The 263,409-nt window shown below is 35.9% G+C and overlaps 37 protein-coding genes, 5 long non-coding RNA genes, 3 other non-coding genes and 11 pseudogenes across 75 annotated transcripts; 31 read left to right on the top strand and 25 right to left on the bottom strand.

The window, feature by feature from the left end:
• Positions 1-1,532: 1,532 nt before the first annotated feature.
• On the bottom strand, positions 1,533-2,131 carry LOC109131402 (defensin-like protein 275). The gene is made up of 2 exons (XM_019242368.2): positions 2,005-2,131; positions 1,533-1,772 (listed from the first exon to the last, which is right to left on the bottom strand). The coding sequence occupies exons 1-2, from the start codon at positions 2,075-2,077 to the stop codon at positions 1,597-1,599; spliced, it is 249 nt and encodes an 82-aa protein (XP_019097913.2). The 5' UTR covers positions 2,078-2,131; the 3' UTR covers positions 1,533-1,596.
• A 28,774-nt stretch (positions 2,132-30,905) lies between these two features.
• On the top strand, positions 30,906-37,187 carry LOC147947888 (uncharacterized). Its single transcript, XM_087507484.1, has 5 exons — positions 30,906-31,011; positions 31,061-31,218; positions 32,010-32,141; positions 36,696-36,812; positions 36,906-37,187. Exons 1-5 carry the CDS (start codon positions 30,906-30,908, stop codon positions 37,185-37,187), a joined length of 795 nt encoding a protein of 264 aa, XP_087363610.1.
• LOC147947889 (small nucleolar RNA R71) lies at positions 34,581-34,687 on the top strand. Its single transcript, XR_015595673.1, has one exon. It is a non-coding gene; the product is annotated as a small nucleolar RNA R71 (small nucleolar RNA).
• Positions 37,188-39,684: 2,497 nt separating the features above from the next.
• On the top strand, positions 39,685-41,036 carry LOC104778319 (putative F-box protein At1g53370 pseudogene; annotated as a pseudogene). Its single transcript, XR_015587448.1, has one exon. The product of XR_015587448.1 is annotated as a putative F-box protein At1g53370 pseudogene (transcript).
• A 193-nt stretch (positions 41,037-41,229) lies between these two features.
• On the bottom strand, positions 41,230-42,576 carry LOC104778318 (RING-H2 finger protein ATL60 pseudogene; annotated as a pseudogene).
• A 1,424-nt stretch (positions 42,577-44,000) lies between these two features.
• On the top strand, positions 44,001-44,969 carry LOC147947887 (putative F-box protein At1g53550 pseudogene; annotated as a pseudogene).
• Positions 44,970-45,398: 429 nt separating this feature from the next.
• Positions 45,399-46,307, top strand: LOC104779355 (putative F-box protein At1g61060 pseudogene; annotated as a pseudogene).
• A 470-nt stretch (positions 46,308-46,777) lies between these two features.
• On the bottom strand, positions 46,778-50,389 carry LOC104778317 (uncharacterized). Of its 4 annotated transcripts, none has more exons than XM_010502740.3 (7): positions 49,686-50,389; positions 48,974-49,348; positions 48,827-48,879; positions 48,516-48,553; positions 48,091-48,409; positions 47,707-48,005; positions 46,778-47,636 (listed from the first exon to the last, which is right to left on the bottom strand). In XM_010502740.3, the coding sequence occupies exons 1-7, from the start codon at positions 49,696-49,698 to the stop codon at positions 47,018-47,020; spliced, it is 1,716 nt and encodes a 571-aa protein (XP_010501042.1). In that variant the 5' UTR covers positions 49,699-50,389; the 3' UTR covers positions 46,778-47,017. The 4 variants fall into 4 exon arrangements, with proteins under 4 accessions (XP_010501042.1, XP_010501041.1, XP_087363221.1 ...); XM_010502739.3 differs by having other exon boundaries at positions 49,674-50,385; XM_087507095.1 differs by having other exon boundaries at positions 48,817-48,879; positions 49,674-49,924.
• Positions 50,390-52,037: 1,648 nt separating this feature from the next.
• LOC104778316 (F-box protein At1g53790) lies at positions 52,038-53,584 on the top strand. Its single transcript, XM_010502737.3, is given in 4 exon segments — positions 52,038-52,204; positions 52,319-52,534; positions 52,537-52,978; positions 52,981-53,584. Coding segments are annotated over 4 exon segments (1,257 nt in total). The 5' UTR covers positions 52,038-52,138; the 3' UTR covers positions 53,514-53,584.
• A 5,641-nt stretch (positions 53,585-59,225) lies between these two features.
• On the top strand, positions 59,226-61,979 carry LOC104778315 (O-fucosyltransferase 14). The gene is made up of 3 exons (XM_010502736.3): positions 59,226-60,820; positions 61,299-61,548; positions 61,637-61,979. Exons 1-3 carry the CDS (start codon positions 59,574-59,576, stop codon positions 61,811-61,813), a joined length of 1,674 nt encoding a protein of 557 aa, XP_010501038.2. The 5' UTR covers positions 59,226-59,573; the 3' UTR covers positions 61,814-61,979.
• Positions 61,980-62,041: 62 nt separating this feature from the next.
• On the top strand, positions 62,042-64,259 carry LOC104778314 (K+-H+ exchange-like protein). 4 transcript variants are annotated; one of them, XM_010502735.2, is made up of 8 exons: positions 62,042-62,558; positions 62,827-62,891; positions 62,989-63,087; positions 63,239-63,286; positions 63,417-63,486; positions 63,571-63,642; positions 63,737-63,865; positions 63,965-64,259. In XM_010502735.2, the coding sequence occupies exons 1-8, from the start codon at positions 62,364-62,366 to the stop codon at positions 64,103-64,105; spliced, it is 819 nt and encodes a 272-aa protein (XP_010501037.3). In that variant the 5' UTR covers positions 62,042-62,363; the 3' UTR covers positions 64,106-64,259. The 4 variants fall into 4 exon arrangements, with proteins under 4 accessions (XP_010501037.3, XP_019099522.1, XP_019099521.2 ...); XM_019243977.2 differs by having other exon boundaries at positions 63,810-63,865; positions 63,965-64,171; XM_087507098.1 differs by having other exon boundaries at positions 62,214-62,558; positions 63,244-63,286.
• A 240-nt stretch (positions 64,260-64,499) lies between these two features.
• LOC104778313 (26S proteasome regulatory subunit 7 homolog A) lies at positions 64,500-67,396 on the top strand. Its single transcript, XM_010502734.2, has 10 exons — positions 64,500-64,770; positions 65,145-65,226; positions 65,325-65,416; positions 65,508-65,585; positions 65,703-65,764; positions 65,933-66,077; positions 66,195-66,413; positions 66,506-66,687; positions 66,783-66,958; positions 67,055-67,396. Exons 1-10 carry the CDS (start codon positions 64,684-64,686, stop codon positions 67,210-67,212), a joined length of 1,281 nt encoding a protein of 426 aa, XP_010501036.1. The 5' UTR covers positions 64,500-64,683; the 3' UTR covers positions 67,213-67,396.
• Positions 67,397-67,443: 47 nt separating this feature from the next.
• Positions 67,444-71,712, bottom strand: SRF6 (STRUBBELIG-receptor family 6). Its single transcript, XM_010502733.3, has 16 exons — positions 71,231-71,712; positions 70,760-70,892; positions 70,594-70,665; positions 70,439-70,504; positions 70,284-70,355; positions 70,124-70,195; positions 69,970-70,041; positions 69,830-69,895; positions 69,674-69,736; positions 69,278-69,597; positions 68,903-69,189; positions 68,547-68,818; positions 68,338-68,470; positions 68,123-68,256; positions 67,873-68,029; positions 67,444-67,782 (listed from the first exon to the last, which is right to left on the bottom strand). Exons 1-16 carry the CDS (start codon positions 71,328-71,330, stop codon positions 67,636-67,638), a joined length of 2,166 nt encoding a protein of 721 aa, XP_010501035.2. The 5' UTR covers positions 71,331-71,712; the 3' UTR covers positions 67,444-67,635.
• A 4,538-nt stretch (positions 71,713-76,250) lies between these two features.
• Positions 76,251-79,582, bottom strand: LOC104778311 (peptidyl-prolyl cis-trans isomerase CYP59). The gene is made up of 12 exons (XM_010502732.3): positions 79,421-79,582; positions 78,926-79,045; positions 78,741-78,845; positions 78,441-78,558; positions 78,252-78,302; positions 77,847-78,161; positions 77,679-77,756; positions 77,552-77,598; positions 77,414-77,469; positions 77,287-77,327; positions 77,102-77,201; positions 76,251-77,007 (listed from the first exon to the last, which is right to left on the bottom strand). Exons 2-12 carry the CDS (start codon positions 79,021-79,023, stop codon positions 76,472-76,474), a joined length of 1,545 nt encoding a protein of 514 aa, XP_010501034.2. The 5' UTR covers positions 79,024-79,045; positions 79,421-79,582; the 3' UTR covers positions 76,251-76,471.
• A 904-nt stretch (positions 79,583-80,486) lies between these two features.
• Positions 80,487-83,231, bottom strand: LOC147947886 (uncharacterized). Of its 4 annotated transcripts, none has more exons than XR_015594614.1 (5): positions 82,945-83,231; positions 82,291-82,410; positions 81,811-81,870; positions 81,232-81,281; positions 80,487-80,790 (listed from the first exon to the last, which is right to left on the bottom strand). It is a non-coding gene; the product is annotated as an uncharacterized LOC147947886 (long non-coding RNA). The 4 variants fall into 4 exon arrangements; XR_015594615.1 differs by having other exon boundaries at positions 81,811-82,026; positions 82,296-82,410; XR_015594612.1 differs by having other exon boundaries at positions 82,296-82,410.
• Positions 83,232-84,664: 1,433 nt separating this feature from the next.
• On the top strand, positions 84,665-88,039 carry LOC104778309 (uncharacterized protein C630.12). 5 transcript variants are annotated; one of them, XM_087507092.1, is made up of 13 exons: positions 84,665-85,010; positions 85,386-85,430; positions 85,535-85,713; positions 85,788-85,923; positions 86,008-86,104; positions 86,219-86,278; positions 86,357-86,457; positions 86,540-86,574; positions 86,691-86,748; positions 86,863-86,937; positions 87,009-87,166; positions 87,255-87,512; positions 87,591-88,039. In XM_087507092.1, the coding sequence occupies exons 1-13, from the start codon at positions 84,885-84,887 to the stop codon at positions 87,838-87,840; spliced, it is 1,578 nt and encodes a 525-aa protein (XP_087363218.1). In that variant the 5' UTR covers positions 84,665-84,884; the 3' UTR covers positions 87,841-88,039. The 5 variants fall into 5 exon arrangements, 2 of the variants coding, with proteins under 2 accessions (XP_087363218.1, XP_087363219.1); XR_015594610.1 differs by having other exon boundaries at positions 84,669-85,010; positions 86,540-86,569; XR_015594611.1 differs by lacking the exon at positions 87,009-87,166 and having other exon boundaries at positions 84,673-85,010; positions 86,540-86,569.
• A 31-nt stretch (positions 88,040-88,070) lies between these two features.
• RTFL9 (ROTUNDIFOLIA like 9) lies at positions 88,071-88,824 on the bottom strand. Its single transcript, XM_087507094.1, has 3 exons — positions 88,551-88,824; positions 88,313-88,401; positions 88,071-88,230 (listed from the first exon to the last, which is right to left on the bottom strand). The coding sequence occupies exons 1-3, from the start codon at positions 88,691-88,693 to the stop codon at positions 88,142-88,144; spliced, it is 321 nt and encodes a 106-aa protein (XP_087363220.1). The 5' UTR covers positions 88,694-88,824; the 3' UTR covers positions 88,071-88,141.
• Positions 88,825-90,306: 1,482 nt separating this feature from the next.
• On the bottom strand, positions 90,307-92,053 carry LOC104778308 (serine/threonine-protein kinase WAG1 pseudogene; annotated as a pseudogene). The gene has a single exon (XR_015594607.1). The product of XR_015594607.1 is annotated as a serine/threonine-protein kinase WAG1 pseudogene (transcript).
• A 10,105-nt stretch (positions 92,054-102,158) lies between these two features.
• On the top strand, positions 102,159-102,830 carry LOC109132305 (uncharacterized). The gene is made up of 2 exons (XR_015594606.1): positions 102,159-102,292; positions 102,574-102,830. It is a non-coding gene; the product is annotated as an uncharacterized LOC109132305 (long non-coding RNA).
• Positions 102,412-102,541, top strand: LOC147947885 (small nucleolar RNA U19). Its single transcript, XR_015596080.1, has one exon. It is a non-coding gene; the product is annotated as a small nucleolar RNA U19 (small nucleolar RNA).
• Positions 102,831-109,275: 6,445 nt separating the features above from the next.
• On the top strand, positions 109,276-109,955 carry LOC147947883 (uncharacterized). Its single transcript, XR_015587444.1, has 2 exons — positions 109,276-109,410; positions 109,673-109,955. It is a non-coding gene; the product is annotated as an uncharacterized LOC147947883 (long non-coding RNA).
• Positions 109,527-109,640, top strand: LOC147947884 (small nucleolar RNA U19). Its single transcript, XR_015596079.1, has one exon. It is a non-coding gene; the product is annotated as a small nucleolar RNA U19 (small nucleolar RNA).
• Positions 109,956-120,373: 10,418 nt separating the features above from the next.
• On the bottom strand, positions 120,374-121,248 carry LOC104778307 (glutathione S-transferase U28). The gene is made up of 2 exons (XM_010502726.3): positions 120,877-121,248; positions 120,374-120,777 (listed from the first exon to the last, which is right to left on the bottom strand). Exons 1-2 carry the CDS (start codon positions 121,246-121,248, stop codon positions 120,412-120,414), a joined length of 738 nt encoding a protein of 245 aa, XP_010501028.3. The 3' UTR covers positions 120,374-120,411.
• Positions 121,249-121,367: 119 nt separating this feature from the next.
• LOC104778306 (peptide methionine sulfoxide reductase B1, chloroplastic) lies at positions 121,368-128,195 on the bottom strand. The gene is made up of 8 exons (XM_010502725.3): positions 128,135-128,195; positions 127,916-128,013; positions 127,519-127,576; positions 122,886-123,295; positions 122,412-122,523; positions 122,200-122,265; positions 121,868-122,065; positions 121,368-121,537 (listed from the first exon to the last, which is right to left on the bottom strand). Exons 4-8 carry the CDS (start codon positions 123,070-123,072, stop codon positions 121,495-121,497), a joined length of 606 nt encoding a protein of 201 aa, XP_010501027.2. The 5' UTR covers positions 123,073-123,295; positions 127,519-127,576; positions 127,916-128,013; positions 128,135-128,195; the 3' UTR covers positions 121,368-121,494.
• A 1,019-nt stretch (positions 128,196-129,214) lies between these two features.
• LOC104778304 (putative sugar phosphate/phosphate translocator At1g53660) lies at positions 129,215-131,413 on the bottom strand. 3 transcript variants are annotated; one of them, XR_015594608.1, is made up of 7 exons: positions 131,189-131,413; positions 130,708-130,815; positions 130,604-130,638; positions 130,391-130,503; positions 130,038-130,299; positions 129,661-129,781; positions 129,215-129,569 (listed from the first exon to the last, which is right to left on the bottom strand). XR_015594608.1 is itself a non-coding variant. In XM_010502722.2 (7 exons), exons 1-7 carry the CDS (start codon positions 131,294-131,296, stop codon positions 129,457-129,459), a joined length of 999 nt encoding a protein of 332 aa, XP_010501024.2. In that variant the 5' UTR covers positions 131,297-131,412; the 3' UTR covers positions 129,215-129,456. The 3 variants fall into 3 exon arrangements, 2 of the variants coding, with proteins under 2 accessions (XP_010501024.2, XP_087363217.1); XM_010502722.2 differs by having other exon boundaries at positions 129,661-129,920; positions 131,189-131,412; XM_087507091.1 differs by having other exon boundaries at positions 129,661-129,920; positions 131,247-131,400.
• Positions 131,414-134,812: 3,399 nt separating this feature from the next.
• Positions 134,813-137,484, top strand: LOC104778303 (polyadenylate-binding protein-interacting protein 8). 2 transcript variants are annotated; one of them, XM_010502721.3, is made up of 10 exons: positions 134,813-135,591; positions 135,872-135,985; positions 136,080-136,124; positions 136,202-136,274; positions 136,376-136,488; positions 136,585-136,644; positions 136,725-136,772; positions 136,884-136,952; positions 137,041-137,098; positions 137,178-137,484. In XM_010502721.3, the coding sequence occupies exons 1-9, from the start codon at positions 135,295-135,297 to the stop codon at positions 137,059-137,061; spliced, it is 840 nt and encodes a 279-aa protein (XP_010501023.2). In that variant the 5' UTR covers positions 134,813-135,294; the 3' UTR covers positions 137,062-137,098; positions 137,178-137,484. The 2 variants fall into 2 exon arrangements, with proteins under 2 accessions (XP_010501023.2, XP_010501022.2); XM_010502720.3 differs by having other exon boundaries at positions 137,037-137,098.
• Positions 137,485-137,922: 438 nt separating this feature from the next.
• LOC104779353 (putative disease resistance protein At3g14460 pseudogene) lies at positions 137,923-141,949 on the bottom strand (annotated as a pseudogene). The gene has a single exon (XR_015594604.1). The product of XR_015594604.1 is annotated as a putative disease resistance protein At3g14460 pseudogene (transcript).
• Positions 141,950-142,215: 266 nt separating this feature from the next.
• LOC104779352 (putative disease resistance RPP13-like protein 1 pseudogene) lies at positions 142,216-145,310 on the top strand (annotated as a pseudogene). The gene has a single exon (XR_015594605.1). The product of XR_015594605.1 is annotated as a putative disease resistance RPP13-like protein 1 pseudogene (transcript).
• Positions 145,311-146,285: 975 nt separating this feature from the next.
• On the top strand, positions 146,286-148,980 carry LOC104778302 (uncharacterized). The gene is made up of 4 exons (XM_087507086.1): positions 146,286-147,728; positions 148,148-148,297; positions 148,392-148,577; positions 148,673-148,980. The coding sequence occupies exons 1-4, from the start codon at positions 146,580-146,582 to the stop codon at positions 148,751-148,753; spliced, it is 1,566 nt and encodes a 521-aa protein (XP_087363212.1). The 5' UTR covers positions 146,286-146,579; the 3' UTR covers positions 148,754-148,980.
• Positions 148,981-150,203: 1,223 nt separating this feature from the next.
• LOC104778301 (uncharacterized) lies at positions 150,204-151,205 on the top strand. Its single transcript, XM_010502718.3, has 2 exons — positions 150,204-150,458; positions 150,550-151,205. Exons 1-2 carry the CDS (start codon positions 150,257-150,259, stop codon positions 150,849-150,851), a joined length of 504 nt encoding a protein of 167 aa, XP_010501020.1. The 5' UTR covers positions 150,204-150,256; the 3' UTR covers positions 150,852-151,205.
• An 11,809-nt stretch (positions 151,206-163,014) lies between these two features.
• LOC147947882 (uncharacterized) lies at positions 163,015-163,507 on the top strand. The gene has a single exon (XM_087507090.1). It carries the CDS (start codon positions 163,118-163,120, stop codon positions 163,376-163,378), a length of 261 nt encoding a protein of 86 aa, XP_087363216.1. The 5' UTR covers positions 163,015-163,117; the 3' UTR covers positions 163,379-163,507.
• A 3,077-nt stretch (positions 163,508-166,584) lies between these two features.
• Positions 166,585-167,126, top strand: LOC104778298 (uncharacterized). Its single transcript, XM_010502714.3, has one exon. The coding sequence runs from the start codon at positions 166,644-166,646 to the stop codon at positions 166,968-166,970; it is 327 nt and encodes a 108-aa protein (XP_010501016.1). The 5' UTR covers positions 166,585-166,643; the 3' UTR covers positions 166,971-167,126.
• A 578-nt stretch (positions 167,127-167,704) lies between these two features.
• Positions 167,705-171,311, bottom strand: LOC147947881 (uncharacterized; annotated as a pseudogene).
• Positions 171,312-172,128: 817 nt separating this feature from the next.
• On the bottom strand, positions 172,129-173,568 carry LOC147947880 (uncharacterized). Its single transcript, XM_087507483.1, has one exon. It carries the CDS (start codon positions 173,566-173,568, stop codon positions 172,129-172,131), a length of 1,440 nt encoding a protein of 479 aa, XP_087363609.1.
• Positions 173,569-174,799: 1,231 nt separating this feature from the next.
• Positions 174,800-175,911, top strand: LOC104778297 (uncharacterized). 2 transcript variants are annotated; one of them, XR_766426.3, is made up of 4 exons: positions 174,800-174,849; positions 175,097-175,216; positions 175,561-175,660; positions 175,762-175,911. It is a non-coding gene; the product is annotated as an uncharacterized LOC104778297 (long non-coding RNA). The 2 variants fall into 2 exon arrangements; XR_015587436.1 differs by lacking the exon at positions 174,800-174,849 and adding an exon at positions 174,859-174,995.
• Positions 175,912-175,949: 38 nt separating this feature from the next.
• On the top strand, positions 175,950-176,651 carry LOC147947879 (uncharacterized). The gene is made up of 3 exons (XR_015587435.1): positions 175,950-176,018; positions 176,131-176,217; positions 176,470-176,651. It is a non-coding gene; the product is annotated as an uncharacterized LOC147947879 (long non-coding RNA).
• Positions 176,652-190,259: 13,608 nt separating this feature from the next.
• On the bottom strand, positions 190,260-193,550 carry LOC104778296 (pentatricopeptide repeat-containing protein At1g53600, mitochondrial). Its single transcript, XM_010502713.3, has 3 exons — positions 191,156-193,550; positions 190,998-191,050; positions 190,260-190,759 (listed from the first exon to the last, which is right to left on the bottom strand). The coding sequence occupies exon 1, from the start codon at positions 193,449-193,451 to the stop codon at positions 191,295-191,297; it is 2,157 nt and encodes a 718-aa protein (XP_010501015.2). The 5' UTR covers positions 193,452-193,550; the 3' UTR covers positions 190,260-190,759; positions 190,998-191,050; positions 191,156-191,294.
• Positions 193,551-195,074: 1,524 nt separating this feature from the next.
• On the bottom strand, positions 195,075-199,378 carry LOC104778295 (C2 domain-containing protein At1g53590). The gene is made up of 12 exons (XM_010502712.3): positions 198,785-199,378; positions 198,619-198,693; positions 198,110-198,253; positions 197,838-197,933; positions 197,614-197,745; positions 197,384-197,536; positions 197,211-197,252; positions 197,048-197,096; positions 196,801-196,893; positions 196,537-196,720; positions 196,328-196,451; positions 195,075-196,252 (listed from the first exon to the last, which is right to left on the bottom strand). The coding sequence occupies exons 1-12, from the start codon at positions 198,899-198,901 to the stop codon at positions 195,191-195,193; spliced, it is 2,271 nt and encodes a 756-aa protein (XP_010501014.2). The 5' UTR covers positions 198,902-199,378; the 3' UTR covers positions 195,075-195,190.
• Positions 199,379-201,101: 1,723 nt separating this feature from the next.
• On the top strand, positions 201,102-203,143 carry LOC104778293 (persulfide dioxygenase ETHE1 homolog, mitochondrial). The gene is made up of 8 exons (XM_010502711.3): positions 201,102-201,462; positions 201,718-201,846; positions 201,947-202,054; positions 202,131-202,265; positions 202,380-202,421; positions 202,522-202,581; positions 202,676-202,754; positions 202,830-203,143. Exons 1-8 carry the CDS (start codon positions 201,232-201,234, stop codon positions 202,919-202,921), a joined length of 876 nt encoding a protein of 291 aa, XP_010501013.2. The 5' UTR covers positions 201,102-201,231; the 3' UTR covers positions 202,922-203,143.
• A 401-nt stretch (positions 203,144-203,544) lies between these two features.
• Positions 203,545-207,761, bottom strand: LOC104778292 (mitogen-activated protein kinase kinase kinase 3). Of its 7 annotated transcripts, none has more exons than XM_087507089.1 (12): positions 207,017-207,618; positions 206,489-206,845; positions 206,224-206,278; positions 205,824-205,911; positions 205,638-205,700; positions 205,348-205,508; positions 205,186-205,261; positions 205,038-205,097; positions 204,820-204,927; positions 204,500-204,733; positions 204,336-204,418; positions 203,545-204,266 (listed from the first exon to the last, which is right to left on the bottom strand). In XM_087507089.1, exons 2-12 carry the CDS (start codon positions 206,718-206,720, stop codon positions 204,011-204,013), a joined length of 1,416 nt encoding a protein of 471 aa, XP_087363215.1. In that variant the 5' UTR covers positions 206,721-206,845; positions 207,017-207,618; the 3' UTR covers positions 203,545-204,010. The 7 variants fall into 7 exon arrangements, with proteins under 7 accessions (XP_087363215.1, XP_087363213.1, XP_087363214.1 ...); XM_087507087.1 differs by having other exon boundaries at positions 206,489-206,842; positions 207,017-207,588; XM_087507088.1 differs by having other exon boundaries at positions 203,545-204,263; positions 206,489-206,842; positions 207,017-207,588.
• A 1,044-nt stretch (positions 207,762-208,805) lies between these two features.
• Positions 208,806-209,981, top strand: LOC104778291 (large ribosomal subunit protein eL20z). The gene is made up of 4 exons (XM_010502706.3): positions 208,806-209,139; positions 209,359-209,434; positions 209,541-209,655; positions 209,738-209,981. The coding sequence occupies exons 1-4, from the start codon at positions 208,932-208,934 to the stop codon at positions 209,798-209,800; spliced, it is 462 nt and encodes a 153-aa protein (XP_010501008.1). The 5' UTR covers positions 208,806-208,931; the 3' UTR covers positions 209,801-209,981.
• Positions 209,982-210,109: 128 nt separating this feature from the next.
• LOC104778290 (putative F-box protein At1g61060) lies at positions 210,110-211,559 on the bottom strand. The gene has a single exon (XM_019241081.2). The coding sequence runs from the start codon at positions 211,539-211,541 to the stop codon at positions 210,345-210,347; it is 1,197 nt and encodes a 398-aa protein (XP_019096626.1). The 5' UTR covers positions 211,542-211,559; the 3' UTR covers positions 210,110-210,344.
• A 2,570-nt stretch (positions 211,560-214,129) lies between these two features.
• On the bottom strand, positions 214,130-214,645 carry LOC147947878 (uncharacterized; annotated as a pseudogene).
• A 504-nt stretch (positions 214,646-215,149) lies between these two features.
• Positions 215,150-215,426, bottom strand: LOC109130940 (uncharacterized). Its single transcript, XM_019241078.2, is given in 3 exon segments — positions 215,150-215,247; positions 215,250-215,315; positions 215,318-215,426. Coding segments are annotated over 3 exon segments (273 nt in total).
• Positions 215,427-217,304: 1,878 nt separating this feature from the next.
• LOC109130939 (putative F-box protein At1g53550) lies at positions 217,305-218,646 on the bottom strand (annotated as a pseudogene).
• Positions 218,647-219,262: 616 nt separating this feature from the next.
• On the top strand, positions 219,263-220,118 carry LOC109130937 (uncharacterized). The gene is given in 4 exon segments (XM_019241074.1): positions 219,263-219,280; positions 219,995-220,048; positions 220,051-220,077; positions 220,080-220,118. Coding segments are annotated over 4 exon segments (138 nt in total).
• A 319-nt stretch (positions 220,119-220,437) lies between these two features.
• LOC104778289 (mitochondrial ATP-independent inner membrane protease subunit 1a) lies at positions 220,438-222,286 on the bottom strand. The gene is made up of 4 exons (XM_010502704.3): positions 222,152-222,286; positions 221,834-222,058; positions 220,921-221,031; positions 220,438-220,801 (listed from the first exon to the last, which is right to left on the bottom strand). The coding sequence occupies exons 1-4, from the start codon at positions 222,284-222,286 to the stop codon at positions 220,766-220,768; spliced, it is 507 nt and encodes a 168-aa protein (XP_010501006.1). The 3' UTR covers positions 220,438-220,765.
• Positions 222,287-222,614: 328 nt separating this feature from the next.
• Positions 222,615-224,136, top strand: LOC104778288 (fatty-acid-binding protein 3, chloroplastic). The gene is made up of 5 exons (XM_010502702.3): positions 222,615-222,849; positions 223,038-223,142; positions 223,296-223,451; positions 223,547-223,761; positions 223,858-224,136. Exons 1-5 carry the CDS (start codon positions 222,615-222,617, stop codon positions 224,014-224,016), a joined length of 870 nt encoding a protein of 289 aa, XP_010501004.1. The 3' UTR covers positions 224,017-224,136.
• A 1,489-nt stretch (positions 224,137-225,625) lies between these two features.
• On the top strand, positions 225,626-229,541 carry LOC104778287 (mitogen-activated protein kinase 18). Of its 2 annotated transcripts, XM_010502701.3 has the most exons (10): positions 225,626-226,050; positions 226,296-226,704; positions 226,797-226,924; positions 227,047-227,106; positions 227,460-227,609; positions 227,698-227,853; positions 227,973-228,184; positions 228,332-228,433; positions 228,627-228,802; positions 228,887-229,541. In XM_010502701.3, exons 1-10 carry the CDS (start codon positions 226,027-226,029, stop codon positions 229,321-229,323), a joined length of 1,854 nt encoding a protein of 617 aa, XP_010501003.2. In that variant the 5' UTR covers positions 225,626-226,026; the 3' UTR covers positions 229,324-229,541. The 2 variants fall into 2 exon arrangements, with proteins under 2 accessions (XP_010501003.2, XP_087363211.1); XM_087507085.1 differs by lacking the exons at positions 225,626-226,050; positions 226,296-226,704; positions 226,797-226,924; positions 227,047-227,106 and adding an exon at positions 227,303-227,346.
• An 872-nt stretch (positions 229,542-230,413) lies between these two features.
• On the top strand, positions 230,414-233,331 carry LOC104778286 (trifunctional UDP-glucose 4,6-dehydratase/UDP-4-keto-6-deoxy-D-glucose 3,5-epimerase/UDP-4-keto-L-rhamnose-reductase RHM2). Its single transcript, XM_010502700.3, has 3 exons — positions 230,414-230,760; positions 231,028-232,600; positions 232,677-233,331. The coding sequence occupies exons 2-3, from the start codon at positions 231,038-231,040 to the stop codon at positions 233,118-233,120; spliced, it is 2,007 nt and encodes a 668-aa protein (XP_010501002.1). The 5' UTR covers positions 230,414-230,760; positions 231,028-231,037; the 3' UTR covers positions 233,121-233,331.
• On the bottom strand, positions 233,270-236,133 carry LOC104778284 (E3 ubiquitin-protein ligase CCNB1IP1 homolog). Of its 3 annotated transcripts, none has more exons than XM_010502698.3 (10): positions 235,995-236,133; positions 235,803-235,896; positions 235,092-235,199; positions 234,927-234,999; positions 234,790-234,835; positions 234,662-234,692; positions 234,192-234,447; positions 233,924-234,093; positions 233,561-233,795; positions 233,270-233,469 (listed from the first exon to the last, which is right to left on the bottom strand). In XM_010502698.3, the coding sequence occupies exons 3-10, from the start codon at positions 235,159-235,161 to the stop codon at positions 233,463-233,465; spliced, it is 888 nt and encodes a 295-aa protein (XP_010501000.1). In that variant the 5' UTR covers positions 235,162-235,199; positions 235,803-235,896; positions 235,995-236,133; the 3' UTR covers positions 233,270-233,462. The 3 variants fall into 3 exon arrangements, with proteins under 3 accessions (XP_010501000.1, XP_010500997.1, XP_010500999.1); XM_010502695.3 differs by having other exon boundaries at positions 233,561-233,825; positions 235,995-236,091; XM_010502697.2 differs by lacking the exon at positions 233,270-233,469 and having other exon boundaries at positions 233,557-233,825; positions 235,995-236,091.
• A 201-nt stretch (positions 236,134-236,334) lies between these two features.
• Positions 236,335-240,113, bottom strand: LOC104778283 (mechanosensitive ion channel protein 4). The gene is made up of 5 exons (XM_010502694.3): positions 237,801-240,113; positions 237,578-237,701; positions 237,201-237,494; positions 236,905-237,107; positions 236,335-236,815 (listed from the first exon to the last, which is right to left on the bottom strand). The coding sequence occupies exons 1-5, from the start codon at positions 239,522-239,524 to the stop codon at positions 236,512-236,514; spliced, it is 2,649 nt and encodes an 882-aa protein (XP_010500996.2). The 5' UTR covers positions 239,525-240,113; the 3' UTR covers positions 236,335-236,511.
• A 9,292-nt stretch (positions 240,114-249,405) lies between these two features.
• Positions 249,406-249,496, top strand: LOC147947877 (U6 spliceosomal RNA; annotated as a pseudogene).
• Positions 249,412-251,829, top strand: LOC147947876 (uncharacterized). The gene is made up of 3 exons (XM_087507084.1): positions 249,412-250,395; positions 251,229-251,346; positions 251,441-251,829. The coding sequence occupies exons 1-3, from the start codon at positions 249,785-249,787 to the stop codon at positions 251,669-251,671; spliced, it is 960 nt and encodes a 319-aa protein (XP_087363210.1). The 5' UTR covers positions 249,412-249,784; the 3' UTR covers positions 251,672-251,829.
• Positions 251,830-251,982: 153 nt separating this feature from the next.
• LOC104778279 (uncharacterized) lies at positions 251,983-255,430 on the top strand. The gene is made up of 8 exons (XM_010502686.3): positions 251,983-252,875; positions 253,174-253,413; positions 253,552-253,641; positions 253,762-253,911; positions 253,996-254,120; positions 254,200-254,329; positions 254,423-254,554; positions 254,812-255,430. The coding sequence occupies exons 1-7, from the start codon at positions 252,384-252,386 to the stop codon at positions 254,546-254,548; spliced, it is 1,353 nt and encodes a 450-aa protein (XP_010500988.2). The 5' UTR covers positions 251,983-252,383; the 3' UTR covers positions 254,549-254,554; positions 254,812-255,430.
• Positions 254,569-262,964, bottom strand: LOC104778280 (putative LRR receptor-like serine/threonine-protein kinase At1g53440). The gene is made up of 23 exons (XM_010502688.3): positions 262,615-262,964; positions 259,370-259,544; positions 259,197-259,268; positions 259,023-259,091; positions 258,857-258,928; positions 258,706-258,777; positions 258,543-258,614; positions 258,388-258,459; positions 258,246-258,317; positions 258,092-258,163; positions 257,927-258,001; positions 257,770-257,841; positions 257,623-257,688; positions 257,484-257,543; positions 257,355-257,393; positions 257,229-257,278; positions 256,786-257,156; positions 256,496-256,694; positions 256,251-256,397; positions 256,031-256,152; positions 255,739-255,949; positions 255,418-255,655; positions 254,569-255,343 (listed from the first exon to the last, which is right to left on the bottom strand). The coding sequence occupies exons 1-23, from the start codon at positions 262,721-262,723 to the stop codon at positions 254,731-254,733; spliced, it is 3,120 nt and encodes a 1,039-aa protein (XP_010500990.2). The 5' UTR covers positions 262,724-262,964; the 3' UTR covers positions 254,569-254,730.
• Positions 262,965-263,409: the final 445 nt, after the last annotated feature.

The following is a 263,409-nucleotide window of genomic DNA, read 5'->3' as shown; positions in this document are numbered from 1 at the left end:
GAGGTTTTTTTTGAAGGAGCACATGTATGGTTACCCACAAACTTGTTGATTTTGAAATATGTAGACGGTTGTAAATACTCAGCCCGGAGACTCCATTTACAAGCACTATAAATGCAGCGTATAAACCACCATTTCTTATCAGATTTTGTAATCATGTAGTCGCACTTATACTTCATCGCGTACATTTCCATTGTAGCATGTAAAGCTTCCTTACTGCTGAAATATTCCCCCTTTTTTAGAATTGAATCTTCCAACTGCGAACCAGCAACATCACCAAGATTAGCATCATCAAGCTTTTCTAATAAACATCATTCAACTTGTGTGAATTCCTTGAAATAGCTGCTGGTTTTTCATGGTTAACTACCACATCGTAACCATCACTTATATCATGTGGGTCCTTATTCAAATCGAACTAGACTTTACTCCTATGATCATCAACTATCCTTTGAACGTAACAAATAATCAAATCATATTGTTCCTTTTCAGATAAGGAAGAAAATTTATCATTCCTCTATCATTTATCAAAACAACGGGAGGAGAATCAACTTTAACCTCTGTGGGTAAATAACTGAATTCCACATCAAACATACTTCTTTATTTCATAGTCTTCTAAAACAATAACCTTCAACTCTTCAAGAGATGTAGTGGATTGCAAAGTCAGCAATCTCGCACGTTTTTCTTCATTATCAATAAATCTCCACTTCTTGTTGGCATCCAATCTCCATACACCACAAGTAATGTAGATTTTCATCATAATCAGGTAAATGAAAATCTCATGGAAGGGGAAGATAAAGAAAAGCTGGTGGAAGGTGGAAGAGAGGAAAAACAATCGATCACGTTAAGTTAAGTTATGAGATAAAATTCGATTTTTGTGTTTTGTTTTTCTTCTAAATAAATCAGAATATACATTCTAAAATATATTAGAACATATCTAAACAATAAATACTTAATCTTAACCATTTATTAAGATTATTTAAAATATATTTACTTTCCTTAATTCTTTTATTTTTCTTTATAGTTCTATGGTATTCTAAGTTTTACAGATTATAAATTATAAATTATTTATAATATATCTTCTACTTCTTTTAGAATACAGGGTAAAACATGGAACATATATTCTGAATTATGTAGAATAGAGTAAAATGTAGAATACATATACTTAATTTTGTAGAACATACAAAATTCAGTATTCTGAAGTTTTTAGAACAAATTTTAGTTTTTAGAAAACAATTTCCTTCTAAAATTTGTAGAACATGTACAAACTATAGAATGAACAATTTAAATGTTTCAGAACTGTGAAAAATCGTAGAAAATGTTTTCTGAACATTTTAGATCAGAAATCATCAATATAAAAAACTGATTTTTGACATCAAAACAATTAAAAAAAAAATTATTCGAGGTTGTTTACTAACATGGTTTTTTCTGGTTTATTTTTGTTTAAACTCTTTAAAACTTCACAATATCTATTTGTAGGGGTATTTTCGTTATAATTGACAATCTTCAAAAAAAAAAAAGTGTAAATGGACAAACTGTTAAAAAAACTGCTTTTATTTTCAATTTTTCCATATTAATATTTAACCAAACTTATAATCGGTTTTAGTTATTTGAAGTACAACAACAACGATATTTGTTGTCATGATAATCGAGCATGCATAAACCAATAGTTTCATGTGAGAATTCAGGCGGTCCACATCGACTCTTACATTCTCTGCTGAATTGGCATAGACCTCTGTAAACACACTCTTCTTGTCCGATTTGTTTTGTATTCAATACTGTTAATCGTCAAAAAAATCAGTAATATTAGTTTACTATATTTTCCGTGAGAAAATATGTATTGTTTTACAAAACACTGTCTATCTCTATGTGGGTGTTATAATGCAAATTTCTTGGAAATGGGTACAAAGAAAGATTAAAGTCAAAGAAGAAAAGTATAAATAACTAAAACTGAGAAAAGAATTTTACAACAGAACCAAAAAACAAACCAAGAGAAGAAAATCTATTTACTCTTTGACTGGCAAATAATGAGGAGAGAATATGTGATGAGAAATATTCCAAGTTGAAACTTTGAGAAAGCCATCTTATTTTAACAATCAGGTTATGTTTTGTATTTTGTTTGTTGGGGGGGGGGGGGATATCATTAAAAAGGATATGCCTATCTTATAGTATCTTCTAAAAGTTTCTTTTACATTTTGACATATGGCTATTGCAGAGTTGATAACTTTCCAAATAACTTATTCAACAAAAAATCCAATAAAACACATTTAATCATATAAATGTATTTTAATTGCAGCATTTTTTGCTCAAAAATATGTTTTTGGAAAGATTTACCATTAAATGTCATTAAATGCTTATGTTAATATCCAAACAAGTTTAGTTAATTCTCTCTACTATCCTTATAACCAAACACAATTAAATATTTTAAATATTTGTATATATAATATTCTAAAATTAATATAGATATTTAGAAGATTTATTCCAGATTTTTTAAAAAAAATTCTCCTATCATTTCTTTTTGATTTTAAATTTTAAATGTAGTCAATCATCATAATCATCTATATATACATTTTTGGAGACAATTATAAAATAAATCCTAAAGTGGGCACTTATTTACATGTATGCCATTGACATTAAATAATTAATCTAATAAACACAATTAATTCTAATTATATTTGATTTTTTATAGAAACTAAGTGTTTTAAAAGGTAACAAACATAATTGTAAATGTATACAGATTTTATTTATTATTTTATAAGGAGGTGAGTGAAGAGGTATTGTTCTTTAAAATTTGAAAAACTGATTTGATAAAAGTGACTTTTAGCCTCATATACTATATTTTATTTTCACGGGTTTCGTATGATGAGTTTTTGCGGATTAAAAATCTTTGAACATGTTGCGTGATCCGCCTAGGATGACGGGTTTGGACTATAGAACCAACACTAAAACTATTAGTTTATTTCATATACTATAGATATGTACTCATAGTTTGGAAAATTAACTTATAAATTATATAGTATTTGAACTACAAAATATTACACATACTACAACATATTCTTAATATTCCAAAAAAAAAATAATAATATACACATAAAAATATACACTAACATACCATATAGGCATATACCTCTATGTAATTATAGAAAACAAAACTAAGTGTTTTAAAATTTTATATTCTATCTAATAAAAAATTTAATGTAATTAGGTTATAAACTGTATAAAACGTAAGAAGAAGAAAAATTATTCTAAATAAAATGATAAATTAATTAGATAAAATTTAATTAATTTGGAATTTGAAAACTAAATAAATTAAAAATTATTATTTAAAATATTTAATTTATGGTTTAGTCCCGCGGTGTACCGCGGGTGAAAACCTAGTATAATACATAAAGTTAATAAAAATAAATCTTTTTCTGCATACATTATGATTTGAATTTTTTTAAACGATTACTCAAATAATATAAAAATGTGTGTTTAACGTATATATATATATATATAGTATTGTAACACCCGCAAACCATTTTTGGTATTTTGGTGAGGGTGTCAGTCGACACCGGTTGCAGACGGATTGATCGGTTCCATTTTAATCGTCCGGTTTGCGTGGTTGGTTTAGGAAAAGCCCTGAACCCGAGTTTAAAAGGGAACTCGACCTTTCTCTTCCCTTTTAGCCATTTTTGACAAAGAGACAGAGAGAAGAAGGAGATATTGTTTGTGAGAGAGGTGTGTGAGATTTCAAGGAGTTTTCGGTGAGATCTTGTTGTGGGAGTGAAGATCCAGGGCTAGGAACGTGTTAGAATGTTGCTGGGAGTGTGGGATTCGTCATTGTTGGTCAGAAATTTTCTGCAAAGAGGTGAGTGCATGACCATGGCTTATCTAAGCTAAGATCTCTAGTTTTTCTGTGATATGATGCTTATGTGATTGTTTCCTTTGAGTTTTCTTTGGTTTTCGTGGCTGTTATGGCTGGGTTTTGTTGCTGTGGAAGCATGGAGCGGATTGGAGAAGCTTGGAGGCAAGATTTGGAGTTTCTTATCGAAGGGAATTGATGCTCGACATCGGTGTCGATCGACACTGGTTGGGGTGTCGGTCGACACCAACGCGAGGACGGCTCAACAACTTTGGCGAGTGTCGATCGACACCATGTGCAGGTGTTGGTCGACACAAACTAGGGTTTCAGGAATGTGTCGAGCATGGGGTCGGTCGACACTAGGCTGTCAGTATCGATCGACACCATCTGGTGTCGGTCGACATCCTTCCTCAGTTGCTACGGATGATGCAATGCTTTGTTTAATGACTGGTTTGTTTTATTGATTGTTGTTTGTGGCATGTAGAGATCTTATTGCTTGTGTGTATAGCTCAGTAGATGGGAGGATTGCCTCACTGAGTGTTTATCAAATACTCATGCATCTCAATTTGTGTTTGTGGTGCAGATAAATGCAAAGTGTGATCGTGGAATCAAGGCAATGAAGAGGAGGATGTTCTAAGGACTCGATTGGTTGTTGTCTGGCTTTGCTAGGTTGCAAGAGTTGGGTCATTAGAACGTTGTAGGGTTGCTGGTTCTATGATTCATGTTGTTTGGTTATTGGTATTGTTATACTTGATTATTGGTCATTTATTTATTGGATAATGATTGGTTTATTGTTTTGGTTTATGTTATCCGCGGTTGTTTGTTGTGGTTAGGTGGCTAGTGGGAATGAGACTACTAGTTATAGAGTATTTATTATTATTATTATTATTTCTTATTTCAAAACGGGTCGGGTCGTTTCAAGTAAATTTACCGTAAATAGTAAATTATAAAATTTTATGAAGTTTATAATTTATAACTGATATATCTAAACTTAATAAAAAGTAAAATTATATATATTTAAACATATTAAATTTTCAAAATAACACAAACAAATTATATTACCTAACGGGTAGATGACATGTCAAGATTGAATTGATAATACTAAAAAATAAAATATCATTAATATGATACTTCAATACGGGTTAAATCCTCATTTTACTATTTTAACAATATTAATATAAAATATGTCATCAAATTGATTTAATTAAGGTTGTATTAAACAAAAATTGTTGTGCGTATACTGCAGATTATGTACTAGATCATTAAAATTAACAAAATTTGAATTAAAATAATACATTAACAAAAAAATATAAAAAATTGTCTCGCGGTATACCGCAAGTCATAATCTAGTATATATATATAAAGTTATATTTCCAATTAAACCATAAATAAGAAATTTGTTCAAAAAAACACCATAAATAAGACGTTTAATCATATACATTAAAATCAAACTTTAATATAAAACAAAGATATATTTCCAATTAAACCATAAATAATACACATTTTGTCATATACATTTAACTCAAAATTTATATATAACTGAAGAAATTATTTCCAATTCAATCACAAATAAAAGACATTCGATCATATAAATTTAACTCACACTTAAATATAAAACTGAAAAATTATTTCCAACTAAACCATAAAGAAAAAACTTTTAATCATATAATCTTATATAATAAAGTAGAGTGTCTTCTAAAACTTTTTTCCACAGCTTGACATTAGAGCTGACACCGGTCCAAAAAACTTATTCAACAAAAAATCCAATAAAACACATTTAATCATATACATGTAACTCACACTTTATATTATATAATAAAGTAGAGTGCTTTCTAAAACTTTCTTTCACAGTTTGACATGTGGCTATTGTAGAGCTCATATCTGTCCAAAAAATTTATTCAACAAAAAATCTAATAAAACACATTTAATCATATACATGTAACTCACACTTTAAATATAAAAGAAAAAAGTAATATTTCCAATTAAACCATAAATAAAATAAATATATCTTATTTATGGTTTAGTTGTGAATATAACTTTTTGCTTTATATTTAATGGACACTTGCAAAATTAGACTACAAACTTGAGTCAATTACAATGTTAGACCCTTCTTTTTCTCTCTCTAACATTTGCCACTTTTTTCCTATTAAATCCCTATCCATTCATTGTATTCACAAAAATGCCATTATTTCTGATTTATTTGAATTTCTCGCAAAAATGTTTATTACATCCATATCCTCATCTTCTTCTTTTATATACGGTTGTGCCACTTCCATCAATTTTCCAACAACCATGAACAACTAAATTTGAAGCTCCTAAAGCTTCAACAACCTGAATTTGTAAGCTTAAATAACACCCAATGCTATGAGAACTTCATTTTCTTCCATCTGCTCTCCATTTTAATCCAAGAAAATTTGCAAGTGCATTCATCTTGTTATATGTCATGATTCTTGGATAGTGATTAAACTGGTGCTGGGTTTTTTCCGTGGTGACTAAAGACGACGTCCTCCGTGCTTGACATTGCGAAACAACCACCGAAAAGGTTATTCTCCGGTAGATTTCGTGATTTTCCTTTATTTTTTTGCGAAATTAGACTTCATTTGTTAGTCTAACCGTCATAATATCATGTAAAGTCTACTATATGGTCAATTTTCCAATTAAAAATTTATCGTGTTTCGAGCCCGTAGACTGAAATTTCAGTCTCCTTAATTTCATTTGAAAACAAAAAAATATGGTTCAGACTGCATTATAATCTTTCTGTCGGATACTTCGTTTCCAGTCTACTAAGGTATATTTTTGCAATTGACCAAATTCTTGACTTTTTAGTTATGACTGCCGGACGAAGTCTTCTTCCGATAATAAAAGAGTAGACTTCTATAGTGGCTATTTTTGGATTTGACCAAAATATAAAAATATTGATCGTAATATTATTGATATTAAATTAATTAGTTAACTGTAAAAGAAGTCTACTAGTTAAAATATTAAAATGTTGGTCAACCCCAAAAATGACCACGGGAGACTGCAAACGAAGTCAACATTCTTGGAGACTTCGTACGTAGTCTACTTGGCAAAAGTCAAACTTGGTCAATTGCAAAACTAACTACAACGAAGTTTACTTTATCTAGTTGACGGATAGATGAAGTCTACTTGTTAGCTAGAAGTCTACTACAAAGCCAATGGTTTGATCAATTGCAAAAATAACCAGAGTAGACTGTAATCGAACTTAACTTGTTGAAACTTTCTAAGAAGTCTACTTTGTTATATGTTTTTAATTGCAAAACTGACCAAAAAATTAACAAAGGAAGACAACAAAAGAATTCAACTATCCTAATAGACTTCATACGGTGTCTGCTTTATTAAATTGTAATTACAAAAATAGACCACACAAAATAGACTTCAAGGGAAGTATCTTTATAGAGGCTAGTTTATGTCTACAATGTTGACATCAACATGAAGTCGTCATAATTTGAAAACCAATTTATTGCAAATTGGTGAATAATTTTTAAGATTTTTTTGTTGTGTTCTTTGATATATGTTATGTACTTGCTTCTATATGTTTTTGACATGATTATATATTACACATGTGGAGAAATCAAGTTTTTGGTTTTCTTAGGCAGTAAGGTCATTAACTTAGACTTATTTTGGAAGTCAACGTGTTGGAGTTCTGTGTGAAGTCTGTATAATTGAAAAAGTCTTTAATCGTCTTTTTTTCTTTTCTTTCTGCGTTCTTATCTATTTTTCAACTCTACAAGAACCGATTATTGGTTGGTTTGTTTGGTTTTGTTTGTATTTGGAAAAATGAAAAAGAAAGAAACTTTTACCAGGATTAGAATATTGTTCTAACATGATTAACTCATTTACCTTGAGTATGTAAGCTGAAGAAACAAAATAGACCACTAACAACTAGACATGTGTGGAAGATGGTGATACTCCTCTGGCTTATTCGGTGGAAGAAGAGAACATGTCGAGGCAATAAAGAGAAGTGGGAGTGATTCGATGTCGATTACTTGGGATCCTAGAAATGGCCCATCACCTCTCGCTACCTCAAACTCAAAACCCCGGTACCACAACCCAATGTGTAAACGTACCTTTCTTCTCCACTTTTAGTATTTTGTTTCATATGGTATGCTTTAATTTCTATATGGTTGTTTTTTTTTTGTATTTGATTTCATAAAAGATTAACAATGTTTTTGTATTAACTCAACATACTCTAACTAACTAATCATTAAATCAAGATATTTTCTAAACAATAACTTGTTTATATTGTTAAACAAAAAAAAACAAATGACATGATTTTTTAGAAAAGTAACACTTCTAGTAGCTCCTTCCCATGGCAGCAGGACTCTCAACAATCCCCATAACACTCAAACCACTTACCCGTTATTCTTTCTCTTCAAACCAACCTATCTCCACCGCAGTTTTCCCACCATCTCCACGACTCAACAGCTTTAAACGGAGAAAGATTCTCACCGTTTGTTTCGTCGTTGAAGAATGGAAACAGAGCTTTCCCATGGACGAGGACAAATCAGAACATAATATTAATAAATTACAATGTTTCCGGTAGACTACTATACTACTCACAAGTTACTGAGATCATGTCGCCACATTTACTTGGATATGCTTTTGATAGCATATGAGGCTCAGTTGCAGGTGTGATTGTAGCTACCTTCCAAGATTCATCTCCCTCGAAGCTTAGACTAGAAGCAGAACAAAAAAAAATATATGGATGAGTAACAAGAGTAGAGACAAACTTAAAAACATGATGAAAACCAAGTTGGGAAACCGTCTTAAATCCCTAACCACAAATAATTCATAAATTTGTCCTATACTTAACTTGAAATGCAGAGTGCTTGCTAAAATTAAGCTAGTCGGCCATAAACAACAATCTTACCATACCAATGTCAGCCTTCCATTAAGCTCAACAACAATCTCACCAGACATGTGGTCATCAACATATTCAAGCTCGCCGATGTAACCTAAAAAATCAAAACACAAAGTATCATCATTACACTTGAAACAGTATATATGAAAGCAAGTAACCGAGTCATAGCTACTAGCTCTGCAAAAATCACCATAGCTACTATATCAAAGTATGAAACTTTCATTGGAATAGTGAACATGTTTCATTAGTTGTAGATGATGATTAGAGACAAAAAAAAGGTTTCACCTTTAGGAGGACAAGTAACATCACCAAGTTGTTTTAGGATGATCCACATGGCCTGAAACTAACATATGTAACGAGACGTCAAAAAATCAAACGAGTAAGTAAGGAAAGAAGAAACAAATTCAAGTATCGGGACTTATACTTACACATGGCAAAATAAGTGTGTTGTACACGGTTCTGCGATAACTTTGCCACACAAGCTACATCATCATTCAATAACATCCACATCTGAATAAAGGATTTAACTTCAAACAAGTTAAGAAAAAGAAGAAAAAAAACAGGAATTTGAGATCAGTTACTTACATGGAGATTAAGAAAAAAGAATATTAATTTTCGATTCCATCGTTCACCTCTCATATTGTAAAGAAAGCAAAAAAAATATATATATATATATAAGTCACTCATTCCGATCTAAATCGTAACAATGGAAAAAAAAAACAAACTTTCGGATTTGTTAACTCACTCTGTTGTCAGTGGAGCGTAACTTGAAGATCTGGTAAGACCGTGTTGAACGAGTTGGGGCTCTGTCAGACAGACCATCAAGCATCCATCAGGTTGCCTATATAAGAAATAAACAAATCAATTAAAAAATACAAACTTGAAGATCTGGGAAGACCGTGTTAAATGAGTCGTTGTTCCAGGTATGTGTGGTGCCTGGAAGAAGGCGTGGATGCCCCGTAAGAAGGCATCGGTCACAGTCTCAATCTCAGATCCAGAATCTGAATCGGAGAGAAGCGGAAGGTTGATATCTAAAAGGTCGATATCTACACCATGTTTGACAAAGAGAAGAGCTGTAGATGACGAAGATGAAGAAGAAAGGTGATTATGATGAGAGACAGAGAAATTTTTGGTTTTAGAATCGCTTATCGCCAGAGATAGAGAGGCGGAAGGTGGAAGAGGAAGAAATGAAAGTGACTAGGATTTGGGTTAGTGAAAATTAGGTATATATAACTCGGTTATGCTTCGCCGAACCGAACCGAATCGGTAACTGAATTACCAAATTAATTTCGCCGATCGGTTTGTTGATCCTCTCACAGTTGCTGCCGAAAACCGAACATCTTGGTTTAATCGGTTCGGTTCTCTTGGTTCTGACCGAACGCCCAGGAATTAATAGTTGATGGCATAACAAAGTCAACCTCCAATAGTCTATAGAGAAGTCTACTTAATCAAACCCTAAATCAAATAATTTTAACATCATCCTTTTCTCCATTAATTTGACTCGTTTATATGTAAATTTATTTTATTTCAATGCAGAAAGTCTATGTGGTTATTATTTAGTCCATAGGTTTATTAAATTATTTTTTATAATTTTTTTAATTAAAATTTAAACTATAATTAAGGAGTAGACATATTGTTATGTCTTCTAGTTGACGTTAATTTGCAGACTTCCTCCGGGTTACATCTGTCATTTTGGCTTCTTATTTTTTGTTTGGTCATAAGGGAGTCAACTGTAATCCTATGTTATTCAACTTAAAATTTATGTAAAATCTTTTAAAATAATTTAGAATCTCTTGTCATTCAATCAATAATTTTTAAAACTTACTTGAAATATCTTGTTATTCAATATATCACAATTTTTTTAAACTTACTACTTTGTATGATTTTAGGAGACTTTATTTTGTTTGTTAGTTGACAAGTATGACAATCAAAATCATATCTATAGAGATAGAATTTTAAAAGATTTCAAAGAGAAAAAAAAAAGATTGAAGATCTTGAAGCCAAAAACTCCATCAATCACCAGCCACCTTCTCCACCAGTCTCAGCCTGAGCCGTTGAGTTTTCTAAGTTTATTGCAGCATCACCAAGGCAGAGTACAGAGATAATGAATTCTATTGGTTTGACTGAGAGGCAAAGTAATCATCACCACACTAAACCAATTGAATCCAATCTTCTCCAGCAAAGCAGCTCGTCCCCGCCAGAATGTTCACAAACCTCTTCGAGGAACAAAGCTAACTGCAAGGAAGATTAATCATTGGGTTGCGGTTGTGAATGTGTCCACTGTTGTGGTTATGAAGATGGTTGGTGTGATTGTGACTATTGTTGCTACGGTGGAGGCGGCCATTGTCGAAGAGGTTCATTAGTAGCGAAAGGTGAAACAGAGTAATATGAAGCATAACCTCTAGTAGTAAAATCTACCACCATTCGGGGCTTATATGTTTATAGCCAATTTTAAAGAAACAATCTATATATTTTTTAAAAAGTTTGATTTTGATATGTTAAAATTGAACATAAATTTGCATAGCAGTATAAATTGAACGCAAATATTTGCGTGTTAAACAACCAAACCCTAAATTCTCATAGCCAATTTCATTTAGGAGGAAATTATAACATTTTCTTTCGTGAGTTCGTACCATACTGGGTAGACGCAGATATATTGACTAATATTGGGTGAGTGAGTGGGTATTAAGCCCAACTGAGCCCATTTTAGGATCGATTTTGTAGTTTTTAAAGCTCTGAAAGTGATTCTAGGTCTGAAGAAAACTTTAAAATCCGGCCGCCATGAAAAATCTGGACCAGCAGCTCTTAATCTCAAGAAGACAATACTCGGATTCAATACCAATTGATCTTCTTATTGATATCTTTTCGAGAGTCCCGGCAGATTCTATAGCTAGGTTTCGTTGCGTATCCAAATCCTGGGAATCCATACTTCGTCGATGGGATTTCACCGAGCTGTTCCTGACTAGGTCTTCCACTCGTCCACGACTCTTGTTCACCTTCCATGCTCATGGAAAGTTATTCTTCTACTCATCACTGTTTGTACTGAGGGATTACACAGTTTAAACAAATAAGATTTAGTGGGAAAGAGCAAACAAATTCTTTATTAATCGGGGAAAACGTGAGATCGTCACTTAAACAAGTCGAATTTGAGCTTGTTAGTCCACAGACGAACTAGTAAGCTTAAAATGACGAACTGAAAACAAGAACGAATTATACGAAAGATAATAGCAGTTTTCGATGCAAAGTATTGCTCCGTGGGTATTGTCCGCGGGTCAGGATGATGATCCCAATAAATGCTTTCTCCTTTTATAGGAGACTGTTGACCTAGGGATGTCTAGGGTTTCCGTCGTGAATTCCCGAGATTGCCCCTTTGCGGAAATTAGTGGACTTGCTCCTTTCTTGTCGGGGTGAGATCGCAGTTAATAAATCTCGTTGGGCCGAGTGGCATATTGGGTGTAGCCCATATCCAACAATAGTCCCCCCCCTTTAGTCCGGAGAGTGGCAGTCCTTCTGCGATCGGCGGGCATACTTAAATCGTCCGTAATATGCCAACTTGGCACAGATTGTCTCGGTTTGCCTTTGGGGATGAAATTGCTATAGTGGCTCCTTTGTAAATGCCAGACTCGTCTTTCGAGAGACACCGTGAATATCCAACGGTCCTTACTTTGAGCGCGGTATTCGATGAATTTCCGGAAACGGGGCATGTCGCAGATCGAGGTGACGGATTATGGTAGTAAAATTTCCGTTTTATTTACTTATTTATGTATCCACTCTCTTCTCCTTTTTCTTCACTTCCTCCACTTCCATAAGAAGGTAACTTTCTCTCTCTTTCTTTACTTTAGTATTTGTGCTTTCTCTCTCTTCTTCTTTCCTCTCCTTCTTTTTTTTTGTTTGGGCGCCCATCAATAACCCTAGCCGCCGCTCGAGTTCGTATGAGATCGGCCGAGGTTGTCGATCGGCAAGATCCGCCGGTTGGAGGTCGGCGTGAGATCGTTGGCGTGACTGTTCCTATCGGTCGATTCGGTCGGGCGATCTCGAGAGATACAGAGCGAGAAGGCATCGCTAGTGTGGTTGGCGGAAGTGGCGAATCGGGAGATCGGGAGCTCGGCAGTGGAGATAGGCGCATCAATCTTGAGGTTGGCAATATGGTCGGAGCTTGCCCGATCGAGGTCGGCTGCGATTTCGAGCTCGGCAATGGAGCTCGGCACATCGGTCTTGAGGTTGGCGATGTGGTCGGAGCTTGCCCGATCGAGGTCGGCTGCGATTTCGAGCTCGGCAATGGAGCTCGGCACACCGGTCTTGAGGTTGGCAATGTGGTCGGAGCTCACCCGATCGAGGTCGGTTGTGATTGCGAGCTCGGCAATGAAGCTCGGCACATCGGTCTTGAGGTCGGCGATGTGGTTGGAGCTCGCTCCAATGGGGTCGGCCGGTCTCGGTTGGCATCGAGAAGTTTGTGTAGAGATGCCGATGGTGAGACCGGCAATATTGGTTCTAGTCGTATCGAGGTCGGCTCCGGTTCAAGTGAGGGAGATCGGCGAGAAGACGAGATCGAGAGGGGAGATCGGCGGAGAAATGTGAGTGAGATCGGTACGAACATAGATTTGGTGGGTGGAGATCGATCTGGCGATCCGAGACTCGGCGGTCGGCAACAAAGGTTTCGTTTAGGTGGTGCCGAGGTCGGCATAGGGGCCCCCGGAGGTCGGCTAGATGGTTTTGGTAATGGTTGTCGAGAGAACGATGCCGACTCTGATGATGGCGATCCGGATCTTATGGTAGGAGGTCGTGAGGTTGGCATGTCTTGCAGAAAAGATGGTCGTCCTTCGACGAGCTTCTGGGTTCCAACGCACGCGCGTGGTAAGACCCTTGCGGGAATCCAACGCGCTTTTTCCAAAGAATACGGGGTTTATAAAGACGTTTTTGATGACGTTGGTGTCGACATTGGAGCAGAGTGTGGAGATCTTGATAGTTTGGCCAACGAATACAATTTCGCTGATATTCTCGAGTTCAGCGAAGATAGCGATAGTGGTTCTGGTGGGAGTCCTATGGATGTTGTCCTTGCCGAGGATACTGGTCCACGTGCGGCTGTTTTGGGTCTTAGTGCTTCGTCGATTGGCGCCAATCTTTCAGCCGGTCCGGCCGATCATGGTCCTTCGTTGTGCACATCGGATAGTATTGCTGAGATGGCGCGGTGGTGTAAGATGCCCGAGGGATTGGTTTTCTGGGTTCCTGAGTCTCACGAACGTCCTTGGACACCTCGGACAGGTTTCATTGCGCTTTTTGAGCATTACTTCACTGAATGCGGTCTGTGGTTCCCTTTGCCGGAGTTTTTGATACGCTATTGTGCGAGGCGTAGGATTGCCATTTCTCAGCTTTCTGTGGGAGGTATCCGTAATGCGTTCGGTTTGGCGATACTTGGTACCAACTGTGGTATAGAGGTTGATGTGCATTTTCTGGAAGAAGCCACCAAGTTCACAAAAGTTAGAGGTAGTCCGGGATACTTCTACACCAGTTCTAGATCGGGTCATCAGATAATCGTTGGGGCTGAGAAAAAGAGTCGTCGTTGGCAACGTTATTTTTTCTTTGTCAAGCGGGACGAGATTTCGTTTGACGATCTCGATGTGTTTTGTGCTACTGAGTGGAATATGTTTCCCGGTAGCTTCATAGTTTCTCACTCATACTTGTTTGATTGCCATTTGACTGGTTTCTGATCCTTTCCTTGTTTTTGTTGGTGTTTGCAGAGCCTGTCGTCCGTTTGCGCGCTCATCCTCCAGGGTTTTTCGATAATCTCAGACAGATCCGAACACTAGGGGCGCTCTATTGGCCTTCGATTACTCAGAGATCTCGTGAGTTTCCCGCTTATTCTGTTGTATCGATTGTTGCCCTCCTTGGTGGTTATAGGGTCGTCACACTTTTGTTTTCCTTTCTAGGTCTACCGCGCTTAGGGATGGGAAAAGTTAACACTCGTCTTCCTCGATACGCCGATCAGTTCAAGAAGGCCGTTGATGCTGGGTCTTCCTCGCGCGCTGTCGATACTGAGGTCGTTGACCCATCAGCCGGCGGAGGTGTCGATCTACGAGTTTCAGGAGATTCGAGATCGGCGGAGATGGCCGCTACCCATGCCGACAAAAGAGCTGCCAAGGTTCCTGTTGTCGTTCCGCATGCGCAGAAGTCACGTGGCGAGGCTTCTGATGCCCTAGCGATCATCGTCGCTGATTATGGACGTCCTATTCCATCAAGGAAGAGAGCTTCGCATGGTGAGGTGGTCGCTCCCGAGCCCGAGTCATCCAAGAGATCTAGGAGGGATGGTATACCGCGCGACACCACTGAGATTGACGATTCGTTCTCCTTTTCTTACAAGACGAAGGATGAGTTGTTCATCAACAACGCTGCTGCTTGTGGTGAGCTCGCTAGCAAGGTTCACGGGTCGTTTGATCCACTCCCTTCTGTGGGTTCTCTCTATGATCCCGAGCTGTATCGGTCGTGGGCTCGGAAACACTTCCAGGTTGGCATTTCTCTTTATGTTCTTGATTGAATTTTCTCAATTATTATTTTGATTCTTTATTTCTTGCATTTCAGGATGGTGGTGGCGTGAATCGCATGGTCGTCTCGTACGAGCGTCGCATTGTCGAGCTGGATAAGCAACTTGCTGATTCTCGTACTTCTGAACCGTCGAGGAGGATGGCTAAGGAGCTTCGTCAGGATCTTGATAAAGAGCGAGGGGTTTCTGCTGTTCTCACGAAGCAAACTCCCGGTTTCAGGAAGCAAGTGGCTGATCTCAAGGCTTCTCTTGATGCTTCCCGCTCTCGTCTCGAGCAGTTCGAAGTTGATCACGCATTTCAGAAGGCGCAGTTGCAGCAGCTGCAAGCGGAGCGGCATGGCATCGATGTCGAGGTTGCTGGCTACAGGTCTCGTATTGAGAGGATGAGGAAGCATATTATTGACAACAGAGCGGTGCAGGAGTCTCTTCTGACTTTGAGCCAGGTGAGCGGCACCTTTGACTGTCTTCAGGAGTTGGTGAAGAGTGGTACGGTCATTCCGTCGAAGACTTTGCTCGGCTTGGAGGCCGATGCGAAGATGTGGGAGGACAAGGTTCTCGGTTTCGATATCGCCGACGTTTTGGACAGCGACCTCGAGGCTCTTCCAGAGACTGCGATCGTTCCTACGAACCTTCAGGCGGCGGAGGTTCCCGTGATCGTAGGAGAGGAGGTCGTCATGGTAGGGGCACCTGCGGGATCCGACGCTCAGGTTGCTGCCGAGCAGTGACTTGCTTTTGTCTTGTTGTTCTATTAGAACCTATTCCTGTTTTGTAACGGATGTTGGGCCGTTTAGGCGATGTATTTTCTTTTTGAACCTTTGCATTATGATTGGACTTGCTTTATGTGTTGTCTTCTGGTTTTATGACATGTGTTCATCATTCTATGGATGTGTTTTTCGGGAATTGCGGTATTGATTGCTTCGCCTAGAAAATTGCACTATTTGTTCTACAAATTGGCCTTCAAGTTGCTCATTTCTCATCATCCTCCTTTCTTGTTTTAAAGATAAATCTCTCCTTTTGATTTAGGGTAATTGAGATCGGTAATATGCCTGTGACAACGAGGTCGGCATGGCTGAGGAGGGCGCGAGAGCGGCTCTCTGTGAGGTTCGACGACGTAGTTCGTTCCGAGATGGAGTTTTATCGCGCTCGGATCCAGAGGTTGAGAGCCTACATTCTCGCTACGCGTCGGAAGTTTGAGCGTCATTTCTGGTTTCATCGTGTTGACGGAATTACCGGATATCTTGAAACTATGATCGACGAGGGATTTTTGGTCCCGAAATGGAGGTGGGATCGTTTGTTAGAGGAGCGCTCTCGCCGTGAGGCGTCAATGGCTGAGGTGGAGATTCCCGTCCTTGAACCGGACGATCTCGATCCTATTGGGAGCAGGCCCTTTGAAGGTCGGCCCGAGCTTGATGCATGCCGTACTCGGGTCGACGTGTTGTGTCGTTACATCATCCAGCTAGAGTGCACGGACCATTTCTTCGTTGAAAACAACCGTGCTGAGGGGATTTGCTCGTCTCTCGAGGAGATGGTTGCTAGGGGTGCGAATGTTCCAATTGACACGCTGGAAAGTCTGCGGAGGGAGTGCCTGGTCTGGCATGTGAAGATCGGCGAGCTTGAATTTGATAAACCCTCCGATGCCGATCTGGGATTTGAAGACTAAGTTTGCACTTTGAGACTTGTTTGTTTTGTTAGTTTTTGGTGTGCCGAATGTGGCCTTTCGTATTTGGCTTTCGTTGCCTTGTCTTTGTGTTCTTCTGGAATAAGAATGTTTATGGAATAAGAATGTTTTTGTGTTTTTCCTATCTTTGGTATCGAGTTGTACTTTACGGTACAAGACGTCTCCTGGCTTATCCTATTACGTGTTTCGAATACCAAATGTTTAGGGTGGTAGTTGAGATGAGCTCGTCGTACCTTTTAGGTGCGGCTCTGGTGTCCGGCTTACCCTGTGTGTGCCACGAGGTCGGCAAGAGAGTGCAAGTAAGAACTTGGCTTATACAAACTTAACCGCCTGCTAGCTGAATGCGATCTGGGTCGGCTTATTTATGCAGATTATTTCACCGCTGCATCCATGAGGAACGCATTTTAAATCGTTCCCTTGGCCAGAGGGTCGATGTAAGAGCTGGACATCTCGCAGAGACGGACTCGTTCGAGAGAGCTCGTGTGTTTTGATAGGTTGAAACTTTTGTTTTTAATTTTTTGGTATAGCTGTGCTATGTGACGGGCTGCCTACGTACCCTTAGAAAAGGGATCAAGCCATTTATAGTTCATATTACAAAGGGAGAGCTCGGTAGTACGAGCGTTTTTTTTTTTTTTTTTTTTTTTTTGGTAGGCAAATTCTAATGGTAATAACGTTTAAGGTTGCCGGAATTCCATGAGCGAGGAATTAGTGTGCCGTCCATGGCGAGCAGCTGGTAGACGCCGGGAGTGACGACCTTGGAAATCAGGTAAGGGCCTTCCCAATGAGCGCCCATTTTTCCTGCGTTGACCTCGGGAGTGTTCTCGAAGACTTTTCGGAGGACGAGGTCGCCTTCATCGAAGTGGCGTGGCTTCACCTTCTTGTTGTAATATTTAGCGGCTTGCTGTTGATAGTTCTCAATTCGAAGGAGTGCCTTGTCGCATTCTTCTTCGAGGGTGTCGAGGGTATCGAGCATCATCTTAGCATTGAGAGTAGGATCGTGAACGAGCATTGAGCGTCGTAAGGTAGGTACGCCGATTTCCTCTGGTGCAAGGGCTTCCATTCCATGCGCAAGGGAGAACGGTGTCCTTCCTGTTGATCGGCGCGGGGAAGTTTGGTGTGACCATAGATCGAGCTCGTCGGCCCAGAGACCTTTCTTATCTTCGAGTCGTTTCTTTAGCCCGTCAATGATGGTCTTATTGGTCGCCTCGGCTTGTCCGTTGCCCTGTGGATAGCGGGGGGTCGACTTGCTTAAACGGATTCTCCACTTCGCGCAAAAACCTTCGAATTGGAGCGAAGTGATTTGCGTGCCGTTGTCGGTGACGATCTCATATGGAATTCCGTGCCTTCAAATGATGTTTTTCCACACAAATTTTTGGACTTCGTTTGTTCCGATTTTTGCGTAGGCTTCGGCTTCAACCCATTTGGTGAAATAATCCGTCATAATGAGAATGTATTTCTTTTGACGGGACGCAGGGAGAGGTCCAACGATATCCATTGCCCATCGCATAAAGGGATATGGAGGAGAGGTCGTTCTCAACAGTTCGGTTGGCGCGTGGATGATCGGAGCGTGGCGCTGGCACTTCTCGCATCTAGCGACGAACTTATCGCAGTCGTCGTTCATGGTTGGCCAATAATGACCGTTATTGCATATGCGTTGTGCGAGCGCGCGACCTCCAGAGTGATTACCGCCGAAACCTTCATGAACCTCTCTCATTACAACGTTGATTTCTTCAGGACCGACGCAAGTCAAAAGTGTACCAGATGCTGTCCAACGGAAGACATTGCCATCGAGAAGTGTGTAATGCGCGCAGCGAGTTCGAAGTCGCCGGGCCTCCCACTTGTCTGAAGGGACAATACCGTCTGCGATAAAACAACAGATTTCTTCTTGCCAATCGTGTGGACGCTCGTGAAGTTCGGGATTGGGTTGGGCGTGCGATGATGACGCTTGTTCTTGAGATGGTGATGATGAAACTCGTTCGTGAGATGGTAAAGATTGTTCCTGAGACGCGTCCTTCTTTGCTGGTCGCGGATCCTTGCTCGGCCGAGCACTCCACAGGTGGCACATTTGCCGGTGGTTCAATGACGAATAGCGTGAGTATGGGGTCGCTGTCCTCTGTTCTTTGCTTTTTCGAGACTTGATCGCTGAAAGTCTCGTGTTCGATAATCTGTTTTTTCTTTTTCTTATCTTGGATATTGGGCTCGGCGTGTGCGAGGAGATTGATGCTTGGTCGATCGATGCTCTCGATAGGGATTACTCGGCGTAAGTCGGGATCGGAGGTGGATGCGAGGACGGCCAGAGCGTCGGCCGGTGCGTTGTCACTTCGGGGAATTTTGTTCAGCTCGAATGTCTCAAAATTGTTGGACATATCTTGGACAACTCTGAGGTAGGCATCCATGCGGTCGTTCTTCGCCTCATAATCGCCGCTAAACTGGTGAGTTACCAGCTGCGAGTCACAGAAGACTTGTATCTTTTTCACCCCTATATCTTGGACAACCCCATTGGTGAAACGAGGTGAATGCCGATCCCGGAGCCGTGTCGAGAGGATGCGCCGTCAACGTGCAGTGTCCACTTCTCCTCTCACGGACAGCCGAACTTTAGCTCGGGGGGGAGTTCGATCAAGAAATCAGCGAGCACCTGAGACTTTGCACAAGTGCGGTTTTTATATTTGATGTCGTACTCGCTGAGTTCCAATGCCCATTTCGCCAGGCGGCCCGATTGACTGGGGCTGTGGAGGATGGTTCGCAGGGTTTGGTTGGTTAAGACTTCAACAGTGTGGGATTGAAAATACGGCCGAAGCTTCCTGGCCGAAATAACTACAGCGTAAGCGAGTTTTTCCAAAGTGGGATATCGGAGCTCGGCTCCGTCTAAGCTTTTACTCACATAGAAGATTGGGTGTTGTTCTCCTCTGTCGTCCTTGATTAGTACGCCACTGACCGATGTACAGATACAGAGTCTTGCCCTGATCGGGCTTTGCTAGGACAGGGGGAGTAGCTAGGTAGTGCTTGAGTTCTTCGAAAGCAGACTCGCACTTATCATCCCATTTGAACTTCTTGTTGCTACGAAGCAACTGGTAGAAAGGTAGACACTTATCGGTAGAGCGTGAAATAAATCTGTTCAGAGCAGCGATCCGCCCGGTGAGGCGCTGAACTTCTCAGGTGTTGCGTGGAGATGGGAGGTTGGTGAGCGCCGAAATTTGTTTCGGGTTAGCTTCGATACCTCTCTTCGTGACGAGGTATCCTAAGAATTCTCCAGAAGTCACGCCGAACGAGCACTTGGCTGGGTTCAGCTTCATATTGTATCGGTTTAGTACTTCAAAACACTGAGCGAGATGCAAGACGTGATCAACGGCCTGGGTTGACTTGACCAGCATATCATCAATGTAAACTTCCATGGTTCGTCCGAGCTGCTCGGCAAACATGCGGTTAACGAGGCGCTGATAGGTTGCACCAGCGTTCTTGAGGCCGAATGGCATAACCTTGTAACAGTAAGTTCCCTGATCGGTGATGAAGGCCATTTTCTCCTGATCGTTCTTGTGCATCATAATTTGGTTGTATCCTGAGTACGCGTCCATGAACGACAAAAGCTAGGTCCCCGCGGTCGCCTCGACTAGTTGGTCGATGCGCGGCAGGGGGAAGCTATCCTTTGGACATGCCTTGTTGAGATCGGTAAAATCGACACACACCCGCCACTTGCCGTTCTTTTTCTTCACCACTACTGGATTGCTCAGCCAGTCGGGATACTTAAACTCACAGATGGATCCAGCCTCGAGTAATTTCTTAACCTCCTCGTTAACGGCGGAGGTACGCTCTAGCCCGAGCTTTGGACGCCTTTGTTTGATCGGTTTGAACGTCGAGTCCACATTGAGCTCATGGCAGGTTATGTTTGGGTCGATGTCGGTCATACTGTTCATGCTCCATGCAAAGGTCGTTGCGTTCTGGCACAGGAACTTTACGAGCTCGTCCTTGATTGGTTGTGGTAGGTCGGCCCCGATTCCCACGCATCGAGTTGCGTCGGAAGAGTCAATGTTTACTTGGACGATTGATTCAGAGTTAGGGCGAACACGACTGTTTGGGCGCTCGGCTGAGTCCGAAACGGTGAATGTCCGGGCGTGGCGTTGTTGACGCTCAATGATGAAGCAGGTTCGTGCTACCAGCGGGTCCCCTTGTAGTGTAAATATTCCTCTAGGAGTTGGGAACTTTATGCACTGGTGGTAAGTTGACGCCACGGCCTTCATCTTACGCAGCCAAGGAGTGCCGAGGATGACGTTGTATACGATCGACTTGTCGACGATATTAAAGTTGATGCAATGCATCGTCCCGCCCACATAGACAGGCAGCATGATCGTACCTTCCGTCATCACCGTGTCACCGTCGAATCCGGTGAGAGGTTGAACATTGTGCTCGGTGGTCCGCAAGTCGATTTCCATTTGAATGAGCACGTCTTTGAAAATGACGTTTACCGAACTAGCTGTGTCGATCAAGATTTTGGTAACCATGCTTTCGCCGATCTCCATCTCGACCACCAGTGGGTCGTTATGAGGTCCAGTTAGACCTGATGCGTCGGCTTCTATGAACACGATTGGATCGGAGTTCGTAGTAGGTGGCGTGCTTTGAGCTAACCATCCTCGCTTGGCCTCGAGTCCCCGTCGATAAGCTTTGATAGAACGGACCGAGTCGCGGCAAGTCGCCAGACCACCCATGATCATGTTTATTCTTCGGCGTGGAGCCGGAGCGTTTGCATCCTCAGTTCGCTCGGGGTTCCTTTTATGGGTTGGCGGGGGCGGAGGTAGAGTTTCGGGTCTCGGTTGTGGCGTGGGGGCGGTGTTATATTCCTTGCTTGGGTTTTCGTTCTCAGGATTGAAGAAATGGTTATCCCTGTGAACGGCTATTTGTCGTCGCTCGAGATCGACGTCAATTTGGCCCTCTTTAAATTTATCGAGCAATATTTGTTGGAGGGTGCGCCACTCTTCTGTTGAGTGTCCTGCTCGCTTGTGGTATTCGCAATATTTGTTGCCACCTTTCCTGATGGGTCTCAGACCCACTTGTTATTCCAGGGCCTTGATGAAGATGCCTTGGGATCTTGATTACTAACTGCAAACGTTTGGACTTTCTTTCCTTTGTCCAACTTATCGGCGTATTCTTTGTCAAAGTGTTGACGAAGCTCGTGATGCTCGTCTTGTGCCTTCTCTTTTCCTTTGGACGATTTGGGGGTCGGGGGTTCTGGACGGTTTGTCCTTGATGCCTTCTCTTCGTCTAACTCTATGTATTTGTTAGCACGGTGTAGTGCGTCATCCAGAGTCAGGGGCTCGTGTATTATTATGTCTTCCCTAAATCGGGAGCCGTGAGCGAGAGCATTTCGGAGAGCTGATATTGCTGTGTCGTCGGCAATCGAGAGCTTCAAGACGATTCTTTTAAACCTCTCCATGAAGTCTCGGAGAGATTTGTCGTTTCGCTGGAACATGTTCCAGAGATCGGCGTTCGACGCGCCTCGAATCATGAATGTAGAGTGATGTTGGAGAAAGGCGGTGGTAAGCTCGTGATAGCTCCCTATCGAGTTTGGCGGAGCCGGGAGAACCACCATAGAGCCTTATGGGCTAAATTCTCAACGAATAGCTGGCAGCAGCCAGCTTCGTACTCTTCGTCACTGAAATGAGCTCGGCTGATTGCAAAACTCATTGACGTCAAAAATGGTTTCGGATCGTCTAATCCGTTGTACGGGGTGAACTTAAACTTGTTTACGTAACGGACTTGAATGCGGGAGATTCGTGCCGTAAACGGTGAGCGCTGGACTTCTTCGAGCACTCGATCGAGGTTGGGAGCAGAGCTCGTGGCTCGATGGACTCTGGAAGAGAGTTCGTGGACCATTGCCTCTAGGCGTCGTATGGTTTCATCCTTGAGATCGGCCTCCGGCTGTTGGATCGGCAGTGTCGGAGTCGGCGGGCTACCACTCCTTTGGTCTTGGCCGTCTCGCAGCTCCTCATTTGGCTCCTCTCTACTGCGTCGATCAACGGATCCTACGATAATGGACGTCGGGCGGCATCTGTGGCCGTCGTATCGGTCCTCCACAGAAGGTTGCGCTGGGGGAGGATTCTCGTTCTCGCCGGCAGGACTGCTGTCGTTTCGGCGCTCGCCCCTCCTTCGTTGGAGCCTGCTGATTTGGTTCTGCGAGGCCTCTTGTGCGGCTGCGATGGCCTCGAGCCGTTCGTTCGTTCGTGTTTCCTGGCCATCAAGACGACCGAGAATGACCTGCATCATATCGTCGAGTCTGTTTCTTTGTACAGGTAAGGGGAGAGTGGCGCTGGAGAGAGCGGTAGGGTTGGTGAGAGCGTCGGTTAGGACAGCAGCAGCGTTGGTAACCAGCTGGTCTGCGACAGGTCCGGCTTTGGCGCGTGCAGCTGCGGGAGGTTCGGAGGATGCGTCAGGTGCCGACGGAGAGACTGTGCTCGGCAGTGGGCCCTCGTCTGGGCTCGGCAGGGAGCCTTCAGTTGGGCTTGGCAAAGAATTCGGCAGGGAGCTCGGCGGGGGGACAGTTTGCGATCTTGTTCGCCCCCATCGCTGCCCCGTTGGCTGCTCCATTGCTTCGTCGAAGTTTTCGCTGGGGTTCGTCATGACTTTTGAGATTTCGAAGAAGTGAGGATCGTCGGTTTTGATTCGTCTAAAGAAACGCTTTACTCTTGCCCCACGGTGGGCGCCAATTGTTTGTACCGAGGGATTACACAGTTTAAGCAAATAAGATTTAGTGGGAAAAAGCGAGCAAATTCTTTATTAATCGGGGAAAACGTGAGATCGTCACTTAAACAAGTCGAATTTGAGCTTGTTAGTCCACAGACGAACTAGTAAGCTTAAAATGATGAACTGAAAACAAGAACGAATTATACGAAAGATAATAGCAGTTTTCGATGCAAAGTATTGCTCCGTGGGTATTGTCCGCGGGTCAGGATGATGATCCCAATAAATGCTTTCTCCTTTTATAGGAGACTGTTGACCTAGGGATGTCTAGGGTTTCCGTCGTGAATTCCCGAGATTGCCCCTTTGCGGGAATTAGTGGACTTGCTCCTTTCTTGTCGGGCCGAGATCGCAGTTAATAAATCTCGTTGGGCCGAGTGGCATATTGAGCGTAGCCCATATCCAACAATCACCCCAACCTCAAAGTCCAGACGAGAACTCGTGTCTTGTAGCCACCCGTTATCATAATTATCCTCTTAAGAGATGTTTCATCTGATATTTGTCCCGCTCTCTGCGGGTTGGTCTGTCTTCAAGATGTAGGAAAAAACTCGGCGACGGTTATTTGGAATCCCGTCACAGGAGAGTCCGTAAACATACCCAACGTGGATATTGAGACGAGAAGCCATTTGGGATATGATCCCGCCGACAAACAGTACAAAATTTTGTTCTGGTCACGTCAAGACAGACACAACATCTGCAAACCCCATTATCCTAGTTTTGATCGGAATAGGATATGCATCAATGGTTTTTTGTATTACCTAGATAGTTTCGAAAGATCTTCTAGGATAGTTTGCTTTGATTTTAGGTATGAGAAGTTCCACTTTATCAACATAGATGAAGGCATGGAACTGCATTCTTCTTGGACCCTAATCGACTACAAGGGTAAATTAGGTGCACTTCAGTTTACAGATTGGAAGGGAACACATCTTGTATTGAGGGTTCTAAACGATATTGGGGAACATGAATGGTCTCGGCATATCTACGTATTGCCCCCTTTGTATTCTAAGATAATTACGAAGACCATGTTGTTTATCGTTGGAATGACTAGTAGAGGTGAAGTTGTTTTGGCACCACACTACTACCTAGGAGGCTTATTCTGTGTTTTTTACTTCAATCTTGAGAGGAACACATTAATAAAAGTCGATATCCAAGGATTTGAAGAGTTTAAGCATCGTAATGTTTACACCAATTTAAATTATTTAGAGAATGTGACCAATTTAAATTATTTAGAGAATGTGAAGCTTATGTAATTGTTACTGCGTATTACTTAAAAATTGTATACTTTGGATTCCAAAGTCTTATGGTTGTGTTACTTTTAGTTTTTGTTTCAAATTCTCAACACATGATCTTCTTGTTCCCTCGTTTCTAGAACTGTCAGGGCTGTCCACTGTCCAATAGGTGTGTTCATATGGGCGTTTCTATATATGGGCTATATTTGGACGGGCTATAATGGACAGTGGTCCATTTGGTCAATGGTCCACAATATGCTCATGTCCATTTGGACATGCCCATTGGACAAAAGACTCGATGATGAACTCTTAAAAAACAGAGAGTCTAATGTTTAATGTTTCCCGTCGTAACGATGGTACCAAAGTAAAGTCTAATGTTTCCCGTCGTAACGATGCTCAGCTTCAAATCCCAGCCTCAAACACCTAAATTGCATGTTTATGATGTTAAGCAATGCAAATTTCAAAAAAAAAATGCTATATGAGAAAGATGAATAAATCAATCAGAAATTTGTATACAACTCAAATCTTTACAAGCTTATATAAACTGAAAGTAGCTAAACCGGTTTAAGAACAACAAAGAATCAAAAGGATCCAAAAATCAGAGAAAATACAAAAACGAATCAACGAATCAATCACTCAATCAATGCTATTGTCTTTCTATGCATAAACTCAGAAGCTCAAATCAAGTTCGTAACTATGAAGAGGTACTTGGAGATTTCACGGCGATTCTTCTCTCATATGATCTGCAAATACGAGAAACAAGGGTCAGTTTGACTTTATACTCAGCGTCTGGAATCAGTATTGGATTAACGTAACGAATGATTTTGAGAGCAGAGATGCCTACCATGGTTGCGATGAGATTGACAGAGGAAGAGGCGACAGAGAACGTGACTACGTTTGTATGTGTTTTGCTTTCACTTCTTCTGCGTTTGTAAGACGAACACGAGAGAGAAGAAGAAGAGAGTATCTATGATGAACAAGATGAATCCTAGATATCGATTGTTAGAACACCGATTGAAGAAGAAGAGAAAGAACCGAAGAAGAAGACATCGATTGTCAAAAATCAAATTTTCCCCAAAATTAGATAACCCTAGAATTTTAGAGAGTTGGGCATACCCATTGTTCACACGGTTTTGCCCATTTGGTCATGGGTAAAATTTGGTCGTTGGACCAGTTGGATCATTTTAGTATTGGGCGTGTCCATACCCCACACATAATAGTTTGGACTGGTCTCGACCATGGGCCGACGGACCATTTGACAGTTATACTCGTTTCACAGGGAATTCTGATTTCTGTTGGCTTTTATATATGATCAGCAAACAGTTCAAAAAGTGTTGTGTTTGACTTGGTCACGTTATGGAACACCCAATACTCATCGGATTTTTACATTGGAGACTGGAAAACGATCCAAGACCCAATACTTTCCCATTATTCTATGTATGATATATGGAATCTGCATCAATGGTGTTTTGTATTACAATTTACAAAGCTTATTTTCTAGCTGGATTCTAGCTGGATGTTGTAAGATAGTTTGCTTCGACTTTAAGCTTAAGAAATTCGGCTTTATTAAATTAGATGTTACCTATAAAAGCTAATTTCGGTCAGTCTTTATTGAGGATAAGGGTTATAAGCCTAAGTTTATGTTGTTTGTGTTTATCTTAAAACTCATTGTATTTTGTATAAATACCCAAGTTTGGACATTCAATGAAATCTAGTTCGTTCGACTACCAATTCTACATGGTATCAGAGCCTAAATCATTCTAAAATCATTCGAAAATTTTGTTTTCAATTGTTTTGATCCTTTGTTCTTTTCTAGTTTCAATTTTTCTTTTTTTTTTTGTACTTTTTGGCGTGACATTCTATCATGGGTGACGATGGATCTTCCTTTACGCTTGGTTCCACCGGTGCCATTGTTGCTCAGACTGACTCAAAGACAGTTGTCTCCCCATACAAGTTGTCAAGCTCAGACAATCATGGTGCTATGATTACTTCGGTTCTATTAACCAAAGATAATTACATCCAATGGTCTGAAGAGATGTTGAATGCTCTTCAAGCCAAGCGCATGACCGGGTTTATCAGCGGTACTATTCTCAGGCCTTCCAGTGATCTGATCTTGAAAACTGGAAAACAGTGAATTCCTATGATCATTGGTTGGATTCGATCGTCAATTGAGCCAAAATTGAAATCAACTGTGACCTTTGTTTCTAGTGTACAAGAATTGTGGGAAGAACTACAGTAACGTTTCTCTGTTGGTAACAAGGTGCGTGATCACCAAATCAAGGTGATGCGAACATTAGAACTAAACCAAGCCAGGAGCATGGAGAACCTAACGGTCCACACACTAAACCGGTCCACGAAGAGCACCTTGGAGAATCTTTTCCCAAATGGAGTTCTGACCAAGCACAAATAGAAGAGTTAATTATTCATCATTAAATTATCTCATTGTTGGGATATGACTGTTGCACTCTTTTTTCTTTGTCTAGGGTTTTTCCCACCGAGTTTACCTAGAAAGGTTTTTAATGAGGCAACACCAATTCATCAAGGAATCACTTACCATTCATCTGATTCAATGATGACACAAGAAGTCATAACTAAAGTACTTGTTGGACTACTCGCTGGACCTGCTGAACTACTCGCTGACAGACATGCTGAACTACTCGCTGATGGACTTAAACTACTCGCAGATGAATCAGACATCATTGCAAGCTATGAAGAGTTTCGGCCTTTTGACACTTGGACTAGCCCTAGAGGAAGCCCACACACCTATTTGATTCCTCACAAGTCCCCAGTCCATGGAGAACAACCCAAGAGAAGACCCAAGTCCAAACCACCCTTTGAATCATGTCCGTTGATTTACTTGGAGCCAGATATGGAAACTTCCACTTGTCTTCACTTGGACGTGCCCCAAATCTACGTAGGGAAACCAGAAGAGCCTCTACAACCACCAGAGAATATTCATGCACAATAATAGCCATTGGATTAGACAGATTCAATCCTATTATTACTTGCCCTTATTGGACCCGACTGCCATCAATGCACAACGACTACTTCCTATTCTGTTCTTGTGCATATTTAAGTTACCACAAGTGACCAAGAAGCTTCCAAGACGTCACCACTTCCTCCCCAAGTTAACGAGATACAAGGTACATCTTCTTGCCTTATTTGGGCTGATTCTACACTTAATGGCCAACGATCATATTTTCATTAATTGTTTTGATTTCTTTCTTGTTTTAGAACACCAGAACGTGTAGCTGAGCCTATAGATGTTAATTAGTTCGTTCATTGTAAATTACCCTTGATCATTTTAAAGTAATAGAAATGTTTTCTTCTTTACAAAGTTTGAGTCTTTGTATGGCTTTGTTCTTTAGTTCTTTGTGAGTGATTCACTTAGTGCTTCAGAATCCTGCAGATTAAGTTTGTTGAGTGATTTAACATCCTTCATTCTTTCGTTGATCGAGCGAGTCGTTTACCCCACCAATTGAGTGAGTCAATCACCCATTTATCCATCGTACCACCCCTTGATTCACGAGAGAGTGCTTCAGAGCCAGCTCGTGAATTCCACCTTCCGCAGGATAAGCCTGGAGTCTCTTGATCCTTGTGTGATCTTAAGTTGGAGTGATTCCAATCTTATATCACAAGTCCAAACTTGCTTCGTGTAGGCAAGAAGGTCAAACTGTTATGGAGTACTATAGAAGATTGCAATCTTTGGGACGAGCTGAAGAATTATCTTGTGAGTCCTGTTTGCTCCAGTGGTGTTACTTTTTCAGCGATTGTGACAGAGAGAGATGAAAAGAAGCTTCATCAGTTTGTGATGGGTCTAGATGATTCAAGGTTTGGTGGACTCTGCACTACTCTCATTAGTATGGATCCTCTTCCTAGTTTTTCCGTAGCATACTCCAAAGTGATTTGTGAAGAGCAAAGAATGTCCTTTGCTCGTCTTCAATAACAAAATAACAAGGCCTTCAGGTTCTTAGCTCGCAGTGACAACCATGAGCAGTCTTCTCGTGGTGATTCTCGTGGTGATTTTTTCCTCACTACATTCTGACCATACTAGTTCTATCCTTGGTAATGGACGTTCCTGCACTCATTGTGGTCGTACCGGACATGAACAGAAGGATTGTTGGCAATTTGTTGGTTTTCCAGATTGGTGGATGGACCGTACTGAGCGAGGTGATAGTGGTGGTTGTGGTTCTTCTGGTCTGGGTAGAAGAGATCGTGGTTCCATGGTTACTGGTGGAGGAAGAGGACGTGGACAACGTGTGACTGCTCATGCGGCTAGTTCCAGTTCCTCTATTTTCCTGTTTTTACATCTGATCATTTGAAGGTTTTAGTTCAGATGATTCAAGAAAAATTAGGCAACGATAGTTCCGACAAACTGTCTGGTAAGCTTGAACTTGGTGATATTATTTTGGACACAGAAGCGTCTCACCATATGAATGGGAGACTCTCTTTGCTGACCAATGTTGTGTCTATTCTGCCGTGTTCAGTTGGTTTTGCTGATGGTAGCAAGACTTTTGCTATGAGTGTGAGCGTTTTGTTTCTTACGGAAAAATTCTCGTTGACAAATGTCCCCTTTGTGCCTTCCTTAAACTGCACTTTGATATATGTTTCTCAGATTTTGAAACAAACCAAGTATCTTGCTACATTCACTGATACAATTTGTTTTCTTCATAATTGTTTTCTAAGGACTCTGATTGGAAGCGGTGAAGAGCGGGACGGTGTGTACTATCTTACGGATGTGGTCTCAACGAAGATACATGCAGCAATGGTTTCTCTAAATAAAGCTTTGTGGCATCGTCGCTTGGGACATCCTTGTTTTTCAGTGCTTTCTTCTCTACATTTGTTTTCTCAGTCTTCTTCCGCTGTTGGTTCTGACTCTTGTGATGTTTGTTTTCGTGCAAAATAACACGAGAAGCATTTCCAGAAAGTATTCATAAAACTCAATAGTGTTTTTCTTTAATTCATTGTGATGTTTGTGGTCTATATCGTGTTCCTTCTTCATGTGGTGCAGTTTACTTTCTCACAATTGTTGATGACCACTCGAGAACATTTTGGACTTACTTGTTACTTGAGAAATCTGAAGTGCGTAGTGTTCTTGTCAATATCATAAAGTATGTTGAGAAATAATTCAACAAAGCGGTCAAGACTCTCCGCAGTGATAAGGGAACGGAGTTCATGTGTTTGTCCTCTTACTTTCGTGAGAATGGAATTGTACACCAAACCTCTTGCGTTGGCACTGCACAAGAAAATGGGAGGGTTGAACGTAAACACAGGCATATACTTAATGTATCTTGGGCTTTGGTCTTTCAAGCTAACTTGTCAATAAAGTTCTGGGGTGAGTCGGTTTTGACAGCTGCATATTTGATCAATTGCACCCCATCTTCAATTCATCAAGGGCGCACTCCGTATGAACTTCTTTATGGTTCTAAGTCGGACTACTCTCAGCTTCATGTTTTTGATTCTGCTTGTTACACTCACCGTGTTACCCGTCACAAAGATAAGTTTGGAGAAAGAAGTCGTGTGTGTGTTTTTGTTGGTTATCCCTTCGTTAAAAAGGGATGGAAAAATTATGATAAGGACCGCAACGAGTTTGTTGTCTATCGTGATGTTGTCTTCTGTGAGGACTCTTTTCCTTACTCCGCTGCACAAGCTACAACTCCGGTCACTTCTTCGGTTTTTCCTATTGATGATGACTGGTTGGTTACACCGTTACCTTCTACTGTCCCACCTGTTGTAGATAGGGAGAGTGATTATGTACCATCGAATTTTATAGACAGGGGGAGTCTTGGTTCTTCGGGTGAGAACTCCTTTATTTCTGCTGCGCTGATTCTTCTATTTATGTTGTTGCTGATTCCTCTGTTTCTGCTTGTGTGACTAATCCGACTCGTAGTGTTGACTCTGGTCCTCTTGTTGTTCCCACTCCTGTTCCAGCTCCGGAATCTGCTTCTTCCTTGTTGTTACCTTCTCCGCTACAGCCTACACCGCTGCATCATAAAAGTGCACGATAATCCACTATGTCAGTTTGTTTGCATGATTACGTCCTCTACAATATTGTTAGTACACTCGTTCTCGATCATGCTCTTCCCGATGTTTCTTCTAAGTCCTCATCTCCGGTTCAAGGTATGTCTTTGTCTCCTTTACAGATTCTCCGATGATAATTTCTCCGCAGGTCATCAGGCTTATTTGGCTTCAATTGTCTCCAATGTCGAACCAAAGCACTTTAAAGAGGCTGTTCGACTCAAAGTTTGGAATAATGCTATGACGAAGGAGGTGTATGCTCTTGAATTTCACAGAATTTGGGATGTTGTTGATTTGCCTCCTAATAAGGTTGTTATTGGTTGTCAATGGTAGGCCTGGGCAAAATACCTGAACCTGAAAATCCGACCCGAACCCGATCCAAAAAACCTGTATCCAAAAACCCTGTACCCGAACTAATCCGACCATATATAAATATTACTATTAAACCAGTGAAAAATAGCATTTAGTGGGAATTGAACCCATCACCTTAAGCTTCTAATGGGTGCAGTGTAACCATATTCCCACTTTAATCTTTATGACTAATACTAAAACCTCAAGTATTTATATATTACTAGGCGCAACTTTTTCCTTTTGGAATTTTAGATGAGAGACTTTACTTATTATATTTTTAATTGATTTTTTTTTCATACTCATGAATTCTGGATATTAAAATATTATTTTTACATATGAAAAATATAAAAAATACAAAATACAAAACAAATACAACATTTTCAACAAGTAATATGTTTGCCATAATTTTTATTCGCCTTTAGTATCAGAGTTGGAAATATTTGAATTTAGATTTGTTTAGAGTTCGAATCGAATTCTAGTATTTTGTTAAGTTTAAGATGTAAATATTCAAAACCAAACTCAAATGTAAAATATATTTTGCGTAATCGGGTACCCGAGCCCGATCCGAACCCGATGGGTGTTTATTCCGAACCCGACCCGAATAATAGAAATAACCGAATGGGTCTAGGACCCCATTACCAAAATACCCCAAAATCTGAAATACCCGACCCGAATCCGAACGGGTACCCGAACGCCCAGGCCTAGTCAATGGGTCTAAAAATCTAAGTACAATGCGGATGGTTCGATAGTTTAAGGTTCGTTTGATGGCTCTTGGTAATAATAAAGTTGAAGGTGAAGATTACCATGATACGTTTGCCCCGGTTGTTCGTATGACCACAATTCAGACTCTTTTGCGTTTGGTGGCTGCTAATCAATGGGAGGTGTATCAAATGGATGCTAATCCAGGAACTATCAGAAATAGCATAAATTACACCCGCATCTAGAAGTTTCATTATCTCTTTCTTAACAACATCCTTTAGATTCGGGTTCAACCTCCTCTGATGTTCTACCGAAGTCATTGATTCATCTTCTAGATGTATCCTATGCATGCAAAGATCTGGCGAGATTCCTGGGATGTCATCTAGTGAATACCCTAGAGCATTTCTATACTTCCTAAGTTCACAAAGGAGCAACGCGGTCTCTACATTGTTTAGTTCAGAGTTCACTATCACGGGGTATGTAGAGTTAGGACCTAGGAACGCGTACCTTAGTCCAGCTGGAAGTGGTTTTAGCTCTACCTTTGGAGCTCTTAACTCGCTCCAAGGACCGTCCGCTGACTTTACCGGAGCATGTGCTCCGGAATCCGGAGCAGGTGCTCCCTCGGCGGATTCCTCCCCTGATTGGTTCTCATCGTCTAGGCTGGCGTAAGCTACCAGTTGCTGGAACCGTGTACCTGCATCCAAAATGCGTGTAAAACCATCAGCTTCCTCATTCAAGAATCCATACTTACCCTCTGCCTTTGTCAAGGCAACCTCCAACGGGTCGAGAGTGAGAACTTCATCGGTAACCTCATGTGCAACCTCTGAACAATCATCAACCACAAAAGTCTGACCATCTATCATAGGTTTCTTGAGCAGCTTGTTCATCTCAAACCTTGCAATCATATCCCCCAGCTGGAGATCGATCGCTCCCCCTTGCACATCTATAATCGCACCAGCTGTGCATAAGAATGATCTACCTAAGATCAGGGGGTCACGTGGTTCTTCTTCAAGTTCCAGAACCACAAAGTCTGCTGGTATAAGCGTGTCCCCTATCTGGACATGTAAATCCTCCAACACTCCTATGGGGCGCTAGGTGAATCTATTCGCGAATACTAACGAAATCCGTCTAGACTTGAACTTCGTGTATCCCAGCCTTTTAGCCACTGAATATGGCATAAGGTTCACACTGGAACCTAGATCACAGAGGGAGTTCGCAAAAATCGTTTTACCGATTCTCATGGATAAGACAAATCGCCCTGGATCATCTCTCTTCTTTAGCACTTTATTTTGCAGCAAAGCACTGCACTCTCTTGAAACCATCATCACGTTCTCTTCCTCTGACACTCGCCCAGAAACTAACCCTTTCACATATCTCTTCAAAGCAGGTATCATCTGAACAGCATCAGCTAGGGATAGTTTTACCGTCAATTCTCTCAACATCTCCTTGCACTTTGCATCCTCCAAATCCTTGCGAGTTTCTTAGGAGGAACAGGGTAAGGAACCCTAGGGGTGTACACGCGTGCAGGAGGTACCTCAGTAGGAACTGTCTGATCGGGAGTCGGGAGCACGTGCTCGCTGGATGGGAGCACATGCTCGCTGGATGCTTCGGCTTCTTTTTGACTCAACGGTGGAGTCTCAGCAGCATGTTGAGGAAGGTATTCTTCAGCAATACCCTTGCCCTTGTCAATCCTAGCGGATGGTGCTTCTCTAGGGGGTAACTTCTTTCCTCCCCTTAGCTCAATCGCATTGACATACTCGTTCCGCGGGTTTGCTTCCCCTTTTCCGGGCAGAGTCCCAGGAGTTCTTTTCATGGCTTCAGCAGTCTGTGCAACCTGAACATCAAGCTTCTTCACATGTGACATTACTGCCTCATACTTCCCATTAAGGTCATTGTACATGGTATCGACCTTAGCGTTGATTTCCACTGAAGCTTTTTGTTGATTCACCAAGAGTTGTTGCATCATGTTTTTCAGCTCATCCTGAGAACTGCTAGCAGATGAAGGTCCCAACTGCTGGTTGGTGAAAGGCAATGCTTGTTGAGCGCTTGTATATGCCTGCTGGTTGCCCCCTTGGAAGCGGTTTTGAGTGGGTACAAACTGTTTGCCTTGTAAGTTGTTTGAGAAGGTTTTCTGATAACCCATCTGATTCTGAGCTCCTTGCTGCGGATACACCTGATCCTGAGGGTTCTCCACGTTGGTGCTTCTATAGGACAAATTCGGATGGCTTCTGTAGTTCGGGTTGAAACCCCTGTTCTGCACAAAACCTTGCCCACTCACATAATTAACCTCCATCGTTTCATCCTCTCCATCACAAATCTCCTGAGCTAGCGGCATGTCTCCGGTCTCATCGACAAAATGGACAGTTTTCTGGCTCCCCTTCAGAAGAAGGTTCACCTTGGCTGTCAACTCGTCAATCTTTTGCGTATCGACACTGTTGACCTTCACGGACCTGTCATACTCAGGAGCCTTGTTGCCGGAGCTTGCAGCTAGGTTCTCAATCAACTGATATGCTCCTTCCGTAGACTTTGTCATAAAATCCCCATTGCTGGCCGAGTTGAGAACGTTTCTGTAGTCCCAGTTAACTCCATCATAAAAAATGCCCAGAATCTGTTCATCACTGAATCCATGGTGCGGACACTCTCTACGGTACTCTTTGTACCTCTCCCAAGCCTCGCAGAAGGCTTCTCCAGTGTGCTGTTGGAATGATGAAATCTTGTTCCTCAGGACAGCGGTCTTAGCCTTGGTGTAGAAATGGTCCAGAAACGCAGACCTACACTGTTCCCATGATGTCAGAGACCCAGGTGGCAATGACTTCAGCCAACGTGAAGCTCTATCCGCAAGAGAGAAGGGAAAGAGCTTACACTTCAGAAAGTCTGGCGGTATCCCATTTGAACTAGTGGTGCTACATATCTCCTCAAAATTCTCGATAAGGTCCATCGGAATCTCAGCTGGGAGACCGTGAAATAGGTGCTGCTTCACTAGAGAGATCATCTGTGGCTTGATCTCAAAATCTTGGCTCGGGATGGTGGGAGGAACAATCGCTGCTCGGTTGGTGTAGGACACATGCGGGTTGTCCTTGTCCCCAATGGACGGTTGCGGCGACGCGGCTCTTTCGTGTTGAGCACGGAGCAACTGCCCCAACTGTTGTCGAAGTTGCTGCAACTCGGCAGCCATATCCTCATTGTTTCTGTTGTCACCCATGTTGACGGATTGAAACTTTCTGTTCTTGCGGTTTGTTCTTTCTGCCAAAGAGAGCTCTGCGGCTGACAAAGCGACTAGTTCTTCGGTGTTGTTTCTTCTTGTAGATCTTCTTGACATGCACCTGAAACACACACAAAGAAGAAGCAGAAAGACAAATCAGTAAGGTCTTAGTCTAGTAATTTTGCCGAAAACCAAAGGTAAAAATTTGGTCCTCGGCAACGGCGCCAAAAACTTGATACACAGAGTTTTAAACCCTATTTTCCTACTGCAAGTGCACAGCAAAGAAGTAGTACTTAGGGGTCGAATCCCACGAAGACCAAGTTTTATTCTATGGTTCTATTGGTTCAATTTCAAGCTAAGACAATTCAAAGTTGGGTTTGTTTGGTAACAGTAACGCGATTAAAACGGTATAAAAAGGCAATAAGCAAAACACTAGATCAGGGGTAATTCTCGGGAATTTCAGAGACAGCAACTAAACAACTATTCAGGGCATAGATTAAGTACCAGTCTAGAACTCAAACATAAATATAAACTGATCCACTGTCGTGGCATCAATAACTCTATCTGATCGATTCTGTGCGGAAACGCGGAGCACGTGCTCAGACATCCGGAGCACATGTTCGGCGGTCCATAAACCCTAAACTGTCGTTTGAGCCCAGAATCGCAGACAAGCATTAAAGAACAGGAATGATAAGTTCACAAATCACCTACACATCAACTTTCGCAGGTCTAGGATAATTTGCCCACTAATATCTTTTCTAGCAACCTATTACACTTTTGATGAATAGATAAACCTAGAATCATAGATTGGGTGATCAAATCAACCTAAGCATTAAGTCTAACAATAGTGAAGACAATCGATTATATAAAGCCCTATTTGTGTTCTGTTGCTAACCCATGAAACCCCTTTTGAAACCCCTAATCTAGCAAAGAAAACTACTCAGACATAGAGAAATGAATCATAGCAAAAGATGAGAAATTCAATGACATAAAAATAAAAAGGGTTCAGAGAATGCTTCACAAGGTAGCCGCTCTTCTTCCTCTCACAAAAAACGTCGCTCCAAAACAAAAGAAAAAGGTATCTTTTCTCTCCTAAAAACCCTAGGTTAAATAGCATACAAGTAGAGAAAAATAAGGAAAGAATCTAAATTCAAATCTCCCTATTAAAAAAAATGATCTCCTCCCTCTTTCTCTCACAAAGGATCGCCTAAAATAAGGGGAATTAGGCAGGGAATCGGCGCCTAGATGCTTGCCACGTGTCGTCATGAAACCGTAGAGTTGGGAGCATGTGCTCGGAAATCGGGAGCATGTGCTCCTGGGTCTAAAATCAGCTTTTCTGCTCCAATTCAACTCCTTTCTGCTCCGATTGCTCCTGCTGTTCCAATCCTTGCTTTTAGCTTCCTAGCCTCTTATTATAACCTGAAAATGACTCAAACAACTACAAAACTATCAAATAAACGGGGTCAAAGTGAGTCAAAACCGTAACATATCATACGCGTCCTGAGTTCTGTTACTGGTTCACGTCTTGGCTCAGTTCATGAAAACTCCACGTGAGGCTCACTGGGACGTTGCTTTGCGTGTTATTCGATTCCTCAAAGGTGTTCCTGCCCAGGGTATTCTTCTCAAGGCTGATAAAGATTTGACGCTAACTGTTTATTGTGATTATGTTTGGTCTTCTTGTCCGTTAACTCGCCGTTCTCTCAGTGCTTATGTGGTTTTCTTGGGTACTTCTCCTATTTCTTAGAAGACTAAGAATCAAGACAATGTATCTCATTTGTCTGTCGAGGCAGAGTACAGGTCTATGGCTGTTGCTTTAAAGGAAATTAAGTGGTTGTGCAAGTTGTTAAAAGGATTGGGTGTCAGACTGTCTTCACCTACTCGTCTCTTTTGCGACAGCAAATCTGCGCTTCACATTGCTACTAATCCAGTTTTTGATGAGCGTAATAAGCACATTGAGAATGATTGTCATGTTGTGCGGGACTCTTATCGTGATGGCGTTATTACTTTTCAAACATGTGCGGACTGATAATCAACTTGCGGATATTTTTACTAAGGCTTTGGGGTGGGATAAGTTTCACTTTCTTTTGTCTAAGTTGGGTGTCACTCCAACGTGAGGGAGAGTATTGAGGATATCTCTCACGATATTATGATAATGCTTAGAGGTTATGTGATAAGAGTTATAAACCTAAATTTATGTTGTTTGTGTTTATCTTAAAACTCATTGTATTTTGTATAAATGCCCAAAGACATTCAATGAAATCAAGTTAGTTCGACTACCAATTCTACATTCTTCAAAGCCAAGAGAATATAAGAACAACAAAAGACCACAAATTTTTAACAATATTTTTCTTCATATCCTCTTAGTTCTTTAGAGCATCATTAGTCATCATTATTCTTAAAGGTACTCATAATTAAAAATAAAAAAATAATAATAAAGCAAATTAAAAAGTGATAAACGTTTCTTTAGGAAACATCTTAAGAATCTTTCCTCTTACATAAGCCAATGTATGATTGGTCAATTTTCTTTTTACACATTTATTATTTAAATATATAATAATATTTTTAAAAAATAATTAAAATATATTATTTTGAGCAACGCTGATCGTTGCTGTCAGTGGTGATAGTCTTAGCGATATCTTTATAGAACAATTCTTGGGTTCACTTCTAAGGTGAACCTCTTTGTTCACTTCTCCTAATTTTAGCCAATGAGAATCTGATATGTCATAATACATTTAAAAACTTATTCATTCACCTCCTTATAAAATGAGAAAACAAAATATGTATACACTATTATAAAATTAAAAACTTAAACCGCTTATTTATAAACCCAAACCGATATATAATTTCATTCTAATTGTAAAATCTAAATCTCTAATCATCTCCGACATATAATTTCATTCTAACTATAAAATCTAAAACCCTAACCATCTCATTTGTAAATCCAAACCGACATATAATTTTGTTCTAATTGTAAAATCTAAACCCTAACCATCTCATTTGTAAACTCAAACCGACATATAATTTTGTTTTAATTGTAAAATCTAAATCCTAACCACTTCATTTGTAAACTCAAACCGACATATAATTTCTTTTTAATTGTAAAATCTAAACCCTAACCACTTCATTTACAAACCCAAACCGACATATAATTTTGTTTGAATTGTAAAATCTAAACCATAATCACCTTATTCGTAAATCCAAACCGATACATCATTTCATTATCATTGTAAAATCTAAACCAAGCCAATATTTAACTTTTTAAAAAAATATATATATGTAATTATTTCTTAATCTATTTTGCTTTTTAATTTAATTTTGATTTATTTTTTAAATAAAATAATGTATAAAAGATTCTGATTGGTTGAAAAGGAAGAAGTGAACAACAAAATTCACTCTAGAAATAAACCTAAGTATTTTTCGTCTTTATATAACACCATAAATCAAATAAAGTAACTACTAAATCTACCACTAAGAAACGTACGTGGGGAGGTGGATGGTACAATCCCATTAATATAGGAGAAATAACAAACCAATAACGAAACCACATCTATTTTGTATATTTAACCTAGTTGACACGGGTTCACTTCGGTTATGTGCTTAACAAAGTCGGAACTTAATTATGAGTAGCTTGTAACTTAGATAAAGGCATGGACAAAAGGCAAAAATTCTTCACGATCTCTCCATTGTCAATAATGTTCAGCTTGTAACTTTATTATGAGTAATCCTCTGGCTGTCATATTTCGCTCTCCATCATCTATTTAGGACTCTATAGGGTTTACATTCGCCATGAACAATCTGCAAGTCTCGAAGGATGATCACCAAACAATCTCTCGATGCAACCACACAGATCTTCCAACGATCTCAACTCATCATCTCTATATATATACTCTCCTGACTGTCGTTGTCGTATACTCTCATCATCTTCTACAGCTAAGTGTTTGTGATTAGCACAAAAGCTCACTTGTTCTTAGATTACGTAGAAGATGTGAAGTTTACATGAGGGTTCACATTGCTTTGACACGGGACTTTTTCTCAAGAATAGTTTCAATTTATGATCTCGTAACCGAATCGTAGGCATAGTCAGACCACACGGAACCGTGAGTTGAAGGCATACGCATATCTTGGTTTAACATCCGGTCTTGGTTTTTTCACTTTTTGAATACAAACAAGGCTTTTGTATTAAACTTAAACATTTTACCAAGTATTTCTAGTAGTGTAGATCAAGACGGTAATCAAGTCTACCTATAAATTAGAAGTGAGAAAAGTACATGTACAGTCTTGCACTAATCAACCTTTGACGAGTTATTTCTTTGTTTTTTTTTTTTTTTTCTGTTTTCAATTAGAAATTAGGAAAAGAAAAACTAAAAAAAATTAGGGCTAAATAAAAATGCTCACCAAACAAAACACGCAAATGGATAAAAATCGGCGATTAAGCATTGGCCCTAATTATAGCAGGGCCTAGAGAGGGCCCATCATGATTGTTGCACTATAAAGTCGATCATGTCGATATCGTTCGCGTAAACTCTGAAAAAGTGATTCTAGGGTTTGAAACATCCGCCATGGAGAATAATCTGGAGCAGCAGTTCTCCGAGGATCTATTGATCGCAAAATCTTCAAATTTGGTAAGAGAAGACTCAGACCCAATCCCAGTTGACCTTCTTATTGATATCTTGTCGAGAATCCCGGCATATTCAATAGCTAGGTTTCGTTGCGTATCCAAATCATGGGAATCCATACTTCGTCGTCCTGATTTCACAGAGCTGTTCCTCACTAAATCTGTGTCTCGTCCACGGCTCCTTTTCGTCGTCCCAGTTAATGAAGACTCAGATGATGAAGACCCATTTAATGAAGCGTCATTTGTCTCCTCTTCGCCTCAACCTCAAAATCCAGATGATAAGTCTTCTCTCGTAGCCACCCCTTTTAAAAAGTGTTTTTTTCGCAAATATATTCCATGGGATTTGAGTCCCCAAGTAGTCGGTGGATTGGTCTTCCTTCAACACAGCTGGCGAACAAAACCGCAGGTGATCTTTAACCCCGTCACTGGAGAGTCCATATTTTTACCCAGTATGAAAGCTAGCGGTATTAAGAGAAGCTATTTTGGCTTTGATCCGATCAGCAAACAGTTCAAAGTGTTGTGTATCACATGGTCACGTTATGAAACACCCGATACTCATCGGATTTTGACATTGGAGACTGGAATAAAACGTCGATGGAGGACGATCCAAGGCCCAGTACTTCCCCATGATTATATTAATGATGGAATATGCATAAATGGTGTTCTGTATTACGAAGCTACATTTCCTGATGGATATTCTAAGATGGTTTGCTTCGACTTTAGGTTTGAGAAATTCAGCTTTGTTAAACTACATAAAGACATTGTCCCTACTCAGAGGTTAAAATTGTTCAACTGCAAAGGTAAATTAGGTGCACATCAGCGCTGTGGGTTTTCTGAAGAAAGATTTGCGTTGTGGGTTTTAGAAGATGCTGGACAACATAAATGGTCGAAACGTATATGCATATTGCCATCCAAACTCAACAAAGCATGTTTCTTTCTTGGAATGACTGGTACTGGTGAGATTGTATTTTCTCCGCTCACACGCTATCACCCTTTCTGCATTTCCTACTACAATATAGAGAGGAACACGGTTACAAGAATCAATATTCAGGGTTTTGAAAAGTTTCAGAATCAATCTTCTTTTGTTTCCACCTTTCTGGACTATGAAGAAAATTTAAAGGCTTCATTACGACTTTAAATTTTGGATTTCAGCTCTTATGATATTGTGTTACTCGTAAGGTTAACTAATGTTCGGATTTTATCTTAAAAACAGATCTAATTAAAACCCCTATATTATATGATGTTGCACTTGCATTCTTATTTCTATGTGGCCTTTGTCTTTTAAGTTTTAAGATTTCAAATCTAGCTTGTTTCAAAACTTTGTCTTACTTCAACTGATCAGTGTATATACTGCTTAGTTACTTTGTTTTGTTATGTTTTCAGTCCATTCCATTGCAAGAATTGGATTCTAAACTATATCAACCACGGCTTGATCCATCATATCTAATAAAAAACAAAAAAAACAAATGAGAATTGAATCAAAACAAACTGTGTACACATGTAATGTTTATGTGACACTAGTATCATATACAAAGATAACCAATTCATATTTTGATATCGAGATCTCTCTTGAATGGGTTCAACATATTACTTATTTATTCAAACATTGTTGTTGTTGTTGGTCCCGCTTGAACCAATAATGCAAACTACACCTTTCTTCTCTCTACTCAAAAACTTCTTAAGCGAACTTAGCCTTGTGAACATCGGTGACTTAGGTTCTTCTTCGCCGACTCTCTCGGAGAAATTCTCATTTGTATCCGCATGAATTTCCACTACAACCGTAGTCACTTCTTGTGCTCTGTCACATGTATCAGTAGATTCTTGTTGATGATCGTTAGAAGAATCTGCGAAATTTCCAGTAGGATAATCTTCAGTAACAATGAGGCATGCGCTTCTATCAGAGCAAGATCCAAAAACAGGGCTCTGATCTTGAGATGGATTATGCTGATTACTCGAGTGCCCTGATTCAAAGTTTTGATTTTGAGATAAAGCCTCACGGTCTTCAGAACTTTCTTCATGTGCCGTCTCCTCCACGGAACCAACTGTGTTTCTACAGAGAGGACAAGTGGAATGAGACTGAAACCACATGTCGATGCAATCAACATGGAACCCATGATTACACCTTGGCAAAACCCTAGCTTTGTCGCCGTCAACGAGATCAGAGAGACAAACGGCGCATTCTAGCCCGTCTTTAAAGTCCGTAGACTTGAAAACAACCACATGGATCGATTGGAGGATTTTAGAATCAAGACCAGTATTACGAGGAGGATCTTCTTGAGCTTGAGCAAAGACGAAACGACGTCGTCGATGGTTACGGCCGATGACTGTGGAGCCAGGATCGTCGGATTGGATTAGGTTTAGGTTGAAATGTTGTTCCACACGCCACCAAAAGAGTCTAGCGTAGAGATGAAGCAAGAGGAGGAACATAACCCCTGTGAAAATTGATACGGTTGCAAATAGAAGTACTTTTCCCATAGTCTCTTCTCCTTCGAATTTTCTGAAAACAGAACTACTAGATTCTTCGTCCATATCGCTGACAAAAAACTGAATTTGGTTCAAAATTCAAGGGAAAAAAACTCAAGACTTTTTTGCGTGGAAAGAAAGTAAAAGTAAAACGAAAGATTCTCACATCAAGACAAAGATTGTGAAGACTTAGAAGAACAGAACATATATAAAACCCGAAAAAAATCGATGCTTTATTGAAAGGGGTGAATCTATTTGAACGGAATGAGATGAAATAAAGAGATGTTTTTGAAGTTGAAGTCTAACTGGAGGTCCATTAATTTTGAAGAATTTGTCTTATCGCTCCTGGATCCACGGCAAAATGTAGATGAGCATCAAGACTGGTTCAAGGATTTTTATAAGTTAGGGACACAAGTCAGTGGAACACGCTATTGGGGTTTTGACTTGGTTTAGTCAATTTCTCCAGATCATGTAGGTCAACATCAGCTTTGAGATAAGAACGTTTTATAGCCTGAAACTAAACATACAGTACAGTGAAATATTTGTATATATAACATACAATGAGTTTATAGATTCAATTGGCACATACTAGAACAGCTTCTCTCAAGTCTCAAGCATAAAAAGACCAATAAAAAAGCATATATGTTCAATCAGTAAAGGTGAGGTTCCCTAATTGATTATTCCTTGTATAACCAAATCATATGTATTAGGGCCTAGTTAAATAATGGTGCCTACAATTTAGTGAGTAGATTGGGCCTTAACAAAGTCCATCGTAAGGAGTATGGTTGAAGCATAAATAGGTAAACCTTCTATATTAACATTTTTGAAGTACATTTTGTGTTATGCCCTTTTACTTTTGTTTATTTAAAAAATTATTACAACATTAACCCCTAAAAAATTTCCAAAACTGACACTATTCCAGATTTTGTTTCCTAAATATTTTACATTTTATTTCAATTAAAAAAATAACAGCAATCAATATGAAAATAGAAACTATTATATATTTAACCATACATTATGTTGTGTTTTGAAGATATTTTATATCAGAATTCTTCGTAAACAAAGAAAAAAACAATTTGATTCCCATTTTGTTTTCAAAAATCTGTGAGCTTTGATTCTTAACGTAAGAAAAACTTCGATTGACAATTATTTAAATATTATAATTAACATCTATAAACTTAATAAAATTTTTAATTATTATGAATATGTAAAATTAAAAAATTCTAAAATACTATATAATGTGGTTATATAGTAGATGAATTATAAAGAGAATATGTTAAAATTAATAAAATATTATTAAATTTGTGTTAACACGGGTTAAATCCTCATTTAATTATTTATCAACACTACTAATATTAGAATATTTGACATAAAATCAAGTTGATTTAACTAAGATTGTATAAAATAATTAAATCATTAGGAAAAATGTGACTTAATCACAGCGTATAATTACTGATTATTTATTTAGATCCCTTATTTTTTGTTATAATAATTAAAAATCAAAATAGAATCTCAAACACTAAACAAAACAAACTAAATATAACAAACAAATGGTTGCGAGTTAAATAATAATATAAATATTTAGCCCCACAACAACTAAAAAAATTTAGATATTCCTCTATTTACAAAATATTCAATATTTAACAAATAAATACAATATAAAATATAAATTATATGCCCGCCGAAAATCTAATATATATATACTTTGGTCACAACTAGGGTTTAGTCCACCGCCAGGAGGAGCAGTACGTTAACCTAACCATGTCCATGTGTGGATCCAATAAACCGTGTGGAGAATGTCCGATGCTCCCTGTTGATCTTGTCATCAATATCATGTCGAAATTGCGGATGAAGTTTATGGCTCAGTGTCGTTGCGTATCCAAGCTCTGGTCATCGGTTATTCGCCGTACAAACAACAACGTGTTGTTCCCGACCACGCTACCAGATCCACCACCGCGGATCCTTTTCACCATAGAATATAAAGGAGATTTGTTCCTCTACACTTTACCTCAGCCTATCAATCCGGATGTGAAGACGTCTCTTGTAGCCACCTTCCATCATATGACTTCCGGAAAAGATCTCTATGAAGTATGTCAACCTATCCAAGGACTGGTCTGTCTTTAACATACTGATGAAGAGAATTATACATTTGCGGTGATTTCTAATCCCATCACGGGAGAGTCTTTAACCTTGCCAATGGAGAAGGTCAGTTCAAAGGCAAGAAAAGAAAAATATTATTTTGGGTATGATCCAATCGACAAACAGTTCAAGGTATTGCGTATCACCTGGTGGAGTTTTCCTTTCAAAAAGTGTTCCAATGAGTATCACGTTCTCACAATAGGGACTGAGAATGAAAATCTCTTATGGAGAGAGGTCCAATGTTGCACAACTCTGTATCCTCTAAACGAGAGTGGGATATGCATTGATGGTGTTATATATTATCCGTCGGAAATGGAGAAGGGAAAACTTACAATCGTCTGCTTTGATGTTCGGTCTGAGAAATTCAATCTTGTTAGCGTTGGTCAAGACTTGGCAACAAAGATAGACTCTTCCGGTTTCACTTTAGTCGAATACAAGGGTAAACTAGGTGCTTATAAGAGTGATATCTACCGTGATTGTTTTGAGTTGTGGGTTTTAGAGGATGTCGAGCAACATATATGGTCAAAGTGTGTCTACCAAATTCCTCCTCTATGGTTCAAAAAAATGAGCCATGTATGCTGGAATGATTGATAGTTGCGAAATGGTGTTTGTGTTTGACCAAAGTAAAACGAGCTATGCATGTCCTTTCTTCATTTTATACTACAATCTTGAGAGCAACACTTTCACCACACTAAAATTGGAAGGTTTATTATTTGATGAGTTTTCTCAGTACAGTAGGGTTCACGCATTTACAAACTATGTTGAAGATGTGAAGCTTATGTAAGTTATCTATCTTTGTGTTTCTTATATTTCTCCATATTTTGAGGTGACTATTTCTCTGCTTAGTTATGTTTTCGGCTTCTAAGCCAATGATAAAAAAAAAACATATATACCATTGTTTGCTTTAATATTGGGTCTGAGAATTTCAGTTTTTATACGTTGAACAAGAAAGATTGATAATGATCATGAACTAAAAGGAGGTGTTAGTGATTGTAATATTGAGCTGTGGAGATATTGAATATGTTCATCTCTTCTTCACCTCAACCTCAAAATCCAGATAAGTATCAATCTCTTGTAGCCACTCTTCACACGAGGTCCGCCACAGATTACTGTAGTAAAATATGCCCCCCGGTCAATGGTTTGGTCTGTCGTCAGTATACTGGAGAGGATCATATATATGCCGTGATTTCTAATCCTATCACAGGAGAGTACGTAAGAACACCTGAAGTGACAAGAGAGGCGATTCATACGTCAAGGGAAAAAACTTGCTTTGGTTATGATCCGATTGAAAAGCAGTTCAAGGTCATGTGTATGACCTGGTTGTCTTGTGACCGCTCACACGAGTATCAAGTTCTGACATTAGGGACTGGAAAACTTTCTTGGAGAAAGATCCAATGTTGCACACCTCATGATCTTCATGAAGATGATGGAATATGCATCAACGGTGTTTTGTATTACCAAGCAATCATTGACCAAAAAAGTTCCATCGTTTGCTTTGACGTTAAGTCTGAGAAGTTCAGTTTTGTCAACATTGATCATTACTTGGCAGCAAAGATCTTCAGACCTTTGATTCTGATAAACTACAAGGGTAGTAAATTAGGTATTATTCATTGTGATATTTACTCTAATTATTTTGATTTGTGGGTTTTAGAGAATGCCGAGGAACATAACTGGTCAGACCATTTCTACAAAATGCCCGAAGTGATGCATCCAACCCGAATAAAATCAGTGTTCTCTGCTGGAATGATTGGTAGTGGCGAGGTTGTATTGTATCCAATATATTCACATAATTCTTTATACATTCTCTATTACAACCTCGAGAAAAACATTATCACAAGCGTAAGTGTTGAAGTTCCAGGACTTGATTATGCTGTGTATCATGAAGTTCAAACATTTCCAAACTTTGTAGAGGATGTGAAGCTGATGTAAGTGTTTACTTCTTCCACACTGAACTACCCACATGATCTCTGTCTTGTGTCTTTTGATAAGGTTTCTTTGTAGTTACTATTTCCCTTATTTGTTTTTGTTATGAGTTATGATTCTAATGTTGATTTCCGATGTTATAATTCTTCAAATAATCGAAAAGTTATGAAGAATTAGTTACTAAGCTGAAACTGGGACATACAATTGAGTTATCGATACAAATGGTAGCACATCACAAACTGGCAACTGCCTCTCTCAAGCATGATGAGGCCAATGCGTACAAGCCAAGATTTTGAATCACTAGTAATTGAAACACATGTCTTTTTCTCTGCTGAATCGCTATAACATTACATTTCCTCATGTCCAGTTGATAGAAGAAGTTAGGCTGCTTCTGTAACTTCCATGAGCCTTCCATGAACCCACTTCTAAAGAGTTTAATACTACAAGTACAAATTTGAGAGGAACATCCTAAAGAGTTTTTGCAGTCGAAAGAGATTTTGTTTTGTAAACTTAAGCTTATGGAAGCAGTACATCTTTGTAGAGTTTTGTTTACTAAGCTGAAACTCTGAGATACAATTGAGTTATAGATACAACTGGCACATCACAAATCTGGAAACTGCTTCTCTCTCTCAAGCATGAGACCAATATTATAAGCCAAAATTTTTGAATCACTAATTGAAAAATATGACCTTTTTCTCTGCTAAATCGCTACAACATCAGGCTGCTTCTGTGACTTCCACGAGCCTTCCACGAACCCACTTCTTCGTTACATGTCCTGTTTCCAAAGATGCAACCTTTTCGTCCATCCCGTGGTAACCATTTGGAAGAGGATGATCCTCAGCATCAGCAGCATGTCTTCTGACAGCTCCATTAGACTCTGCCGGTGGATGGACTCTGGTTCCGTTTGGTTGTGGAACTATCCCGTGTTTGATATCTTCTCTATCTCCCTGGGACGTGTTGGATCCTTTTTCAGAAACAAACTGATCTGTAGTACCTTCTATGTTGAATGTTGGCAAATCGCTAGATCTCATGTTCAAGTGAAGAAGACTTTCTCCGTTGATAGGGAATGTGTGTGTTCCGTTGATCTCTCCTGGTTGTTCTTCTTGATCGTGTGCATCTTTGGTCTCGGATTCACTGTCTACCTCTTGAACACTATTATTAGGGTCAGTCCCATCTTCATCTGAAGCTATCTGCCTCATCTCCATAGATTCAATCAGCTGTGTTGCTTCTGCGATGAGCTTTTTACTCTCTAACAAAGATGCTTGAGCAACCGGGCTTTTCAAAGCAGCAATCTCAAGGACTTTCACAGCTTTCTCAGCTTCTGAGATCAAAAGCCTACGCAAAAAAAAAGGTTAAATTCTTTTGTTAACTATTGACAATTCTGTTTTTTTAAGTGGGGACTGACCTTGCTCGTTCCACAGCATCCATCTTCTTTGATTCTTCCGCCACTCGTTTTGCTCTGATGCTTTTTATCATTTCTAGCTTTGAACTTGCCATAGGATCTTTATACACAGGCGTTTTTCGCTTCCGTACTTTCACTACTTGAACTTGGCTTTGCCGTTCGGTTTCTGAATCCCTTGTACTCTTCTTTGCAGGATTCTTCTTTCTCGGCTCTGTATTGCTTGGTCTTCTACGACGCCTCTCAACACCATCAGTTATACCGTGATACTTTGCCAAGCCGGAGCAAACCCTTTCACGGTAAGACTGATAAAGAGAAAGCAAACTGAGTTAAACATGGCCAAGAACAAAAAACATCAAGCAAGTAGATTAAATTTACTGGACAACTCACTGGATCAGCCCATTTAGCAGCTATTGCTTCTGCAATTCTCCTTCTTTGTTCAGGAGATTTTGGCGCTCTTCTGTTACTTTTAGCTCCTCTAGCGGCTTTCCTCTGCTCAACACTTTCCAGCCATTCCAGTTGATTCTGTTGATCCAAGATGTTGTAAGAATCCCACTGAAGCGTTTCCTCATCTATATATCCTTCTTTAGCAGCTTCCGCTATCAAGTTTTGCCACTCGAAATGACATGTCTCTTGCACTTTTCTCCTCTCCTTCCGCCTTGCCCATCGCATCCGCACTCCTTCCCCAATTTTTATCCGTGTCTCCTTGCTGGCAAATGCATGCAAATTTGGGAAGATAGTATTATGATAACAAAAGCAGAACAAAAACCAAAAGGTCCAACAAGTTTAAAGGCAAAAGAAAAACCGGTACTGACTTTTGTGCGTGCCCAAGATTTGCTAATTTCAGCTTGATCTGCACATGACGAAGACACAAAGGTTCTATGAGGGGTTGAAAAATTAGGGCAAACACAAAACGCCCTAACATAACATAAGTTTTACCTGCAACGCTTTCCTAAAGGTATATACCTCAAGACAAGAATAACAAAAGGGTAGTATCTGTTTGACAAAAGAACATTTTTTTGTGTGCACTAAGCCACTAACAATTGATATCGGTACAAGACCCACTAGAGTTACTACCGGCGACTCCTCTAAGAACACACATAGTACCATTCTTACATGACATCACCTTTGGGTCTTGCATAGCAATCTTTGTCCGTTCTCTAATCTTCTGTAGGGTCTCTGCATAAAATCAAAAGTGAAAAAGTATTACAATGTGTCCAACTAGAACCAACTGATATACTGTTGTAGATACGGCTGAGCAAAGACTACTCACCCGGACTATGCTTCCTGCCTTTGTTCCAAGGAGTGTTCCCTCTATTTGCCTTAGAAATCCTCATCCTTCTCAACTTTTCTCTATCATCCACTTGTTGCAACTCTTCGCCATCATCAGCACTTCCATTTCGAGCATCAGAGGACACCGAAGTGATCTGTTGGTTTTCTTTCTGAGCAGGATACTTGGTTTCAAGAGTGGCCACTGCAGTGATAAGGACTTTGCCTCTTCGGACATGAGTATGACCCGTGTAAAATTTCAAATTCTTGGAGAAACGGGATTGTCTCCATGGATTAGGTAGAGTTTTAGCATGGATAATACTCTGAGCCCCCAATGGAACAAGATGAGCTTGCAAGGAAGGTTGGATAGTAGCAATATCTGCAAGATTACACATAAGGTTCAATATCAAAAATCAAAGGGCCAACTGGACAAAACACTAGTGAACACTCTCTCTCTATAAACTATGCAAAGCAATAGTCTTTTCTCAACCCAGTAACTATGAATTTGTTGAATAAAAAAGCTTAGACCTAAGATTGGAAAATGTAATTAATTGTTACTCAAGAATGATACCTAGTAGAGAAGAAACAAAATTGAAAAGAAGGAGAGACTCAAAATACTGAAGTAACCAAACAAAACCCAAGAAAGCCAAAAGAGTAAAAGCCATCAGACGGAGGATAAATGTTGGAAAATTTTGAAACTTTACCAGGAAAGGTACCTAAAGAAGGCATTGGGAGCTCATTCAGCCCAAGAAAACGAAAAAAGAAGAAAAAACTCGAAACAGTCTGCTCTGCAACACCAACCAGAATGTATTGTAAGATTACACGGAAATTGATGTTCCTCTCTTACTGTCTTAGAGAGGCGAGGGGTTTTGTGCAGGAATTTAAGACAAACAAGGATAAGCCACACAATAGCAAAATTTCAACGAACAAGATTGATACTTCTGGCCTGTCTGGCTTTCACGCAGCAACAAAGAGAGGCGATGGATAACGAGACCCGACTCGTTCAAATGACCCGACCCGTTTTACCCTTTACTGGGCTAATGGGCCTTAACCTTTTATATAATAAGGATATTAATACGCCGACGTATCATCCGGGTCGTTTTGTTTTTTACGACCAAACTAAGTTCAAATTGGTTCTGTCTGTAATTCAAACTAAGTACCAACCCCCAGTTCACCACGATGGGATAAATTGATTAAAATAAAATTATTACTGAATATTTAAGATTTATTTGTGTAAAATATGAAAGTAAAGTTTTTTTGTTTATTCAAGTTTGCGTTTATTTTCTAAAATACGTTTCATTTGTGAAATATTTTAACTTGGAAAAGAATTTTAACGTGGTGTAGAAAGTTTTGATGTCTTTTTGTGTTTTTTAAAATCAATTCATATATTTTATGTTTCATACTATGTCATTGAATAGATAAAAAATTATTTTTTAGACTAATCAATTTAATTTAAACTAATCCTAAGTTTAAAAAATGCAATGAGAAAAATGTATAAAATGGTAAATAAATGAAAAAAAAAGTTATTGCTTGTGAAATGTAATTTACTTCTAATAATTAAATATATTATGAAATTGATAATTCTGGATTTTAATTGTTGATTAAATCTTCCACTTTTAAAAACTAACCGAAAAGAACATTGTCTTATATATGCCAATGACATATCTATGTAAATAATAATGAGATGTAAGAATATTTATTTAGAAAGACACATGAGCTATGTGAATGCGACACCTCAGCCTTTAGTGAGATTGTTTTCTCTATTAATATATAGGAGATATATTATGAAATTGATAATTAAATACATTTCTGGATTTTAATTATTGATTAAATCTTTCACTTTTAAAAACTAAAAGAAAAGAACATTGCCTTATATATGTCAATGACATATTTATGTAAATAATAATGAGATGTAAGGATATTTATTTAGAAAGACACATGAGCTATGTGAACACAACACCTCAGCTTTTTGTGAGATTGCTTTCTCTATTAATATATAGGGGATATATTCTGAAGTTGATAATTCTGGATTATAATTGTTGATTAAATCTTTCATTTTTAAAAACTAACAGAAAAAAACATTGTCTTATATATGTCACTGACATATATATGTAAATAATAATGAGATGTAAAGATATTTATTTAGAAAGGCACAGGAGCTATCTGAACGCGACACGTCAGCTTTTTGTGAGATTGCTTTCTCTATTATGAAATTGATAATTAAATACATTTCTGAAATTTAATTGTTGATTAAATCTTTCACTTTTAAAAACTAATGGTAAAGAACATTGCCTTATATATGCCAGTGACATATTTATGTAAATAACAATGAGATGTAAGGATATTCATTTAGAAAGGTGTATGAGCTATGTGAACCTGACACCTTAGCTTTGGTGAGATTGGAACAATACTTAGGTTCACCCCTAGGGGTGAACCTCTCCTTTCACCTCCTTATAAAATAAGGAAATAAAATCTGTATACATTATTGTAAAATTAAAACTTTAAATCACTTTTTTATAAATTCAAACCGACATATAATTTCATTCTGATTGTAAAATCTAAACCCTAACCATCTCATTTGTAAACCCAAACCGACATATAATTTCGTTATAATTGTAAATTTAAACCCTAACCATCTCATTTGTAAACCCAAACCGACATATAATTTCGTTCTAATTATAAAATATAAACTCTAACCACCTCATTTGTAAACTCAAACCGATATATAATTTCGTTTTAATTATATAATCTAAACCCTAAAAAAATTATTTGTAAACCCAAACCGACATAATTTCATTTTGATTGTAAAATCTAAACCCTAAACAATTTATTTGTATACCCAAACCGACACATAATTTTGTTCTAGTTGTAAAATCTAAACTAAACCAATATTTAAATTTCCTAAATTAAAAGTATATATAATTTGTTTCTTTAATTGGTTTTGCTTTTTAATTTAATTTTAATTTATTTTTAAAATGAGATAATGTATAAAAGATTTTGATTGGTTGAAAAGAATAAGGTGAATGGAGAGGTTCACCTCTAGAGGTGAATCCAAGTATTTTTGGTGAGATTGCTTTCTCTATTAATATATAGTGAATATCAATCTCTTCTCACTTTAAAAACCTTAATAAGAATGTCAAATCTCCGATAAAAAAAAAAGTTAATAATAATGGTGGGAGATATTGAAGACGAGATCAGAGACGAGAAGCATCCTCATCCTCTCTTCAAGACTTATGTAAGTGTTCGCCTTTAGAACCCTCGTGATTCATTCGAATTTAGATTGATGCATACTGATTTACTTAAAGGTTATTATATTGATTGATTTTGAGTTTTGCTTGGTAATTTCCAGTTTGATGTTGGGGTTGGTGATAAAGTATCCTCCCTCAGGGATCTTGAAGAAGGCAAGCCGCCTGTGGGATGTTCAAGAGAAATCCCAATGGATCTCCTCATGGATATTCTTTCGAGAGTTCCAGCAAAGTCTATAGCTAGGTTTCGTTGCGTATCGAAACTCTTGGAATCCATTCTTCGCAGTCCTTATTTCACGGACTTGTTCTTGACGACGACGACTCTTTCAGTTCACCCCTGCTCCTTTTCACCGTGGAAGATAATGGCAAGTTATTCTTCTTCTCTTCACCTCACCCTCAAAATCTAGATGAGAATAATACCTTTCTTGTGCCCACCCATTACCAAGTTCAACATAAGAACTGTCCCGCAGATTTTTTGTTTGTGATCGATTCACCTCTTTGTGGATTTATCTGCAATCGAGATAAGGGGAGTGAAGAGACTTTAGTTCTTTCTAACCCAGTCACAGGGCAGTCTGTAACTCTACCCAAAGTGGAATTGAAGAGTGTTGATCATACTAAGACGACAAGAGCTTACTTAGGGTATGATCCGATTCACAAACAGTTAAAAGTGTTGTGCATCAAGTCGGGCGTTATCCCTAATACGTGTGATGAGCATCAAGTTTTGACATTGGACTCTAGAAAACATTTATGGAGGAAAGTCCAATGCAACCCCATTTTCCTAATTCAAATGGAATATGCATAGATGGTATTTTGTATTATACAGCTGGGTTGTTTATAGGAAACAAAATTACCACGATAGCGTGCTTTGATGTTGTGTCCGAGAAGTTTAGCTTTATCAACATAGATGAATGCATGTGGATCACTATTTATTCTACTTTGATCAACTACAAGGGTAAATTAGGTGCGCTTCACTTTAGTTTTTTCTCTCGAAGACTAATTGAGTTGTGGGTTCTTGAAGATGCTGAGAAATATATTTGGACCAAATATATTTACGCATTGCCTCCTTTGTGGAACGACATAGTTGAGCGTACAAAATTAGTCATTTTCATTGTTGGAATGACTGGTGGAGGTGAAGTTGTCTTGTCACCTTGCTACTGTCCACTAGACGCATTTTACATATATTACTTCAACCTTGAGAGTAAGACTCTCACAACAGTTCAAATACAAGGTCTTGAAATGTTTAAGGGTAAGAGACTTTACACCTCTCTAGACTATGCTGAGAATTTGAAACTTATCTAAGTTTTCAACTTTATGTTTTAAAACTTTGTCTAGTTTTTTTTTTCCAGTTGATTAGTAGTGTCTACATTTCATTCTTTTGTTCCAAGTACTGAGTATGACTAAAACGACCCGACCCGTTTTCTTTTAATAATAATAATAATATAATTAAATACTCCATAATATTTAATTACAACCCAATCAATAAATAACATACACAGCGGAATACATATAACAAAATTCACCAATACAATATATTTCATAACCATTCTATCCACCAACCTAACATGCTTGTGCATAAGGTTCCAACATAAATAACATAACCAGGAACACACAACCGAGATCCTAGATCATCCTCCTCCTCATCGCCATGATTCCACGCTACACATTACCTGCGCCACAAACACAATGAGATAAGTGAGTATTACCAGAAACACCCAGTGAGACGATCCTCCCGTCTACGAGTTATACACACAAGCAAAATCAATAGTACAACCACAAATAAAACATAACAAACCAGCCATTAAACAGAACATCCGATAACATATTCACCACACCTACACATCATCACACAAAATAAGTCATACAACTCAATCACTCATATAAGCTTATGGTCACGCAATCACCTTAACAAGCTGATTCTAACAACAAATACAACCAGGAAAAACTCTCCTCACGTCTGAAATAGCCCAGAAACGTCCGTTAACTATCAAATCCCTCCGGTGAAAATCTAGCCCTAGATGTCACGAAGCTTCCCACAAAATCTCGTGCCGATCAGAAACCAGACAAAACAACAATCTCAGTTACAATACCCAATGGTCCCAATTCGCATCTGAGATAACATGTCTCACAAAAGTTTGAGTACGATCTGATACGTCGAAACCGTTTACTCCCAAACCCTAACGATTTTGCTCCTTCTCCTTCTCTCTAATACAAAGCTTTGTTGATCTCTTTCTCCTTCTCACTAAATAACCAAGAGTTCTCTCTGTTTCTCTCTTTCTCTGTCAACCACAAAAGAGAAGGAGGCGTCATCCTCATAAAGAAACAAATAGGGCTTTTTGGTTTAATCTAATTAAACTAGGTTTACCTAAACAAGAATTAATTAAACCATCATTTGATTTAATTAATAAATCGACCAGCTTAGTACACCAACCGGAAATTAAACCGACTCCACTCCAATTCTAGATATAAACTTCAATATTTCATATTTTTCATGAAACAGGCGTTACAATTCTCCCCCTCTAACAAAAGATTCGTCCTCGAATCTGAACACACTGCCACTCATCTGCAAAACTCCTCCAACCACCACCACAACGGTTCGCACCACCTACCCATCCGGTCTACCGCAACCAGAACACCACCGACCCAAACCAACCTGAACCCATCGGTCAACCCAAACATGACTCTCCCAATCACCACAACTCTGGCCCCGACCAACAGAAACATGACCCTCCCGGTCAACACACAGAAACCCCCGAGATTGAACCCCCATCAACCCCGAGATCCGCATCCGGTCACAATAGGAAATATGAGATTGAACCCCAATTAATCTCCTAAATCCTCATCCGATGACACTAAAAAAAATCTGAGATTGAACCCCCATCAATCCCCAAATCTGCATCTGGTCACACTGCTTATCCCCATGTCCTTGACACTTTTGACCCCAACTCACCTGTTCTTAGGTCGAAACCTTCAAGCCATACCGTTCTCACTCTCAAACCCCCCCATCTTCGAGCCATACCGTGTCACCGTCAGGTCGTCACCCTCGAGATCTCGGTACCAAGATAATCCCCATCTCCTATGCCACCCTCAAGACCGCAGTCCCTCGAGCTATCGGTATCTAGGGAACCCCCGTCCCCTAAGGAGAAACCCAATCTCCTCATGAGTTGTTCAGGACTTCGTCCCTATAGCAACCATGTCATAATGTCTATAAGCATTTCCTCAACCAGGACCCACCCCCGTGATCCTCTTAAAACATCGCAATTTTCTACCAATCACCAGATTCCCTCCCGGAACATCACCTCCACCTTGGCCACACTGTAAAACATCCCAACCACTTTGCGTGTTCACACACACTCTTTCCAGAAATAGACAAGCTCAAACTTTTCATAAAACTTTCTATTTTTAGAAACTATCTATTTATGAAAATTTTCCATTTATAGAAATCTCGAGCTATTTTCTTTTCCACATGACACACAAGTCCCAAAAGAAAAAATCCATAATAAATCTCCACGCTAACTTCTCGGAAATCTATTTGCAACACATCCACTTTCACAAATCACCGCTAACGGTATTTCTCGATCCACCTCTTCCAACACTTTTAATTGCACATTGCACTTCCCGTAGAGAAGCTAAAACCACATCACAGAAAACAACTTACTGTGGAATCTCATTGAATGATCATAGAGAATGATTCAAAGACTCCAAACTCACTCAAATTGACTAACTACTCATAATCAATTTCCATCACACAACAACCATTCACAAACATCATGCACCAAGCAACAGGAAAATAATTCCACCAATTAAGTTCCCTTAAACCACTATAAACCATCCATTAACCTGCTCTAGAACCGTAAGGACTCTGATACCAAACTGAAACAGTCTGACCTGTTTTTTTATTAATAATAATAATATAATAAATACCCGATAATAATTAATTATAACTCAATTAATAAATAACATGCACAGCGGAATACATATAACAATAATCACCAATACAATATCTTTTCTAACCATTCTATCCACAAATCTAACATGTTTTTGCATAAGGTTCCAACATAAATAACATAACCAAGAATACACAATCAAGACTCTAGATCATCCTCCTCCTCATCGCATGGATTGCACGCTATACATTACCTGCACCACAAACACAATGAGATGCGTGAGTATTACCATAAACACCCAGTGAGACGATCCTCCCGTCTACGAGCTATACACACAAGCAAATCAAGAGTACAACCACAAATAAAACATAACAAACCAGCCATTAAACAGAACATCCAATAACATATTCACCACACCTACACATCATCACAAAAAACAAGTCATACATCTCAATCGCTCAGATAAGCTCATGGTCACGTAGTCACCTTAACAAGCTGATTCTAACAACAAATACAACCAGGAAAAACTCTCCTCACGTCTGAAACAGTTCAGAAACGTCTGTTAACTATCAAATCCCTTCGGTGAAAAGGTATCCCTAGATGTCACGAAGCTTCCCACAAAATCCCGTGCCGATCAGAAACCAGACAAAACCACGATCTCAGTTACAATACCCGATGGTCCCATTTCGCGTCTGAGAAAACGTGTCTCATGAAACTTTGAGTACGATCTGATACGTCGAAACTGTTTCCTCCCAAACCCTAAAGATTTTGCTCCTTCTCCTTCTCTCTAATACAAAGTTTTTTTTAATCTTTTTCTCCTTCTCACCAAATAACCAAGAGTTCTCTATGTTTCTCTCCTTCTCTGTCGACCACAAAAGAGAAGGAGGCGTCATCCTCAAATAGGGCTTTTTGGTTTAATTAGATTAAACCAGGTTTACCTTAACAAGAATTAATTAAACCATCCTTTGATTTAATTAATAAATCGACCATCTTAGGGCCTGACTGGTTCAAACGCTGCGTTTGCGGTTGCGGTTGCGGGAGATTGCGGAAGCGGGTGGTTGCAGTTTCAAGCGTTACTGAGCGTTTTGAATGACTGGTTTAGCGTTTTAAAATGGGTGTGTTTGTGTGAGTTTTAGGACTGGTTGACCAGCGGGTGCAATAGCGGTTAAAACATAATAAATGTAAAATATAATTATATAAATGTTTAAAAACATCAAAAAAATATTAAACTTTATTTATAATTAAAATTCATTAAAAGTACTAAAATAATTATTCAAAAAACAAATATTTTTCATATTAAAAATACTTATTACTTTATGCATTTGGCTTTTTACCAATTTATCAAGTAATTTTATAAATGATAAAAACATATGTTTTAGATAGTAGATCTTCTTTCTTAAATCTCACACACTCAATAAGTTCCGTGGAGCAGTAGTTGCATCGGTAGAAATGATCAAACGAGAGTTGAAAAGAGTCGCTGGTGATTTGTTTTTATATTTTTCACAAATAATCTTATTTTCTTAAATTTCTAATAAAATGTTATATTTATTTAGATTTTTTTGAACTTACATGCGATATGCCATTAAATTTACGTCAACTTTTCTGGGTTATTGTTAAGTGAAATCTTATTTTCTTCGAATTTTTTATTTTTTAATATTCTCAATTGTATCCGTACATTATTTTCTCCCATCCTTAATGAATAAAAAATATATTAAAAAATTATTTTATTATCATTGATTTGTTTCATGTTTAAAAAAAAAAATTCCAACCGCAATCGCCCGCAACCGCAAACGCTTGCGGGAAGCAGCTTTTGGAATTCAGTGGTTTGAAGCGGTTGGAAACGATTTGGAGCAGTTTGTGTGATTGGTACCAATCGCTAGCAACCGCTACCAGCCGCAAACGCAGCGTTTGCGAGAGGTAGCGGGAGAACCAGTTAGCACCTTAGTAAACCAACCGGAAATTAAAACGACTTCACTCCAGTTCTCGATATAAACTTCAATATTTCATATCTTTTCGGGAAACGGGCGTTACAATGACAGAGGGGTCAACACATTATTAGAAAAGAAAGAAAATTGGAAAAAAAATTGAGAGTCTCAATCAATACTGAAGTAGAATTCTAAACAGTAATTGTTGATATGAGAAACAACAATTTAAAGTATTGATCGACAAGTTAAGATTTGGGCAAGCTTTTGGTAGAAACCAGTATGAACTCAGAAGAAATGACAAACTGGACTGAAATTTATGCTCTTTTCTTATATGTTCTTGCGAAGTTACAAGTGAATCCTTTTCTTATCTCAGCTCGAGTATTTAAATGATAACTACTTCGAAACTATCACCTAGGCATGACCAAAATCAAACCGTAACCGTATTTCGGACCGTAATCGGACCGTATCCGAACCGTAACCAGATCGTAACCGTATAAAATGGTTAAAAACCGTAACCGTTAACCGTAAATATGTGGTTAAGTTATATTAACCATAACCGTTAATTAACTGTAACCATATCAAAACCATTGGTTAACCGCATAGTTAAACCGTAATTTGTTAATCGTAACTGTTTTAAAAATGTAATAAAATATACTAATATTTATTTATTTAATATGAATTATATGATATATAGAAATATGAATACACTAAAAAAAGATATTAATTATAAATAAATAATATTAATTATATTATATCATCAAATAATGTTAACCGTATCATATTATCAAATAACCGTAACTGTATATAACTGTAACCACTTCAACTGGAACCGTATTTAACCGTAACCGTTTAACCGTTTAATAAACGGTTAAAGTTAAACAAAATTTTTAACCGTAACCGGTGGTTGATAAATCATAACCGTGATAATTGTAACTGTGGTCATGCCTACTATCACCTCTGTATACTCCTAAAATCTCGCTTCTCGATCCCCCGATCTCCTCCCAGATTTGACCCAGCGTTCTTCTCAGGCGGATCCCTTTCCTAAGCCCGCAGTAGGCCCATTATCACATGCAGCCATCGCTTCCTAATGGGCTTCTCCTACGGGCCCACCAATCGTCAAAACCCATCACCAACAGTAAGTCACTAACTAAACAAAAAACCCAGAAAACCAAAAGACTAAAAAGCCACACAAGCAAAATTTCAACGAACAAGATTGATACTTCTGTGTTCTGTCTGGCTTTGACGCAGCAACAAAGGAGGCGATGGATAACGAGACCGGACTCGTTCTAATGACTCGACCCGTTTTACCCTTTACTGGGCTAATGGGCCTTACTTTGTGCTGGTGACCGTAACGTGAACAAAGAAAGGCCACGTGGTTTACGTCCAGTCTAAACGGTGTCCTATTAAAATTTTCATCTTTAAATGTGAATGAACTCATGAAGACATGCCACGTGGTGTATACCGGGTCGGATCTTGGATAAAAGTCTAGCTAGCTATATGGGTTCGACGGTTCCGGGTTGATCTCCGGCAACGACTGTGACGTATCATCAATGGTGAAAGAGTCTTCTTCGTCGTCGTCTCCAGATGAAGAAGCCGATATCCAGAATCTGCTCGAGGAATCAGATTCTCAAATAAACCAATTTCGTGGCAGCGACGCGGCGGCAGAGCAACGACCTACCTTCGACGTGGAGAGTCTCCGATCACGTTTAAGACGGAGTTTGAAGCTCAACCTCACTAAGAAACAGTCCATTGTTATCTTCCTCCCTATCGTCATCATCCTCATTTACTTATCTACCGATTTCAGCAATTACTTCTCCGTCAAAGTTCCTGACTCTGTATTCCGGTCAAATACATTGTCGGGTCGGGCTCATGAATCGGATCTTCAAGCGCTGTATCTTCTCAGGAAGCAAGAGATCGATCTCTTCTCTCTCTGGAACCACACTTTATCGAATTTATCAACGATCGAAGACGTGAAATCTGCAGTTTTCCGGCAGGTTTCGTTGAACAGACAGATCCAAAATGCACTACTGTCTCCGCATAAAACTGGAAATGTTGAACTCGGCGGTTCATTAGGTGGTTACCTAGCCGGCGGAAGTTGCCGGAAAATAGATCGGAAGTTGAATGGGAGGAGGACGATTCAATGGAAGCCGAGGCCAGATAAGTTCCTTTTCGCCATTTGCTTGTCTGGTCAAATGAGTAATCACTTGATTTGTTTGGAGAAGCATATGTTCTTTGCTGCATTGCTGAATCGTGTTCTTGTGATCCCTAGCCATAGATTTGATTACCATTACAGTAGAATCATTGATATTGATCGAATCAATACTTGTTTGGGGAGAACTGTTGTGGTTTCTTTTGAGGAGTTTTGGAAGAAGGATAAGAATAGGAAGAAGCATCATCATGTTCATATTGATAGATTCATATGCTACTTCTCCATACCGGAGCCTTGTTATGTAGATAAAGAGCATGTTACAAAGTTGAAAGCTTTGGGGATCACCATTGGAGGGAAGCTAGACACGCCATGGGAAGAAGATATTGCGAGGCCAAGCAACAAGACTGCTGAGGAAGTGGAGACTAATTTCAGATCAGATGATGATGTGATTGCGATTGGGGATGTTTTCTATGCTAATGTTGAGAGAGAGTGGGTGATGCAGCCTGGTGGTCCTGTTGCTCACAAGTGCAAGACTTTGATTGAACCAAACCGGCTTATTTTGCTCACTGCACAGAGATTTATTCAGACTTTCCTTGGCAAGAACTTCATCTCTCTTCATTTCCGCAGGCATGGATTCTTGAAGTTTTGGTATGATCTATTTTTCTACTTCTTTGAGTTCTCTAGTAGTATAGTAACTGAATGTGAGAATTCTTCTCTGCTAGACTTTCTCTCTTCTAATTCTCTTGTAGAATGAATGGTATAAAGAACTGTGCTTATCTAAATACTAGATTTGGTGACAATGTAGGTAACTTAGTCTTGACCAAGTTATAGCATTAATTGTATGGTAACATTTAGAAGTGTGGCTGAACTTATGTCAATGAATAATTGGAGTTGCACATCTACTTAGTTTAGGCGAATTCCATTGACCAGGTTATCATATTTATGAATAAGTATGGGCATTATCACTTGTATCAAGAATAGAATTTTCTTAATAGCTTCTTTTCTCTATGGTGTTAAAGATGGATTGTTTTTAATTATCATAGTAGCTTTTGGTGAAGCTCTGTTCATTTCATTATGAAGATTAAATCAAGAACCGTAGCTAAGAAATTTTTCTGTCTTGTGCCAGTAATGCCAAGAATCCAAGTTGCTTTTACCCCATTCCTCAAGCTGCTAACTGCATCACTCGTCTGATTGAGAAGGTCGAGGCTCCGGTTATATACCTTTCAACTGATGCAGCCGAAAGCGAAACTGGTCTGCTACAATCGCTGTTGATCCTGAATGGAAAGACTATCCCCCTTGTGAAGCGACCAGCTCGTGATTCAGCTGAGAAATGGGATGCATTGTTGTACAGACATGGTCTCGAAGGTGACTCACAGGTGTGTTTTCTTTCCTCCACCATATTGGATGAATGATGATGATACACAAGTTAACAAAATCATACTTGGGAAATTCTTATTTTTAAAGGTGGAAGCAATGTTGGATAAGACGATATGCGCAATGTCAAGCGTATTCATTGGTGCCTCGGGTTCCACCTTTACAGAGGATATCCTCAGACTCAGAAAAGACTGGGGAACAGCGTCAGAATGCGATGAGTATCTCTGTGCAAACGAGCAGCCTAATTTTGTAGCAGATCATGAATAAACCCATTAACACGCAAACTAGTCTCTGTCTTGTGAGTTCTCATCATCATAAACGGCCTAATTCTCTTCTTCTTTTTGGTGTATAGTTTTACTACTAGTGTATCATACATACAATAAAGCCAGGCTACAGTTTCTTCTAATATAATCTGAGATCATTATATATATCAGTTTATCATTGCTTCAGTTAAGTTAGATACTAATTATTTGTTATTTGCTTCTGATCCACAATAAGACGACCTTTTTGTTAAACCAAATCTCAAAGACTGTTTCAGTATAGCACACATATACACACGCTTATATATAAATTTTGTCCATATATATACCCAAAGACGCGCCGCCGCTTCTTCGTCTTTCCTCGTGAAATATATTTATTAGGCTTTGTCGGTTCATCGCTATAAATTACCTTAAAAGCTTCGATTGATTTTTTCCTTTGAATATACAAAACAACCCACGTTGTCTAAAAAGCAATACCCAGATAACAAATTGACAAATCCTAAACTTAAAGATCGAAACTTTTTTCAGACTTTTCGCCTTTCTGTTTGAGAGTGATCATGAGAGCGAGGTTGGTGGTTTTCCCGATCAAAGGGAAGAAGTGGTGTTTCAGCAGATCTGTTGATCCTTTCGCTGCTCAATCGCCGTCAGGTGTTACTCCGACCACTTTACGAGGTTTATGGAAGAAATTATCATCTGAATCGAAACCCATCAATGCCAACGCAGAGCTTCTCGTTGATTTCATCTCTGACAAGGTATAGTTACATTGAAACTTTATCTCTTTATATAAAGCTTACAAATACAATACCCGTGTGTTCAATGTGGCGTCTAGTTAGATTTATTGGGTGTATAAAATTTCGACCAATTAACAAGCTTTGGTTTTGTTTCTGATTAGACAACGAACCTCATCTAGGACCACTAGGAATGAGATAAAAGAAGGGTTTTTCTAAATCAGTCTTCTTCCTTTATTTCTCCAATACTAAGTCTGAAGAATTATTGTTCTTGTTGTTGTTGTAATGGTAGATGAATAAAGCTTGGGTGGGTCTTGAGAAAGCGCCAGATGGATCAATGAAGAACAAGATTCATGGGTTTGTATTTTGAGACATTTTTGAGGTTTTGTCTTTTGGTCTATGTTTATTGATAACCTTAATGCCAAGTTGTGGTTTTTTTGGTTGGGATGTATAGGTTTGGATTGAAGCTTTTAGCTCGTGTTAAACCGTCTGAGATTTTCTTGAAGTCTATATCCAAGGAGGTCACTTCTGTACAAGTCACTTATCCTCCGAGGTTCTCTTCACTCTCCTTTTCTCGAATTCTTTAACCTTGAGGACCAATATACCTCAAATGGATGATTTGATCATGTCTTTATAACTTATAAGTATATTCTGGTGAGTTCGGATTGGTTACCGTTTTAGCTAATCCGTGTCAAATGTTTCAGTTTAGATCCTAGACTTGTACGCAGGAGACTACGGCACATTGCCATGAGGTAACTCACTTTGCTACCCGCCGTCTCAAACGATGAAACTTTATATCCGGTTTTCAGGTGTAGTCATAGATTCAGAATCCACTTTCCTTGTATCACCGATGTTTTTTTTTTTTAATTGGATTTGTTGCAGTGGAACAATCCTGCACAAGAAGTACCTAGTTGGTTCAGTAACTTTGCTTCCAGTGACCAGTGCATTTATGGTATGTAGCTATAGCCCTCAACTAACTCGGGTTTATTTTTTTCGAGTATGATAACCACCAAAGCCTTTTCTTCTTTCCATTTAGGTACTGCCATTACCAAACATACCGTTTTTCTGGGTCTTATTCCGTACATATTCTCACTGGCGGGCTCTTCAGGTCTGTCATCTTTGCTTCTCGAATCTCGATGCATGATTCCATATTATCGTAGAGGTTTTATATAAACCCAAAATTATCTTTATTGACATGTTAGGGAAGTGAGAAGCTGCTTAAGCTCATCGCAGACCAGTCGGATCCTCAGAAACCAGACTCAAGTGATGATGCAGACGAAAGCAACAAAAACAACAGCAACCCGGAAAAAAAATCTCAATCTCCCACATGTGTAAGCTGATCTTATCTCTTTCTCCATCTCTCTGTCATCAAAGAAACTTGATGGAAAGTATCTTGTTTCTTACTTGTCTTTGTTTTCCTCATGAAACAGATTTTGCTTCCATCAGAAGAGTTACATCAGCTAATTCGTAAAGCTGGCGAGGAAGGACTTGACGAGGCGACCATATTAGAGATTTGCAAATCCTTTCATCTCAATAAGAACGATGTTCTTAAATATCGCAATCTAGTTTAACCCGTTTGGCACTTCTTTCTTAGAACATAATGATTTCAGCTCTTTGAAGCTAACATTACGCTCCAATTCTTTTTTTCTTCTTTCTTTTGATTCCTTGTTGCTTTAGAAACTTCTTGTTACGATTTTGAACTACAAGGATACTCTAAATCCTAAATTGGATCATAGTATGAAACAAGAATTACAAAAGTAAAAGAACAAAAGAATTAAAGGATACAAACAAAATAACTACCAAATGGCCTGCGATTCACGGTCCAATTTATGCGTCTATGGGTAGACCTTCGGTTTTGGTTTGGTTTAACCGAATAATTGAAAAATAAATCTCGGTTCATTCTCAGTTTGATGATCTGACCTCTCCAACAAGACACAAAATATGGGCCTCGCTTAAAAAGCCCAGTTTACACGTGGGAGCGGGCACGTGTGGGTTCTACATATACGCTTTCAGATACAGTAACGAGACCAATAGAGCTTCCTTTTCTCTTTTCCTCTCGTGCAAGACAAACACATAAATCGTTAATTCATTCTCTTCTCTCAGAGCTTTCTGAGAATCTTAAATCTCCGATTCCAAATTCCGGCGAAAAATGGTGAGAGACATTGAAGACGAGATCAGAGACGAGAAGAATCCTCGCCCTCTTGACGAAGACGATATCGCTCTCCTCAAGACTTATGTAAGCTTCCCCCTTCTTTGAACCCTAAATAAATTTGATTTGGAGTTTCGGGTTTGTTTCGCTTTTTTACTCTTCCTGGTTCATCGGAGGTTTCGGATCCAGCGTAGATTTTAGTTACGAGTCCATGTGTTGTTAGTCAAATTTGCTAGGTCTGGTGTTCTCGAATGTGAGGGTTTCGTCTCTCTGTAAACCAATTTGATGTTTTCTCATGAGTAGTTTTGAGCTAGATTCGTTCTTAATTGCTCTTTGATGAGCTTTGATTTGTTCTACTTAGGTCAATTTTGTGCTACCTGCTACTTAGATGAGTGAATCCTGCCTCACTGTATCTGTTCTTATTACATATGCTGACCTTGGTATATGTTATTCCTAAACAGGGGTTAGGGCCTTACTCTGCACCTATCAAGAAAGCTGAGAAAGAAATTAAAGATCTCGCCAAGAAGATCAACGATCTATGTGGTATGTGTGTGCACACTCAAGTGTTGGGCTTACTTTGATTAGCTAGTGACTTCTCTGTTTATGGTCATTGGTTTGCTTATATATATGGTCACTTTCAGGTATCAAGGAGTCTGATACTGGTTTAGCTCCTCCCAGTCAATGGGATCTTGTATCTGATAAGCAAATGATGCAAGAGGAGCAACCTCTTCAGGTAGGTTTTCGTTTTTAGGTAGTTGTCTGATATAGGTCGTCTTGTCTCATGGTGGCTATAAGGGATTAAGGTAAACGTTTTTTCTGTCCAGGTTGCGAGATGCACAAAGATTATAAGTCCAAACACTGAAGACGCCAAATACGTTATCAATGTCAAACAAATTGCTAAGGTACATTATATTATATCACTTGGTTGCTGTTACTGGTTTGCTGCATAATCAATTGTGTGTTTCAGAGACTTTTATGTTTTTGGTTATACTGATTTAGTTTTTGGTTCTTAACTCCAGTTTGTTGTTGGACTTGGCGATAAAGTTTCTCCCACTGATATTGAAGAAGGCATGCGTGTGGGGTATGTTCTGTTTATGAACTGAGTTTTGTATCTACCTAATTATCAGTTCTCCGTTGTATCTTCTTTCTAGATGTTTTATTTGCTTCAGAGGAACCCTTTTAGTCGTTATGCAATTCTCATATCGATGAAAACTTATGAGAACGTTCTGTCTTTGATTTGTACTTGCAGAGTTGATCGGAATAAATATCAGATACAGATCCCTCTACCTCCGAAAATCGATCCTAGCGTGACCATGATGACAGTCGAAGAGAAACCTGATGTAACTTACAATGATGTTGGTGGCTGCAAGGAGCAGATTGAAAAGATGCGAGAGGTATTTTGAACTTTTGTTGATATTCTGTGTGCTTATCTTACAATGTTTTGCTAAAGTTTGACAAGTGGTGTGATGTAATATCTTCATCAAAGATTAACAGTTTCTCTGTTGTTGTAGGTTGTTGAACTGCCGATGCTTCATCCAGAGAAATTTGTGAAGCTTGGAATAGATCCTCCTAAGGGTGTTCTCTGCTACGGTCCTCCTGGTACCGGTAAAACTCTTCTGGCTAGAGCTGTGGCCAATAGAACCGATGCTTGCTTTATCAGGGTTATTGGCAGTGAGCTTGTTCAGAAGTATGTTGGGGAAGGAGCTAGAATGGTTCGTGAACTGTTTCAGGTAATTGATTGTAAGCACCCCTTGCGCTTTCTGAGTTTGTCAAGCCAATGCTGCTATATTTTGTTCTGAACTGTATAATACTCTCTATTCAGATGGCACGGTCCAAGAAAGCTTGCATTGTGTTCTTTGACGAAGTTGATGCAATTGGTGGTGCAAGATTTGATGACGGTGTAGGTGGTGACAATGAAGTCCAACGTACTATGCTTGAGATTGTCAATCAGCTTGATGGGTTCGACGCACGTGGTAACATCAAGGTTCTTATGGCAACAAACAGGTCAGTCACAATCCCTGTACCATCTATAAGTAAACTACACAACTCTATAATACGGATCGACTCATTGGTGTTTCTGTATTAACTCTCTTATCCAGGCCTGACACACTTGACCCTGCTCTTTTACGTCCTGGACGTCTTGACCGTAAGGTTGAGTTTGGTCTTCCTGATCTGGAGAGCAGAACACAGATCTTTAAGATTCACACACGAACAATGAACTGCGAAAGAGACATCCGTTTCGAACTCCTTGCTCGCCTTTGCCCAAACTCGACTGGTAATGATCCCTCAACCATGAAACAGCTCTCATGCATTTTTGTGCTTTAAAGATTTGTTCTGACTTGGGATTTTGTTAATCTTTTGTCTTTGGCAGGAGCTGACATCAGAAGTGTATGCACTGAAGCTGGAATGTACGCAATCAGAGCTAGGAGAAAGACTGTGACTGAGAAAGACTTTCTGGATGCAGTGAACAAAGTTATCAAAGGTTACCAAAAGTTCAGTGCCACTCCAAAGTATATGGTCTACAATTAGAGAGAAAAAGATTGAAGTCGGTTTGCTTCATCACAACGCTCCTAAAGCAAAACTCAGAAACACTCTTTGTTCTTTGTGTCTTTCTCCTTCATTCTCTTTTGCAGTACTTGTTTTACTACTTATTCCAGTAACTCGGTTGTTTTCAGGTTTCATCAATGTCAGATACTTTTGGATTCTTTGCTAAGTTGGTCTTTTCTGATGTCACGTCCTTCGAAATTGATAACACGTAAATGATCAAGAACGAATTAAACCAAGCCAATATAGAACTGATGTTGAAAGAAATCAAAAAAGAATTTGGTTTTGAGAAGCTACAAACTTTGGAACAACATACAAATACAATAAAACAATGGGATTATACAATGCTATTTATCTTCCAATTTTGCTTTTTGTTGTTTCTGTGGCTTCATCTGACAGAGAGGACTTTTACATGTAATCATTGGTCGTGTCGGGGTTACCAGAACGTTGCGGTGGATCAACTCCGACAGTTCTTTTGCTCATGTTAGCTCTCTGCACTAACACAACCAGAGCCTGCACAACTTCGGACATCGGTGGTCTAAACTCCGGCTCCGGCTGTTAATAAACAAAACCCAAAATCAGTTAAAGACTTTCTTGATTTTGCAAGTTGCTTACAAGATTTTGATTTGTAACCATTATATTTACCTGGACGCAGAGAGCGATAACATCTGCAAATCGAGAGAGAGATTTAACAGGATAAAGCCCTTTAAGAGCTGGATCAACCATTTTGCCTAAAGCATCAATGTCGTGAAGTTGTGGTGTCGCCCATCTAACCATTGACTGCTCAGATCTTGACCTCGTGCTGCTCAAGTTTATATTACCAGTTGTAAGATTCAAATTCAGAAACACATTCCACATCTAAATCAAGCCTAGTTATAATCATAATAGAGTTTACCTGTCAAATGGTTTTCTCCCAGTTAAGAGTTCAAGCATCACTACTCCAAAACTGTAAACGTCGCTCTTCAAAGAATACTGGCCTGACATTGATACTTCAGGTGCGCTATACCCTTCATCGGTTTGGTTTATTAACTGCACGTATCAAAATGATCTAAGCAACCAAATAAGTTGAGAAATAGTACAGAGTTTGGATAAGAGACTGTGTATCCAAACCTCATCAGCTGTGGGAAGGAAGCTTGCCAGACCGGAATCTGATAAGTGAGGATTCAGCTCTGAGTCGAGTAAAATATTAGCTGATTTGATGTTCTTGTCAACTATAGATGGTGAACAAACTTCATGCAGGTACCTGCAAGAACAATACTTTCTGTTAACCAAAATACTCAGTTTCTTTGGCTAAGCAATGAATTGTTTTTGGAATTTACTCTAGTGCGCGTGCAGTCCCAAGAGCAATCTTGACTCGTGAATTCCACACCAAGCCTTTACTTTCCTCTTCTGATAAGTGTAAGAAGTCATGTAATGATCCATTTTTGTGGAATTCATAGACCACGAGATGTTGTCCGTGCTCAGCACAGTAACCAACAAGCTTGGTCACATTTGGATGATTCAAACTGGCGATTTTCGATACCATTTTAATGAAATCATCGGTCATGCCATGTGAAAGAGCAGACGAATCTATTTTCTTCACAGCAAGAACCTGAAAGGTAAGAGTGTTCTAAAAACATTATGACATATTTCAAGAGAAAGTAATTAGAATTACATTATAAGATAACAATACTACCTTTCCATCATCAAACTCAGCTCTGTATACTCGTCCAAAAGTCCCTTCTCCAAGAAGATTATCTACGCTGAAACTCCCAGTAGCAATCTGGAGATCTGCAACTGAATAGACTTTCACATGTGAAGGAACCACCACCATGGATTTCTTGACAGCACTAGGCTTTCTTGTCGAATCATCATCGTCAAATGATTTGCTTCTATCAACTGGTGGAGGCCGAAGATTAATAGACAACGAAGTATCCAGTTTCTTAGTCTCAACTGATATAGAACTCTGAATGGAATTGTTTTCTGCAACCATATATGGAGTCTTAGATTAAATCTTAAACTACGTTCAAAATTTTATTAAGGTGAAATGTTGGTGTATATGTGTGCATACCGTGAAAGTCGTTTGAAGCAAGAGTGAAAGGCTCGTTATCAGTTTTCTCAATGTCCATGGATGATGATCTCTTTGATTTTTTCCTTTTGAACAAGAAGAAAGCCACAAGAAGAGCTGTAACTACTAACAATGAAATGATTATGCCTGCAATTGCACCAGCTCCGATTCCTGATTTCTTGGAATCTCCATTGCTGGTGGACTGATCACCACTAGACCGGTTTTCATGTCCTCCAGATTTACGGCTCGGGGAGCCATGGATTGGAGGTGTTCCAGGTGGTGGTGGAGGCGCAGGTCCAGTATTGAATGAGTTGCCATCTTTTCTGTTTGCAAGAAACAAGAAAAGTGAGATCAAAAGTTTCAAAGAAACAAGCAAATGTGTGTGAAATGAGAACTTACATCAATGTAATGCCCTTTAAAGAACTGGGGATCCAACCCGTGAAGTCGTTGTTTGCAATGTTCCTGAATTACATTCATGAAGAACCAAACGTTAATGAATGTAAAAAAAAAAAAACCAGCTTCGCGTGTAATAAGGTTTGGTTAGTGGTTACTCACAGAGTCTCCAGAGGAAGACCGGCTAAGACATCGACTGTGCCTGAGAACTGATTGTTCTGAAGGTATCTGTAAAGTTAAAAGCCACATGTTTTAGTAACTGGTACAGTTTCAGATTTAATCAGAGGTTCCTGAAAACTTACAATGATTTTAAACTTGTTAGAGAGGTGAAAGTTCCTGGTAAAGAATTCGTGAAAGAATTGAAAGAGAAGTCCCTGCAACACATGTAAGTTTGTCAAATATTTGACTACGATCAAAACTGAATGAGCACAATACCAATCTTTACTAGGATCTTACAAGGTTGTGAGAGAGTTGAGCTTTGAGAAGTCGATAGCTATCTGCCCCTTAAACTGATTGTGACCAAGATTGCTGAATTTTTGCACAAGACAAAACATTAATATTCACATCTTTATAAGAGATGATGTCTAGAGAAATGTGAAGTGAAGGAATTACTTACAGATACTTAAGTGGTGTCATATGAGAAATGGAGTATTGAGCAGCTCCAGTGAATTGGTTATTTGCAAGATTCCTGAAACACCATGGATTATAAACTCGGAACACACGGTTGTTAAGTTAGAAACCAATATAAAAAGGAGGGTTGATGGAACATACAATCGTTGCAGATTTGGAGGAAGCTGATATGGTAAATCACCTCCAAGATTATTGCTGCTTAGATCACTGCAAGTTCCATGAAAGATTACAAAATTAAAAAACTCGTTATCTCAACTTCAATTAACAGTTTAAAGCATTTGACAGATTGATCTTACAGCTCGGTAAGAGAAGTCAATTTATCAAGCATGTATCCAAGTGTTCCAGAGAGCTCAAGACCAGGTAACTTTCTGCCAGCCAAGTCGATATAACTCAGTTTATGTTAGATGTAAACCAAATGACTAAAACTAGCAAACAAGAAATTAGATACAAAGAATCACTAACATTTGAGTAACTCGTGACCCGGAGCAAGTTACACCTCTCCAATTCTGGCCACAAGGATCACCAGCTGCTGCAGTCCATTGTGTTAGCTGAGCTGGTGAATGCATACTGCTGAACAATGTGTTTAATGCCGAAGCTGCATTAAATAGAAATCAGAGACCATTCATTAAAGCACACAAACCATAAATCATAAATCTGTTCTGCTTTCACCAAGTCTATACTATAAATTAAAAGCTTTCCAGAAGAACCAAGTTTGAAGATACACAGATAAGATAAAGGTTCAAGATTTAACCCCAAAAAAAAACTAAACAGATGTGAGATTTGAGGAGAAGTAAAAGATTGAAACTTTGGGTAAATGGATGAAAGAATGAAAACAGAATAAAAAAATTGAAGGATATACGAAAAAGATTGAGACTTTAGACAACCCAATAAGCGGAAAAAGTGAACAAGAATCAAGAAGAAGAAGAAACTCACTGTCTGATGCATCTGTGGCTCCATGGATGAATCTAAGCTCAAACCCAACAATGCATACTGTAAACAGAGCCACCACCGCCCAATTCACCCTCCTCCTCATCTTCTTCCTCTGTCTCTGTCTCTTTCTCTTTCTCTCTCTCTCTCTCTCTCTCTCAAGAACGAGATTCCAAAATCTAGTCTTGTGAAAAGTTATAAAGAAAAGGAAAGAGAGAAATTTAGAAACTTTTTTGTGTTTGTTTGTTTTCTTTTTGAAATCTAATAGTAATTTTTTTTTTTCTTGACCAAGTGAGATTCATCATTATATACTGTTTCATTTAGCTCGTGAAGAAAAAAATCGAATTTTTACAGAGTAAAGCTGTCAAGCACGATTTTAGCAGTAAGAAGCCAAAGGCACAAAAATAAAGATTAGGCTCATTTTGGTGCCTTCTGAACATTATATACATTAATTAGAGTATTATTTTGTTCCTTCCAAATGTATCCACAATGATTTGTTCTTTTCTTGGTGTATCATAATTATGAGTTTTTGATCCCATGCATCTACATCTATAAAATTAGCTTTTCTATCTTCTTATTCTGCCACCTAACCATCCACCTAAACAACATTATATTTTTACTTTAAAATAAATTTTAAATATTCATTTAATGCATATTTATGTTATATACAATTAATAAAAAAATTTATTAAAATGTCTTAATGATTTTTACAAATGGAAGTAATTTTAAATTCATGGTAGAATAAAACAAAATTTTATATAATTAAATGTATAAAATTTTAAAGAGGAAAAATATTAGTTTATAACATGATAAAAAGGAAAACAAATTTGATATTTCATCAAATGAATCAAATGCTTTTAATCCAAATTTGAGTATCTAAAGATAATAATTAAAGAGACATAATTTTAGCATGTTTTGAAAATCAATTTGCAGTCTAATATGTGTTATATGTGAGCCAATAGAAGTGAAACGAAAGTAGATGTGGAAAGGCAACGAGTGCACCATAGATAATGACGAAAGAATTGTAGTTAAAAGTGTTTGAAAATAAATTACTAAAATTTGAAAAGATAAACACGTGACTAAATTAAAATCTTTGATATCTCATTCATTGTGTGAAACGAATGAGTTTGTAGAAAAATACATGATATATATTATTAAATAGATTAATAGATTCCAAGTCAGCCTCAACCGTTTGGCCATATAATCATAGAAAGTAAAATAAAATAGATACATTCATGAATTAGTCGCAAGTTCATTTATATATGGTATGTTGCACTTGTTTTGATGGGTAAATCAAGCTTGTAAAAGATGTTATAACAATATTATATATGTACTTTTACACTACGTAATATTCATGAAATTCAGTATATTCAGCTTTTATACAGAATAATGTTATATTAGTATCAACATCTAATCATAAATGATATATACAATTAGATAAACAATCGATAATCAACATCAAAACTTTTAAAGAGTATTTTTTTGAAATATGAATAACAAAGAAATTCTCTCAAAAATAAAAGATCATGAGGTAGTTATCAATGACAGACAGTTTATTTTTCCTGCGAAAATCTAAGGTGATCTTAGTTATTATGTGACACATATCAAATTATTTCTTTGTCACAGAAATATTATTATCAATATTGTTGTATATTATTTAGTTAAGTAAGTTTAGTGTTTATATATATTTGTACCTAAAAATTTGAATGATTATATTTGATCTAAAAATATATATTGTTGATAGAAAATATTTTTAAATCTAAAATTTCGCCCGCCGATACAAATTCTAGTGATTAATAAAATAGTACAGTAGTAATTACGATGACGCTCCCCGTAGATTTCATAACATACGCGCTTTTGGAGGTTGATGTATATTGTTGATTCTATTTTGAATGTCATCTCTTTAATAATTTATATATAATATAGATAGCTTTCTTTCTTTTTCTCTTTTTTATAACACCATAAAGGTAGCTTTCATACGATGGAGATCACTATGAAGGTTGGGCTAAATGGATATGATTGGCTCTTTACTCTCTTCTTTACATATTGTCCCATCATCGCTTTTTGCTGAATTGATCGTTTTCTTTTCTTTTTTTACTTTTTTATTTTACGTTTTTTAAGTTTAAATATAAGAGGACGACGCAAATGTGTTTCCTTTACTAAACACCTAAAGTCAATCTTGAATACGAAAATAAAGCAAATTTGTTAAAAGGTATATTTTCACGTAAGAAGAATAAGTTAATCTAAAAAAATAAGTTATTTGCTTACTTGGTAATTTAGAGTTTGTAATTCATTTTATCATGATATTTTAATAATATAAATAATTGTTTATCAGTATTATTGTACTATATGGTTTGTAAGTTGCAACTTGCAACTAAAATATATGAGATAACTTCTTCGTTGAACATCTCGTGATCATATTTGTTTCGCTGTCTTTGATTTCTTTTAACTATAAATATCATTTTTCTCATGATCCACGAAGCACACAAATTTTGTGATAACTTACCTTATCCCAACACAAAGGGTTCTAAGACAAGTTTTAGTGGAGAAGAAAAAGAAAAAAAAATCAGATTAAACAAAAAAATTTAAGAGAGGTTTTTATATTGCATACTCTTTTATGGTTTTAGGTCCGTAAGTGTCGAGTGTTTGTTGGCTGGACAAAAAAATAAAAGAATCAAAAAATATTTGTTTCAACGATTAAATTTTTTTTCTCTCTCGATTTCTCTCGTTGTTTCTCTCTCGATCGAAGTCCAGTCTTGATAAAAGGAAGGAAAAGGATATGTTACAGCTATGGAATCAGAGGCGATTGTGGTCGGAGGAGAGACGAAGCGGAAGGGATTTAATCTCAGAGGTGAATCGGAGGATATTGATTTGAGTTTGGAGTCGAGTCATTCAGATGAAGTTGAAGCAATTAGAATCGAAGGGTAAGTTTCTCTGTTTAGTAGATTGAATTCGCGAATAGTTAGGAGGGATTAGGGTTGTTTGGATTTTGTTCGTAAATTTTGGATTAGGGTTGGTTGTTCGAAATTTTAGGGTTCTTGCCTATAAATGTCTATAGTTCGAAATCGGTTACAAGTAGGATTTAGGGTCTGGATCTGGCATGCTTTTTTCGGACCTCCAGGTACATTAAACGATATAAATATTCTTGATCGTTCTTTCGTTTTTGATGATATTTCAAACGGTCGAGCTCCGAAAGTTAAATACAGTGTCAACGAACACTAGTACAAGTTGGCTTACTATCTCAGGGCTGGTATTTATCCAAAATGGTCTACTTTTATCCAATCTATTCCACTACCGCAAACTCCAAAAGATTGTTTCTTTGCTACGCATCAAGAAGCTGCACGTAAAGATGTCGAGCGTGCTTTTGGAGTTTTGCATGCTCGATTTGCCATAGTGAAAAATCCGGCTCTTCTTTGGGATAAGAATAAAATTGGAAATATAATGATAGCGTGTATCATACTGCACAATATGATCGTAGAGACGAACGAGATGGATATACTCTGTTTGATCCATCCGAATTCACACACATTGAGTCCAACCAAACTTGAGAAGTGGACGTCACTATACCAACAACCATGCCTTCAAGTGTCTCCACTATGATGAACATTCGTTTGAGTGTTCGGGATCGAGATAAACATAAATAGTTACAAGATGATTTGGTTGTGAATATTTGGGAAAAATTTGGAGAATACAATTAAGCATTTCCTCTTTTTATGAATTTTACTTGTTATTTATTATGTTTTAATGTTTCCTATGTTTTAAATTTTATGAAATGCAATAATTTTATAAACACATATCTCAAATGCAATAATTTCATATTCTAATTAAAAAAATTTATTTAAAAAAAAAATAATTAAGAGACTCAAAATAAGAACCTACCATTAGGAGAAAACTTTTAATTAACAAACTCAAAGTTCTTTAATCATCTCAAACTACAAAATATATGAATAAACAATTTAAGAGCCCCTAAAATATATCCCCCATGGGGGTTGCCCTTCTACTTTATGAAGATATGATGCTTAGATAAATCTTAGTACTTCACATTTGAAATCTCTCATAGAGTTCTCTGTTATCTCAGTTTCGTGTAAGTAGGTGCAAATGTTTGGAGGTGATTATGTGAGAAATTAACTTCTCAATGATTATACATTTCGGGCAGCTGAATCTTAACTTGAACTGTCAAGCAAAGTGCCAGCAAGAACCGAGTATGGATGACAAAGACATATAATTTATTTAATTAACATATATTTATATATAAGTTTTTGGTACGTATATGTATATATTATTGCGTATAACTTATTAAAAATTCGTATTTCTTTTCTGTTATTTATATAATAACTAATGATACAGAGAATCTTAACTCGCTCGTGTTCGTGTTCATGTTCATGTTCAATTCAACCAATATATCGGTTTCACAAATTTAACAGCACAAATACAAAAACTTAACAAACTACGACCATTTTAACAATGTAAATATGTAATATATGACACGAAGAAACGAATGTAACAATGTTTCAAAAAATTAACAGCACAAATATTATACGCAGAAAAGAATGTAAAAAATGATTATAAATACGAAGTGTTGTGTAGAAAATTAACGACCAGGTACAGGTTGCTTAAAAATTCCCACGACAACTTCTCAAGTTTTGTCGGTGGGAAACCATTTTTTAATTATCTTTATTTGTCTATCATTAAGTTAAATTATTCATATTTTTTCTTCTGTTAATGATTAAACTAATTACGACAGATGTGCTGTCGTTTTTGCTCCAGCCAAGACATACGGCGTGCCGTTTTTTCCCCTTTCATTATTCAAAAAGAATAGGTAACCTAACTTTGCGTTAATTTGATAGGTCGATTTGGAAGAATGATCACAAATTTGTTACATTATAAAAACGGCTGATGTGTGTTACCTTGTGTGTTATTCAAGTTTGTTTAAAACTTATTCAATGTGATAACGTGAAAATCATAACATAACGGAGAAAAAAACAAAGACCATAGAAATCAATTAAAAAATGGTTAGGAATATGGATGGTTGTCAAAAAAGCATTATATGAAGAAAGAGACCAAAACAAAACTAGTTTAGTAGTCACGTTTTAAAACCATTCATCTCCAATGATGGCTCACAACTTCATAGGTAAAACAATTTAGACCTTGACTACTACTCACAAACAATTTTAAAAACTTCAGTCACTTCACTAATACAAAACCCACCTTTAAACCCTATAAACCCTAAACGCCAAGCCCATGTTTTTACCTATCCCTTCTTTCATGTTTTGCTTCTCTTCCATGTCCATTGTCTCTCTCACTTCTCCTCTCTTTATAATCTCTATGGCCCCGATGATCCTCGTCTCTATATCTTCGACTCTCCTCACGCCTATCCCCATCTCTCATCTCTTCACGGCGTCTTCTTCTTCTTCTGTCTTCATCTTCCCTGCTATCTCTTTCTTCTCTCTCTCTGCGTTTCCTCTCCTTTTCTCTTACCTCTTCCCGGCCACGCTGTTTTCTACCATCGTCAACTTCATCATCTCTGTGACGTCTTTTACCTTCCCCATTACCGTGAGGACTTCTCCTATTAATCTTCTCCCTACTCTCCCTCTCATCCCTCTCATGACTATTATGCTCTCTCTTGGGCATTTCAGGTGCATCGCCCTCAAAAACCATATCATAGCCTTCACCTCCTCCGTGCTGTCTGTTTTGATCTTTCACAATGTACTTTGAAGACTGATTACCACCCACACAGTCCTTAGCAACATGATCCGTCGAGCCGCATTTGAAACATCCATTCCCTAATTCATGTTTGCCAAGTATTAGTTCTTTATTACTTGTTCGTCTATGGCAAGTCAATACTCTACAGGAAAGAAGAAAGGATTAAACCGTTACCCTTTTTGGAGTCTTTCTGCCGGAACTGTGACCAAAGTTTTGACACACTCTGACTGAAATCCACATGTATTCGTCTATCATCGATCAGAGCATTGTCCATCTGAAAATCAACAAGTTGGTTAAATCCCCCAAATAAATCGTTTCACAACTTCTATATACATATTTTTCAGCCAGTTGGCCTTTACCTTATAATAAGCTTGTTCGCATGCCTCCTTGATTTCAAACTCTAGAACAAAGACATAAACTCTCGGTTAAAACAAATATTATACAGAAGAATTTAGATTTTCATAGCATGACAGAGATTTAACTCACCTATAAAAGCATAGCACAAACTGTCACCTGTCTTGAAATCACGGATTATATCAGCCCTGCCATTTTAAGACATGAATGTCAATACAATTGCAGCAATTAAGTTTCAAACGCATAAAGAATCAAGGAACTATCACTTACGATACAACGGTTCCAAAGCGTGAAAAAATGGTATGGAGGTCCTCATCCTGCATGAGACAAAAAATTAGAACAAAATGTCACAAACAGAAGAAGGATTTGCTTTCTATTTTAAAAATCAAGCACCTACCTCAGTCACAGGATTCAGTTTGCAGACGAACAGCACATTGTCAGGTGGTTTTACCTCAGCCTCAGGAATATCTCCTATCTGCAACAGCAACGCAAGGCAACAATTACATAATTCATTTGATATGTAACATCAAAAGAGCAACAAGCCAATTGAAACGGTTATACTTACACTTTCAAGTACAACAGCACTAGAATGGGCTGCCTTTTCGCGGATAACCTCCTCCAGTTCCTGAGCACCAAGTTCTTCATCCATTGGAACCCAATCATCTTCAAGTCGCACGTCATCTTTGACCTCTTCCTTCGGTTTTCCTTCGGGAGAAGCATCTGGTATCATTTCAGCCAGCTGTGGGGGATCATCAAATGGATCATCAAGTATATATGTGTGTTTGATTCTAATGTTTTTGAAGGGTCTGTTCTTTGCATCAACATAAGCTTCGTTTATCCTAGTCAAAGTTTCCAACCCCTCAGCAATCTCCCCAAACACCTGAAAAATGGTATACAGAATGGCATATCAAAAGATAATCGATACATACTAAAGAAAGAATTCGCAGATCATTTATAATTTTGCACTTACAGTGTGTTTCCCATCAAGATAGTCCAAATCATCGCGAAGAGTGAAGTAGAACTGAAAATAAGAGTAGAAAAGTTCACATGAGGATATATATAGATCCCGAGCACACTGATAATTATACTGAACCCAGAGATTTCATAATGAAATATAAGACGATAAACTTAGTAATTCATTCAAAATGATATAGCTTACCTGGGAAGCATTGAGATTTTCTCCACCACTGGCCATTGCAACAGTACCGGTCTTTAAATGTTTTAAATCAAGATGGATCTCATCGCCGAAAAAACGGGCCTGCTCACCATACAGAAATCTGAAAATCCATCCAACATAGCAAACACAAGATGGTGAAGAAAAAAGTTCAAACATTGACTGGAGAAAACACGAACAAGGAGGTGGGAAAGCAACACAGAAGGCAAAACTGATTCAAAAGGCAAAGAATGATCAAAATATACAAAGTACACATATCAAAAGGTAAAAACAACAGCAACTTACTTGTAGATTGAATCTCCACCAGCTCCCGTACCAGTTGGATCACCCGTCTGTGCTGTGAAATCCTTTTGCACAGTGTGAAATAGACACCCATTGTAGTATTTGATCCTATAAAATCAAATAAGAAAGTTAAAACCCCATGGAGATATAGTGAGTGCCATAGGTAGATAGGCAAAAGAGACACTAACTTGCAAAGCTTGAGGAAGTTCTTGCAGGTCAAAGGGCATTTATTCGAGTAAAGGTCAATCACTATATCCCCAAGGCTCGTCACAATAAGAACTGACATGTTTTACTTCTTCTTGCAGAACCTGAAAACAAAAAAAATCACCGGAGGAAGGCATTGTAAGGTTACCGTATAAACTGATTGAGAATTCATACTACAAAATAGACTCTAACTTAGGTAAAGAAGGTATAAAGCAAAGCCATTCAAACTAAGAAGAACCAAACAGTAGCATTCGAAGAACATGAAATCCCTAAATTTATCTCAAAACAAACCGATGAATCGCGCTACTAAAACCCCAAATCATTTCCTTAAAAATGTGGCTACCACTGTTTTCCTTTGTAAAAATCGATATCATCTCGCTCATCTAAACATCAGAAGGAACAAACAAAAAAAAACCCTAAACCTATGCGAAAAATAGAATCAACAACAATCGAGATTCGCGAGCAATGTAGTTTCGTACATCGTAAACTGAATCGAGGAAAATACGAAGAGACGACCGCTGCGAACTAACCTCAGAAACGATACGAGCAAGGAGGCGCCTATCTTGGAGTGAGCTGGAAACTGTCGCGATTCGCGAGCAATGATGATTGATTCTCGATTCCCGTCGTGTGTGCTCTGTGCTGCTTATTCTGAATTTCGACTCTTTTTAATTTTTATGGGCCTAACTTAGAGACCGTCAATGCTCGAATGAGGATAAGCCCAATAATAGAAATAGGCATATGACCAAAATCACATGCTAACCGTACTTCTAACCATAACTGGACCATACACTGATACACATAAACCATAACTGATATACGGTATAAATTAAATAAAAAAAAATTATTACTAAATATTGTTTCTATTGGTGAAATATTAATATAATTAATTATTAGTTAACTTCCCATTAAATATTTAATGTAGAAATTCATTAAGAAAAAAATTAAAATACATCGAATAATATAGTAAATAATATTTAATTTATTGTGTAAATAGTTAAATCGTATATTTTTAATTGAAATAGATATAATTAAATTATGCAAACCATTATAAATAATATAGTACAATTTATATTCTCAAACTCATTGTCATTTTAGCAAATTACCATTGTTTTGTTTACTAATTTTCACCTTGGCTAAATCTATACTATTAGGGGATCGTATTGGTTTAGGATTTAGAAAGAATTTTAATGACTTTAAAAGTTAAGTAAAATATGTTGTTATTCAATCAAGACTTTTAAAAACTCTTTAAAAATTTGGTGTTATTGATTGTGGATTTGTAAAAGGTTATATAAAATCTTGATAAATCTAGTGTTATTGGATTAAGAGTTTTATAAAGTCATTAAAAGTTTTATGTTATTCAAGTAAAAAGAATCTTGGATTGTTAATGAATTCAAATTTTATGTTATTGGTTTAGGATTTTATATTATTTCCTTCATAACAAAAGTCATGAAAACTCTTTCATCAAATAGAAAGATTTTACAAGATTAGAAAAAACAAATCATCAAGATTTTAAAAACTTCCTAAACAATCTCTTAGAATCTTTCATTTTTAGCTTTCAATTTTCTATGATTCTAACAATCAGCAAGAACATAAAGTCATTAAAATTTTTTCTAAATCCTAAACCAATACCTCCCCTTAATTGGGGAGTACAAAAGCAGAAAAAAAAAAACTTTGCCAAAAAATTCCATAATTTGACTCTACGAGCAAACAAAGGAAAAAGAAGAGGAAAAAAAAATTTAAGGGCAACAAAGTAAATTTAATTGTATATGGGAAGCGGATCTGGGAGAATCTCATTTGGATCCTAGATATATTATAAGTGTATCCAAACACTCCCTTCTTCTTCTTTTACCTGTAGGATAAAAAAAATAAAAAAATACATGATAATCATCATAATTGCGGAGGAAATATAAAAATGTCAACTAACAGAATCCCTCATGATCCTCTAGCGTATCATAACAAGAGGCGAAATAAAATCAAATCATTAACTGCATATATTTCAGTATAATCACACCAACCCTTACCTCTTAATTACCATTTGTTCGTACCTCAATAAATAGGTAAATCAATAGTCAAAACAGAAAAGGGAAACAGTTTGATCCAATCCCTATTCTTACTATCCTATATCATATCAAAATACAAAAGCAAATCAAAAACAGAAAATCTTCTATTCAATGCAGCGAATATTCTACCTTTCACCCAAAGCCAACATCAACTACTATATAAACCATAGTATAGAACGTCAATATTAAACTCATCAAACAAACAAACTGAATAGAAAATAGAAAATCACCTTCGTATGGCTGCCACCGATGGTTTCACACATCTTTTCAATCTCAAGGCCTTCAAAACAACATGGAGGATAAGAGTCAAGATAGTTCATACTTGGAAGCAATAAGTGAGTCTATGCATCTACCCCATCATCTAAGCGAGTCTATGCATCTGAACAATCATTAACACCCAAGAAGTTGTCTATACAACCAATACATTTGGAGAAATATGAAGAAGAAAATGGTGAGCATACGAATGATGTGGATTTGACTGACAAAAAGATGGAGACACTAAAGGTGAAGGTTGAGAATAAGTGATTTGTTGTCGTTTTCTAGCAGTTTAGAATTTTAGATTATTTATAAATCTGTTTATCCAGCTATAAACATTTCTATGAAGAAAATAGAGAAATGCAATGAATTTCTATGACGAACAGAAATTTTTTTTTGATCAAGTAACCTTTAGAATCTTTATTAGTTTTATTCACCATACTTAGCTCCTTTATATTGAAATTTTTTTCATCATATAATAATATAAAATATGGTGAACTGCACCTTACCATTGACTTAATGTATATAAGGTTTGAAAGTATATAAAAACGTACCAGGATCTGTAGGAGGAATGGAGGATAGTAGATGAAAATATGAAAGCAAGTCTAGCAAAACTGTGCAATCAAGAAAATATAAATCTCTTAGACCACAAGAATTCATACACTCAGATATAACTTTGCTATAGCCTGAGCATATCTTTATTTCGGTTATATGAGGAGGCCTGGAATCCCACTTTTGCCTTTGCATCAAATCAAATATACATTATGATCCTATTTGCATCAAATCAAATATACATTATGATCCTATTTGTATTCTCAATAGCAAAAAATAAATAAAAAAACATGTACTATTATTATTCTGTTATTGTCTCAGTCTGATTTGTTTTCACTTTGTCAGATACCAAAAGCAAAGTATGAGATGATGATAAGCAAATCGTTGAGTTAAGATGAGGGATTAAAAAGGAGTCAATAAATATATATATATATATATATATATATGACTATGATAAGAACTAAAATCTGAAACATGATTACTCTACTTGATAAGCCATTATAAAGAGGCTTTGTGCTGTTGCAATTGAACTGCGTGCATGCGTTAATCTCACATCCCATAACAATGCTTTCCATTCTTTTTTGTTTCTCTCCTCTGCAAAACTGAACAAACAATTAATGAGAAAAACAAAGGAGCGGCAGCAAAGAAATAATATAAAGATTGAAGAGACAGCTCAAGTCGACGGATTCAAATTGAATACAGGAGAAGGATGATGGAATTTGGTAAATAACGTCAAAACCCAATCGGGGCTGCTGCTAATTAAAAAAAAAACAACTTATTGTAACTAATTAATTAATTAAGCTTTGTGCTTACTTAGAGTGTGTGTGTGCGAGAGAGAGGGGATCGTAACTCCAAAACTAATACCAGTGACATGGAAGCTAAAGCAAATCCAGCAAATGGAGTCAATCTAATAAAATAGCTTCAAGTCTTAAACTTACATTGTACTAGCAACAGCAAATCTGAGCATTTTATAATTAATCTGGATCGGAAACTTGATTTAGAAAGAAAAAAAGAAGCAAAAAAAAACCCTCGCTCACAAATTTAAAAGTTCATGAAACACACAAAAATCCCAATATGAGTAACTCAAGACTCAAATCTAAAACATAGCAAATGAGAAGAGAGGTGATTAGATTTACCTATGATGGTCATAGCCTCATAGGATTAAGCTCAGAAGATTTAGAGATTCATAAGAAATAGGAATCGAAGGTAGAAATGAGAAGAATGAAGGAAAAGGAAAAGGTATCAAGGAAGAGATCCACTGGCTGACAGGTAAAATAAGAAATTGTTTTCTCAGGCGAAACTGAAGGCGGAGACGGCAAGAATGATGTTTTTGTCGTTTCATTTTTTTCTTTTCTTTTTTTTTTTTTTTTTTTTTTTGTTTTTCCCTTTTAATAAACTTCAACCAATACAAAGAATGAGATCCAATTAATTTTCAAACATATGATCTATCTTAAAATATTAATGGACTTCTAAAATTATGCCCCTTGGGTCAAATTATTATTATTTTTTTAATCAAAATTTAACTATTATAACTCTTCTCATTATTATATAGTAAAATCAAATTTATAAAAAACCCGGCACGAAAGAATATATGTGAAATAGTTTAATAGTTTATAATATATATGAAATAGTTTAATTTCTATGGGCATTCGTGCAACCCTTTTGGGTTCGGATATTATCTTATGAGGTTCAGAACGGATTTAGGTAAATAGAACTCATTGGTTATTTTTTGATATCTGGGTTCGGTTTGGTTCAACTATTATCGGGTTTAGGTACCGTAAAAAATATTTAATTAATTAAATTTAAATAAATTTAGCTAAATTTTGACTTATCTAAGAAATAATTTTAGATATTTTGATTATTTTTGATGTTTAGGTTTAAAACTAATTGAAAATTGAAATATTCAACATTATAACTAAAATTTTGGGTAATTGAATTATATTAATGCTAAATATTATAAATAGTTTTTTAATATATTTATATATTCGGGTTACAATGGATACCCGAATGGATATTGGGTATTATCCAATCCTGACCCTAACCCGAACCCACGGGTATTAGAAAATAGAAACCAATAGAGTTTTGTAGGTAAACCCGTACCCAAACCAAACCCAGTTTTTGGGTCGGATTTTGGGTTGGGTATTCGGATACGGTTTTTATGCCTATGCCTATTCTATATTATACAATCTTAAAGTAATTTGTATATTATAATTTTTTTTATTGAAACGTTTGTTATCCATAGGTTTTGCAAAATCAAACAAGATGAATGTAACACATTTCTCTTATAGGTTTCGCGGGACGGGTTTTCTATAGTTAAAAAATAGCAAAATCATTACAAGGCAGGCCTAACGAGATAGATTTGTCCATCTACAAAATTTAGGTCATTTGATTTGACAAATTTTAATTAATATTACTGGTAAATTTTATCGGTTTGATAGTTCACGGGAGGATACGAGACGAGTTTTTTTTGTTAGTTCCGGTGTGGGATAGGTTTTCTGTTAGTTCCGGTCTGGGATGGATCTTCGGTTAGTTCCAGTTTGGGATGAAACGGTTTGATAGTCTACAGAAAGGGAAGAGACGTGTTTAAACTTTAAACATATCACCTTTTTTTTATTATTTTTTAATGTGCCACTAATAATAATAAAAACAATCAGATCATTTTTTTCTCTATATCGAAGTAGAAACAAATCAACGAGTTTGGACTATGAATATTAATAATATTTATATAAAATATGCTTACAACACAATTTAACACGTACATAACATATTGTAAACTTGATCGTAAATTTAGTTTTTCAAATCAACCCCGCACGTACGTGCGGGTCCGAAGCTAGTATATATATATTTACCATTTCCAAATATACAAGGATAGGGCCCTAAAACTATGCTTGCTGTTTTTTAATTTAGTGCTAAAAACTACGCGACGTTTTTGTGGATTTCTCCACATTCCGCAGCCTCGGCGTTCTCAGCGTCGCGTCGCGTCACGTCTTGACCGCTCTTTTTGGTCAACAACAATCACCAGATATCTAAGCAAAGCCGAGAAGGGGGGGGGGGGGAGATTCAGGTGCTCGGAAAAATGAAACACCATCACAAGCTCACGGTGGGGTTATGTCTCATTTGGGCAGCCACGATCCTCTACGGCGAAATGTTCACCTTCTGGGTTCCTTCTCTATTCACTTGTTCTTGGCCTCACCATAATAAGGTCTCTCTCCCTACTCTCCGATCAAAAATTTTCATCTTTTTCAATATCTGAATGCTCAATTTTGGGGATTCAGTGAATCTAATTCGACTTCGATTGTGTATTTGCTTATTTCTCTCTGAAAGTTGCGAGATTTACTGCAAAATGTCTATAAAAATCGAAGCTTTGAAATTGAAATCCGACATTTTCGGTATTACTATTATTGGGAATATAATCTTTCACTGATCTATAAATAGCTTTGATGCAACATTATTAAAAGGTCAATGTGTAAAGAATCTCAATAGATCTGCAGAAGCTTGGTTGCATCAAAGCTATTTGAGTCACTGTTGAGTTGTGATTGTTCATATCTGTAAGCTTTTTTTTCTTTTTTCTTTACAGAGTGATGGGAATTTTACTAAAGTGGCCATTGTTACTGATCCCCAGGTGACTAGCTTTTCAAATGCTTTTCGATTTTGGTTTTGTGTTGTTTTTGGAGTTTGATCATCTGATTATGTGTTGTTGTTGTTATTGTTGGTGTCTTTATGCAGCTCATGGATAAGACATCGTTTCGTTTGTCGTCAAAGACACTTGCTTTAGAGCTTGCTCAGTTTTATACTGATATAAACATGCGGAGATCGTTCTTTCAGTCTGTCTTGCCCTTCAAACCAGATGTTGTTTTGTTTTTAGGTGATTATTTCGATGGTGGGCCATTTCTGCCTGAGGACGAGTAAGCTCTCCTTGTTCTTGTCCTTTCACTTGTTCTTCTTTCTGCTCAAATGGTTAACTTGTTATTTTTATCAGATGGCAGGAATCTTTAAGCCGGTTTAAACATGTATTTGGTGTGAATTCACAAGGCAAAGTTGGGGACATCCCTACATTTTACATCCCTGGGAACCATGATGTTGGCTATTCTAGGGTTGCGTCCCATAAGCAAGACGTACTACGTTAATCACCTTTTTCTCAAATATATCACATTTGTCAGCGACCTATATCATGTGTATATAACTTCACATTTCAACAGGTGATTGATCGATATCAAAAAGTTTTTGGGATCAGAAACCGCAGATTTATGATTGGAAGTGTTGAGTTCATCAGTATTGATGCACAAGCTATTGATGGTAATTACAAACTTTGCTCTGATCGATCATTAAGATATTGTTTTACATGCTTAGAATTTATCCTCAAAGTTAAACAAAGGATCTGTAACTGAAAAGCTGATGTATATTTTGCAGGGAATCCTCAAAAGGTTCTGGCATCAGAAGTTTGGAAGTTTGTACACAATGTCTCCACGGGTGTGTTATTCAACTGCATCCTCTTTTGCACTTACTATCTTTCTGAAGCTTACACATAAAATTTTCTTATCTTGTTAGATGCACAGTCACATCCTAGAGTTTTATTGACCCACATCCCATTATATCGGCCTGATCAAACCCCATGCGGCCCTCACCGTGGTGTTTCTGTCATTGATCAGGTGATTTATCAGGTCGGCTTGTAGTGTAATTCAGATACGAACACTTTGTTTTTGGTATAAATTTCTACTCTTTCATGTACAGCGGTTTTGGCGCCATTTTCAAGATCAAGAAGTAATGTAAACTTCTACCTTTCCATTTTCTTATACAGACTTTGATTTAGATTTTAATAAACCAGAATCAGGGCACAACTAGTCCAATGTGTTCATTTTTTTTTTATTAACTTCCTTTGCAGATACCAGAATTATGTTACTTCAGAAGCATCAAAGAAGTTATTGGAGTTGATCAAACCCGTAAGATAAATTCTTCTATTTTATGTTCATGGGAGAGTTCTGTCTGTGTTTCTTGTCAATGTCATTAACTCTAAACCAAACAATATAGCAACGTTTTTGCCTTTTCTTCTGCAGATACTCGTTCTGTCTGGCCATGATCATGACCAGTGCACTGTAACCCACAAGTCGGAAGCAGGATCTGTAATTGAGGTAACATTAATAAGTAATGGCCACAATATAACACTATGGACAATCTTTGATAAGTGAATATCATATTACAGCATACTTTAGGTACTATAAGCTGGCAACAAGGAAATATATATCCGTCATTCATGCTATTATCTGTTCCCAACGCCATCCATCAAAACTCATCTGATCTAGATAAAATGTTACACACCCAATTATGCTTCCTTCCGTGCCAATTATACATTTACATGTGGTATGTTCCTGATCAGAGGGTTCTTGGCTTTATGATTATTGTCTTGATGCATGTTTATGAATTTTTGAGTCTAATTTTAAACTACCAGGTACCTTTCTCTGTTCGCTATGTCCCTTCTTGCTCTCCTTCTCTGGCCAAATCATGGGATAAGTTTCTTAAACAACGCTGCAGACTGTATCTCAAATGTGATGAAGTCAAGCTTTTTAAGCAACGTCACGAAGGAGAAGAACGATGATGAGAACTGTGAGTATGAAATGGTATGGGACGCAGAAGGATCTATGCATCTTGTGAAGAAAGTTCTTCAAACTCCCGTGAAACGTCAAAGCGATAAACCTCTTGTAGAAAAGTAAGACATCAACCATCCTTTGGATTCTCAGTACAAGACACACGTTTTGATTTTTTCGCCTTCTTATTTTCTCTCTAGGGGTAATGCGGTGTTGAGATCAGCGGCTAGAAAGAACACTAACGAACAGATTGAGCTTGTGATGAACTCAGATGTAAATGCAACTGCTGGTGGGTCTGATCCTCTGATGAGATCAGCATCAAAATCAAGAACAAAACTTGTGATCCAGAGAGTGATACGTACAATCATGATGATCATCGTCATTGCGGCATTAAACGTTCCCATTTACATGATGTTGCTGTTCAAGGATTGGATTGAGCAGGAGGGATAAATCTGATTGACGTGAAATTTTGGATTAAGCAAACTATCATCTGTAGGATTTGTGGTGAAAAGTGAAAGCTGTTGTTGTATTATTAGAATATATGGGAATCAAAAGAAACATGTTGAGTCTATATGGTTCAACATAACCATAGACTTGTTTATTTGGTCTTATTAGAATATGATGCAATATTATAAACGAAGAAACAAAACTGAAATTATACAGAGGAATTGTCGCTGATGAAACAAAACAGTTTTCTCCGGTCCAAAGTGAAACCAATCATAACCGTAACCCTTCAAAGATCTTCCATTTCTTAAAGAACTAGCATCTCCAGTGTCTCTGCCTCAGACACAATAAAAACTCCGGCTTGATTAGCGGATAAATCTCTTGCTCTCTTTCTGTCTTCTCTGATACAAAGTAACCCATGAAGCAAACCAAAAAAAAAAAAAACCTAAAAGATTGATCCTTCAGGTTAAAAAACGACAGGCTTGTAAAAGGGTTTTGCACCAGAGTATATCAGAAGAGAGAGTCAAGTTTCTTGTGAAAGGATTTTGCCAAACAGCCAAAGGAGAGCTTCAATTTCCATGGAGTTTCAAGAACTAGATTATTAGGGACAGGGTGATATATATAATAATATATAGATTTATGTGTGTGTGTATATATATATATCTATAGCATTTGGGATGTTATATATAATTTAAGGAGAAGAGTAATCTCTTTACTCATCGCCTTGGATGTACCAGCAACAAAGCATGGTAGCGCAACGACGGAGAATGTAGAGACGAGCTCGTTGCTCCTTCACCAAGGAAGCACATTTGCTTGTAAAGGCGTGACCTTTGTTTAACTTACTCTTGAACTCAGCCATTGCCACAATCAAGGTTTGTTTTGCTTTTTATATTATATGAAAAGAAAGAGAACAAATAAAAAGATTGAAACTTTTGGGTGTAGAATGTGATGAAGAAAAGAAAAAAACCCTTTTGTGGGTAAAGAAAAGAGAGTTGTGGGGAAGTAGAAAAGGGTTTGAAGAATATATATAGAGTGAAGAGGAAGAAGAGAAATCTTGGGGGAAAAGGTGAATTAGATACGAAGGAAAGAAGAAACAGATGAACATGGTCTGAGTTTTGGTTCATTAATTGACATTGGGATTTGCATGGATCTCTTTTTTGATTCTCCAAGGAAGTATAGTTTCATCTTTCATCGAATCATCAAAACATCAATAATTTCTTATATCTTCTATTATAAACTTTTTGTATGCTCATATATATAGCTTCAATAATATATAGTTCATTGATACAAGTTACTTTTGGATATGTATATTTTACCTTCCCCAACAACAAATAATATACAGCCGGCCAAAACTTTTTAAAAGATCCCTCACTTAGTCACTTATATACTGTGTACCTTTTGAATTAAGCAAATATACTGAAGTGATGATAGTTTGGTATTCCTAAAAATATAACTCCACAAAAAAGAAAATCACACGAACAACTTGCATATTAATCAAATAAATAAGAGTGAAATATAAGAAAGAGTATAATAGGAAGAAAGGTAGAGCATGAAAAGAGGTACACATTTGTGGTAAAGAAGACAAAGCATTGAATGTGTATTTTTTTTTTTTTTTTTTTTTTTTTTGTAAAAGAGAGGGAGATGAATCTCCCTATTGTATTATTAAAAGACGGGAAAAAATAATTACACGCATATGTTTCTTATCCGAGGCTGTCCAGCAACATCCTCCTCCAAGATCAAAGCCAAATCCAAAGCATGAAATCCTAAGTATAAGTATAAAGAAAAACGGCATAATTCGTTAATCCATCGACAAGACGATTAACTTTTCTATACGCATGAAAAATTCGGACAATCCAGTCTCTTGTAATAAAGACATGGCACAAACGCACCAAGAAGGACAGCGGATGTGTTGCACATATCCTTGTCGTTAAGTAACCCACTATCAGCTCTGAATCAACCTCCACCTCCAACCGTGTGATTCTCTTCTCCTAAGCGACATATAAGTCATAGAACACTCCCCAAAGTTTCGCAAGCGGAGCCGTACATCGCCCAATATTACAAGCATAACCGCCACACCATTCCCCCTGCTCATTCCGTATTACACCACTCGCCGTTGCTAAATCCGGATTCCCATGAGACGCCCCATTCGTATTTAGCTTATACCACCCCGAGTCTGGCCGTTCCCATTTGACCAATCTGTCCACTCTCACTCGCTGTCCATTTGACCAATGAGAAGCATTGAATGTGTATTTGCTTTGCTTCTGATTTTCTTAATCTCAATTTCCCAAAACTCTAATATTTACACTCAAAATAAAACAAAAGGAAGGTTGTTTATACAAATGGACCCAATGCTAAGGCCCATTTTAGATATAAATCTCTCTGTTCCCACTTGTGAGCTAGAAAAGTATGCATGCCTGTCGCCAGAACTCGTTTGGTAGTTTATAATTTGGAACACCTTTTGGTTAGATGATGTTAGGAAAAGAAAAGGTAAATTTACTTATATAGTTTCTTGTATGAATTTCAGAACCAACAAAAGAATATGTCAAAATCAAAACTGATCAGACTGCTAATTTTGCTACCTCTCTACCTCTAGAGAGAGTCGTATGAGATATTTTCAAGGTTAAAACGCCTTAAACGCGTTTGCCACTAGCGTTACAGCTTTTACCCACATAATGATAGTAATTATTATTGCTCTGAATTTTACTGCTGCTCTTGTTCAAGCTTTTACTGCGTAGTAAATGCGACAGCCCCCACCACAACCACTTCTTCTTCCGTGGCGTGACGACAGCAGTCACGTGACCAGCATGTGCCTGCGTCTTTTTTACCAGACCTCGGATCTCCGGCGGCTTACAGTTTCTGATCAACGGCCACTTGATCCCTTCGAAAAACTCATGCCTTTTGATATCTTGTGCACCCCTGGCGCTTCCTAGCCTCTTCCTCGGATCTTTCTCCAACAGCTTCTCTATCAGATCCTTTGCTTCAACCGTGCCTTCCTCTTCCTCCTCTAACGTGAACGCCACGTCGTCGTTGGATACAATGTTGCGCAGTGTTTGCTCTTTGGTACCACCTTTAAACGGCGTCGTTCCGTGTAACATCTCGTATAAGAATATCCCAAACGCCCACCAGTCTACACCGCTTCCGTGTCCGTTTCCGGCGACTAGCTCCGGCGCTAGATACTCGTGAGTTCCTACACACGATTTCGAAAACGCCGTCACTGGCTCCGCCGCGAATTCCGCTACTATCTCTTCTCTCTCGTACTCTACCTCCGTGGAAAAGAAGCAACCTCCTCGACGGCGACTCCTCCGTGGAGAAGACGGAGGAGATGAAGGTCTCCGGAAACGTCGAGATCGGAAAGTTGGAACTACGTCGGCTTTGAAACAGAGATCGAAATCTGAGAGCATGATGTGTCCATCTTCACAAATCAAGATATTCTCCAGTTTGAGATCTCGGTAAACAATTCCGAGAGCGTGGAGGTACTCCAAGGCGACGAGTACTTCGGCGGCGAAGAATCTAACCGGAGAAATCTGTAACCGGTTATTAGGTTGCTTACGGAGCAAGGAATGTAAGTCACCGTTAGGGCAGTAATCTATAAGGAGGCAAGTATAGTGAGAAGCGTCAATACGTGCGTAGAGTGTAGGTAAGAACGGGTGGTCTAGCATGGAGAGGATCTCAGCTTCTGTTTCCACGTGTGAAATCTTCTTTGCCGTGAGAACATCACGGTCGATTACTTTAAGCGCGAAGCCGGTAGGGTTAGGGCAGTCACGGAGGTGGCAGAGGAAAACACGGCCGAGGTTACCAGTTCCGAGGTGGCGGACGAGTTTTAAGTGACGGAGATGGAGTCTTCGGTCGGAGGAGAGAGTTGTTGCGGCTCTGATTGCTGTCCAGTGAGGATCGTAGCGACGGTGGTGGAGTGTTGTTGCGGCGGAAGAAGTGGTGGTTGAAGGAGTTGTCGCGGTTGAGAGCCTGTCGTTGAAGCTTAGGGTTAGGCTTGAGCGTGCGAGACTCGATCTAGCGCTTGATGAGGTGAATGTACGGTCTGTGGTGGTGGAGGTGAAGCTGAGATCGAGATCTGTGTCGAGGTAATAAACGTCGTCTTCCATTTTTTTTTTCCGGTGAAGTTTTTATTTCTTTGGTTTTTTTTCGTGGGTTGTTTATAGTATTATTAAGGTTGAAGGTGATGATGAGGAGTTATATATAAAGGGGGGAGATGAGTAACGAAATGGTTTGATTAGTGATTATTTAATTTCGTTTTGTTTGTGTTTGGAGTAAATTAGGGTTGACTTGTGTGAAAGGACAAAGATGAGATGTAGTTTGACCTCCCAATGTGTCATTTCCTTAATTAATAATAATGACTCGGATTGTAATTGTTTTTGGTGTGTAAGCAAGCACATGGTTTTTTTTTTTCTTCCCATCTATATAGAATTACGTTTTAAGAGAAATTAATTCTTATAGCAGAAATTTTATGTGTTATACTATTCAATGCTATACGTTCAACATTTATATAATTCTTATCATTTTAATATTTTGACGGGTAGATTGGTTGGAGAGTAAAAAAGAAAAGGTTGGTTTGCAATTTTGAGTTGAAAATGGAGTAGTGTTTTTTATAAAAAGAGAACGTTGGCTGGCAACCAAATACTGTAATTAACAAACGTTGTTTTGTAATATTGCATTGGGTTTCTGTGGAAAGTAAGCATTTTTTTTATTTTTTAAGAAGAAAAAAAAAAGAGAAGATAATATTTTTTTGTTTTTTTTTAAGATTAACGAAGGAGTAACGGCTTGTCGGCTAACGTCCTGAAGAATTAGCATCTTATGTCATTTTTATATATGGTATAATCATATAAAAGAAAATTGGATTGTTTTATACGAAAGTTTATGGGTTGTTAATTTGTTATATAACAGGCTCAATAGCATATGAAACGTTATGGATTGTTCTATTTTTCTATCGTTGTCACGTCGAACAACGTAATGCCTTTTTCGTAGGTGCTTCACTACTGACTGCCCAACGTAATTAAGCCGTTCAATTCAATGTTCCAAACGTCATAAATCGTCTTCAAATCCTATGGAACTAATTCATTAATTACACAAAACCTTCAATAAAAAAACATAGCTCGAAAACTAAATTTTTTTATTTGTTTGACATCAAATTATCAAAACTCTTTACAGAGATGTGTAATTTACAAAAGTACTGTACAATCTAACATGGAAAAAGCTTCTCCACACAAAAAAAAAAAACAGCTATAACGAGAAATGTTATATCTAGTTCACTCACCCTAGTATCAGTATTATGAATGCAGACATAACTCCAAAGGAAAAAAATGTTAGATTTTTTTTAACCTTTTGGCAGTGACAATAAATTCAAGTGCATTAATGCTTCATAACCTTGTTTGACCGGATCCATATATACAAAATTAAATGGGAAGTACATAACAGCTAGCAAATGGCATAATGATAATAATACTAATAATTATTATTAATAATACTATTGTTATTACAATTTTGATAACGGACTACTAATGGCATATGCAAAATTGATTTTTATAAAAAAGAACGAAGAAGCTAAAGCGACCGCGCAAAACCAAAGTTTAGCCGACCTTTACATCAAGATTACTATACTATACCTTGCCCTAGGTAATATATATACAATTCTTTAAATTAATGTGAATTAGTTTATACTATTTTGCAAGTTTATGATAAAAATTACAGAGAAATACAAATAGTGCGAAAAGAAACAAAAGCTAAAAAAACAACACAACACAACACAAACACCATTGTAATACAAACAGAAATGGTACAAGTAGACCCCTAAGAAAAAAAAACGTTGTAACTGCGGCAGTTGGGACATTTACATGATATTCTCGGCTCCAATAATATAATTTATTGGATTAAATTAACTAATTATTTATTTTTATTCAATATATTTAAATCTAATGTCAATGTAATAGACAAATTTTTTTTTTCATATTGTGTGCACATGATTTTCATTAGAATATATACACACATAAGTGTAAGAAAGAAAACGGAAATGTAATTCGCATATGTTAAAAGAAGAATACGGGAATTGAATCCATGTTCGATAGAAATCTTATTTTTGTCTGCCACGTGGTGGAACAGGACCCACCTTTGTCGCGTTACATATGCTCTCTCTGGACCCTGGCTTAATTAAATGTAATATGAGTATACTGTATTATTTTAGTTAATTACTAGTACTACTAATTATTCTTCAATAATGACACGACACCCATTAACTTCCTAACTATATAATGATTAACATTATGTAAGTATAAAAAAGAGATTCCATCATTTTTAATTACTTAGTGACACAAAAATAAAATTGAACTTGTGGGCTGCTCGTGTCGTGATGATCAGGTTGTTAACATGCAAGTATCAAACTAATTCGAAAACATTATTCTTCTTCGATTACATTTTTTCGCTACGAAAATTAACGTTACATTAAACTTTCAAAATGAGGTTTTTTGTTCTCAATGTCGTTTATGTTATGGGTTCATTTGTTCTAGCTACTTTTGTAATTTGGTCTTAAATAACTAATTAACTACTGTATTGTCTTAAAATAATAATAATAATAAACTATGGGACCTGCAGGTAAAAAAGCGTAGCTTCTTAACAAATATATGTTTTTTTTTTGTAAAAAATTTTGCATTTAATAAATACTAGGTTAGTATCCGCGCTACGCTGCCGATTTGTTTTTATAAGTTTTTTTAATAATCTTTTTTTTTGTTTTGTATTTTTTAAAATCATAATTCGGAGGAAAATTATGGTAAAACATGTTTTTATAGTTTTGTTTTCCAAGAAAAAGCTGCACTATGCCGCCGAATCTAGCTTTCAAATCTCAAGAGTCTTCTCCATTAATTTTCTAGCTTCATTTAAATCTAAATCTTTAAAAATTTTGAACTCCTTTAGCCTAATAATCAAAAAAATTTATATTTATCTTAAACACAGTATTCTCCACAACTAACTCACTCGAGCTACTACCACTATATCCCTGATTCGATTCCGCCATGATCCCACCAGCTCTAGGTTTCATAACAACAACGGTTCAGAGTTTTCTGATGGCGACAAGGATCAGATCTCGTCTAATGAGTCTGAACGCACACTTCATTGGTGGATTATGGGGCTAAGTTGGATCGTCGTTGACTCGTTGGATTGTTGGGAACTTCCTCTAATCTAAATATTCCTTTGAGTTTTAGAATTAAGGAAAGACCGTAAATTTCTACACAAAAAAGAGTGGAATATTAAGGTTCAATTTGGCAGCCAAATCAGAAACATAGCATCAAATATGAGAGACTCACAGCCTTCACTTGTTTCAAGAATGGTTTGAGACTATTGTTCTTTTTTCTGGATGACCTCCGATTAGGGTTTCGATGTCTTCTTTCTTTCTTCTGGTGTTGAGTGTGTGTTGCTGGTCACCTTCCTCAGTTGTTATACATAAGTTAATTTGAGTTTTTTTACAGTTTTTCTTGGACACTATTGTAATTGGGTTGACCCCATAACAGAAAATAGAAAGAATGATGTGGAATGCAGAAGGATTATTATTGGACAAAAATATTGAGCTGTATTAATCATTATAATTTGATTGGCTAACTATTTTAATTGATGTGTCAACTCCTTCTTTAACCAAAAAGCTGATGTGTCAACACTGGAGAGAAACACATCCAACTTTTATTGTATTGATCATAATATCATATTAAAATATAAAATAACATAATATATATAAAAGGGAGATTCTTAAAATAGCACCAAAATAAGTTCTGCAATATGTGAATTATTCTTTTTATTTATTTTTACATCTCTACTTGTTATTGTGATATGTATGTATATACACATATGCAATATTGCTTTTTAATAGTGGTAAGAGCCTCCTTTCTTTCTTTCTTTTTTCTTACAGAAGTTGATTCCATTTAATACTATGGCTCCAATTGGTGACCACAATTTAGGAAAAGAACGAGGAGGAATATCACATTCTTCTTTATTCCACAATTTTTTTACCATTTGAAAGTAATATATTTTCCTTTACATACCTCTACATTCTTCGAAAAATAAGGAACAATAGAACAAAAATGTTCCTCTCCAAAACTGATGAGGAACAAATGGAACAAAAAAAGAACAAATATTAAAATTCGTTTTTTATTTTAAAATAAATAAAAAATGTGTTTATATATAATATTTCAATTTTGTAATAAAATAATTTTCATATTTCACAATGTATTGACAGAAAAAATATTTTTGATATGAATTTCATGTTAAACTAATCTTAAGGCTCTATTTGAAAACTGTATGAATAGTAAAACAAATATAAGAGATTCATGTTTATATCGTAAATAAAAATTAAAAATATTTTAAATTACTCTTAAAATTTTATTGTAGGTTAAAGCTAATTATTAATATTTAATATGACATATCTTAAATTTAATTTACAAATTCTATTGTGAAATCAAATATAAAATTCATTATATATACATTAAAAGTAGTATTAGTATTATCATTGAAATTTGATTTATTTAATATTTAATATATTTTTAAAAATCTTTTTATTGTTTGGTTATCCATTTACTATTTTGTTCCTTTTTTGCAGATTTACCTTTCATTCCTCAAAAACTGTTTATTCCATTCCACATTATTCTTTTTATTCATTTTCTTTTTGTTCTTCTAATGGTTACCAGTAGAAGCCTATATTTGAATATTTGATTGTTTAGTTGCCAATGTTTTAGTTATTTAGTCGTTTTCGAAAAAGTTTGACTTAAATTTCATGACAATTAAAAAATACTATATAATATTTAACAACAACGTTAGTATTCTGGATCACCGACGACTCTTCTTCCTGAAACTAGGGTTCTCCCTAGTGGACCTAGTATTCAGGATAGGCCCATTAAGCCAAAAAGGCTTAAGTTCTTCAACTTCCATGAAACCTGCAATAACAACAAGGTTAAGCCCAGTACCTCACATTCCTTGTGTCTCCTTTGCCGAGTCCTGTCTCCCGTTATCCGATGGTCGAAGACTCCATTGGAGAAAGGTAACACTAGTTCCGTTTTGGTCAGTCACACATCTTGTATGGAACCTTGCTGCAATTGTCTTTAGGGGTTTGCGGATTGAGTATCATCCTCTGCGATTTTATGGTCTATGTTTCTCAAACTGTGCTAGCAAAAGTGGTACATATGGTTTTGAACTCTTTAGGTTCAATGATAGTTATCAGTTATGCTGGTTATATGATGATGATAAACATCTCTTCTCTACCCTCGTCATCACCCGGATCCCATACCAAATAGCCCTTGATGCGTTTTATCGAAGTGATCTAATCCCTCTGCTTTGGATGTTAAGGCAACCTCCTCTCAACTACACAAACATAGTCCTCCGAGTCTGTGCTGATTGGATACTGTGGGCAGTGCTTTTTGCCCCTATGGACTCCAAAGTCTCGACTCTCTTCTCATCGTCTAAGCGTCGTTTGACCAAGACCAACCATCCATCCTCTGGTTTATCTAAGGATGGCCTATCGATTTACCTTGATCTCTCATGTGCCAATAGGCTCCCAAACTCGTGGTTCATAGCTCTCTTGGTTTACAATCGATGTTTTCTCTTTCTAATCTTATGACATTAAGGAATGCCCTTTATTGTAATATGTTGAACTTTGAAACTCTAACTCTTTGTACTTGTATTTGTGTACTTGAATGAATGAAAACAAAGGGTTTGACAAAAAAAAAATAAACAACAACGTTATAGTCAAATTTTCCCCAAGTAACTAACCATATATTTCATTTTATGCTATGTACATTACGAAAAAACGATGAAGACCACCTGATGAAAGAAACGTTCATTTTGGTTCTAAACAAAGACATGTGGTCGTTTTGTTTTGGATCTAACTAAGATGTTAAGTCATATTGACAGATACGAAAAATATTAGAAGTTCAATTTAAAAACACAAGCTGCATATGAATAATTTTAAAGCCAAAAAGATCTTAGGAAAAAACGTGAGAATCTTCCCCATATATTGTGCTAACCGATGATTAAACATCATAATAATGTCACTTAGGACATCATACTTAACGAAATTTTAGTTAATGGGATTAAATCAACTAACTATATCGGTTGTCAGCCTGTTCTTTATCAAGAAAAATAAGAAATAAAATTTTCACATTTTACTGCCTTTAAAAAAGAGATTACTACTTGTAGGCTGTAATTAAAAGTTTTCTTATTATTATTATTATTCTTATTATTATTATTATTATTATTATTATTATATTGTTATTGAAGTTGTAGCACTTAGAACTTCCCAAAAAGAAAACGTTAAATAATGCAAGTAGTATTATTATTATAACCAACAAGGGCATATATTTAATCCAAGCTGGACTAATAAATTAGAAAAATATATATATTTGGTAGATTGAATGAATATGACCTTTCATGTGATGTGTTGTTGCATTTTGTCACAACTACCTCTAACAGAAAGAGAAACATTCTCTCGCCTATGTATATATCAATTACATACATACAATTTTTATATAATTGAATAATAGATACTAACCCGCGAAAAACTGCAGGTTGAACTTTTTTGATAAAAAAAATGTAATAATTTATTTTGTGATTATGTTAAATATGTTATTATGTTATTTATAATAGTTTGTGATTAAAAATTTGGTTTGCTTATATTATAATTTTTGTATTTTAAAAATGTTTATTGAAAACCTTTCAATAAAACATTTGCATGTAATGAATAAATTTGTTTAAACTTTTGTCAATTAAACGCAATCCTTGCTATAGTTGTAAAGTAAGTAAAAATATATAACTAACATGTAAAAATAGCAACTAAATATAGCTAGTGAAGGTTCTAAAAAACCTCTTTGAAAACAACATTCATTTATTTTTTTTTTCTGTGGTTTTCTTTTCTTGTATGTAATAAGCACCTTAAAATCTGCTTTTGATTTCACCCTAGACATTGCCACATAGAGTTGTCCATGAGAAAAAACCGGTATTGGCAAATACAACCCTGCAGAAGATAAACTTTGGTCTTTGCTTTTGTTGTTGGTCATAGCAAAAGCAACTGACAAAGGAAATTGTCTTCGACAAATCTTGAAAGGCAACCTAGTGTTCGATAGCGATAATTGCATCCTAGGAATAAGCACGATGTGACCAATTCTAGTTCCTGTAATGATCCTAGCTTCTAAAACATTATCAGCCATCTGAGTTATTTGTAACCTAGTTCCATTCATCAACCCTTCATTTGGATCTATATTTACAACATTAACGGGCAACCTATCTTAAGTCTAAGACTATGATTTGGTAATTCCGATACTTTGATAGTATTCAAGAAATCTGGATTATACACTGAATTTTTTTTAGTTCTTCTGTCTCAATGCGCTTAACGAAAGGGAACTCTCTAGATTAAGAATGGATTTTTTTTGTTAGAAGGGTCAATTGAATCAGAATTTAGATAAACTCTCTCTTCACCTATAAGCAAACCAGTAAACAAAACAAAAAATAGAGGAATGACAATCTTATTTCGGTTACGGGAATAATTGATGAGATATTAGTTTAGTAAAAAGATATTGTTTGGAAAGTATATTATTTATTTTTCTTCTTCTCTCTCTATTTGAAACTGAGTAATTCAAACAAATAAAATAAAATTAGGGAAAACTAACGAAGAAAATGAACTCTATTTGAAAAAAATTATCTGTATTTTTTTAAAAAAGAATTTAAGCATTTAATATATTTAAATCTCAACTTAGTTTTATTTTTGTAAAGAATAATGGCTAAAAGATAAATATAACTTTTTAAAATAGATAAGATACTATATCTATATCTTTAATTTTATTTATTATTTTTTAAAATTTAAGCTGTTAAATGGAACAATTATATATTTTATTCGATTAGATTTTTGATAAAAATTTGAACCGTGAATTCTGTTTCGATAAAATTTGTAGTTGTAGATTTTATTTCATTAGATTTTAGTAATCTTACCTGTTAATTTTTTTCTTAAGTATGAATTAGTTTTGATTCTAATAGATTTTTTTTATTTTTCTACAATTATTTTATTGGATGTTTCCCCATTTTCGTTTTTAATTAATTAAATATATTTATTTAAATTAATTAAATAATTTTATTAAGTTTTTTCTAATGACAATTGAATGTAATTTTTTACACATTTTAAGGTTAATTTTATATTTGTACTTCTCGATTAATATAGTATGATGCATGCAAAATTGAGGTGAATATGTAAAAGCTACACATGAAAATTCATGCCAGCACAAACATACCATATAGTTTTTTTAAAATAGTCATAATTTTTATACTATATTCAAAAATATCACTGAGAATACTTAATGAAATGATGTAATTGTAAAAGTGTCAAATATAATGTGCTATATTTTATACTTTTTATGAATTTTCCCTTTATATTTTTTCAAAAACCAATTATAATAACAGTGACATATGATGAGGGTATATATGATTCTTCTTGGAGGTGTAGTCCATATTATTCATTAGCTCTTTGGTAATATTCTTCTACAAATATTATAATCGCTGATGACTAAAACTTAAACCCCACATATTAGGATCAGTCCAAATTTAAAGCATTAGATTTAAATTCAGCAACTTTGAAATGGTCACATGCATATGTAACAACGTTCGTTGAGATCAAAACATAACAATTGTTATAATGGTGCCCACAAAAAACACTATATTCTAATTTTGTAACATAAACATATCATATGGGTTTCATATAGATACATTGAACTATACACCCTTTTCTTTCTTCAATGATTAAAACTGTCTTCTCTAGGAATTAATTTATTATAAAATAAAAATTTTCAGCAGCCATTGCTCCTGTGTGAAAATTAATATGGTTGTTACTTGTTGTATGAGACCCATTATTTTGAATTTTTTCAAATCAAAAGAATAGCAACGGGACTACCACATCCTTATAATCATTGTTCTCTTGCATTATATAAAAAAGAAATATATCAGATTCTTATTTTTATATTAATGGCGTATGTGAAATAGCTTCTAAGTCGTCTTTTTTTGTTGTTGTAACTAAATATTTCATTTCAAAAAGAAAATAGATCAGTTTTACAAAATGAAAAGTAATTTAGTACAATAAACATGTTATTACTATCGTCAAATTGTAGAATTCTGAGAAATATAATACTAAAGCGAAATGGTTGATTCGAAAAGTTCAAAACCACTTATATATAATTAAGTTTACAAAAATCTAGTGTATATAGTTATGAAAAATCTTTAAATATAGATATGAATGTTATATTACATAATATTTTTGATTTCTTGAAATTTACATGTATTTGTGGAAGTGAAAGATAAAGTTGCAACTTGCAAGTGATAGAGTTTTAGAAAACCCTCGTACATTTTTTACGATTTCACAAATTATATATAATTCTTTTAGTCGAAGAAAGGATTTTAATAGTTAATACCAACTTACCTTTGTCAAAAACAAACGCATGTTAAGAGTTTTTTCCTTTTTTTGACTTTTATTTTACTAAAAAAGTTTATGGATTGAAGGATAAAACATGTATTCCGTTTAGAGATATGTTAAATTATAGAGTGGGTTTAATTGAACAATCTACACACCGTTGAGTGCCCGAGACATTGGCTCTATATGGGAGCAAAAAACTAGATGCAAAAATACTTATTGAGCTTTTCGTGAACTTTGAGGATATAGAAGGCTATTCTTTTCAGGGATGAGTGATGACTGATGAGAACCAAACCGGTGTCAACTAAGCTTAAACTAATGAGATAAATAAGAGGTCTGTTGGAAAAAAAACCACTGTACAATGGTTTCCTATATTTGCTTCTAAAATAGAGGAATTCTGTTATAAAGGTGACTTTTACTCCAATGTAATTCTTTATTTTTTCATTAAAAAGTATTCCAAATAGATTATTTTTATTTTAGTATTGAAACCTTTTATTTATAAAATTTATAAATGAAACCATTTAGCTCAACTTTTGCAAAAAATATTACTTAAAAATTGTTATTAATAATAACAAAAATTATTTGATACTGTTAATAATTAATAATTTTTATTTTATTTATTTAATCATAGACATAAAAAAAATTTAGAGACTACTTTGCATATAAAAAGGTTCAACTTTATTACAAAGACAAAAATAAAAATCTTTATATTAGAGATGAATATAGAAATGGGTTGGAATAGATTTTACTTTTAAAAAGTATAGTTGCAACTTGCAAATATAGAAATGAGTTGGAAATGCTATCCAAATTTTATGAATTTATAGTGGTATAAGCCCATATTTAATAAAGCCCTTACCCATTAAGTATGGGTCATTAATATGTTGGAGGCTTCCGCATAAAAACCCTAGCGTCTATCATTTCCTCGTTCTTGTCACTTCTTCGCTTGGGTGCTCTCTTAATCACGGAAAATCATGGATCCAAAGCCAGAAGAACCTGTTGTTGCTGTTGTTACTTACATCTGCGGAGGTAATGCTCGAGCCATCTTCTTCCTCTCGATTTTTTTTGTTTTTTTCCAATTTTTGGTTTTAAAATCGGGCAGGGTTTTCTTGGAACTCTTTCAACCCTAATCCTTTAGGCAATCTCATAATTGGCTTAGTTAGGACTTAGGGGGCATGCATGAATCAATCAGACTCTGTTTGATCTATTTGACTTGAAGTCTTTTTGAGGCTTTTGCTTAAATCAAGCTTCTCCGATCCCAAGCAGCCTCAGACATTAACTTGTTTGTCTGAATCATTTTGGTTTGTAAGACTGTGGTGAAGAGAACACTTTGAAGCGTGGAGATGTGTTCAAATTCAAAGAGTGTGGGTTCCGTGTTCTCTACAAGAAGCGTATCCCTTAAAAACGGCGCATACCGGCGGACTAAATACTAATCTTTAATCCTTCCTTTTCATTGTTGATAAAATTCTGTAAAACTTCTCATAACTTCTCAACGAAGTTTTCTGATCGGTGTTGTAATCCCTCTCTGTCGATATCTACTCTGAAGTAATCTATCTCTCTTTTGCTGTGTTCTCTTCTCCCAATTGGTCAGCTTATTCGGTGAAAAAGGGTACTTGCGAAATGCCTTGTAGGAATAGCTATCAGAAGAGTGAATTAGTGCTTTAGGATCTGATGAATCCTTTAGTGGTAAGAGCTATGTGTGAACTAGTCTCTTTCTTTTCTCTTTGTGAGTTCTTCTCCTTACTCACCCCAACAATGTAACTCCTCTCCGTTTCTCTTGACACTTGTCTATTACGTCGTACTTGCTTGTCTTGTCCTCAGTGTAACATTTATATCCGTGTTGTTTTTGGATTTCATCACAACCACAAGGAGTTCTCCCTGCCATGAAGATTGAAGACCATGCTCTCTCTTCTCCCTCGTGGTACTTTTAGTTAGATCATAGCCTTCATAGCCTTCGCTTCTCCCATCCCATGTTGCTTGTTTTGATCATTTTTTACAATGTACTTTTAGACTCACGTAGTCTTTTAGCAACACGATCTGTCGAACCTGTAAAAACATTTAGCAGACTAGCTTGTTAGCTTTCCTTGTTTTGGCAAAGAATTTGAAACGCAAGGAAGATTCTCTTGATTTGTTTGGTGTAAAGAGGAAAATGGGCTTTTATCATCGATCAAAGTTAAAAGCTTCAAATAATATACCGAAGCAAATGCAAATGCTATTTGGAAAAAAATGCATCTTAATGATATTACAATACCTTACCAATTACCATATATGATGATACAAATATATATCTGGAGTTTGACATCGAAAAGAAGAGAAGGAAACAGAGCCAAAGTCAACTTGCCGAACCACCATAATCAGTTAAGATTTGTTGATAAAACTCGGCAAATCATCCTTGGCTCATCCTCATTCTCTATTTTTCCATGCAAAGACTCCGCGATACTATTGGTGTGACTCTCATCATCGTTATGTCTTTTTTTTTTGTTATACCTGATCTTGTTGTGGCAAAGTTCTTACTCATGATGAAGGTATTTATAAACATATGTAGTAAGATATGTGTGCATAAACTTTATAATGCAATTGTTATTAGAATAGTCATATCTTTTATTTTTTTGATCAACCAGAATAGTCTTATCTATGCATGGTTTTAGAATTTTAGTGCATCAGGCAAAAACATTAATGGAACTTTGACCACAACCGTATATTGAAGAATATGATTACTTTAGAAGATTGGCTGACCTTTAGATTATCATATTCGAATTCCTATTTTGTATGAATAATTAATATTCGTACCTCACTACTTTCAAAGGCATATCGTATTTGTCTGCGACACAAAATTCCACCTATCGTACTTTTTGTTTACGATTGGACTCATAATTTTGTGGTTGATTATGACAAAAGAGGTTATCGACCTTCTCACAAAATATTACGGACAAAATCATTTTAGTTTGCTAAATGTCGGTGATATTGTTAATAACTAAAAATATTTATTTTAATCATAGATAAAAAGAAATGAAAATTTAGGGACTATTTTGTATATAAAAAAATTCAGCACTATTACCGAAGGAAAAATACCAATTTATATTTTAGAAGTAGGGTGGGATGCAATAAATTTTACTCTAAAACAGAATATAGAGACAAATTTGGAAGTGAGTTGGAGATGCTCTCAAACCCAAATTTTATAGATTTTTTAGTGTAACTCCATATAAATTGTTTATATTAAAACCCTTAGGTATATCATTAATATGTTCGAGGCTCCCTATAAACATTTTAACCGTAAGTCCGTAACTCTGCGTACAACCCTAGCATCTATCAATTTAAACACAAGGTTTGGGTTTTTCTTTGTGGTTTTTTAAGTGATAAAGGAATTTGTTTTGCATGACATTTTTGGTGATACAGACAAACAAAGCTGCTCTCTTGATTTGATTTTCTGGTAAAATCTCATTTTTCAAAGTTTTCGTTTATGAATCTTCTTCTCTTGTTGTCAGAAAAAAAAAAATGTTCATACGTAGTGTAACGGTTAAACTGAAATCCTGTAATATCATAGATATGTTCCAAACTTCCAATCAATATGCATTAATTAATGTGTTACCGCTGAAGCTCGTGCTATCGAATTTGATAGTATAGATACTATATTACATGTTTTTCTTTGATTTATCGAATTCGATGGTAGATAAATGTTTTATTTGAAAAATAAGATTTGAGTTTTCTTTTTGAAAAACGAGAAAAATGCTAATGAAGACACAAGTTAATCTAGCAGAGAGTATTGCAATTCAGATAGTGAACTAATGCAATTAGAGGTTCGAAATCTAAACAAATATTCACTTTCGTACGAATTATTTTTTTTCTTTATATGACTATGATACTATAGAAAATAAAATGAGGAAATTATGTGGTAAATTGAGTATTTTAAAATAAGAAATGAATGAGTGCTTATAAAGTTGACCAAAGAAAATGTTCCGAATAATCTTATCTTACCTTGGCCGGACCGAATTGGTATCTATTTGTCCAATCGGATAGGACATTTCATAATGTCATGATGTGATCCATCAATAGATAGAATAAATATTAACTTTGCTGGTTTAATTAGTTTACTAAATTTATCCACGAGCTTGTCTTTAAGAGTTAACCTCAAACGAGATGGGATTGCTTTCCCAAGCATGTACGAATAAATAACCATTTTTTTGTATGATTTATGGAGAATAGAGCTAGTAACAAAAAAACCCGAAAATCTACAGAATGAACAAAGCAAACAACAAATCTAAAGACCCAACAAACCAAACTAACATGAGAAGGAAAAGGACAATGGTTACAACTTGGAAGACCATCAAACTTTTTTTTTTTTTGCTAAGAAAAGAAACAGGACCATCAAACATCCAAACACTAAAGCAAAGCTCAGGGTGCGATATGCCTTGAAGTTGCCACGAGCAATCAAGATCCAAGACCAGCCCTCAAACCCCAAATCAACACTGCCTAGTGCCTACAGCGACTCTGTTGACGAAAACACGTAATGATCCTTCAACTAAACAAGTCTAAAATTTTCTATGTGTATTCCATTTTTGTAAACATTTATATTCCATTTTATCAAAAAAAAAAGAGCGAAATTAGTGGGTATTTTTTTTAAAATTGAATACTGTAAATAGTCTTTCAGGTTTGTTAGACGATCGATAACTTCTTTTTGTCGATCAACCACAAGAATATATGAGTCGAATACTACGAAAACTACGACATGTGGGTTTTGTGTCGCAGACTATATACGATGCCTTTTGGTTAGTGAGGTTCGAATAAATTTGGAATTCGAATATGATAATACGACTATAGGGTCAGCCAATCTTCAATAGTGATTATATTCTTCAATATACGATAGTGGTCAAAATTCCATTATTATTTTTATTCTTTGCTGCATGCACTAAAAACCATGCATATGGTAAGAAGACTATTCTTATGTGACAACTGAAAACTTTAAATTTAAACTAAATCAATACATGTACACATATCTCACTACACATGTCTATAAATACCTTCATCATGAGTAAGGGTTTTGCCACAACAAGATCACAAGACAATATGAGAGCTATAACAAAAAGACATAATGATGATGAGAGAGTCACACCAATTGTATCATGGAGTTTTGCATGGAAAATAGAGAATGAGGATGAGCCAAGGATGACTTGCCGATTTTTATCAACAAATCTTAACTGATTATGGTGGTTCGGCAAGTTGACTTTGGCTCTGTTTCCTTCTCTTCTTTTCGATGTCAAACTCCAGATACTATCTATCCATATATTATCGATCATGCATCATGATTAGGTTGTAGTGTCGCTGAAATAAGTTTTTTGATATACGTACGAGTACTTAGGTGACTGCTGATAGTATACATTTTTTTTGGAAAAATACAAGTATAGAACATAAAACATTCATAGACCATTTAAACAGATGAATCATATATACACCAGAAAAAAAAAGAAACACACTCAATTATTTCTCAAGAAGCATGTGCAAAGCGATAAAACAAATTTGTTTTAAACAAAAACAAAAGAATGAAAAGTGAAAACATAACTTTAGTGTTTACTGCATTCATTTTGTTCAACACCAAAAATCTGTCTGAGCTTAAGGACTTGTTGATAAATTTCTCAGATTCAGGCAATGAATCAGCAACACTTTTTCGTTCAACGCATCTCTTTCCCCAAGCCACGATCTTCGGACATGCAGCTTCGACAGAGAAGTCACCACATTCCTCGAGTCAGTGCCGGTCCGGTATTATTGGATGCCCCACAGCTCGGTTTAGAGGCCTTATAGTAAAAACAAAAATTTATCTTTTACACAATAAAAAATAAAGTTATAGGCTTTTTTCTTATTAGGTTTACATTAAAAGTAAATCAATTTGACCCAAATTCATACTTAATCTAATTTTTGAGATACAATTTTTTTTTTCTTATTAAATTGGGCCTTTTTTTTATTCTTATACCAACTATTCTTAAAAAATTTTGAAAAAAGAAAAAAAATTGGAGGACCCGAAGCCACTGCTTGGGTGGCTTCCCCTATAGGCCGGTAGAACCAACTGTAGAAAGTGACAAGAGCTATGTCTACATAACCAAAAGTCTCTCCTCCAAAGTAAGATTTGTCTCCAAGCTCATTTTCAAGAACCTTCAACCTCTCAAGAAACTCTTTTACGCCTTTGTCTTGTTCTTCTCCAATCTTGTTTCCCAAAATCTTTCTTCCTCCATCAAATGATATCTGCATTTTGGTGTATGGAGTCAAAACGAAGTGGACATAAAACACAAACTGAACAAGAAACAAAGGAATTGGTAACATAAATGCGTTAAATCTAATTACCGTTTTATCAGCGAAGTCAGCCCAGAACCTTGGAGTGGCTCTAGAATGAGGATCAGTGGGCAAGAAAGAGGCAGCCTCTGTCCACGTCTCATTAATAATAAAAATTTAGAGATTATTTTGTATAGAAAAATTTCAAACTCTATTACAAAAACAAAAAAAAAACAATTTTTATTTTTAGAAGTGGATATAGAAATTGGTTGGAAAAAAAGAGAGCCACAAGACCAAACAAAAAAACCTCTCTCTCTCGAAGAAGCGTTCGCCCTAGCCGTCAACCAACATTTGCTCTCTGATGGCCGGCGATGGGTGGCTTCCACATCACCAACGTCGGTTCCAGTTTCTTCTAGTTGTAGTTTGTCCTTGTTTGTCTTTCTAGCTTGTCAAACCTCAGCTTCGTCGTCTCCACCCTTTGTCCATTCCTCTCGGTGGTGGTAGTACTTTCCAGCGTGGTAACTATCTCGGAGGATTGGTGGCCGATTGTTGATGTTCGAAAATGGATCTACTCCCCGGTGGCTCCTTCTTGTCTTTCTGATATGGTCGTGGAGGTTTCAGGTTCCCGATATGGTTCTATTGTCTCGACATTCTAGTTCATCGGCTCTGTTCTTGTTTGATTGTGAGTTGGTGGTGACTTGTCGCATGTTCCGGTTGCTTTCGAGATGAATCTGAAGAGCTTTTTCTTGGATTTTGCTGGCTTTGCGGTGGTGTTGTCTCGTGTGAGGCTTGTATTTAGTCAGCTTCTTGTATCCCTGATTTCGCTTTGAAGTTCTCTTTGGTTTTGCGACAACGACCTCATTGTTTTTGGGTTCCTCCTCTTTTGGTTGTGTTGAATGACTTGGCTTTGGTTTTATGTTGTTTGATCGCTTATGTCTTTCTTTGTTTAAGACGGTCTAATCGTTTGGTTTAGGCTAGATCTTTGGAATTAGAGGTCCTTAATCTACGGTTGGCCTTTTCGTGCAATCCGGTATCAGCTCTTTTGTGGCCTCTCTTCTTTGATTTGGTTTTTAGCCTGGTTGACTTGTTCTGCTACGATAATATGTCTGGGTCTCTTGGATTACGCTTGTGGTTTGTCTCTGATTGCCCTCCTTCTGTGGCTGAGTATTCAATCGGGTTCCTCTTATTGCAAAGCGTGGATGGTTCAGTTTACCCATTTGTTTGGGTTTCCTCCGGTTTTGCTAGAAGGTTGGTTTGGTCGTCTTCCTTGAGCTAGTGCGTCCATCTTCTTTCGTCAAGTTCTCTGTCAGGCTTCGCGATTCGTTCTACTTCAACTCGCCTTCTCCGTGGTTCTCTTGTTTGGGCTTAATTGGGGTTATGCCATTTGTGCTTCCTTCAGATTCCATAGTTTCTCTTGTTTGGGTGTAGTTTCCCTCTTTTGGGTTGTAGTTTCCCTCTTTTGGGCTGTAGTTTCTGGGGATATTTGGTTTTTCCTCCAGTTTAGTATTCCAAAAACGCATTTCACCCTTGTAGTTCTCAATTATATCTTATAATGGAAAATCTTGAGATGAAAAAAAAAAAAAAATTTGGTTGGAATAGATTTTACTCTTTAAAAGAGTACACATAGTTGCAAATATAGAAATGAGTTGGAAAGTTCTAAGATCCAAATTTTATGAATTTTTAGTGTAAGCCCATATTTAACTTGATAATATTAAAGCCCCTTACCCATTAGGTATGGGTCATTAATATGTTGGAGGCTTCCGCATAAAAACCCTAGCGTCTCTCATTTCCTCGTTCTTGTCACTTCTTCGCTTGTGTGCTCTCTTAATCACGAAAAATCATGGGTCCAAAGCCAGAAGAACCTGTTGTTACTTACGTCTGCGGAGGTAATGCTCGAACCATCTTCTTCCTCTCGAAAATGTCTTCCAATTTTTGGTTTTAAAATCGGGCAGGGTTTTCTTGGAACTCTTTCAACCCTAGCTAATACTTTAGGCAATTTCATAATTGGCTTAGTTAGGACTTAGGAGGCATGCATGAATCAATCAGACTCTGTTTGATCTATTTGACTTGAGGTCTTTTTGAGGCTTTTGCTTCTCCCAAGCAGCCTCAGACATTAACTTGTTTGTCTGAATCATTTTGGTTTGTAAGATTGTGGTCAAGAGAACACTTTGAAGCGTGGAGATGTGTTCAAATGCAAAGAGTGTGGGTTCCGTGTTCTCTACAAGAAGCGTACTCGTATTGATCCAACAGACAAGAAGCCTAAAACACGGTACATACCGGCGAACTAAATACTAATCTTTAATCCTTCCTTTTGATTGTTGATAAAATTCTGTAAAACTATATAACTTCTAAACAAAGTTTTCTGATCGGTGCTGTAATCCCTGACTGGCGATATCTATTCTGAAGTTATTTATCTTCGTTTGCCACCTAAGTAATCTATCTCTCTTTTGCTGTGTTCTCTGCTTTCAATTGATCAGCTTATTCGGTGAAAAAGGTTGTGTCTATATAAGAAGAAGAGAAACTACCAAAAAGAGTACTTGCTAAATGCCTTTTAGGAATATCTATCAGAAGAGTGAATTAGTGCTTTAGCATCTGATGAATCCTTTAGTGGTAAGAGCTATGTGTGAACTAGTCTCTTTCTTTTCTCTTTGTGAGTTCTTCTCCTTACTAAAAGGATCTGATGAATCCTTTAGTAACTCCTCTCCGTTTCTCTTGACACTTGTCTATTACGTACCATCGTACATGCTTGTCTCTTGTCCTCAGTGTCACATTCATAGCCGTGTTGTTTTTGGATTTCATTATAACCACAAAGGAGTTCTCCCTGCCATGAATACCTTCCTCTCTCTTTTCACTCGTGGTACTTTTAGTTAGATCTCCCTCAAACACCATTTCACCATATATAGCCTCCACTTCTCTCCTCCTATGTTGCTTGTTTTGATGAGTGTTTACAATGTACTTTTGACTCACGTAGTCTTTAGCAACACGATCTGTCGAACCTGTAAAACATTTAGCAGACTAGCTTGTTAACTTTCCATGTTTTGGCAAAGAATTTGAAACGCAAGAAAGGTTCTCTTGATTTGTTTGGTCTAAAAAGGAAAATGGACTTTATTACCGATGAAAGTTCTTTTTTCATCTGTAAAAAAAAAACTAGTTGTTAAAAACTTCAAATCATATATACCGAAGCAAATGCCATTAAATTAGCATTCACCAAAATATACTTGGAAAAAAAATGCATCTTAATGATATTACAAAACCTTACCAATTACATTGATGATGATACAAATATAAATCTGGAGTTTGACATCGAAAAGAAGAGAAGGAAACAGAGCCAAAGTCAACTTGCCGGACCACCATAATCAGTTAAGATTTGTTGATAAAATCGGCAAGTCATCCTTGGCTCATCCTCATTCTCTATTTTTCCATGCAAGACTCCATGATACAATTGGTGTGATGACTCTATCATCATCAATTATTTTTTGTACCTCTCATATTGATTTGTGATCTTGTTATGGCAAAACTCTTACTCATGATGAAGGTATTAATAGACATGAGTGAGATAGATATGTGTGCATAAACTTTTATGCAATACTAGAATTTAGACACGCGCACGCACGGGATTTCAATTTAATTTTTTAATCAATATAAGTATTGAGCTCAAATATAATTATTGAAACTTTTGAGTATAAATATATATAAACACTAAACTTACTTTAATAAGTGATATATTGTTGAAGATAATATTTATTTGTTATATCTATTTGCGTGAGATTTTATTTAAATTTTTTTATCAATAAGAATCATTGAATATAAATATAATTATTTCAAGATTAAAAGATAAATCTGTATAAAGGCTGTACTTATTTTACTAATCTATATATATGCCATATATTGTCTAGTGTCGAAATAATGTTTTTCTGACAAACCAACAATATATCACGTGATAACAAAAAATGACTTAAGAACCTCACTGGAAAAGTAAACAATATTGTTGACAATCTTCTGACATTTTATCTTTTGAAAAGTTCATTCTATAATCATATCCCATGAAAACATCTTTTTAAAAGTTCTAACATCGAATGTCGATTGTTGACCTAATTATAGAGACCATTTAAACATATTGATATCCCATATTAAATGCAAATATACAAAGTTTGATGTACAATTTTAGTGGTATGTGGCTACAATGGGGTTGTCCAAGTGCCTCATCTGCCATAATAGAATTTCGACCAAGTCAAGAAAGAATATCTAAATGGAGAAACTTTTAAACCTGACAATGAATATCCGTTCACAAAAATAAATATGGTCACACTAAAATTGTTTTTTTAAGATGTTCATTTTTTTCTATATTTTCTGACCATTGATTTTGTTTTTTAGATGGATTATCTTTTCCAAATTATTTTTCATAGTTTTCGCAAAAAAAAATTGTGACCCTTACAATATCTTTGTTTTAGATTAAAACTTTTAAATTGAGTTAAGTAATTAATTTTTTTGTCATCATTGAATCGACAAGACCAATCTCTACTACGCAGGGTAACACGACTTAGTGGAGTCGAACTCTGGTGGGTTTGGTCGTAGAAGTCGTGTTGTAACCACTTGACTAAAGATATTTCTCTAATTTTTTATTTTTTATAAGTGAAATTTAATAATAAATCTTTGTAGTATATGTTTCTTAGAAATTAATGTTCCACTTCAATTTTATTTTTCTGTTTAGATTTTTATAAATAAAATTACATAAATTGTTTTTTTACTCCACCATGCATTAAAATTTTACTTTCATTCTAAAACTCATTAACTCATTATGAATTTTGGAATATGATCATTTTTTGGTTATAATTTGAATAATGACACTATTACTTTAACAAATTCATAGTATTATTTTTCATATTTTAAAATTTTCATTTATTTTACTTAATTCATTTTATATATTATTATTTTTATTATTTACTAAAAAAAATTATGTGATTGTTTATACTATTTTAGAATTTAATTAATTTTATTTAATTCGTTTTTATTTATTTTTAAATATTATTAATTATTAATTATAAATAAGCAATCAATGATTATTTAAAATAGTATTTTTTTAATGCAAAAACAAAAAAATATTGATTAGGTGAATGATGATGTGGAGGAAGGAGAAGAGAGAAAAGTTAACTTTATATATATAGATTATTAGAAATAGTGTTATATTATATTTTTATTAGAAATATAGAGATGCTAAATGTTATATGAGACTATTATGGTTCATAAACTTTATATGCTAAACTAGAGATTGTTATATAGAAATATAGTGTCTCTAAGCTAGAGATTGTTATATTTTTCTCTACGTATAAACGCAAATATAGAGATGCTAAATGTTAACAAAATCATATTAGTTTTAAACATTAGTTTTGGGTTTTCGTTTGCGGTTTTTATAAGTGATATAAGAATTTGTTTTGCATTTTTTTTTCTTTTTAATTTCGAGATTGATCTTACATTTTTTTTTTGGTAACTTGGAAATTCAAAAAAAAAATTGTAAAATTCTCTAAATTTATATTTGTGAAGAAATTTAAATGAATTATTGTTTGTTTTGGCCAATAATGTATAGGCATCAACTAAAGAATTAACAGTTAGTAGCTAGGTCATATATGTAAGAAAAGAATTTCACAATTTTATAAACCAAAAGAAAAAAAGAAGTTCATGACATTTTTGGTGATACACAAATGACACAAACGAAGCTGCTCTCTTGATTTGACTTTCCTGGTAAAATCTCATTTTTAAAAGGTTTCCTTTATGAATGTTCATACGTAGTGTAACGGTTGTAACAATTAAACAGAAATCGTGTAATATGATAATGAGATATGTTCCAAACTTCCCATCAGTATGCATTTTTAGTGTTGCCAATGAAGTTTGTGCTATCGAAATCGGTAATAGATACATGATGTTTTTCTTCCAATTATCGAATTCGATGATATATACATGTTTTATTTGAAATCTGAGATTTGAGTTTGCTTTTAAAAAACGAGAGAAAGGCTAATGAAGACACAAGTTAATCTAGTAGAGAGAAAGAGAATAGCTATTCCGATAGTAAACTAATGCAATTAGGGCTTTGAAATTCTATACAATGATATTCACTAAAAAGGGTCCCCAAAAACTCTCTCAGGCCCAAATATCGAGAAGCCTTCGATCGATTCTTGCTCTGATGCCGGTGAAGCTCCGACTTACTAGCGTCTGGTCCTTGGTCCTTTCTCAGTTGCTTTCTGCATGTCTTGCTCCCTTTTATTCCTCTGTTGGTGCATATCTCAATCTCTTCAAATCGCCATGATTCACCCTCAAACTCTCTCTCCCCCATTAAAAAGCTTTATTGTTAGATATTCTTCCGGAGACAAACGACGAAGGAATTCTCTGTCAACCTTCATCCCGACCCATGCCCTCTCCCCAAACCCTCTAACGAATCTAGTAAACCTGACGCCTCTCCAAAGGTACAGATCTGACCAATTCCTCGATTTGCCTGATTCTCTCTGTCCGGTGTGTAAGAAGATGATGCATGGTGCTCTCGTTCTCTGGATAAGAAGGTCAGGTCCGCGAGCACTAGAGATGATGAGTTTACTTTTGTTCCCCTTCGAACCCTCCTCCACCTTCAAGGTTTGGTACTACCGCCCTTCGCCGACCCCGTCCTCACCGGTGTCTAGTCGTTACAGTTGGAACGCCTATTCGCTAATACGCCGCCACTCCATCGCCACTTCCAGCTCAGTTGGTGAGACTCTAGGGTTCCCGGTAATGGACCTGCACCCTTGGTCAGGCCCAATAACCACCCTTCGGCCCACTACCAAAAACAATGACCACGATTTTATCACTTAAGGCTCAGGTCTGTGTCCTCAACTTTCTTACGAATGGTACTCCTTTGGTTTCATCCGTTTAATGATCTTGTATGCCTGCTGCCATATCCCAATTGGTCTTTGCTGTTTGAGCATGTGAATTTGCTGACCCACCTTCGACAATATATGACTAGAGTTAGACTTCTTCTACCTAGATATGTTATTGAGAGCTTTAAGTCAAGTCCAATTGCTTTAGTACCGTTTATTTCTGCTTGGTCAAGACGAGGTTTCCTCGGTAGCAGAACATTGGTAGCTTCAGAGTTGCTTGATAGATTTATTTGTCGAGGTCAGTTTTTTAACCCTGTCCGGATGCTTGCATTGTATAACCTTCATTATGATTCTGATCCGACAGCTTGGTTGAACCCTATTCCAAAACTCCTTTATCCCCTGTACCATCTACCACCACTAGATAGAATTCTTGGGTCTGTTGACATTTTCCAGGACCAAACTGTTTACAAGCTTTGTGTGGAATTCATTTACCTCCATTGCCATGTGAGGGATGACCCACCTGCTTTGTTACGGTTTGACTCCCATTCTCTGCGAATCTCGATTATAGCTTCATTTAGAATCCTGAGTTTTGTTCCTAAAAGCCTAAAGGACTTTGATCCCCTATACCATCTACTGGTAATGGACCGAAAGCTTGGGTTTGTTAACTTTTTCCAGGACCAAACTGAGTACAAGCTTTGTGTGGAATTCATTTACCTCCATTGCCATGTGAGGGATGACCCACCTGCTTTGTTCCGGCTTGACTCCCACTTTCTGCGACTCCCGATAACAGCTTCTTATGGAATCCTGCGGTTAGTTCCTCAAGGCTTAAAGGACTTTGATCCCATGCTCTTGAACTCTCTCATGCTGGCGACAAACCCCATAAGCGTTCCCCCCATGGAACAACCTTTTACTAGCTCAAATGCGTTGTTCGCTAGAGCCACTCATGATCACCTGCTGGTCAAGGAATTCATGAAACCTGATTTCGAATACGAATCCAATTTGGATCCAATAGACTTTTCAAAGATTGTTAAACTTTAGCAGTTTGAAAATCCCCTTGTAAAGCTCATGGAGCCTCTATCTTTAACTTTTTATTTCTATTTTGAATCATGTTGTAAGAACACACCCCTTTTTGGGGATTAGTTGGAATCAAAATTTCATGTTTGCCAAAAAAAAAAAAAGATATTCACTTTCGTACGAATTTTAATATTTTCTCAAATGACTGATACTACAGAAAAGAAAATGATAAATTTATGTCGTAATTGAGTATTTAACAAAAAAAAAAGAGTGCCTATAAAGTTGACCAAAATAGGGGAAATGACACCCACACCCACTTTCTCCTAAAGTATTGTCACAAAAACCCATTTTCCACTCATGGTATACTTTCCCAAGTTTTTTGCTTATGTGTCCACTTTCCTTTTACATTTTTGCCCTTACTAACAACTTACCTCTCTTTCTCTCCTTTTTTTTCTCTTTTTCTCTTCTTTTTTGTTGTTAACACTTTAACAAAGTAAAATATATTTATTTGTTATCATAAAACAAATTTTCTATTTATTTATATAAAATATGTTATGATTATATATTTTCTACATTTTAAGATACATATTGCTATATTTTTTATGAATTTTTAGATTATACAGTATCCATCAGTCGTTGAACATTTGTTCAATTATAAGTGGATAATCAATTGCAGTATTGTTAATAGATAGTTACTTGTGTTTATTCATACAAAATATACATACATAAATTTGGTTAGATCTTTATCCATAGCATATTATCCATAACACAACATAGACCAATTAAGTACAAAACCCTTTAATTCTAATAATATCTTGCTCATTCTTTACATGAGCAGAAATTTGTCCAAGATAAATTAGCCACATAGATCAATCATGTTTAGGGTTTAGGGTTTAGGGTTTCAATTTCCAAAGTATAGTTGAAAGCTCGAAGCTGAATGCTATCCAAATTTAACAAGAAGGTTAGTAACTTTCTCTTTCTACTTTTTTTTTTCCTTTTCATCTCTCTCTCTAACTTTTCTCTTTCTTTTCTAATATTTTTTTTCTTTAACATTTATTTTTCATTTTCATTACTAAATTTTAAGTTTAGTAACTTTAGTTGGTGATAAACATACTAAATTTTAAGTTTAGTAACTTTAGTTGTTGACAAACAAAAAAAAGTTAACCTTATACCCTAAATATTAAATCCTAACACCACATAGACACTAAATCCATATAAGCCCAAAAACGTAAACCTTATACCCTAAATCTTAAATCCTAAACCCTAAACCATACACCTTGAACCCTAAATCCTAAACCATGAATTAAAAATATAGACACATCATCCACATACCTAAACCTAAACTTTTAACCTTAACCCCTAAATCCTACACCTTGAACCTTAGACAATACAACTTGAACTCAAAACATAGACATTGAATCTATATACCATCTAAAGTCTAAACCCTAAACTATGGTGATGTTTGAACATGCAACAAACTTGTCAATAAATTTCATCTGGATTGCTTGTCCACGTGGTCAGAGTTTGGTGGATAGGCTTAGAGATTAATAATGACCATGTTTGTTGTGTAGTATGCTTCTAGTGACACTTCTAAGTTCTAATATCTCTAATTCTAGCTTAAAAATAGTACAAAAAAATTTGGCTAAAAGACATCTAAGTGGCTAAACTATAGTGATGTTTGAACATGCAACAAACTTGTCAATAAATTTCATCTAGATTGCTTGTCCACGTGGTCAGAATTTGGTGGATAGGCTTTGAGATTAATAATGACCATGTTTATTGTGTAGTATGCTTCTAGTGACACTTCTAAGTTCTAATATACCTACTTCTAGCTGAAAAATAGTACAAAAACATGATTGATCTTGGACATGACTTCTAAGTTCTAAACCCTAAACCCTAAACCCTAAACATGATTGATCTATGTGGCTAATTTATCTTGGACAAATTTCTGCTCATGTAAAGAATGAGCAAGATATTATAAGATAAGTATCCATAACTACTAATCCACATGATTGATATTCAATGTTCTAAATAAATCAATGTTGTTAATTTTTATTTTGTTTATTAACCACTTATGAGTGTATATGTTTCTGGACCAACACAAAATATGAAGCAAAGATCTCATGGTGTCTATGGATTTAATTGTGTGGATGTTGTATGATGATTCTTTGGTCTGTCCACATTGGTATCCACAAAAAAATATCCACATGATCACATCTATAGCCACCATTCAACTGTTATTCTTCAGCTTAATGTCTAGATATGCTTTGTAAATCCATAGAGACCTATCCACAGTTTTTCTATCCACTAAACTTTGTTTTTTTTTTAAAGTGAATAGTTTTGGTTTTAGGTTCAAGGGTTTATGTTCTAGGATTTAAAATTTAGAATTAAAGGGTTTTGTACTTATTTGGTCTATGTTGTGTTATGGATAATATGCTATGGATAAAGATCTAACCAAATTTATGTATGTATATTTTGTATGAATAAACACAAGTAACTATCTATTAACAATACTGCAATTGATTATCTACTTATAATTGAACAAATGTTCAACGACTGATGGATACTGTATAATCTAAAAATTCATAAAAAATATAGCAATATGTATCTTAAAATGTAGAAAATATATAATCATAACATATTTTATATAAATAAATAGAAAATTTTTTTTATGATAACAAATAAATATATTTTATTTTGTTAAAGTGTTAACAACAAAAAAAAAGAGAAAAAGAGAGAAAAGAAGGAGAGAAAGAGAGGTAAATTGTTAGTAAGGGCAAAAATGTAAAAGGAAAGTGGGAAAGTGGGAAAATAAGCAAAAAACTTGGAAAAATATACTATGAGTGGAAAGTGGGTTTTTGTGACAAAACTCACGCCCAAAGTGGGTTTTCATGACATTTTCCCACCAAAATAATTGTTTCGAATAAATCTTACCTTGGTCTGACCAAATTGGTATCTATTTGTCCAATCGGATAGGACATTTCATAATGTCATGATGTGATCCATCGATAGATAGAATAAATATTAACTTTCCAGGTTAAATTAGTTTACTAAATTTATCGACGAGCTTGACTTTAAGAATTAACCTCAAACGAGATTGAATTGCTTTCAAACATCCAAACACTCAAGAAAAACTCAGGGTGTGATATGTCTTGTAGTTGCCACGAGCAATCAAGAACCGAGACCAGCCCTCAAACCCCAAACAAACACTGCCTACAGCGACCCCGGTGACGAAAACACGTAATGATCCTTCAACCCAACAAACATGCAACTAGTGAGCTCCTTTGACGATAAGATGAGTTTCCAATATATTCTCATCTTAAAAGGCAAATCTAGAATTTTCTATATGTATTCCATTTTTGTCAACATTTATATCCCATTTTATCCAAAAAAAGAACGAAATTAGTGGGTACTTTTAACAAAAAAGAATATTGTAAATAGTCTTTCAGGTTTGTTAGACGATCGATAACTTATTTTTGTCGATGAACCACAAGAATACTAGGTAACAACAACCCTCATTGCGGAATAAATCAATTTAAATAAAATTATTATGAGTAAAATTATAATAATTGAATTCATATCCGTTTGTGTCAAAAATAATATGTAATTAAAGTATTTTTAATTCAAATTTTTTGTTTCTTTCGTGTTAAAATACGTCTCACCCGTGAAATTTTTGAATGAAAAAAAGTTTTAACGTAGTCGAAATTTTTTTAATAAAATATTATTATTTATGGCAACATGTCTTTTGTGCAATTTATTGAAAAAGACAAATGATTAAGTAGAAAAACATATTTATAAAATTTTGTAAATTTTAAGAAGTGTAATATGTATTTGCATAAAATGTAAAGATATGAGTACTATTAAGTTCAAATTTGTATTTTAATTTGATGATTTTTTTGTTACATTCATTTCTTTTTTTAGTGTTTGGGAAAAAATTTTGGTATATTATTTGATGAATAACTATTTTTACTAATAAAATTAGATGTTACATTTAAAAAAAAAATTGAAGTACACATTAACGAAATATAGTATAGGTGGAAAAAAAAAATTTAACAAAATTTATTATTATTTTTTTGGTTAAACATATAATAGCATGTATTGTAAATAGTATTAACAAATATGTGTAAATAATAGTTAAAAAGTGTCTGGAACTCAGTATTTTTCAGAAAGTGTTTCCTATTAATATATAGGGGATATGAGTCGAATACTAAGAAATTACGACATGTGGATTTTGTGTCGCATACTATATACGATGCCTTTTGGTTAGTGAGGTTCGAATAAATTTGGAATTCGAATATGATAATACGACTATAGGGTCAGCCAATCTTCAATAGTGATTATATTCTTCAATATACGATAGTGGTCAAAATTCCATTATTATTTTTATTCTTTGCTGCATGCACTAAAAACCATGCATATGGTAAGAAGACTATTCTTATGTGACAACTGAAAACTTTAAATTTAAACTAAATCGATACACGCATATCTCACTACACATGTCTATAAATACCTTCATCACGAGTAAGGGTTTTGCCACAACAAGATCACAAGACAATATGAGATGTATAACAAAAAGACATAATGATGATGAGAGAGTCACACCAATTGTATCCTAGAGTCTTGCATGGAAAAATAGAGAATGAGGATGAGCCAAGGATGACTTGCCGATTTTTATCAACAAATCTTAACTGATTATGGTGGTTCGGCAAGTTGACTTTGGCTCTGTTTCCTTCTCTTCTTTTCGATGTCAAACTCCAGATACTATCTATCCATATATTATCGATCATGCATCATGATTAGGTTGTAGTGTCGCTGAAATAAGTTTTTTTGATATACGTACGAGTACTTAGGTGACTGCTGATAGTATACATTTTTTTTGGAAAAATACAAGTATAGAACATAAAACATTCATAGACCATTTAAACAGATGAATCATACATACACCTGAAAAAAAAAACTTCATTATTTCTCAAGAAGCATGCGCAAAGCGATAAACAAAGAAAGAACACTGAAAACATTACAGAAATGTTTTTAGTGTTTACTACATTCTTCAACACCAAAAATCTGTCTGAGCTTAAGGACCTGTTGATAAACTTTCTCAGATTCAGGCAATGAATCAGCAACACTTTTGCGTTCAACACATCTCTTTCCCCAAGCCACGATCTTCGGACATGCAGCTTCGACAGAGAAGTGACCACATTCCTCGAGTGCGTAGAACCAACTGTAGAAAGGGACAAGAGCTATATCTACATAACTAAAGGTCTCTCCTCCAAAGTAAGATTTGTCTCCAAGCTCATTTTCAAGAACCTTCAAGCTCTCAAGAAACTCTTTTATTCCTTTGTCTTGTTCTTCTCCTATCTTGTTTCCCCAAATCTTTCTTCCTCCATCAAATGATATCTGCATTTTGGTGAATGGAGTCAAAACCAAGTGGACATAAAGCACAAACCGAACAAGAAACAGAGGAAATGATAACAGAAATGCGTTGACAATAGTTACCGTTTTATCAGCGAAGTCAGCCCAGAACCTTGCAGTGGCTCTAGATTGAGGATCAGTGGGCAAGAAAGAGGCACCCTCGGTCCACGTCTCATCGATGTACTGAACCTGGACAAGGGATTCAGAGATTGGTGTGTTGTTGTGGATAAGAACAGGGACTTTCTCGTGAACAGGGTTTGATTTCAACAAAAGCCCACTCTTGTTCCACAGATCTTCCTCTTGAACCTCGAACTCAACTCCTTTCTCCCTTAGCGCAATCTTCGTCCTCATCGCGTAAGGACTTGCCCAGAAATCCAAAACCACAACTTTGCCACTCTCTTTCCCCATTGTTGGTTCAACACAAGCTCCTTGACACAGACTACTAGCCAAAACCATATATATATACACACACACCACACACTCATGTATAAAATTAATAAATGGATATGGTTACGACGTGGGAAAGAGATTGGAGTAAACAACTTTAAGGATGTGCTGTCTAGGAGATCGTGAAATCAACTCAAAGTTTAAATCTTTCGATGGATCAAAGTTGACTTATGATACATACAACGACTTAGTACGAGAAACTACAATGGATACTGTATATTAAGTAATATGAACAAATCCTTGTACCAGAAACTCTCAATCTCTTGTTTTATCCAATGCATTAAGTTTCAGAGCAGCACTACAAGAAAACACAAAAACAGAAACCTCCAGATGAGAAAACTCGAACCGAGTCAAACACATTCTTGATCAAATGGAAGGAAAATACATTCTTGGTTTTAGAAAATTTAATAGTTAGACTTCATTTCTTACTTCATAAAAAATGATGCTAGTGTTTGTTTATGCAAGTTCAATATACGATTATCATTGTTTAGTTATAATTGAACAGTATTCAATAATAGTAGAATGATTAGGTGGATATGGTAGACATGTAAATGTCTTAATACTAGAGAGAATGTATGTGAGCCTTTGGGGAATCTTGAAAATAAAGTATTGAGGATGAATGATAAACCTGTTGAGGCAATATCGTTTTCCGGTTGGGCGTGGACCGTCATCAAAGACATGGCCAAGATGAGCGTTACAAACAGCACATACAACTTCTTGTCTAGGCATGAAGATGATAGAGAGGTCTAGCTTTGTCTTCACATTGTTTCCAATTGGTTTGTAATAAGATGGCCACCCTGTTCCACTATCAAACTTTGTAGACGAACTGAAAGTAATCATCACTTTGATTTGTTAATAACTACCATTCATACGGTACGAATTTGAGAAATTTAGCTTTCATTACTTCACCTTCCCTAGATATAGAAGTACAATTTCAAATTCCTACCAATAACAACTTACTCAAATAGAGGTGTGTCGCAACATATACAATTGTATACTCCTGGTATCTTTGAGTTCCAATACTCCCTGAAAAAAAACCAAAAGAGCAGCCTCATTGGATTGTATGACGATGTTAACTCCATATATTTTGACTACAAAGTACAAAGGTCATTGTGATGATGTTAAAAAGGCGATAAAATTCAAAGAGCATTCAATGATTCATCATCACATACCCAGTGAAGGCTCTCTCTGTTCCCTTCTGTCTAGTGATGTAGTACTGTTCCGGTGTAAGCCGTTTCTTCCACTCATTTTCACTTAGAGAAGCAAATTCACTCTTCTCAGCCTCTGCACCCATAATAAAAGTCTCTCAAAATCTTATAACTCCGCTTACTAGTTTTTCTAAACAACATGGCATTAAAAACAACACTGTCCACACAAACAATAAGTTCTTAAATCTGTTTCACTAACTTCTCCGAACCAATTGAGTAAACTTCCTGACCTAAATCTCTCTTCCAAAACACGGAACGTAACATTTTGGATAAAGCCCAATCAATTAAGTAAACCCACAATGAAAGAAACCTTTTTTTTTTTTTTTTTTTTGCTAATTAAAGTACACAGCCTGATATGAGGAGAGTTCATGAGACATCATCAAATAAACAGATAGAAATAGAAGAAATAAGAAAAAAGGTTAGATTTTTAAATTAAACCTTGGACGTTGTCTGGTTTCTGAGAAGAACTAGAGGAACCCATGGAACGAACAGAGAGATTCAAGTTTCTGGGTTTTAAAAGAGAACGACAAGCGAACCCAGAAAGATTCGGCTTAGAGACGGGGTTGAGCCTTGTTCTTGCTGAGACGAAGCTTGATTGTATGGTTAAACCACTAGAAGAAGCCATCACACAACCCGATCACCTACTGTGTATATAATGAAACTTGTTCTTCAATAAACAACACAATTTGAACAAGTCTTCTCTTCTGTGAACGGAAGAAGAGGACACGTGGCACGTCGAGGATGCGAGATGAGATCTGGAACTCTAGCTGCCACGTCGACGCATTCGTGCCATGTAACGAATTTAATTTTTCAAAGGTAACCGTTATTGGGCTTTTTTAGTGTGCCTCCTGTGATAAACCCAATACAAAATCGAGATTCGAGAGAACATGTTTTTGTTTTTTGGGCATATAAAATATTTGACGTAGACAAAAAAAAAATGTTCACATGAAGGTTTTAAATTTAGCCCAGGACATTCGGATACTCGGATCGGGTTCGGATCAGCTAGTAAAAGAGTGCAGGAGCCAATAGAATAAATAGAAAATTTCACTTCGGTTTTGGTTTGGATATTATCGGGTTTGGGTCTGTTCGGATATGAAATCTCAGAACCTATAAAAACCTGATTTTTTTCGGACACACTTACCGCAATTTTGTTTGAATATCCGGAAATTTTTGGATAAATAACCAGGTTTTCGGGTAAATACCTGAATTTTTGAGTAAAAATTTGGGTTTCGAATAAAAATTCGGGTATACAAAAAAAAACGCAGGTATTCAGATATAACCACCCTGGGCGTTCGGCCAAAACCGATCAAACTGAACCGGACAACCCGATATTTTCGGTTATCGGCGTAAACCGAAGAGAGTAAAGGTAACCATTCGGTAAAAATTTATTTGAGATTTCGGATTTCGGTTTGGTTTGGTTTGGTAATCGGAACCGATCGGTTTCCTTCAAACCGAGATTTTGCAGCCATATATAAGGCTAATAATTAGTCACAACCCTAATTTGTTTTGTTCTTCTTCTTTGGTTGCTGCTTGGGAACTCGATCCACCATTCATATTCTTCTCCTCTCCTCCGATATAATCAATAATCATCAACACATCTCTTTCCCTACAATAATTCATCATCTTCAACATCCCCTTTCATTCTCTCAAATCTCAATCATGGTTAAGAAAGGAGCCTTTTCACAAAGATTCAGTCCATAACCACAAATTTCTTAAGGGATAAGCTCTTCTTCTTTCTCCTTAATTCTACATTTGATTCTTTTCTCTGTAAGCTCTTTCTATGTATTGATAACTTCAGATTCAATTTGAAGAATTTTAGGGTTAGATTTTCAACTTCAAAATCAGAGTTTATCTATAATTTGTTTAGATTTTCTTTTGTTTAGGGTGCTAGTGTTGTGTTTGTGTTCCTCATCTTTGTAAGACCTAACTGTTGTTCTTTGTTGTTTGATAATTTTATTTTTACTGGTTTGTGTAATCAATTTTTATGTGGTTTCAATGATGGCAGGTGAAAAATGGACGCCCAGAACCGTCAATCTTCACCGTCTTAGATCACCATCGCACCGCAACCACAACTCGCCACCACAACAACACCACACCATGTCTCGAAAACCCTAATGTTTAGTGGACCTAACATTTAGGCTTTGCAATTGTTTTCAGATTGGTTTAGTTGTTAATGGGCTAGTTATCTGTTTAGGTCCATTACTTTTGTTGTTTGTAAATTTGTATTAAATTAAGCTCATTATCTAGTTTATTTATTTATTTATTCGGTTTAAATTAATCGAATTAGAAAAAATCGGTTTCAATTCGGAATTGATTTAAAATCCTATAACCGACCCGATTAATCCGAGTACCGAACCAACCGAACCGAATTCAATTTCGGTTCTATTCGGTGAAAATTTTAGAAAACCGAATTTACAGAAAACCGAACAACCCGTTTCTGCCGAACGCCCAGAGTGAAATATAACATTGTTTTTATATAATTATATTTTGGGTATTCTCGGATTTGGTTCGGGTTTGGATTTGGATTTTTGGATTGAGGAGTTTAAAACTCAATAGGATAAAAATTAAATTTTGGTTTCGGATTCCGGTCAGGTTTTCCAGTCGTTCCGATTGGGGTATACGGTTCAGTATTTTTTACCCAGGGCTAGTTTTATCACACAGCACATCTCATCACCTTTAAGATTATTAAAAGTCTACATAGGCTACGTTAGTCGTATAGATTATGGTTCACTAAACAAACATTTAAGATTGTTAGTTCTATGCTTTATTTGCTTAAACAGTTAAACAGACAATGATTATTAGACTATTGATGAGAGAACATTTAATATTATTAGAGTATCGGTGTTTCTTTGGTAATATTATTAGAATATCGGTAATTCTTCCGTATTACTTTTATACTTTTAATATTATATTGTAATATTTTAGAATATGATTTCGACTTTTAAGTTTTAAAATTTGGTAATTTTGTTTTCGGCAAAAAAATACAAATTCTGATAACTTTTAACTAGCTACTCTTATTTTGGGTGTGAAAAATTATCATGTAATTGAGTTAGTCATCGTATGATTTGATATAACACCAAGTATCGGTTTTCTCCGTTGAACTGTAATTTTAACACTAAAACTACGGTTATTAATCCAACCATATAACCATATTTAATGTGTAGAGTTTGTAATAATATTTATAAGATATAATATATAGTGGTTGGGTTTTTCTATTTGCCGAATTAATATTAAAAAAATTTAAGTGTGAAAATTATATTATTTGGAAAAAGATTGAACTAGTGATGCCAAACTTACGAACCAAAAGTGATGCAATTGATATGACACCAACTTGGTTATTCTCCATTATATTATAATTTTAACACTCAAACTTTTTTTTATTAATCCAACTATTAATATTCATAATTAATTAGTGTCTAATTTGTAATAATTATTTTTAATTTAGAGTGATATATGTTATATTTTGTTTGAGATTTTTTTTTTTTTGGTTGTTGAATTAATATTAAATATTTAAGTGTGAAAATTACAATATTTGTAAAAAGGTTGAACTAGTGATGCCAAACTTATAAACCAAAGACGATGCAATGGATAGGACACCAAGCTCGGTTAGTCTCCATTGTATTATAATTTTAACACTCAAACTTCTTTTTATTAATCCAAATATTAATAATCATAATTAATTAGTGTCTAGTTGTAATATTTTTTAAATTTAGAGTGACATATATTATATTTTGTTTGAGATTTTTTTTTTGGTTGTCAAATTAATAATAAAAAATTTAAATGTAAAAATTACATTACTTGAAAAAATATTGAACTAGTGATGCGAAACTTACGAACCAAAGGCGATGATGCAATGGATAAGACACCAAACTCGGTTATTCTCCATTGAATTATAATTTTAACACTTAAACTTCTTTTTATTAATCCAACCATTAATATCATAATTAATTAGTGTTTAATTGTTATAATTTTTTAATTTAGAGTGATATATATTATATTGTGTTTGAGACTTTTTTTCGGTTGTCGGATTAATATTAAAAATTTTAAGTGTGAAAATTACATTACTTGAAAAAAGGTTGAACTAGTGATGCCAAAACTTATAAACCAAAATCGATGCAATGGATAGGACACCAAGCTTGGTTAGTCTCCATTGTATTATAATTTTAACACTCAAACTTCTTTTTATTAATCCAACCATTAATAATCATAATTAATTAGTGTCTAGTTGTAATAATTTTTAATTTATAGTGATATGTATAATATAATGTTTGAGATTCTTTTTTGGTTGTCGATTTAATATTAAAAAATTTAAGTGTGAAAATTAAATTTATTAAAAAAAAGATCGAACAAGTGATGTACTTATGAACCAAAAGCGATGATGCAATAGATAAGACACCAAACTCGGTTATTCTCCATTATATTTTAACACTCAAACTTCTTTTTATTAATCCAACCAGTTATAATCATAATTAATTAGTGTCTAATTGTAATAATTTGTTAATTTAGAGTGTTATATATTATATTGTGTTTGAGATTTTTTTTTTTTGGTTGTCAAATTAATATTAAAAAAATTTAAGTATTAAAAATTATATTACTTGGAAAAAGATTGAACTAGTGATGCCAAACTTACGAACCAAAAGCGATGCAATGGATATGACACCAAGCTCAGTTATTCTCCATTGTATTATAATTTTAACACTCAAACTTCTTTTTATTAATCTAACCATTTATAATCATATTTTATTAGCGTTTAACTGTAAGAAATTTTTTAATTTAGAGTGATCTATATTATATAGTGTTTGAGATTTTTTTTTTTTTGGATGTAGAATTAATCTTAAAAAATTAAGTGTAAAAATTACATTACTTGAAAAAAGATTGAAATAGTGATGCCAAACTTACAAACCAAAGGCGATGCAATGAATATGACACTAAAATCTATTAATCTCCATTGTATTTTAATTTTAACACTCAAACTTCTTTTTATTAATCCAACCATTTATAAGCAACCATATTTAATAAATCACTCAAATTAATATGGAACTCTAATAATATAAAGTTGTGTGCAACTAACCTGAATCAAGTAAGGAGAATGAGGAAACCTGATACATTCCCTCCTCGCATCCAAATTCCTATATAGACCAGCAAATTTTCCATCAGACGCGTAAATTGTTATGTCTTAACAGCATTAATTCCCTACAGATTCATCATATTCACAGACGCATACAGATACATCCTAACCATCATCATCATTATTTCTCATTCAATACAAAGTAACAACTAGGGTGTTACAAAAAAAAGCATGTTAACTTAACACATATGACATCCTGATATGGTATGCAACACACACACATGTAGCACAAACTTTGAGACAAATACAATACATATAAATAACTCCCAATATTGTCTAGAGAAATATTTAGTAGGTAAGGTAAGGGTTTGAGTAGAGAGAATTGATGAGTCAAACTTACCTCAATCGAATAATGGAAACAGAGAAAGCTCTGCAACCAGATTTGCAAGTGTGAGAGAACCCAAGTCAACTACAATATAGCTCTGCAACGTCCTTCATCTGTCCAACAGATACGATCGAAACCCACGGCGAAAAAAATATTAAGACCTTGACGAGATCGAAATCAAGCAAGAAGGAAAAAAGAAGAGAGTATAGGGAAGAGGGATAGAAGAAAACAAACCTCCGCACGGAGAGCTTTTCTCTACCGGAGCTTCGTCGAAGAGAAAAGCTCGTTAACTAATGGAAAAATTGGAAATTATATTATGTTGACAAAAAATTAAAAAATGGAAATTATCTTTAAATTTACAAAATACAAAATATTACTGTTACATACTTTCCTTACGGTTTTAAAAAGTTAGCTCTCTTTATGCATCAGATCAGAGCTAAGATGCATAATAAATGATGCAAATCAAATCTCAATAGTTCTATAAAGAAAAATTCAGTCTGATCACTCGTTAACCGGAACTACGTCGTCTCATTTTGGATTAGAGTATTACTATGTACTTGGCATGATTGAAATAAACATGATCGTTGATTACATGTAATTGTTACAGATATTGTTATTATCTACCGTTTACAATCCTGTTCTTCTTTCTTTATTAGACAAATCATTCATGAGACAAAAATTACTACAGTACCACCAATTTTGTATATGGAAATGTGAAACTTATACATTTTTTGTTACCTGTTACTGTTAGCTTTAAAAAGGAAAACGTTGAATCAAATAATCAAAAACAAACTAGTTTTGGGACCCCGGACCTGTTGAATCCAATCCAATAAAAAGAACAATAATGTGTAGACAATAAATCGGTTATGTGTAGACAGACAATAATCCAGTTTAAGATAACTGAGTCGACGTATGTATTTATCCAGCAAGTCATGCCTTGTTTGTTTATTCATTTGGATGGACCATTTGAATGAACCATTCAAATGTTGTTCGTTTTTGTCAAAAAAAAAGAGCATCATCTAGAATCATTCACATGGATCATCTGAATGGATTTTAAAATTTTAGGCAAAAATTTGAAACTCATTTGGATGATTCTAGTTGGACCATTTGAATGAAGATGATTCATCCAAAAATAACAGGGGAATTATTGATCGACCATCAAATGAACTATTTTTTTGTCTTGTTTGTTGGGTCATTTGACATTGAAATGAATCATTTAGATGTATCATTTAAATAGATCATTTAGATAGAAATGATAAATGATGAAACGAACATGGCCTCATCTGTGAAAGTTTTCTTCTTCACAACATAAGCTGTACTGATTGACACCACACCATGCCAACTCTTGTAAATTAAACAAAAATAGTCATGAAAGCCATTAAACTCTGTTTTGCCAATTACACTCCTTGGCCTATCCTGCCTAAGATTTTATTTTCTTTTCTTCATGCTTGTATAAAATTGTGTGATAGATACAAAAATTTCCCTTTGCCCAAAAAAAAAAGATAAAAAAATTTCCTAAGTACAAAAATTGGTTCTTTCTCTTGTGATGACAAATGCTACCATGGTTTACCGGGCTCCTTGTCGGAAATTACCGGAGATAGAGAAACCAACTTTATGTTTTCGCTGTTCTTTGGCTTGTAGTTGTTATATGCAGCTACACCAGCAATGGCTGCGAGTGAACACAATTCACAAGATCACTATTTTTACTCATACTATAATTCTCAACTTTATGTGACATGATGACCATAAGATGATCTTACCAATGGCATAACCAAAGAGATTGATTATTGTGAGTTTTGTCTCGGCAAAGAGAAGAGCTGAGACCAAAACAACCACCCAATCTTTAAACACTCCAGCAATTCGGATAGTTAGAGCACTTGTCTGCGATATCACAAGAAAAACCGACAAATTGAGAGAAAATGTACAGAGCGAGTTTAGACTCAACACAAGAACATGAAAGTCCCATGTATCCATCTTCGACCTCTCAAGAAATATCCATGGTATGAACAAGCAAATAGCGCTGCAATGCACACATCAATAAAAAAATGTATATATCATCCACCCATGTAATTAAGCTAAGTGTCTAGTTAATCATCTACACTTTTCAGTACATGTTTTTTTCATTTGTGTTCAATACCTGCATGGGCTCATGTAGTACATAAGAGAGACTGGATTTAATTTGATGCCTTTCCTCTTAACAAGAATTTCCATTAAGATTAGCCTCAAAGCTTCTGAAACAATACCACCCATTTGGTAAACTACTCCAATCCAGTTGATGTTTAATTCTCCATAAGACGCGACTAAAACGCCAAAACTTATAACTGACATTATCAAAAGCATATTGCAGCTCATTATTTCAAGGCCAACACAAACTCCAAGTATAAACACAGCAACAGGCACTGCACAAATATAATTCTTACAAAATCAGTTATACATAACATTTTAATTAAATTAAATGAGTGTTAGTAAGAGAGCTAATTAAGTTCTTACTAATGGCCTTCAACATTTGGGAAAATGCAACACTTAAGTAGAGATAAGCAGTGTTTCCTAACCACAGTGTCATTGCAAACATTGCACCAATTGGAATAACTGATGTAACATATCTGAGTACATATAGAGTGGATTTTTAGTTTTAAAAGGTGATTTAAAAGCCCAAAGTAAATCTAGAAATAGCTTACGAATTATGTCTCCTTTGGATCTTACATTTCTAGTGTCATTCCTTCCTCAACCTTCATAACCTTTTAAGGACACTAAAAATTAAGCGTTTTGGCTAATGAACATTAAAGGAAAGATCATTATTGAGTTACCTTAAAAACCTTGGTGAGGAGAAAACACAAAACAGAGGAAAAGCTCATGTGGAGTAATGTCAATCCAAGTGGGTAAGGGAAGTTTATTTCCGTAGATGACAATACCCACTGCATCGTATATATAAATAAAGTCAGAATTAATAAAAATTCATCGATACATAATACATTAACTAAATCTACTGTTGTATGTTGACAAAAAAAAATTAAAAAAAAAAAAATCTACTGTTGTATTAACAAACCAAACCACATTTTAACAAGCCAAACCAAAATTGTTAAAATTAACAGCTTTATTTCAGTTCAAGTTCAAAGCTATTTAATTCTAAAACTGAAAGAAAAAAACAGAACAGAAAATGCAAACTGAACCGAATCTAAAAAAGCCTAATGTCCAGATCTAATAAAATCAAATCTTGAGCCAAAAAGACTGCAATCAAGAAACATAGATCCACGAACATATAATGCTAATGTGAGATTTGACTTAAACCTTATTGAAGAAGATTTGACAGCTAGAGAGAGTAATGTAGAGAAGAATGGAAGCATACGTCACGTGTTCATCTTTGAGAAAGCCTCTGATCCGATTACGATCCGCCATTAGAGTCAACAATCGTGTTGGTCTCTAAACAGCAGCAAAAAAGAGTTAATTTGCCATTATAGTCTTTCGTGTTTTTTTCCAATATTTAATAATACCTCACTTTCGCATCTCCTAAGCAACAAAATACTTCATTAAATAGGTTGACAAAGAAGTAACGACGAATCATCAGGTCCCGTTTTAAGTAACTTCTTTTCTACGAAATCCGTTGTAACTTGATCAAGATGGGTCGGGTGTACGGGTCATAATGGGACTAGAGGCCCAATAGAAGGTCGTTATTCTTCTTTGTGAGGAAGTTGTTGGCAAGAATTATCAAAAACTCAAAAGCTGTCTAGCGAGCTGAAATTTTGCGAAACTTCTAAAATGGATAGTCTCCTTACTTGAAGCTGTGTGTAGACAATGGGTAGTCTCCTAACTTATAAAAACCAATAAATAAAATCAACACATATGTAATTGTGAATATACTTGAACTTACATTTTCCAAAATATTTGTTAGGGTTCAACTAATTCACAATTTTCATTCTCATACACTTAAATCTTACTTCGAGATATAGTTTTTTCAAGTAAAAAGTCAAATGATGGAGAGACTAGAGACGTACTTTAAATTAATTTAATTCCCATCTGTTAGTATTTTATAAGTACTTGTACAGTTATACGTCTCCTACTCAATAAATTTGGAATATTTTCAATTGCTTTTGGTATTACAGATTAGAGTAAAACTAATTCATTAAAGTAATCAGAATCAAAAGAGAGTCTGCGCATAGTCAACACCGTGTAAATGCAATGGATAGATAAGTATTATTATGCATGCATGTTAGAAAAATAACAAATAGTTATAATATAAGATTAAATGGAACGAATAATATATTTTTTTTGGTAGAGGACAAGGAGGTAACAACATCCTTGCTATTTATTTATAAAATAAAAAAAATTACAGGTGGACACGGCGCGAAACCGTGGTTCTGATAGTGTCATCCCTAACAAGCGACTGCATACAACTCGGGACCGTCGCTAACCAATGAAAACCTAAAGATAAAGAAAAAGTATAGTTGGCTAAATCATCAGCTAGACGATTAGCTTCCCTATAAACGTGTGATATGCGGACTATCTAATCTTTTGAAATGAAGCCATGGCACAAACGTACCAGGAACGACAGGGGGTGCGATGCATCAATCCCTATAGTAAGGAAACCAACAACTACCTTCGAATCAACCTCCAGTTCAAGCCGTGTCACCCTCTGGTCCCAAGCAATATGGAGACCGTAGTACACTCCCCATAACTCTGCTAAGGACGGAGAACAAATACCTATATTCAACGAGAAACCTCCACGCCATTGCCCCATCCTATCTCGCAACACTCCCCCAACTGTGGCCAGACCAGGATTCCCATGTGAGGCCTTGTCGGTATTTAACTTGATCCAATATATCACAAAGAAGAATGGTGACATATTTTTATATCTTGCTGCGAATATTGCGAAATATGTATATGGATATTAGTTGTAGAACAATATATGGATAAATAAAATATTTTAGTTGTGTTTGGTTATAAAGATAGCAGAGAAAGTTAACTAAAGTTGTTTCCATATGGATATAAACATTTAATGGCATTCAATGCTAATAATTTTCAAAACAAATTTAATTGTCAAAACACTTTGCAAAAATACTAGTATAGATACATATATAATATTATATTATGTATAGCTAATATACCCTTCAAGCCAAATGATCTTTAGGATAATAGAGGCTTGAAACTGACATCCGACTAAGAAGATTATGTAAAGGACCCGATTGCAATGGATTTGCGAGAATATCTGCAAGCTGATTATGAGAAGCCGCATGAAAGAAAGAGCTTTAGAAAACTCTTTCTTCACTTGATTTTCCATGATTGTTAGCAATGTGCAATGCTGAATTATTGTCACAAAATAGCTTCGCTTGTGAGTTAGGACTGATATGCAGATCCTGCATCATTTGTTTGAACTCTTTCCATTATGTACATTAGACTTGTGTATAGTATAAGCTAAAAGAACCTTATATTATACTAAACATACACTTATAACATTATATATGTATAGTTAATAATATATATAAAGGATATAGAAAATGTATTATTGAAAATAGACAGCAAAAGAGAGTATCTTTGCAAAAAGATATAGAAATAGAGTATTTTTACAAATCCTCCAAATTGGATTTGTGTCACTTTTGTACAATAGGATTTGTGAAAATTTCAATTTCTTTTTGTAGATAGACGAGATATGATTCAATGCAAATTTAAACTAATATTAGATATTTGTATTTTTATATTTTATTATTAGCATAGTTTAACTAAGATTACATAGGACATCCTATATTGTTTTCTAGGCAATCATATTGTTATATTCCTCAAAATTTATAGTTTGTTTTTATTTTTATGTGCTTAACTATTAGGTTTTAAATTGATATCATTTTTTATATATAAATGACATGTTTTATTATTTAATGTTCATATTTGTTTTTTTTTTTTTTTTTTAGAGGTTAATATGTTTAAAAATATCAGTTATTTTTAGAAGTAAATATTTGTTGTTGAATTTAATTTGTTTAAAAATTTATTTATAAGATATTTATGATGTGTCCCTTTACCGAGTTTCCAAATCAACGGAAATAGAAAACGAAGGGGATGTAATCAACTTGACATTTTAAGTGATTTGTGTAAAATTTACAAATTTATGTTATTCAATCGTAGATTTTAAAAAGTATATTAAAATCTACTGTTATTGAACTGATAATTTAAAAATCTATTTTAAAATCCACCGTTATTCAAAACAGTTTGTGAATTTGAATTTTAATGATTTTTAGGGATTCTGGATGATTTGAGAGGATTTGTTTAGTTAGAGATACATAAATCTAAATCTTATGGTTTTAGGTAAATAATAATGTAATCAATAATAAGATGCATCCCTTTGTAAGAAAATGATGTACAAATAACTATAAATTGTGATATTATAAGAATTTTAAGTTATGATATTTATTAAAATGGTAATAACTTATTATGTAAATCTTACAAATGTAATATTATATAATTAGCAAATGTACTTCCCTTTTAATAATAGGGAGATATTTAATTTTTCTATTTTATCTCTAATTTGACACGTGATCATATTAATGTTGATACTTGATTTTTCAACAAAGTTTTAGATTATTGGTTCTTTTCCGAAGAAAATTCATTTCAGTATTTGTATCAGAACAAAAGATTATATTATTGTTGTGTGGTTACTGTCATCACTTATTAAGAGTATACATACAAAAATAACTGAAACCCAAATTTTAAGAGAAGCAGAAAAATAAAATAACAAAACAGAATAAAATGCTAGCAGATGATAAAGTGGAACTATAGGGAATGTGGATTGTGGCCGAAGAATCTCACCAATAGTAGAAAAGAAAAAGTCGCAACAAATCCAAAAGTTTTATGGACTTTTATTATGCCAATTGCAATTATGGAGAAAATATAAAGTTCATAAAAAACATTCATTCTTCTGCTGTTGATATGTTTACGTAACATATTGAAAGACAAAAAAAAGACACTATCCATAATATATATAATAAAATGGAATTATATAAGTTTCTCAAGAGAATGAACATAAATTAATAGAGAATCATCTTCTTTATTTTTTTTTGATCTTTTTCGATTTATATATTGTTCCATTTGACGAAATTATTATATAGAAGAAAATATTAAAATTTCTTAATTAGTCCGGAAAAAGGCCAAAGCAAGAAACCAAAACCCATCATTCCTTTTTCTTCTTCTTCTTCATCGCCACAGCCACAGCCACCGAATCAGATTTTTGTATATATCTACGATCAAAGCATTCTCGTTTTCGAATTCTGATAAAACTTGGTTACTCTCATCAAAATTTTGCATTTTTTTTTCTCATTATCCCAAATAAAATACGACTGAAGGAGAGAAAGAAGAAAAAGCTCGCAACTTTTTGATTCCTCTGTTTGGATTTTTTCTCTGATCTGAAAATAATGGCTGCGATCACTGAGATGCCCACTGATCCAAATGAGGCAATCAACGATGGTGGTGAGGGAATTGAGAAGAGCTTGGTGACGGATTCTAAACCGGAAACCGAATCGGACCTCAAACCCAAATCATCCAAACCGGAATGTGATCAAATGAAGAAGCTTGTGGCCATGTTCAAGAAACTCAATCCTCAAGCTAAGGAGTTTTTCCCTTCTTACAAGAAGAATCTCTCTTCTGACGATTCTAAAAAGCCATCTGCTGAAGACAACAACAACAACAAAAAAGATGGCATTCACCGCAGGGTACACTCTATTATCCTGCTTCTCATTGATCCATTTTGATTGAAAAGTTTGGATTTTGATTGTTGAATCTTTTAATATTATCAGATTATGTTTCTCAATTGAGTTCTTTGTGCTTGATGGTTCAAATAGAAAAAAGTTTTGGTTTTTGATCTTGTTTTGTTTGATTTGGTTGTTCCATAAGTTACATTGTCTAAGTTTTCCAACTCCTCTATGATCTTTATATAACATTTCATCAATTGAAATATGGTAAATTGTCTGTTTTTTGTTTTGTGGATTACAGAGAAGAAACAACTTTAACCAAGGGAGGAGACTGAGGTTACCTGGAAGAGCTTCTAAGGCTCAAAGGGAGGATAGTATTAGAAGAACAGTATACGTCTCTGACATTGATCAGAGTGTAAGTTACCTTAAAGCCTCTCTCTTCAGGTTTTCAGAAATGTAGTTCAATGTTGCATTCATTAATTACCTACATATTTTATTTTTTCAATTAGGTGACTGAGGAAGTCCTTGCTGGCTTGTTCAGCAGCTGTGGACAAGTAAGTCGAACCCCTTTTAGATTTATTTCATTTTGTTATCTTTTGTTGTTGAAGTCTGTAGGAATCTTCTTCTGAAGGTTGTTGATTGTCGAATCTGTGGAGATCCAAATTCAGTTCTTCGCTTTGCGTTTGTTGAGTTTTCTGATGACCGTAAGTTAAAGCTATTGGATTTTTTTTTGTAATCTTCTTTACCAAAAATTCAAGTCTCAAATTTGACTTACATTAGTATGAATGTGTTTGTAAAAAAACAGAAGGTGCACGAGCGGCTTTAACTCTCGGTGGAACAATGATTGGATTTTACCCAGTTAGAGTCTTACCTTCAAAAACTGCTATTCTTCCAGTGAATCCCACATTTCTTCCCAGGGTAACTAGAGCTTCAAAAGACTGCTATCAAATTTGATTCTAGTATATACAGTTTTGTAACTAAAACTTGTGGTTTCCCTTTGGTGTTTTTATCCAGTCAGAAGATGAAAGAGAGATGTGTACAAGGACCATCTACTGCACAAATGTCGACAAGAATGTAAACACTTTTTTTTAGTTAATATAATTTTTGCATTTACGTCCTTGTTCCCAGTTTGAAGATATTCCTTTAAACTGCAGGCTACTGAAGATGATGTCAAAACCTTCTTTCAGTCTGGATGCGGTGAGGTCAGTCCAGAATCCAAAAGCTACTATGTTCTTCTTTCTGAAAGATAATTTGAATCATTTTGTGAATGCCACAATAATACTCAAGTTTATTTCTCTATCTTATCTACACAGATTACTCGCCTAAGACTTCTCGGTGACCAAATGCATTCTACTCGCATAGCTTTTGTTGAATTTGCCATGGTAAGCTCCTCAGATCCTGGTAAAAACTCAGCTTTTGTGTCTTACTGAACAACTGATTATATGTTTGTTTTCGGGATGAAAAAGGCAGAGAGTGCAGTTGCGGCACTAAATTGCAGCGGCTTAGTCTTAGGATCTCAGCCAATAAGGTACATACATGTTTCTCTTTTGTAATAAACCTTTCATTGAATATTCAAAAGATGATATTAATTCTTTTGATTTCTTCAGGGTAAGCCCTTCAAAGACGCCAGTGAGATCACAAATCACTCGATCACCATCCACAAGCTAGGAGAAACTGACTCAGTACTAGCTTTTGCTGATGAAGCAGAGTGATGATGCAACATTTAGTTTTTCCTTCAGTAATACTTTCCAGTTGTCATTTTCTTTTTAGTAGAGCAGTTATATTTCCAGTTATGTAGTATCTGGAAAGCAAAAGAAACCATGAGCATGCTCTTGTTCTGAGTTCTGAAACTCATTTTCAGTCTGAGATACTACATTACAGTTTAATATCTTTCTCAAAGGAAATTTTGGAGCATTTTGGGGAGTTCTCGTGTAGGGTCTAGGCTTTAGTGAATATCTTTTTTCCAACAGACTCATTGTTTTAATGTTTAACAGCAGTTCAAAAGATGTTACCATAATGAAATTACAATGTTGTGTATATCAAATCACAGGTATCACGAAAAAAATGTGGTACGATGCAATGGAAATTAACTGCAAAGACTTCCTTAAAGCAGAGTGGGAAAAATATGAATGTGTCAAATATTCACTCTGTCATTGCCTGCAGTGTCTCTTGCAATATAGATCGGCTTGAAGCATATTTTCCAACTTCCTTCAGTTTGAGCTATGTTTTCTCCGACATTAAGTTTTCTTCCTGCAAGGAAACAAAGCAACAGTATGAAGATCTACTGAATAAGGGATACATCTTCTGTCTATGTAAGTTTCAATATCATAGACATGTCGCTACTATGTACCTTCAACGCATGAGTTCTTCACCATCAATCACCACCCGCTGGATATGCTTGATCTTGAACCATTCAATTTTTTTTCTGTATATCTTTTGTTTCAATATAGGACAACCATTTATGCGCAGGAGAGACAGGGAGGAAGGAAAGCCTTCATCTGGTAGTGATGCTAACTTATCACATCCGCTGATTTCTAGCATCCTTAGAATCCTTAACACTTTAAGTGCTTTGTTATTCAAAGTTCGGAGATTCTTGAATTCGCTTATCCGTAGAGAGTTAAGACCCCAAGGCAGGAGGTTAAGGTTTTCATCTGGTGGGAAAGATTCAACGTCATCATTTCCTCCCTTGATCTGAAGATCACGTAAGTTAGGAAGTTTATTCAATTTCCACGCCATAGGTCTGAGCTTTGTGCAGAAATTGATGCAAAGCGTTTGAAGACTTTCAGGGAAACCGTAGTAAGTTCCCGAAGCATAGAAAGCAACGTGCTCAACTTCAGGACACTTGTTTATATGGATCGACAGAAGAGAAGTGAACTCTTTCAAATCTGGAGGCAGTTTTTTGAGATTCCCACAATTCGAGATTAACAATGACGTGAGTTTCAAGGTTCCCACTCCGCTAGGGAAAAGTTTCAGCATCGGGCAATCCATAATCTCTAAGGACTCGAGAGCTAAACGACCATCATTATGAGCCACGGTGAAACCACTCAGTTTCTCACAGTGTCTTAATGAAAGGCTTCGGAGATTCTGGAAACTGGCAAACCGGAATTCCTGGAGATTGCTGCAACTACTGTCTATGAAGAGATCCTCGAGCTGTGGGAATATGAGATTTGTTTGCACAGTTTCTAAAAATTCCAGCTTCATGCAATCTCTTATGTACAGGGTTTTTAAAGTGGTGGAAGGGTATTCTCCAGGCAAGGCCTCCAGGGAATGGCAACTAACGACTAAAAGTTCTTGGAGATTGGGACAATCTTGCAGCAAGCTCTCTGGTAGATACTTTTCTCTGAGGCATCCTTCAATATGTAGTCTTTTTATACTTGCATAAACTTTTTTGAGCTGCGGAACTTTTGTCACTTTAATACTCTCAAAACCAGTTTCATCTTCGTCTGTCTGAGGCATCCTTTTCCCATGAGTGCTAGCAGCAGCATCACTAGACGAGGTTCCAAAAATATCTTCATTGTTCCGTGATGAGCTTTCAGGTTCTGGCCTACAGAGCTCCTTGTTTTCTTTATGCAGCTCTTTGTTTCTAGGCAAATATGGTTCTGAAATTTTTCCGTAGTCAACTTTAGTGGAATCAGGAAGCCCCTTCAAGAACTTTTTTGTCAGTCTGGGGCAACTTTTAATGGTCAGTTTGTCAAGGCGTGGAAAGATCCGACCTTCTAGTTCAGGAAAACGCCATTCTTCCCATCTTGGCATGTCGTAGAAACTTAGATCCTCAAGGCATGGAAACGGTTCTAGGGTCGATACATTGCCGTTCTCACCGTAGAAAAACTCTAGACCAACCTTCTGCAGTATTTTGAATTTCTCAATGCTAAGGTACTTGAGTTTTGGTAGCTGTCCCAGTGACGGCAGCAATATACAGAGGCTGCAACTTGTCAAAGAGACAGAGGTCATGCTGGTAAATGAAGTATGACCCAACCACTTAGGAAATATTGCACCCCCGTACGAGTTTATGCTAACCTTTTTCAAGTTATGATGAGGTTGCAGCATTTGGAGCAACCCACTTTGCTCACAAGCTATTGTATTGCGACCAGAAATTTCCATATTCCATGTGAGGACCAACTTTTTGAGGAGTGGCTTTTCCCTCAAACAAGCGGCACTTACTTCTTCTAGGGTAACCACATTTTGCAACTCCGAGATGTGAAGTGTCCCTTGAAGATGAGAAAGTTCTCTCAGTTCTTCCAGCGAGGCCCCATTCAGATTTCCTACAACGAAATTTGACAGGTTCTGCAGGCTTGTAAGTTTACTAATTCCCATTGGCATCTGTACTAATGGAGTCCGTAAGATGACGAGATAACGCAAGTTGATGAGATCTACTATGCTTTTTGTCAGTGTTCTTAGTTGACGGCAATTTGACAAGAAAAGCGTCTGTAGATTATGGAGTCCCATCACAAATGCTGGAATTTCTATCACTTCGGTGTTGGACAGATCTAGATATCGCAGCGTCATTAGTCCTTCGAATGATTCAGGCAATCTGGTTATATGGTAATGAGACAGGCTAAGAATACGTAGACACCTCAATGTATGTTCTGAGAATTCTGGCAACAGGTCCAGAGCTTTCTCTACTAGTTTAGAACACCCAAAAGGTGAGACAACTAGTGGAAGAAAGGTTCTCAGATACTTAGCTCCACGGGTGAGAGTGGAAGCTACAGAAGAATCCCATTGCTTCCCACAAAAGGATATATGTCGGACCCTCTTTGGTATCTGCACTGAACTCTCATCTTCCAGTCTGTAGCAAAAATCTACTGCAACAGTTTTAGCTAAATCATTCATGAGATCGTGCATTGTAAACCTTTTCTTAGAGTCCACTGACTGGAGAAAAGATCTAGCAACTAAATCATCGAGGTATTTGTTACCAATGTCTTCCAATCTTTGGTTGCTCTCGGTCCCGGGTTGGTATAAGAGGTCAACTGCCATCCATAGAAGCACCAAGTTCTTCCTATCAACCTCGTAACCCTTTGGGAATAAGGAGCAGAATGCAAAACATCGCTTAAGGTGACAAGGGAGAGAATCATAGCTCCGCCTTAGAACTTCAAGGACACTGGTAGTGTAGTGTAAGAAATTGCTTGATACAACTTCCCATTCACTGAGATCTGGCTTGAATTGGAGATGAGATGCAATATATGTTGCTGCTAATGGCAAGCCCTTACATTGTTCTGCGATCTTTTTGCCAACTCTTTCTTGCTCTTGGTCTATAGAGCATACTGACTTATTCTCCAAAACATAACTACGGATTAGCTCCCAACATTCTGTGTCAGTCATCAGCTTCAGTTGGTAGGTTTGAGCTGCCTGCGTGATAGAAGCGACAATATCATTTTGAGTAGTTATAACTATTTTGCTTCCTTGGGATGTGCCAGTGAAAGCAGAGAGGAAAAGTTTCCATTCTAAAACTGCCCTCTGACCAAAAATCATCTAGAACAAGTAGAAACCTCTTCCCCGCAATCGTTTCCATCAGCTGACCTTGAAGTGAAGGTAGATACTCAGTGTTAGCTGCAGCAGAAGTGAGTGTTTGGAGAACATCTTTGGTTACCCTGAAGACATCAAAGTCTTGACCAACATTAATCCACACTTTATGATCAAAATACCTGGCCAAACTTTCTTCATTGTAAACAACTTGTACCAGTGCAGTCTTGCCAATCCCTGGCATACCATTAACTGAGATAACAAGTGGAGTTCCACACGGAACTATATCAATAGACAATAGCAAATTGGTCAAGGCTAGCTTATCTGCCTCTCGCCCAAGATATCTGTCATGAGAATAAAGAAGACGACTCATGTGTGACCTTGGCATCCACTGTGCTTCTCTCATTCCAAGCACTTTTATTTGACCGACAAGACGTTCCAGTAGTGCAAGCACGCCGGGTATCTTTTCATGAGCCATTTCATGCATCTTTTTCTCTTCTTGCGCAAAATTAGATTTCCATGTCCAATGCTTCCGAGTAAGTAATGGAATCATAGATAAGACTTCGAGAATATTTTCTGCCTTGAAGGAAGCATCTTGGAATTCAGTGAGCCACCTTCTAACTCCTTCAACATCATCTGCTTTTTGATCCGCATCAGCAAGCACCTGAGTTCCTGCCAGAAAAGACGCCTTCATTTTCCCCAGTTCATTGATTTCCGAAGGTGTCGTAGCAATACGGTCAAGCCGGTTAAACGCTTCCAAACAATCTAATAAATGAGGGTTTGCCATGTTCTCTCCTTGAAAGCTTGTTGAATGAGAATGAGAGACTTGTACGCCCTATGCCTTTCGTCCAGGTTCTTTGTCTGATCACCCGCAACTGATATTCCCTTTTCTCCTTTTTACCTTACTTAACTATGAGAGGATGAAGGGAGACGACTTTCAATCAAAACATAACCAATAAAAGATGCTCTTAATATAACAGGATGTCCAAATCTGCCTCCGTCCTTACCATCAAATTAAAGGTTTTTTTAGTTGTAAATACTTTTATTTTATTAGACAGATGCACGATGTAACGTGCAATTTATTATGTAGCTTTGTCTATCGTACATTAATTATACTGGTACAACAAGTTTTCATTTGTTTAATTATTTAAAAGTCAATGGAATGGCCTAGTGGATCTCATCAACTGCAAAAATAAAGATCGAACAAAAATAACCTTCAATTTCTTGTTTGACGTTAGCTCCACAAAGACTGAAAGGATGTTTCTCGTTGCGACGATTCTCTCAGGTATCATAGAAGGTCTGATCAAGGCTGTATTGTCTGCTGTTGTCAAGGAATTCTTACAGGCGCAAAAAGATAGTGAGACAATACATGAGAGGGTGCACACCGCACTTTTGATTATAAGTGCAGTGCTTATTGATGCAGAGGAGAAGCAAATTAAGAACCATGCAGTGCAATCTTGGCTCAATGAGCTAAAAGACGCCTTATACCAGGCCGAGGATGTTCTTGATGATATTGCTACAGATGATCTTCGCAAAGAATCTACCAACTTGTCTGACATGGTAACAACCAAATTGACTTACATGATGCCCGCCTGCTGTTCGATCGGCGATTTAAAGAAGGTGAAGGAGAGTCTCGAGCGTCTAGCCTCACAGATAGGTTACCTCAACTTGAAAATCGACACACAGGCGATGACACACATAGCAAGACTGAGGACAACATCTCTATATGAAGAACAAAGAGTGTTCGGTAGACATGCAGACAAGGAGAAGATCAAAGGATTCTTGAAGCCGGATAATAAAGAAAATATCAAGATGGTTGGCAGGGCAACAATAGGAAAGTACCTGGACAATGAGAAGCACTTAGAGAATCAAAGTGTGATATCCGTGATAGCCATTGTGGGGATTGGAGGGGTTGGCAAGACCACACTTGCACAAGTCATGTACAATGAAGAGCACTTAAATAATCATTTTACAAAAAAAGCATGGATTTATGTGTCAGAGGGGGTTGATGTTTTCAGCCTTACCAAGACAATTTACGAGTCGATCACTTCAAGCCAATGTTATTTTACTGACTTAAATCTACTTCAGGTTAGCTTGAAAGAGAAGTTAGGAAAAGAAAAAATTCTGCTCGTTTTTGATGATATGTGGAGCTGGAGTGAAACTTGTAGGGAATGGGATCTGCTATGCCTACCATTTGCATATGCTGCTGAGGGGAGCCGGATTATTGTGACAACAAGAAGTCACCATGTTGCAAAAAATGTTTGTGCCGCTAGCTACACCCTCACACTTCAGCCTCTATCTGATAAAGAATGCTTGGAGTTGTTCAAGGATCGGGTACGTGATGCTCATGAGCAAAATCTAAATCCAAAACTGGAAGATCTTGAAAAAGAGATACTGGATAAGTGCAAAGGCTTGCCTTTGGCTGCAAAAGCATTTGGTGGTCTGTTACGGTTTAACAGAAAAGTTGATTATTGGAGGAGGATCCTAGACAGCAAGATCTGGACTCTTCCAAGTGGTTCGACCAACATACTCCCAGTTTTACGAGTCAGCTACCATTACCTTCCACCTCACTTGAAACAATGCTTTGCCTACTGCTCCATATTTCCAAAAGGGCATGCTTTCGAAAAGGAAAGAGTAGTTCTTTTGTGGATGGCTGAGGGACTCGTGGAGAAGGCGGATAACACAGAGAGAACAGAACATGTTGGAGATGTATACTTTTCAGAACTAGTTTCAAGGTCACTGTTCCAACAAGGCAGGGATACAAAGTTCACAATGCATGATCTTATCAACGAGTTGGCTCAGTTTGCAGCAGGGGAGTTCTCCTTCAAGTTTGAGAATCCAATTCAAGGGGTGTCAGGAAAAACCAGGCACATATCATACTTACGAGACCAATATAGTGGCGAGGCTATGAAGTTTGAGATGCTGCACAATGCAAAGTCTTTACGAACTTTTCTTCCTTTGAGCGATGGAAACTCTTCCGAAATCTGCAATTTAAATACTATCGTCAAAGACAAGTTACTTCCCAGTCTTACCTGGCTGCGTGTATTGTCTTTGTCACACTATAGTTTGGTGATGTTGCCGAAAAACATTTTCAAGAAAATGAGCCATGTCCGGTACTTAGACCTTTCTGGAACTGATCTCAAGAAACTTCCACCATCCGTTTGTTTTCTGTATAATCTTCAGACTCTTCTGCTAGCGTACTGTTACAATCTGATCGAGCTAGACGAAGCTATCTGCAATCTTACCAGGCTGAATCATCTTGATCTGACTGATACAGTGGACTTGAAACAGATACCAAAACACTTTGGTAGATTGAAGAAGCTCCAGAATCTTACCAGTTTCGTTGTTGGCAAAGGGGAAAAGATCTCTGTACTCAGAGATTTTACAGAACTTGGCGGCAAACTCACAATCCTCGACCTGCATAACATTGGGGATATCAACGATGCGGAAGAAGCAAATTTGGAGAGCAAGACCCATCTGAAAGAGATAGATTTTACTTGGAGAACACAAACTCGTGTCGAGAGCTATTATCCAATGAAGGATAATGAAGAGGCAATCTTTGACAAGTTACGTCCAAATAACCAGATAGAGAAACTCACCGTAACAAAATATTATGGAATAAGTTTCCCAGCGTGGATGAGTGATCCTTCTTTCGCTAGAATCGTACGTTTGAAACTCATTGAGTGTAAAAATTGTAAGCATCTGCCATCTCTTGGGGGACTTCCAGGTCTCAAGGAACTTTGGATTTCAAACCTCAAGGAGCTGATAAGCATAGGTTCAGAATTCTACTACAGCAATTCTGAACCGCGTGATCAAAGACAACAACCGTTTAAGTCCCTTCGAGTATTGTCATTTGAAGACATGCCAATTTGGGAAGAGTGGGAGAACGTAGAGGTCTATGGAGGAACACTATTCCCTAACCTCGAGGAACTTGTGATAGAAAGATGTCCAGAACTGGCCAGTAGTCTACCGGGCCGCTTCCCTTCTCTGATCACTCTACTAATTCATCAGTGTCAAAAGTTAGTTTTTCAGCCGGATGCACGCAAGTATAAACAGCTTCAACAAGAAGGAATAACTAGACAGTGAGCTCTCTAGCCACATTTCCGCTAGACGAGGACGACGTCAATAAGAAAAGAAACTAACCCAAGGTTTATTGAGTAAGTCGCTCTGTTTTTATTTGTAATTTTGTGCAAATAAAGGGATATTGGACTCGTTATTTTGTGGACTCTTGTGTTACTTGCTCTGATAATTCAAATTTTACTGTGGTTTCAAGTCCTGAAGATAAGTTTCCTTCACTATTGTTGGGTTCAATATATTCATCATACACTACTAAAACTGCAGAGAGTAATTTCATATTAACGAAATCTTGGTTTCATAAGTAAACGTCGTAACTCAGAAGTTAAAACCCGCCATCGGTTGTTGAAGTAGTAATATAGCATCATTGTCGAATTTGTGGAGATCTGATGGAATGGTCCCTCTTCCAAGCCAAAGAGATATGTTATGTCTATCTAACACATGAACAAGTAACCAAAGAGATAAACTCTGTTTTGTCAAATTTCAAGTGACATTGAAGTCTTTAAATACACAAACGAAACAAAACAGATTGATAACCAAACCTAGAAACTAGGGTTGGTTATGATCTTATCAAGATCGGTTGCTGATTGTCGAATTTGTGGAGATCCACATTCAGTTCTTCGATTTGCGTTTGTTGAGTTTTCTGATGACTGTAAGTTCTAATTATTGGATTTTAGTCTTCTTCTTTACATTAGTATGAATGTGTTTGAAAAAAAAAACAGAAGGTGCACGAGCGGCTTTTAACTCTTGGTGGGACAATTTTAACAAACAAAAAAAAAAACTCTTGGTGGAACAATGATCGGTTTTTACCCAGTCAGAGTCAGTTTCCAGTTATGTAGTAGTATCTGGGGGAAGACAGCAACCATCTTGAATTTGGAGTTGTTTTTCTGAGTTCTTAGACTTATTTGAGTCATATCATCATCTTCTTTTAAATTTTTATTTTGATAATTTTTGTTCTTCTCAACAAAAATAATTACTGTTACATGTTAGACGATCAAGTTTGGCCTAATCAATGTCTCTAATTATGAGGGGTTTTGTATCCATGTAAAAGTATAATTTATTTTCGTCGGATATAAAAAGCTCCGGGGACCAAATTACAAAATAACAATTTGTATCATTTTTGGTGGTTCTTAACGAAAAAAGATCTAATAATTCGTTTATCAACTCGTCGTAGGGGATTCAGAGGATTAAGATGTACTCGTGTTGTGTTATACTGTTATGTGTTAGCCTACCTAATAATGTATCCAAAATGGGGATTTTTGGGATCAATTTAAAAGTATAGTTCTTTTTCCGTGGGATATAAAAGATTTAGGGACGAAATCACAAATATGCAGTTCTTGGTCATCTGAAACGGTGTCGTGGTTGAAAACCCCATTCATTTTCCGATTGAACACAGTAGAGAGAGTAAACTCAAAACCCTCGAATCCTCTCAATCGATCGACAACCGCCATTGTTTACAAAGAAGAGATCTCTAGATGAGAGGTGCTTTAGGAAGAAGATTCACAAACCCTAATGGCTTCACCATTGCAGCATCCATAGTCAAACAAACTCCATTTCTCACCCAATCCACATCTCATTTCTCCTCCGACTCCGCCGGCCGTGGTCGTGGACGTGGTTCCGGTGGAGATGGAGGGTTTCCCGCCGTTGGAAGGGGACAATTCGGTGTGAATCGTGAACCGGAGAAGGCTAGCGAACCGGTGGTTCCTGGACGTGAACCGTCGTCGTCATCTGCCGGAGGTTATGGTCATGGTCGTGGTCGTCCTATCCAATCTGATTCGGTTTCTCCTGCGTTTTCTTCTTTCGGTAGACCTGATTCTTCTAGCGTTGGCAGTGGTAGAGGGTCCCTTGGGTCAGACTCCGTTTCACCTTTCGCTGCTGATCCTCCTCGCCATTCGCCGCCTCCACCGCAGCAACAACAACACTCACAATCGCAGCAGCAGCACAGTGATGAATCTCAGGGAAGTCCTGTATTTTCGAAGCTACAGGAGATGAAGGACGTAACTTCTTCGCCACCACCACCACCAGAGTCTAAATCTGGTCAAGCTGATCCACCTATTACCATATTCAATGCGTTAGGAAGTGAGGTTTCGCATCCAAGTGGAGCAGGTCGAGGGAAGCCTCTTGTGGGATCTGCTCCAATCCAACAAGAAGAAAACCGTCACATTCGACGTCCTCAGCCTCCACCACCGCAACAGCAACAGCAACAGCAGCGGCGTTCACAACCGCAGCAGAAGAGGGCTCAAAAGCCTAGGGATGAAACTCCCAGGCCAAAATTGAGTATGGAAGAGGCTGGAAGAAGAGCAAGGAGCGAGCTTTCGCGCGGTGAAGCTGAAGGAGGAGGCGCTGTGAGGGGAAGAGGAGGGAGAGGAAGAGGAAGAGGAGCAAGAGGGAGAGGCAGGGGAAGAGGTGGTGAAAATTGGAGAGATGATAAGAAAGAAGAAGAAGGTGAACAAGAGGCTATGAGTATATTCGCTGGAGATTCAGCTGATGGAGAGAAGTTTGCTAAGAAAATGGGACCTGAATTGATGAAAACGTTAGCAGAAGGTTTCGAAGAAGTATGCGAAAAGGCGTTGCCTTCCACTACTCATGATGCCATTATAGATGCCTATGACACCAATCTCATGGTAACAGTTTCTGTGTTTTGTTTTCTCTATGAACTCACTAGAAAAAGTATACAACTTCCTGCTGAGATTGCTGACACTGTAACTGCAAATAGTATTTAGGAGTAGTGAATCCTCTAGAAGAAATGTCATTAAGATTGATTCATTTTACTATAATGTGGTAGCATTGGTTGTGGTGGATTTTTTGAAGTTTAGAAGTTGTTTGACTTAAAATGGACAATTTACAAAAGTAGAGAATCAGTTCGTCTTGTATTATTCTCAGATATATATCTGCCTCTTAGGTTTTTGTTCTTTCATTGTGAAAATGATCTTTCAGCCAATTGACCGATGGAGAAAGTTCCTTTCTTGTTGGTTGGCTTTGCATTAAAATGGAAATTGAGTCTCTTAGTCTTCTCCGTCTTTCTTTGTTTTTTGATTTGTAGATTGAGTGTGAGCCAGAATACATTATGCCAGACTTTGGATCGAATCCTGACATTGATGAGAAGCCACCAATGTCTCTGCGTGAGTGCCTTGAGAAAGTGAAGCCTTTCATAGTGGCTTATGAGGGAATCAAGGATCAAGAAGAATGGGAGGTAAATACTGTTCAATTTGTGAATTTTGCTTATTATGAAATCCATGCTATTTTTGTTTCAGTTGATGATCACTTGAATTTCTCCCGTTTTGTAGGAAGCAATTAATGAAGCGATGGCACAAGCTCCCCTTATGAAAGAGATTGTTGATCACTACAGTGGTCCTGATCGAGTAACTGCCAAGAAACAGAATGAGGAACTCGATAGAATTGCTACAACGATTCCCAAAAGTGCACCTGATTCCGTGAAACGATTTGCAGATCGTGCAGCTCTTACTCTTAAGGTTTGATTTCTTTAACCAAACCCCAAACTCTTCATTTACCATCAAATATATCTAAAGAGGTATTGATGTTTTTCTGAAACTTTTTGGCAATGTAGAGTAATCCTGGTTGGGGATTTGACAAGAAATACCAGTTCATGGACAAGCTCGTTTTGGAGGTGTCACAAAGCTACAAATAAATAACTCAGATTTTAAACTTCTTTAAAAGCTTCATTGGTGGTTGAGTTTATATAGATCGTACTCTAGATCTTGCCTCTACTTAAAAACGGTACCCATTTCTTTTCAACAAGTACTCGAAATTTGGGCGTTGGCTTTTTCGTCATACGTTTTGAGGGTTCCCGTAATAACGTCATTGTTCTTTCGATTATTGTTACTCAAGAGATTGTATTGTATCCTTTTTCTTTAAGGGGTCATAAAGGGCTTAAGCCTGTTCTTAAAAAATCTGTGTAATAGAAAAGAGAATGGTTCTTGACTGTTAGTGTTAATGCATGCCTTAACAGAGAAGTAGAGATCAGTGTCTGTCGATTGAAAATCTTTTGTTCGAACTTCGAACCAATTGCGTAGAAACATATATGGTCACTTGCATAGTTGCAACTGCGGTTGTGGGACTTGTGGCGGCAGCTTTAACCGTAACCATGATATCGTCACATACTACTAATATTTACTTATTTAGATACTTTCTTTAGCAAAGTTGATATGCACACCAGTTCTATCGCTTTCTTTCATGAAACACTTTTCCCACTGGTTGATATGTTGGGAATGTGATATTCTTCTCTTTAATTAATACACATTTATAATTTATAATATATAATATTGGGGTGTAAACAAAACCTTTTTACTATAGATATAATAATTAGTTTATGAAAAATAAAATTGTGTGCCTATGCATGGTAAAATTCCTAGTTGATATTAAAAAGAAAAAAAAACCCTAAAAAGTAAAATCTTGTGAAAGGTAAGAAGTTAGTAAAATCAATTATTACACACCCATTTTCTGAAATACAATTGTTATCAATATTGAAACATCGTTCTGTTTTATTTAAACTCTGTCTATCTCACTCTTCCCCTTCGAGCACGTTGAGAGAATGTGAGAAACTGTGGCCAAAATTTCTTTAGTGGTTGAGTGATTGGACCTCCAATAATGCATATTTGTTTGTTATCCGGAAATAGGACTCTAACTTAAATATATGGTTTAGTAGGTCTCTAAAATGTCTTTCACGGAATTAGATTAAAATCAACAAATCCCTGGTTTTCCTACTAAATGCGTATTAATCCCCTCATTATGTCACATGCATGCATCTTCCACATTAGTCTTTAACTCTGCCAGGGCCGGCCCAGTAAAATTTGTGGCCCAATACAAAACAATTACTTTTTAATGGATTCTATAGGTAAAAAAATAAAAATAAAACTCAAATTAAATCTTAAAATTTCGGAAAATGAAGCCTATTTTTGCAATAAAAAAATAGATAAATTTAAAATTTGAGACCAAATCTATAACTTTCATAAAATTGAAGCCTATTTTTGCAGTAAAAATATTTTTTTGAGGCCTATTTTTGTTACTAAAAATCTCAAAAAATATGGAGGCCTAACACCCATGTGTCATAAGAATGGATGAAGGGCCGGACCTGACTCTGCCATATATAAGTTCCCAAAAGAAACCAAAAAGAAAAAGAAAAAAAAAATTCATGAATGATACGTATAAACTTATTGCTATAGTCATCATCGCCGGCGTATTAACGGTATTTGTTTTCATAATGTTTTCATGTTTCATGGACAAGAAGAAGAAGAAGAACCTTCAGCTACAGCAGCAGCCACAGACACCGCAATGGCTGCGAGAAATTGTTTCTGCTCCTACATATCAGGCAAGGAACATTGATGTGGAAAGTGGTAAATGATGTTTCTTTTTTTTTCTTAAATATATAGTGTAAGTTTTTCATCAAGGTGTGGCAAATTTGACGTCGTTTTTTTTTTCATGAAGATGGCTTGCGGGGTAAAAGCGACACCATTGTGAAGAAATCTCTTGCTCCGGTTAAACCATACATTGTAGATGGTAGCTCGCGCTTCCAGGCGCCTAAAAGATTGGAGAGGGTTCGGGGTAAAAGAGATGATGGAGGTTTCGGTGGTGGTTGTGGTGGCAGTGGCGGCGGTGACAGCGGTTGTGGTGGCAGTCACAGTGGCGGTGGAGGTGGATGTGGTGGCAGTCACAGTGGCGGTGGTGGTGGATGTGGTGGAGGGGGAGGAGGAGGTGGAGGTGGAGGTGGATGTGGGGGCGGCTCTTAAACCCGGAGAGAAAGATGGAGGTCTTCGTGTGATGACGTCAGGTAGTAAGACAAGAACTAGCAGGGCTTTTAGCCGCGGCAAAGGGTGCCTTTGTGGTGATGGTGCAGGCTATGGAGGTTGCGGCGGTTGCGGAGGTTAAAACATTTAATTGTCGTTGTTATGTAATAATGGTTTTCTTATTCGTGTGATCGTAATTTTTGTATACATATAAGGTTGTGATCATCCTTTGTGAGTGGAAATTGAATGTACAATATTATATTAGATGCTCTATTGTATGTCATGTAAGTGAAAATTACTGTTTTGTAATTTTGAAATTTACGGTTTACAATTGGTTAGAGATACACTTTTCCTAAATATATACGCCTCCAATATAATCTTTCACTACAATCAATATTTTTATCAAAATTTTGTGAATAAATTACTTTTTATTTTTTGGCCAACAAGGGTAATTAGTGATTAATATTATATGACATTTATAGTATTCTTTTTTTTAACGAAACTATATATTACAGTAGTGTATATATATACATTATACTGAAATTCTTCTAAACTTTTCCGTACATACTTATAATTCTATATGACTCAGTTGTGTTGCGGAGAAAACATTTCATAGATGTGAAGGGACTTGAGTAATATACAGATAATTAAGGCCTTTCCACTCATAGCCAATTGGTTTTGAGTTGGAAGCTCGTATTAAACTCTAATTTAACAGTTCTAAACTAGCCGTTTATTGTTTACATCCGAAAATTTGAGTCATTTTTCTTGTCATACGTTTTATAATGATTTGCGGTAGAGTAACATACATGTTTCAACAGTTATTTAGATAATTATCATGTATGTGTCGTGAAATTGTTTGGATATTGGATAAATTTTCTTTTTAAAAATTGTCTCTTTTTTTTTCCTTTTTTTTCTTGTAGATTTTTATAAATAGAATGTTTCCAACATTTGCAGCATGCGTGACTGATGTGTTATGGACTGGGTAAGTCACGCTTTCTATTTTTCCGTAATTTGACGGGAATATATATAGCTTGCTTGGTCTTCCAGCAAGCTCAATAATATATCTAGTTTCATTATAATATTCGATCCAAAAAGATAAATGTGTAATATATATCAAGTGTAGACATGACATGACTAAACGCATGGCCCTCTTTCAAACCTCAGTCGGTGGCATTAACAAGATCACTAAGGTCTTTTGTTGATTGGAAGGTGGAGTTAACAGGTGGTGAAGCAAACAGAGGTGCAAACCTCATTGCTCAAAGCGTAACTGGAGATATAAGGGGACAGTCCTACGTTGCAAGAGGATTCCCAATATGGCTCACTTCAGTTTTTCGTGAAGAGAGAGGTTTGCCGTCTGCTTGATTTTGTGGTTACAGTCAAAAGGAATAGGGAGGTTGTATAATCGAACCTTTATAGTTTTTTGTGGTTTCTTTTGATTGGTAAGGGCTTTCCTTTGGGGTAAAGGAGGGAAAGGGTATAAATTAACTCTAAAATGGGGAGTGGGCGTGTGTGGGTTAAAGGTGATTGGTTTTTTTGTAACACTTTGGCCTGTTAAAAGCCTTAATCAATATAATTCAGATGACAAAAAAAAAAAAAAAAGACATGACATGACTATATATATATGACATATCTAATGAATATATTATAACCCATAAAAGTCATATTTCCATGGAATTTCAACTATTCAATCTATCACTTGGTTCTTATTTTAGATTTGACCGTGTAATATATACATTTTTTTTCTTTCTTAAAAACTAAATAAAAAATTAGAATTATTCCATTTATTTGCTAATAGATTGAAATTTCACTGCAAATACTTGTATTCGTACGTTTCAAATTATATATTAATGTTGTCAGCTTATATAGTAAGAGTCAACGGAAATATGGGGCTAATTAATTACCATCATAGTATGTAACTATGTATCATCAAACTTCCAGAGTATCATTTTGGCATTATAATCTTTTGTTACTATTAACGAGGTGGGTCTTCTCTTATGCTATTACATGTGTCGCAAGGAGGCCGAACCGATGGATGACGTCAAGAAACGTGAAACGACGACGACCGAGGACTAAAGATGGAGGTTTTGTTGTACGGTTAATAATTATTAATTGCACATGATGAGTGATGTGTATAGACTGGGTAACTAAGACCTTCTTTTATCGGGGGTTCATAAGAGACATCTTAGTGTTTTGTTGGAAAAAAATTAATCAGAAGAAAAAAAAAAAAAATGTAAACCCCAATTCTGTTCTAAGAGAAACCCCAATTCTGTTCTAAGAGACGAAAAGTGTCAACCTGCTGTTGGCCAGAAAAAATAATAGAAAAGAAAAAAAAAATTGGCTTATGATTAGTTTCATTTGTTTCGTCTCTCTCTTTCTCTCGCTAGCGAAGACTCGAAACGACAAAGGTTTGAGTTTGGAATCGAAGGGTCTGGAGGAAGAGGAGATTGCTGTCGGAGGAGATGCGTAACGGAGGCGAATGAATGACTCGGCGCTGTCCCATCGTGATAGCTTGAATCGTCTCCGAGATTGTATTGCAGGCGATTCCTAATTTGGATAGAGCGGTTTACCTCTCTCCTTCCTCTTTCTGGGTTTCGCGGCGTCCTCGTGTTTCTTCTTCAATTCTTTCTTTTCTTGTGCCTCGCCGTAGAATCATTTCCAGGTTTACGCCCTTTTTTTTTTTGTTATCTGTTCTCTTTCTCTCATTTTTGTGGTCTTGTTGAAGTTTAGTTGAAGGGTTCTTCGAGGAATTTAGCTTACTTATTCGTCAATTTCTCTGATTCAATATCACGAGAGCTTAGTTCTTTTCATACTAGAGCTGTTCTTTCTTGATTTGGTATATATGAGCTCTAAGTCCTTGTAATGGTTCGGTAAATTTTACTTTCACTTTTTTTTTTTTCTTTTGTGGTATTGTGAGTTTTGAGTTTCTCATGAAAACAAACATCATGGGTGAAAATTATTTGACTTTTGGTTTCAAAACCATTTATTTTTATTTTATTTTATTTTCTTTGCACACTACATATATATGGATACATCAATAAGTAATAAAATATGAATTGCACTTCTATTCTATTGTATGTATTAATGTTTTTATTATGTTTTGTATGTTCTAAAATTAATTAAATGCAATATTTTCTGTTTTTATAAAATCTTACTTATATTCTATTTAAAATTCTTAAATTTCAAAAAACATTATTTTAAAAAATAAGAAACCCAAAATTAGAACCTACCATTGGAATATAAAATTTTAACTAAGAGATCATGGGTTCTTATATTCAAAACAAAATACAATTAATTCATAAAAAAATTAAAACAGTGTTTAACAATTATTTCCTAAGATACTACCGATATTGTTGCCCTAAGTAAAGAGCTTTCAATTTTTAGATATGTAATTGCACGGTAAAGGTTGCTTGGTCGTCTTCAAACGAATCTATCAATCATTTAAATTTATTAAAAATATTTCATTCAACAAGATAATGTGATGATCACATTGTGATCATATATGAAATGTAGTTGTTGCATACATGACATATCTTATGATTATTCAATCCAAAAATATATAAAGTCTAATTTCCAATTAAAGATTTCAACTATTCATTCTATTAATAGGATCTCATTTTATATTTGACTGTATAATATGTATCTAGATTTTTTTTCTTGAAAAGTTATTAATCAACAAGAACGGATCTAATTAATTGCTAGAAGATTGAAAAATTCGACTGCAATTCTTGTATACGTCAGAAAAATAAATACAAATATGTTTTAAGCTTATCTTTAAAGTCAACGGTAACTTAGACCTATATATATGAATGGACAATATTTCGTATTTGCATCATTACATTTTCAGAAACATTAATTTAAAGACAAAAAGTTCATAATTAAGTAGTATTGCCTTATAAATTTATAATCCTTTGTTACTACTAGGCCATCGCGATGGGTCTTCTCTTATGCTATTACATGTGCCGCAAGGAGGAGGAGCCGACGTCATCTCCTCGGAGAGATGATGTAAAGAAAGGTGAAACGGCGGGAACAAAAGATGGAGGTCTTGTTGTCATGTCGTCTTCGGGAAAAAGTAAGACCAAAGGGTGTTGTTGCGGCGGAGGAAATGGTCGTGGTCCCTTCGCAGGTGGAGGAGGTTGCGGCGGCGGCGGTGGCGGGTGTGGTGGAGGTGGTGGCGGTTGTGGTGGAGGTGGTGGCGGTTGTGGTGGAGGTGGTTAGAAATTAGGGTTCTGTAATAATTATGATTTCTTGTGCGTGTGATTTTGGGCATGTAAGATACATAAATGATCACTATGTAATTATGACAATAACAATAATAATAATAATAAGGTTACTATGTAAATTTTAATTCTTTTTTTTTTAACATCTAAATTTTGTATTATATAGTATATGGGTAATACAAACTGTTAACCAACCAATGAGGTGGCACTGTATATAGTTCAAACAATGAATTTATAACACAAGCATGTCGAGAGAGAGTATTTGCTGCCGTATTCCTTTCTCGATTGGTGAAGTCGATTGATGATTCCAGAAGTTTTGCTATCCAATGACGGATATCACATAATAAAGTACCCAAGTTTAAGTGTTCTCCACAGTTGTTAATGAGAGAGATGAGTTCTTTGTTGTCTCCTTCAAACCATACATGTCGCAATCCTTGTGCCCATACTATTTGTAGAACATGTAAGAAGTCCAGCGCTTCAGCTTGCAAAGAGGAGTGAGTTTGTTGTAACTGCGCAGAGCTTGCCAATATTAACTTGCCATTGCTATCCCTAAGTATCCAACCGGTATTTGTAAAAGATCGGTTTTGATGGTAGCCACTATCGAAGTTACATTTGAGCCAGCCCAGTGGGGGAGGTATCCATTGACTGCATCGGTCATGGCCTCTATTCTGATTCCCTGGTTGTTGAGAGGGTGATCCTTCATTAGTTTCTTTATGATTAGCGTCAAACCACTCATAAGCATCCTGTTTTCCTTTGTTGCCACAGCTTGTGGGAGTCTTGATATCTTCTAAAAGATAAAATCATTTCTGGATTTCCAGAGTCTCCACATTATCCGAAAAGGCAGGAGGCACTGATCCAGAGTGATGGAATTATCTTTATAATGATGTATTAGTAAGCTAATATTAGCTTCTAAATCATTAGTAAAGCCTCTGTTGCCTATATGGGTATCAGCATATCTCCACACAGCCTGAGCGAAGGGGCAGGTAAACAGTATATGGTTGATTGTTTCATCGTCTTGGCAGCATCTCTACATATAGGGTCAGCAGAGATCATTCTTGTTCGAAGCTGCATTGTCGTAGCAATAGCACCTGATAAACATCTCCAGATAAAATGATGGAGTTTAGGAGCTATTTTTAGTTTCCATAACTATGTAACTTTTAATTCTTGCCTAGAAAAAGGAGTATATATGAATATCTATATTTCTTTGTCAATATGCTAAAAAGGTGAAAATATATAAATTAATGTACATATATGAAATATAAATATATATATACACTAAATAAAGTCTTATATCGATAATATTGGAAATTTAAGTGATAACTTATATTTTATCTTATAAACTTGAATCCCAATCATATATAATGAGTTTCAAATTAAATTATGTTTGATATATTAATTAGATAAATAATTAAATAATAAATAGGAGAATATTTTGGTTTAAGGAACAAAAGAAGATATACGTTCTATGAAGTATGAGAAAATTCATTCAAATGAGTTTATTTTAGTTTTTTAAAAGTTTATTGCTTCTCACTTTTTTGTAAGACCTATAACTGTTCAACAATATATAAGAATTTTTTTTTGTTTAGAAGATCTAATCTTATTATATATGATAATTGTTTTATAATTATCTTTTATACATCATCTATTTTGTAAAATTCAACTAAAGGTAATTATAAACGCAATTCTTACACATACTAAAAATGTTTAATTGATCAAAAGTACTATTTAAGATGACCAGAAACGAATTGTTATATATATAACTATATATACAAGTAAATTTTGAAAATATCATATGAAGTACCTAGAAATCTACAAAAATTTAATTAAATTGACATGGCATGTGATAAGTAATAATAACTAATTATTCCACTATTACAGATTTTTCAAATTGTGATTGTTATGTTCAATAAACTCTCATTATCACTAGAGCAAAAAAAAAAAAAAAAAAAAACCAATCTCACTATGTAATGCATCTCGTCCACTTCTTGGACCTCCAATAATGCATATTTGTATGCTATCCGGATATAGGACTCTAACTTTAAATCTATGGTTTAGTAGGTCTCTAAGACTATTTTCCGGAACTGGAATTAATCTTCTGCGACATTAAATGCTCGTTATTCTCATATCTCATGCATCTTCTTTCTCTTATGATCAGATCGAAAATTATCATTAATAATATTTTGGTTAATTTGAAAAAAGAAAAAATATATTTTGGTTAAATTTATAAAATTACAAACCATGCAATTACGACAGTACTGTTTCCAATTGATATCTTCAAAATTTTCCGTTATTTCTTTTTGAAAATATTTATATGGCCTGCGCAGTGTTCTAGCTAAACATAGAAGACGATAATACACACATTAGATACTATAGCATGGTCTGTTTAATTTATACAAATTCTGCAACTTGGTTGTCCACCACAACTTCCGTACTTAGAAAGGCCATTTAATCCTAACCATTTTCTTTCTTTATTAATTATATCAATTGGTTAGTCTTCTTAATGGTTTGCTAAAATGGACCATCTCAAAAGAGGAAACAAAGACTTTTACAAGCAATTTGGTTAATCAAAAGTCTCAATCAGTTCGGCTGGCGAAACCATTTGAGCGTCGTTTGTTCCTAGTAACCGGAGCTTTTTTGTCATTTGTGAAAACATAATAATACCCGGTTCAGTTCAACCAAGCAGTTCAAACATAATATTTTTCATTTGTAAGCTGATTCCATTATTCTTATTAAAAAAAAATATTAGACGAGAAACTTTCGTAAGAAACAAATTGAAAGTCCCTTTGTAATAAGCCATATGTGGCTCATTCCGGCAAGTTTATCTACATTCATAAAACTATATTAAAGTGAGCAGACAGCTATGAAGAAAAGGTCATTTTCTCATATATATGCGTATCACCACAATTTCACATTTGCTTTTGCTAATATAATAACGATGGTGATGTGTCGTATCTTGTGTTGTTTCATCACCTGCGGCAAGAAAAAGCCGTCGTCGTCGTCTCCGCTGCAAGCGGTCGCAACGGTAAAGAAGCCTCCGCCGCAAGTGGTCATAAAGGAAAAGAAAAAGCCGCTCTCACCAGACACACCACCGCGAGTTAAAAGGCCTCGACGCCGTCGCGACACCTATAATGACGTCGTCATTTTCGCAGGTTGTGGAGGTTGTGGGTGTTAAGGCGGCTGTTTAAAAGATGAATTTTTTCGTTGTTACGTTATCACAACTAATACGCGTAATGTGTATGATATCTTCAACGTACGTAACATGTGATATGTGCTTATTTGTGTCGTGAATTTAAGGTGTGATTCTGAAAATTCAATTTGAATGTATCATGTATTTATTATATATATAAACCTGTACATAAGAGGGATCATCTATAGATGATAAAAAGATTGTGTAAACGTGAAATTTCGGGTTTGCGTAAAGTTTTTTTTTTTTTAATATATAAGATGTATATGTTCGACTCATCATCGACATAAAGTTTTGCTTTGCATAAAGTTCCACTATCGATATCTTCATGATCTATTTGTGGGATCCCTCAGTGCTCGTGATGTTTCTTCTCATATAACGCGTGAATTCTTGGTCTCAACTCTCAAAGTTGCTCTAAAAAAAGTTTAACTCCATAGCCAGTTTCATTAATATTCCAAAAAACTCTCAGTGCAGACTCTTTCCCAAGTATATATATTATGCCCAAAGACGTCCTAATCTACATAAATATACCATATATCATAGATAAACGATTCTTTTTATGCAAGTAAATTTAGAAATATTATGTTTAAGTTAGAGACATAAAAATTACCTAAACCATAGATGTCAAAATTAAAAAAAGTTTACCTAACATTACATTAATTGATAAAATACTTACTTTCATTTACCATATACTATTATATTACATTTCATGAAAAAAAAAACCCTAAAAATCTTTCATTTCTGTGAAAGGGAACAAGTACGTAATAATAACCAACTATTCCAATTGTTACATAACTATTTCTCTTGAAAATGAATATCTCTCGTTACATCTTTATCAAATAATATATATAGGCTTCGGACCAATCATGAGTTAAAAGTTTAAGGTAGGTTCAAATTTAATTTGACAAACGCATAATAAATCAATCTCATTATCTTATGCATGCATCTCGTCTACTTCGCTGCCAGATGTTCGCCAGTGGTCGACTTGTTGGACCTTTAAAAATGGTTTGTATTTATATGTTTTAATGGTAAATTAAAAATCTACCTTATTTCTTTGATACATACGTCAAATCCATTGTATTTCACTCCAAAGGCTTTTTCTGTAAATGAGAGTGAAATAAACTATGATTGTTTCGATGTATGTATGATGTATCATCCAAAAACTCATCACAAAAATCCATTGTCACAATATTTCCAATATTGATATATATATAGCTTCTCAAAGGTGTACTGTTGTGTTGATCGCTGCTGTGGGGGTGGTTGACGACGTTGTGGCGGACGTCGAAAATTAGATTAATTGCTTAGATATATATATAGATTTGAATGAGTCTCTCTATTGGATTATCTTATATTTTATGTTCATATTCTTTTGCAAGTTAAAAGTGGATCCATGGATAATCTTAAATTCACGAAATATTTACATAGACTAATATATAAATAATCTAAATTTCGTGATACAGCAACTTTCTACAATATTCAATATTTCCACTTGCTATCTTCAGTATCTTCCGTTATTACACAACTCTTTCATTCTTTCGGATAAATTAACACTGTTACCTAAAGAATTGAGCTATATTAATGTATCTATATCCAAAAGAATAAAACTTGAGAATATAATATATTCATGGTTTTTATATTATTAATTCCCTTTCATAAAATACTTCTCCATATATAACAAAATATTAAATTAATTAATGATATATTATGGCATGGTCTGTTTTATACAATTTCTGCAACAATTGGGTTGTCCACCACAACTTTTCTTCCGTACTAAGAAAGGCCGAATACTCTTAATTCTTTCTTAATATCATATGGCTTGATATTTTTATGTAGCGCCAAAAGTACCATCACAAAGAGAAGAGAGATGATTAAAATAACCATATATACTTCAATTACAATCACTTTAATTAATCCTAGTCTCAATTAGTCAGGTGGGAAAACCATTTTGAGTTTTCTTTGTTCCTAATAACCGGTTTTCTCTTCATTTGTGGATCACAAGTTCACAACGATCACCCAGTTCAACCAATTGTAGATAGTGGTTAATTTGGTATTTATCTTGCACTTTCTCAAAAATTTAGAAATTGTATTACCAAAAAATTATTGCGCTTAAGTCGTTTTCATTTATTTATCTTTTTACAAATTGTTGGTAAAGTAACAGAAAGATTACCACATTATAACATTTATGTAAAAACAAATTGAAAGACCTTCGCAATTCTTGTATCTCTCTAATTATATATATATATATTATAATAAGCCATGGCTCATGTCGGCAACTTTATATACATACATAAATATCTAGATCAATATATATAAAAGGTCGCTTTATCATATATACGAATCACTCTAGTTTCACATGCATCAAATTCATTTTTGCTATTACGATGGTGATGTTTCGTATTTTGTGTTGTTTCATCAGCTGTTCCAAGATAACGCGGTCGTCTCCGCCGCAGGTGGTCGAAACGGAAAATAAAATTCCACCGTCGCCCCTTCCACCCCAAAGGATCGAAACGGCCAAGAGACAGCCGCCACCGGGAGTAGTAAACACCAAAAAGGGTACAACGGTCAAAGATGGAGGACTTGTTGTTTCAAGGTCGAGTAAGACCACCATGAAGAGCTCACATCGTCGCAAACGCTTTGGCAATGACGCCGGCAGTTTCGGAGGTTGCGGCGGTGGGTGTGGAGGCGGTGGCTGTTAATATGATTTAATAATTTTCTTGTCTTGAGCGGATAGTTTAATTTCTTTACTTTGCACACCTTGTGATCTTGAAACTCGTATGTATATATATATATATATATATATATATAATGGATCATATAGGGTGGTGAAACGATTGCTCATATATATATATTTTGTTCAACCAAATACTTCTATTAGCAAAAGTCAGACAAAGCTGGAATTGCATACTACATTTTTGCTGCTCTGGGAATAAGATTATAACTAAAACTGGAAAAGAATAAACATTAAGAGATGATATCAGAGAGAATGCCATGAATCTTTGGAATGGTAGATCTAGTGTTGATGGCCTGAACCAAACCACGACAATCCGATTCTATATATCTTGAGGTGTGTAAACTTAAGTTCCTGATCGTCTTGGAGAGAGCTACGTCTCGACTCATATATTTTGTCGAATATATCTTTTATACTGTGTACATGCAAATATAAGCCACTATTAACATATTACATATATAAGAGAATATCATATTAAAATATTAATGGGTGCTCTTATAGTTATATAATCAGTGTTGTTTTGTCACGGTAAATATCAAGTTTTTCTTTCGTAGATGATAGAAATATAGAATAAAACAAGAATTGTTCGTGTTTTTAGAAGATCTCGATATAGAACTAGAAAAGAAATGATCTTTGCTTGTTCTACAGCACGTATTGGACACGAATATTAAACTCACAAAATTAACTGTAATGTGTTGTTTTGGTTCCATGGACTTTTCAACTATTCAACCTATCCTATTATATAAACGAAGTTTTCTCTATTGACCGTATATATTTTCAATTATAATCAAGAGGAAAATTCGGTGTATCTTTCAAGAAACAACTAGGCACTAGCGCTAGGCAGGCTATGTCATAAGCTTGTATTATAAACAAATATATGCGTTTTCAACTTGAACGGCAATTTGGGACTAATATAATAGATCATGTTTTGCATGATTGTATTATGTTTATATTCGGAAATCATAGAAACAAAAGCTCATATTTCTTGACTTTCGTTACAATTCGTGATTGCGATGATTCGATTCTTATGCTGTTTCCTCAGCCGCAGGAAGAAAAAAACGAGTAGAAGGCGTTCCCGCCGCAGCAACGGAGGAAGAGGTTGTTGTGGCGGCGAAGACGGAGGCTGTGGAGGTTGCGGCAGTGGTTGCGGAGGTGGTGGAGATTAATTGAAGACGTGTTTTAATTATATAGTTAATGGCATTTTTTTTGGGGCGTGCAATGTATTTATTTATGCTTGTACGATTTTAACGTGCATGTGATCTCTTATGAGAATGTAAGCTGAATGTGTATAATGAACCAAATTTATGTGTATGACTTTTGACTTGCATCGCAAGCTATCTAATAAATATTTAGCGTCATTTGTTGTTGTTTAGGGATTCTCCCTTGTTTTGTTATTGTTCCTGTATTTTTCTGATCTACGAAAAAAAAATCATTTTGTAGAGAATGATTTTTCGGAATACTTTCAAGAAAATATATAAAAATAAATTTCATGTCACTATTCCAAAGAATTTCGAGGCTAAAGAAAATACATCGACATGAAATAATAGAATGGCTGGTCGCTGCGTACAGATGACTCGTACCGTAATCGTAAACCTAAAAGGCTAAAAATCCCCTTGCAGTTTCTTTCGTCTTTCAGAAATTACTAAAATTAGATACGTTCGTCCATGTCATAATTAAGCTTGAAATAAAGCTTTTAGTCTTAGATATGAATTTGAAATGTTCGAATACTCGATTCATAATAACTGTGTGACATAATCTAACGTTTCCGTGGAATTTTCAACTATATTAATTCCTACCATGTTGAAAAAAACCTATATCGTAAATATAGAAACTCGATCAGTCTTTATTTTGACCGTAAATAGTAATCAAGATGGGAACTCTTACTTGTCTGCTTAGCAAAATGAAATTTCTTATGCAATTTCATGTTTGTTTTGAGAAAAAAATAGTTGACCTCGTAAGCTTATATTATTATATATTTTCAAAGTCAAAGGCAATTTGAGGCTATATAAAAAGGTTTTACGTATCACATATATTACATCAGATTTTCAGAACGTTCAAAAACAAAAATAAAAGCTTAATACATTTGTTGTTGACCTTTAGTTATCATAATCTCTGTGATTGCATTTGCTATACGATCACGATGTGTCGAATCTTATGTTGTTGCTTCTGCCGCAAGAAGAAGAAGCCGCGAGATGTGAAAAAGGGTAAAAAGGGAAAGAAGGATGGAGACCTTGTTGTTTTGAAGCAGACTAAGCCTAAGAAAAAGCGTCACGATGAAGTAGTAGATATAAAAGTAGACTCATTTTGTTGTTGTGGCGGCGGTGACGGTGGTGGAGACGGCGGAGGTGGAGGCTGTGGTGGTGGCGGTGGATGTGGAGGTGGTGGTGGAGGAGGCGGTTAATATATGATCATATATAATTTGTCATTTCTTGTGTGTCATGTGTTTATTTGCTTGAAATAAATAAAATCTTGTATTTATAAACGTAATGTAAGAATTATTTTAAGGTGAGATATCTTGTTAGACTGAAAAGTGAATGTGTATATATACATACATAATATATGATGCATCATATCTGTTTATTTTGATGATATGATTTAGTTGAATATAGTCAATTATAATAAATAAATAACAAACAGCTAACAGATATAAAATCACTTTTTCGTAACCAAAATTTTAAAATTAAAAGAAAATCATGCTATACCAAATTATGTATTCATTATATAAAAAATATATATATATATATATCCTATATTTAAAAAAAATGTTTTAGATTCATCATTAAGGTCAATAAAGTTTTAAACCGAAAAAAAAATATCATATTGATTGATATATAATACTTAATTAGTAATAGTTTAATACACACGAATTTCTATCACATATACTATAATTTTCTAATATCTACCATCGAATTCGTATGCGCATACAGTATGACAAATGTTCCTAAACATATAGGCTATATAGCGTATCAGCGTATGTATTAAAGAAGTCTCGCACTGGTCTCGCCACACGCCCGCCCACATATATTAAACAAAATACAATTCCCGTTGAAACTAATAGTGAGAATGATGTTTCGAATAATTTCCCGCACGTCTGATGTGTATTATATGAGGGGTATTCACGCGCTTTCGTATTTTCCCGCACGTATTATCCTATTTGACCGTAATATTAATATATACCGGTTCCTAACCGTTGAACAAGAGCTATATCCATATCGTTAAATTGCTAAAACAATAGAGAACATTAAGAAAAATAGATATATACATATAATATATACATAGTTGTGTGGAAGTCTGTCGATTGGGTCTTGGTCCAATTGGTTTATCTGATAGTCAGAAATACAAACGGTCTGACTATCTCATGGCATTAGTCGGAAAGCATTCCAAACTCGGAACATACATTGTGGTGGTCCTTCGGAAAAAAAATCCACTTTAAAGCATTTTGGTGCATTTCTACCGAGGCTGACCGGATCAAAAAATATATATATATATGCATGTATATATACAAAAAAACTCTTTTCTGATATGTTTAGTTTTCCAAAAAATTTCTCTTTATTCATTTTATATATTTGAGTTAGGAAAGGATATATTTTTTTCTTTCAAAAAGTATAAACAGTAGTGTTCAATGTTCATTACAGAAAAAAAAAATGTAAAACAGAATAAAGAAGAAAGAGAATGAAACCTAATAAAAGACGTCCAATTGACAAAAATAGCACTATTTTAAGTTTTCCTTCCACAATTAGCACATGTTTTCAAATGTTCCAAAACCAGCACAAATTAATATATCTTCAATTTTGGAAAAAAACCTAAATTATTAATAAAATTAAAGTTTATTTAGTTTCTTTTGAGCCTCCACAAACCCAAATCTCAATCTGAACACCATCTTAATCTGAAACCCACCGTCTCTCTCGATCGATCATTGTCCCTCTCTCTCTCTCTCTCTCTCTCTCTCTCTCTCTCTCTCTCTCTCTCTCATCTCTATCATTGTTCCTCCTCTTTTGATTCTTGTTCCTTTTTGTCCGTTACTTCACCATATGTACTTGATTCACCGACTGTTTTACTCGATTAACACGTTGAATTCACTTAGTTTTTTTCTGATTTCTGTTCTCTAGGTTCTCTAATTTCAGGAAGGATCATATGAAATTCAGGAAATGTTGTATGAAATTCGGGAAGTATTCTATGAAATTCAGGAAGGATTGTATGAAATTTGGAAAGAATTCTATAAAATTCAGGAAGGAATTTCTTAAACTTCATGACGACTTTCATAAAAAAAGTTTAGATTTCCAAACATCAGAATGTTCACAAAAATGAAATCATTACCCCACACTAATGAAGCAAACTATAATATTTGACACATTGAAGCAAACACACACAAAAATAGAGATTTAGAAACACAATTATTCAAATATAGGAAAGTTACAATGATATTCAAGGACACTTTGAAATTCAGCTCTGCATAAAATAATGGTTGAAATATTATACGAAGATTACATTTTAAAATGATAGATGCATAAATCTCATAATGATTGAAAACAGTTATGCATAAAATTCATCACATTAAGGCACCACATTAATAGAAGATTCAAAAATTCATTTCTTTGAATCTAGGAAGAACTTCATAATGTTTAGGAAACATTACGTAACGTTTAGGAATGCGTTCTTGAATTTTAGGAAGCTATTCCTAAATATACAAAAGTCTCAAAATGGGGATAACTAGAACCAGAAGATCCTCCACCACCATACTTTGCATCATCAACAATACTAAGCCACTCTGTAACTGATGAACTACAAACCGAAGAAGCTGAAGACATCAAAATCTTTGCTTAAGTCTAAACACATACATATTGGAACTGAGATGCTTAAAACTCACCTTAAGCACCAATTCCATACCATCGGAGATAAAACCAAACCGACTACCACTCTTCTGCACGACGTTGGGATCAGGAGATACGACGGAATCAGCACCAACAACGGCGGCATCGACAATTGTATAAAGAAACCGCTCTGGTGAGCGTCACTTCGATGTCTACCGACGAATCCAAGCCATAGAAAGGAGGAATTATATCTCGGTATGTGTGATACATCACCACAGAGATTCTGAAGGTTAATGGCGGAAGCAGCCACTGGTATCTTGGATCCATGGAGACTCGGAGATGGTCTTTGGCGACGAGAACAAAGCGAAGACGAGAAAAATCGAAGATTTGATATTTTAGAGTTTTCTTAAAATTAAAAATATTTAATTATATTAAATTTGTGCTAAATGTGGAATATTTAAGAGTATGTGTTAACTTTGGAAGAAAAACATAGATTAGTGTTATTAAAGGGTATTTTTCATAAAAGACAAAGTCAAAATTTTATATTGACTTTAGAAAACTATATTCATAATCTTAAATAATATGTTTATACATGACAAAGAATAAGTAGAATGAATATTATTCAATATGACCAGAAACATACCGTCCAAGTTTGTGTAAGCGAGAAACCTCCAAAAGAAGTAATCAAAAGTAAAAATGTTTTATTTATTTTTTGCTAGAAACTTTGAAATTTCCGTTGCAGTTTCGTGTATATTTAAGAAACGCTAAATAACATTCTATATGGTTCTATATATAAGAGGATTCTCGCATCTTTTTGGTATCAGTTCAGTTTCACAAAAAAAAACTAAAGATACAATGGACCCTTTTGTTAATGTAATTATTATATTATGTGTCTGTGTTCTTTTCGTGTTGATTATCATATGCTGCGTCTCCCAAAGGAAGAAAGAGCCCTTGTCTCAGCCGCGAGATTTGGAAAAGGGTGTAGCGAGAACAAGAGATGGAGGACTTGTTGTTTTGACAGGAAATGTTACTACAACAGCTGTCGTAGCTGCGGCTGCAACCACCGTAGATCCTGGCGGTGGTGGCGGCGATTATGGTTCTTGTTGTGGAGGCGTTGGTGATGCTGATGGTGGAGGAGATGGCGGTGGTTGTGGAGGTTGCGGCGGCGGCTGTGGAGATTAAGGGTTTCGTATATATATTGCGGGTTTTGATATTTATCTATGCGCATGTATATATTATATATAATGTAAGATTTAAACTCTCGTGAGGATGGAAATCAAATTGTATCATAAAAAGATGAAAAATGATCGTTTTACAAAATATTACTTTTCTTATGAACTTTGGTTTCTCGTTATATGATCCTTTGGATGAAGATGCATGGACGCAAACGATAATAATTATTCAAAAGCTAAGAAAATAATCATTATTTTTAAAAATTGAGGGTGAATTTCTTTTCTTCTATTGTTTAACTATAAGAGTTAAGGGATTTCTTAATTTTTTTTGGAAAAAAATAGTCAGCTAAACATACTATATCACAATACATCACACACATGTCAACTTTGGAAATGATTAATTCATATCCAACTACACAAAGTATTTGGAAATGATTAATTCATATCCAACTACACAAAGTATATGTATTGCATGACCACATACACCAACTATATGATGTCATATGCTCAACATCATAACCATCTTATTCCGGTATATTGTTCATTAGAATCCGATGTTAACCAGTATTGACCGGCGTTGACCGATACTGACCAATAAAAATATGCAGTTTTTTTTGTTTTTTTAATATTAGAAACCAAATATATAAAAATTTAATTGAATATTTATGAATCATTTATGGTGTTTTATAATTAAAAAATATATATATATATATATATTTTTTTTGTCAAACCAGTTTCCATTAATCAAACTAAATCTGGTCTCTCCGGTTCGGTTACAGTCAACCGGTTTGGAGAGGAAATTACAGATACATTAGGCAAACCAATTGAAAGAGATAGAAGGGAAGATAAAGAGTTTTTTGCAATCTCATCCGCTCGTCGATTCTTCTCTCGAGGAACAAAGGTGAAAGAGATTTCCTCAAAACTCGACGCTACTACAAGGATATCGTGGAGAATCCCATGGATTTCCTTCAGAGGAAGATCCGAATTTATCGCGTTGATCAACTGCTGTGAATCAGAGGCGACTAAAAGTTTCTGGTAGTCCAGATCGGAAGCTTGTTGGATCGCAAGGAGCATGGCAATCGCTTCCGCCATCAGAGGGGATCGTATATGATGAGAGTTAGCCTTCCCGTGTCTCTCTGGTATCAGGGGGTTTCCACTAAAGATCCAGCCAAAGCCGGCACTCTAGGAATCTTCTCGCCAAGCCGCGTCTTTGAAACATCGAAACGTATTGGAATCCACTTCCCCTCCTTCCTGAGGGATTGGGGTGTGCAACGTCAAGTTTTTTGGGGTTTGGTTAAGGATCCATTCACGTGTCTGGCTGATAGCTTGGGTTAAAGATTCTGACGGACTGATAGCTTTTTTCTCAAAGATGAGCTTATTCCTACTGGTCCAAATAGTCCAGAGAATCCAGGCTCCAAAGGCCCCATCATTTAGCCCCGTTGGAGGCAAACAGATAAGTTTTCTAGATCCCTCAATCCCTAAACATAGGTTTGATATACCTGGTATATTCAAAAGATGTTTTACCAGTGCTTGACTCCACATCTGTTTTGCAAAGTTGCAGTGAAAGAATAGGTGGAGTTGGGTTTCATCTTGTCCGCAGAAAGGGCAAACAGCCGTCAAGTTGATTCCACGACTGCGCATATTGGCTCCCGTTGGCAGTGCATTTTTCAACAGCTTCCATAGAAAGAATTTGATCTTGGGAAGGCACGCCAAGTTCCATACTTCTTTTTCCCGGTTAAAGTCTTCCAGTCCTTCAGTATGGCTTATCTTTTTGGAAGACTCCATAGAGACAGCCTGATAGCCTGATTTTGCTGTATACTCACCCGACTTTGTAAGTAGCCAGCTGTACTGATCTCCTGCACCAAAATTGCTAGGTCTGATGGACATGACATCCTTTTCATTCACAGGTAAAATATGCCTCACCTTGTCCACTATCCAGGTCTTAGTTTCTGGGCAAATAAGGTCTGACACCAGCATATTTTGTGTTTGCTCAGTGGGAGGTCCAATTGGTGTGGTTGGGGAAACGAGTGATAGCCAGGGATCGTACCAAATGCGGGTCGTCGTTCCAGAGCCTACTGCTACTCCCAGGTGTCGTCTTAAGAGGTCTTTTCCAATGCATATTCCTCTCCACCCATGTGAAGCAGAAGGAGAAGCTATACATTCCAAGAAAGGGGTGTCTTTGCAATATTTTCCAAGCAATGCTCTCGCCAGTAGACAGGTTGGATTGGATAGGATTTGCCAGCTGACTTTGGCCAGAAGCGCATCATTAAAGTCAGGTATATCACAAAAGCCTAGTCCTCCATTTTTCTTGGTATTTGTCATTTTATTTCAAGCTAACCAACACATCTTTTGTTTCCCTTAGGGTCATCCCACCAGAGTCTCGTGAGGGCCGATTGGATTCTTTTGCAGAGGGAGCCAGGTAATTTGAAGCATGACATTGCATATGTAGGCATGGAGGCAAGTACTGACTTCAACATGGTATTCTTCCCAGCAGGGGAAAGAGATCTATTAGACCAGCTTTTTGAGCGTTGACTTATCCTATCAATAATGGTATTGAACATATCACGCTTCTTCCGACCAAACAGCTCCCGTAATCCAAGGTATTTTCCAAGTCCACCAGCTTGTTTCACACCTAGGATCTGTAAAGCCTCATTCCGTATATAGTCACTCGTCTTTGCTGAGAAAGTGACTGCAGATTTGTTTTCGTTTATCATTTGACCCGAGGCTTTTTCATATTTGGCAGGATCCTTTTTAGCTCTATGCAGGATTGTCTCTCAGAGCGACAGAAAAACATAGTGTCGTCTACAAATAATAGATGGTTCACTCTGGGGCTGTGTATCGACACTCTGATCCCCGGTAGTACACGGTTCTGCTGAGCTTTGTTGCAAAGTCCGGAGAGGACTTCGCTGCATAGAATGAACACATAGGGCGAGAGGGGGTATCCTTGGCGGATTCCTCTTTGTGGTTGAACTCTCCCTTGCGCAGAACCATTGAGAAGGTAAGAGTAAGATACTGTTGAGATGCATAGCATAATCCAGTTTATCCATGTTTGATGAAAACCCATTCTTTTCATAACCAGACTGATAAATTCCCATTCAATGCGGTCATAGGCTTTACTCATGTCTGTCTTCACAGCCATGAACCCTCGAACTGTGGCTCCAGAGGTCTTAAGGTAGTGAAGATTTTCATGTGTTATCAATACATTGTCAGTTATAGCTCTTTTAGGAACAAAGGCTGATTGGTTCTCTGATATGATGACTTGCAGGATAGGTTGCAGTCTTTTTGCCATTAGCTTGGATATGATCTTGTAGAAGACTGTGCAGAGAGCAATTGGACGATAGTCCGCCATCTTCTGTGGACTCAATATTTTTGGTATGAGCCTAATATGGGTTTCATTAACTTTTGTTGGTGAAGTGTTGTTCAGGAAAAAACTTTGAATCTCAAGCACGATGTTTGTCCCTACTGTGCTCCAATTAGATTGGAAGAAACTGGCAGAGAAGCCGTCTGGTCCCGGGGCTTTATCAGGGTGGATATCGAAGCAGGCTGCCTTGATTTCTTCTGGTGTCGGGATAGTAATGAGGGACATGTTCATTTCAGGGCTCACGCAAGGATCAATGGCTTCCCATACAGTGGATGTTCTATCTCCTTCTTCAGAGGTAAATAGTTTTTGGAAGTAATCAGTAATGACTTTAAGGATCTCATCTTCTTTGTATGAGGGAACACCATTATCATCTTCGATGACAGAGAATTTGTTTACTGCTTGTCTACCTCGAGTTATAGCATGGAAGTACCCAGTATTCTTATCACCAAGAGTCAGCCACATTTGTCTACTCCTTTGTTTCCAGTATTCTTCCTCAGCCTGATACGCCCTCAGGAGATTACAATTGATTGTAGAGATCAAGCTAGAGTCTGGATTTTGGTTAGATATAGCTTCTTCCAGCTTACTACGTTGAAGTTCGATCTCCATCTGGCTTTGTTGGTATTTTACTTGCGACCAGATAATGATAGCTTGTCTGCATCGAGCAAGTTTACAGAGAACTTCCTCTTGTTCATCAGACTCCCAAGCAGTATATATGATCTCTTCAACATCCGGATTCTCCTTTAGTCGTCGATCATACCTGAACAGCCCTTTCTTCTTCTTTTTTGTCAGGTCCAGATAGGTAAGCAGGGGTCTATGATCTGACCCTTCAAAGCGCAAATAGTCACTCCTATTAGATGGATACGCTTCAGCCCAGGAACTGTTGGACATAGCTCTGTCCAGACGGCAATGAACTATATGATCATGTCGTTTACCTCTCCAAGAGAGAAAGTTGCCAGAGTGTCGGAGGTCAAAGAGATCGCACTCCGCCATAAAGGAGCGAATGTCAACAAAAGGTACCTTCGTGTCTCTCAGGGCCTCCTTGTTTCTATGAGGTGTCTATTATGTCATTGAAGTCTCCTGTCAGGAACCAAGGGGATTCTCTGGTAATGCCAAAGGTAGTGAGTGCATCCCAACAAGCTTTTCTTTTTGATCTATCTGGTTCACCATAGATAAATGTTGAGAAAAAGGACTTTCCTTCCGATGTGACACAAGTGTCAATATAATCTTTGCAGGCATTGATGATGTTAAGGCCTCCACCCCCTGACTGTGAGGAGGGAAAAAAACGTGATGAGGATAGTTCATCCACTGAAGGGACGACAGGACCTTCTCATCACTGTTCTTAGTCTCCATGAGGAATAGAATGTCAGGTGAGATACTGGAGTGCATCTCACGTAAGCGTCGGCCTGTTGTGGGATTCCCCAACTCACAACAAATCCAGCTCAGTATCTTTAAGGAAGAGGATTTGGTGGATTGGGAAAATCCACCTTCTTCTTTACAGACGCTGGTATGATGGTTTGCGTAGGGGGATCTCCACTGCTTCTGGCATTCTGAGCTGAGATCGGCTCCTTACCAGTGCTTCTGCGACTTGAGCTGGGTAGGTTTACTTTTGGGTTGCTCTTTCTTTGAGTTAGGGGTTTCTTTGGGGACCCATTTGCCAAATTTCGCTTTTGGCTCTTTGCTCCTACTAAACGTAGGCCTGTTTTCCCAGTAGGTTTTGCAACAGGTAGTCTACCTCTGCCCCTTTTTGTGTTTTGGGTAGAAGTTTCAGTGTGTTCTAGAGTTTGTTCACGATCAAAGAGGTATTCTCTCAGTGGGGGTCATCCGGGGGTATCTCTTGTGAGAAGGCAATCGGGGGCTGGATGGTGTTCTCTGTAGCAGCTTGAATAAGTCTGTCAGCAATGTCTGACATCAGGTTCTTAGCTTCTCCTTGAATAACTCTTTGTTTTCTGGCTGCACTCTCAGTGGGGTCTGGAACTGTGAGGTATTGTATAATGACTTCCCTCAACTCATTCATAACTTGATCTTTGGAAGGTATACTTTCAGGTATCACATTATAGGTAGGTTGTGCTAGTGGGAGTGGAAGGCTTCCCACCGGTGGTGGAGGGGGAGGAGTAACCGGGTCCGGGGCATCAAACTCTCTTTCTAGAGGTGGTCGTCTCGGTCTAGAGGAGTCAGATCGTTCTAACGTTTCTCCACCTCCCGGGATGATTTTCTTTCTCCATTGCCTGGTGGAGATCTTATCTCTCCAGTGTCCTCTTGGGGGAGGGCTTGCTTGTTCTGACCGCCTACTTGAGGACTGTCTTGAATAAGGATGGCTTCTTTCTCTCTCCACCACTCTCCTTCGGTTCAGGTGGTGCTGGTTTTGATTAGGGTGGCGAGGCAAATAGTTATTGTTCTGCGCCCCAGAGATAGATCGACTGTTGTGGTATTCTTGCCCAGTAGGTATGTAATGTCTGGAAGCTGATTGACCAGAGGCGATTGTTGGAGCTCTAAAGTTGTCCTCTGGTGTATAGTAGTTTCTCCTGACCGTTTGAGAGACAGAGGGCGCAGCCAAGACACTGGTTTTACGGGTATCTTTGTCCGGGATAAGAGACGGACAGTCTTTCACTTCATGTGTCAGTTTAAAACAGTATGAACAGTGGTTATTCAGGTTCTTGTAATCCAGTATAACCAGAGCTTCGCTACCATTGGGAAAGTCCACCATGGTTTCTTTAACAATAGGCTCGAGGCCATCTATTAGTACGCGGAGTTTAGCAGAATCAGAGGAGATCTCCATTTTTTCTATTACAACAAGTTCTTGGCCAATGACCTCTAGCATCTGTGGTTGCCAGTAATGTTTTGGGAGGCCCTGTAGTTCAACCCAGAAAGGGATCTTGGATGGAAAAGAAGCAGAGATAGTGGGCTCCCACTTTTGTAGGATAACCATCCATTGGCTATAGTGATATGGTCTATTATCAAGGACTTTCTGCATATCCTCCTCTAGGTCAAACCGGAACTGAAAGCATCCCCGACCCAGATCTGCACCAATGGCTTTGCCTTTTAGATTCCATCTGCTGACTAAGAAAGGGAACAAAGACCAAATTCTCTGGGCTTGCGGGTTTGTTAATCTTCCCATTAGAGTGAGCGAGTTTTCTTCAATAAGGGTGGATGTATCTAGTTCCGAGGCTCGGATGCGTCTGCGGTGGGGAGGGGAGGAGTTACCCGCAACTTCTTTACCTTTGAAGTGATAAGGTATTCTCTTGTCCATGATTTAGGTTTAGACAAATATGGTTGGTGGGTTAAAGCAAGGGGACTTTGGGTATACTAGGTTTGTATGAAAGTTTAACTAGTTTCAAAGGTTTATGCAGGGTTATAAAAGTTGTAAGAAAAACCGACAAAGGATTACGTACCAGATAGCTTAACCTTCATCTTCAAGAGCACTAAGCAAGGAGACTAACCGGAGGGGAGGTTTCCGGGGGGATTCTCATCGTCGATATGCGTAGGACCGATGGACTTAGTAGAGGCGGGTAAAGGACCGCTGGATACTTCCTTTAACGGCTAAAATGGGTTGGTAAGATGCGGTTTTTTGAAAAGTTCCTTCTGTTTTGGGAGGGCATCGGGACTCGTGTCTGAGAGAGTTTTTGTTAGTATATTAACTTACTTTTCACCCTTCATTTAAGGGGCTTGTTATAATTAAAAATATATATGGATCCAAAATAAAGAGATATTATATATATATATCATTAATTTAGTCTTATAATAGATACTTTTTTCAATTTCAAAACTTAAATAAAAATCATTCGTAAGATATTAAAACTTAAATTCAAACCAGATAATCTCGTTGTAATAAATCAAATAAGAAAACTACTTATTTTAACATTATTAAATTAAAAACATCAATTTCTTACTTAATTTATCTAAATAGAAAATTAATATTATTTAATACTTTCAACCACAAAAAATATTTCTACAATAAAAATACTTAGAACCAAACCCAATACATATCAAAATCATTAGAACTATTGAAATTTTTTATAATTCACGTTTATTAAGAATTATTATAATATCTGAAAACATATTAAGGCTTTTTCATTTCACTTTTATTAAGTTTTGCAATAGAAAATATATTGTATATAATTTATTCATCCAGTCTTATAATAGTTAAGTTTTTTCTATTGCAATAAAAAACATCAACTTATTATTTGATTTATTTAAATACATTTTTTATTAAATAAAGCAATATATTTGATTGTAAACAACAAAAACACACAATATTTATTTTTAATATTTAGAAGATAGAAGATCCAAAAAATTGATTTTGCAAAACAATATATTTGACTATAAAAAGTTGACTATTAGTTTAGCTTCAATTCCAAGGTTACTGACACATCAGTTTTTGTAATGAAGTAGAAGCTGACACATCAGTAAAAATAGCTAACAAATCAAACTATAATGATTAATACACATCATCTATAATTTTGCTTATCTATCAAATAACATTCTCCCCGAAACTGTTAAACCTGATGAAGCTAAACAGCTTAGAGACGAGGTAAACACTCCTCAACAGATTTGGATTTACTCGCTCTCTCGATTTTGCTCTGTTGTCCCCAAATTGAATTTTCGTTTTCTGGGGACACTTAAAGTCTTGATCTTTGGATGTTGTAATTACTCATTGATGTTGATTATGTCGTAAAGGTAAGTTCTTTAGCCTTTTGAGAAGTAGGTTTTGCATAATAACTTGGCTTGGTGGTGAGTTACTTAATTTGATGGGTTCATTTTTGACATTGAGTGTGTAGGTACGTGGGATGTTTTATCATGCTTTTGATGGATATATGAACAATGCTTTTCCACTTGATGAATTGAGACCGTTATCTTGCCAAGGTGAAGATACACTTGGAGGCTATGCGTTGACCTTGGTAAACTACTGTTGTATTTGATCTTTGCTTGTTTAAGGCTCTGTGTTGTGTTCCCCGAACCGAGATTTATGGACCTAAGATAAATTAACGTGATGCATTACCAAAGAAATTATAATGATTTGGGTAGAGATATATATGTGTGTACCTGTTCAAGTTGGAGACCGAGAGCGCTTCACTTCTTCTGTTCTATGGATTGGTAAAAATCTTCAGTTTAATATAGTGAGTAATGATTGGTTTTGGCTAGGTCGGGTGAGCAAGCTTGCACTGCTTATGTGATGTTCATGGATTCTTATTCTCAAGAAACTGCTGTTTTACTCAGTGTAAGTCTTGTTTCTACTCTGCAGGTGTGGTCCTTGCAAAGTGATTGCTCCCAAATACAAAGAGCTATCTAAGAAGTATCAGGATATGGTGTTTCTTAAGCTTGACTTCAACCAAGACAACAAGGTTTGTTCTTCCTTTTGCTATTAATGTGTCTTAATTCTTATGTTAACACATAAATATTGAGAGCAAAAACTTACACATCGATCCTACCTTCCTCGAGTTAGGTATCTAATTCAAGGAAAGGTTTAACTGTCATTGCACATCTTGACATGTGAAGTCCAGTTTTGGTCTGTCTTGAGTCAAAAACTTGTTTTGGCTTTATTAGAACATCGTTCACACACAATACGTCATACACCACATTGGTTGGGCTTTGGACTTAAAAGAAAAAGTTATGTGTTCAGATTTTTACAGTTGGAACAAAGTGAGGCTGAGGTATTGCGACGGAGCTTCATTCGCGGGAGATTCACAACATGGCAACGGGGTAAAACCGCTTTTAACCAATTTGCTTTCTTTAACCGATTTTAATAACCAGAAATGTTCTGGTTTATGATTTTTTGTTTCTTACTGATTTTAACCGATTAAATGAATGACAGACGTCACTGCTTTATTTCAGAGGACAACGAATATGGAATGCCATAATTCGTGACCTTCTTCCCTAAGGTTTAGCAAAAGCCCACAAGGTAAAAATTCTTCTTTTATACCCTGGATCGGTTTGGTATTCGATTAAGTTTCATTACCCAAATCATTTGTTTTAGTAATAATAACCATCAGTCAAGTATAAAATATATTGTGAATTTTTTAACACTTAAAGTGATCTTTGGATGTTGTAACTACTCATTGATGTTGATTATGTCATTGATGTTGCTTGCAGATATATGATTGTAAACGGTGACTAATTAATTGTCAAGAATAATGTGCTCCTTCTCTGGCAGGTCTGGTTCGACCATCCAACAATGGTTGCAGAGCCTTCACGCCAATACTCATGTTTGGTCTGAAATCATTTTTGTATTGTACACAAAAAGTAACAATTGCAGGTAACGCATTATCATCTTGTTCTATGTCCTAACCATTAATTCCAGCTAATATAGTGCCTATTCAATTTATCTTGTCTCACGGTGATAATTTAAGTTAGAAAATCTCAATTGTGTGCTCCAGATTCAATCTTTGTATAGAGTTATGTCTTTTATAGACTTCTGATTTTTGCTTATTTGTTTAGCAAAAGTAAACATAAGTTTTGATATCTAACAATTTCTTGACATGATAATATATGATTCGGTAGAGGAATATAAAGAGTTAATTTTATTGATTATAAATGGGTAGAGGAATGTAAGGGTGGTACTCCTTTGTGTGCTTGAGAAAATTTTCAAATTGAACTCTAAGGTAAGTTTTAATTATTTTAATAAGGTAAATGCAATCTAACCAATACAATCTAATTTTATTTATTTCAAAATAAACACCATATAAAATTAACCTGAAAAAAAACACAAAAAAAAAAAAACACCAAGCCAAATATGACAGGGGCTAAATATGAAGACTTGCTTCGAGAATTCTAGGATAAAATAAAAGAACTTGTAGCTACGTTTCTTAAAATTAAAAATTTAGAATAAGATAAATAAAACATAAAATATAATTTAAATTAAACATAGTGCATATAGTCCATGAAGCGGTAGATTTCCTTGTAAATAAAGCATCCATCGCATACATCATCGAATTCGCCAGCAACACATGTGTTCCCAACTTCAATCTCACTTAAGAGGAAATCGTAATTATGGTATTTCCTCACACTCAACTCTAGAATGACTTCACGACAATTTTGTTGGCATTGTCTTACCACTTGCAGCCCTTGATTCTTCCAAAGTTGGGTAACATAGCTGGGTAACATTTTGTTCCACAAAATAACAGTAATTGTTTGCCAAAAAAAACCAAACAAAAAAGCACTTCCAAACTAAGTACATAATAAACGTTAATTTACATAAATAAAAAACTCCATCAATCAAAAAAAAACAAAATACAGCCAATCAAAACCACACAATAAATCATCCACAAAACAATCCACAAATAATATGCTAAAGATATAATGAATCTCTAATCCAACACAAACATACAAAAACAGAATACAACACATTATAAAAAGAAAACCACACAAAATAATCAAAATTACACAAAAAAACACATAAAAATCCTCCCAGTGGCGTAGCGCGGGTACTATCCTAGTTATCCTAATTCTTATTTGCATGTAATCTTACAGTCGAGATAGCTGCATAGTTTTTTGTTTCTTTCTTTTTGTATAATCCATATCAGCTTATCCCGTCAGCTTTGGTTGAAAACAGATCAAAATGTTATAGAATGTGTTTCTTTTCAAATTATATCAACTAAGATTATTAAAGCTGGACTTGTACCGATTGATCGAGTAAATATGATTGTGATCCAGATATGAATTGGTCACTTGATTAGTGTCCTATTTAGGTATTTTCTAAAATATATTAATAGCTCTAGCAAAAGTATGATTATACTGTAAAAAATAAAATAAAACCAATATGCAATAAATTTAATTGGAAAAAATAGTTGACCAAAGAAAACAAAGACAAAACATATAGAATATGTTCAAATGATCCCTGTCCTGGCCAATACAAAATTTGCTTTAATAAAATTTAAAAATTGATTAATAAATTGCTTCTCAATTTTGTTTTTTTTTTTACCTCAATTGTAGGGCTGGGCAAAATAACCGATAACCAAATAACCGACCGAAACCGAACCGAAAAAAACCAAACCGAACCGAACCGAAATTCTTCAAATACCCGAATGGTTAGTAAAAATCTATATCCAAACTAACTGAAACCGAACCGAACCGAACCGACAATTAAATGGTTAACCGAAATATCCGAAAACCTAGAAGATATCAAATATTATATACTTAATATTATGCAAAACTATAAAATAAACTTAAAATATAAATTATTTCTAGATTCAAAACAATTAAATATTTTAAATAATCAATATATGTAAATGTTATTATTTTGAATTTACAAAGTTAAATACTATTTTGTAAAATTGAATCCATATTTTTCCCTTTTTTGTATTTTTGTTATTGTATATTTGGTTAATTTTGGTTATATTCGGTTAGTTTTGGTTATATTTGGTTTATTTGGTTAATGTTAATATAATTTATGTTAGTTATGGTTATTTATTTAAATAACCAAACCGAAACCGAACCGAAAGAAACCGAACCGAACCGAACCGAAATTTCAAAAATATCCAAATGGTTACTATATTACTATATCCAAAATAACCGAAACCGAATACAACCGAACCGAAACCGAATGGTTAACCGAATGCCCAGGCCTACTCAATTGCTTCTCAATTTAGGTTTGAATAAAAGAAAAATAATAGAAAAGGCAAAGCCAACTAATTAAATACCCGATTCCGTTTGAAATACAAATACAACCTAACACAAATTAAAAGTCAATGGTTAACGAGAATTTCATAAAGGGTCATCATCTCTATATTTACTGTACATATTTCGTTGTTTCCTTATCTGACAAGTGAAAAAAACATAATTAACAATTACGGAGTAATTTATAAAAATAACTCCTTGATCAAATATGAGTCCTGTGGCGATTCTGTTCATAGTGTTTGGGGCATTTCTCTTGTTTTTGTTCATCTTATGGCTTATTCACTTTCTCTACCACAAAGCTAAGAAGGATGGCAAGGAAAGCATCGCCTGTCTCGGCAGCGGTTACGGTGGCGACTTCGGCGGTTGACTTTAATCTTACCCGTGGCAACATGCAATTTTATTACTTTGTTGGAAACTTGGAATGTGCATAGCTTTTATCCATACAAGTTCTTTGTTTAAATTTGTTTGTTTTGAAGTATCATAGATTTTTTTTTTTTTGTTTGTTTTTTTTTTGTATCATGGATTTTTCTATGTACGTACTTACGCAAAAGCGTCTATGCGTGTGCTTGTGTATTAATTTGTGTATAATATATAAAAGTTTAAACTATTTTCTTGTAAAAATTACCAACTGAGTGGTGGTCTAGCTAGTGGTTTTAAGAATGTCAACTCGAGATCCAAGTTAAATTAATTAATTCTACTTGGGAATATTGATTCACACCTTATATGTGGTATTATCAACGGTGTTTTGAACACCTGAGAAAATTATGGGCCAAAGATTCAGAACCTTAACTGTTTGTCGAAAAAAAAAACAGAAAAACCCGGAAAATTGATTGAAAATTGAAAGTCTCTTACTAGTTAATAATTTACTTAAGAATATTAGTCCAATATATCAGAAATGATTTAGTATATGAGCCAAAGACTGAGAAAAACAGAATGGTTAAATCACAATTCTCAACTAGCTTGGCATATGTTATAATTATTATTAAACCTAAATACCCGTTTACCAATTAAATAAAACCTAAATACTCTTAAATACTATAAAATCATAAATACAAAGTCAACGAGACAACTTCCAAATACAAAAGTCTGAAAAATGGCTTACCTCGAAAAAAGTCTTACTGTATATAAAAGAAAATACTACACACAAATAAAGAGAAAGATAGATCAAAATCAAGATTTAGAAATCAAGTAAAACAAAAAACAAAATGACTCCTTTGAAGATTGTGGACATAGTGATCGGGGTAATATTCTTGATCGTATTTATCTTATGTCTCTTCTACTATCGTTACAGCAAGAGTCAGAAAGACGGCAGGAAAGAAAGCACCACCGGCGGCTGCTGCTGATGAAAACTTTAAACGTTCCTTCTAAAGATTTATTATATACATTTGTGTTTTTTTTGAAATATGTAAGAAAGTTATAATTTGGGTGTGTGTACGTTTGCGGGTGTTGTAGAGATGAGATAAACATATAAATAAATGAATCAACATATTTGTTTTGTTTTGTTGTTTAATTTTTTCTCGACCTGTATAATCCAACGTCGTCGAAATATTTGGTAATTCTATTAATTAATTAAAAAAAATCGATTCACCAGTCACCACTAAGTCTTCTTGAAAAAAAATAACAATTTGACACCTTTCATAGTAAAAATTCTACATTAAATTATTATTCTTATTAAAATTACAGAATATTCTATCAGAGATTTCTAATTCAAAAGGCATATATATCTCAAACTACTATGTCATTAGAAATTTCGTACATATTTAAGAACAAATAAATATAAGTATATACAAACTTTCAATTGACGATACTAGCTGATATCTAATTTTGAAACTAATAATTTCTAAATAATCTTAAACATGTTATAAGATCATATTTATTTTTAATGCTAAATAAATTGTAGAAGCTCTTAAATTATTTTCAAGTTATCAGATCATAATATTGTAAGTTTTAAATGGTGAAAACCAGCTTCAGCATTATCTTACCTTTTCACAAGATATACATATATATATATATATATATATATATATATAATTAATATTCAGTCTAACAAAAATAGGATGAGAAAAGAAAAAAAATCATTAAATCCAACAGAAAATATATCCAAACTATAGCAGCATCAAAAAAAAAAAAAAAAAAAAACCTATAGCAGCATCATCTAACTAGAAAATCTTTAAAATACATGTATGCATAACTAACTTCCTCCGCCACATCCTCCACCGGCACCACCGTGATGTCCACCGAAACCACCGCCACCGTGATGTCCACCAAAACCACCGCCACCGTGATGGCCACCAAAACCACCGCCACCGTGATGGTAACCAGCATGATGGTGGCGGTGATGATCAGAATCGGAGACAGTAGGAAGAGACGCAGCAGCGGCTGGATAAAACATGTAGCTACCATCACCATTGCTTGTACTTACCGCGCTGGTTCTCTGGTTGTTGAGCTTTTGTGCAGACAATGTTACTCTCCTTCTTCTTCCCCGTTACTACTGCAAGTATTACTGCAAGTAAAACTAAGAAACCACCACAACATGCTATGATAATCAAAAAAGTTTCCATGATCTCTCTCTCTGCAACAAACCAAATAAAAGAAAAAAAAAACTGTGAAACAATCACGTTTTATTTATTAACAAACTAATGCAAACGTATTTATACGTAGTTATTATCTATTAGTATCTGTTTATCTGTTTATTTAGTTTCTATTTATTTTGGATAAGGGCTTTGGCCTAGCTATTGAGCCTATATTATAGGCGTATTTTAAGGGTATCACTGATAATTTGGTACAATATTTTAAAATTTTTAAAAACTCGAATTTGAGTTTTGTTGATTTGTTATTGACTTTACAATATTGAGTTATACTCTTTTGTAAAACTATTAGACCAAAACTTAAATTAATCAGAAAACATGAAAAAAAAATTATTAAGTTGAGCTAATTTAATGAAAAATAAAATTCTCTTTTAAAAGTATATATGTAATATAGATTAATCAATCTCCTAGGTATCCACCATGCAAATACAACTTTGATTTCGCATGTAGAAAAAAGATCAATCAGAATGTTATGTATGTTTCTCTTATAAAGTCGATTTCCCCAAACTAAAGAAAATTAAAGAAGGCGCACGGTACCAAAAAAAAAATAATCAATAAATCCATATAGTAGAAGCATGGTTAAATAACTTCCTCACTCGCCGCCACCACCACCACATCCTCCTCCGCCACAGCCACCACCACATCCTCCTCCATGATGCCCACCATCACAACCACCGTGATGGCCGGAGTCGGAGACAGTAGGGAGAGACGCAGCCGCTGGATATAGCATGAAGCAACCACCATCATGGCTTGTTGTTACATTTCTATGGTTTTTTGGCTTCTGCGAAGGCCCATGAGTGACTGTCTTCTTCTTCCCCAAAAAACTAAACAACAAAGAAACAATCAAAACTATAAATAAACTGTTGGATTAAGCTTGAAATAGCTTAAGGCCCAAGAAAAGTATATTTAGGAGGATAAGCTAAATATACATATTTGTGTTTTAGGAGTAATCTAAATAAGTTACTTTTCCTATTCTAGATTAGGAAATTTGTGTTGTGATACAAGAGAGTTGTAAAACCTAAAAGATTGAGAGAGCTTTAGGTTTTTGAGTTATTTTTCCTAAAGTAATAAAAGAGAGTTTTTCTTGTTCTTGATTCAAAGTTCTTAGTTCCATATTTGGTATCAGAGCTAGAAACCAAAGGCATTAAGAAGAAGGCGAGAGGCGTTATCTTGTGAAGTTAAAACATGAGTGAGTTAATTCCAACAACCGCAACCGCAGCAAACACACCGCAGGAAACTGGTTCCTTGACCATCAAGTGTTTGATGCTTACCTTGACCAACTACACGGTCTGGTCAATGCATATGACTTTGACGCTTAAGGTCCACAAAGTATGGGAGTCGATTGAACCTGGAAAAAACGACGCAGAGAAGAATAACATGGTGAAAGTTTTGCTATTCCAATCTATACCTGAAGCATTGATCCTACAAGTTGGAAACCTTGAAACCTCAAAAGCTGTTTGCGATGCCATAAAAACAAGGCATATGGGAGCAGAGAGAGTCAAAGAAGCAAGACTGCAAACTTTGATGGCTGAATTTGACAGGTTGAAGATGAAAGAGTCTGACAAGATTGATGATTTTGCTGGCAGGCTCTCTGAATTTTCTACAAAATCGGCAGCCTTGGGAGAAACTATAGAAGAACTGAAGATTGTGAAGAAATTTCTTAAAAGTCTACCAAGGAAAAGATACATACACATCGTGGCTTCGCTTGAACAAGTTCTTGATTTGAACACAACAACCTTTGAAGATATTGTGGGAAGGTTGAAAACTTACGAAGAAAGAATTTCCGAAGAAGAGGATAATCAAGAGGATCAAGGAAAGCTCATGTATGCTACTGCAGAATCACAATCATATCAGGCTCTTTATAATGCTGGATGAGGAAGAGGTCAAGGTGAAAGATTCTATAGACGGGGAAGAGGACGTGGACATTACGGTTATCCTCCGAACAACAGCTACCGACAAGAGAGAGATACATCTAAAGTCGTGTGCTACAGGTGTGATAAGACAGGACACTATGCGTCGGATTGCCCAGATAGACTTCTTAAACTTCAAGAGACACTCGAGAATGAACAGAATAAGATACAAGAAGCTGATGCATTGATGATGCACGAGGTGGTGTACCTCAATGAAAGGAATGTGAAACCTAATGAATTTGAAACACAAACAGATGGTGATAATGTGTGGTATTTGGACAATGGTGCTAGCAACCATATGAGTGGAAATCGGTCATACTACTCAAGGATTGACGAGACGGTCACGGGAAAGGTCCGATTTGGAGATGACTCTCGTATTGACATAAAAGGAAAGGGATCTATCCTTTTTGTAACTAAGAATGGAGAAAGGAAGGTGCTAGCCGATGTCTACTTTATACCGGACTTGACGAGCAACATAATTAGTCTTGGACAAGCCACAGAAGGTGGTTGCGATGTTAGAATGAAAGGAGACTTCCTAACTCTACATGACCGTGATGGTAAGCTCTTGGTTAAGGCAAATAAGTCTCGAAATCGTTTGTACAAGGTGACTATGGAAATAGAGCATACAAAATGGTGTTTACAACTTCAGACAGTGAGTGATTCAGCGAAGTGGCATGCAAGGTTAGGACATATCGGGTTAGAGAGCATGAAGACAATGGTGAAGAAAGAATTAGTCACATGGATGTCGAGTATTGAGATTGAAAAAGAGTTGTGTGCTTCATGCTTGCTTGGGAAACAAATAAGAAAAGTTATTCCTCAAGCAACATCATATCGAGCCACACACACGCTTGTCTTCATGCTCTCTAACCCGATATGTCCTAACCTTGCGTGCCACTTCGCTGAATCACTCATACACGGAGATCTTTGCGGACCAATCACTCCTGCTACACCGGCGCGGAAAAGATACATATTTGTACTCATCGACGACTGTTCCCGCTACATGTGGTCGATCCTCTTGAAAGAAAAAAGCGAAGCACTCGACAAGTTCAAGATCTTTAAATCGATGGTCGAACAAGAAACAGGGACTTCCATTAATATGTTTCGAACCGATCGGGGTGGTGAGTTTGTTTCACAGGATTTTCAAACTTTTTGTGATAATAACGGTATCAAAAGGCATCTGACGGCACCGTACTCTCCTCAACAAAATGGTGTTGTTGAGCGACGTAACAAGACGTTATTAAAGATGACAAGGAGTATTTTAAAACACATGTCTTTGCCGAATTACTTGTGGGGAGAAGCAGTGAGGCATGCCACTTACCTTATCAATAGGGTTGCTACAAGAACCTTGGTCGATCAGACTCCTTATGAAGCTTTCAATGAAAAGAAACCAAACATCGAGCATTTACGGGTATTTGGTTGTATAGCATATGCAAAAACAGAGACTCCACACCTTAAAAAGCTGGATGACAGATCAAGAGCTCTTGTACACTTAGGAACAGAACCCGGTTCAAAAACATACCGTTTATTGGATCCATCAAGCCGAAGGATCATAGTGAGTAGAGATGTGGTCTTCGATGAAAGCAAAAGCTGGAACTGGGTGAATCTACAGCAAGATACTGTCAATGATTCGGGAAATTTCAGCATAAGTTTTGAGGAATTTGGTAATAACGGTATTCGGGAGATAGAAACAGTGCAAGAACCAGTTACAAACGAAACAGAGGAGGCGGAAGAAACAAAGGAGATAGACGAAACATAGGAGATGAGTGAAGAAGATCATGTTGACGATGAGGTCACCATGGAAACAGAGAATCTTAGAGAACATTTGACTGCTCAAGTTCCGGTAAGAAAGTCAGGGAGACAAACAAAGAGGCCAAATTATTTGAATGAATTATGTTTTGTTAGCTGAGATTGAAGTTGAAAGAATTCTACTTTCATTAGACGAAGAGCCTTGGGATTTTAGTGAGGCAAAAGGAGAAAAACATTGGATTGAGGCTTGTGAAGAAGAAATAGGATCCATAACAAAGAACAATACTTGGTTTTTGATGGAGCGTCCAGTTGGAGTTAAACCTATCGGACTAAAGTGGGTATTTAAGATCAAACGGAACTCCGATGGTAGCATAAACAAGTATAAGGCAAGACTTGTGGCAAAGGGATATGTGCAAAAACACGGCATATACTACAATGAAGTATTTGCCCTGGTTGCACGCATTGAAACAATTTGTTTCCTTCTTGCATTAGCGGCTTCAAACGGCTGGGAAGTGCATCATCTCGATGTGAAAACGGCTTTCCTTCATGGAGAACTGAAAGAGGTAGTCTATGTGAATCAACCTGAAGGTTTTGAGGTCCAAGGTTCTGAAGATAAGGTTTATAGGCTTAACAAGGCACTCTATGGGTTACGTCAAGCACCAAGAGCGTGGAATAATAAGCTGAATCAAATCCTTAAAGAGTTGAACTTCACTAAGTGCTTCAAGGAACCCTCACTATATCGGAAACAAGAGGAGGAGGATCTTCTTGTCGTGGCAGTGTATGTGGACGATCTGCTTGTAAGTGGTTCTAACCTAAACATGATACTTGATTTTAAAAGGGATATGGCGTCAAGATTTGAGATGAGCGATTTAGGAAAGCTGACCTACTACCTTGGAATTGAAGTTCTGCAACACACAAATGGCATCACCTTGAGCCAAGAGAGATATGCGAATAAGATCTTAGTTGAAGCAGGAATGGAACAGTGTAAGTTTGTTCATATACCCATGGATGCCGGTTTGAAGCTATCTAAAGCACAAAAGGAGCGAAATATTGACGAGAAGGAGTATAGACGAAGCATTGGTTGTCTTCGATACTTACTCCACACTCGACCTGATCTCTCTTATTGTGTTGGGGTGTTAAGTAGATATATGCATGAGCCAAAAGAATCCCATGGAGCAGCCTTGAAACAGGTTATTAGATACCTAAGAGGCACCACTTCTCTTGGTCTTATGTATAATCGTGAAGGGAACAATAGCTTGGTCGGATATAGTGATAGCAGCCACAACTCGGATGAAGATGATGGTAGAAGTACAAGAGGTCACATATTTTGTCTAGGTGCTAGTCCGATTACTTGGTGTACACAGAAGCAATCTACGGTTGCTATGTCGTTATGCGAGGCTGAGTATATGGCTGGTACTGAAGCGGTGAAGCAAGCAATTTGGCTTCAAGACTTGCTTAGCGAAGTGACTGGTTCTGCTAGTGAGAAAATCACAATTCTACTGGATAATAAATCAGCGATAAAGCTTACAAGAAATCTGGTGTTTCATGGTAAAACCAAGCATATACATAGGAGATACTATTTCATAAGAGAATGTGTTGAGAATGGTCTAATAGAAGTGGAGCATGTTCCTGGAACAGAGCAGAAGGCAGACATATTAACTAAGACACTTGGGAGACTAAAGTTCAAGGAGATGAGGGAGTTCATTGGAATTCAAGACTTGAAGAAGAGTGATTTCAATCTTAAGGAGGAGAATGTTGGATTAAGCTTGAAATAGCTTAAGGTCCAAAAAAAATATATTTAGGAGGATAAGCTAAATATACATACAGTAAAACCTCTATAAATTAATAATGTTGGGACCAAGACATTTTATTAATTTATAGTAATATTAATTTATCTATAAATTAATAATTATTATTTTATAGTGTAAATTAATAATTATTAATTTATAGGTATATTTTTAATTGTTTAATTTTTAAAAAACTATGAATTGAGACAATTTTTGCAAAATAAGATTAGAATTTTGGATGTTGTAAATTTTATGGTATTGGAATTGAATTTGAAATAATTAAAAAATATTATTGACAATGAATTACAAATATTATAGACAAATTCACTTATACATATGACATAAATATTCAAATTTATGAATAAGAATATCAATTCTCGTATTTTAATAGTCTATCAAACTATAAAAATGTAAATGATGCATATTTAGAAATTGAAAATTTTAAAAAGTTTTAGCTGTTTTATGAAATGTTATAGAATATTTTATATCATTATAGTTTGAAGATACAATATAACAATTTTTTTTATATATATAAGGGTTAAGAGAAACATACTTTACTATATCAGCATATATATATATATATACATGATTATTAATTTATGATATTATTGGGACTATATTTTACATGGGGATTTCAAAAAAAATATTATCTTATTATCTTATCGAATTTTGTTAATTTTTACACTGTTCCGACTTGGGATTAGTAAAATTTATTAATTTATAGTGTTTATTAATTTATAGAGTATTAATTTATAGAGGTTTTACTGTATTTGTGTTTTAGGAGTAATCTAAATAAGTTACTTTTCCTATTCTAGATTAGGAAATTTGTGTTAAGAGTTTTTATATTTAAGGTGATACAAGAGACTTGTAAAACCTAAGAGATTGAGAGAGCTTTAGGTTTTTGAGTTATTTTTCGTAAAGTAATAAAAGAGAGTTTTTCTTGTTCTTGATTCAAAGTTCTTAGTTCCATATAAACCACCAAATAGGAAAACGATAAAATAAGTTTCCATGATCTCTTTCTCGCTCTCTCTTTATGCAATACAGAAACAAGAATCGTATAAATAAACTTAAATAGTTCCGTTTTGTTTCTTAACCAGTAAAATAGTCATTATTATCCTTTCGCACGAAAAAAATCATTATAGTTAGGAATTTTCGATATTATCTCATTGTAAACCAAAAATATATCGACGCATAAAACAAAACCTGAAAAGTGCAAAAAAAAAAAAAAAAAAGAAAGAATCAATTGGAAATATTTATGTTATTTTTCTGTATCAAATTAACTTCAATGATATATATTCATATTGGTAATTCCTTTGCACAACCGCTTCACAGGCTTCATTGACATAAGCATATATACACAAAGCCTCATCCATTTTAGTCTTGACCTTTTTTTTAGTCTTTTCATTATTAAAATTCAATTTAAACACAAAACTAAAGGAGTATACAAATAACATATATAGATTGATGCATACATTATACATATATAAACCATAATTAAATTACAACAACCAAAAAAATTAGTATCCCATGCAGAAGAGTAGCTAGAAATAATAACATCACAAATCCAATAGGTCAAATTTTGTTAACAAAATAAACAATCAGACACTATATACATCGCGCAACATGAAGACCAACATTGCAATATTCTTTAAATAAGCAATATCTCGGTTAAGATCAATCCAACCGCGAGGTTGGCCGCTTTAACTTCCCGATGCATCGCTCCTATCTTTGTCGCAATAATCGATGAGCCATATGATTAAGATTACCATTACAAAGATAAGCGCTGCAGCCCCAGTAAGTATGACCACCCCCCATCGATTGATTTTTCTCTTGAAACTAGATTTTGTTTATGATTTGTTTTTTTTAGAAGAGAACAAGATATGGACGATGACTACTTGTATTAAAAAAATGAACCTCTTGGAAATATTCGAACAATTTGCCTGTAAAAAGGCTTTGGTTTGATTGTATTGCATGTTTTTGACATAATCGTCGTTTTAGCTGCCAATTTGTAGTATGTATGTTAAATAAATGTTTTGAAGTCTGTTTGACCTTCTTAGTATATATGTAAAAGTTGTGAAGAACTGATGGACATTTGAAATTGCAGTGGTCTTATATTATTATTAATCTATCTTGAAAATAAGAATTACACATGAAAAATTCTTATCACATAATTTTCACGTTACATACTTTTTCATGTTTTAAGTTAGTTTCTTAATTAATATTGTTCGCTTTGGATCGAGATGGCAAAGCCCGCACGGATTTGTTATTGGACTCCTTTCCAAAATACCTCATACTAAATAGGCTTGGATTTGACTTATATATTAGAAACTTTTTTTCTAATCTTCTGATGTGTAACATCTATTTATTTCAACCTAGGCTCTGATACCAATTGTTGGGCTTAAAAGACCAAGTCAAGTTCTCATTAGTATGATATTGTCCACTTTGGACCGAGATGGCAAAGCCCGCACAGATTTGTTATTGGGCTCCTTCCCAAAAGGCCTCATACTATGTAGGCTTGGACTTGACTCATATATTAGAAACTTCTTTTCTAATCTTCCGATGTGGGACGTTGGTTTATACCCAACAATATCAGCTAGATTATCGACCCATAAATAAGCCTTTCTTGCACCAAGCGAGCTGCCCCAGAGACCCCAGAATGAGGCTCACAAGCCATTGAAGAATTCAAGTTATATGATTAACCGAACCGAACCGAAATTTTGGTTCCGATTCGGGTTCGATTAGAGGTAATAACCGAATGGATATTGTTTCAGATATCTATGGATATCGGTTAATAACCAAACCGAACCGATATCTATTCGGTTATCCCAATATAACCGAATATAACCAAACAAACATTAAAATTGTTTTTCTAGGGCTCAAACCGCAGATCTCTAGGCATAAAAGGAGTGAGTGCAACAACTATACTACGAAGACATTTTAGTGAATCAATACATTTTAGATTAATAAAGTAATAACGTTTAATCTAAAAACCTGAAGCTTGAACTGAATCAATATCATATAAATTTAGACCAAAATATTAAAATATTTTTAATATCTAGAAGATATTAGATATATTTGTCAAAATTATCACATTTTTATTTAAATTTAAAAGTTTTTTTAAAAGTTATATTATTGTAGATATCCGGAACTGAACCGAAAATAACCGAAACCAAACCGAAATAGTAAATTAACCGAATAGATCCTAAACTCCTATATCCGAAATAACCGAAACCGAACCGAATACCCAAACGCCCAGGACTAGTCATCAGTTTCAAGTTTCAACATTATCTTTACTTCTTTTCCGAAAAAAAAAATATATTTACTTTTTGTGAAAGGCATAGACAGTTATTCAGATAATAATGTACTATATGTTTAACATAATTAAATAAGAAAATAAAAAGAGAATAAATAAATCCAGTAAAAGCTATAGCACACCTAATCAAATTAAATTTAAAAAATCTACCCAAATTTAATTAGCAACATCATCTAACTACAGAAATCGTTATACATAACTAACGCCACGGCCACCACCATGATGTCCCCCACCACCACCGCCATGATAGCCACCGTGATGGCCGGAATTGGAGATAGTAGGAAGAGACGCAGCCGCTGGATAATTCATTAAGTCACCATTGCTTGTAACAGTCCAGCTTCTCGGGTTGTTGGGGTTTTCAGCAGTCTCATTACTAGCAGTCTTCAACTTATTCCCCGACCAATCACATAATAATAAGTTTATACCAATCAAAACAATGAAAACGCAGGCTACCACAATAATACCATAAACTTCCATGATCTCTCTGCAATAAGAAAATAAGAATCGTTTCAACTTTTTAAAAAATCACGTTTTCTTTCTTAACCAATACAACCCTATTTATAAGAGTTTAGGCAAGAAACATATAATGTAGTTAAGTAATTCACAAACAATTATCCAGAGAAAAGACAAAAACGTAAATAATAAACTCCAAGAAGCAAATAATTACTACTAATTAAGAAGTAAAAACAATTGGTAATTAACTCCAAGAAGAAAACTCATACCTTAATAACAGAGCTTGGCTCAGAGATGGATCAAAACCTCTTGCACCACTTTACTGAGAAGTTCAAACCCATTATTAGATGCATATATGTGGAATATGCCAAAAATTTAAATCGAAAACATAGGAACTGATTCATAGGAGGAGGATTCAGGAGCTCACAGTTCATCTTCTGGTTAGTGGTAGGAGGACAGGAGTTGCGAGACATTCGGTTTTACAAGGTGACCCAAGTGAGCTTCTTGCTCTCTGTTTGATGAAGTAAAACTCAACGTGCTTGCATGTTGCTTCACTGAAAACTACTTCAATGGCTGACACAAATCAACTCCATTTCCTTTTTAATCATCTTCAGTGTGAAAGCTATCTCTTCAAGATTCAGATGAGATTCATCTCCTGAAAGAAAATTATGTACTTGGCCCTGTAAGATGATCCAGCTAGACCCAGGATCCTTCTTTATTCTTTTCGATTTCTTAATGTTCCTTATCCGATCACAATCTCCGTTTTGCCCAACAATTGAATACAGCTGGGACAATACCACATAAGGTGCTGCACTATCAGGCTCGAGTTCGATTTGTTTCTTAGCAGCAAGCTCTGCTAGATCGACATGTAAATAACTTTTGCTGGCACCAAGCAAGCTGCCCCAAACCCCGGAATGAGGCTCACAAGGCATTGAAGAGATCAAGTTATATGCTTCATCAAGTAATCCACTTCTGCCAAGGAGATCAACCATGCATGCATAATGATCAGGTCCGGGTTCAATGCCGTACGAGAATTTCATTGATTTGAAGTATTTCCATCCTAAGTCTACGTATCCAACATGAACACAAGCAGATAATACAGCAAGAAAGGTAACACCATTTGGCTCTTTTTCTGTACTTTCCAATATGGAAAACAACTTTAGAGCTTTCTTCCCGAAACCGTTATAGGAAAACCCGCTGATCATTGTGTTATAAGAAACAATATTAGGCTCAGTGATGCATAAGAAGATCTTGTAAGCGTCATTCGTGTTCCCGCATTTGCAATACATTGATACCAAAGAATTCTGAACTGACAAGTCACTCGCCATGTTCATCTTCACAGCTCTACCGTGGATCTGTAGTCCTTCAATTAAATCCGCCAAACTAGCAGTTGCGCTGAGGACACAACTGAAAGTGTAGGAATTTGGATAAACCTCTTCCTGGAGCATCTTAAGAAACCAGCAAAGCGCCTCCTCATAATATCCATTGCTCACAAATGCAGATATCATAGCAGTCCATGTTACATCGTCCTTCTCAGGCATCATTCTAAACAACTCTACACATTTAGAGATTTCTCCTTTTTTAGAAAATCCCTTGATCATACCTGTCCAGGATACCAAGTCTTTATCTGGCATCTTCTCGAAATGTTCATAAGCTTCAGAAATTTCTCCGCGCTGAACAAGACCAGTGATCAAGGAATTCCAAGAAACAGTGTCTTTATTTTCCATGACGCCAAACACTGCTTTGGCCTCTCCCATATAACCAAGCTTAGAGTACACTGAAATCAACGAACTCCCTAGAAACAGATCAAACTCGAGAGGCATGCGTGAAACTAACCCATGAATCTGACTTCCTTCTCGATATCTGCCAAAATCACGACAAGCTTTAAACATGACAGCCAAAGTGTTAGAATTAACACTGACATCCCCCTCCCGTCTCATTCTTAGAAACAAACCAAACCCATCTTCAAAAAAACCAGCTTTAAAATACCCATCAATCATAGCAGTCCAAGTAATCACATTTCTCTCAGGCATTCTATCAAAAAGACTTCTAGCATCAACAAGTCTCCCCATTTTGCAATACCCATCAACCATAGAGCTATAAGATACCACTTCTCTCACTGCCATACCCTGAAAAACACGAACAGCCTCAATCCACTTCCCTGCTCTCAAATACTCTTTCAACAAAACATTCGAAGCAACAGGATCACGAAACTTCACAGGTGTCTCAGCATACAAAGACTCCGCCTTGTCAAACATCCCTGCCCGAACAAAACCAGTAATCATCGCCGCGTAAGACACAGCATTCTTCTCGGGTATACTACAAAACAGTTCATAGGATTTCCCCAAATCACACTTGTTTTTAATCATAGCCGTAACCATCGCGTTATAAGAAGTTGTAGCTCTCACAGGCATTTCATCGAACACTTGCCATGCTTTACTCATCTCACCATTCTCCGCGTATGCAGAGATCATCGCATTCCAAGAGACTATACTTCTATGCGACATCTGTCTGAAAATAGCTTCGGCTTCTTGGAGATTCCCATTTCTAGCGAGCTTCGAAATCTGAGAATTACATTGAAAGATAGCAGTGCTCGTCCTCGTGTCGAGAAAGTTTGGATTTTTTGGGGTGATGGGATCGTGGTTAGAGAGAGCAAGCGTACAATTACATCTGAGACAAAGACTGTGTCTGTAAACTAACACGTTTTTCGAAATCGACCTCATCACCGTTGACAATTTAGCGATTCCAACGGATGAGAGGCAGAGACAGAAATAAAAATAAAAATAAAAAAGCCGGGAAAATATTTAGGGTTTTAAATCTCTATTTATATACTGTATACTAATTTTTGTTTCTGTACAGTTTCACAAGTTTGACAAAAAAAAAAAAAAAAGTACAGTTTCACAAGTTAATTGACAAAATATGTTTTTCAATATCAAATGTAAAATAATTAATAGAGATTGTAGTATTAATCGACATTTTAATTTTTATATGCAAAGCACAAGTTAAATTAATTTTGCAGCGATATATACTTCTTGTTCATTAAATTTTGTTTATGTAAATATTATTATTTTGGTTTGTTTTTAACCAAACGTTTTTATTTATTTAGTATAAGTTCTTCGTTAGTTAAAAAGAAAAAATAATAATAGAAAGTATTTCTCTGTAATTATTTCTTATTTATAAGTTTATACAATACATGATTCCAACTTGCATAAAGCCATAAACAATAAACACACTTAAGAGATAATACAGTTTCATTATACACATGAGGGCTCTGCTGTTGTATACCATTTCCATTCTATAACGGTCAAATAGTTTTAAACTTCTGCATAAAGTTCAAAAAGAGAGATAATCAAACTAAAGACTGAAGCAACTTGGGAAGACAAGTGTATATAAAACTAGTATACAATATAATTGACACATTCTTGTATACCGAAACTAGCATAATTGACACATTCTAGTATGCTCGAACTAAATTATCCCCTAAAATTATTAATTAACAATAAAAAAATGAAAGAAAAAAGTAAATAAAATTAAAGTCAAGGAAACAACTAGTATTACATTAGTGTATATAATAAATATGCAAGTAGAAACTGCAAATACAAAGTCAGAAAACATCTAACCTCCAAAAACATTACTGTGTATATATATTAGATACATAATAGTCGAGGCTCGAGAGTCAAAACATTAAAGGAAGAAAAATTATGGATCGAAAAATTATAGAGTCTGTAATCTACTTAGCGTTACTTGGCTTTCTTCTTCTCAAGTATCATTTTTTGTTAAAAACCAAAAAAAATTCATTAGCTGTTTCTTAGGTACGTGCTCCTCCTCAAGCCTGGTTTGCTGAAGTATAGTCACCAAGACAGCACCACCGGCAGCTAATATTGGTGCGGTGGCCGTTTATCACCGTAATTGTTCCTCCTTGCTTGTCTTTAAATTTAAAATTTCGTTGTTATTCTATTTCCAATATATATGTGAAATATCAATTAAGTTTGTGCATGCTAAGATGTAAACATTTATACATAAATCAAGATATGCAATAATGTCAAGTCTGAGAAATGTTGTCGAAAATCCCTGCAGCTACCATATCAAATATGGCCATACAAGGTTTTGGAGCAGTCCGAGTAAGTAACCACATTTTTTTCTTGACATTCTATCGAAGAGATTTGTAGCATTAACGACATTCTTTACCTTGCAATACATACCCATTAATCATTGATGTGAACAGCATCGTTCAATGTCTCTGCTTTCAAAATAGCCACTCATCTGAGATGAAACCCCTTTGTAAGTCAAGATGTTGTTTAACCATCTTGGAGGATGAAAAAAGAGAGAAAAAAAAAAAGATCAAGAAAACAAAAAGTAGGGTTCATATAAGCTCAAGAACTTCATTTGGTTCGTAGGTTTTCAAATTGTAAACCAATAAACAGATACATGAACGTTGTTGATGTGCACAAGATATACAATTTTAGTTTGAAGATGATTCCTTTTCTCCCCCTTCTTTGATATTCTTAGGCATCTCTACTTTCTCATCTTCGGTTTTGATGTTCATGGCCGCGTCGATATCTATAGTTTCAGATTCTGCTGCGTCCTCTAATTTCTCCTCTTTAGCTTCAACATCTGTCAAATTCTCCGCAATATGATCACCACTCTGAACTTCCTTAGCATTTGCTAATGTTGTTGAATCTGCATGATCATCATCTCCTGTTCTCGCAATATTCCCATCGCGTGTAAGAGCTCTCGGTGTTCCTGTTTCTGTTGCCAGATTCTGTACACAGGTAAACGCATCATCATCTTCATCAGAAGTGTCAGAATAAGATCCAGAGTCAGATTCAGGAACGATTTCTTGTTGTCCATCTCGTGCTTTCTTGGATCCTTTACGTGAAAACACGTGCTTGAACTGTTTTGCAGACTTTTCAGCTTGTTTTAGAAAGCTCTTTGCAACATCCTTCATATGACCTTTACCTGCATTCTCCTCTGAATCCAAACTCTCACATTCTAAACTCTTTCCTGAAAGAGGACCCGATAGATTGTCTTCAACGATGAAGTTAACTCCAACATCCTTTTGGTTTATTGCCTTCAGATTGATCCGAGGTGACTCTGTCTGTGATTCCTCTTCAATGCTTCCAATTAAAAACTCTTCCTTTTTCCCATTCCTATGAAACACTGACCCAATTTTTCTCAATCCTCTACCAACAGACTTCATTGGATTCTTTGATCCCTCATGATTTTCGTCAGTGCTGCTGCTTTCATTTTTGGGCGATCCATCATTGGGATTTCTTTGTATTTGGTTATCAAGACGTCTACTCTTTCCTTTTCTTGGTTCCCAAATCTGTGAGACTTCAGCTCCTGGCTTTTGAACCCAAATTGCAGTCTCTTCTTGCCCTTCAACGTTAACTGGCTCAAAGTTATCCACAACACTTGGAGACCTGTCTGACGAGAAAGAGCCTTGGTTTGCAGTATCAGAAGCAAAAGAAGTCTGTATGTCTTCCTTGTTTAGATTCGCTCTTTTGAAGGGATCCTCACTCAACTGTTTTCAAGAATAAAAAGCATTCAATATAACTACTCTGAAAAAAACAGTAGTGTGTCCAGAGAAATTTTTTACCTTTCCATTGTCCTCGATTACAGTTATAGCAAGATGCAGCCTTCCTACTTTGATGTTCTGTAGAGGCAACCACATATCGCTTCTTTGGCCGCCTCTAAACTCTCCGATATTCACTGAACATTCACTGCAACAAAACAGGAACCCGAAAACAATAAATTGTTGATATTCACAGTAGTTTGAAGAAGTGGAACCGAGGTTCAGGAACAAACCCAAGGGTATCATCCACAAATCGGTCTTTGTCTCGAACTTCAATGTTGAGTATACTTGGAGAGTCCCATGTAAAGATTGGTATCTTAAACTCTTCATGCCATTTTGGGGACAATGTTTTCTTCTGTATCTTGGTTTTGAATCGGTAAGAACCAAGTTTCCCTTTAACATAAGGATCAGCAAAACCTGAAACCAAAACATCCAAGTTTTTCAAACCGAAAGGAAAAAAGACTAATGCTTGTGGATGTGGTGATATCAAAACTAACCATTTAGATCAGATGGTTTAACATCTGATGCTTCAAAGACTTCAACTAAGACGTGTGCAACTGGTTCTTTCTCATCAACAAAGAACCAATTTTCTGGAGGCCAACCAAGAAAAAAAAGTGCAAATTAATGAAAGCTTCAGAGATACCGGCCATTTCAAGTGGCAGGAGTGTAGACATAATGTTACAAGTGACGAAATAAGAAAACAGATATTTAAGACGGAAGCTAAGGAGTTGCTGCAATACGTACCTGACTTCGGGCTAACAAATTTCTCCATGTCAACAACAAGCATATTTGGCTACAACCAAATTGAAGGAATATTAAGAAATCGTAAACCAATATCTTTAGATGGAGCCATTTCTTGCTTAAATACAAGAAGGGGATATTCATAACTAGCAAACCTCATTCTTACCTGAACAAGGGTCTGTTCAAATGCGATTGAAAGAAGTTTATCCTGATTAAAGATGACAAAAAGGGGTGACTTAGAAGAATTAAAAAAACCAAAAGTGTGAAGAAGAAGAAATTCAAAACTGTTTTTTAGACTCTTGTTAAAACTCTTGTTAAAACTCTTGTTAGAGTACTTACTAGCCATCCTGCGATGCCTGGAAGTACAGCAACATCAAGCCCGTGAGTGAAGATTGGTTTAACAGTCATCTGGAAATACGGAGGCTCAGCAAAACACACACGTAAGCGTCCCAAGAAAGGCCATCGACGCAGGAACTTCACTCCGATCAACACCTTTTAAGAGTAGAAGCGCAAAAGTGTGTTTACAAAGGGGAAACGATCACATCCAGATAAAGCAAGGGCTGCACTACCTTTCCTTCCACGTGCATCCCCGTTAAATGCAGTTTTGTCCACATCCCAAAACCAAGCCGTTTCCTTAATTTCACAGCAAGTATTGCACTCATATCATCTGCTGCGAGAAAATTCATTCCAAGTTCTAGTACCTGTATAAACTCCAGTATAAGTTCTACTTCTGCTCTAGATAATTAACGGAAGAGAACAAATAATGATGTTCTAGGAGGTATTGAAACTATACCAAGTGATCATCACCCGTAGATTGGCGAAGGACCCTTATATCAGTCAGCAGAGGCGGGTTTCTTCCCATGTAAAGATGCTGTATCACAGCTTTTTTCTGCACATACATTGTGGAAGACGTCAGCAATAAAAAGTGAGTACTTACAACTGAGGTGTGATTTCCAAAATTAAACCAAAATGCCATTCACAGAGCTGTTAAAATACTATTAAGATATAGAACAGCAATATGGAATCAAGAACCAAAAAATATATATATTTGTTAGAGACGGATACCGCTGTCCAAGGTCTATACTTGTCCAAGAACCAAGGTATGATTGGACCCAGAATCTTTTGAGATGCAATCTGTTCCATGCAGATAGGCCATATCTTCTCCACAGCATAATTCATCCACCGCACAGATTCAGAGTCAGATAGAACCTGAGAGACGCACATCAAAGAACAAGGAAAGAAACAAAATTTCATGCAGGGTAAGGAAAACTTGGGATAAACAAATCAAATCCAAATGCAGTTTATCACAGAAAACAAATACACAGGCGAAAGCAGAAGAGGGAGCATCCTTAAGACAGTTCATAAAATGGGCTAAAATCTAGCAGCTTCATTGTACGATTTCAACCATCACAAGATCAAATGTTTAGAAAGTCATAGTTTCCAACATCTTGTTAGATAGAGGTAATCTCTATGATCTCTCTTTCCCAACTAAACTACAATCTAGGAACTTAAAGATAAAAACTTTCCACCTAAAGAAGAGTAGAGTACAAAAAAAAAAGACAAATAAAAGTTACCCTTCTTTGATTAGCTTGCTTCCTCTCTTCAAACTGCAACGTTCTCTTTAACCTCATCACATACCGTTCATGAACCTGAAGAAACCCCAAACAAAACAATCTTTAAACATTCCACTAAACCTCCAGAAAAAAGGAATCAATAACATCAGCAGAGAAGAAACAGTACCAGGTAGAGATAGATGAGAGCGAGGAAATAGAAAAAAGCGTGGGATCGATTCAAGGAAGAGATGAACCAGAGTAAGAGCAACACAATGATGATATGATGAATCAACGAAGACTCCATCGTGTATCCCTTTCAATGATCAAAAAAAAAAAAAAAAAAAGAAACCCAGAAGAGAAAATTCCTAAAGATCAAGTCTTTTTGATCAATCCATCTCAGAAAAGGAGAATTATCCGAATCGATTCGAACTCTGAAGTGTTTTCCTGTTTTAGAAAGATCGAAAAAGCCAAAAAAAACGACAAGAGCTACTGTAGCACACGGAAGGAATCACTGATTCACCACAATTTTTTCCTCAAATCTTGAAGTTGACTAGTCTTGAGATTTTCTTCCTCTTTTTGTTGGTTCCGAGATCAAACGATGTCGTCTTCACGACTGTTCCCCCCATTGTTTAATCAAATCGAATCGAATACCAAAGTTCGCAATTTTCATACTTTCCCATATGGTTGGAAAATCACTTGGCTATTTTATTTTGGTTTAAGTCATTATTAAATTCAAGTGCTACCAAGATTTTATATTTATGAAGTCAAAACCAAATGTCTTATCGGACATTGAGTATCTGAATATGGACCTACAACTACAAAAATCACTAGATTTTAATCTTAGGTATACCGCGAGCATATAATTTTTATTATTATTTATATTTTATATTTTATTTGTTTGTTAAATATTGAATATTTTCTAAATAGAGAAATAACTAAGTTTATCGCCCGTTTGTGCGGCTGAATGTTTATATTATTTTTTTAACCCGTAATATAATTCATGAACATTTGTTTGTTATATTTAGTTTGTTTTGTTTAGTGTTTGAGATTCTATTTTGATTTTTAATTATTATAACAATAGATAAGGAATCTAAATACATAATAAGTCATTTATACGCTATGATTAAATCACGTTTTTCTTAATGATTTAACTATTTTACACAATCTTAGTTAACAAATTAATTTTTCTATGTCAAATATTCTAATATTAATAGTGTTGACAAATAATAAAATGAGAATTTAACCCGTGTTAGCACAAACTTAATGATATTTTATTAATTCCAACATCTCCTCTTTATAAACCATCTACTATATAACTATATTATATAGTATTTTTAAAAATTCTAATTTTACATATTCATAATATTTTAAACTTTTCATTAAGTTTATATATATATATATTAAGTTTATATATATATTAATTATAATATTTAAATAAATGTGAATTGAAGTTTTTTTTACATTAAGAATCAAAGCTTACAAGTTTTGAAAAACAAAATAGGAATCAAATTGTTGTTTTCTTTGTTTGCAAAGGATTTAAAGATAGAATATCTTCAATATACAATACAAAATGTGGTTAAATATATCATAGTTTCGGTTTCTATATTGATTCTGGTGTACTTTTTTAGTTGGAATTATATGTAAAATGTTTAGGAAACAAAATCTCATTATTTTGAAATTTTTTTAGAGATTAATTTTGTAAATAAGTATAAATAAAAGGGTATAACAAAAAAATGTAACTGTATATAGATAGTAAGAAACATCTTGAAGTTGACGCCTTCACCTCGTAAGAAATTATGTCGGCAACACTTTCGTTTGAAATACAAGTTTAGGCCCACTATTAGCCCATTAATTTAGACTTTTAAGTCCATCTAAAAAAACTTGAAAGCTCTTCTTCATAGTTCATCTCCCATCATCAAGGGGTACAACAGACGAGAGAATCTCCTATAACTTTTTTTTTTTCTGTTCAGATGAATTCCTTTTCTTAATCTTATCTGATAAACAAAATTAGCTTTGGGATTTTAAACCGAACTAAAATAACCGAACCGATATTTTTGGTGTTCGGTTTGGTTTCGGTTATGGCGGCTGAACCGATTAGTACAATTTTTTTTTCAAAAAAACCGAAATATTTCGGTTATTTTGGTTCGGTTTTCGGTTAACCAAATTGTTTTTTAAAAACTTTTTTTTTTTATTTTTTAGGAAAAAATCTAACAAACCCAAAATTTACACCTAAAATAACCGAATCACCCGGAAAAACCGAAACCGAAAAAACCGAAATATTTGAATTAAAACCGAAAAAACGAGATTATCTCTAAATAACCGAAAAATCCGATTTTTCATGTTTTTGATCAAATTTCGATTAATTTCGCTTTTGAAATTTTAAAACCGAATTAACCGAAAAACCGTTCTGTTCAATTCGGTAAAATTTTCAAAACTCAAAAAAACCGGAAAACCGAAATAACCGAATCGAATTCACTGAAATAACCGAAGTCTCGGGGCTAAAAGAAATCAGTTGTGATCCATCGTTGGTCCCACCCCACACCGTATGTTCCGAGAAGGGGGGGGGGGGGTGTTGACATAGACGCACAGCACTTTATTACGTTGCGTCTTTGATTGATATTATAACAATTAACAATGGTGATGACACATTTGTCACGTCTCCGACAACTTCCTCTACTCATCCAACCCAAATCTCTCATTTCTAGGTCTCGTCTCCTCCGTCCTCCTCCAACATTTCTCCGATCCGTGATGGGTTCTTCTTCCTCCTCCTCCTCGAAGCTTCTCTTTCGCCAACTCTTTGAGAAAGAATCTTCCACCTTTACTTATCTTCTCGCCGACGTTTCTCATCCTGATAAGCCTGCTTTGGTATGTTTTCCTTTCCAAAGATTTGATTTTTCCACATGGGTTTTGTGTTTTTCGATCTGCATGATGAATGTGATCATATTGTTTTTGTATGGATCAATTGGAATTTGAATCATTTGGTTTTTCAGTTGTTTGATTTATCCAGATTAGAAATGTATCAAGAGTGTGATTGAATTTGGAATTGAAAAAGATCAGCACTTTTGTTCTTTGTTTGTCTGATTTTGTTGAATTGTGTTTGTTTTATGTGATGATGAGCAGTTGATTGATCCAGTGGACAAGACTGTTGATAGAGATTTGAAGCTGATAGATGAGTTAGGTTTGAAGCTTATCTATGCGATGAACACTCATGTTCATGCTGATCATGTCACTGGAACTGGACTTCTTAAGGTCTCTTTCTCTTTCTTGATGTTTACATTGTGTTTACATTTCCCTGCTTTTGGTTTAAATCTGAAATTTTAGAACATGTCTCGTTGTTGCTTTTACACAGACTAAGCTCCCGGGTGTGAAGTCCGTTATATCGAAAGCAAGTGGTTCCAAAGCAGATATGTTTCTTGAACACGGTGATAAAGTATCCATCGGCGATATATACCTCGAGGTATGAAACCAAAATTTCAAACCATTGAGAGAAACTATAAAGTCCAGAGAGTAGTAATCAAATTTTACTGTGGCAGGCTCGTGCTACACCTGGACATACTGCAGGATGTGTTACATATGTGACTGGAGAAGAGGCTGATCAGCCCCAACCACGAATGGCTTTTACCGGGGATGCTGTACTCATCCGGGGTTGTGGGAGGACTGACTTTCAGGTACTTCAAACCTGAGGAAATTTTGTAATGAGGAACCAAAAACAGCAATGTGGATGCAAAAGATAAAAAAAATTTGTAATGGGACATTGGTCTAACTTTACTATGCTATTGCAGGGAGGAAGCTCGGATCAGCTATATGAGTCTGTGCACTCTCAGGCAAGTGTTTTCAAACTTTCTTATGACTCCTCCACAGGTAAAGTTTTTTTACATTTATAAGGACTTTATATCAAACGGCTTTTGTTGATGTTTGTGCCAGATATTTACATTGCCAAAAGACACATTGATCTATCCAGCTCACGACTACAAAGGTTTCGAGGTAATGCTCTATGCAAATTCATTCACATTGGCTTGTTTAATGAAAATGCAATTCATCCTCACAGTTACTTATACATCTTTCTGTGAATATTCAGGTAAGTACAGTTGGAGAAGAGATGCAACACAACCCACGTTTAACTAAAGATAAAGAAACATTCAAATCCATTATGTCAAGTAAGTCTTTTCCACTCGGTAGTATGCTCAAGTATTTCCTCAGCTCATACATAACCGCGGTTTTTGCTCTCACAGATCTGAATCTGGCGTATCCAAAGATGATTGATGTTGCAGTACCAGCAAATATGGTATGTGGACTACAAGATGTGCCTTCTCAAGTCAACTAAAACGCTACTCAATTTGTTTCTCCTTTCTTTATCTATTCCTTCATTCTATATCTTACCAGAAGCCAATAAAACTCTTGACAGTAGTTTGTTCAGGAGTGTGTGTTTGTCACGTAATTTTATCTTCATTCTACAAAACTTGCTTCCGGCTTAGATAAGATTGTGTAAATTAGATTGAACATATGGAATTTGCTATGAAGATGAAGACAGTATTTGCGTGTTCAACTTTTGTTTGGTTTGCTGATTGATTTGTCTAACTACTTCAATCAACATAATCTAAATGTGCTTTCTAACTACTCATCCATGTTCTGCTGCTACGTGTCGATAATTGCTAAAACCCTTAAACATATTAAACAATGACTCAGCGTGAGAGAGACGAGCTTGTTATCTTTCTCCGTGAGATTAGTTTGTTCATGAATGTGTTGGTCCAATGAGACTTGCGTCCGTTTTAAGATAAGATAATAAGAAAACTTGTGTAAATTAGATTGAACATGTGGAATTTGTTATGAATAAGATAGTACTAACTTGCATGTTCAACTTTTGTCTGGTTGCTGATTGATGTGTCAACTACTTTTCATTTAACATGAGCTTTTCAATCCGATAAAACAATGACTCAGCGTTAGATAGAGATAAACTTACCATCTCTTTCATAGTGGGAACTTGAAATTCGACAAACTCCTCAACTATGTTCAAACCTAAAACTACTCATGTTTTAATAGAAAATAAACATGATTAATTCAAATTAATGACTTTTTTTTTCTTCTGAAAAGTATATTCACACTGTAAGTTGAAAACAAATGGTTGAATTATCATCTTTTATAAACAACACAACTTACTATCTTTACTTCTCACTCTATAAACTTTGTATTCATTTCGTGTTTCTCTTTACATCTCTCTTTCCCCCTAATTTCTCCTTCTTGTTCCAAAAATCTCCACTTCTAGTAGATACCCCAACACACACAACTATGGTATCATAACTTCGCATTTCCCAGGGTCTAGAGAAGGAGAAGGCCAAAACCAGGGGGAGACACTGTGTTTTATACATGTTCCTTGGGCCTTGTTTATGGTATTTGACTCCCAGGCTCTCGATCTTTACACCAGTCTTGATCTCAAGGGTGTATTCGGTGTTTGAGTCCTGAAACTAGACGGTTCTATCATTGTGTCTTTCTTCATCCTGAAAGGGCTTGCAGCAAACTCTGCTAGGTTGTACCCACTGTCGAGCCCAGGAAATGCGTAAGACGGGTGAGGAGGTGACAGGAAACAACTTTTGTATGCTGGCCCAAGTTGGCGTAAAGGACTTGAACATGGAGATACTGGCAATGATGTGATCGCTCTTACGTTTTCTCTGCTGCAAGAACCAAATACGAGATAAGTTGACAGGAACAAGCGTAGATAGATTGAGCTACAAACCCTTTACCTCGGACTCTTTATAGCTCTAGACAATGGCTGTCTTTGGTAATTATCATGGCTCAATCTCCCTGGATAGGATTCCCTTGTAGGCTGCTCAAGAAGAAATTCAAGTTTTAACTTGGTGGTAGGAAATTAAATTGATCCAGCCCAACATATGCATTATACACATACCAGTGAAAAGGTTCCATCAAAGGAGCGTGGGGCGGCATCTTTGGGCATGCTAGTATTAGCCACTCTTGTTGTATGTACACGTAGAAAAGGGTGATCTAGAAGCTGAGAAGCTGTAGGACGTACTGTCGGATTTCGTTGCAGACAAAGCCTTATAAAATTCTTTGCATCATTTGAAAGGTGATCAGGTATTTCTGGGGTGTCTTTGCTGTTTCCGATTTTGAAAATCGCTGCAACCTGGTAAGAATATTCAGTAAAAACTTCAGAATAATAAAAAGAAGAGTGCACAAAAAATTATATTCAATCTTCAGTATCATCTATACCCCTTCAAACTGGCTCCAAGGTGGCTTTGATGTTGCCATTTCGAGAATAGTACAACCCAAACTCCAGACATCAACTGCATGAGTGTAGCCATTTTGGCTCATCACAACCTGTGAAAGAACGGAAGCATGATATGATTATCTATCAGCTGCAACAACATAATGGCCTTCCACTGCACCACTTGCCAGAGAAAAGTTAAAATTGAGAATAGTGGAACTACCTCGGGTGCCATCCAGTACGGACTCCCTTTGAAAGAAAGCATAGTAGAAAAGGCCGTTACCTGTTGCAGAAAGAAATGGCTATTAGAGCTTCTGCAAGCATAAATTTCAAGAACTACATAATATAAAGGAGATAAAACATATACTTACATGTTTGGCCATCCCAAAGTCTGCCAACTTGATTTCACCATTCGGATCAACTAATATATTTGCTCCTTTGATGTCCCTATTAGAACAAAATCACTCTTTATTAGCGTCCAAGAAGAGACAAAATTAAATTTCATCCAACCTTGAAGATGTCATTTTGAATACCTATGTACTGTATTTCGTCCATGTAAATAGGCAAGCCCAGCGAGAATCTGCCGCGTGTAGTTTTGGATAACAGGTTCAGTGAAAGAACCATACTCCTTAAGTAGTTTATGGATTGAACCACCGGACACATACTCCAAGTAGACGGACAAGGTTTCTTCACTCTACAAGCATAACAATGTCCAGGCCAGGCTTCAATATTGGTTTCTATATAACAATCTTAAGCTGCCTAAACTCAACAAAGCATTATATGATCTCTTCTTTTCCTTAAGCTCACAGATATTGACACATACCAGTTCACTTCCGTAATACTGGACAATATTCGGATGACAAAGCTGGCTAAGCAAATTTATCTCCTGCAAATAGAATAGTGTGGTTAGAGGTGTGAAAAATATTAGAGTATTTCACAATTTCGTTACATAAGAGCTGCAAGTAATCAGATCTTGACATATACAAAAGATGAGGCGAACGAGATAAACCTGATTTAGTTGCTTCAGACATTCTTTTGACGTTTGGTCGTCAGAAATGACCTTGACCTCTTTAATAGCACACATTTTTCCTTTCTCGCTGTAAGATTGGCGAAAACATTATACGATGGAAACAACCAACTTAAAAAGGAGGACGCGACAAAGTTATAATGTAAGGAGCTGGCCTAATAGAAACTTTTGCTTTCTATTGCCTTTATCTAGAAAGCAGGCGAAGTTAACCTTCAAATTTGATCAAATAATTGCGGACATGAACCATTACAAATGTCCCACCAACATAACTAAACAGCGTATCACAGGTAAAACCCTCGCAGGAGCCATAACATATACGGATGTACTCAAGCCCATCACATGTAACATCATCTCTGGATACTTGTTTAAGAGAGCTACTAACCTAGATATCAATAGTAATGGCCTCCGGATCCACAAGATGCAAATATAGTTTCCACCTACGGAGAAAGCTAGCATCAAACAACCTATCTATCTGAACATCGCACATTACATGATCTAGAGAAGTGGGAAGGTTTTGCTAAACCCAAGGTTAGCTAACTAACTCCAGTCACCTAGAAATTAAGCCAACTGACTCATTAAATAAGATGATCCTTATCTAAAACTATCTTTAAGCGAATCAGAGTAGAAAAAAAAACTGATTCTCTCACCTGTTGAACCCTTGATAGACTTGGCCAAAGGTGCCACTCCCCAAAAATTTCCCTTTTTTCCACTTGGAAAACCCTGAAGGAGAGGGCGTCTCGTAACCTCCAACAATCCTGGAACCATGAACAGCAGAAGGGCTTGTAGGAGAAGTAGGGGGTCGAACAGCAGAAGGGCTTGTAGGAGAAGTAGGGGGTCGAGGCAAAGGGTGGCACTCAGAGGAGGACCTTCCATCATCATTCCTCCCTGTAGAAGACTCTAAACTCACGACTCCAGCCAATCGCTGATGCAACGGAGACGTGGGCCTAGTAGTTACTACCTTTGGAGAAGCTCTCTCGTTCAATTTCACATCACAATGACCTCTGCTATATATGCTTAACGAGTTAGAGACACAAAACCCACAATCCAAACAGCAATAAAAACGTAATCTTTGATTGCTAAAGAGGTTCTTGATCCGTACAAGCAATCCAATGGAGTTTTTTTAATATCAATATGTCCTAATTAAAGAAGGGGAAGAGAACAAAGAAAAAGCAAACCTAGACACAACAAGTTGACTCTGATCTTCAGCTGATCCAGAGGAGCTAACGCTAGAAACAGAGGTAGATCCAGAAGTGGATCCGCTCACATGATCTTGATGGATGGAAACAGGAGAGAGGAGAGGACGAGGAAGAGGATGACCTCTCTTCTCTGTAGAATCAGAGTCGAAACCAGAGAAGGCAGAAGAAGAAGCTCCGGCGAATTCACGACTGCAACGAGGTGTAGCAGCACGAGTGGGAGTGAGAGGAGGATCAACAACAACAACACCAACACCACAGCTCTTGATATCTCTGTCTGTGGAGATTCCTCTGCTATTGTTGTTGTTCTTGCAGGACTTTCTTCCCCACCAAGTAGGCATATCACCAAAAAAAAAACTTGAGGAATCTGAATTTTTTGAAAAAGGTGAGATTTTTTAACGGAATCAATCGAAGAAAGGAGAAGATGTAAATTAGGGCATGTAGATAGAGGATACGGAAGAAGATGAAGAAGAAGATTTCATCGGCAAAGAAGAGAGAGAGAGAGAGAGTGGACAGCTAAGCACGAAAGGGTAGTTGGAGAAAGAGAGACACACAAGTTGGGACCTTTTTCACTTATTGTATTTATCTTTCTCTCTTCTCGCCGTCGGATAAACCAACCTGCTCTGCTCTGGTAATTTTTGCTTTAAATATCATATTTTTTTTTCCGTTTTTTTAAAATAAAAAGTTCAATGTTTTGTTTTGTTTCCCTAAAAAGTTAAAATAGAGTATAAAAATGGAATTTTGCGACATGGGTTATAAAAAAAAAAATAATAATAATAAATTAGTTTTGGTTTGTACAAAATTATACTCTATTTAGCTTTTGAAGCTTAATCTATGTTTTAAACACTCACTGGAACTGGACTTCATAAGGTCTATCGCCATACACTACCGAGTCTGTAAACTTACAGCCTGAGTCACAGGCAAGTGTTTCACACTCCACATGCAAAGAAAGTGACTCATACCATTCAAAGGTTCATTCTAAAATGCTATTCTTTTTTTACCAGATATCTCTACATTACCAAAAAGACACATTGATCTATCCAGCTCACGACTACAAATATTTCGCGGTTACACAAAACGCATAATTCACATTAGCTTTTTGAATGTCCCACATAGGACAGGATGGATGGAAAAACAATGCTTTATAAAATCTAAGGGCACCCCGACATCATTACCATTCATCCCCACGATACTAGCGTTATTCTATAAAAACAATTAATTAGGCAAGTATTGCTGGAGAAGAGATGCAACACAATTCACGTCTAGCTAAAGATAAATAAATTAACATTCACATTCATTATGTCAAGTAAAGGTTCTTCCGCTAATTAGTAAGCTAAAGTATTCCATCAGTTCATCATAATAACCTAGATCTGACTTGCGTATACAAAGATGATTGATGTTGCAGTACCAGCACATATATGATATGTGAGTTACAATATACAAAGATGATTGATGTTGCAGTACCAGCACAAATATGATATGTGAGTTACAAGATCATTATAACTACACAATTTATTTATCTTTTCCACTCATCCTTCCCTTCTATATTTTACTAGAAGCCAGTTTATTTGTCCAATATGATGATGTTGCATTCGATAAGATCATTAGAAGATTGTGCAAATTAGATTGAACATGTTACATGTGGGATATATATATTTGTTATGAAGATGATGAAGACAGTAATTGCGTGTTCAACTTTTGTTTGGTTTTGCTGATTGATGTGTCAACTACTTTAATTAACAATTAGCATAACCTAAATAAATTTTTTTCTAACAACAACCAGTCGTCCATGTGTCTGCAGCCACGTGTCTAATTTGCTACAACCTTAAATCTTATTAAACTAACAATAATGAGATAGAGAGAGAGATAGAGAGGATAAAGAATTTGAAAAGAGAGAATGAGCAAAGAAAAAGACAAAAACAGAGGAGCTTCTCCTTCATCTTACGGCACGTTTCAAGGTGTCCCTACTTATCCTCCTCCGCCGTATCCTCATCCTCCGTCGCATCATCCGGTTACCGGATTTCCTCAGCCGTCTCCACCTCCGGGAGCAGCTTGTCACGACATTTCCGTTCATCAATACATTCAAGAACATCAAACCGTTCCCGGTAAGTAACGATCTCCGAATATCAGATTTTCAAGATGAAAAGTTTAAACTTTGTTTCATCTTTCGTCAACCCTTTTTGATAGTATCTCCATAGTTACTGAAAAAGGTTCCAATTTGAAAGGTTACAAAATCAGATCTCTATAGTAAAAGTCACTTCTAAAAGCTCTCTTTCTGTGTTCACAAAGCTTTAAAAGCAGCAAATGTGTAACTAAATTTGCAGGTTACCCTGTTTCTGAAGGAATACCTGCAAGAGAAAACCGTCTTCCTTGTTGTGGTCTTGGCCTCGGTTGGTTCTTGTAAGTTTTTTTTTTTTTTGTTTTCTAAGCAATCTCAAATTAGCTACTAGCTAGACTTGGTTTTAATACATTTTAGTCTGAAAGAACTCAAGTTTTTTTTGTTAAGGTTCATCATTGGTTTTCTCCTTGGTGCAATCCCATGGTACATAGGCGTATTCACTCTAGTGTGTGCTAGGATCGATCCGCGAGAGAAACCAGGATACATAGCTTGTACCATCGCAGTGAGTCTTTCACACTAGAAGATTACTGCGTTTATACATTAATCGTTAACATGATCAGGTGTTTTACACTTTACTTTCACAGGCTGTTGTTGCTACAGTTGCCATAGTTCTTGGTGTCATGGGTGGAAGAGGAGCCTGGTCGTGAAGTGTCGAAATTAAAACATTGTTCATCAAGTATCATGAATGTGTACATCTATCGGAGAAACTGTGTTTTTTTTTTGTTGTTGTTGTTGTTATTAGTAGGAGCGATTTAAGTGTGTCTGTGCATGATGTAATGTATTACAATGGAAATGTATTTGCAATAAAATCAACAGTTGTTTTGACTTGACAGAAGATTTGAAAATATTTTTTTCATGGGGACAAATGAACCTCATATTGACTTTTCAAACTTAACTTTTGGTTAGGCAGAGGATTGAAATAAAGTTAGGATTTTTGTTTTACTCTGCAGAGTTAGTTCTAAAGACAAAATATTTCAAATTTAGATCCCTCAAGCAAGTTGTCAACCAATTTAAGGCAGAACAGGAAGTAGCTCATTGTGTGTTTCCTCTACTTCTGATAGGAAAACAAAAAAGAACAAAGAAAAACGAAACAGAGAAAATACTAATAACTTGGAAATACACAACAGAAAAAAAAATAGAGACAAAAGATAGATAATGTGATAAGTTCTGTCTGAGAGGCAGTATAAACACTTACATAAGCGTCAAATCCTCTACGTAATTTGGAAATGCGTGAACCCAACACCCACTATGCAATACAGGAGCTTCAATTTTCACTCTTGTGACAATGTTGGTCTCGAGGTTGTAGTAAAAGATGAATAAAGGATCTTCTGGAAAGCATGGGCAAAGCACAATTTCGCAACTCCCAATCATTCCAACAACACTTGCAAAATGCAGCAATGGATTAAGCATTTGGTAGATATGCTTTGACCATTTATGTCTCTGTGCATCCTCCAAAACCCACAACTCAAAAATATTATCGAAACAATCACAACGACAAGCACCTAATTTACCCTTGTAGTCGATCAAAGTGAAACGGAAAGAATCCACCCTTATTAGTGACATGTCTTGATCAAAGTTAGTAAAACTAAAAGTCTCAGACCTAACATCAAAGCAAGCGATGGCACTACAGTGGATTTTTCCCTTTTGGAACACTGCTGGATAATACAAAAAACCATTGATGCATATCGTCTTGTCATCGTCTATACGATGATGAATTGTGCAACACTGGATCTTTCTCCATAAGAGGTTTTTATTTCCAGTCCCTAATGTTAGAACTCGATACTGACCAAAGTAGCGTGTGTTAAAGAACGAGTTGTTCAAAAACGAGGTGATACGCAATATCTTGAGCTCTTTGTCTATAGGATCATACCCAAAAGAATGTTTATCATATGCGTTTGACCGACACTCTGACTTGGTTTCATTTATTCCCAGTTTAGGCAAGGCTAAATACTCTCCTGTGATGGGATTACAAATCACCGCCACTTTTGAACCATTCTCAAGAACATGTTGGCGACAGACCAATCCGCCAACCGGAGGACGACACACACCGAAATCTGACCCACGTGTCCTATGACTATGATGAAAGGTGGCTACAAGAGATGTGTTCTGATCCGGATTTTGAGGCTGAGGTGAAGAGTAAAAGAACAGACTTCCTTCATATTCGATGATGAAAAGGATCCGGGGTGGAGCCTGGGACTTGATCGGGAATAAGATCTTGTAATTTGGATGGCGAATTATGGACGACCAGAGCTTAGATACGCAACGACATTGAGCTAAAGACTCCACTGGCAATCTCGACAAGATATTACTGATGAAGAGATCAACAGGGATCAGATCTAAGTATTCTGTCTCTTCTCTAGAGGTTGAAGAAGACCTCCGTTGATTCATGGTGGATAATAGATTGAAGGGCACGCTAGGTTTGGTGGCTCTCTCGCTTGCTTTATTACTTTCCATAAGTTGGGGTTTTTTAAGGCCCAATATTATTTTCTGGGCGGCACCATACACTACTCCTTCATTGTGGCCCACTTGTAAACGATTAACCAATGGAAAAAATGTCGTTAAAATCCCCAAGTTTATGTTTTGGTTGATTTTAATCACAAAGTCTATGTTTGGAGGAATAAAACACTAACTATCTGTTGACTTCAAAATAAATCTCAAATTTTTGTTGACTTAGCCATTTGAGGCACCACGTTAAGTGGTCAAACGGGGCAATTAAACGGGGTTGATTATCCGTTAACGATTTCCGTTTATAACAAAACGACGCCGGTTCTATATCTCTAAAACCCCTAAATTGAGAATCGATTTCTCATTTCTCCCAATTGACAAACCCTAATTTCTCATTTCCCCCAACTTCAATTATCCCGATTGTTCAATTTATCTCTCTTATTAGATTTATCTCTCTTATTCGATTTCTCTCTTCTTCTTCGAGTTGACGAGATGAGTTCTAGCTCAGAGATATCAGTGGTAGCTTCGTTTGACCGTGGAGTGCCATCGAAGTGTGTTTGTGGAGCCAGTGTAATGATCTTTACATCAAGAACTGAAGAGAATCCTGGTCGACTGTTCTTCAGGTGTATAACAAAAAGGGATCTAAGCTCGTGGACAAATAAAAGAGATGTAAGCAGTCACTAAGAAATTCAATGTTGATTATCTATGCAATGGTAAGTAATGGTGTTTGTTTTTGCAACAGAGTCACTTGTTTCCATTTCCATTCCCCTGATTATCATCTTCCTCTCCGTTGAGGTCTTCTTCGACACCAGCTTCGTACCCAGTATCATCACAATCTTCGTCGCCACCAACCTCACAATCATCTCCACTAACGACATCAAATTCTTCAAAGGGACAACAATCACGCTCTTCTAAAGGAAGAGGCTCACTTAAGGGACTAGAATTATACGGAATAATTGCAGTACTTACCCCGCCAGCCAATTCGGGAACAGTCGACTCGGGAGCGTTCAAACCAGGAGCAGTCGACTCGAGAGCAATTGAACCGTGAGCAATAGACTCGTGAGCAGAGGATTCACCAGCATTATCAGGCTTCTTCCGTTTAGGACGACGAGTAGCAATCTTCTTTCTCGGAGTCATTGATGAATCGATTAGGGTTTCTGATTTGGGATAATTGAAATCGATTAGGGTTTGTCAATTGGGGGAAATGAGAAATCGATTAGGGTTTGTCGGGTTTACAAGATAAATAAACCGGCGTCGTTTTGTTGTAAACGGAAATCGTTAACGGATAATTAACCCCGTTTAATTGCTCTGTTTGACCACTTAATGTGGTGCCTCAAATAGCTAAGTCAACGAAAGTTTGGGATTTATTTTGAAGTCAACAGATAGCTAGTGTTTTATTCCTCCAAACACAGACTTCATGATTAAAATCAACGAAAACATAAATTTGGGAATTTTAATGACATTTTTCCCATTAACCAATCTTACATTTACAAACAAAAAAAATTACTTCTCCAGCTTGTAGAACCGGAAAAATGGCAAAAAACAACTTCAATTATTTGCCAAACGCTTTTTCATACCTAAACTTTAACATAATGCAAATAACAACTTGAACAGTGCTAAAATTCAAATTTGCTACCTGAACTATATGAAATGTTGTCACTTTAAACATATGTTCCAACGATATTAAGTTGAAGTTTAACGGTGCAGAGTCACACAACCTTTAGTGTCCACAAGGCACTAGGACTAACTAAAACGTCGTTGTTTTAGCCATTTCGTAGCAACCATAACACACCCAAAAATAACTAAAACAACATCGTTTCAATCAATCTCATTGCCACATAGACACCACGACTCGTATGACTCAACACTGTTAAACTCTCACTTAACACCGTTCGAACATATGTTGAAATGGACAACAATATCTATAGTTTAGGTAGCAAATTTGAATTTTAACACAGTTCATGCCGTTATTTGCAAGGTATTGAACTCTAGGTATGAAAAAGCATTTAGCAAATAGTTAGGGTTGATTTTGGTCATTTTCCCCTTATATAACCACACTTCTTTCAAATGTGTGTAATTTAAATAAACAAAACCAAAAACGTGAGATGGAGTTAGGTTTCTTCTATACAAAGGTTTGTAAGAGCGAGCAATTCCATAATTCGATGATCATATTTCTTCTCGTTTTCATGAAATATGATATATTCAAACCCCAATTTGTTCATGTTAATAAATATTTATATGAATTTAATTTGTTCGTCTTTTAAATCTGCGTTTTAATTTTATAAACTTAGGTTCTAATAAGTAGAATTAGGCGACGACTAGGAAAACGTTGGTGGTAATCCATTGGGGCTAGGCTCAATCCACGAGACGAACCAGGAAATCAATCATCAATGTTAAATATTTAGAGTGCTACGTACGCAGTCCAAATCTTGTAATCTTATTTTTCTAAATTAGCACTGACATAGGCTTGCACAAGAAATCAAGCATCCATTACCAAAAAGCCAAAACCTTGTTTTGTTAAATATTTCGTATTAACAACTCTGTTCTAAGATTTTTAAAAAGATCCATAAAAGACGAACAAAGTATAGGGCAGAATCTCTGATTTCAGACATGACATAATAAACATATAAAATATTGAGAGAGAGACGGCTCCACTATATTGGATACAAATTTTGGCCGGGTGAAATTGGGAACTAGCATATGATGCAGGCTCACAGCCACTACAAAGTTTGGAAATGTGTAAAGTCGTACAATAGTAAAACTATTGTGATGTACAACACAATCTCGCTACTAGAAATCATTCCAGCAAACAATCATATGTTTTTCGTTATTGATCTTTGATGGATAATACAAAACACCATTAATTGATGCATATCCCAATCCCACTATCGCTTAGAGGACACTGAATTGTGCACAATTTGATATTTCTCCATATAAGATATCAATTTTTTCAGTCCCTTACTGTGAGAACTTGATACTCAGTGGACCATAGACTAACCATTAAGTTGTTTTTTTTTAGCTCTAATGCATGTATCAAGAAAATCCATAGCATTAAGGATAATACGCAATACCTTAAGCTGTTTGTCGATTGGATCAAACCCACTCAGTTTGGGTAAGGTTAAAGACTCTCCTGTGATGGGGATTAGTTAAAACGAGCAAGATGCTACATCGTAATTCAAAATCCAAGTCAAGCATCTTAGGAATTCTTACATCGAAAAGTTAGATTGAAATAACTCGTCTGATGACTCTTATCATGATAATCTCACAGCATGTTTGTAAAAACAGTTTAATTTATTACCAATTACAATTTTGAACTTTGACCGGTTCAGGAATCAATCACCAATGTCAAACAAGCAAGATGCTACGTAGTCCAAATCTTCTAACTCCTTTTGTCATCTAGAATAGTAATATTAGTATATTAATATTACCACTGAAATATCCATACCACAATAGGCTTGCACAACAAATCAAGCATCCATTACAAAAAAAAAAAAAAAAAAATCTAGTTCTGCATGTTATATATTTCGGAACAAAATCTCTGTTCACTACCTCTAAGATAAAAGAAAATTCATCAAAGGACGAACAAAATATAGGGCAGAATCTATGATTTCAGACATGACCAAAAGAAACATGTAAAAAATCATCGATCGAGAGATAGAGACTGCTCCATTACATTGAATTTAAATTTTGGCCGGGTGAAATTGGGTACTAGCATATGATGCAAGAACCCATTTGGATCGGCCGTAACACACAACAACATAAAGAAGAAAAAACAAACAATAAAAATAAGGTTTGGTTCTTGATCAACGAAACGTGAGATCTTCTCATCCGACTTGCAATAATGAAGATTACTTGCAAGAGGGAATCGAGAAAAGACCAATATGTGTTTTATTTTATGCCCGCAACGGAACAAGAACAGCCTTGTAACCTCGCTGCTCTGATCTCTCAAAGGCACTTTGTATCTAACCCTTTTTTTTTGGTAAGCACTTTATATTTAACCCTAATTATGGCGGCGATGTTTATAATATAAGCGCAAGAAGAAGAAGACCTTCAGTGTTTTGAATTATCTATTCTACCCTTCAGCCTTTTTTTTTTTAACTTATCTTCGTATTCTGTGATTAGGTTATCCTTGGAGACTTGCTGCTTACGTTTTCTCATGATGAATTAAAACCCTAGATTTTGGATCTGTGATCATGGGATGAGATCGTAGATTCTGAAAAACAGGGAATTAGGAAACTGAATCCTACTAGAGTCTTCTATCTCATGCTCCATAAGTTGGGCTTTATTTAGGTCTCAAATACCTACTCACTAATTGCTGGCCCCAATCACTCCTCTTGTTTTTATACTACAAAATAATACATGAATTCTTTTATCTTTTTGAATAGCCAGATTAAAAGATTAAACACGTATATGGTACTTCGCTTCTTCTTGGAGTTTTTAAGGCGTCTCCATGCTAATTTTACAACATCAAGTGAAAAAAGGACATGTTGTTTCGTCAAGTATGGGCTTTATCGACAATCCCTTCCCATCCTATGGTGTTCCCTTCACCTTCCCTATATAGCAACCTAGACTTTCTATATGGGTGTGGTAGAGACTCTGGTGCAACTGATGAAAACTTGAGGACGTTCCCGTGGATGATGTGGTACATCTAGAAGGCAAGAAATAAGAAAGTGTTTGAAAATATTTCTGAGTCTCCGCAAAATACACCGGAGAAAGCTATCCAAGAAGAAGAAGTTTGGAGAAGAGCAAATAACAGAGGCGTAGCACCAGCGGTAGTCGAAGCATGCATACCTTCGAGCCCAATTTCTCAAGAATCTCTTGTATGCTTTATAGATGGATCTTGGCACACAGAGGTGGATAGAAGTGGGCATGGATGGATTGCGTCTATGGGTAATAGAATCCTGCACATGGGGCTAAAAGGATCGCGCAGGAGCTTATCCCCATTACATGCAGAGTTAGATACCCTTATTTGGGCTATGGAGTGCTTATTAGTGTTGGACTTGGATAAAACTCTTTTTGCTACGGATTGTTCAGACCTCCTAAGGATGACGTCTAATGTCGAGGATTGGCCGACCTTTTCATCAGAATTGAAGAATTTTACTCATTTCAGAGATAGATTTGTTCATTTTAGTATTAGATATATTTCCCGAGATGAAAATATCCGTGCCGATAAACTTGCGAAATGTGCAAGAGCACGAGGTTTCTGTTTTTCCCATGTAAGCTCATCGGTACCTAACTGGCTCTTTCTCGAAGAGAGTCAACTCCGATAACTTAATATATGGGGTTTGACTGTCAAAAAAAAAAAAAAAAAAAAGGACATGTTGTTTGTACTCCAGTACTTCCTGGTTACACGAATGATAATTTCGAGTTTTGAGTAGATCAGAAAACAGTCAAACACAAACACTAAATTAGTCCTAACTCCTAAGCCTACGAGTTTTGCATAGTGGCATCCATTGGTGCTTTGAGAATCCTTAAGCCATAACAACTAAGATCGAGACTGCTACCAAATATAACTAAAAGACACTGTAAGCTGACAACTTTTTTGGTTCAATGAGTTCAACAAACAAACTAAACAAACTGTGTTTCTGTAACTAAGAAGAGAAATTGTAACATAAAAAAAAAAGACGCGGGACAAAAAAAAAAAAAAAGACAAAAAATATAGATGATGTGATTAGTTATGTCTGGATCTTTGGGAGAAGTTAACACTTAGATAGGCGTCAGATCCTCGTCAAAGTCTGAAAATGTGTAAAATCTAGAATAGGAAAACTCTTTAAATATTGGAACTTCAAGTCTCACTCTTGTGATAATTCCGCTCTCGAGATTGTAGTAATAAATGAAGAAAGGCTCTTGTACATTGCGTGGTTACTGTTAAATTTGAGTTTATTTTGGACTTTCAACTAAAAACTAATTGGCAATTAGTGGATTGACTCTAATCCTTTATATATTAATGATAGTCTCTTTAAACATCGGATGTGGGACTTGGTTTGTATCCCAACAGGTACAACACAATCTCGCCACTAGAAACCATTCCTGCAAGGCTTATAGAGCTCGCTGCACGGGGCATTTGTGTTTGGTAGATATGCTTTGACCATCTATGTTCCTCGACATCCTCCAAAACCCACAACTTAACAAGAAGATTATCGTAAATAGTACAATTACAAACACCTAATTTACCTTTGTAATCGATCAGGGTAGAAGTGTAAGGATATGAGATGCATGTTGCCAAGTCTTCTTGATCAATGTCAGTAAAACTGAAATTCTCAAACCTAACATCAAAGCAAACAATCATACGTTTTTCGTTATTGATCTTTGTTGGATAATACAAAACACCGTTGATGCATATCCCACTAACGCTTAGAGGACACTGAATTGTGCTGCATTGGATATTTCTCCATATGAGAGATCCATTTCCAGTCCCTATTGTGAGAACTTGATAATCAGTACTGGACGACCACTCGTGTGAGCCATTACGCAACCAGGTAATACGCAATACCTTAAACTGCTTATCGATTGGATCAAACACAAAAGAATATCTTTCTCCTCTGTTCCTCCTCTCTGGGTGCACCCCCTCCTCCAATATTCTCAGTTTGGGTAAGACTAAAGACTCATGTGCAGGGGTTAAAAACCACCGCCACTGAATAATTGTTTTCGATATGATGGTGACAGACCAGTCCGCGGATAGGGCGACAGAACTGAAAGAAGTTTGAGCTACTGATCCTATGATGAGGAGCTGCTACCAGAGACGAGTTCATATTCGGCTTCTGAGGTGAAGAGTTGAAGGAATACTCTTGAATATTTTTGCAAGCGAAAAGGAGACGCGGTGGAGCAGGGAACTTGATAGGGAACAGCAGGGTGTAATTTGGACGGCGAATTTGGATGACCACTGCTTTGATACACAACGACACCTTGTTATAGACTTTAGAGATAATCTTGACAAGATATGGATGAAGAGATCAACAGATATCAAATTAAAGCTTGAAGATCCTTTATTGGATCCGGCTACGCTTAGTTTATTCTCCGTGCCTTGCTGCTTACGTTCACTCGTCATGGTGGATGAAATCCTAGATAAAAAAAAAAAACTGGAGAAAACTGTCCGGTTGTTATTTTCTTTTACATCCTTAAAATACTCTAATAAATCACATAAGTCACCTGACCAATCATATTTTGCCATATCGATTGTGCCCTTCTTCTATTTCAAAGGATCAACGAAAAATAAAATTAAATACAAATTCAATAAAAGAATATAAAAGTTAAACGTAAAACAACTTCATTCTTATTTTCTCACACGATTTCATGATCTTCTTAAAATCGTTCATCATCCAAAGGTTCATCTTCCGGTTAACTCATATTTATCTCAAATATGACTCGGCATTCTCACAAAAAATGTGAAGTAATTTAAATACCTAGCTAAGAAGACTTGTGTCAATCGAGATTGTTTGGATCTTAATCGGCCAGAATACATGTATGTTCTGTTCTGTGAATAACCTTACTTGTATTCTGGATTTTATGTAACCATTTTGGCTTTAATATAGCCACGTTAATGAATCAATCCTAACAAGGGGAAATCATCATATTATATTCCATGAACCTGTCTCATTTTTGTTTCTTTTCTTTCTCTTTCTATAGTTTTCTTTTCTCAATCTCTTTTCAATGGGTGTGCGGCAATGGAACGAGCTCATGGGGTAAACTAACATCAAATCCCACATACAAATAACTTCGATCTTGACGATGATAAATTATGTTGCTTGGCGAGGCTTGCACAACAAAGCAAGCATCAATTACCAAAAAACAACAGTATACATTTTGTGAAGAAAACTTGACCTCGGTCAATCAGTGGATATTTGCCTGATAGGATGGAGTTAATAAATTTGAAATGACGCCAGAAGCGCTTATGTAGTGAAGAAAGCAGACTTGGAATTATCAAGCAAGATATGTTTCAGAATGTACCAAGTAAAACCAAGCGAGCATATACAAATTTTACCAATGAGATTCACATATACAATTTTAACCAACGAGACACCAAACCTCCGGATAATATTAATAAATAAAAAAAACAGTCTTTTCTATCATAGTGTCATCGATTGATACTAAACAAACAAAAATGTAGGGCAGAATCTCTGGTTTCAGTCATGACATAATAAACATGTTAAAAAAAAACCATAGACAGAGAGAGAGAGACTGCTCCACTACAATTGAATATAAATCTTAGCCGGGTGAAATTGGGAACTAGCATTAGACGACGCAAGAACCCATTTGGATCGGCCGTATCACATAAACAAAAAAGAAATAAAAACGATTCAAAAAAAAAAAAGATTTGGTTCCTCTGATCATAGAAATGTGAGATCTTTTCTTCCGATTTGCGATTATGAAAGATTAATTGCAAGAAGAGATAAAAGAAAAGATCATTGGGTTTTGATTTATGCCCGCAACGGAACAAGAACAGCATTGTAAATCTCGCTGCTCTGATCTCTCAAAGGCACTTTGGATTTTAACCCTAGTTGCGGCGATGTGTATTTATAAGCCCCAAGAAGATGATGAAGAAGAAGCTTCGAATTGTCTCTTTTACCCTTAGACCTATTTTTTAACCTATCTTTGTATTCTCTGAAAGAGTCAATAACTTCAAAAATTTTCCAAATATTACCTATATTTTTTGAATTTTCTGTTTAGTCCTCCAAATCAGCTGCGAATTAACGCTACTCTCTTGCAATTGATTTCCAATGCTCTCCTCTATAGTTTGCATTGGAAAAGAAAAGAGATAGAAGAATGTCGGTATGTACTTAGTTCTTGAAACACTTAATTTTTTTTCTCTTCACTTAACACTTTTATCTTGAGAGTTCACTTAAATGCTAAAAAAAAATCCGTAGCATCAACTTGTAAATATCATCAGAACAAGCTCTACTCTCGGCCTCTGTCTTAAGTCAAATACTATAACTAGCTAGATACTACAAATCTCAGCTCTTTAAGCTATCTCTCAAAACACTTGTTAGTCACTGTATTATCTCCGGGTCATCGTTTTCAAAATAAGTGAAGATCAAATACAGAGAGAAAATAAATGTGTATCCAAGAAACAATAAAACCGCTCGGATAATCCTTCTTTGACGCGTCATTTTTGCGGAAGAAACCGATACCGCACAGAGACAACCTCAATGTCTCTATGAATATGATCGTCATCTCAATGACCCAAAGTATTCCGGTGGCCAGACCTAGAGAAGCAAACACATAGGTTACTACTGTAAATATTATTGTCACTGTATCATTCATAATAGCTTGATATAGCTAGAAATTTTGAGAGATAAAAAATGTCAGATTAGAAAGATTTTACCCGCAGAAGAGCTTTTCCTTCGATGAGACTGTAAGGTATAGGTCCAAAATGGCGTGAATCAGTTGAAGCATACAAGTTATCTCCCTGAATCCAAACATGACCTTTTGGAATCTATTACACAAGAAAACACAAGACCCTTAAATCAGACAAGCTTTGGTTGGTCGTCGTAGTCCAGAGATATAATACAACAGCAGAAAGCCTAAATGCTATAACGACTCTGAAGCCAACTTTAACCGAAACCAGTCACCAGCAAATGATTCACATTCTAGAGTATCGAAATCATAAATCATAACCAAATAAACCCCAAGTTGTAGAAACTTGCAAATTGCATCTTTTTACCATAAACCCTTAATGCTATATAGCTACTATGGAATCGATTTTAACCGGAACCAGTATCTACCAATCCGTTACTTAGTAAATCATCTCCAATCATCAATCATACCCTAAACCCTAAGTTTGCAAATTCCACCTAGTGTTACCTTAAACCCTAAATGCTATGACTAGTCTGAAATTGAATTCAACGAATCCAGTAACCAGCAAAGCTTTGTATTCTAGACCATCGAAATTATCAATGATACACAAGACGCCATAAAACCCTATAAATTTGCACATTCCATCTCCTTTTCTACCCTAAACCCTTAATGCTATCACTACTCCGAAATCAGCTTTAGATCGAAACCAGTAACTAGCAATTGCTTCACCTTCTAAACCATCTCATATCATCAATCATACACAGATAAACCCTAAACCCTATAAAATTTTCACAGCTAAAATTACTCTGAAATCGACTTCAATAAGCAATGCCTAAACCCTAGATTCTTTTGCAAAATTTTAGGTTCAATCAAATCGTTTAACCAAAAATGCAACAAAAAGATTGAATTTTTAAAATAGAGAGATGGCTCAATGAGCATACCACAACGCTGACTGAGCAATCACCAACCAATGGGTCAGCAGAGAAAGTGAGTCTGTCGCCTTCTAAACCCAAGATTCGCTTTGTCACCATCCTGTTTGGGTCTCTCGGAGATCGAACCAACACAACGTCACCGAGCCCAATCTTACCGAACCGGTGTGATAAATGTTCCGCCAAAATAACATCGCCGGTGAGATTAAGCGTCGGAAGCATACTTGGACCTTGAACCTAATTAAAACCCCAAATTCAAACTAAAAATTTAAGATTTCGTGGAAGAGATAACAGATTCAAATTGGCGCTTGGTTACAAATAATTACAGACGTGGGTCGAGGAGATTATGTAACGATCGGTGACATGAAGCAAGCAGAGAAACTTGGCTACGATTGATACATTCTCGAACGCTTCCTTCGCTGTTCCACGCCATTGATTCAGAAAACTCAGCACTCTCGTTCTCATCTCTCTCTCTCTCTCTCGGAGAAGCGAATCTCGTCAGAAAAAGGCCGAAGACGACGAACGAGGGAACCTAGACACTTCAAACGACACGCAGTTAGATATTCCACACCCTAAACGACACCAAGTCTTGACCTTTTAATGTGTTTTTTACTTGGTTAATGTCAAAACTGCATGTAGTGGAGTTGCGTAAATTGAAAACGACAGGTTTTCTTCATTAACTACAGCCAAAAGCTACAAGTGTGACACAATTTGTATAATTTTGCAGAGCTCTCAGAGTTCTTCTTCTACAGATCAAAAAGCACACTTGGGACTTATCGCCGGAGTTTTGAAGATGGACAGTATTATTGCAGCGGTTCCATCAGCAATGTGTGTCTCTCTGCGCACTAATGCTGAACCCATTCACCATTTTCCCGGAAAGTTCTCGAATCTGGTTCTTCAAACAAGGAACTGCGTTTCTTCTCTTCGGAAAGCTTCCATTTACCCTTCTCAAAAAGGCAATTCTTTGGTCAGAAAGCTACATTGTGGTGAAAAATCTCGTGGGATCGTAAAATCCGCCGCTTCTTCAGGTAAAGGTTTAACCTTTTGTTGTTGTCTTTCAGGGAAAAAAACAGAATTTGATTTGAAATTTGTAGTTGAGTTTGCTTTTGGAGTTTAGGGTTAATCGTGCTTCTTTCTTTTAGAAAACAAAAAGAACAAATCTGAATGCAATTTGAGTATTAATCCAGTTTCATTTTGGTCTGTGTGGCTTTTGTAGTTGGAAATGCAGAGGACTACGCTGAAGAAACGGCTACAAGCGTAAAGTTTCAGAGATCAGTGACATTACCCGGTTGTTCTAGCCCGTTGTCTCTGCTTGGCACTGGTTAGTTTTCATCATTCATATCTGCATCTGTCTCAAAGATTATATTATACATCTCTGATTCTCTGTGGGATCCTGTGTATATGAAATGCTTCTAAAGTTGCTCTGAGACTTCCTTTGATGGATCTGTTTATGAATATGCATCAATGTTTTCAGGGTTTAGGGAGAAAAAGTTTGCTATCATTGGTGTCAAAGTCTATGCTGCGGGTTATTATGTGAATGAATCTATCCTGAGCGGGTTAAGTGCTTGGAAAGGTCGATCTGCTGATGAGATCCAAAGTGATTCATCGCTGTTTAGTTCCATTTTTCAAGGTAATGGAATGTGAAAACTTATAGCTTTACTTCATCCATAATTGATCTCTCTCTCTCTCTCTCTGTCTTAAGTCTTCTTCCTCTCATCGATGCAGCTCAAGCGGAGAAATCGTTGCAGATTGTTCTCGTGAGAGATGTTGATGGTAAAACCTTCTGGGATGCATTGGATGAAGCCATTTCACCGAGAATCAGATCTCCATCTTCTGAGGATACTACCGCTCTCTCTACATTTCGCGGGATCTTCCAAAGCAGATCTCTCAACAAAGGAAGTGTCATACTCTTGACTTGGATCAACCCTTCTAAAATGCTTGTAAGCACATTTTTATCAGACTTTGGCTAGTTGAACTGTTGTTACACATGATCATCTTTTATAGTTTGTTTGCTCATTTTTCGTTTCTTTTGTTAGGTTTCTGTTTCTTCGGGAGGATTGCCAACGGATGTGGATGCTACGATCGAGTCAGGCAATGTTACATCTGCCCTGTTCGATGTGTTCTTTGGAGATTCTCCAGTTTCGCCTACATTGAAATCCTCAGTGGCTAACCAATTAGCTATGACCCTTATGTGAAAGTAAAGTGTCATATTGTAATTGTATATCATGAATCATGCAATGTGTTAGTCTCTGTTTATGTTTTTATCTTCTTAACCAGATACCATTAGCCAACAAGAAGTAATTTAGTACTCGAAATCACATGTGAAACTTAGTTAAATATATAAAGAGCATAGTCATCTAAGTATTACCTATTTGTTTTTACATGATATGAGAAGCAAACTAAACTAAAAAAAAAAGAGTTTTGATCCCCTAATTTTTCATGTAGTCCAAAAATAGTGAGCCAAACAGGTGGAAGTTAGGTAAGAATTAAAATTTTTGAAGAGTAAGTCAATATTATAATTTCTACAATGGGAAATAAATATGATTGTGGTGGAGGACAAGAAAAGGTGAATGAAATCATATGGTTTGGGGGCAAGTTGAGGAAGTGAGTCGTTTTCTTGGTGTGCCCTTTACCACATGCAACTTCCTTCTTCTCTCTCAGTGGACCACAAATTACACATTATAAATTGATGATGTATTGTCTCTATTTTCATCAACATTACTACAATATCTCTTTTGCACAATTTTTTTTAGTATTATTTTGGTTATGGTTGACCCCTTTTGTTTTTTTTTTCCCATCTTTATATTTGGCTCACAGTCTTTTTAAATAATATGTAACACAAATAAATCTGCTTAGTGGAGATAGATATTGGCTCCTCCAGTCAAAACTCTATTTAAAAAATGACACAGAAAATGCATGATTCATTCATGTGATGAGATGGTAATATTGTGTTCCCTTCTGTTGAAATGTGAATGCATTTTATATTTCATATTTTTGAAAATTATTACTAAGAAACAGTTAAATCAGTAGCTAATAATTATAAAACAGATAATAACGTGATGCATGCTGGTTATATTGTCTTATTATGTAGAGCCTGATCTAAATTAGATAGGACCAGCTTTGCAACTCATTCACATGTTTGAATGCCTTCTCAATTACAACAATAAAATCTTGATATACTTCTTTTTTTCTTCAAATTCAATCAAAGATCAGATAGTATAATATTAAACCTTTTTTTTTTGTGGATTGATTGCCCCCTCTTGTGATAGAACTTTTTATATGAACCACACGTACACTAATTCTTTGGTCTTTTCAATAAATACAAACGCCAAATTGGGTAGAATTGACATATCTTCAACTATATATACCTTTAGTTTCCACACGAATTACTTCTACCAAAGACTAAGACATATCACATATCAAATGTTGATTGCAATCTTTTTTTTTTTTTTTTGCCAGCCAACAATTAGGAAATTGACCAGATAATGTTGATAAAATATATGGATTCATTCCTATCACGTGGGGGGGGGGGGTTAAATTGACCACTTGAGAAAAAGAGTGGCTAGATTAAAAAAATTAAAAAAATTAAAAAAATAAGATAGGGGTCAAAATCGGAACTAAAGAAAAATAAAAAAACGGTCCAAGTCCAGCAACAGGTGTCTTCTTTGCTTATTAGCCAATGTGAGTCATTTTCAAAAAAAGGTCGTCTACTAAAAAATAAATGTTTACCCTCAAAGTTGTGAAGTAATAACGAAACTGCCACTCATCTGGGATTTAGTCACACCCGTACGCCCCATTGGAGTTAGTAATTAATTTAATTCAAATTTTTAGGAAAACTCAAAACAAACCAAAAAAAATCTCAGCTTTTAAAATTCTCTCTCTCTCTCTCTCTCTCTCTCTCTCTCTCTCTTCTTCGACGATCGCTGCTGGATCTTTTTAGGTCTTCTTTGTTTTTGTTCTGCTCTGCTCTCTCTTCTTACTAAGTTTTGATTAGAGTTCGTTTGGTTTTGAGACTTTAAGCAAATTAGGGTTTCTTCTTTAAACTTTTCGAAAAAGCCAATCGAAAATTTTTGATCTCTGGGATAAAAAAATTGCTATTTTCTTCGTGATTTCTTAGATTATATCAAACGGCTTAGTTTTCTATTTCCGTATTTTGTGTTTGTCGAATCAATTAAGCAAGATTCAAGTTGATAAATTTGAAGAAGATGCAACAAAATCAAGTGAAGAAGGTTAGAGTCTCTCAATCATATGCTTTGGCTTAAATATGAGAAATAGAGAATAAAGTCTTTATCTTTTTTTTTTCTCGAAAATAACCAAAAAAAGATTTCCTTTTCCAATTGCAAAATAAGGTTTAGTTGCATGAGCAAAAAATATAAAGTCTTTATCTTTCTATTTATTTGAGTTTGTGGATAAGCTTTACTGGATTCTTATAAAAGTTTATGTTTTGTTTCTTTTTCTTTTGTTGATTCACCAGGGGACGAAAGAGATGGAGTTTTTCACAGAGTATGGTGATGCTAACAGGTATCGGATTCTTGAAGTTATTGGTAAAGGAAGCTATGGTGTCGTGTGTGCAGCGATTGATACACATACTGGAGAGAAGGTCGCTATTAAGAAGATTAATGATATCTTTGAACATATCTCTGATGCGCTTCGGATTCTCCGCGAGGTGAAGCTTCTTAGGCTTCTACGGCATCCTGACATAGTGGAGATCAAAAGCATTATGCTGCCTCCTTCTAAGAGGGAGTTTAAAGACATTTATGTTGTGTTTGAGCTCATGGAATCAGATCTTCATCAAGTTATTAAAGCTAATGATGATTTGACTCGTGAACACCACCAGTTTTTCCTTTATCAGATGCTTCGTGCTTTGAAGTTTATGCATACAGGTGCAATTTCTTTTCATTGTTTCAGACCTGAGATCCGCAGTATGTGTTTTTACTCGTCTGGTTGTAATTAACTGTTTGTTTACTGGGTGTAGCTAATGTTTATCATCGTGACCTTAAGCCAAAGAATATACTGGCAAATGCAAACTGCAAGTTGAAAGTTTGTGACTTTGGATTGGCTAGAGCATCGTTCAATGATACGCCTACAACAGTCTTTTGGACGGTTAGCTGCCTCATGGAAACCTTTTGACTTTTGTTTGCTAACTGTTAAACTTTGTCTCTGTTACTGTCCCCACTTTTGTGTGTGTTGACCTTTCCTTTTGCTTCATTTAAAACTGGATGCAGGACTATGTTGCCACAAGATGGTATAGAGCACCTGAGCTCTGTGGATCATTCTTTTCAAAGGTATGTGTTACTGTGGACTTGAAACACGTTTTTTTTTATGCGCACTAGTTGTCTATGCTTTAGGTCTTATGTACAGAAATAGTGTTTGCTGTAGAATATCTGCAGAATAGTGGTAAAAGAAATAGCTGATATTTGATGGTACTTGAATAAGTATAGAGTTGTGCCCCAGTGGGATATTAAAATAATTCTTGTTCAGGGATGACTTTGAACTCTCCCGGAAGTTGAAAATCTGTGAATCAGGTAACCTTGTATCAGGTTATGTACATTGAGTGTTTTTGTTTTGCATATGCAACTTCATATTTTGGATTTCTTTTCTCCCCTCAGTCTGATTTACAGTCATTATTATTTTGCAGTATACTCCAGCTATCGACGTTTGGAGCATTGGATGCATTTTTGCAGAGTTACTAACAGGGAAGCCATTGTTTCCGGGGAAAAGTGTTGTTCATCAGTTGGATTTGATTACTGATCTTCTTGGCACACCAAAATCAGAAACAATTTCTGGAGTATGATTCCTTTGTCTGCTTCACATTCACTGGCAACATATATTTATAGACTTAACTGTAAAGCTAAAAATCTACATCTCTGATTCAGGTTCGAAATGATAAAGCTAGAAAATACTTGACCGAAATGAGGAAGAAAAATCCTGTCACCTTCTCGCAAAAATTCTCCAAAGCAGATCCTTCAGCACTCCGTCTTTTGCAGAGGCTGTTGGCTTTCGATCCAAAGGACCGACCCACTGCAGAAGAGGTCTCTCTTCTGTCATTTGTCACTTTGTTATTAGATACTTGTTTCTTTCAAAAGCTGCCTTGCTTCTTTTGTGTATCTTTGCTGACTTTGCTAGCTTTTCTGTTTTCGGAATTGGATAGGCATTGGCTGATCCTTACTTTAAGGGTCTTTCTAAGGTTGAAAGAGAACCTTCAAGTCAGCCAATATCGAAGATGGAGTTTGAATTTGAGAGACGAAGACTGACGAAGGACGACATTAGAGAATTAATATACAGAGAAATACTGGAATACCATCCTCAGTTGCTCAAAGACTATATGAGCGGCTCAGAGGGATCTAATTTTGTATATCCAAGGTTTTAATTTCTCTCTACCTTTTACTCTTATTCGCCAAAGGAAACATTCTTTTTTTTTTCTCCCTTTGAATTTATCTCAAACCATTGATTTATGTCAAATCGCCTGCATCTAACTTTTCGTCCTTATTTTTACTTTTTCACTTGCAGTGCCATTGGACACCTTAGGCAGCAGTTCACTTACTTAGAGGAAAATAGTAGCAGAAATGGGCCGGTCATACCTCTCGATAGGAAACACGCATCACTTCCTCGGTAAGTTTTTACATTCCATGCATGTCAACTGTGGAGTTATGTTGCGGCATATTATTTTCTAAGCATATGGTCCAAAACCATAAGCAAACTTTCATCTGTTCTCTACTCTTCTTATGGAAGTTGATAATTCTTTTTTGCTCTTCTTATGGCATAACATTTGTGAAGCATATGATACTATTATTGTTTTTCACAGGTCTACGGTTCACTCAAGTGTAGTCCATTCTACCATTCAACCCAACTTGAGCGCAACAGAGAGTAGACGTGTTTCTTTTGACCCTTCAAGAAATGAAGTTACTTCTGCAGGGCATCCATCAACTTCCACATATCCTACTAAATCTATTGGGCCTCCACCAAGAGTACCGCCATCGGGTAAAAGCTCGCCCGCATTATTAAATATTGTTTTCTAAAACTTAGTAGACTTTTAACCAATTGTACTACTGTGTGTCATTACAGGTAGACCAGGTCGTGTTGCAGAATCGTCTGTACCTTCTTATGAGAGTGGTAGGAACCTCAAAGAAGCTTATTTCAGAAGCGGGGTATCATCTCCACACTGCTACTTCCGGCCAAACACCATGACAAACCCAGTGAACCGCAACGTAGAAGCTTCTTCTTTTCAGCCAAAACCACAAAATTATGTTCCTCAGTTCAGTCCCACTGTACCGCCAGCTGCTACAACTAACCAAACAGACGTTGAGATGATGAATCAGCCAAACCCTTGTATCCAACCACCGCTCGCCAAGATAGATCAGTTAAGCAACAACAACACGCAGATGGCCATTGATGCTAAGCTGTTGCAAGCACAATCGCAGTTTGGTCCAGCTGGAGCAGCAGCGGTTGCAGTAGCAGCACACCGGAACATAGGCACAATTAGTTACGGAGCAGCATCATAGACAACATTGACAGACAGATCTTTAACCACATCAGTTTCTCCACCAGATGATCCTGGTCTCTCTAGTTTTTATGTAAGTATTATTCAATCAGGCCCTGATTCTAAACTTTGTTGCGGCAATGATATAATAAAGACTTTTAGTTTTGTAACTCACGAGAACAAGATCGGCCTTGGATTTTTAGTCTGATTGCGGGTCAGTCCCGGTGATTGTTTCGGTTATCTTGTTGGCTCCGTAATCTTTGAATTTTCCATAAGCGTAGTTCACTGTAGACAAGAAGATGGTGGTGATTATATACTTCTTAAACTTCTTAATCGGTCCCATTAGTCTTCAACAAGTTTGGAATCTCTCTGATTATTTGAAAATCTGGTCTTGGTTTGGTTGATATAGACAAAATTTGGCCGAGGAATGTGGAAGTTAAAACAAAATTCGTTGGTCCTTAGATTGTTCTTCTCCGTAAACCACTCTTTTGCATAGTATAATTAGTCAGTTTTATTCAATGGTTACAATGAGAGAAAGGACTATGTTTACCAACATTGCCCATTAAAGAAGAAAGGTCCATTTACTAATAATAACCAAACTCACTTTCTGATTTTTTATTTGTCCCCTTTAACAAACATGTAAATGTGCTCTATTAAATTTTATTAATTTAAAAAAGGAAGCAAATCAAATTATTTCGTTACGTGACGGTGACATTAAGCATCTGGCATTGAATGATCCGTTATGTTTTTAATCTGAGGTTTCTTTGTTTGGTCGAACTGATATTAAATCTCAGGTTGACATGTAGTTATCTTTTTAATCAAGTAATTAAATTTTTGAACTGACATATGTACGTTACATCACAAACATAAAACAAACTAGGGGCTATAATTAATTACCAAAATTAACCTTTTTACATTAAAAAAAATTAAACAAATTATGTTAATTTCTGTTAGGGAATATAATTTGGAAAATATATTTTTTGGTCAGGAAAAAAATCAAAACATACAGTACTTGTCCAATTTTTTATTCCATTTTCAATTATTTGAATGTCTTATTTTGGTAGGAGAGCCAATAGAAGAATCACATTTACGTTGAAAAACAAAACAAAACAATAAAGGAAAAAAAGAAGAAAAGACATGAGTTTATTAATGTCGGACGCTAGGCTCACGTGAAATCCGTAATATCTAAAGACAAGTAAGGGTAAATTCGTACATACCCTCCTACGGTTCTCCGTAACTGTCTCACAATATAAGAGGCGCAGTGTTGAGAGACGCACCGTAGACCGTAGATTCCCTCTCTTCTGCTTCTTCTTCTTTCTCCTTCCTCTCTCTCTACTGTTTCTTGCATTTGATATTTTGTTCTTTTACTATCTCTGTCTCTCTATTATTCTCTTGGTGAAAGTTTCTCTTAAGATCTTCTTATCTTGGGTCTATCTGCTTCTAACCTGAATTGTGTCTGGTACGTGAAATTGTTTCTCTCTCTCTTTTCTGTTTCTATAATGCTTTCTTAAGCTAAGCTTGTGAAATGTTGTACGTGAGTAACCATAATTGATCTGCTTGCCATGTCTGTTTATGATCCCATACGGAAATGTTGTTCGTTTTTGTTAGTCTAAGATCTGTTTTTGTTTGCTGAATTTGGATCTGGATCTGATTTCCTTTTTTCATTTGAATATGATGATCCGTTCTGAGCTTTTCCCATATGATGATACTGTGACGTGTTCTGCAGATTTCAAAAGATGGGTGATACTACTACGTATACGCCAAAGAACATTCTCATCACTGGAGCTGCTGGATTCATTGCTTCTCATGTTGCCAACAGACTAATCCGCAGCTATCCTGATTACAAGATTGTTGTCTTGGACAAGCTTGATTACTGTTCAGATCTGAAGAATCTCGATCCTTCCTTTTCTTCTCCAAACTTCAAGTTTGTCAAAGGAGATATCGCTAGTGATGATCTCGTTAACTACCTTCTCATCACTGAGAACATCGATACCATTATGCATTTTGCTGCTCAAACCCATGTTGATAACTCTTTTGGTAATAGCTTTGAGTTTACCAAGAACAATATTTATGGTACTCATGTTCTTTTGGAAGCCTGTAAAGTTACAGGACAGATCAGGAGGTTTATCCATGTGAGTACCGACGAAGTCTATGGAGAAACCGATGAGGATGCTGCTGTAGGAAACCATGAGGCTTCTCAGCTGTTACCGACTAATCCATACTCAGCCACTAAGGCCGGTGCTGAGATGCTTGTGATGGCTTATGGTAGATCATATGGACTGCCTGTCATTACAACTCGTGGGAACAATGTTTATGGCCCTAACCAGTTTCCTGAAAAAATGATTCCTAAGTTCATGTTGTTGGCTATGAGTGGGAAGCCGCTTCCTATCCACGGGGATGGATCTAATGTCAGGAGTTACTTATACTGCGAAGACGTTGCTGAGGCGTTTGAGGTTGTTCTTCACAAAGGAGAAATCGGTCACGTCTACAATATCGGGACAAAGAGAGAAAGGAGAGTGATCGATGTGGCCAGAGATATCTGCAAACTTTTCGGGAAAGACCCTGAGTCGAGCATTCAGTTTGTGGAGAACCGACCCTTTAACGATCAAAGGTACTTCCTTGATGACCAGAAGCTGAAGAAACTGGGATGGCAAGAGCGAACCGCTTGGGAAGACGGATTGAAGAAGACGATGGACTGGTACACTCAGAATCCTGAGTGGTGGGGTGATGTTTCTGGAGCTTTGCTTCCTCATCCAAGGATGCTTATGATGCCCGGTGGAAGACTTTCCGATGGCTCTAGTGAGAAGAAAGATGCGTCAAGCAATACGGTCCAGACATTTACGGTTGTAACACCTAAGAGTGGTGGTTCTGGTGACAAAGCTTTCTTGAAGTTTTTGATTTATGGTAAGACTGGTTGGCTTGGTGGTCTTCTAGGGAAACTATGTGAGAAGCAAGAGATTACATATGAGTATGGAAAAGGACGTTTGGAGGATAGAGCTTCTCTCATTGCGGATATTCGTAGTATCAAACCTACTCATGTGTTCAATGCTGCTGGTTTAACTGGAAGACCTAATGTTGACTGGTGTGAATCTCACAAACCAGAGACCATTCGCGTAAATGTCGCTGGTACTTTGACTCTAGCTGATGTTTGCAGAGAGAATGATCTCCTGATGATGAACTTCGCCACGGGTTGCATATTTGAGTATGACGCTGCACATCCTGAGGGTTCTGGTATAGGTTTTAAGGAAGAAGACAAGCCGAACTTCTTTGGTTCTTTCTACTCGAAAACCAAAGCCATGGTAATATTGTACACCTTATTAATATTCTCAATAGCCACAAGTGTCTTTGTTCATAATTGCTCTGTTTTTCCACCAGGTTGAGGAGCTTTTGAGAGAATATGACAATGTATGTACCTTGAGAGTCCGGATGCCAATCTCCTCAGACCTAAACAACCCTAGAAACTTCATCACGAAGATCTCGCGCTACAACAAAGTGGTGAACATCCCTAACAGCATGACCGTACTGGACGAGCTTCTCCCGATTTCCATTGAGATGGCGAAAAAAAACCTAAGAGGGATATGGAACTTCACCAACCCAGGGGTGGTGAGCCATAATGAGATACTGGAGATGTACAAGAACTACATCGAGCCAGGTTTTAAATGGTCCAACTTCACATTGGAAGAACAAGCAAAGGTCATTGTTGCTGCTCGAAGCAACAATGAAATGGATGGATCTAAACTAAGCAAGGAGTTCCCGGAGATGCTATCCATTAAAGAGTCACTGATCAAATACGTCTTTGAACCAAACAAGAGAACCTGAGCCTTCAATGAACATCACACTCTTCGCCACAAGTGCTTACTTTTAAACTGTTTCTCTTTTTTTACTTTTTGCCTTTTCTTTCAACAGAAATATCTTTTTCTATTTTACTCATCGTCTTGTGATCCTTGTAGGTAGTTTCACTATACTGATTCTACTAAAATATGATTTACCATTATTATTTATATAGACGAGAGTTTTTCTTTTTCTCAAATCCTACAATTTTTTCTCAGATTTTTACTTATTAAGACAGACAGGTTATTATAAAAACGTAGTCACTTACTGGTTGTGGTCATTAGGGCTTCCACCAAGGCAGTTTCAGAACACTTGAACTTGAACCTTAAGCTATAGCCTGAGAAGAGTAGCAATACCAAGTTGTTTTTAGAACAAACTCATGTACCTGATGTGAATTTGGTCTATTTCTAAGGTTATAGTTTGCTTACGTGAACAGTTGAGGGCGGGAACGAGAGAGCTGAGAGCGTTTAATAGGGGAGAGAATAAGGTTTCGTAGAGTTGATTGGGGATTAGAAGTGCCACCACCACCACCATATACAGGATGACCTCCTCCTGCTCTTCTGTTTCCAAGATCGGATGGAATCGCGGGTGAGTCAGTGGAGATGTCGAATGGACCTGAGTTTGAACTGTTCTGTCTAGCTGGCCATATCTCATCTTTAGGCCCTGGTGTTGCAGGAGAGAAAAACGACCGGTCTGCACGAAATAAGTCAACTTGATATGGAGATATATAACCAAGACTCAGAATCATAAGATCACTAAGTTCAAGCACAGATATAGTGTTGTTAATTAACCTTTGCGAATGGGCTCTCTGTTCTCCATCATGTTAACTGCTGGGTTTGAGAAAAAATCGGGTTCTTGGTGTCGGGGGTAGAAGTTGTTTGCTGGTTGGATGGCTGTACGTTTGACTGACTCATACTCACTTCTTAGCTGGTCATACATCTCATCAAGCTTCCTCTTCTGTCTGGTAATTAAGACACAATAAAGGTACCTTGTTATTACAGTGGAGTTTAATATAGGGAGCAGAACTAGGATAACAAATACGTATCTTAGGTTACTGACCTTGATTTCTCAGAGAACTTCTCTTGGAGCTCTTGCTTATCCTTGGTCAAGTTTTCTACCTCTTGCTCCATCATCTGACACCTCTTACCCATCTTCTGGTATGCTGTATGCACCTGCTCCATTTTCTCGCTAAACTTTGCTTGCATACCTTCACATTTCTGACGACACTGTGCGACAACTCTATTCATCGTGTACTGCATCTCTAAGTCCCTTTGGGCGATGTAAAACATTACACTTCGGTATGCACTCTTCATCACTAGATTCAGTTAAGAAAAACAGGAGGTCCTTGAACCTTAAACTGTTGTTTTATCAACTCATACAAACGCAAAAGGCATAGTCAGTTGATGGATAAAGTTACAGCATTGAGTTTAGATTTCAAATACAGAGAGACATTTTTTCAATTGAAAAACATTATTGCAACTGACAAATTCTAATAAGAGTGAAATGGACTACATTTATGAAAAGGATACGTATTTGTGGAGAAATTCCAGCCATCGCCATCTGATAACACAGGTAAACAATGAGGAGATGTGAGATGGGAATATTGGAAACTGGAAAAGAAGAAAAGTTATAGTATCCTTGCAACTCAAACACTTACATTTATCCATTCTTCATTTGGATTGATATCCACAGGTTTCATAAGACTAAGATGAAAGATAAAGGCAAAGAGTCAAGTAGAATATAAGGTGACCAAGGCTACACTGAAACTAGGCAAGTTGCTAAGGGAAGATTTACCTCTTGGAGAGTACTTGATCACAAATGGGACATGCCCCATCATTACTGAGAATCTTGCTGGCATCTTCAGTGCCTTTTCATAGTGTTAAGGTCATCTTATTCAAACTCACAAGTGTTGCTAAAGAACACAAACAGGTACACAAAAGAAAATTGCAAATTGGATACATAATAGATGACCGCAGGTAGTGGAAATGGCCCTGCCCTCCAAATCCCTCCAGCACGCATTGCATCTCATGTCAACCTCTAATTTAAGTATCTCAAGCTGCTAAGCACCTGCAAATTAAAATTCATATCAAACGAGCTGAAGAATCATGCTCTAATTGAAACTTCCATTATCCATAGAACTAAATTCGTTGAATTCACCAATAAACTTCCATTTACAATATACATATTTTGACTAAGCTACATTCATTCCAACTGCTGAAATTTTTTACATTGCAAACACGAATTGGTACAAAGCAATAAAAACTGCGTTTCAAAACTTATGGTCACTGTGATAATTTTGAGTTCAGGAAGACATATAAACGATTTTCAAAAACAGAAACCCTAGAAATTGGGGATAAACTGCACAGATTCCAGAGATGAGCAAAAAAAATCTTCGCGAAGTAGAGATTACGGGGCGGATTTTGAGGATTCGCAAACTATTTGACTTGCACAAGAACTGAAATTAGGGATTCCACAACACAGATGAACTCAAAGTAACAGATTCCGACTAATCTATGGGAGTTTTCTACAAAATCGGAGACAAATAGGTTTTACTGATTTCAACGATTTGAGATTGATACAAACCTCCAAAATTGAAAAAAAAAATCTTGAGTCTACAAACGAAATCGTAGCAGCAATGTGAAGATCTAAGAAGCAATTGAAGAAACTAACCTTCGATTTTGATAGAGCGATAAAGAGAACGCGTCGCACAGAGCGAGGAAGAAGAACAAATTGACGGCGATTAAGCTCACCGATCTGACGTAATCTGAAGAAGATCATCAAAAAACAAGTCAAGGATCTCAAAAATAGAGAATCTAAGAAGACGAAAGATGAAAATACGAGAGAAAACACAAGGATCGTAACCTCTCACTCTCTCGATTTCAATGGCGGCGCGAGAAACGAAGATTTCAAATTTCCAGAAATAATGAGCAGTAGAAAATGATGACTTCAGCGACGTTAGCAGATAATATAATCCTAAACGACGTCGTACTCTGCTAAAAGCTTATGTATGATAGAACGACGTCGCTATTGTATTGGAAACTTTAAAGGCTATGATATACGAAACGACTTTGTTTGATTCAAGGTTATGATTTATCAACCAAACGACGTCGCTCTCAGAAAGCTTATGTGTATATTGGAGTTTACTAGCCTCTTTACACACGGTTACACCCAAAAAAGGTCAAAAACAGCATACAGAACTAAAAATTCAAATGCCTAAGCTTTTATTCCGTGGTGACTGTTATAACAAATCAAAACACAGATATACACAACAACAACAAAAAAAAAAGGTATCCTCTTTCACAATGTAAATGAATAATCCTCTCTCAAGTCCTTAAAAAACAATAAAAGAGAAAGAAATGCAAATACAAACACCAAAACTTCAAACACCGCGTTGTTGTTGATTCCAGCTCGGAGGCATGCGATCAGAAGTGATGGGAGTAGCAGCAGGAAGACTTTTGACGTTGATGTTAATAGGATATAACCGGTATTCGATATCCAATTCTCTGCATAATCTACCAATCTCTTCAAGTAATTGACCCCTCCTCACATATCTCTCTCCCATATCTTGATGATTCATCTTATGTGTTGGCCACATTGCGATCTTTATAGTGTTCAATCCACACATATCTCTGAACACAATCATCGGCGATGGATACCAATGATCCTTCTTGTTATCCACATAGCTGCATTAACACAAAACACAAAAGTATTGATATTAGGCAATGTTTTATCAAAGTTTATGATTAAGGGTTTTAGGGATTTAACTTCTAACCTGAGTATCCTCTGTTTTAGGGCGGTTGTCTTTTCAGGTGGAGTTGCTATATGGACAAAGAACTCAATGGCATCTTGCATATCGGGACTGCGGTAATAGTTAGCGATAGGTTTTGTGCCGAGAAGACTGTTTGGATATACAATCTTCTGATTATCAAATCGAAGAAAGACAGTAGTCAAAATGTTCATCTCTTCCACAATCAACTATACAAACAAAAAAAAAACAGAGGATTTAGGCTCTTTCTTGAAGTATTTTGAGTTCCCTAAATGCAGAAACAGAGTTTTATTTGAACATACCTGGACACCGTCTATTTCACACCTGTCACCGACATCAAACGGATGCATAACGAAGACGAAGATGACCGCTTCAAAGATGGTTTTACATGAATTTCCAAACACAAAGACTACAAGAAGAAGCTGAGAGCTTATGACAAGCAAGAACTTGGTTGTAGCGATTCCGAGAATGAGAAGCCAGATGATTAAAATCACAATGCCGACCAGAACATCTATGATTCGATGAAGCCTGTTCACTGCTGTTTTTGTATCGTTTAAAGTTAAAGCTAGTGCTCTTCGTTCTCTAAAGGCATTAACCTAAAGGAATATAGAAGAATTTAGTATCACTTTCATAAGTAAGAAAGCTTTTGATATATTTGAATTTGAAACTAAATACTTACCACCCAATTCTTCAGACAAGATTTGCTGATTTTGTGACTTTCAGAAGCTCCTTCAAAGAGACTCATGGCTCTTTCAGACTCATCTTCAGACAGAAAACGCATAAAGTCTTCTATATATATGTACCTAAGACCGGAAAAAGAAAAAAATCCTCTGTTTTTAATCTTGATCTTAACAAACATCAAATCAAAGTTGTTCATAAGGTCACAATGTATAGGTGTATACCTGGATCCAGGTTCCGCAACATTCTGAAAAATCTTCCTCGCTGCAAGTTTTGCTTCGAACTCACTTCTGATCTGTGTGGCTTTATCATCTTCGTGAGTCGTTGTGTCTTGTATCTGTTCATCCAAAGTAGAAAGAGTTCCCTTTCTTATAACATTCATCAGTCTCTTCATTTTCCAAGCCGATACATTTTTAGTGTTCATTCTCTGCAAATGATCGATCCTTATCCCTTCGTCTTCTCCTTCTTTTTTAGAACCAGACCGTGATAGCACCGGACTTTTCCCTACTCTGCTCGGACTCTTCTGCATCCTTCCGCTTCCAATGGTCACATGTGGTGAAGAAGAAACCGCCTTTGGACCTAGAGGGGATAGCTTACGTCCAACTATCTCCAAGGTCTTAACATCGTTTGCTACTTTCTCCTCTTCTATATGAATCTCAACTCGAGGAGGTCCCGAGAGGGTCTCAATCACATATTGAGTAAACAAGGATTCTTGAATCCGATCGAAGTAAGTACTCATATGGAAAGACGAAGCAAGAACTTTAACCAGTAAAGTCTTTATGAGCCAGAAAATAACACCAACGAGTAAACAGATTAATACTTTAGTCACATACTTGAGCACTGTGCTTCGCATCTCTCTTTCGACTTTCTTGTCGAACAAGAAATGCCACGCGATCAACACAAGCCCTAGCCAGAGACAGTTCTGTACCGGCTTTCGAATCCCGTAAACGAAATACAAAACCTTTTTCCTCCAAAGGAAATTGCTCTCAACGAAGTAGACGAATAGCTTCACAAACCAACTCGAAACCAATCTCCCACATATCAACACAAGAATCATCACGTCCCATTTCCATAGAGCAAGGTCCCAAAGTGTCTTGCCACGCAAGTAAGGTATCACTAGGCTACAAATCAAACCAGCAATGATCAGTATCAGAAAAATCCACTCCATGATAACCCAAACACAAACCTTCTCCTTCCTAAAACCTTCCCGTAGATCCTCCTCCGAAAACGGATCGTCCTCTTCTTCCAAATCCATGGCTCCTCCCTGGTTAGGAGTTCCCGGTTTAGTGTTTCTCCCACTAAAACCGGGTCTTAAATTCGCGGACTTTGGAGTCCGACCAGAAACCATCTCCGGATACGTCGGAGTCGGAGGATCCATCAATCTAGATCTCGTCTTCGTCTTCATCAAAGTCTTGGTCCTCATCGTCGATCTGTTGGAGCTACACTTGACAACCTCTGATTCATCTACTCTGTTTTCATCTTCGTCGCTACTATCACTATCTTTAACAGACGGAGAAAGCGTGACCCTGTTCTGCCTCCGTCTAATCGCATCAACGGTTCCATTATTCGCCGTCGCCGTTACCGGTGACGCAGAACCGGAAACTGTCGGTACACGTGCCGGAGAAATCGTGTTGCTCTGAAGCTCAGGCATGTTAGCTTCCATGTCTAGTGAGATTTCATCGCCGGAAGCTTTTTGCTTGTTGAGGAATTGATTGATGAGCTTCGACGGTGGATCTGGCTCCTCTGGAGGTTTGTCACTACTCCGCCTTCTGAAATCAAAGCTTCCGTCGTCTTCTTGACCTCCTTCTGGTGGTTTACTGTTCTTCTTATCATCATCATGCCAGAAGTTAATGCTTGACTCTCTCCAAAACTTTTCGGGATCACCATTGTCTTCACCGTCGATCTTTACAACAAACTCTCGCCGTTGATCAGTTGAATCAACGGCCATGTTAGAAAAAGAACCAAAACTTTCTGGTCTTGTAGTATTAAAATGTTTGGTTTCTTTTAAAGAGATAGAAAGAGGAGAAAGAAAAGTTGATTCTTGATTTCTACAATGTAATGAAGGATATTTAAATATTTTTAATTAGGTTTTGTGTTTCTTGATAATGTTGAACCATGTGAGAATGTGATGATCTTGCCTGAGGCTAAAAGACAATGTTTCAGCCTAGATAAGAAAAAGATTACTATTTTATTTGGTATTAGTATGGGAATAAGACGAACATGGAGTAATGGACCAGGTGATATTATTATCATTTTTCTTTTTTCCGCTTCCGAACCATTAAAAAACAGTTCACGACTGCGTTACGTACCTACTCAGACCGATACAGAGACTCGTGTCTTGCGCTCACTAGCAAATTGCGGAAAAATAAATAAATAAGTAGACAATTAAAAGTCAAAAGTAACACAAACGGTGTTGGAACTTGGAAGCTATCTAGAATTTTTAAATTGTTGAAAGAGAAAAAAAAAATGGGGGTCATGTTCAGTGTCCAGAAACGAAGCAGTTGAACAAGTAAATAAAAATTGTTTGTAATAACCATTCGGAATTGGTGAAACTAGCTTACGTGGTGATAAATGAATTAGACTAATGGTTTGTGAGTCAGCCACGTGGTTGGCTAATGTTTGGTCTGCTTCATAGTTTTTAATTTAAATTTTTGGTTTTGTGAGGCATATAAACAAAAGGGAGAGAGACCTAATTAAAACAATGTAGAAAACGACACGAAAACGACACGTTTTTTGATAAAAAACGGCAGGTCGATCTGGACACAAAAATGCACCTTATTTAGCTACACATGGTTCAATAAGATTGGCCACCTAAGAATTTGTTTTTACATATCTTATAATTTGTCTAATAATATAATTTGAAAATTATTACTGGCCAGATACAAGAAGAAAGAACAATATAAATGCATGATCAGAAGAAAACAGTTTGATACATGTGAGTATGTGATAAGAAAATAAATTTAAAAGCTGGTTGATGCATGTGAAATGATCTATTCTTATAAAGATTTCCTAGATTTTTTTTCTTTTTTTGGAAAAGTGTAAAAAACTAAATCATTTATTGTTTTCGTCTAACAAGCAAGCTTAGATATTTTGAAAATAATAAATACTGGATAGGGGAAAATATTTTGTTAACTTTATATGATATTTTCTAAATTTTAAAAATAATTATTTTGTTACACTATACAGTAAACCTCTATAAATTAATACTCTATAAATTAATAAACACTATAAATTAAAAAAATTTGCTAATCCCAAGTCGGGACAGTGTAAAAAATAACAAAATTCGATAAGATAATAAGATAATAATTTTTTTGAAATCCTCATGTAAAATATGTTCCCAATAATATCATAAATTAATAATCATTTAAATTTACATATATATATATATATATGTGCTGATATAGTAAAATATGTTTCTCTTAAACCTCATATCTATAAAACAATTGTTATGTTGTATCTTCAAACTATAATAATATAAAATATTCTATAACATTTCATAAAACAGCTAAAACTTTTTAAAGTTTTCAATTTCTAAATATGCATCATTTACATTTTGATAGTTTGATAGACTATTAAAATACAATAATTGATATTATTATTCATAAATTTGAAAATTTATGTTATGTATATAAGTGATTTTGTCTATAATATTTGTAATTCATTGTCAATAATATTTTTTAATTATTTCAAATTCAATTCCAATATCATAAATTTTACAACATCCAAAATTCTAATCTTATTTTGCAAATTGTCTCAATTCATATTTTTTAAAAGATTAAACAATTAAAAATATACATATAAATTAATAATTATTAATTTACACTATAAAATAATAATTATTAATTTATAGATAAATTAATATCACGATAAATTAATAAAATGTCTTGGTCCCAACATTATTAATTTATAGAGGTTTTACTGTAAATGATATTAATAAGTGAAGTTAATTTCTCATTTAAGTTTTGGACTGGATTCATTTCAAATTCGAATTTCAGATTATTTAATAAAAGAGATTTATCAAACAAAATAAGCTTCTATATATATGACCCAGTTTAGTTTGGAATTGCTTGTTTTTGAGTTTTCTTTTGGCTTAAAAGCGAATAATTCGTAATTACAATAAATGATAAAAACTAAAATATTTTGGATTTTGTAATATATATTTTGTTTGTCTATAGAAAATAATATCAAAAATAAATAAAAATGCCCATACTTTTAAAATTTTAAGTGCAAAGAAAAATACTATCAAAATTGGACTTCAAGATGAAAAGGTTTTACAATCATATGGCTAAGGAGATATTTAAATTCAAATGTTTTGGTGTGCTTAGCAAAATAAATAATCATAGGATGTAATGTGAACTATTTAATACTGATTAAATTAAATTCTTCCTAAATTTTAATATTATCCAAATTAATTGTATATATATATAGTAAAATTAAATCTTTCTAAATTTAAAATAATCCTAATAAATTCTAGTTAATGATTTAATATGCCCCTTAATTTATTCATACTTTTATGTCATCACTTTTTCATGTGGTTTGAAATTATATATAGATATAGACAAATCAGTTTTTTAACCTTTATATTTCATTTAGATAACCTTTAAACGCCTACTGATTATATAAGATAATCAAACGGAAAATACATATAGTATATATTCTTCAAACTAATAACATTAGAAATACAAAAAATAAATAAAACATAATACTCCCTCTGTTTCAAAATATAAGATGTTTTAGAGAAGTTTTTTGTTTCATAATATAAGATGTTTTTAAGTTTCTATGCAACTTTTAGATTAATTTAGTATTTTATATTATGCAGTATTGTTTCTGATTGGTTGAACTTGTTAAAAGTAAAGATTTCTTAATTTGCGTGCTTTAGTTAAAACATCCTATATTTTGAAACGGATGGAGTAATTTATAGTGAGAAATATGGATTTATGGGTTAATAATTTCATTGAACTATTAACGAAGCTACAAATTGTAATAATGGATTGTACATGACTATCAACAAAGTCCTTGTCCCATATATTTAGTAACACCCAGAACCGTGCCTAGAATTTTTGAGGCCATAAACAGAAAACCAAATTTAGTCTAATTTTAAACATTTTTATCAACGTATTAAAAAAATTCAAGAAAAATTTATTTGAAAACATGTCGACAATATTATGAAAAGGATAAAAATTATTTTGTGATTAATTATGATATATTGTCTAATTATTTTGTGATTAACCATGTTGGTTGGTTGAGACATTGTCGCTTTCATAAGTTGGTTGATATGTACTATTATTTATAAATATACTAGGTTTTACCCCGTGGTACACCACATGTATATTATTTTGTTGATATGAAATTGTAATAGTTTAGTGGTGATTGTAGTCGATGGTGAATTGCATCTATATATATACTGTTAACGGTTGTAGATAAATTTTGTATAAACTTTTGATTCGCAAGTTGAGAATATACATTTTATGATTTGGTTAATTATGATTTAGGAATGAATGATATGACATATTCTTGTTTTGATTCTCAATTGATATTATTGGATCAATAGTGTACATTTAAAGCTTATAAGAACTTAGCAAATATATAATCGTTTATTAAACACAAATTAGATATTTCCTAAGATGTATTCATCTTGAATTAGTTGCTATATTATAGGGATGTGATTACAGAATTTGTGTTATTAATTCTTTTTGTCAAACTCAGCACTAAAACTTCGGCATGTAAATTAGATATTTCATAAGATACAATGGGCATTAATTGGCATTAATTAGATGTAAATAAGTACGTTATGAATTAAAAACCGGCCCAAAATATTCCGTAATCTTAAGGAGGATCCGGATAATGAAATCGGTTATAATTTTAGTTAAAAATCTGATCCGAAGTTGGCAAAAAGACAAAAAGTGATGGCACCCTATTGCACTTCAAAAATGTATTTCGAGCTCTATATGTGGATATACTTGTTTGGTTATAAATATCCTACGAAAAATTTTAAAATATATATCCGTTTATAAAAATTCAAATCACATCATATGCTGAAAAAAATCTAAAATTTTATTAACCTTATGTATTAAATATTAATTAAAATAATTAATTATAAGATTAAATATAAGTGTAAGGAGAATTATATTTTAATTTAATATATTGATTTAAATTAGGTAGATAGTTTTTAGGAAATTAATATTATCAAATAAGGAAATGATTGTGTTTGGTTGTAAGGATTGTAGAGAATTTAATTGAGACTTGTTTGGATACAATTATAAGAGTGGATAGCACAAAAATGTACTTCAAAAATGTTGAGATAGATTATATATTACTAGATTCGAACCCGCATGTACGTGCGGGGATGTTTTCAAAAGTTTTTTTTTGTTTTTTTTAAGAAATATATTTGTTGTTCTTAGTGTAGAATTTTGTTTTGTGGACTTGTTGATATATTAAGTTTTTTTTGTTTCGTAAAGTATTTTTCAATTACAAAATTCAGGTAGAGAAAATGTAAGGCCCAATGTAGATTAAAAGTGAGCCTCGTTTTTGGTATTATTGGCCCACGTAGAAGCTGTTTCTTTAGGGAAAACGAAGTGAAACAATAGTTTTGGAGAAGACAGTGTAAGAACAATATATTTAACAGGAAAAACCGATCTGTACGTTTTGCTTACCCAAATCTTTCAATCAATCTTGTTTACCATCGAATCCATCTCAACGTTGAAGCAAAGTATGAAACCAATATCGATTAGGTACGCGAAGATTGGTATTTGTCTTAATGTTTTATTTGATTTGTATTGTACAATTCATATTTCCTTTTTCAAATTTAATAAATTAATCTAAATCTCTTGGGTAATATTCTCAAAGTTTTTTTCGTGATTATTTGTGGATGATTTCATAGCCGCACAAATTTTTTTTCTGAAATTTAGTTAGATTCGTTTAAACCTTGAATTCCATGTTTGAAATTGTTGTTATGTTTGCCGGGAAAAAATTGTTACTTTATCCAATATGATTTTTTTGGTAATTTTAGTTTCTTGTAAATTTTGTTTATTAGCTTAGATCCTATATCTGATTCTTATTACATGTTTTCTTGGATACTCATTTGTTGTTGGAAGATGTCTGATTTTATTTCTTTGTTTTAGTACAGTGAAAACTCGAACTAAATAAAACAAAAACTGCCGAGGAAGAAGATACTTACATATAAGACTTTGTGGTTCCGTTAAGCTATATGTACAATCCAATCAAATATATAAGTTTCATTTGGGTTGTTTGTATATGTTATGGTTTCTGGTTTGGTTTTAACAAACTGTGTTATATTCACGTTAATCCTATAACATGGTTAGAAGTATGGTGTTTCGCCCTGAGAGTGATGATAAGAACTCCTTTAATCGGTTAGTCATTCCAAACTTTATTTTCTAATTTGAGTTATTTCTTAACAAAATGTTTAGAAGTCAGTTCAACCGAGTAAAAGTTTCGGTTTATTACTGAATAGAGTATAGTATTACAATCTTCCCAAATATATAAAAAAAACCCTTTCTTTTTGCATAATCCTGTAGACATTATTGAAAATGAAAACATCGAAAACAAAATAAGTTCCCAAAGTAATAAGATAAAATGATGAAATAAGGGATAGATGGCTGCAACCATTTGATATCTAGGCTCTTCTCACATTTTGTATCTCCTTTTAGCCTCCCTCTGCTTCAAACTTTACTCCATATTTTTATCCCAAAAGTATCATAGTTTTGATCAGTCATCCCTTCTTATTGTAAAGCACCTGTTAAAAGTACAACCCCTGTAACAAAATTTATAAAACGGAAAGATACATGAATATGAAACAAATGAAATGCTTTGTTTAAGGTCATCAATTCTAATACATACCTAAATGACATGATCCATTCTGCTTTCTCCGATATAATCTAGAGGTTTTTCAAAACCTCTTTGAATACTACATTCATTGTCCTCTTTTGCGGTTTCCCATCTTCCAATGATAGGTTTGTATTTTCCCGTATGCGAGATGTGTAAGACGTTGATCACGTACGTTGCTTTTATAGTAGGTGCAGGATGTTCTAAAGAATATACCATAGTATTTAAGATTTGATGATATTATCTTGGAAGATTTGGTAAGTTGTTAAAATTTAGTAAAGAAAATATTTTGATATCGTGGATACATAATTCAAAATTGGAGATCATATAATCTTCGAAGATTATGTTAACTGTTTGATTTTGTGTTGGTAATTTTCGAGATTTGTTACGATTTAATTGCTAAGATTATATGAACCTCACTTTGATATTCTAAGCTAATTATGGGGGATTGATTTAGTTAGATTGTTTATGGTATGTATTAATATGAGCCGATTTTTATGTGATATGTATATATTAGGTGTTAATTGCACCCGATTTGGAAGGTTTGCGCCGAAAATATTGTATTTGGGTTATATCACTTAATTGCATCCGATTTGGTTCGGCTATCAATTTGTTTGGTCATAGAGATAATCAATCTGTTTGGATACACGATTTATATATTCTTATTCAGTTTTCAGTGGCATTTCATGTAATAATCTCTTAATCTATGTCTACTTATTAAAAATGCTTCCCTTTTAATAGTATAGATTAGAGTCATTACTTAGTTGATAACAACACTTTGTATTATAAAGATTTCATATATTTTCATTTTTCTACTGTTTTCCTATTCTAGGACTGTATTAACATTCTTAATATTCATACGTAATTACTTCAAGATAAAATCAAAAGATAAAACCATAAACCTAGACAAATATGGCTTCTTATATTTTATACAAAACTAGGATTTAACCCGCGGTACACCGCGAGACTATATTTAAATTTTTAAATATTTAAAATACATATATTATATTTGTTTGTTATTTTGCTGTTGTTTTATTAATTTTTAATCTATATACCTATAACTATCTATTGAATTTACGGGACGATTTTAATGTTAATATATGATTTTAAATAAAATGATTAAGTTTTTTTTGTCTTTTAATATAAATGTTACTATGTTATCTAAGTTTTGACCGCAGTACACTACTTGATTGTGTTTTTTTTTATGTAGAATCATATAGAGATATGTGAGAAGTAATAGTTATTTTATGTGCTTAATGTATATAAAAATTAATTATTTTTATTTTTTAATTTATCAATTAAAATTCATTGTTGTAAAAGTAAACAGATGCATCTATATATATATATATATATGGTGTTTAAAAAATAAATAACAATTAATTTAGCCGAAATAATTTAGGAAAACTATATTATCACCTTCAATAAATGTAGAAAATATTAAATGTAGAAAATATTACATGAAAACTATTAATTAGGCCGAGATAATTTAGGAAAACTAACAGATTTTTCTCTAAAGATCTATTAAAATACGTTTGAAGATTTTTATGGGAATAAAAATTTAATGTGTAGAATTGTTTGTGGAAAAACCGAAATGTATAGATGTTATCCAGCTATTTATGACAATAAACATATCAAATTAGGTAGATTTAAATAGTTTCATTAATTTAGTTTCTACGAAATGTTATTTTAGGAAAATTGTTATTCAGTAATGTTGTAAATAAAACATATTAAATAAGCAAAACTTGACTGACATAAACCACAATGTACTTCAAAAATAATAATATAGATTCAAGGCCGTAGGCCAGTGTTTCTTATTTTCATGAATAGGCACGACTCTGATAATACCTTACCCCATTGTATCCTCCAAACAAAACCCAGTTTTAAATGTTTAAAAACAAACCCACTCTATGGAGAAATCCATAGATAAATTATGCTATAAAAATATATACCAAATATGCAAAATTTTCATCAAGCAAGATTACTGAATAATAACTTCGAGCTACACTAAAAACATAAAATAATTTTATTAATGTTTTACTCAAAAACTTTATGTGAACGAATGTAAAATATGACCCAATACCTCTTATATATACAATAAAACATCTATAAATTAATAATGTTGGGACCGTGATATTTTATTAGTTTATAGTGATATTAATTTATAGTATTTATAATTTATAGATATATTTTCTAATTGTTTGAATTTTTGAAAATTAGGAATTGATACAATTTTTAAAAAATAAGATTAGACTTTCGAATGTTATAAATTTATAGTTTTAGAATTGAATTAGTAATATTTAGAAAACATTATTGACAATAAATCAAATAAAATAGACAAATTCGCTAATATATATGACATACGTAAACTCAAGTTTATGAATAATAATATCAATTGGCGTATTTTAATAGTCTATATAACTGTCAAAATGAAAATGATGAATATCTAAAAATTGAAAACTTCAAAAAATATAGTTACTTTTATGACATGTTATATAGTATTTATATCATTATACTTTGGAAATACAACATAGTAAATGTATCATATATATGAGCTCTAAGAGAAATTTTATTTTTTTAAAACATATATTGTTAGATCAACATATTTATATATATATATATATATATACATATGTAAATTTACATCATTATTAATTTAAGATATTATTAGTACCATATTTTACATGGAGATTTCAAAAAATTATTATCTTATCGAACTTCGTTAATTTTAATATTGGCCCGATTCAGGACCAACAAAATTTATTAATTTATAGTGTTTATTAATTTATACAGTATTAATTTATAGAGGTTTTACTGTATATGCATAACAAAAAGATTTTTTAGGTTAGAATAAAAAGATTTTGTAGATTATAAGAAAAAAGTTAGTTGAAATATCCTACTTTAACTGCTATTTAAATGAGTTAGTATTTTCTTGTTACAATTATACAATTTTTTTTTCATAAGTCTTTTTTGTAAATTCATACAATAACATTTTCTGTAATATATTATATGATAAGTAGGGTTATTTTGCTATAAGCTATGTTACATGGAAACTCATTTTAAGGTCCGTTTCCCGTTTCCGAAACGTTTCTGAAACGGAAACTCGTGGAAACACGGAAAAAGCCATGGAAACACGATTCGTAAATTTTTTTGTTTGGAAACACGATGGAAACTTCCTTTTCGTTTTGGAAACATGACGAAAACTTTTTTTAGCTTAGAAACTTAATAAATAAAATAATTTGAAAATATATATTCATAATACATATAAATATATAATATATTAATATTTTAATTCAACTATTTAAAATTTATGTTTTGAATATATGTTGTATCAAATATTTATTTTGATATAGGTTTTATGTTTGGTGTTTTATTATGTATATACTTATATATCCAGGTATATATGCATACGTTTCTCAAACGTTTCCATTTTATAATTTTAGGAAATTAGCGTTTCTATTTCCGAAACGTTTCGTTTCCAAGTATCCGTTTCCGTTTCTATGCAACCTAGGCTATAAGTATATAGAGATAATAGTTAACTTCCCTCGTGGAGAACAGCCGCGTACCTCATCTCAGCTAATCGAGTTCATGGATCGCCTTGTTCGTAACAAGATCTCCTCTGTTCAGCGAAACAACCCGGCAAAGCTACGGGATGGCTTACAAATCTGGTTTCAGTCCAGATCTTAAAGTTCCTTTTGATTTCTCAAATAACTTTTACTCTTACTTTTGAAACAAGGATCAAATAACTTTTGTACAAGCCTTTTTTGGTTGAATATAATTTAGCATTCATTAAAAAAAAAAAGTTAACTTCCTATTTAAAACATGAAAATATCGATCTTCTCATACCTAAACGGGCCTAGGTAAAAATTGGGCTCACTGAATTTATTAAAATAGCCCAAATTCAAATATTGTTCTGTTATCTGTCTGATGTCCCACATCGCTGATCTTACAAGCTAATCGAGTGTTTTATATGTCATTAGAGTCGACAATGTGATTGTTACCTTCACTAAAATTGGAACGATATTAGCATGGCCCCTGTGCAAGGATGACACGCTTAATTCGAGAGTTGGTCCAAATTTTTTTTTTGAAATTTTTCCAAGATCGGTTCTTCTTCACATTTTCCGGTACAAATCTACAATAACCGAAAACCGGTTTGGTTATATGTAATCTAATACTATTATACCGGTTTAAAGAATCGTTTACTCTCTCTCTCTCCCTCTCTTACAAGAGCCTCTCTAAAACCCTTTCGCGTCACTCTCTAGAGAAGATCTCAGGAGCTTCAATGGCTGGCTTATTGTTATTGATTACTACTACTATTATTCAGTGAATCTACTAAGTTTCCTATTTTGGTTGATTTCTCAAGTTTGCCATGGCTGTTGTGCTCAAATCAATTCTCAAAAACCAAACTTTGTATAAGACTCTCTTGAAGAGACCACAGTGCGTCTCGCCTTTGATTGTCTCCAGAACCTTAACTTCGGAAGCTCATAAGAAGCCACTCTCTGTTTTTTTCGAAGAGGCTGTTGGATTGAGACCCAGACCAGAAACGAGCGAAATCGAAGAAGAAGAAGAAGAACAAGGCAACGAATTGAAGAGAAAGCTTTTGGAATTGGAGAGGAAACTCATAGAACTGAAGAAATCTGAACCTGTGAGAAAGAAGAAACAGAAGGAGAAGGTTGTGACATCAGAGGAAACTGAGAAAAGGCATGATAATCTTTACAAGTTGTCTAAAGGTGACGAAGAAGAGAAGAAAGAGGTAAAGAAACGTAGTCGGGAACAAGAGGATGTGATTAGGGTTTATAAGGAGCTTCCTATAGAGATGGTGTCGTTTGTGAGGCTTCTGCATAAAGAAGGGTATTTGAACAAGGCTAATTTCATCACTGGAGAAAAGTTGAATATGGGGAATCTTAATGAAGAGTATTCTAGAACTTTTGTTAAGTTTGCTGCGGAAAGGTTTGGAAAGGATTACCAGGAAATAGCAAAGTAAGAATCTTTTTACTTGTATATTGATTGATCATATATTGTGTTTTGTTCTGTTGGATTGTTACAACTACATCTTAGGCTTCGTTTAGAGAAGGTGTTCATGTAAGTATCCAGTTCTGCCAGTTCGTTTGCGACACCTTCTAGGGTTTGCATTGTAGTATATGTAACATTTCTTGGGTAGTATAGGTTGGGGTTGGAAAATGAGGGCTTCAGTGCTAGTTCTTTAGGAATGAGGAATCTTTTGTGATGAATTGAGTTCTTGTGGTTGAATCACAGGCTAGTTGTAGCATTGATTGAGATATTCTGATGAAAGAATTGATTAATACATTTGTAGATCTTTTCAATGGAATTATTTGTCGACTGTTGAGTTTTAGAATCTTTTCTATGGTCTTGATTGCCTTACCTTGCAGCATTTTATTTGCCCTTAGTTAAATTGTTGTTTGGATAACTGATGGATAATGATTAGGTTTCGTTTAGAGAAATGTTTGTTGAAATGTTCATCTTCATGGGTCTCTGATGACAAACTTGGGCATGTTTAGGTGAAAACTTCTCAGTACGCTTTTCATTTGTGCTAGCGCTATTGGAAGGACTAGTGAGGAACCTTTGTGATGAATTGATGTCTTGTGTTTCGATCATAGGCTAGTTGTCCCATTGGTAGAGAAATTATGATATTAGAAGTGATTAATACATTCGTAGGTGCCTTAAACGTATGGTCTTGATTGCCTCAATCCCTGCAGCATTTTATTCTCCCCTTACCTAGCTAGGAAGTTTGAAATTGATCCTATCATCTTATTGTTTCTACAGCTTTCCATAACCTCAGATTTAACTTGCAGGTGGTTATCAGGTAGTGACCTGAAGAAGATTGTGCTCTTTGGTTGCCCGAGTGTGGAAAAAAGGGCAGTATTCGCTGCTAAGACATTGCGCAACTTTTTTGATATCCATGAGAATAATGTAAGTTTATGTATACACACACTCACTACACTGTCCTTATCTCATTTCGCAACTCCCAAACTGCATCTAACAAAGTCTTTTTTCGCATAAATAGGTGTGCAATAAATGCGTGTTAAAAGAGAAGTGCAAGTTTCCAAACCAGAGCGTATGGGATGGCAAAACAAAGCACCTACACTTGTCTGTTGTGATGAAAGTCATCACACTATATCCATTAGACTTGACTCATCCAAAGCTACAAGTTCCTCAAGAGGTACAAGACTCAGTCGCAAGATTGCTGACAGAGATTCAGAACTTAAGCCGAACTGTCTGTACTCCTCTCGCATGAGTTATAACCTTATCAAAGATTTGTTTGTAGTAGAGATCAATCTAGTGTTTTCACAAATGGAAGTTTGAACAAAATAAAAAAAACTAATATGAAGAAGAAGAGTCTTCACTCTAACTTTCACTTGCAACAGTTAAAGGGTTACAAATCCGATTATACTTGGTTATGCTTTCACATTTTATCTCCATTAGGTGCATAGTATTAGTGAGCCAGAAGCTCCACTATAGTGTTAGTGAACCTTCTGGCTGAGTCAGAAACTTTCTGGATAAGTATGGAAGGAATGGGTCTTCTGACTTCAGAAGAGACAGAGACTCGTCTTTAAAACAAGCCTATCACCAAGAGCCACAGGCATTGCTATCAAACGTGGCGGTAAGGTGGTGATTGATATGTGTGCGTCTTTTCAAAATCACTTTCTTCGCTTTGAAGTTCACTCGCTAGATTCCATAGCATCTCCCATACATTCGAACTCTCGACGAAAAAAAGGATAAATTTTCAAACTTTTTTGTGGGTCTCAGCTTTCCAACTTCTATTGAAACCTAATTTTGATTACAGTGTGAGTGGATATCGTAAAATTTGTGGCTTTTCTCCTCCTTCTATCTCACTCTTCAAGCTTTTACCTTTTTAACTCTTGGTGGAGTTGTAAAGTTTAAACCTTTGATAAATTCTCGGAGATTCTGAGTTTGTCTCGCATGTGGATTTGAATACCGAAGAAACAATGTCTGTGGAAAGATCTTTGGAAGCTTGGGAAGAGGTTCAAAGACATGGACATGACCTAGCTGATAGACTTGCTCAGGGCTTTAACGGTTTGATTCATATCAACCCACCTTCGTTTCCATCGAAGCTATTCGATCTCGAGTTTTCAAGTCAGCATTTTGGGATTAGGGATAAGTTTTTCACCGACCAACCCATCAATGGCGTCTCGGCGATTGTTGATATTGGGAACAAGATTGGTCAAGCTGGTGTTGATTTTAGCGCTGGATTAAATGTGATGGTTCATCAATTCTTCAGAAGGTTGCCTATACCGTTTTGGCACGATGGGACTGTTTCAACTGAGAGGTATTCTGTTACGAGGAGCCATGGGGCGTATGTGGACACAAAAGAGAACTCAGGGTTTTCTAAGACTGATACTGCTTCCTCTGTTACTGTGTTGGAGGAGAAAGTTACAGACTTCGATTTAAGTACTATTGGATTACATACGAGACCAAAGGTACTTGTTGTACTTCTGCAATTTCAAGTTTTTAATTTTTGTTTCTTACTGATCAAAGTGGCCTTAGCTTTGTATATAACGGCAGAGATATCTAGCTTCGATTTCCTAGAGGTTTGAGTATGAGCATATCCAAAGTTTAAAGAATTTAGATGCTTGCTTATTGAGATATTGTGAAAATAGGATTAAGTTAAGCTATGGCTTTGGTCAGTAAGTATAAATTGACATGGTGAATCAGGTTCAGTGGAGTTTTTTTCAAGGGTGAAATTTGTTTACAGATTACAGTTTCTGCTCCTTGTAGGGAATGGTTGAGCTATCGTCAAGTTATGAAAGTAGAACAAGTGGTATGGAACATTCATTAGCAGCCAGGGGAGATCTTTGGAGGGTAGAAGCTTCTACTTCAAATTCCGCTGCGAGAGATGATAGCTCGTCTCTCTTTCTACTTCAGCTCGGACCTTTGTTATTTCTGCGCGATTCAACTCTTCTGTTACCTGTTCATTTATCAAAGCAACACTTGCTTTGGTACGGATATGATAGAAAGGTATGCTTAAAGCTTCAACCTTATTATCTTTTGTCTCAATGGAAGTATGATTGTGTTACTTGTGTTAGTCTTCTTATCTCGAACTTTTGCTTATTGTTTCAAAACTCGGATATCACTCATATGGTAATCTCTTTTCAGAAAGGTATGCATTCTCTGTGTCCAGCTTTGTGGTCAAAGCATCGAAGATGGCTTATGATGTCCATGCTCTGCCTCAATCCTTTAGATTGCGTAAGTGTCTTTACTTTAAAATCTGTCTACGCGTGTATATGTGTGTTTGTTTGCCTTTTCATAATCTTGCATTGTGGAACTAATTCTCGAAGCTTTGTATTTCTCCCGCTCATGGAACAGTCATTTGTAGACTTGCAATTCCCAAATGGACAATTAACATATGTATCTGGTGAGGGATTGACGACAAGTGTCTTTGTTCCTTTATGCGGTGGTCTTCTTCAAGCGCAAGGTCAATATCCAGGAGATATGAGATTTAGTTTCTCCTGCAAGGTTGGTTAATAATATTTGATCAAGTATAGTCACTCACAATTCTTTATTCAAGAGCTTACAAAAATTTCGACTTTGATGTTTCAGAGTAAAAAGGGAGCACGAATCACACCAATGGTAAATTGGCCTGACAAATCATTTGCATTGGGTGTTTCTCAAGCCTTGGCTTGGCGTAGGTCCGGTCTCATGTTGAAACCTGCAATTCAACTTAGGTTAATTAAAAACGGCCTTTCTCTTTCCAATCAAAACGCTTCTTTTTTTTCCTTTTGAACTCACAAACACAGTAAACAGCATGTGCTCTACATTTGGTGGAAGCAATCCCGGGGTGAGAACCGAAGTTATTCACTCGTTGAACGATAATATCAATATGATATGTGGCTGCGCATTCACAGCTCATCCTTCAACATTTGCATCTGTTTCCGTAAGCTAATATTTCTCTTTCTTTCTTTTTCTTTAACCCAAACCTAGTTTGGTTGTTCATTGCTCTCATTTTGGGTTTTCTCTAAAACCTCAGTTTGGTCGGTCAAAGTGGAATGGGAACATTGGACGAACCGGAATAGTTGTTAGAGCTGATACTCCTCTTTCAAACGTTGCTCGACCATCTTTCTCCATTCAGATTAACAATGCTTTCGAGTTCTAAAAATATGTAAGGGCTAAGTGTTTGGTTTGTGTAGTCTCTCGTCTAAAGACTAAATTGTATATAGTAAATCAAACTCATCAATCCCACAGAAAGATTTCACAGCCTAATAACAAAACCTGAAAAGAAATCTTATTTTGTACAGTAAATCAAGCAAGAAAAAATAAAATAAATTATACAATTCATTACTCAATCTTCACATCGGTAAGATCATCTAACAGTCCCCTCGACGAAGATGATGACCTTCCTTCTTCTTGCTGTTGTAGGCTAACATCTTTGCTAGGCTCAGAGAAGGAAGAGTCAACCCAAGGACCCTCCAAAGAAGACGAGCTAATGTGTTGTTCACTGTTTCTTGTATAGGTCGAGACTTGGGACTCGCTGTCTTGTGACAAAAGCTCGAAGGCCTTAAACCTCATTGCAGCTGAATCACTTGGATCAGCTTCACGTTTCACCAGTGGTGGTTGGACTTTGATTTTTCCTTCTAGCATTCTTACAACAGATGACATTGGTGGTCTCAGTGTCGGAGAGGGGTTGGTACAGAGTAAAGCTATGTTCAACATCCTCATTGCTTCTTTCTTAGAAAAGCTTGTACCAAGATCAGGATCCACGAGTTCTAGAAGACTCCCTTGTTCTTGCAAGACATATGCCCAATCAAGAAGGTAAATAAACTCTTCTCTTGGTCTGTAATTTGTATTGCTCTTTCCACTAACAATCTCTAAGCAGACAACACCAAAGCTGTAAACATCTGCTTTGTCTGTTAAGTAACCTCTCATTGCATACTCTGGAGCCATGTAACCTCTGCATCAGTGAAACATAAATTCTTGTAAGTGTTAACCAATGAATTTCAGAAAAGATAAGTAATGAACACTCACATTGTTCCTGCAATCCTTGTGCTGATATGTGTATTCTCTTCCTCGTCGAGCTTGGCTAGACCAAAATCCGAGATCTTAGCATTTAGAGACAGATCAAGAAGCACGTTTGTCGCTTTTATGTCTCTATGAACAATCTTCAGCCTTGATTCCTCGTGTAGATAAGACAATCCTTTCGCAATCCCTAAGCATATCTTGTTCCTTGTTGGCCACTCCAAGTGAAGTTTCTGTTTCTCTGTGCCTGTTAAAATAACCCAAAAGAGACTAGCTTAAAGATCATGATCTTTCAATCTAACTTTTCTCAGATGGATACAGAAAACTAACCAAAGAGTGCGCGAGCGAGACTGTTGTTCTCTAAGTACTCATACACAAGCAAAAGCTCTTTCCCTTCGATGCAACAACCATAAAGTTTCACAAGATTTGGGTGTTGCAACGCAGAGATCATGCCGATCTCAGTCACAAATTCTCTGTTTCCTTGCTTAGATTTTGATGAAAGCTGCTTCACCGCTATGGTCATTCCATCAGCAAGAACGCCCTAATAATCAAAACCCATTAGTACATACAATCCAAACTCAAAGAACTTGAGAAGATGTAAACTCAAAGCAGTCATGATCACCTTATAAACCGGTCCAAATCCTCCTTCACCAATCTTGTTTTCTGGATCAAAGTTATTAGTAGCACGTTTGATTTGTTTCAATGTGAACGATCCTGTCTGCAAATCAAGTCCCCTAAGCTCTTCTGATAAAACAAAAATGTAAGATTTGAAAGAAACAATCAGATCTTGAAAATGAGAAAGAGCATTTCTTGAAAGATAGGAATGATGTTTTCTTTCTTACCATTTTCATCCACTTCTTCTTTTCCACCTAAGTAACCTGTTAGCATGAGGATTATAAGTACCAGCAACCCGAAAGCTGCACACGCTGCAATTACGATGCCTGCAACTGCTCCTTTGGACAATTCTTTTCCGGTGTCAACCTTGAAATCTACAAGAAGAGGCAATATAAAATAGAGAGAACATTCACTCATTCACTCACTCCAAAATTATAATAAACAGTTTAGAAAGATTGGATAGGAAACTCACTTGGTGTAATAGTTATAGCAGATATGAGAGGCCCGTAAACACCTCGTGTTGGTATTACGTTTGTGCCTTTCCCTAACCACTTCAAGTGAATCTCCAATGTACTTCCATTCACCTGAACATCATCAATTTGCCTTAGGAACGGTTTACCAACTCCACCTGCTCTCTCTGCTATGTTAAAGTCCCTCTCCAACAAATTCCCCTGCACAAGAGAATCCCAGTTTGAATTCTGATCCAAGAAACTGAAACTTGGTTTTGAAACAAAAATTTCATCTTTGTTCTGCAAAACTCACTTGAACATAAATGTCGAATACTCGCCGCCCTAAGCTACTATAAGTCTGGTCATCTGAGAACATAATCTCTGCAAAATGGAGCTGCACTTTGTAACTTCCTTTTATCATGCACAGTCCATAGTACTTGAGTGATTGTGAAGCGAGACGGGCTGTTTTGTAAAACGCTGGAGTTGATTCATTGATCAAGTTAAATGTGTCAGTTGCTAAGTAGGCGGCCTTGTCATTGCCTAACCAAGCTCCAGAACTACTGTATCCCCATCTTTCAGAGACAGAAGAGAATGTTGATGCTCCTCTCTTGTTTAGGTCTTCCACATACATGTCTTTACCAACCTTGAGTTGGTTTCCTCCACAGTTGATTAACAAGGAAGAATCTGCAAGAAACTTATTCAGTTTTTTTTCCCCTAGAAAAGTTTGAATCCTGAAAGAAACTAATTCCCACTTACGTTCTGCCTCTCTAGGACATGGAAGATTCTTCCTCAAACACCATTGAACACTACACAAGTAGGTATTATTTCTCTGTAAGTATCTTTGGTTTAATGAACCGAAAGGAGGGGAAAAAGAAGACTCACGAGTCATCGGTTGCTGATGGGTAGCTGGAGATCAAGTTTCTGAAGATTTTAGCCAATGGTGCTGATTAGAAAAGCATATAGACAAGATGAAACTGAAAATCACTGATATAAAACAACAACAATGCTTACACATCAAGCTGATTACAGCTTAAAGTAGGTGGCTTAGTGAAATTGTTGTAAGATAAATCGCTGAAAACAGATCAAGAAATCGTTAAACGCAGTTGTATTCCGAATTTTCAACCTCGAGGTAGTAAGTTAGTTTGCTTACATATTTTGTTTACTATCCAGAATGAACTGAGGAACTGGACCAGTCAATGAGTTATTATTCAGATACCTAAAGCAGCAAAGTAATTAACATTCAGTTTTTGAAAGTAAGATTTATATCATCATTATATGTTGATAATTTGAAACTTACATAAAGTTAAATGTCTCAAGATTTCGAAATGTGTCTGGAATTGCACCGGTTAGTATGTTTGAGCTTAAATCTCTGCACACACACATACTTTAAGGTGAGATCTTGGATCAAACTATTAGCCTTTAAGCTGTAGAAGTAGAAAGAGAATTTGACTTACAGTAACTTCAGCTTACGCAAGGAGGTACCAATGTACTCTGGAATAGGTCCCCTTATCAAACAATTTCTTAGTACCCTGATGAAGTTAATAAAAGAAGAAGATACCTAAATGGTGTTTGATGAAACTGAGTTTATAACTTGAGTTGAGTCAAACTTCAACACTTACAATCGTTGCATATTCGTCATATTTTGCAGTTCCGGAAAAGAAGAGGCTGGTCCATGCAAATCGGTTATCCTCCTAATAAAAGAGAGCTTTATTAAGCTCAGAAGTTTTGACGAGCATGCAAAAAAAGGTATCATCAAACTCTTTGCTTACTTACAATTCAAGCAAGTTCTTCAATTTTGATATTGAAGTTGGAATTGGACCTTCCATTGATGTGCCTTGGAGGTCTCTGCAAATTAACAATTCAGTCTTACTACAAACTTCACTGTAAGCTGAAAAATTAAATGAAGGTGACTCACAGCCTAATAAGCTGAGTCCAGTTTCCTATAAAATCAGGTATCTTCCCAGATAGCGAGTTTGCATCAATCCGACTGCAATAAACAGAGGAAGGTTTTAGAATCATTCCAAAGAATACACCAATTTTTGAAGTCTCACTGTATGTCTTTCTACTTACAAATCAGTCAAGTTTTTGAGATTGCTTAAGGACTCAGGGATCCGACCCGTGATGTTGTTTGAAGAGAGTAGCCTGTAATCATAAATACACTAAATCATGCATCAAGTTAAACGATAACAATATATAAGAAAAACAAAACAAAATACATAATAAAAGATCTTACAATCTTTTCAGTCTTCTCAAGTTCCCTAGGTTTGAAGGAAGTTGTCCTGTGAACAGATTAGTTTCCAGTTGCCTGCAAAAGTTTTTTTTCCCCATATAAGAGTCTCTTCAATTCTGGTTTGAAGGAAATAGAATTCGATATGTAATATTACACTATAGTAAGTGTAGTAATCTCTCCGAGTTGAGGTGGAAATGGTCCGGAGAGACGGTTTCCGGCTACAGACCTGTTTGTTGCAGAAAACAAAAACGCAAGGATCAGTACAACTTTACTGATCATCACAAGGAAAAAGATATATGCATTGGAGAGAGAATGGTTACAAGATTTCAAGCGGAATTCGAGACAATGTCGTAGGGATTGTTCCACTGAGAAAGTTCAGCTGAAGATCTCTGTAAGAAAAAACCACGAACAAAGATTACTTAAGTCCCAAGACTTTGACATTTTGCTATGATCCATTGACAGTAAAATCAAGAAACAAAGATCCAGGTTCATACATCTCTGTGAGACGCGTGAGGTTCCCAAATTCCGGCGGGATTATTCCTCGCAAATTGAAACCTTTAAGCTGTCTGTTTATGAAAGTGAACAAAAGAAGAAAAAAATCCTTTTCAGAACCCTAACTCTGTTTCTTGTTATATAAGTTACTGAAATATGAAGTTTCTTTATGTACATGTTTGTGACACGACAGACTGAACTGGAGTTGAGGGTACAGTCGCAGGTGATGTTACTGGTAGCTTTGGGCGACGAGCCGGAAACAAAGTTCCACTTCCCGTCCAAACAAGAAGTCCTCTCGATGTTCACTGTTTTGTTTTGAAGCTTCCTAAAGATGGTTCGCAATGTTTGTACTGTACAATAAAAAATGGTCAAAACATTTGATGGTCAAATATTAATTATGTAAAGTTTTGTATTATACATACCAAAATCTCTAATAAATAAAATTGACGGCATCGCAATAAGGACAGTTACTAATTAATTTGACATGTTTTATATTGGTGTTGTTAAAAAAATAGTAAAATGAGAATTTAACCTCTATTGATCTATCAAATTAATGATATATTATATCTTTTTTATAGGTTCAAATCCGTCTTGCAATATAACTCTTCAGTACTATTTTAATTTCTTAATATGTTTAAGTATTTATAGCTTTAATTTTTTTTACTATGCACGGTAGAATTAAACAGTTGAATAAAAAACCGATTTTAATCGTATACAAACTTTAAATTTGGACTTCTAAAATGAAGCTTCTTACTTGTTTGGATTTGGATTTATTTTGATTTATTTTATAATATGATTCTAAAGTTGATGTGGGAAGTTGAAGTGTTGAAGACACATTTATATATTAATTGAGTAAATATGTCCATCTAAAAAAAACAATTCACAATATATGAGTTGTTTGGATTTGAATAATAAGCAATGGTATCGATTGTAACTTTTTTGAAAATGAAGATTACTTAGAAATACTAGTATATATATAAGTTTTATGAAAGAAATAGTATATGATTACCCAAATTGCACGTTCATTAGCGTACAAGTATTAATTTATATAATAATAAACATACTCAAAATAACATATAAATAACAAAAAAAAATCACAATATTTACTTTTAACATATGAACATTTTCATTTTTACCCTCTTTTACACAATTACAATATGTTAAATTAATTTTTAGAATATTTTTTAAGGTTTGGATTCTCTATTTTACATTTAGGATATATTTAGGAAATAAATAAAAAATATTTAGATATTGAATTAAATTTGTTTTTCATATCTAATATCTATTCAATATTGCAATATCTAATATCTTTTAACTATTCAATATCTAAATGATTTTATATCTTGAAGATAATTATAAATGAATTTTCCTATCTTGAAAATAATTATAATGATTTTTATTAAACTATTTACTTTAGCTTGAAAAATAAAAAGTAACTAATTATAAGAATGAATATATTAAAGATATATAAAAAATATTTCGATATTGAATAGAATATGTTTTTATTATTTTAATTTAGAATATTTTTTTTTAGTGTTAGTCAACGTCGGTTCTCGCCGGAATCAGTTGACCGGTGTACTGGATTATATGTCTATGATGTTGACCGCATAACATCATGTAGTTTATGCATGTAGTCATATAATACATATACTTCGTGTAGTTAAGTATACAATAATATATTTGGCATGTGTGACCATGTATTCTCCGATACTTCGTGTAACTAGTCATCTTTTTCTCTAAAATTAAATTATGATATAATATTAGAAATAAAACCATTAAATTAGTCACGCATTAATAGTCTGACCAACAATAATAGAATATAAATAACTTTATGGATGTTGTAAGGTCCTTTCGTTAACCCAACTTGCACATATTGAAAAGTACAAGTATTATTATTTGATAATACACATCTGACATCTTGGAGAAAAATAAATTATGTATGATATATTCGTAAAAGAAAACCTTTAAATTAGGAGTAATTCTACAAATAGCACAAAAATAAATTTTATTTTTAAATTTAGCATATTATTTTAAAATTTCAATTTTTTTTCAAAAAATATAAAAATTACTTTAACCTACTAATATTGTATATGGAAAGCCTATGCTATAATTTTCCAATAAACATTTTAGTGCTATTTTTATGGTATTTTTTAATTAGTCATGCATTACAAAATTGATCTACTATAAAAATATAAATAAATTTATGGATGTGATATATTTATTTTATTTCTAGAGTCCTGGATCATATGTAAATCATGATGACAAAAAAATACCATAGAATAAACGGAATTTTCACAAATATCACAAAATAAGTTTTGTTTCCAGCTTAGCACATCAATTTCAAAAATAACATCATATTTCAAAATTAAACTTTAAACTATAGATACTAAATTCCACCCCTCGCAAAACTATATCCTAGAATGTAAAATTGAGAACTCATAAATAAAAGAAGTTCTAATTTTTTTTAAAATAATTTAGTTGTGTCTTGGAAGTTTGTAGAATGTATGCTATAACTGTCGATAAACTTGTTTCAGTGCTATTAAGGATATTTTTATTAAATAAATTCATTGACGACCAATATCAACAGAATATATATATTTTTGATAAAGAAAATTACAATTTATCTTTTCAATTTTTTTTTGTAAAAAATTATTTACAACCACAATATAGTTTATTCGATTTTTTATGTGCACCAGATTATAGATTAGTCAATAATAACAAAAGACAAAAAAATTTCAATTGGTTTTTTCTTTTAAAAGCACCAATCCCATTTTTTTGGAAAGTTCTCCAAAAAACTCGACTTATATAATATTTGTCATAAAGATAACATAAACTTTTTTGTTGTCAAAAAAATTACTTATATTATTTTATAGTTAAAATGAAGAGAAAGCATGATTTTCTCTAATCTCTCATCTTTTCAGGTCTTGTGGTCAAATCATCAAATATTACTATTTTTTTTTATACGTGGTGAATATGGATGAAAAAATCGATGTTCTCTCCTTTGTAAACTTAAAATCAACCATGAAATCGATTTAAAATCTAGGGATTCAAGAGGGCGAATATTGATTTTAAGTTTACAAAATGGATAAAATTGTTTTTTCGCCATCTTTAGTCACCACGTGACATAAAAGTAACAATGTTTCACGATTTGGGTAACAATGTTGACCATCGTATTAGAAAAGATAGAAAATTGGAAGAAAATTGTAGTGTGTTTTTTTAACTATAAAATAATATAGGTATTTTTCTGTTTACAAAACAAAAAAAAATATGTTTTTTTTGGCAAATACTTGATATGTCAGATTATTTTGGGGAATTTTGACAAATATTTTTCTTCCAAAATAAAGTTGAATTGGCTACTAATCAAAATTCAAAGTGAAGTAATCTAAACGAAAAGTAAATATTAGACAGAGTGATAGGCACCTTCATCTTCGGGCAAAAATCGAGCATTTGATCCGAATATATCCAAGCAGATGAAGATGAGGAGAAGAAGAGCATACTTGACTTTCTCGGCCGAGCAAAAGAAACCCATTTTTTTGTTTTTCCTCGGGAGAAAACCAAACAGACTCTCACAATTTTCAAAGAGACCAAAATGATTTAAGAGATTGAGAGATTAGTGTTCACATAATTTATAAACATAAAATCTCATAAATATAATATTTGTTTTAATATCTAGCCACCGGGACTGAATAATTATGTGGAGTTCATTGACTTCTTTCTAAGTCTTCGATTTTGTGTTAAATCATTACAAAAATAAATTATTATAATACAGTAGCACGTTTCTATCATTTTCATGGTTAAATATCGATTTTTTTTTTTGTTGGTTAAATATCGATTTGTGTACGAAATATCCTTAAACAAAACAAAACCGTTAGACTGGTCCAAAGGTCTGGAAAAGTTAAAAATTATGAAAACATAATGAAAGGAGATCTGGAAGAAATGGCCCACTCCAAGGTGTAATTATATATACTGAATTAAAAAATATATATATACTCATTTGGTTTTTTTTTTTTTCTCAAATTTTTTTCATTATGTTAAATTAAGGCTAAAAATCTATAAAAAATGGGCATTTTCGTTATTTTAGGTCCTAACTATTTTAAGAACTAGATAGAAGATACACACCATTTAGCATCTTTTTGTTTTTTTTTTGTTTTTTTGTATTACCAGAAAGTTTTAGGCCTATGCCCATACATCCCATCAGATAAGAGATTAGAACAA

Source organism: Camelina sativa, chromosome 3, assembly GCF_030686135.1.
Source record: "Camelina sativa cultivar CO46 ecotype springtype chromosome 3, ASM3068613v1".
In the NCBI taxonomy this organism is placed as follows: domain Eukaryota; kingdom Viridiplantae; phylum Streptophyta; class Magnoliopsida; order Brassicales; family Brassicaceae; genus Camelina; species Camelina sativa.
Note: the sequence above shows the minus strand (reverse complement) of the source record. Positions and strands in the feature narration are given on the sequence as shown.

Bases quoted from the DNA above. Each gene is read 5' to 3' on its own strand.
- LOC109131402 (XM_019242368.2), bottom strand. From the start codon at position 2,077: ATGGCTTTCTCAAAGTTTCAACTTGGAATATTTCTCATCACATATTCT. The intron at 1,773-2,004 runs GTAAATAGATTT...GACGATTAACAG, and splicing joins CATTATTTGCCAGTCAAAGA to TATTGAATACAAAACAAATC.
- LOC147947888 (XM_087507484.1), top strand. From the start codon at position 30,906: ATGTCAGTTTGTTTGCATGATTACGTCCTCTACAATATTGTTAGTACA. The intron at 31,012-31,060 runs GTATGTCTTTGT...ATTTCTCCGCAG, and splicing joins GTCCTCATCTCCGGTTCAAG to GTCATCAGGCTTATTTGGCT. The intron at 36,813-36,905 runs GTTTATTGTGAT...CCTATTTCTTAG, and splicing joins ATAAAGATTTGACGCTAACT to AAGACTAAGAATCAAGACAA.
- LOC104778317 (XM_010502739.3), bottom strand. From the start codon at position 49,698: ATGCCTTCTTTAGGTACCTTTCCTG. The intron at 48,410-48,515 runs GTCAGTACCGGT...TGCATTTGCCAG, and splicing joins AATCTTGGGCACGCACAAAA to CAAGGAGACACGGATAAAAA. The intron at 48,006-48,090 runs GTGAGTTGTCCA...TCTCTTTATCAG, and splicing joins CTGCTAAATGGGCTGATCCA to TCTTACCGTGAAAGGGTTTG.
- LOC104778315 (XM_010502736.3), top strand. From the start codon at position 59,574: ATGGTGAAAGAGTCTTCTTCGTCGTCGTCTCCAGATGAAGAAGCCGAT. The intron at 60,821-61,298 runs GTATGATCTATT...GTCTTGTGCCAG, and splicing joins CATGGATTCTTGAAGTTTTG to TAATGCCAAGAATCCAAGTT. The intron at 61,549-61,636 runs GTGTGTTTTCTT...TTATTTTTAAAG, and splicing joins GTCTCGAAGGTGACTCACAG to GTGGAAGCAATGTTGGATAA.
- LOC104778314 (XM_010502735.2), top strand. From the start codon at position 62,364: ATGAGAGCGAGGTTGGTGGTTTTCCCGATCAAAGGGAAGAAGTGGTGT. The intron at 62,559-62,826 runs GTATAGTTACAT...TTGTAATGGTAG, and splicing joins TTGATTTCATCTCTGACAAG to ATGAATAAAGCTTGGGTGGG. The intron at 62,892-62,988 runs GTTTGTATTTTG...TGGGATGTATAG, and splicing joins ATGAAGAACAAGATTCATGG to GTTTGGATTGAAGCTTTTAG.
- LOC104778313 (XM_010502734.2), top strand. From the start codon at position 64,684: ATGGTGAGAGACATTGAAGACGAGATCAGAGACGAGAAGAATCCTCGC. The intron at 65,586-65,702 runs GTACATTATATT...TCTTAACTCCAG, and splicing joins ATGTCAAACAAATTGCTAAG to TTTGTTGTTGGACTTGGCGA. The intron at 66,688-66,782 runs GTCAGTCACAAT...TCTCTTATCCAG, and splicing joins GTTCTTATGGCAACAAACAG to GCCTGACACACTTGACCCTG.
- SRF6 (XM_010502733.3), bottom strand. From the start codon at position 71,330: ATGAGGAGGAGGGTGAATTGGGCGGTGGTGGCTCTGTTTACAGTATGC. The intron at 70,042-70,123 runs GTAAGATCCTAG...CATGTGTTGCAG, and splicing joins CTCAACTCTCTCACAACCTT to GGACTTCTCTTTCAATTCTT. The intron at 69,896-69,969 runs GTAAGTTTTCAG...TTAACTTTACAG, and splicing joins CTAACAAGTTTAAAATCATT to ATACCTTCAGAACAATCAGT.
- LOC104778311 (XM_010502732.3), bottom strand. From the start codon at position 79,023: ATGTCAGTTCTTATTGTGACGAGCCTTGGGGATATAGTGATTGACCTT. The intron at 78,303-78,440 runs GTAAGCTATATC...TCTTATTTTCAG, and splicing joins AAAATCTCAATGCTTCCCAG to TTCTACTTCACTCTTCGCGA. The intron at 77,470-77,551 runs GTAAGTGATAGT...TTAAAATGGCAG, and splicing joins CGCTTTGGAACCGTTGTATC to GGCTGATATAATCCGTGATT.
- LOC104778309 (XM_087507092.1), top strand. From the start codon at position 84,885: ATGAAACACCATCACAAGCTCACGGTGGGGTTATGTCTCATTTGGGCA. The intron at 85,714-85,787 runs GTAAGCTCTCCT...TATTTTTATCAG, and splicing joins CCATTTCTGCCTGAGGACGA to ATGGCAGGAATCTTTAAGCC. The intron at 87,167-87,254 runs GTATGTTCCTGA...TTAAACTACCAG, and splicing joins CAATTATACATTTACATGTG to GTACCTTTCTCTGTTCGCTA.
- RTFL9 (XM_087507094.1), bottom strand. From the start codon at position 88,693: ATGGCTGAGTTCAAGAGTAAGTTAAACAAAGGTCACGCCTTTACAAGC. The intron at 88,402-88,550 runs GTAAAGAGATTA...TGGAAATTGAAG, and splicing joins TGGTACATCCAAGGCGATGA to CTCTCCTTTGGCTGTTTGGC. The intron at 88,231-88,312 runs GTCGTTTTTTAA...GTATCAGAGAAG, and splicing joins CAAAACCCTTTTACAAGCCT to ACAGAAAGAGAGCAAGAGAT.
- LOC104778307 (XM_010502726.3), bottom strand. From the start codon at position 121,248: ATGGTTTTGGCTAGTAGTCTGTGTCAAGGAGCTTGTGTTGAACCAACA. The intron at 120,778-120,876 runs GTAACTATTGTC...ACCAAAATGCAG, and splicing joins CTGACTTCGCTGATAAAACG to ATATCATTTGATGGAGGAAG.
- LOC104778306 (XM_010502725.3), bottom strand. From the start codon at position 123,072: ATGGCTTCTTCTAGTGGTTTAACCATACAATCAAGCTTCGTCTCAGCA. The intron at 122,524-122,885 runs GTTTAATTTAAA...TTATGGGTGCAG, and splicing joins GAAACCAGACAACGTCCAAG to AGGCTGAGAAGAGTGAATTT. The intron at 122,066-122,199 runs GTAAGTTGTTAT...GATTACTTTCAG, and splicing joins TGCGACACACCTCTATTTGA to TTCGTCTACAAAGTTTGATA.
- LOC104778304 (XM_010502722.2), bottom strand. From the start codon at position 131,296: ATGGCGGATCGTAATCGGATCAGAGGCTTTCTCAAAGATGAACACGTG. The intron at 130,639-130,707 runs GTAACTCAATAA...TGTCCTTAAAAG, and splicing joins TCCTCACCAAGGTTTTTAAG to GTTATGAAGGTTGAGGAAGG. The intron at 129,921-130,037 runs GTATTGAACACA...TGTGCATTGCAG, and splicing joins TACTACATGAGCCCATGCAG to CGCTATTTGCTTGTTCATAC.
- LOC104778303 (XM_010502720.3), top strand. From the start codon at position 135,295: ATGGCTGCGATCACTGAGATGCCCACTGATCCAAATGAGGCAATCAAC. The intron at 135,592-135,871 runs GTACACTCTATT...TGTGGATTACAG, and splicing joins AAGATGGCATTCACCGCAGG to AGAAGAAACAACTTTAACCA. The intron at 136,645-136,724 runs GTAAACACTTTT...TTTAAACTGCAG, and splicing joins GCACAAATGTCGACAAGAAT to GCTACTGAAGATGATGTCAA.
- LOC104778302 (XM_087507086.1), top strand. From the start codon at position 146,580: ATGAGAGGTGCTTTAGGAAGAAGATTCACAAACCCTAATGGCTTCACC. The intron at 147,729-148,147 runs GTAACAGTTTCT...TTTGATTTGTAG, and splicing joins CCTATGACACCAATCTCATG to ATTGAGTGTGAGCCAGAATA. The intron at 148,298-148,391 runs GTAAATACTGTT...CCCGTTTTGTAG, and splicing joins AGGATCAAGAAGAATGGGAG to GAAGCAATTAATGAAGCGAT.
- LOC104778301 (XM_010502718.3), top strand. From the start codon at position 150,257: ATGAATGATACGTATAAACTTATTGCTATAGTCATCATCGCCGGCGTA. The intron at 150,459-150,549 runs GTAAATGATGTT...TTTTTCATGAAG, and splicing joins GAACATTGATGTGGAAAGTG to ATGGCTTGCGGGGTAAAAGC.
- LOC147947882 (XM_087507090.1), top strand. From the start codon at position 163,118: ATGTGTCGAATCTTATGTTGTTGCTTCTGCCGCAAGAAGAAGAAGCCG.
- LOC104778298 (XM_010502714.3), top strand. From the start codon at position 166,644: ATGGACCCTTTTGTTAATGTAATTATTATATTATGTGTCTGTGTTCTT.
- LOC147947880 (XM_087507483.1), bottom strand. From the start codon at position 173,568: ATGGACAAGAGAATACCTTATCACTTCAAAGGTAAAGAAGTTGCGGGT.
- LOC104778296 (XM_010502713.3), bottom strand. From the start codon at position 193,451: ATGAGGTCGATTTCGAAAAACGTGTTAGTTTACAGACACAGTCTTTGT.
- LOC104778295 (XM_010502712.3), bottom strand. From the start codon at position 198,901: ATGGAGTCTTCGTTGATTCATCATATCATCATTGTGTTGCTCTTACTC. The intron at 197,097-197,210 runs GTAAGAATGAGG...ATTTGGTTGTAG, and splicing joins TTGAACAGACCCTTGTTCAG to CCAAATATGCTTGTTGTTGA. The intron at 196,452-196,536 runs GTTTGTTCCTGA...GTTTTGTTGCAG, and splicing joins TTTGTGGATGATACCCTTGG to TGAATGTTCAGTGAATATCG.
- LOC104778293 (XM_010502711.3), top strand. From the start codon at position 201,232: ATGGTGATGACACATTTGTCACGTCTCCGACAACTTCCTCTACTCATC. The intron at 202,582-202,675 runs GTAATGCTCTAT...GTGAATATTCAG, and splicing joins ACGACTACAAAGGTTTCGAG to GTAAGTACAGTTGGAGAAGA. The intron at 202,755-202,829 runs GTAAGTCTTTTC...TTGCTCTCACAG, and splicing joins ATTCAAATCCATTATGTCAA to ATCTGAATCTGGCGTATCCA.
- LOC104778292 (XM_010502707.3), bottom strand. From the start codon at position 207,375: ATGCCTACTTGGTGGGGAAGAAAGTCCTGCAAGAACAACAACAATAGC. The intron at 204,734-204,819 runs GTATAGATGATA...TATTCTTACCAG, and splicing joins CTTGGAGCCAGTTTGAAGGG to GTTGCAGCGATTTTCAAAAT. The intron at 204,267-204,335 runs GTAAAGGGTTTG...TGGTTCTTGCAG, and splicing joins AGAGCTATAAAGAGTCCGAG to CAGAGAAAACGTAAGAGCGA.
- LOC104778291 (XM_010502706.3), top strand. From the start codon at position 208,932: ATGAGCAAAGAAAAAGACAAAAACAGAGGAGCTTCTCCTTCATCTTAC. The intron at 209,140-209,358 runs GTAAGTAACGAT...CTAAATTTGCAG, and splicing joins AGAACATCAAACCGTTCCCG to GTTACCCTGTTTCTGAAGGA. The intron at 209,656-209,737 runs GTGAGTCTTTCA...TTACTTTCACAG, and splicing joins ACATAGCTTGTACCATCGCA to GCTGTTGTTGCTACAGTTGC.
- LOC104778290 (XM_019241081.2), bottom strand. From the start codon at position 211,541: ATGAATCAACGGAGGTCTTCTTCAACCTCTAGAGAAGAGACAGAATAC.
- LOC104778289 (XM_010502704.3), bottom strand. From the start codon at position 222,286: ATGAGAACGAGAGTGCTGAGTTTTCTGAATCAATGGCGTGGAACAGCG. The intron at 221,032-221,833 runs GTATGCTCATTG...CTTGTGTAATAG, and splicing joins ATTGCTCAGTCAGCGTTGTG to ATTCCAAAAGGTCATGTTTG. The intron at 220,802-220,920 runs GTAAAATCTTTC...TTGCTTCTCTAG, and splicing joins AAGGAAAAGCTCTTCTGCGG to GTCTGGCCACCGGAATACTT.
- LOC104778288 (XM_010502702.3), top strand. From the start codon at position 222,615: ATGGACAGTATTATTGCAGCGGTTCCATCAGCAATGTGTGTCTCTCTG. The intron at 222,850-223,037 runs GTAAAGGTTTAA...TGGCTTTTGTAG, and splicing joins AAAATCCGCCGCTTCTTCAG to TTGGAAATGCAGAGGACTAC. The intron at 223,452-223,546 runs GTAATGGAATGT...TCATCGATGCAG, and splicing joins GTTTAGTTCCATTTTTCAAG to CTCAAGCGGAGAAATCGTTG.
- LOC104778287 (XM_010502701.3), top strand. From the start codon at position 226,027: ATGCAACAAAATCAAGTGAAGAAG. The intron at 227,107-227,459 runs GTATGTGTTACT...ATTATTTTGCAG, and splicing joins GTGGATCATTCTTTTCAAAG to TATACTCCAGCTATCGACGT. The intron at 228,185-228,331 runs GTTTTAATTTCT...TTTCACTTGCAG, and splicing joins TCTAATTTTGTATATCCAAG to TGCCATTGGACACCTTAGGC.
- LOC104778286 (XM_010502700.3), top strand. From the start codon at position 231,038: ATGGGTGATACTACTACGTATACGCCAAAGAACATTCTCATCACTGGA. The intron at 232,601-232,676 runs GTAATATTGTAC...TTTTTCCACCAG, and splicing joins ACTCGAAAACCAAAGCCATG to GTTGAGGAGCTTTTGAGAGA.
- LOC104778284 (XM_010502695.3), bottom strand. From the start codon at position 235,161: ATGAGATGCAATGCGTGCTGGAGGGATTTGGAGGGCAGGGCCATTTCC. The intron at 234,094-234,191 runs GTCAGTAACCTA...CTTAATTACCAG, and splicing joins AAGTTCTCTGAGAAATCAAG to ACAGAAGAGGAAGCTTGATG. The intron at 233,826-233,923 runs GTTAATTAACAA...TATTTCGTGCAG, and splicing joins CAGAGAGCCCATTCGCAAAG to ACCGGTCGTTTTTCTCTCCT.
- LOC104778283 (XM_010502694.3), bottom strand. From the start codon at position 239,524: ATGGCCGTTGATTCAACTGATCAACGGCGAGAGTTTGTTGTAAAGATC. The intron at 237,108-237,200 runs GTATGTTCAAAT...TTGTTTGTATAG, and splicing joins GTGAAATAGACGGTGTCCAG to TTGATTGTGGAAGAGATGAA. The intron at 236,816-236,904 runs GTTAGAAGTTAA...GTGTTAATGCAG, and splicing joins CTAAAACAGAGGATACTCAG to CTATGTGGATAACAAGAAGG.
- LOC147947876 (XM_087507084.1), top strand. From the start codon at position 249,785: ATGGCTGTTGTGCTCAAATCAATTCTCAAAAACCAAACTTTGTATAAG. The intron at 250,396-251,228 runs GTAAGAATCTTT...TTTAACTTGCAG, and splicing joins GATTACCAGGAAATAGCAAA to GTGGTTATCAGGTAGTGACC. The intron at 251,347-251,440 runs GTAAGTTTATGT...TCGCATAAATAG, and splicing joins TTGATATCCATGAGAATAAT to GTGTGCAATAAATGCGTGTT.
- LOC104778279 (XM_010502686.3), top strand. From the start codon at position 252,384: ATGTCTGTGGAAAGATCTTTGGAAGCTTGGGAAGAGGTTCAAAGACAT. The intron at 252,876-253,173 runs GTACTTGTTGTA...TGCTCCTTGTAG, and splicing joins GATTACATACGAGACCAAAG to GGAATGGTTGAGCTATCGTC. The intron at 254,330-254,422 runs GTAAGCTAATAT...CTAAAACCTCAG, and splicing joins CAACATTTGCATCTGTTTCC to TTTGGTCGGTCAAAGTGGAA.
- LOC104778280 (XM_010502688.3), bottom strand. From the start codon at position 262,723: ATGGGTTTCTTTTGCTCGGCCGAGAAAGTCAAGTATGCTCTTCTTCTC. The intron at 257,279-257,354 runs GTGAGTCTTCTT...CTACTTGTGTAG, and splicing joins CCATCAGCAACCGATGACTC to TGTTCAATGGTGTTTGAGGA. The intron at 255,344-255,417 runs GTGAGTGTTCAT...TCACTGATGCAG, and splicing joins ACAAGGATTGCAGGAACAAT to AGGTTACATGGCTCCAGAGT.